This window comes from Carcharhinus amblyrhynchos, chromosome 2, assembly GCF_965287045.1.
Source record: "Carcharhinus amblyrhynchos chromosome 2, sCarAmb.v2.hapA, whole genome shotgun sequence".
NCBI lineage: Eukaryota > Metazoa > Chordata > Chondrichthyes > Carcharhiniformes > Carcharhinidae > Carcharhinus > Carcharhinus amblyrhynchos.
The window spans coordinates 149764107-149997364 of record NC_137325.1 but is presented as its reverse complement, the minus strand read 5'-3'; the positions used below and the strand labels follow the sequence as shown (position 1 = coordinate 149997364).

Genomic DNA, 233258 nt, shown 5'->3' with positions numbered 1-233258 from the left:
GGTGACGAGTCCCAGAACTACTTCATGCTGCATCCCTTACAGAAACCAGTTTGGTTGACACCTGTGTGGCATTTGCACATTCTGTCTGTGTGGTTTCTCCCACAGTCCAAAGATGTGCAGGTTAGGTGGATTGCCATGTTAAATTGCCCTTTAATGTCCCAAGGAGTGTAGGTTAGGTGGATTAGCCATGGTAAATGTATGGGGGTTTTGGGGATAGGGTGTAGGAGAGGACAGTCAAGAGTTTGTGCAGACTTGATGGGCTGAAAGGCCTCCTTCTGCACGGTAGTGATTCTATGATTAAGAATCCTACTTCCAGAGATTTGCATTGCAGAATAAGGCGCTAAGATCTTAGAGAGGGGAAGTAGTGAAATTTTTCAATAGCTGGCCACTGATGTAAAACGCTTCCCAGGAATTGGAATTGCTTTTTGCCATACACCTGTCCACAGGAGTGAGTTTGAGCTGATGTTTTTCAGTTTGTTACAGACAGGAGGGAGTAATTTAAGCAACCTTGATTTCTCCCCTCACTTCCGACCTATAAAGAAAGATATTTCTGATTTCTCATTTTTCCTAACCATTCCTCTGGAATAGAACATAGAACATAGAACATTACAGCGCAGAACAGGCCCTTCGGCCCACGATGTTGCGCCGACCAGTTACAAAAACAATGACCCACTAGCCTATACCAATCCCTTTTCGTCCATAAACCTATCCAGAGATCTCTTAAACGCCCCCAAACTAGACGCATTTACAACTGCAGCAGGCAGGGCATTCCAATCCCTCACCACCCGCTGGGTAAAGAACCTACCCCTGACATTCGTCCTGTAGCTACCCCCCCTTAATTTAAAGCCATGCCCCCTCGTGCTAGCTTTCTCCATCCGAGGAAAAAGGCTATCACTATCCACCCTATCTAAACCTCTAATTATCTTATATGTTTCAATAAGATCCCCTCTTAGCCGCCTTCTTTCCAACGAAAACAACCCTAGATCCCTCAGTCTCTCCTCGTAGGACCTCCAATCAATGTTCCAATCATCATTGAATAACACTCACAGCAAACTTGAAACAAAGTAAGAACATAAGAAATAGGAGCAGGAGTAGGCCATCTAGCCCCTCAAGCCTGCTCCGCCATTCAATAAGATCATGGCTGATCTGAAGTGGATCAGTTCCACTTACCCACCTGCTTCCCATAACCCCATTAGGTAAAGTAAAAAAGATTGGTTATTTCATACACTCACAACATTGGAAAAAGGTTTTGCAATATCTACCCCTTTTGAACTTGTACCCATTTCTTTCCCTTATCGCTCTTTTATTGTACCAGGTCAGACCACAAAAATACAAGTCATGGTTTTACATGCATCCAGAGGCCAGAATCAAGTTGAATGGAGGGTTTCTTCTGAGAGAGGTTGGTTATCTGTGGCAGAAGAGGCCTGACCAGGGGCCCGAGCGAGGGAGAGACTCGGGCTGCAGCCGAGCGAGGGAGAGACTCAGGCTGGGGCCCGAGCGAGGGAGAGACTCAGGCTGGGGCCCAGCTTGGGGCCCGAGCGAGGGAGAGGCCCCAGGTTGCAGTCCAGCCTGGGGCCCGAGCGAGGGAGAGACTCGGGCTGCAGCCCAGCCTGGGGCCCGAGCGAGGGAGAGGCCCCAGGTTGCAGTCCAGCCTGGGGCCCGAGCGAGGGAGAGACTCGGGCTGCAGCCCAGCCTGGGGCCCGAGCGAGGGAGAGGCCCCAGGTTGCAGTGCAGTCTGGGGCCCGAGCGAGGGAGAGACTTGGGCTGCAGTCCAGCCTGGGGCCCGAGCGAGGGAGAGGCCCAGGCTGCAGTCCAGCCCAGGGACCAAAGGGATTAAATGTGAGTACAGCTGCATTTAGAAAAGGACAGTGAAACAACAGTAGAAATAAGGGGTCATCCATTTCAGATGGAGATCATAGATCCCTACAGTGCAGAAGGAGGCCATTTGGCCCATTGAGGCTGCACTGACCATCCAGGCCCTATCCTCATAACACAATGCATTTATCCTAACTAGTACCCCTGACTGTAGGGGCAATTTAACATGGCCAATCAGCCTAACCAGCACATCTTTTCAGACTGTGGGAGGAAACTCATGCAGACATGAGAACATGCAGACTCCACAGAGACAGTGACCCAAGCTGGGAATTGAATCTGGGTCCCTGACACTGAGAGGCAGCAGTGTTAATTATTGTGCCACCATGCAGACCTTAAGGCAGAGGATGAGAAATTTTCTCTAGTGGTGAGTCTCTGGAATTCTCTTCCTCAAGGATATTTTAAGGCTGGCTCTAAGCAGGGGGTGAACAGTTGTTGGTGAGCAGCAGTAACGTGGGATATTGAATGGTGGAGCAAGCCCCGAGGGGCAGAATGTTCTTCTATTGCTCGTAACTGTGCTGTCAACTTGAACACACATCTCCATCAAGGACAGTCACCAGTATTTCACTGTACTGCAGGCCCACGGATAACCTCACGGTGTTCCACTTCTCCAGCTACCCTATGGACAAGCTCTCGTATATACAGGAGCTACTCAGATGAGGAGGATGCAACAGACACCTACAGATGCTGAAAAATGCCGTCATAAGAATAGGATATGGTGCTTGACTCATCGATCGACAGTTCCGATGTGCCACAGCGAAAAACTGCACTGACCTCCTCAGAAGACAAACGTGGCAGAGTACCCTTTGTCGTCCAGTACTTCCCCAGAGCGGAGCAGCTACAACATTCTCCGGAGCCTTCAACATATCATTGATGAAGACGAACATCTTGCCAAGGCCATCCCCATGCCCCCACTTCTTGCCTTCAAACAACTGCACAACCTCAAACAAATCATTGTGCGCAGCAAACTACCCAGCCGGTGACCACAACACCACGCAACCCTGCCACAGCAACCTCTGCAAGTCGTGCCGGATCATCGACACAGATGCCATCATCTCACGTGAGAACACCATCCACCAGGTACACGGTAAATACTCTTGCAACTCAGCGAACGTTGTCTACCTGATACGCTGCAGGAAAGGATGTCCCGAGGCCTGGTACATTGGGGAGACCACGCAGACGCTACGACAACAGATGAATGAACATCGCTCGACAATCACCAGGCAAGACTGTTCCCTTCCTGTTGGCGAACACTTCAGTGGTCACGGGCATTCAGCCTCTGATCTTCGGGTAAGCATTCTCCAAGGCGGCCTTCACGACACACGACAGCTCAGAGTCGCTGAACAGAGACTGATAGCCAAGTTCCACACACATGAGGACGGCCTTAACTGGGATCTTGGGTTCATGTCACACTATCTGTAACCCCTGTGACTTGCCTGGGTTTGTAAAATCTCTCTCACTGTCCTGTCTGGAGACAATACACATCTCTTTAACCTGTGCTTAACCCTCTCTCCGCTCACATTGTCTGTACCTTTAAGACTTGATTACCTGTGAAGACTCACATTCCAACCATTATTTTATAAATTGAGTTTGTGTCTTTATATATCCTGTTTGTGAACACAACTCCCAGTCACCCGACAAAGGGGCAGCACTCCGAAAGCTAGTGGCTTTTGCTACCACAGCAGGATATGGTGTTGTGAGGCTCCAGCCCCGCCCCCTAACCTGGGCCACGCCCCGCTCCACGGCTGTTGCCCGGACAGCCGATCTTTGCCCCTCACAAAGATGGCGGTGGGGCGGGGCCTGGTGACGTGCAGTGCGTGATGCGGTCACAGCTACGACGGAGCGTCAGAGCGGCCCAGCCCAGAGCCGAAGCGGAGAGAGCGAGGCCCAGGCTGCAGCCAGGCCCGGGGACAGAACACTGAGGGAGAGGCCCAGGCTGCAGCCAGGCCCGGGGACAGAACACTGAGGGCGAGGCCCAGGCTGCAGCGGGAGGCCGGAGCGGGCCGGCCGGCTCCGGGAAGGGGGCTCGGGCCCAGGCCGCAGTGTGGGGACGCGGCCCGGCCTCGGCCTCTCGCAGCCCGGACATGCTGAAGTGTATCCCGCTGTGGCGGTGTAACCGGCACATCGAGTCGGTGGACCGGAGGCACTGCTCCCTCAGCGGCGTCCCCGAGGAAATCTACCGCTACAGCCGCAGCCTGGAGGAACTGCTGCTGGACTCGAATCAACTGAGAGAGCTACCCAAGGTAGGGAGAGGGGGTGCAAGGGGGGGGGGAGAGGGGGTGCAAGGTGGGGGGGGGAGAGGGGGTGCAAGGTGGGGGGGGGAGAGGGGGTGCAAGGTGGGGGGGGAAGAGGGGGTGCAAGGTGGGGGGGGAGTGGGGGTGCAAGGTGGGGGGGGAGTGGGGGTGCAAGGTGGGGGGGGAGAGGGGGTGCAAGGTGGGGGGGGTGCAAGGTGGGGGGGGTGCAAGGTGGGGGGGGATTGGGGGGGAGAGGGGGTGTAAGGTGGGGGGTGCGGGGGGGGAAGAGGGGGTGGGGGGGAGAGGGGGTGCAAGGTGGGGGGTGCGGGGGGGGAAGAAGGGGTTCCGGGGGGGCGAGTGGGGGGCGGGGGTGCAAGGGGGGGCGAGTGGGGTGCGGGGGGGAGAGGGGTTGCGGGGGGGGCGGGGGTGCAAGGGGGGTTGAGTGGGGGGGCGGGGGTGCAAGGGGGGGGGCGAGTGGGGGGGCGGGGGTGCAAGGGGGGGGTGAGTGTGGGGGGGCGGAGGTGCAAGGGGGGGGCGAGTGGGGGGGGGCGGAGGTGCAAGGGGGGGGCGAGTGGGGGGGGGGCGGAGGTGCAAGGGGGGGGCGAGTGGGGGGGTGCGGGGGTGCAAGGAGGGGCGAGTGGGGGGCGGGGGTGCAAGGGGGGGGCGGGGGTGCAAGGAGGGGCGAGTGGGGGGGGTGGGGGTGCAAGGGGGGGGCGGGGGTGCAAGGAGGGGCGAGTGGGGGGGGCAGGGGTGCAAGTGGGGCGGGGGTGCAAGTGGGGGGCAGGGGTGCAAGGGGGAGAGGGGGTGGGGGCAGGGATAGGGAAGGAGAGGGGGTTGGGGAGGAGAGGGGGCAGGGATAGGGAAGGGGAGGGGGGGAATGGGGCAGGGGGAAGGGGGGGAGTGGGGTGGGGGAGGAGGAGGGGGTGGCGTGGGGCGGGCAGAGTGTGAAGGGGGTGTTTGGGGAGAAGGTAGGACGGGGGAGGGGGATCGGGGTGGTTGGAGTAGGGGATGAGCAGGGAGAGGGAGTGTTTGCAGAGTATGTGGGGGAGGGGGGCTGTGAAGTAGCTAGGCAGGGTGTAGGGGAATGAGAGAGTCCTGTCATCACACCCTTTATACTAGACTTTAGCATTTTGCCTACCACTCAGATTAGGCTAACTGGTCTGCAGTTCCCCATTTTCTCTCTGTCTCCTTTATCTTTATTCATTTTTGGGACATGGGCGTCGCTGGCTGGCCAGCATTTATTGCCCCTCCCTAATTGCCCCTTGGAGGGCAGTGGAGAGTCAACCACATTGCTGTGGCTCTGGAGTCACATGTAGGCCAGACCGGGGTAAGGATGGCAGATTTCCTTCTCTAATAGGCTTTACTGAACCAGATGAGTTTTTCTGACAATCATAGAACATTACAGCGCAGAACAGGCCCTTCGGCCCACGATGTTGCGCCGACCAGTTAAAAAACAATGACCCTCTAACCTAAACCTATCCCTTTTCGTCCATAAACCTATCCACAGATCTCTTAAACGCCCCCAAACTAGGCGCATTTACAACTGCAGCAGGCAGGGCATTCCAATCCCTCACCACCCTCTGGGTAAAGAACCTACCCCTGACATCCGTCCTATAACTACCCCCCCTTAATTTAAAGCCATGCCCCCTCGTGCTAGCTTTCCCCATCCGAGGAAAAAGGCTATCACTATCCACCCCATCTAAACCTCTAATCATCTTATATGTTTCAATAAGATCCCCTCTTAGCCGCCTTCTTTCCAGCGAAAACAACCCCAAATCCCTCAGTCTCTCCTCATAGGACCTCCCCTCCATACCAGGCAACATCCTGGTAAACCTCCTCTGCACCCTCTCCAAAGCCTCCACATCCTTCCTGTAATGTGGGGACCAGAACTGCACACAGTACTCCAAGTGCGGCCGCACCAGAGTTGTGTACAGTTGCAACATGACGCTGCGACTCCTAAATTCAATTCCCCTACCAATAAACGCCAAGACACCGTATGCCTTCTTAACAACCTTATCTACTTGATTCCCAACTTTCAGGGATCTATGTACACATACACCTAGATCCCTCTGTTCATCCACACTATTCAAAGTCCTCCCATTAGCCCTATACTCGACACATCTGTTATTCCTACCAAAGTAAATTACCTCACACTTCTCCGCATTAATGAATTACCTCACACTTCTCCGCATTAAATCGACAATGGTTTCACGGTCATCAGTAGATTCTTATTTGTTTTTAATTGAATTCAAATTCCAGCATTTGCTTTGGGTCCCCAGAACATTAGCTGAGTTTCTGGATTAATAGTCAAGTGACAATATCACGAGGGTTCCAGGGTTACATTGACCACCTTCCTATCTGCTGGAACTGTTCCAGAATGTGCAGAATTTTAGAAAATGGCACCCAATGCATCCGTTAATTCCATGGCCACCACCTTTAGTTCCCTGAGAGTCTATTATAGGGGATGTGATGACAGGACACTTGGAAAACACCAATGACTTGATTTATTATTGTCACATATTAGGATACAGTGAAAAGTATTATTTCTTGCACATTATACAGACAAAGAGTACCATTCATAGAGAAGGAAAGCAGGGTGTGGAATCTAGTGTTGCAATCACAGCTAGGGACAAAGTAAGTGTGAATTTATGAAGGGAAAATAGTGTTTGATAAACGTATTGGCGTTTTTTTGCAGACGTAACTGGCAGAATAGATGAGAGTGCGGTGATGAATGTCATGTATATAGTTTTCCAGAAAGCTTTTGATAGTATCCCACATACGGGCAACACATGGGCTGGCACTGCTACTTCACAGGGACCCGGGTTCCATCCCCGACTTAGATCACTGTCTGCAGTTTGCATGTTCTCCCCATATCTGCGTGGGTTTCCTCCGAGTGCTCCTCCCATGTGCCTTCCACATTCTGTAAGACATGCTGGTTGGGTGGATTGACCCGAACAACTGCCGGACTGTGGCAACTAGGGGGATTTCACACTCACTTCATAACTTCATTGTAGCATTAATGTAAGCCTTAATTGTGATAAATAAACTTTAACAGGTTAGTGTGAAAAAATAAAGCAGATGGGATTTTAGGGAGTGATATTGTGGTGTGGATTGAAAATGGATAAGCAGACAGGAAACCAAGTATTGCCAGTCTGGCGGAGGGGGGTGCGCGCCACGCTGTGGAACTCCATTCTGCGATGGAGTTTTGAGAGAAGTTTCTTGTTACTCTCAAGAATAAGCTGCATTTCACCTTGAAAGGATGATTGAGTGTTGGGACTGATGGACTGGCCGTTGTGTAATGGACAGTAACTGTGCCCGGCCGTTGTGTAATGGACGGAGTTCCAGCGACTAGCTGCACTCCTTTCATTCAGCTGGATTGAGTTGATACACATCCCTCTGCACTGGTCTGTACTGGGACAACGGCTGCCTTTCATGTTCCTTGGTCCAATTTGCATTGAAAATTCATGCTTCAGATCAAGAATTTGGGAATAAAATGCATCGGAACAGCCTGTTCCCCAGCTGGGACTAGTACGTACGGGGTGACGAGGGCAGATGTGGTAATTGTGTTCAAAAAACAAAGTGCACCAGACTCCTTTCTGGTTGCGATCTTTGTTTCTCACTATATGGAATAGTTTCCTTCCCACAGCTAGTGAATAGACATGAGTCAATCCCATCTCACACAAACCAGACCCCACTGAACCCCCCCACACCACACACAAACCAGACCCCACTGAATCCCCCACTGCATACAAACCAGACCCCACTGAACCCCCCACCACACACAAACCAGACCCCACTGAACCCCCCACCACACACTAACCGGACCCCACTGAACCCCCCACCACACACTAACCAGACCCCACTGAACCCCCCACTGCATACAAACCGGACCCCACTGAACCCCCCACCACACACTAACCAGACCCCACTGAACCCCCCACTGCATACAAACCGGACCCCACTGAACCCCCCCACCACACACTAACCGGACCCCACTGAACCCCCCACTGCATACAAACCGGACCCCACTGAACCCCCCACTGCATACAAACCGGACCCCACTGAACCCCCCACCACACACAAACCGGACCCCACTGAACCCCCCACCACACACTAACCAGACCCCACTGAACCCCCCACCACACACTAACCAGACCCCACTGAACCCCCCACTGCATACAAACCGGACCCCACTGAACCCCCCACCACACACAAACCGGACCCCACTGAACCCCCCACCACACACAAACCGGACCCCACTGAACCCCCCACCACACACTAACCGGACCCCACTGAACCCCCCACCACACACAAACCGGACCCCACTGAACCCCCCACCACACACTAACCGGACCCCACTGAACCCCCCACCACACACTAACCGGACCCCACTGAACCCCCCACCACACACAAACCAGACCCCACTGAACCCCCCACCACACACAAACCAGACCCCACTGAACCTTCCCCCCTCCCCCACACACACACAAACCAGACCCCACTGAACCCCCCATACACACAAACTGGACCCCACTGAACCCCCCCGCCCCGTGCGCACAAACCAGACCCCACTGAACCCCCCATACACACAAACCAGACCCCACTGAACCCCCCATACACACAAACCAGACCCCACTGAACCCCCCATACACACAAACCAGACCCCACTGAACCCCCCCCCGTGCGCACAAACCAGACCCCACTGAACCCCCCATTACACACAGACCAGACCCCACTGAACCCCCCATTACACACAGACCAGACCCCACTGTAACCCCCATACGCACAAACCAGACCCCACTGAACCTTCCCCCCCTCCCCCACACACACAAACCAGACCCCACTGAACCTCCCCCGCACACACAAACCAGACCTCACTGAACCCCCCCATCCCCCCCACACAGTAACCAGACTGTGCGAGCCTGCTCCACCATTCAGTATCCCACATTGCTGCCGACTACCAAACTAGTTCATTTTCCATTTGAACTGAATAAGAAATTGGTCCTATTTTTGCTCCAACTCTGGCTGGTACCCATTTCTTACTCATGGCATAATTACGCACTAACACTCCATATACTCATTAAAATGGGCCTTGTTTTGTACTCATTTCTCAGCTAACAATTTGAGATTGTTGTTGATGCCAACTGAAATTTCTGGAGGTCACAACAAATCAGATATAGTTCTCAACCTTCTCTTTAGGAGTATTAATGTAGGTGAGTTTTAGCTTGTGGCATGAGTAGCGTTTCTGTAACAATCTGAAAATCTGCTCACATGATGTGATAATGAACCTTGCCCCTTTGAAGCTTTTAAAGACATTGGTTGATGGATGATATCCTAAATACCATTTACTTTGAGAAGATCCTTCATCTCATATGAAGTAAATTGAACCATCATACTAACAATCTGTCCCGGTTTACCAAATCTTTTTCAAGTCTTTCAATGGTTTGTTTAGTTATTGTCAATCATAACAAGAACATGTAACCATCAAATGGACCAGCACAATTTACATGCAATCATGTCCATGGGATTTTAGGTCAGTCCCAGGGGTGTAAAGGAGATAACGGTGGTGTATTTCTTATTCGTGCACAGGATTGACACTGTCCAACGTTTTCTTCAGTCTGAGCATCCGGACCCGGCCACCAAAAATAACTAAATGCTAATTCTTTCATTCAGACTATACCAAGGCATCCTTGTCATTGATCAAGAACTCTTCCACACAGACTAGGACGAACGATCACTTGCATTCTCCACAATAGACACCCACCTTGCACTGTTAACTCAGGCTTTCTTGACACACAAGTTTTTAAATCGGGATGTGGTTGATGCGTTCCGGTTATCGTTTCTATTATTACCATATCCATCACCTTCCCCATCACAGGATCATTTCCGCTTTGTCTTTGAACTCCAGGGAAGGTGATAGCATGGTGGTATTATCGGTGGACTATTAATCCAGAAACTCAGCTAACGTTCTGGGGATGCGGGTTGGAATCCTACCACGACAGATGAATTCAGTAAAAAAAATCTGGAATGAAGAATCTACTGATGGCCATGAAACCATTGTTGATTGTGGTTAAAAATCCATCTGGATCACTAATGTCCTTTAGGAAAGGAAATCTACTGTCCTTACCCAGTCTGGCCTATATGTGACTCCAGAGCCACAGCAATGTGGGGGACTCTCAACTGCCCTCGTGCAGCTAGAGCTGGACAATGAATGCTGATGTGGGTATGCCGGCGTTGGACTGGCGTAAACACAGTAAAAAGTCTGACAACACCAGGTTTTAGTCCAACCTATTTATTTGATAATATACTCACAATATACTAACCCCGAAAGCTTGTGAGTATATTATCAAATAAATAGGTTGGACTAAAACCTGGTGTTGTCAGACTTTTTACAATGAATGAACAAATAAAAAAAACCCATGATCTCCTGAATGAGCTGGAAAATTGCCAGAGAGAGACGTCTTTGATGTTGTCCACTCAACTCCATGTTGGTCATGATGTCGCATTTTAAAAGAATGATCTTTTCCGTGTCTGTCCTTAAAATCTTATCAGTGGCTTTGGCAGGAAGTTGCTGCAGCTTTTGTTGGTATTTAATCTCAGGAATTAAGGATACAGCAGCACTAATAGCAACCTCCATCCTAATAGGTTGTCCACTTCAGAATCACCGTGAACCTGTGTGGTTCACCCTGTATGAATAAGACTCGCAGTCAGAGCTCTTCAGCATATTTCTGCACATTCTCTTCTTTGCAGTCAATTTTCAATTTGTAAATTCCTTTTGTGGAAATTAACTTGATCATCATAAGGGTGGCCAGATTCTTCTTTGAATATTCTCCTCAGGGAAAGCTGGTCTAGCCCAACACACTTTTGCAATGTGACTCATTTTGCCACAATTCATGCATTACCTTTCCTCGCTCCAGCACTCATTTTGACACATCTGTGACATGCCTGTTGCTCTTTTGATTTCTTACACGCAGTTTCCAATTTGTGGATCTCCATTCCTGAACCAAATTGGGAAGTCTCTTTCGCAGCCAGTTCCATCGACACTGATTTCTACTGCTGTCTTTAAAGTCAAAGCACGTTCAGTAAGCAATCCTCTTTGGATAGCCTCATTTTGAAGACCACAAACTAGAATATCTCGAAGAATATTTTGGAATGACTCACTAAACTCAATGTTGTGCCAGGTTTTTTAGGGTTGCCACAAAGTGAGCAACGCTTTTCACTTTCCACTTGATTCCATCGATTGAACTGTTCCACGATGATCAGTGGCTTTCCAAGGACCTTTGTCAAGTCTTTGTAAATTTTAGTTCCTGGCTTTAGAACATAAGAACATAAAAAATAGGAGCAGGAGTAGGCCATCTAGCCCTTCGAGCCTGCCCCGCCATTCAATAAGATCATGGCTGATCTGTCGTGGCTCAGTTCCACTTTCCCGCCCTCTCCCCATAACCCTTAATCCCCTCTCTTATCAAGAACCCATCAACCCGCTTCTTAAAAATATTTAGCGAGGCAGCCTCCACCACTTCAACGGGCAGAGAATTCCAGAGATTCACCACCCTTTGAGTGAAGAAGTTCCTCCTCAACTCCGTTCTAAACCGCCTCCCCCTTATCTTGAGGCTGTGCCCCCTAGTCCTACTGTCTTTTTTGAGCGGGAAGAGTCTCTCCACCTCTATCCTATCCATCCCATTCATCATCTTATACGTCTCAATGAGATCTCCCCTCATTCTTCTAAACTCTAACGAGTACAAGCCCAGTTTATTCAGCCTCTCCTCATAGCTCAACCCCCTCAACTCCGGTATCAGCCTAGTAAACCTCCTCTGCACTCCCTCCAAGGCCAAAATATCCTTGCGTAAGTACGGCGCCCAAAACTGCACACAGTACTCCAGCTGCGGCCTCACCAATGCCCTATACAGCTGCAGCAAGACCTCCCTACTTTTATATTCAATCCCCCTCGCTATGAAGGCCAGCATCCCATTCGCCTTCCTGACCACCTGCTGCACCTGCAAGCTGGGTTTTTGCGACTCATGCACAAGGACCCCGAGGTCCCTCTGCACCGTCACCTGCTGCAGTTTTTCGCCACGTAAGTAATAGTCCTTCCTACCATTCTTCCTACCAAAGTGGACCACCTCACACTTGCCAACATTAAATTCCATTTGCCATTTCCTGGCCCATTCGCCCAGCCTATCTAGATCCTTCTGCAGACTCTCCACACCCTCCGCACAATTTGCTTCCCCCCCAATCTTGGTGTCATCAGCAAATTTCGACACCATACACTCGGTTTAGTGGACGAAGCAAACTCCGGAGCAAAGGTTTTACTGATTGTACTGGGAAAAGTTGGTATGAACAAATGGTTTTCAATTTTATTTGCTTGTACTGAAAACACCCTGAGGAACTGCATAATTCATTTCCTTAATTGAAAGGGCCTTTAGGTCCGATCTGAGCCGCCATTTGCCTTGCAGTCTGCATATAGATTGGGGGAGTCAAATTAGTCACAGTACAATAGAGGAGGAATTTCTGGAGTGTATACGGGATGGTTTCTAGAGCAATACACTAAGGAACCAACAAGGGAACAGACCACCTTGGTCTGGGTGTTGTGCAATGAGAAAGGATTAGTTAGCAATCTAGCTGTGAGAGAACCCTTGGGGACGAGTGACCGTAATATGGTAGAATTGTTTGTCAAGGTGGATAGTCCTGAATCTCAGTAATGGGAACTATGATGGTATGAGGCATGAATTGGCCATGATGGACTGGGAAAGACAGCGGACAGGCAATGGCAGGCATTTAAAGGATGAATAGATGAACTCCAGAAGTTGTTTATTCCTGTTTGGAGCAAGAGCAGTAAGGGAATTGTGGCCAAACCGTGGCTTACAAGTGAAATTAGAGTGTCAGATTCAAGGAAGAAGCATACAAATTGGTAAGAAAAAGCAATCGGTCTGAGGATTGGGAGCAGTTTAAAATTCAGCAAAGGAGGAGCAAGGATAGATTAAGAAGGGAAAAATAGAGTGTGAAAGTAAGCTAGCAGCAACATGAAAACTGACTAAAAGTTTCTATAGGTGTGTAAAGAGAAAAAGATTGACAAAAATGAATGTGGGCCCATTACAGTCAGAAACGGGAGAATTCATAACGGGGAATAAAGAAATGGCTGGGAATTACATTTATACTTTGCTTCAGTCTTCACAAAGGAAGACATGAATAATGTACCAGAAATGCTGAGAGAAACATGTTTTAGTGAGGAGCTGAAGGAAATCGGCATTAGTAGAGAAATGGTTTTGGGGAAATTTGATGGTGGATAAATCTTCATAGAATAGAATCATAGAATCCCTACAGTGCAGAAAGAGGCCAGTTGGCCCATCGAGTCTGCACTGACCACAATCCCACACAGGCCCTATTCCCATATCCCTACATATTTACCTGCTAATTCCTCTAACCTACACATCGCAGGATACTAAGGGGCAATTTTAGCATGGCCAATCAACCTGACTTGCCCAGGCCTTCTCCTCTGCCCTATCTCCACAATCCCATGCATTTACCCCACTAATTCATCCCAGAATACTTAAGGAAGTGGCCCTGGAAATAGTAGATCCATTGGTAGTTATTTTCTGAAGTTCTTTGGATCGGTTCCTACAGATTGGAGGGTCGCTGATGTAAGGGAGGTAGAGAGAAAACAGGGAACTACAGACCAGTGAGTCGAACATTGGTACTGGGGAAGTTGGTCGAATCCATTATCAAGGATTTCATAACTCAACATTTGGAAGGTAGTGGGATAATCAGACACAGTCAGCATGGATTTACAAAAGAGAAATCATGCTTGATGAATCTATTGGAATTCTTTGGGGATGTAACTAGTAGAGTTGATCAATGTGAACCAGTGGATGTGGTTTATTTAGACTTCCAGAAGATTTCCAACAAGGTCTCACGTAACAGACAACTATATAAAGTTAAAATGTATGGGATTGCAGGTAATGTCTTGAGATGGATAGAAAGCTGGTTAGCAGATAGGAAGCAATGAGTGGGCATAAATGGGTCTTTTTCTGATTGGCAAGCAGTGACTAGTGGGGCTCCACAGGGATCTGTGCTGGGACCCCAACTGTTCACATTATATATTAATGATTTGGAAGAGGGAACTGAATGTATTATCTCCAAATTTGCAGATGATACAAAGTTGGGTGGGAGGGTGAGCTGTGAGGAGGATACAGATGCTTCAGTGTGATTTGGACAGGCTGAGTGTGTGGGTATCTGCATGGCAGATACAGTATAATGTGGATAAATGTGAGGTTATCCACTTTGATAGCAATAATAGGAAGACAGATTATTATTTGAATGGATGTAAATTGAGAGAGGTGTACACTCAGTGAGACCTTGTGTCCTTGTGCATTAGTTGCTGAAAGTAAGCGTGCAGGTACAGCAGGCAGTAAAGAAGGCAAACGGTATGTTGATTTGATTTATTATTGCCACATGTATTAGTATATAGAAAAAGTATTCTTTCTTGTGCGCGATACAGACAAAGCACACCATTCATAGAGAAGGAAACGAGAGGATGCAGAATGTAGTGTTACAGTCATACTAAGGTGTAGAGAAAAATTAACTTAATGCGAGGTAGGTCCATTCAAAGGTCTGACAGCAGCAGGGAAGAAGCTGTTCTTGAGTCCGTTGGTACGTGACTTCAATTTTTTGTATCTTTTTTCCAATGGAAGAAGGTGGAAGAGAGAATGTCTGGGGTGTGTGGGGTCCTTAATTAAGCAGGCTGCTTTGCCGAGGCAGTGGGAAGTGTAGACAGAGTCAATGGATGGGAGGCTGGTTTGCCTGATGGACTGGGCTTTGTTCATGAAGCCCAGTCTTGGGCAGAGCAGGAGCCCCTACCAAGCTGTCAGATAGAATGCTTTCTGTGGTACATCTGAAAAAGTTAAGTTTAAGTTTTTAATTCTAAATCTTATTTATTAGTCTCACAAACAGGCTTTTGTTAACACCGCAATGAAGTTACTGTGAAAATCGCTTAGTTGCCACTCTGGTCCCTGTTCGGGTACGCTGAGGGAAAATTTAGCATGGCTGAAACACCTAACCAGCACTTCTTTCAGACTGTGGGAGGAAACTGGAGCATCCAGAGGAAACCCACACAGACACAAGGAGAGCGTGCAGATTCTGCACAGGCTGTGACTCAAGCTGGGAATCAAACCTGGGTTCCTGGCGCTGTGAGGCAGCAGCGCCAACCACTGTGCCACCATGCTGCACATGGTATTGGTGAGAGTCACAGCGGACATGCCAAATTTCCTAAGTCTGAGAAACTAGAGGTGTTGGTGGTCTTTCTTAACTATAGTGTTAGCATGAGGGGACCAGAACAGGTTGTTAGTGATCTGGACACGTAAAAACTTGTGACTCTGGACCCTTTCTTCTTCGCCCTCGTGGACAGTGGCATATTCTCGATGACGCTTCCCGAAGTCAATGATGATCTCCTTTGTTTTGTTGATATTGAAAGAGAGAGTATTGTCGCCGCACCAGTTCACCAGATTCTCTATCTCATTCCTGCACGCTGTCTCATCATTGTTTGAAATCCGACCCACTGTCGTCAGCAAACTTGAAAATCGAATTGGAGGGGAATTTGGCCACGTGACCATAGGTGTATAAGGAGTATAGTAGGGGGCTGAGAACACAGCCTTGTGGGGCACTGGTGTTGAGGATGATCGTGGAGGAGGTGTTGTTGCCTCTCCTTACTGATTGTGGTCTGTGAGTTAGGAAGTTCAGGATCCGGTTGCAGAGGGAGGTACCGAGGCCCAGGCCATGAAATTTGATATTTCGTAGGAATAATAGAGTTATGTTGGCCTTCATAGCAAGAGGATTTGAATATAGGGACAGGGATATTTTGCAGCAATTGAGTAGGGTGTTGGCGAGGCCACACTTAAAGTATTGTGTACAGTTTTAGTGTCCTTATCTGAGGAAGGGTGTCCTTGCTATAGAGGGAGTACAGTGAAGGTTTACCAGGCTGATTCCTGGGGTGGCAGGTCTGTCATATGAGGTGAGACTGAGCCGGTTAAGATGATATTCACTGGAGTTTAGAAGAGTGAGAGGGAATCTCATAGAAACGTATAAAATTCTAACAAGATTGGACAGGGTAGATTCAGAAAGAATGTTCCCAATGGTGGGGAGTCCAGAACTTGAGGTCACAGTAACCAAATCCCACTGAAGCCCCCCCCCTACACACAGTAACCAAATCCTACTGAATCCCCCCCCTACACACAGTAACCAAATCCCACAATTGTAAAATGCTTTCAGACTTATTATTGTGACAGTGTTCTGTATATCTGAAAGTTGATGTGTGACATTTTGGGCTGTTTTTATCTCACTCCTGTGCTCTGCTTTCCCCGCTCCTGTGAGTGTGTCATTTTCCTGTTTGTAATTGTCTCTGTTCTGTGAATATGATTATCCTTGTTGGTAGTTGTACCTGCCCTGAGTGTGTGTGTGATTTTCCTGTTGATAGTTGTACCTGTCCTGAGTGTGTGTGTGATTTTCCTGTCTGTGAGCAGTAACTTTCCTCGGCTTCACTTGCCCTGTCCTGTGAATGTGCAATTTCCCTGGGCTCTACTCGCCTGTTCATCAGAGCTGCAGTCTCCCCAAGGAACTCGTTGACACGCTACCCATCCGATAAAGGTTTTTGCAAGCACATTGGGATTGAGGGTTATAGCTAGGCCTATTAGGTAGGGATATGATCGGTGCAACTAGTGGGCCGAAGGGCCTGTTTGTGCTGTAGTTTTCTATGTTCACATGTGCAACCTGTCCAGTTGAGGCAGTGCTTCCGTGTTGAAAAGATGCATTTGAACAGTTCTTGCCCAGTTTGTTGTGCCATGTCGCAATGTTTCCTGAAGTGTTTCTCTGGAACTGAAGGCTGATGAGTGTGTTTAATATTAGTTTCAGTACTCTCCCTGTTCGAGAGCTTCGAAATTCCCTTAACCAGGCAGGCAACCCGCTAGCTTTGGCACTAATAATTCATTACTTTGAGAGTTAATGAGGTGTGGATAATGATTCCATTCTGCACTTGTCAATCATTGTATCAGGAAAGAGACGTTTCTCGCTTCCGTACTTAGCATGTACTGAATGAAGAGAAAAGCTAGCGAGCCAACCCGAGCCTGGCTTGTTTTAAACATGCCATGATGCAATTGTACCATGAGAACAGTGGAAGGCCTTTCAGCTGTTCTCCCTCGGTATTTGATAACAGCCAACCTGTATCTCAACTCCATTTAGCTGCCATTGATCAGTATTCTTCAATGTACTTTCTGAACAAAGACAGTCGCTCTTAGTCTAGCGGACTTCAATTATTCTAGCATCCAGGGAGAGTGTTCCAGGTTTCCACACTCCTTTGTCTGACAAAGTACTTCCTCATATCATAGTTGAATGGCCTTGCTCAAATTTCAAGATTATATTGTTAGTTCTGGAATCTTTCATCAAAGGAAATAGATTTGGTCTATCCAGCTTATCAGCGATGTGAGACAAAGACTGACTGATCAGTAATTAGAACTGAGGTATAAATATTCTTGATCAGTCAGAATGATGAAGCAGACTCAAGAGGTTCGTGGTGGACTCAATGGTGGATCAGGCTGGCATGATAGAAGGAATTGGACTGAGGCGGGGGGGAGACATTGAGTAGGACGGAGGACTGAGATTGAGCAGGTTCTGGAGTGACAATGGTGGAGTTGGCATTAGGAGCTTGCGACAGCATTGTTTAGGACAAATAATTTTGGAGGCATGAGCCACTGGCTTAACACTTCCAACCTCATGCACACCTCAGTGTGTGTGTGTGACTGGGAAGTAGTGAGAGTTGAGGGAGATAATTAATGCCTGAGAAGGATTCTGAGAATGTGAGAGCCCAGAACAGCAATGGGTGTCTCGGGAAGGGTGTGAACTGTGCAGGATTGGAGGAAACGAGACAAAAAGTTGGAGGGAGAAGATACTGAACAGTTTGTAAACTGCACAAGGAAGGTAAATTTTCTATTTGTACACCACTCCAACCTCTTCAGTAGACTCAGACCCCTTCTCACTTCTATTTCTATGCCTAACAGCCTTTCTTCAGATTGTTAAACCTGCGGAAACTGGGACTTAGTGACAATGAGATCCAGAGGCTGCCTCCGGAGGTCGCAAACTTCATGCAGCTTGTCGAACTTGACATCTCTCGCAATGGTGAGCGTGTGTGTATTATGGGGATTGTGTGTACATCAATAAAAGTTTTGTACTGGCAAAAGGGAAAATTTGCTGGAATGAGAGTGGTCTTGGCTGGACTGCATCGCTCGAGGATAAATCAGTGGGAAACAATAAAAACTGACATCCTAAATGTACAAAGCTGGCATGTTCCCTCCAAAAATAAGAGTAGTACTGCCAAATCTGCACCCCCCCCCCCCCCCCCACAAGTTGTCAAGAGAGCATGGAAAAAGATTAGCAAATAAAGTTAAAGAAAACCCAAAGATATTTTACCAATATATTATAGTAAAAGGTGAAACCTATCAGAGATGAAGAAGGGAACTTGGGTGTCAACGCAGAGGCTGTGGGAAGGGTTTTAAGTAAACATTGTGTGTGTGTTTACAAAGGAAAGGCATGATGCAGATTTAATAGTCCAGAAGGAATACTGAAATATTGGACTGGATAATCATAGAGAGGAAGTACAAAGCACAGCATTGGAACAAGCCTTTCGGCCTTCCGAGCCTGTGCAATCATGATACCCTAATTGAACCAAAAAATATGTACTTCTGCCCTTATCCCTCTATTCCCTCCCTATTTATGTACCCATCCAGGTGCCTCTTAAATGTTGCCAATGTGTCTGCTTCCACCAGCTCCTCTGGCAGAGCATTCCAGGCACCCACCACTCTCTGTGAAAACTTCCCCCGCACATCTCCCTTAAACTCCCCCCCCCCCCCCCCCCCCCCCCCCCCTGAACCTGTGTCCCCCTGTGTAATTGACACTTCCATTCTGGGAAGGAACCTCTGACTATCCACCCTGTCTGTGCCTCTCACCATTTTGTAGACCTCTAACAGGTCTCCCCTCAGCCTCTGTCTTTCCAATAAAAACAATCCCCGTGTATTCAACCTCTCCTCAGAGCCAACACCCTCGAGACCAGGCACCAACCTGGTGAACATTCTTTGCACTCTCTCCAAAGCTTCCACATCCTGGTAGTGTGGTGACCAGAACTGCACACAATGCTCCAAATGCAGCCTAACCAATGTTTTATATAGCTGCAACATGATTTCCCAACTCCTGTACTCAGTGCCCCGGCTGATGAAGAAAAGCATGCCATATACCTTCTTAATCACCTTGGCCGCCTGTGTTGCCACTTTTAGGGAACTGTGGACCTGCACGCCCAGATCCCTCTGTATGTTAATGTTCCGAAGGGTTCTGCCATTTATAGTATAATTTACACCTTAATTTGATCCTCCAAAATGCATCACCTCACATTTGTCTGGATTAAACTCCATCTGTCATTTCTGTGCCCAAGTCTCCAATCTAACGATATCCTGTTGTATCCTCTGGCAATCCCCAGCACTATCAGCAACTCCACCAATCTTCGTGTCATTCACAAACTTACTAATCAGACCCCCCTCATTCCCCTCCAGATCATTTATGTATACAACAAACAACAGAGGTCCCAGCACTGATCCCTGTGGAACACCACCAGCTACTGGTCTCCATTCTGAAAAACACCTTTCCACTGCTACTCTCTGTCTCCTATAACCAAGCCAGTTCTGTATCCATCTGGCCAGCCCACCCCAAATCCCATGTGATTTCAGTTTTTGTACCAGTCTGCCATGGGGAACTTTGTCAAATGCTTTACTAAAGTTCATATAAACTACATCCACAGCCTTCCCTTCATCAATTTTCTCTGTCACCTCTTCTAAAAAGTACTCAAGAGTTGGAATCCTTGAAAGTTGAGAAGGTGCCAGCGCCAGATGGATTGTTTCCAAGGCTTATGAAGGGAGGATCCAACAGCTGTTCTGAGGATGATTTTCCAATCCTCTCAAGATACAGGAAGCTGCTGGAGAAATGCAAATATAGTTTCATTGTTTAAAAGGGAGCAAAGGAAATACGAAATAATTCTAAGCCAGTTACTCCTACATCAGTGGTGGGTAAACTAGTAGAATCAATCCTAAGAGATTGGATTAACTGTCAGGTAGAATAACCTCCGCCAGTACGGGAATGGAATTTGTGCTGTTGGCCTAGCTCTGCATCGTGAACCAGCCGACTAAACTGAACCCACTGCTGAGTGTGTATGTATTATGTTTGTTAATAAACCATTTCTTGTTGGAGCCACAGTGCGTTGTCTCCCAATCTGCTCCCTGAGGGTTTACTTCCCTGAAGACCAGTAATGAATGGTGCAGTTCTACAGCAATCAAGTTATTTCCCCTGAGTGATTTTTCATCCACAGATGTGTTTTTAATGGAATTCCAATTCTCTGATTGTATTTCCACTCTAACTGTCTGATTATTCGTCTAATTTAACCATTATGCTATATGGTATTTGCTTCCTTTATTTCATTGCCTGGTGTGTGTTATACACCAACCCTGATCCCTGACATCCTGCAGATCTCTCCTCCTCCTCCCAGGACTGATGGATCTGCTGAGATTTCTGACTCCACTGTGGTGTTCTGCATCGGTTCTGTATTGCTGAATTTTCTGTTCAGAGGAACCTACTGTGAGGACAGATATTAATGTAGGGAGATTTGTTTTTGTCTCCGCAGATATCCCAGAGATTCCTGAAAGTATTAAATTCTGCAAGTCTCTGGAGATAGCTGATTTCAGTGGGAACCCCCTCTCCAGGTACAGTAACAATGCTTAGAGATACAAGCCAGCAGTGTGATGGAATACTCCCCACTTGTCTGGATGGGTGCAGCTCCAACATTCCAGAAGCTCAACACCATCCAGGATAAAGCAGCTCCACTCTTGATTGGCACCCCATCCACAAACATCCACTCCCTCCACCACCAACACACAGTGACAGCCGTGTGTACCATCTACAAGATGCACTGCAGCAACTCACCAAGACTCCTTAGGCAACACCTTCCAAACCCACCACCACTTCCATCTAGAAGGACAGGAGCAGCAGATACCTGGGAACACCGCCCACCTGGAGATTCCCCTCCGAGTCACTCACTATCCTGATTTGGAAATATATCGGCCGTTCCTTCACTGTCGCTGGGTCAGAATCCTGGAACTCCCTCCCTAACAGCACTGTGGGTGTACCTACACTTGGACTGCAATGGCTTAAGAAGGATGAAATGCTAGCCTAGCCATTGATTCCCACACCCTGTGAATGAATTTTAAAAAATGGAGTTGTTCTTGAGGCACCTGGTGTGAAGAGCACAAATTGAAGAGGGATGGTGGTGAAGTGAGCAATCACTAAGATGTAGGAGCAGAAATAGGCCATTGGGGCCATCATCTCTGCAGTACCATTCAGTGAGACCATGACTGATCTGATGTGAATGTTAGGGACATAGAGCAATATAGTATGGAAACAGCCCAACCAGTCCATGCCAACCATGGTGCCCTCCCAGCGAGCCCCAATTGACCACATTTGGCCCAATCCCTTCATTTTCAATGTTGCTATTGAACCTGCCTCAACCACTTTGTTTGCAGCCCATTCCATACACTCTCTGCCCTCTGTGAAGAAGTTGCCCCTCAGGTCCCTTTTAAATCTTTCCCCCCTCAGCATGGATGAGATCCTAAATGGATGTTTCTGATCAGATTGTGACTATTCGAATGTTGGTAGATTCTGTCCCTCAGAATCCCCTCCAGTAACTTACCCAACTGATGTCAGGCTCACCGGTCTATAATTCCCTGGCTTATCTTTGCTTCCCCTCTGAAACAACGGCACAACAGTAGCCATCCTCCAGTCTTCTGGACCTTCACCGGTGGGGAGAAATGAAGCACTTATCTCTGAAAGGGTCTCTACAATTTCTTCCCTAGCCTCCCATAAGATCCAAGGATGCGCTTGATCAGGCCCAGGGAGTCTATACACCTTCTGTGCTGTAAGGCTGCAGATACCACCTCCCTACCAATATGCATGTGACCCAAGATGTCACCTCTTGATTCGCTTATTTCTTTAGCACCCGTAATCAATAAACACTGTGGAGAAGTATTCATTGAAAACCTCACCCATGTCCTGTGGCTCCACACACACACATCCATGCTGATCCTTAAGGCGACTTATCCTCCCCCTGTCCACCCACCTCAAATCCACTTTCTCATCTCAACACTTCTGATTCCCTTACTGATTAAAAATCTATCTGCCTCAGCCTTGAACAATACTGAACAATCCAGCCTCTGCTGCCTTCTGCGATAAATTCCACTGATTCACTTCCCTCTACTAATATTTCACTACTAATGGGGTGGTACTACTGCCTTGCAGTGTCAGGGACCTGAGTTCAATTCTAGTCTCGGGTGATTTTCTGTGTGGAGCCTGCAAACTCAGGATACAGTTGGATAATTCCCTAGAAAGACCTTTATACGTGAGTATCCAAAACCATGAATGCATTTTTGATACTGCAACCATTCAGATGTCTCCAGGAGTGCAGCCTTGTTCTGAAGCAGCATCTCCTTCGATTTACACCAAACAAAATAGCTGGTTTGCCTTGGGTGCGTGATGTATGTTTGCCTTGCCGTTTGCGGCCCCTCCCCTGCTAAGTCCACCTTGCCATGCTGCGTGCACATCCTGCCTGGTCTGCCTTCTGCCTTCCCCCCTCATGTGTTCACATTGTCTGTCTTGCAGGCTGCCTGATGGATTCACGCAGTTACGGATCCTCGCACACCTGTCCCTCAATGATGTCTCCCTGCAATCTCTGCCAAATGATATTGGAAAGTAAGTCAGTTCCTTCCATATGCAAACAGTGATGACAATTACACTTAGCATTGATTTGATTTATTATTGTCACATGTGTTAACATACAGAGAAAAGGATTGTTTCTTGTATGCTATATAGACAAAACATACTGTTCATAGAGAAGGAAAGGAGAGAGTGCAGAATGTAGTGTTACAGTCATAGCGAGGGTGTAGAGAAAGATCAACTTAATGCATCCATTCAAAAGTCTGACAGCAGCAGGGAAGAAGCTGTTTTTGAGTCGATTGGTACATGAGCTCTGACTTTTGTATCTTTTTCCTGAAGGAAGAAGGTGGAAGAGAGAATGTCTGAGGTGCGTGGGGTCCTCCTTAATTATGCTGGCTGCTTTAACGAGACAGCAGGAAGTGTAGACAGAGTCAATGGCTAGGAAGCTGGTTTGCGTGATGGATTGGGCTACACTCACAATCTTTTGTAGATACTTGAGGTCTTGGGCAGAGCAGGAGCCCATAACAAGCTGTGAAACAACCAGGAAGAATGCTTTCTATGGTGCATCTGTAAAAGTTGGTGAGAGTCGTAGCTGACATGCCAAATTTCCTTAGTCTTCTGAGAAAGTAGAGGCATTGGTGGGGCTTTCTTAACTATAGTGTCAGTATGGGAGGACCAGGACAGGTGGTTGGGGATCTGGGCACCTAAAAGCTTGAAGGCTCAACCCTTTCTACTTCATCCCCGTTGATGTAAACAGAGGCATGTTCTCCTTTACGCTTCCTGAAGTCGATGACAATCTCCTTCATTTTGTTGACATTGATAGAGAGATTATTGTTGCCACATCAGTACACTAGATTATCTACCTCATTCCTGTTCTCTGTCTTGTTGTTTGAGATCCAACCCATTATGGTGGTGTCATTAGCAAACTTGAAAATCGAATTGGAGGGGAATTTGTCCGCACCGTCATAGGTGTATAAGGAGTATAGTAGGGGGCTGAGAACACAGCCTTGTGGGGCACCGGTGTTGAGGATGATCGTAACTATTTTGACATTGTTACTATCTAATTGAAAACAGATTGGGAGAATTTGGTTAAACACAGCCTGGGCAGAGTTACTGTGGTTACAATCCAGATGTCTGCCTGTTTCATTGAGTTTGGTCTGACTCTGTCCATTTCTAGCTTAGCAAACCTGGTGACACTGGAACTCCGAGAAAACCTGTTGAAGACACTGCCAACGTGAGTAACTGTGGAATGACTTCACTGTGTCCTGCTGTTTTGTCTTCAGTGTGTCCTATTTCGCCCTGCTCCTCACCTTGCCCCCTTCCACCCTCGCCCCGCTCCTGCTCCCCCTCGCCTCGTTCCACCCTCGCCCCGCGCCCCCTCCCCCCACATAGCACGTGGCTGAATTTCCCATATACCGCATCAGGTGAGCAGGACGTTGGACAGCACTGGGAATGTGAAAAGAGAGTGATCCCCTTTATTAAATGAAGATGAAAAGTTTTTGAAATGTCTGATTTACTCAGTGACTGGTGAAATGTGTCTCTATTGGCCTCGGCTCCGAGTTCCTCTCCCTCCTGCTCATGGTCTGGGGGGAGTCTCCCCTCCCTGACCGATTCTGCCTGGGGGATTTCTGGAGATTTCAGTCCCCTTTCTGAAGGTCTCTGGGGGAATCGATTCCCTGTCTGAGGGTCTCTGGGGGTGGGGGGTGTTCTGTGCCTTGTGTAAGGGCCCCTGGGGGAATCGATTCCCTGTCTGAGGGTCTCTGGGAGTGGGGGGGGGTTCTGTGCCCTGTCTGAGGGTCTCTGGTGGAGTGGGGTGGGGGGGGGGGTGGTGGTGGTCCTGCGCCCTGTCTGAGGGTCTCTGGGGGGGGTTCTGTGCCCTGTCTGAGGGTCTCTAGGGGGTTCTGTGCCCTGTCTAAGGGTCTCTGGCGGAGTTGGGGGGGGGGGGATTCTGCGCCCTGTCTGAGGGTCTCTGGGGGGGGGTCTGCTCCCTGTCTGGGGGTGTTCTGTGCCCTGTCTGAGGGTCTCTGGGGGGGGGTGTTCTGTGCCCTGTCTGAGAGTCTCTGGGGGTGGGGGAGTTCTGTGCCCTGTCTAAGGTTCTCTGGTGGAGTTGGGGGGGGCGGTTCTGCGCCCTGTCTGAGGGTCTCTGGGGGTGGGGGGGGTTCTGTGCCCTGTCTAAGGGTCTCTGGTGGAGTTGGGGGGGGGGGGATTCTGCGCCCTGTCTGGGGGGGTTCTGCGCCCTGTCTGAGGGTCTCTGGCGGAGTTGGGGGGGGGAGGTTCTGCGCCCTGTCTGAGGGTCTCTGGGGGTGGGGGGGGTTCTGTGCACTGTCTAAGGGTCTCTGGCAGAGTTGGGGGGGGGGAGGTTCTGCGCCCTGTCTGAGGGTCTCTGGGGGTGGGGGGGGGTTCTGTGCACTGTCTAAGGGTCTCTGGCGGAGTTGGGGGGGGCGGAGGTTCTGCGCCCTGTCTGAGGGTCTCTGGGGGTGGGGGGGTTCTGTGCACTGTCTAAGGGTCTCTGGCGGAGTTGGGGGGGGGAGGTTCTGCGCCCTGTCTGAGGGTCTGTATTAGTTACAAATGTATTGTTTCTTTTGTAGGTCTCTATCTTTCCTGGTAAAACTGGAGGAGTTGGATCTGGGCAGCAATGAACTGGAAGTGCTGGTAATGAATCAGTTTGCTGCAACCTGTCAGCATCCATTCTATCCTCGGGAGTAGGGGCAGATTCGGTCAGTCAGCCCAACAAGTCTGCTCTGCCATTCACTGATCTGATTTGAAAATCTGCAACTCCCACTTTCCTGTCTTATCCCCATAACCCTCGATTCCCTTACTGACTAAAACTCTGTTTAATTCAGCCTCGAATGTACTGAACGACTCAGCTTCTGTGGTAAGGAATTCCACAGATTCACTCCCCTCCCAGAGAAGAAATTTCTCCTCATTTTGGTCTGAAACGGGTGACCCCCTTTCTCCGAGATTGTATTCTGGTCCTAGACTCTCCCACAAAGGGAAACAACCTCTTAGCATCTACCCTGTGTCAAGCCCCCTGACACTACTATATGCATTAATAAGGTCACCCCTCATTCCTCTAAACGCCAATGAGTACTGGCCCAATCTCTCCTCATTAGAAAATCCCGGGATCAGCTTAGTGAACCTTCTCTGGCCTGCCTCCAATGCCAGTATATATTTCCTTAGGTAAGTGGTCAACAGTTGAGAGTATTCCAGGTGTGGTCTAACTAGTGTCTTGTATAGTTTTAACAATTCTTCTCTAGTTTTATACCCCGTTCCATCTGCCTTTCCCATTACCTGCTTTTTGTGATTTAGGCACGAGGACCCCCAGCTCCCTCTGTGCTGCAGCTTTCTGCTGTCTTTCTCCATTGAAATAATATTCAGCTCCTTTGTTCTCCCTACCAAGGTTCATAACTTCACATTTACCTACATTATATTCCATCTACCAAGTTTTTGTCCACTCACTTAACCTTTCTATATCCCTCTATAGACTCTGTGTCAGCCTCAGTTTAATACTGTCCTTACCTTCCATGGTTGATTCCTGGAATCCTTTTTCTCTTTGTTGTGAGGCATGAATGAATCAATTCCTAAGATAAGATATAGGAGCAGAATTAGGCCATTCAGCCCATCGAGTCCGCTCTGCCATTCGATCATAGGTGATATGCTCCTCCTCCCCCATTTTCCTGCCTTCTCCCCATAACCCTTTAACCCATTACCAATTAAAACTCTGTCAAACTCCTCCTCAAATTTTCTCACTGTCCTAGGATCCATTGCACTTTGGGGCAGCGAATTGCACAGATTCACAACCCTTTGGGAGAAATAAGAACATAAGAACATAAGAAATAGGAGCAGGAGTAGGCCATCTAGCCCTTCGAGCCTGCCCCGCCATTCAATAAGATCATGGCTGATCTGTTGTGGCTCAGTTCCACTTTCCCGCCCTCTCCCCATAACCCTTAATCCCCTCTCTTATCAAGAACCCATCAACCCGCTTCTTAAAAATATTTAGCGAGGCAGCCTCCACCACTTCAACGGGCAGAGAATTCCAGAGATTCACCACCCTTTGAGTGAAGAAGTTCCTCCTCAACTCCGTTCTAAACCGCCCCCCCTTTATCTTGAGGCTGTGCCCCCTAGTCCTACTGTCTTTTTTGAGCGGGAAGAGTCTCTCCACCTCTATCCTATCCATCCCATTCATCATCTTATACGTCTCAATGAGATCTCCCCTCATTCTTCTAAACTCTAACGAGTACAAGCCTAGTTTATTCAGCCTCTCCTCATAGCTCAATCCCCTCAACTCCGGTATCAGCCTAGTAAACCTCCTCTGCACTCCCTCCAGGGCCAAAATATCCTTGCGCAGGTGCGGCGCCCAAAACTGCACACAGTACTCCAGCTGCGGCCTCACCAATGCCCTATACAGCTGCAGCAAGACCTCCCTACTTTTATATTCAATCCCCCTCGCTATGAAGGCCAGCATCCCATTCGCCTTCCTGACCACCTGCTGCACCTGCAAGCTGGGTTTTTGCGACTCATGCACAAGGACCCCGAGGTCCCTCTAGTTCCTCCTCAACTGTTTTAAATTTGTTGCCCTTATCCTAAGACTGACCTCTCGCCCTAGAAGCCCCACAAGAGAAAGCATCTGCTCAACGTCCGCTTTATCCATATCTTTTATCATTTTTTTATACCTCAATTTGATCTCCCCTCATTCTTCTAAATTCCAGAGAGTTTCGGCCTAAACTGTTCAATCTGTCTTCATACAACAAACCCCTCATCTCTGGAATCAATCTAGTCAACCTCCTCTGAACTGCCCCCAATGCCAATAGATCCTCCCTCAAACAAGGGGACCAAAACTGCACAACACTCCAGGTGGGGCCTCATCAATGTCTTGTATAGTTGCAGCATCACTTCCTTACCTTTATATTCTATTCCTTCAACTATAAATGCTTAACTTCCATCAACATCTGCTATTGCTGGTAACTGTCTTTCCTGCTGAACTTCTTTCTCAGTCCACTTCATCCAACCCTGCCCTCATCCTTTGTAACTACCCTCATTTAACTTTAGTACAGTTGTTTCGAACCCACGTTTCTCATTCTGGCACTCAGTACTAAGTTGTACCATATTATGGAGACAATCACAATTCATGCTTAAAATGCAGTCTGCTGTCCAGTCCCGGCTGGTTCTTTAGTTGAGGTTAACACAAGCATATGCGGGGTAGAGCTAAACAATCTCACAACCAGCAGATCACATTAAGCTCTGTGGTCATGTCCTATCCAAATTGTCAATGGCGGTTAACGTTAGTGAAGATTCTGCAAACATTCCCTCCACAATTATGTGGACACCTGCTCAGCAACACAATACACAAGTTTGAAGCTTTTACTACAAACTTTGGAGTGAATGATCTATCTCTGCTGCCTGGTGAGAGTTCCAGCATTGCAGGCATCAGTTTTCAGCCAACTCAATTCACTGGGTTCAAAAACAGGGTCAGTTCAGCAACTAACTTCTCAAAACACTAGCTTGGGACAGAGTTAAAATTCACATGGACAAATGCAGGGTAATTATGGAAAGTCACATGGATTTCCTCAGGGAAAATCATGTTTAACCAACTTGCAAGAATCCTTTGAAAAGGTAACAGAAGGTGAATGAAGATAGTCCTGCCCCAGTCAGCCTACACTCCCCTCTGCACCCGGCGTGCAGCCTATACACCCCCCTCCAATGTTGTAATTGAATGTTCTTTGGGTGCTTCTGTGTGCGATAGTAATTCCTTTATTTCTTGTTTTTTAGCCAGACACTTTAGGAGCTTTGCCAAATCTGCGGGAACTCTGGTTGGACAGGAATCAACTCACGGCACTGCCACCGGTAAGAGAAACTGCTAGAAGTTCTCAGTCTCAAACCTCCTGAGGCAGCCCTCGGGACCCTGATGGTTCGGGCTCAGATGTGGAGACAGAGCAAACCCAGACAGAGGGATTTTTCTCAAAATTCATGTTGTGGAATGTGGGTATCACTAACTAAGCCAGCATTTATTGCCCATCCCTGATTGCCTCTTGACCTCACTGTGGTGAGACTTGAATCTCTCCAGCCCCTGAGGTGTGGGTACAGTGCAGTTAGGGAGGAAGTCCCAGGGAGTGTGTAGTTATTAATTACTATTTGCACAATCAATTTATCGGTTTTGTTTTGAATGTTCTGTGCATTTAGATACAGGGTCTTCAGTTTTGTCCTCGTCTAATCTTATCTACTGGTTTATTCTTAGATTTATACTCTGTCCCTCCCTGACACGGTCTGTTTATCATTTCCCATATTAGTAACTTTCTCTCTTGCCTTGCTTCTACACTTTGATTTACCAAGTCTACCTAAGTTTGATCCCTTGCCCCCACGATTTAGTTTAAAATTCTCTCCACTTCCCTAAATATGGAACTTGCCTAAAACCTCAGGCCCAGCACTGTTCCTGTGTAGACCATCCCAGTGGTTCAAATCCCATTTTCCCCAGTACAGGTGCCAGGAACCCACTTCTCTTACACCTTTGAACCAGGGATTTATTTCTCTAATCTGGTTTAATTCAATGATTATGTTTGCGGTTCTGCTTCTTAATTTGGTGCATAGCTTCTCATTATGCAGAACCTCCTCCTTCATCCTGGCTATCTTGTACCAACACCGACCACTGGATCCTCCTCCCATTTCAGCGTCTTCTCCAACCTGAAGCAGATGTCCCGCTTCTAGTAACAGGCAGGCAACTCAGCCACCTGGACTCCCACTCCTTATTGCAGAGAACCATTGTCAGTTCCACTTAGTGCTTTCTCCAGTTCAGTGATCTTGGATGGATCTGGAATACTGTGTTTTATGTGTTACTGCCATTGTTTTTTCAGTTTGTTAGGGAATAGCATTTTCTTTTCTTATGATGTCCTCGTTACTTGGAGGAGGCGATGGGTAATTTGGTTCAGGGTGGCTGATGGGTAATTTAATGTAGCTGATTTTTGGGTTTCTCCAATTTGGTTAATCGGGCTCTTAATATCTCCGAACGGAACGAGTGAGATTGAGTCCTGCTGTCCTCTCCCCCTCACTGCCACAGCGTGCAGCATGGAGAGACTAGGTGAAGTGGGCTGTCTATCAATGTCACCAGATGATTTGTACTGTTTTTGGAGTGTTGTTCCCTGTGCTGGAGTGTAACTGGAGCAATGAGACATGGCTGTGCAGTTTTCTGATTGGTCCACAGGTAGGTTATGAATGGGTGAGAATGAAGTGGGACAGTGGGATTTGTCCTGACTGAGTGTCCTGCTCTCTTCCTTATTTTAGGAATTGGGAAACCTGAGACGTCTTGTCTGCCTGGATGTTTCGGAAAATAAACTGGAGATGCTCCCAAATGAGCTCAGTGGACTGGTGGCGCTGACTGATCTGTTGCTCTCTCAGAACCCACTGGAGTCAATACCTGATGGCATTGGTGAGTACTGTTTGCAGGTTAATGTGCAGGGACGCCTGGTCCAGGGGGCTTGGCAGGCCATGGTGTTAGTACTGGGCAGTCCACTTCCAGATCGGAACCCTGGCTCAATAGATATAAAAATGGATCACAGGAAAGCTGACTAACTTTCAAGAAAAAAATAATTGTTTAAACAAGAATATATTAGCTAATTCTTCACCCCAGCTTTAGCTTCATATACAGCTTTATAAGGTTTGCAAAACATATCTTATACTCTAATGTTATCAAGTAAATAAGGTGTCCATGTAAACCAACAGGCAGAAATGGGGAGGAATTTCTTCCCGGAGGGCAGTGAATCTTTTGGCTGTAGAGACTGGGTCGTTAAATCTGTTCACGGCTGAGATAGAGAGGTTTTTAATCAGTAAGGGAATCGAGGGTTATGGGGATAAGGCAGGAAAATGGAGTTGAGGATTATCACATCAGATCAATCATGATCTTGCTGAATAACAGAGCAGATTCGATGGGCCAAATGGCCTACTTCTGCTCCCTACGTCCTATGGTCTTTTAGGTGAAATGTGGTCAAGCATACCACACTCTGAAACCAAGTGGCAGCTCCACCCAATAGGATGGTCTGAAGATCCTCTTTCTGTGCTGTTAAACTCCTGATTTCTCATCAGTTCTCCCAGACTGGAATTCTGACTTTCACAAGAGTGTTTGCAAATTTCACTCTAGAAGAACACATTTGGGAATCTTCACCCATGCCATGCTTTTCTTTGGATGCCTTCACCAAGGATTTCTTCCTTTCAGTATTCCTATGCCCTGGATTGCCATGTGCATTCATGCTTCTGTGCAATCTATCAGATACCAAACACTACTGCTTCACAGGCTGTATTAAGCTGCCTCCAATCATCAGGTTATTTCAGATATGTGCCTTCTCACTAGGCAACATCACCTGGTCTGTACCTTGCAGTTCTGTCTTTAACTGGGCATCTTTGTCTCTGCTCCTGACTCCACTGGACAGAACCCTTTCCTAGACTTCTGTCGTTTACTCCTTTAATTTCCTGGATCAGTCATTCCCTGATTTCTGGCTGTTCTTTAGCGGGTGGGACTTGTTTCCCACATCCTGTATCGTCCTGCCAACATTGACAGCCTCTGTGAATAGCATCAGCTGCTTCAAACTGAACACAAATGTTTCTACAATGTAGGGACAGCTTCTGGTTGCTAAGCAACAGCTTAGTTTTTTAATTTCTAATTGTTCTTACACCATAAAACCTCAAGAACAACACAGGGAAAGTCTAAAGTGGAGCTAAAAGCCAAAGACATGCAGACATCTGTTAGGCAACTTAATAGAGGTTTATAAGATGATGAGGGGGATAGATAGAGTGGATGTTCAGAGACTATTTCCTTGGGTGGATGTAGCTGTTACTAGGGGGCATAACTATAAGGTTCATGGTGGGAGATATAGGAGGGATGTCCGAGGTAGATTCTTTACTCAGAGAGTGGTTGGGGTGTGGAATGCACTGCCTGCTGTGATAGTGGAGTCGGACACTTTAGGAACTTTCAAGCGGTTATTGGATAGGCACATGGAGCACTCTGGAATGATAGGGAGGGGATAGCTTGATCTTGGGATTAGATATAGCTGGGCGCAACATTGAGGGCCGAAGGGCCTGTACTGTGCTGTAATGTTCTATCTTTGTTTAACATAAAGCTAACTAAAAGTTTAATCCTTTGCAGATAAACACAGTAACACATATTAATCCTAAATTTATTCCTTATCTTTTAAATAGATATCAATATATGTTTAAACCAGTTCTATTCCCTAACAATGAGGATGGAGGGTGGGCAAGAGTTAATTAGCCATCTGGCTGTTTTGTCCTGTTTGATGGAAGTTGTCTCCAGCTATTGGATATTGAGTTGAGATTTGATTTATTATTGTCACATGTATCTGTATACAATGAAAAGTATTGTTTTTTGCATGCTGTACAGACAAAGCACATTATTCATAGAGAAGGGAAAGAGAGAGTGCAGAATGTAGTGTTACAGTCACAGCTTGGGTGCAGAGAAAGATCAATGTAATGCGAGGTAGGTCCATTCAAAAGTCTGACAGCAGCAGGGAAGAAGCTGTTCTTGAGTACGTTGGTACGTGACCTCAAACTTTTGTATCTTTCTCCTGAGGGAAGAAGGTGGAAGTGAGAATGTCCGGTCTTTGTTATGCCGGCTGCTTTTCTGAGGCAGTGGGAAGTGTAGACAGAGTCAATGTATGGTTTGTGTGATGGACTGAGCTACATTCACGACCTTTTGTAGTTCCTTGCAATCTTGGGCAGAGCAGGAGCCCATACCAAGCTGTGATACAACCAGAAAGAATGCTTTCTATGGTGCGTCTGTAAAAGTTGGTGAGACTCGTAGCTGACATGCCAAATTTCCTTAGTCTCCTCAGAAAGTAGAGGCGTTGGTGGGGCTTTCTTAACTATAGTGTCGACATGGGGCGACCAGGACAGGTTGGTGATCTGGACACCTAAAAACTTGAAGCTCTCGACTATGTCTACTTTGTTCCCATTAATGTAGACAGGTGCATGTTCTCCTTTACACTTCCTGAAGTTGTTGACAATCTCCTATTGTTTTGTTGACATTGAGGGAGAGATTATTGTTGCGCACCAGTTCTTCAGATTCTCTGTCTCATTCCTGCACTCTGTCTCGTCATTGTTTGAGATCCGACTCACTATGGTGGTGTCATCAGCAAACTTGAATATCAAATTGGAAAGGAATTTGGCCACACAGTTCGTCATCGGTGTATAAGGAGTATAGTAGGGAGCTGAGAACACAGCCTTGAGGGGCACTGGTGTTGAGGATGATTGTGGAGGAGGTGTTGTTGCCTATCCTTACTGATTGTGGTCTGTGAGTTAGAAGATTTGGAATCGGGTCACATAAGTATGAGGTCATGCATATTGGCCGAAAAAAATGGGAAGATGAAATGGGGAGAGACTCCAGGGTGCTCCAGTGCAGAGGGATCTGAGTGTCCTTGTTCATGAGTCACAGAAAACTAGCATGCAGCTACAGCATAATAAAGAAATCAAATGGAATGTTGGGAATAATAGCTGAAGGAATAGAATATAAAGGGAAGGAAGTGATGCTGCAACTATACAAGGCATTGATGAGGCCCCACCTGGAGTATTGTGCACAGTTTTGGTCGTCTTATTTGAGGAAAGATGTAGTGGTATTGGGGGCAGTCCAGAGGAGGTTGACTAGATTGATTCCAGAGATGAAGGGTTTGTTGTATGAAGAGAGATTGAACAGTTTAGGCCGATACTCTCTGGAATTTGGAAGAATGAGGGGAGATCAAATTGAGGTATATTAAATGATAGCATGAGAGGTCATAATCCTAGGATAAGAGGCAGCAAATTTAAAACAGAGTTGAGGAGAAATCACTTCTCTGAGTTGTGAATCTGTGGAATCGGTGGATGTTGGGACAGTGAGTAAATTTAAGGAGGAGTTAGATAGAATTTTAATTGGTAATGGGGTTGAAGGGTTATGGGGAGAAGGCAGGAAAATGGAGATGAGCATATCAGCCACGATCGAATGGCGGAGTGGACTCGATGGGCCAAATGGCCTACTTCTGCTCCTATATCTTATGAATATGTGGTCAACCTGGGCTTTCTTTTTTGACAATCTTGTTGCGTTTCTAGGTCAGTTGAAGCAGTTGTCCATTCTGAAGGTGGATCAGAATCGGTTAACACAATTAACGGAGGCAGTGGGTGAATGCACACATCTGACAGAGCTGATCCTCACTGAGAACCTGCTAACGGTGAGTGGGCACTGCGCCGAGCTGCTCGTATAACCTTCAGGCCCAGAACAGCAGTCTTTTCAATATCATCCAGGCTAAGTAGCAGCTGCAATGGGGAGTGTGGACACTTCAATACAGGGTGCCTGGTGCCACACTGTCAGAGGGTCAGTGCTGAGGGAGTGTTGGAATTATCTTTGTTTGACTGTCTGGTCCATTGGTTGGATAAAAATGGCTTAGTTCAATGAACAGCAAGGGAATTCTACTTGGAATCTTATGCAGTAATTATTTAGTGTTCAGACCTCCTGTTATCGTGAAAGGTGCTGGGGATGGAAATGAATAAATCCACTTGCTTCTTTTCTGGGTTAATTTCAGACCCTCCCCAAATCTATTGGAAAGCTGAAGAAACTAACAAACTTGAATGTGGATCGGAACCGGCTGGTATCTTTCCCAGCTGAAATAGGAGGCTGTGTGAGTTTAAATGTGCTGAGTCTCCGTGACAACCGCTTAACACATCTCCCTCCTGAACTTGCAAAGGCATCTGAGATACATGTACTGGATGTGGCTGGAAACAGGTATGATCAAATTAAACACTGCCCCGTGAACTGGTGTGAATGTGGGGTTAAACACTGCCCCGTGAACTGGAGTGAATGTGGAGTTAAACACTGCCCCGTGAACTGGAGTGAATGTGGAGTTAAACACTGCCCCGTGAACTGGAGTGAATGTGGAGTTAAACACTGCCCCGTGAACTGGAGTGAATGTGGAGTTAAACACTGCCCCGTGAACTGGAGTGAATGTGGAGTTAAACACTGCCCTGTGAACTGGAGTGAATGTGGAGTTAAACACTGCCCCGTGAACTGGAGTGAATGTGGAGTTAAACACTGCCCCGTGAACTGGAGTGAATGTGGGGTTAAACACTGCCCCGTGAACTGGAGTGAATGTGGGGTTAAACACTGCCCCGTGAACTGGAGTGAATGTGGAGTTAAACACTGCCCCGTGAACTGGAGTGAATGTGGAGTTAAACACTGCCCCGTGAACTGGAGTGAATGTGGGGTTAAACACTGCCCTGTGAACTGGAGTGAATGTGGGGTTAAACACTGCCCCGTGAACTGGAGTGAATGTGGAGTTAAACACTGCCCCGTGAACTGGAGTGAATGTGGAGTTAAACACTGCCCCGTGAACTGGAGTGAATGTGGAGTTAAACACTGCCCTGTGAACTGGAGTGAATGTGGAGTTAAACACTGCCCCGTGAACTGGTGTGAATGTGGGGTTAAACACTGCCCCGTGAACTGGAGTGAATGTGGGGTTAAACACTGCCCCGTGAACTGGAGTGAATGTGGAGTTAAACACTGCCCCGTGAACTGGAGTGAATGTGGAGTTAAACACTGCCCCGTGAACTGGTGTGAATGTGGGGTTAAACACTGCCCTGTGAACTGGAGTGAATGTGGAGTTAAACACTGCCCCGTGAACTGGAGTGAATGTGGGGTTAAACACTGCCCTGTGAACTGGAGTGAATGTGGGGTTAAACACTGCCCCGTGAACTGGAGTGAATGTGGAGTTAAACACTGCCCCGTGAACTGGAGTGAATGTGGAGTTAAACACTGCCCCGTGAACTGGAGTGAATGTGGAGTTAAACACTGCCCTGTGAACTGGAGTGAATGTGGGGTTAAACACTGCCCCGTGAACTGGAGTGAATGTGGAGTTAAACACTGCCCCGTGAACTGGAGTGAATGTGGGGTTAAACACTGCCCCGTGAACTGGAGTGAATGTGGGGTTAAACACTGCCCCGTGAACTGGAGTGAATGTGGAGTTAAACACTGCCCCGTGAACTGGAGTGAATGTGGAGTTAAACACTGCCCCGTGAACTGGAGTGAATGTGGGGTTAAACACTGCCCCGTGAACTGGAGTGAATGTGGGGTTAAACACTGCCCCGTGAACTGGAGTGAATGTGGGGTTAAACACTGCCCTGTGAACTGGAGTGAATGTGGGGTTAAACACTGCCCCGTGAACTGGAGTGAATGTGGGGTTAAACACTGCCCTGTGAACTGGAGTGAATGTGGAGTTAAACACTGCCCTGTAAACTGGAGTGAATGTGGGGTTAAACACTGCCCCGTGAACTGGAGTGAATGTGGAGTTAAACACTGACAGCAGCTAGAACCAGGAGGAGGCCATTCGGCCTCATGGCTGATCATCAAATTCAATATCCTGATCCCTTTTCCCTCCATATCCCTCGATCCCTTTAGCCCCAAGAGCGAAATCTAATTTCTTCTTGAAATCAGACAACATTTTAGAACATAGAACATTACAGCGCAGTACAGGCCCTTCTGCCTTCGATGTTGCACCGACCAGTGGAACCAATCTAATGACCCTCTAACCTAAACTATTCCAATGTTATCCATATGCCTATCCACTGACCATTTGAACGCCCTTAAAGTTGGCAAGTCCACAACTGCTGCAGGCAGGGCATTCCACACCCTTACTACCCTCTGAGTAAAGATACCTCAGCTACATTCTGTGGGAGTGAATTCCACACATTCCCCACCCTCTGGGTGAAGAAATTTCTCCCCACCTCAGTTCTAAAAGGTTTATCCCTTATCCTCAAACTATGACCCCTAGTTCTAGACTCCCCCACCATTGGGAACATTCTTTCTGAATCTACCCTGTCTAACCCTGTTAGAATTTTATAAGTTGCTATGAGATCCCCTTTCACTCTTCTAAACTCCAGTAAACATAATCCTAACCAACTTAATCTCTCCTCATCTGACAGACCTGCCACCCCAGGAATCAGCCTGGTAAACCTTCGCTGTGCTCCCTCTATAGCAAGGACATCCTTCATAGCGAGGGGGATTGAATATAAAAGTAGGGAGGTCTTGCTGCAGCTGTATAGGGCATTGGTGAGGCCGCAGCTGGAGTACTGTGTGCAGTTTTGGGCGCCGCACCTGCGCAAGGATATTTTGGCCCTGGAGGGAGTGCAGAGGAGGTTTACTAGGCTGATACCGGAGTTGAGGGGATTGAGCTATGAGGAGAGGCTGAATAAACTAGGCTTGTACTCGTTAGAGTTTAGAAGAATGAGGGGAGATCTCATTGAGACGTATAAGATGATGAATGGGATGGATAGGATAGAGGTGGAGAGACTCTTCCCGCTCAAAAAAGACAGTAGGACTAGGGGGCACAGCCTCAAGATAAAGGGGAGGCGGTTTAGAACGGAGTTGAGGAGGAACTTCTTCACTCAAAGGGCGGTGAATCTCTGGAATTCTCTGCCCGTTGAAGTGGTGGAGGCTGCCTCGCTAAATATTTTTAAGAAGCGGGTTGATGGGCTCTTGATAAGAGAGGGGATTAAGGGTTATGGGGAGAGGGTGGGAAAGTGGAACTGAGCCACAACAGATCAGCCATGATCTTATTGAATGGCGGGGCAGGCTCGAAGGGCTAGATGGCCTACTCCTGCTCCTATTTCTTATGTTCTTATGTTCAGATAAGGAGACCAAAACTGTATACAATACTCCAGGTGTGGCCTCACATTTGTAGCAAAACATCCCTATCCCTATATTCAAATCCTCTTGCTATGAAGGCCAACATACCATTTGCCTTCTTTACTGCCTGCTGTACCTGCACGCTTACCTTCAGTGACTGATATGAGGACACCAAGATCTCGTTGAGTATCCACCTCCCTCAATTTACAATCGGAATAGATTCATCAAGCATGATTTTCCTTTTGCAAGTCCATGCTGACTTTGTCCTTCCAAATGCTGAGTTATGAAATCCTTGATGCTAGCAGTTTTCCCAGTACCGACATTAGGCTCACCGGCCTGTAGTCCCCTGTTTTCTCTCTACCTCCCATTTTGAATAATGAGCTTATATCAGTCACTGTCCAATCTGTAGGAACCAGTCCCGAGTCCAGAGAATTTTGGAAAATAACTACCAATGGATCTACTATTTCCAGGGCCACTTCCTTAAGTATTCTGGGATGAAGATTATCAGGAGCTGGAGATTTATCCACCTTCAATCCCATCAATTTCCCCAAAACCATTTCTCTACTAATGCTGATTTCCTTCAGCTCCTCACTAAAACATGTTTCTCTCAGCATTTCTGGTACATTATTCATGACTTCCTTTGTGAAGACTGAAGCAAAGTATAAATGTAATTTCTCAGCAATTTGTTTGTACCCCGTTATGAATTTGCCATTTCTTCCTCCCCCCCCCTCACTCTGTGATCTCTTCCCAGGTTGATGAATCTGCCATTTGCTCTGACCAATCTGAATCTGAAGGCTCTGTGGTTGGCGGAGAACCAATCTCAGCCAATGCTGAAATTCCAAACGGAGGATGATGAGCAAACTGGTGAGAAGGTGCTGACCTGCTACCTCCTGCCACAGCAACCGTCACCAAGCCTGGGTAAGCTTCCTGGAAAACCTGTGCTTAGTGCCCTGGCTGATTGCCGAGTGGGCATTATTGTAGCTGAACCACTCCCGAGAGCTTGCTCTAGTAAACATGTAAAAATGTACGGTGATGGCTCTTATTCTTCCCAACCAACCCAACTGTGACAGTGAACACTGGGGAACAACAAACTTCACTCAGGAGATTGAGAATTGTCAACTCTTTAATCTCAGTCACTTTGGAAGAATTTGAAAGTGTCAAACAAAGTAACCTTGATGGGTGGATAAGGGGCTTGGAACACGTGCCTGGACTGCGGGCTGCATCCCGGCCTCTCCGGGCTGTATTGGAACAGACTGTGATTAGTGTGTGTGGACCCTGATTCTAATGATTTTGGTTGTAGAGAATCTCTTGGATGTCAGTCTGGATGATGCTTGGACAGAGCCCAATTTAAACCGTGTCAGTGTGATCCAGTTCCAGGAAGATGCTAACGATGATGAGGAGGATGAGGAGGAGGCAGAGAGACGGGTGAGTTTCCTGGCATTTCAATGGAAGGGTGCAGGGGGAGTGGGTGCCGGGTCACTTGTTCAAAATGTTTGTGTTCCTGGCGTGCGGGTGCCGTTTCCCGCGCTCCTGGCGCCCTTCCCCGCGCTCTATATAAACACATGAATGCTAAACTGAGTGCCTCATGTACAGTGTGCTGCTCTGACCTGCTGTAATGTTTCTGCTGCTTGTCTGTAGGGCCGGTTACAACGGCGAGCAACACCACACCCCAGTGAGCTGAAGGTGATGAAGCAAGCGATTGAGGAACGACGGGGAGAGGCACTCACCATGAAAGCCCAGGATGAGCCTTCATCACCTGACTCACCAGAACCACAGGTCAGTGCTCTTGGCCCGGGGGCAGCGGGTGCTGGGTGTCGTCCCCCCCACCCGGGCCCTGGGGGCGGTGGGCGCTGTGTTACCCCCGGCCCCGGGGGCGGCGGGTGATGCGTGTGTGCAGCCCGCCCACTGCTTAAGGGGAGCGTGTGAGGGTCTCAGCCCGGGGGAGTGCATGCAGCGTATCTGGGTTGAGTGGGAGGTGCTCCAACTCCGGGATGTTTAGGAGATTGCTTCTGCAGAAATTGTGTGTTCCTTTCCAGCAAGAAGAGAGGCCGAGTGTGTTACCTAACCAAGGCCCAGAGACACCCATGTTGAATGGTGGAATCTCCCTGGGACCAGAAGAAGTGGAATTGGAAATGGAAACGCAGGCGGATGAAGTGATCGTAGTGGATCAGAGCATTGATACGATGGAGCAAGAGGAGGAGGAGGAACATGAAGAAGACAGCTACTTTGAGGTGAAGTCTCAAACAAAGCCCCGTGGCTAATTGTTCTTTGTTAGAGGCATAAACATTGATGGTGGCAGTGATCTGATAATGCTGTAACTGAGAGTGCCGCACTGTCAGAGGGTCAGTACTGAGGGAGTGCCGCACTGTCAGAGGGTCAGTGCTGAGGGAGTGCCGCACTGTCAGAGGGTCAGTGCTGAGGGAGTGCCGCACTGTCAGAGGGTCAGTACTGAGGGAGTGCCGCACTGTCAGAGGGTCAGTGCTGAGGGAGTGCTGCACTGTCAGAGGGTCAGTACTGAGGGAGTGCCGCACTGTCAGAGGGTCAGTGCTGAGGGAGTGCTGCACTGTCAGAGGGTCAGTACTGAGGGAGTGCCGCACTGTCAGAGGGTCGGTGCTGAGGGAGTGCTGCACTGTCAGAGGGTCAGTACTGAGGGAGTGCCTCACTGTCAGAGGGTCAGTGCTGAGGGAGTGCTGCACTGTCAGAGGGTCAGTACTGAGGGAGTGCCGCACTGTCAGAGGGTCGGTGCTGAGGGAGTGCCGCACTGTCAGAGGGTCGGCGCTGAGGCAGTGCCGCACTGTCAGAGGGTCGGCGCTGAGGGAGTGCCGCACTGTCAGAGGGTCGGCGCTGAGGGAGTGCCGCACTGTCAGAGGGTCAGTGCTGAGGGAGTGCCGCACTGTCAGAGGGTCAGTGCCGAGGGAGTGCCGCACTGTCAGAGGGTCGGTGCCGAGGGAGTGCCGCACTGTCAGAGGGTCGGTGCCGAGGGAATGCCGCACTGTCAGAGGGTCGGTGCCGAGGGAGTGCCGCACTGTCAGAGGGTCAGTGCCGAGGGAGTGTCGCACTGTCAGAGGGTCAGTACTGAGGGAGTGCCGTGCTGTTCAGTGCTGTAACGGGTTTGTGTGTACATTGCAGCCCATGGTGCGGTTCAGTGCGGACACTGTAATCCGGGAGGAGGAGGATGGAGCTGGTGAAGGTGAATTCGTTCCTGAGAAACAGCGTCTGATCCGGAAGGACACCCCTCACTACAAGAAGCAGTTTAAGATCAACAAGCTTCCCAAACCGGAGGCAGTGCTGGCCATGCTTCAGGGTTTACCCAGCACAGAGCTGCAGGAGGCTGGCGACCAGAGTGTCAGATCCAACCACTGCCTGGACACAGACATGGAGCAGCTGGAAGATGGTCAGGAGGTTAGAGACGAAAGGCTCTCCCAGCCTCCAGTCAAGGTAGGATGTATGCAGCGGCCTGGAGTCCTGATACAGGGAGGGAGTAGGGGACTGCTGGCACTGTACAGGCCTGTGCGTGTGTACTGGCAGCATGAGAGTGAGCTGCATTAACCCAGTTCTTGGGGAGAATCCATTATAGCCTGTCTGTCCAGAATGACTAGGACAAGCACCAGGATATTGGAGCCAGTGACAGGGCTAACGGTTACTGTCTGTGTCCAAAACTCACGTGTTGGTTGGTGTTTTGATGTCCCAGGAGGTTTGGCAGAGTTAGACAGCCTATCAATTTGATTGTGTGTTTTACGTGACAGCAGTCATTTCATTGAGCAGTAGCACATAGACCTCAGCCAATCAGCACCTGACAGGGAATCAGTTGGATGCCCCCTCCCTGGTGTCTGTGTATCCATGTGAAGCCCCCCCCACCACTGGTATCGGTGTATGAGTGTGAAGCCCCCTCTCCCTGGTGTCTGTGTATTTGTGTGGAGCACCACCCCCACGGTGTCTGTGTACCCGTATGGAGCACCCCCCCCCCACCACCAGGTGTCTGTGTATCTGTGGGAAGTTCCTCCTGGTGTCTGTGTATTTGTGTGGAGGTCCCCATCTTCCCCCTCGGTGTCTGTGTATCCGTGTGGAGCTCTGTATCCGTGCATTGTATATCCCAACTGTACCGAGCTGCTCTGTGCTGCCGCTGTGGAATCCCTGTTGAGGCAGTTTGGTTCAGGTGCCCTGTCTGATCTGCTGAATGATTTGTTGTGATGTTAGTTTTCCCGAATACTGATCAGCGACAGGTACCAGTTGCATACTCCTGTATGCTGTGTATTGTTACTGCTGAGACTGCCATTGATTGCATGAAGTGGAATGAGCAGGTTAGCATTAAATAACTGACTCCCTTCAAACAAGGGATTTTCCCAGATTCCCTGCTGCTTCAATCGCCTGCTTCTCACTCCCATGTTGCTGCTTTTGTTTCATGCACACTCTCCCACTCACCTATAAATCCCTCAGTACTCATCTCCCTGAAACCATTGCTTCCCTCATTCTCACAACTGGAAATGTCTCTGGTGTAGAATTACTCTTCCACCTGTGTGTTCCTCTCTTTATAAATTTTATATTTTGCTCTGTCTGCGTCCCCCTGCTGTCTGCGTCCCCCTGCTGTCTGCGTCCCCCTGCTGTCTGCGTCCCCCTGCTGTCTGCGTCCCCCTGCTGTCTGCGTCCCCCTGCTGTCTGCGTCCCCCTGCTGTCTGCGTCCCCCTGCTGTCTGCGTCCCCCTGCTGTCTGCGTCCCCCTGCTGTCTGCGTCCCCCTGCTGTCTGCGTCCCCCTGCTGTCTGCGCCCCCCTGCTGTCTGCGCCCCCCTGCTGTCTGCGCCCCCCTGCTGTCTGCGCCCCCCTGCTGTCTGCGCCCCCCTGCTGTCTGCGCCCCCCTGCTGTCTGCGCCCCCCTGCTGTCTGCGCCCCCCTGCTGTCTGCGCCCCCCTGCTGTCTGCGCCCCCCTGCTGTCTGCGCCCCCCTGCTGTCTGCGCCCCCCTGCTGTCTGCCCATGTACTCTATCCATTTCCTCCAATCCTGCTCTCCCCCTCTCCTTGCCACGCATGCTGTGTACCTTTCTCTCATGTCTGTTCTACGTCCTTTTTGCTGTCTGTCTCTCACTGTTGCTTTATCCATCTTTCTAGCTGTCTCTGGATCTCTCCTCTGTCTCGACGTCACTGCATCTTTTTCTTGCAGTCTCTCCTTTGACGTTAAGTTGATAACTGCAGTGTAGATTGTCCGTATCTCTGCTGCCATTAACTAACTGACTAACCTCCCATTTCCAATCTAGCAAATTATTTCTCCTAATAAGATTGTTCGATCTTCCTTCATGTCGGAATAGTAACCGGCTGGTCCACTCTGATATTTTAGAGCTGCATGCTGAGACCTGAGACCAGCATGAAGCGGTCCCAGGGTTCCTGTCCGTGCGCAGCCCGGTGCTCTGTCTGCACACACAGCTCAGCTACCTGCCTGTGCTTGGTTGATGGAGTCTGCTCCATCTGTATCAGTGTCTCTCTGCAGTCCACCCATTATCACACTTCACTGGAGGATTTGTAACTGTACACAAAGCAAAGGAACCCGACTCAGTGCTGTGGGTGTGCAAGGATGATTGGTCATTCTGAGGGGGTGCTGGGATGTCTGAGGCCACTGTGAAGGTCAAACACAAGCTCTGTTCATGTTTCAGTGTATTACAAAAAGGGAAGTGGAAGCCAATTCAAAAGAACAAACAAAAGGAAACTGGATAAATGAAGAGGGAAAAGGTTGTCAGGCCAAGTGGGGAGAGCAGAGCAGCAGGACTCATTGGATAGTTATTTCAAAGAGCTAGCACTAACACAAGGGGCTGAATGGTTTACTGTGCTATATGGTTCTTTGATTGTGAGTACAGATTTTAGCTTAATACAGAAACCCACTTTGTGCAATCCTGCACTCAGTTGTGAACCTGTCCTCGTGAATGTGTATGAATGCTGTTTCGCAGATTCACATGCACTTTAACTTCAAACCAGACTGTCCCTGTAGAGGAGCTTGGCTTATTTCTAGCAATACCATCTGCATTTAGGAAAGGTAGTTAGACTCCCAAAGAATTTCTTTGTGTTTAACCTGAAGAAATTCAAAGTTTCTTTTTGTTTTAGCTTCATCTGTGACACGTGGAGAGTACAGTCCTGGGAGATTCCCCAGACATTACTGACAGTGATTTCCACCCAGACACTGAGAAAGGAGGTCACCTCTCTCATGTGCAGCTGCTCCACACACTCAGCTATTCTTTCACAGTTTCTGCATCTCTTTCCAAAACTATGAAAATGTTTGAACTAAAGAATTGGTGTTTGCTGTGTGACCAGTTCTCTGGGCTCCCAAATTCTTCATTTAGCAGTTAGTAAATTCCTGAGGTCTCTGTTCCCTTCTGCACAGGAGAATTATTCCTCTCTCCACCAGTCACCAGTTACCTTCTGACTCTCCTGCGCCTCTTGCTGGGCTGTGTGGTTGTATTTCCATGCTGGTTGCTTCTGGGGTGTGTCCAAAAGCTGATGAATGGCATGTACGTTTGTCCTGTATGTGTCTGGAATTTGTGCCCGTGTGCCATGCTTGTGGCAGCGTCCTGGCATGAGGTGGAGTGGGGCCAGGAGTGTAGCGGAGTGGGTGCTGGCTTCGGGTACAAGGTGCACGGTGTTGGCTGTGTGGGTCGAATCATTGTGAGATATGTGAGGCTGTGTGAGGGAGCGAGTGTGAGGCTGTGTGAGGGAGCGAGTGTGAGGCTGTGTGAGGGAGCGAGTGTGAGGCTGTGTGAGGGAGCGAGTGTGAGGCTGTGTGAGGGAGCGAGTGTGAGGCTGTGTGAGGGAGCGAGTGTGAGGCTGTGTGAGGGGGCGAGTGTGAGGCTGTGTGAGGGGGCGAGTGTGAGGCTGTGTGAGGGGGCGAGTGTGAGGCTGTGTGAGGGGGCGAGTGTGAGGCTGTGTGAGGGGGCGAGTGTGAGGCTGTGTGAGGGGGCGAGTGTGAGGCTGTGTGAGGGGGCGAGTGTGAGGCTGTGTGAGGGGGCGAGTGTGAGGCTGTGTGAGGGGGCGAGTGTGAGGGGGCGAGTGTGAGGCTGTGTGAGGGAGCGAGTGTGAGGCTGTGTGAGGGAGCGAGTGTGAGGCTGTGTGAGGGAGCGAGTGGTTGTGGGATGGAATGAATAAAGAAAGCAAAGAAAATTATAGCACAGGAACAGGCCCTTCGGCCCCTCCAAGCCTGCACTGACCATGCTGCCCGACTGAACTAAAACCCCCTACCCTTCCGGGGACCATATCCCTCTATTCCCATCCTATTCATGTATTTGTCAAGATGCCCCTTAAAACTCACTATCGTATCCACTTCCACTCACTCCCCCAGCAACGAGTTCCAGGCACTCACCACCCTCTGTGTAAAAAATCTGCCTCGTACATCTCCTTTAAACCTTGCCCCTCGCACCTTAAACCTGTGCCCCCTAGTAATTGACTCTTCCACCCTGGGAAAAAGCTTCTGACTATCCACTCTGTCCATGTCTCTCATAATCTTATAGACTTCTATCAGGTCTCCCCTCAACCTCTGTCACTCCAGTGGGAACAAACCAAGTTTCTCCAACCTCTCCTCATAGCTAATGCCCTCCATACCAGGCAACATCCTGGTAAATCTTTCAAGTACTCTGTCCAAAGCCTCCATATCCTTCTGGTAGTGTGGCGACCAGAATTGAACACTATATTCCAAGTGCAGTCTCACTAAGGATCTATAAAGCTGCAACATGACTTGCCAATTTTTAAACTCAGTGCCCCAGCCGATGAAGGCAAGCATGCCGTATGCCTTCTTGACTACCTTCTCAACCTGCATTGCCACTTTCAGTGACCTGTGTACCTGTACACCCAGATCCCTCTGCCTATCAATACTCTTAAGGGTTCTGCCATTTACTGTATATTTCCTATCTGTATTAGACCTTCCAAAATGCATTACCTCACATTTGTCCGGATTAAACTCCATCTGCCACCTCTCTGCCCAAGTCTCCAACTGATCTATATCCTGTTGTATCCTCTGATGGTCCTCATTGCTATCCACAAATCCACCAACCTTTGTTTCATCTGCAAACTTTCTAATCAATCCAGTTACATTTTCCTCCAAATCATTTATATATATTACAAACAGCAAAGATCCCAGCACTGATCCCTGAGGAACACCACTTGTCACAGCCCTCCATTCAGAAACACACCCTTCCACTGCTACCCTCTGTCTCCTTTGACCGAGCCAGTTTTGTATCCACCTTGCCAGCTCACCTCTGATCCTGTGTGACTTCACCTTCTGCACCAGTCTGCCATGAAGGACCCTTGTCAAAGGCCTTACTGAAGTCCATGTAGACAACATCCACTGCCCAACCCTCATCAATCATATTTGTCACTTCCTCAAAAAACTCAATCAAGTTCGTGAGACACAACCTCCCCTTCATAAAACCATGTTGTCTCTCACTAATACATCCACTTATTTCCAAGTGGGAATAAATCCTGTCTTGAAGAATCCTCTCCAATAATTTCCCTCCCACTGATGTAAGGCTCACCAGCCTGTAATTACCTGGATTATTCTTGCTACCCTTAAACAAAGGAACAACATTGGCTATTCTCCAATCCTCTCAGAGCTCCCTTGTACAGTAAGAAGTCTCACAACACTTGTGTCACCTGAGAAAGGAACTTGAGACTCCAGAAGCTAGTGCTGCCAAAGAAACTTGTTTGACTTTAACCTGGTGTTGTGAGACTTAATACTGTGCTTACTGCAGTCCAACACTGGCATCTCCTCATCATAGCTCCCCTGTAGCCAGTGAGGATACAAAGATTTGTGTCAAGGCCTCAGCAGTTTCCCCCCTTGCCTCTCTCAGTATTCTGGGATATATCCCATCAGGCCCTGGGGATTTGTCTCAACATGACTCAAACTATCTACACATCCTTTCCCAGATTCATCATCCACCAACTCCTTCTCTTTGGTGAATACTGACGCAAAATACTCATTTAATACCTCACCCATTTCCTCTGGCTCCACACATAGATTCCCTCCCTGTCCTTGAGTGGGCCAAGCCTCTCCCTGGATACTGTCATGTTCTTTGTATATGTGTAAAAGCCATGGGACTTTCCTTATTCCTGCTGGCAACGGTTTTTTGTGACCCCTTTTAGCCCTCTTTATTCCTTGCTTTTTACTTTCCTTAGTGCGTTGTGTGGGAGTGTGCGGGTGCGTTGCGTGGGAGTGTGCGGGTGCGTTGCGTGGGAGTGTGCGGGTGCGTTGCGTGGGAGTGTGCGGGTGCGTTGCGTGGGAGTGTGCGGGTGCGTTGTGTGGGAGTGTGCCAGTCTCAGCTTTTAATGAGCATTGTCTGTGCTGAGGTCAGATAATTTGCTAAGCAGCTGGTGATTGGGTAGGTGCACAGATTGATTTGTGCTGTGAGATGATGTATACTAGTCCTTGTTGTTGAGAGCTGTTCCAGTCAGAGGTGAGCAGTTGTCCAATGTGGCTGTACTGAGGGGCACTGTCCAGGGTGATACAGCTGAAGCTACACAGATTCGCTAAGTGTGTGTCTCACTGAGTCTGGCCCACACTGGGACTAATGGAAAACCAGTTAATGCAGTGATTGTCACGGGGCCGTCGTGTTCACCGCAATCGCAAGCTTCTGATCCTACAGCGTTCGGTGAAACTCTATGTGACCCCTCACTCATTCCCAGTGCCGGTGAAAGGCTTGAGCTCGGAGCAAATTCCAAGTGACAGGACTTCAGAGGAGGTGCCTGTAAATGTTACCATGTAAATGCTGACCTAAATCCCCTCACTAGATTGGCACATAGGCCAGCAGTTGGCGAGTTGTAGCTGCGTGATTGGACATCAGCCAGTTTCTTGCCTGTTTGGAGTTGATTAGTGGCACTGGACAAAACAAAAAGACAAACCTCAGTTCATCAGCTTCATCACTCTCTGCTTTGGTTTATCCTCAGGTTTGGGCTGAGAATCTGTGAGCCCAGGGTTGTGTCGTGTCCTGTCTGTGTCAGTGTCTGTGTGTGCTTCTTGTGTCTGTGTGCCTGGTGCAATCCTCGATGCTGTATCGAGGGGCTATGTTTTGACTGGGTTGAAGCTATGCTCCACTAATCCGCATGCCTCTGCTGATTCCTGTCCTAACAGGGGGTCTCCTTTGATCAAGTCAATAATCTGCTGATCGAGCCTGCTCGAATTGAGGAGGAAGAGGTCTGTACTGTTCCCTTTCTATATCAGCTCTACACCTGCATGCCCAATCTGTGATGTGATGGCGTTTACCCTTAAATACTTGGAGGTGGCAGTGCCCTGGGGCGCAAAGCGCTGCACATGGCCTGACAGTGACTGGGAGAAGGTTCTAGATGGTCCAGGCCATATTGTTAGTGAGATGCTGAGTCACTGAGAGATTGTGCAGGGACAACATTTGCCCTGCAGTTAAAAGGGTGCTGATGCACTCCCCATTCTGACTGGTCTGATCTTGTTGGGTTCTGGTCTTTCTCCTTGTTCCTCCCCCAAGTTCCCACACCAAGTTCATCTTGGTTGGGCATCTTTAACTCTGCTCCTTCGACATTGAATCCTGTGATCTGGCCTGTGACAACAGGCTTTACACTCTAATCTAAATGAACAGTTCAGAGCTCTCAATCTGAAACATTTAAATTAGGAAGCATTCCTGTTAAACTGGCATTTCCTTCAGTAAATCTGGCTGATGGGTGCTGGGAGTAAAGATTGTTGCCAGGTGATGCATATGAAAGCTATTTTGCTAAATCTTGATACCAGCTGAAATTCGCAAGGAGAATCTTCCACCCCTACAAAGTCCACCATTACTCCACCCACTCGATCTCCTTACAGCCCAGATAATCTGCCCATCATAGACTAGCCCATTCATACAATCACTTGTACAACATGTCCCATCATTCGCTGCTTCATCAATGACCTTCCCTCCATCATAAGGTCAGAAGTGGGGATGTTTGCTGATGATTACACAATGTTCAGCACCGTTCACCGCTCCTCAGATACTGAAACAGTCTGTGTGGAAATGCAGCAAGATCCGGACAATATCCAGGTTTGGGCTGACAAGTATCAGTAACATTCCTGCCACACAAATACCAGGCAATGACCCTCACCAATAAGAGGGTCTAACCACTAAGAGACACTCTAACCACCACCTCTTGACATCCAATGGTGTAACCATCACTGAATCCCCCACTGTCAACATCCCTGGGTTACCACTGACCAGAAACTCAGCTGGACTCACCACATAAACACAGTGGCTACAAGAGCAGATCAGAGGCTGGGAATCCTGCAATGAGGAACTCACCTCCTGACTCCCCAAAACCTGTCCACCATCTACAAGGTACAAGCCAGCAGTGTGATGGAATACTCCCCACTTGCCTGGATGGGTGCAGCTCCAACATTCCAGAAGCTCAACACCATCCAGGATAAAGCAGCCCCACTTGATTGGCACCCCATCCACAAACATCCACTCCCTCCATCACCAACACACAGTGACAGCCGTGTGTACCATCTACAAGATGCACTGCAGCAACTCACCAAGGCTCCTTAGGCAGCACCTTCCAAACCCACCACCACTTCCATCTAGAATGACAGGGGCAGCAGATACCTGGGAACACCCCCCACCTGGAGATTCCCCTCCGAGTCACTCACTATCCTGATTTGGAAATATATCGGCCGTTCCTTCACTGTCGCTGGGTCAGAATCCTGGAACTGCCTCCCTAACAGCACTGTGGGTGTACCTACACCTCGGACTGCAGCGGCTCAAGAAGGCAGCTCACCACATTCTCAAGGGCAAGTAGGGAGGGCAATAAATGCTGGCCTGACAGAACCCAAACCAGATGTCACTGAGCAGGTGCTGCTTGATAGTGCTGTTGATGACTCCTTCCATCACTTTACTGATGATCAACAGCAGTCTAATGGGGCGGTAATTGGCCAGGTTTTATTTGTCCTGACCTTTTTGTTTTTTTCACATTGATGGGTAGATTTCAGTGTTGTAACTGTACTGGAGGGGCTTAGCTGGGGACATGGCAAGCTGTAGAGCACATCTCTTTGGTACTATTGCTGCAATATTCTCAGGACCCATGGTCTTTGTGGTTTCCTGTGGAGTGAATTAAGTTGGTTTAAGATGGATCATCCACACAGCACTTCTGGCTGAAGATTGCTGCGAATGCTTCAGCCTTTTGCACTGATGTGCTGGGCTCCTCCATCATTGAGGATGGGGATAGTTGCTGCGTATCCACCTCTCTCAATTTACACCCACTCAAATAATGCCCTCAATGTTGTACCGAGCTATGTCCAAACCCAAAATCAAGCTATCCCACTCCCTATCATTCTGGTGTGCTCCATGTGCCTATCCAATAACCGCTTGAAAGTTCCTAAAGTGTCCGACTCCACTATCACAGCAGGCAGTGTATTCCACACCCCAACCACTGTCTGAGTAAAGAATCTACCTCGGACATCCCTCCTATATCTCCCACCATGAACCTTATAGTTATGCCTCCTAGTAACAGCTACATCCACCCAAGGAAATAGTCTCTGCATGTCCACTCTATCTATCCCCCTCATCATCTTATAAACCTCTATTAAGTCACCTCTCATCCTCCTCCACTCTAAAGAGAAAAGCCCCAGCTTCCTCAACCTTTCCTCATAATACCTATCCTCCAAACCAGGCAGCATCCTGGTAAATCTCCTCTGCACTCTCTCCAATGCTTCCACATCCTTCTTATAGTGAGGTGACCAGAACTGAACACAATATTCAAATGTGGTCTCACCAAGGTCCTGTATAGTTGCAGCATAACCCCACGGCTCTTAAACTCAAACCCCCTGTTAATAAACACTAACACACTATAAGCCTTCTTCACAGCTCTATCCACTTGAGTGGCAACTTTCAGAGATCTGTGGATATGAACCCCAAGATCTCTCTGTTCCTCCACATTCCTCAGAACCCTGCCATTGACCCTGTAATCCGCATTCAAGTTTGTCCTACCAAAATGAATCACCTCACACTTATCAGGGTTAAACTCCATCTGTCACTTTTCGGCCCAGCTCTGCATCCTATCAATGTTTCTTTGCAGCCTGTAAGAGCCCTCCAGCTCATCCACTACTCCACCAATCTTGGTGTCATCAGCAAATTTACTAACCCACCCTTCAGCCCCCTGTTCCAAGTCATTGATAAAAATCACAAACAGCAGAGGACCCAGCACTGATCCCTGTGATACACTGCTGGTAACTGGCCTCCAGTCTGAAAATTTCCCTTCCACCACCACCCTCTGTCTTCTATGATACAGCCAGTTACTTATCCAATCGGAGAAATTTCCTTCTATCCCACACCTCCTTACTTTATTCATGAGCCTACCATGGGGAATCTTATCAAACGCCTTACTAAAATCCATGTATATGACATCAACTGCTCTACCTTCATCTACACACTTAGTTACCTCCTCAATGAATTCAATCAAATTTGTGAGGCAGGACTTAACCCTCACGAAACTGTGCTGACCATCCAGGATTAAACTGAATCTTTCCAAATGGTCATAAATCCTATCTCTCAGGTCCCTTTCCATTAACTTACCGACTACCGAAGTAAGACTAACTGGCCTATAATTACCAGGGTCATTCCTATTTCCCTTCTTGAAGAGAAGAACAACATTTGTCACTCTCCAGCCCTCTGGCACAATCCCCATGGACAGTGAGGACCCAAAGATCAAACCTAAAGGCTCCACAATCTCATCCCTTGCCTCCCAAAATATCCTAGGATGTATCCCATCTGGCCCAGGGGACTTATCCACCCTCAGGTTTTTCAAAATTCGAATACATCTTCCCTCAGAACATCAACCTCTTCCATCCTATCAGCCTGTATCACGCACTCATCCTCAAAAACATGGCCCCTCTCCTTAGTGAACACTGAAGAAAAGTATTCAGTCAACGCCTCACCTATCTCTTCTGACTCCATGCACAAGTTCCCACTACTATCCTTGACTGGCCCTAACCTCACTCTGGTCATTCTTTTATTTCTCACATAAGAGTAAAAAGCCTTGGGGTCTTCCCTTTATCCGATTGTCTCCACTGATTATCTACGGTTTCTTCACTGTCTCCATCATAAATTGGTTTCCACCTCAGGCAGAGGGGCTGTCAGAGCTGGAGGGGCTTCCTTCAGAATCTTGGGTTGCCTTGTCAGGAACCTGGCTGTGGGGATGAGAGCTTGAACTTTAATTTTCATTCTCGGATGTGGTTTTGCTTCCTTCCCCATTTGGCTCTGTGCTCAATTGTCACATTGGCTTGCTTCTCAGTTCCTCCTACTGCCTGGTTACCAAATCGAGTCTGGCCTGCTTTCTGGGGCAGCTGCCCAGCCTCTGGTGTTCCTCTGGCCTCCACTGGCTGCCCAGCCTCTGGACAGTGGTGTTCCTCTGGCCTCCACTGGCTATAAGAAGTCTCACAACGCCAGGTTAAAGTCCAACCAGTTTTTTTGATAGGAATCCCACAAGCTTTCAGAAACAGTGTTCCTTCTTCAGGTGTGTGGAAGGTTCTGATCAGAGAACATAAGAACATAAGAAATAGGAGCAGGAGTAGGCCATCTAGCCCTAGAGCCTGCCCCGCCATTCAATAAGATCATGGCTGATCTGTTGTGGCTCAGTTCCACTTTCCCGCCCTCTCCCCATAACCCTTAATCCCCTCTCTTATCAAAAACCCATCAACTCGCTTCTTAAAAATATTTAGCGAGGCAGCCTCCACCACTTCAACGGGCAGAGAATTCCAGAGATTCACCACCCTTTGAGTGAAGAAGTTCCTCCTCAACTCCGTTCTAAACCGCCTCCCCTTTATCTTGAGGCTGTGCCCCCTAGTCCTACTGTCCTTTCTGAGTGGGAAGAGTCTCTCCACCTCTATCCTATCCATCCCATTCATCACCTTATACGTCTCAATGAGATCTCCCCTCATTCTTCTAAACTCTAACGAGTACAAGCCTAGTTTATTCAGCCTCTCCTCATAGCTCAACCCCCTCAACTCCGGTATCAGCCTAGTAAACCTCCTCTGCACTCCCTCCAAGGCTAAAATATCCTTGCGTAAGTACGGTGACCAAAACTGCACACAGTACTCCAGCTGCGGCCTCACCAATGCCCTATACAGCCACAGCAAGACCTCCCTACTTTTATATTCAATCCCCCTCGCTATGAAGGGCATATAAATACACACACAGTTTACAGAATACTGACTAGTGAATTCTACTGAGGGTTAATGTGCGGGTTGATCTGGTAAACACAGTAAAATGTCTGACAACACCAGGTTTTAGTCCAACCGATTTATTTGATAGTAAACTCACAAGCTTTCGAGGTTTCCCACTCCGTCAGGTGAATGGAGAGTTCTGGCCTCAGACAGAGCATATAAAGCACAGACAGTTTACAGATTACTGATTAGAATGCAAATCTTTACACCTTCATAGCGAGGGGGATTGAATATAAAAGTAGGGAGGTCTTGCTGCAGCTGTATAGGGCATTGGTGAGGCCGCAGCTGGAGTACTGTGTGCAGTTTTGGGCGCCGCACCTGCGCAAGGATATTTTGGCCCTGGAGGGAGTGCAGAGGAGGTTTACTAGGCTGATACCGGAGTTGAGGGGATTGAGCTATGAGGAGAGGCTGAATAAACTAGGCTTGTACTCGTTAGAGTTTAGAAGAATGAGGGGAGATCTCATTGAGACGTATAAGATGATGAATGGGATGGATAGGATAGAGGTGGAGAGACTCTTCCCGCTCAAAAAAGACAGTAGGACTAGGGGGCACAGCCTCAAGATAAAGGGGAGGCGGTTTAGAACGGAGTTGAGGAGGAACTTCTTCACTCAAAGGGTGGTGAATCTCTGGAATTCTCTGCCCGTTGAAGTGGTGGAGGCTGCCTCGCTAAATACTTTTAAGAAGCGGGTTGATGGGTTCTTGATAAGAGAGGGGATTAAGGGTTATGGGGAGAGGGCGGGAAAGTGGAACTGAGCCACAACAGATCAGCCATGATCTTATTGAATGGCGGGGCAGGCTCGAAGGGCTAGATGGCCTACTCCTGCTCCTATTTCTTATGTTCTTATGTTCACCTAACCTGCTGTTCAAGTCCTAAAGTGGTTGATCTGTGGTCAGGACAGAGTCAGTGATGGACAGAGCTGCCTTGATGCTGGTTAAAGGGTTGCAGCACTCTGCTTCCAGCTGGCCTTCCCACGATGGCTGCACCTACTGCCTCCAACCTCACTACGGGTGGTGTCCAGCAGCCCCCTCCCTCCCCGGCCCCGCCTCCAGCAGCCCCCAGCCCCGCCTCCAGCAGCCCCCGGCCCGTCACCTGGGGATATATTACCATGGCTGCCGCTGCATGAGAAGTACCCGCACCTTCCATCGCCTGCTCCTCCCAGACCCTCACCCTGCTGCCGGGCCCCCCACCCTGACCACTCCTCCCTCTCCCTTGTAGCCCAGGACCCTGAGGGGAGGGGACTGGCAGCTTCTTCACTGATACATTGCTCAGAAGCTCCCCCAGCTGTTGTGTATAGGTACTGTGCTGTCAAGCTGCCCTTTTCTAACTGAGTGCTGTTCAAAAGCACATTCCCTCAGTGAGACTTTGCTGGAATGGAACACTGTGAATGGCAGGACTTATTCTGAGGGAGACAGAATCAGAGAATCCTTACAGTGCAGGGGGGACCATTTGGCTCATTGAGTCTGCACTGACCACAACCCCACCCAGGCCCCATCCCCATACCCCATGCGTTTACCTGCTAGCCTACCCCCCTGCCCCCGTACTTTGGGCCAACTTACCCTGGCCAATCAACCTAACCGGCACATCTTTGGACAGAGTTTTTTTGCCGGATGTGGGCGTCACTAGCTGGCCAGCATTTATTGTCCCTCTCTAACTGTCCAGCTCAGAGTCAATCACATTGCTGTGGCTCTAGAGTGACATGTAGGCCAGATCAGGCAGATTTCCTTCCCTAAAGGATATTAGTGAACCAGATGGGATTTTCTTGGTCATCAGTAGATTCTTAATTTCAGATTTTTATTCATTCAAATTTCAATATCTGCCGGGGTGGGATTCGATCCCAGTTCCCCATTTCTTGCTGTGGGATTAAAAATCTAGTGATGATGCTGCTGCCTCACCTTGAACTAGTGAAAAGTGAGAGACTGTTCCCATTCAAGGGGACATCAGGAACTAGAGGGCACAGCTTCCCAACCATCGGCAAAGGCAGTAGGAATGATGAGAGGAATTTCTTTTTCACCTCGATGCTGTTTGGAGTCCGGAACTAACCGGAAAGTGATGGAGACGGGTTCGACTGTGGTATTCCAAAAACAATCTTCTTTTAAAGTTTATTTATTAGTGTAGCAAGTAGGCTTACATTAACACTGCAGTGAAGTTACTATGAAGATCTTCTAGTTGACACACTCGGCTACTTTGAGGGAGAATTTAGCACCGCCAATGCACCTGACTGACACGTCGTTGGAGTGTGGGAGGAAACCCACGCAGACACGGGGAGAATGTGCAGACTCCGCGCAGACAGTGACCCAAATCAGGAATTGAACCTGCGTCCCTGGCGCTGTAGGCAGCAGTGCTAACCACTGTGCCACCATTGGATTGCTATAATGCAGGATAAAGCAGGAGGATTGGACTAGATGGAATGCTTTTAGCGAGTACAGACTCGATGAGCTGAATAGCCTCCTTCTGCATTGGAAATTTTCAGTCATTCTGTATGTGGCTTGGTGGTGGAGGAGAACTTGCAGGTAGTGGTGTACTCATGCTTCTGCTATCCTTGTTGTTCCAAGTGTTAGTCTGTGTTTGAAAGGTGCTGTCAACACAAGGTGCTGAGTTGCTGCAGCATATCTTGTAGATGATACACATCGATACCACTGTGTGTTATTGACCCTCCAGAAGGAATTCTCCAAATGTAGGCAATGAAAAAAACCCAAAACTTACTCCATCTTATAGATCAAAGAAATAGATTTAATAAAGAAACTTTATTACTCCAACACTGAGGCCTCACCCTGGGCCATTCCAAGCTCCCACAAACCCCAGCAGCTGCTTATTTATAAAGAATCAGCTGATCACCACATCATTTTGTCATTGGTTACATAGTTTACTGGGTCAACTGACCCTTACAGCATATTACCATTGGTCACACTATAACAGATCCAGTGTTATCATTGGTTACATTCTAACATTTGTTGGTGGTGGAGGGAGTGGATGTTTGTGGATGGGATGCCAATCAAGTGGGGCTGCTTTATCCTGGATGGTGTTGACCTCCTGGAATGTTGGAGCTGCACCCATCCAGGCAAGTGGGGAGTATTCCATCACACTGCTGGCTTGTACCTTGTAGACGGTGGACAGGTTTTGAGGGGTCAGGAGGTGAGTTCCTCACTGCAGGATTCCCAGCCTCTGAGCTGCTCTGGTAGCCCCAGTGTTTATATTGGCTAGTCCAGTTTCTGGTCAGTGGTAACCCGAGGATGTTGACAGTGGTGGATTCAGTGGTGTGAGTGCCATTGAGTATCGTGGGGCCAATGTTAGACTCTTTCTTTTTGGAGATGGCCATTTCCTAGAATGTGTGTGGCATGAATGTTATATACCACTGGTCAGTCCAAGCCTAGATATTGTCCCAGTCTTGCTGCATTTGGATATGGAATGCTTCAGTATCTGAGGAGTGGAGAATGAAAGTTAACATTGCAGTCATCAGCGAACATCCCTGCTTCTGGTCATAGTATGGAGGAAAAGTTATTTAACCAACTGAAGATTGTTGGGTTGAGGATATTAACCCTAAGAGACTCCTGCAGAGATGTCCTGGAATGGAGATGACTGACCCTCCACAGCCACCTTCCTAGGTACCAGATATGACACAAACCAGCGGAGAGTTTGCCCCCTGATACCTGTTGATTCCAGTTTTGCTTAGGTTCCTTGATGCCGCATTCGGTCAAATGCTGCCTTGAATCAGAGAATCCCTACAATGCAGATGGATGCCATTCGGCCCATTGAGTCTGCACTGACAACAATCCCAGCCAGGCCCTATCCCTGTAACCCCATGTATTTTGATAGTGCTGTCGACGACCCCTTCCTTTCCTTTACTGATGATCAAGAATAGACTGATGGAGCAGTAATTAGCCGGGTTGGATTTGTCCTGCTTTTTGTGTACAGGACAGACCTGGGCAATTTTCCTCATTGCTGGGCAGGTGCCAGTGTTATTAACCAAGCTCTGGAAGAACTTGGTTAAGTATGTGGCGAGTTGTAGAGTCATTGAGGTTTACAGCATGGAACAGGTCCTTCAGCCCAACTTGTTCATGCCACCCAGTTTTTACCACCAAGCTAATTCCAGTTGCCTGCATTTGGCCCAAATCCCTCTATATGCATTTCACCCATGTAACTGTCTGAATTCTTTTTAAAAGACAAAATTGTACCCGCCTCTGCTACTGCCGCTGGCAGCTTATTCCAGACACACACCCACTATCTACCTTATCTATGTCCTTTATTATTTTATAGACTTCTATAAGGTCCCGTCAGCCTCCTACACTCCAGAGAAGAAAGTCCCAATCTATTCAGCCTCTCTTTATAACTCAAGTCCTGGTAGCATCCTAGTAAATTCTTTGCAGACAGAAAGAACATGTTGTACACACATTATGTCTGTTTCAGATAAACAGAATAAATTACAGCCATTCACTGGTTCATTCTTCAGGTGAATCCTCAGCCAATCAAATCAGGCTGTCTGGTTAAATGTCAAATAATGCTTGGCTGTTAACTGTCATTCACTATCAACTGGTGCATTCTCCATGGCAACACCTCTACCAATCAGAGTCTATTTGGCAACCAATCAGCACTCTCTGTCCATATAGCATAAATTTGTTGATTTGTGTTAGATTGTATTCCTGTAAATATCCTGATGAGTGCAGAACAAAACGTTTCACTGACACTCATTTTTGTTTTCAGCAATAACCAAGTTCTGTGATGATTTGAATCCATTCTAGTAAATTCCTTCCGCACCCCCTCAAAACCCACACCTCCAGAGTGGTGCCCTGCGCACGGTTTCAAGTTTTTAGGTGTCCAGATCACCAACAACCTGTCCTGATCCCACCACGCCGACACTATCGCTAAGAAAACTCACCAACACCTCCACTTTTTCAGAAGACTGAGGAACCTTGACGTGTAGGTCTATAGATTGGTAGGTGTTCATGTGATCGGCGCAACTCGTGGGCCGAAGGGCCTGTTTGTGCTGTAGTGTTCTATGTTCTATGTCCGCTACGACTCTCACCAATATTTATAGATGCACCATAGAAAACATTCTGGTTTTATCACAGCTACGACTCCTGCTCTGTCCAAGACTGCAAGGAACTACGGAGGGTCATAAACGAAGCCCAGTCCGTCAAGTAAACTAGTCTCTCATTCCATTGACACTCTCTACACTTCCTGCTGTCTCAACAAAACAGCCAACATAATTAACAACCCCAAGCATCCTGAGTGTCCTCTCTTCCACCGGGGATGGCAAGTGGCACAGTGGTTAGCACTGCTGCCTCACAGAATCCGAGATCCAGGTTCAATTCCTGGCTTGGGTCACTGTCTGGGTGGAGTTTACACATTCTCCCTGTGTCTGCTTGGGGTTTCCTCCGGGTGCTCTGGTTTTCACTGCATAGTCCAAAGGTGTGCAGATTAGTTGAATTGGTCATGACAGATTCTCTCTGTGTACCTGAATAGGTACCAGACTGTGGCGACTAGGGGATTTTCACAGTAACTTCATTGCAGTGATAATGTAAGCCTACTTGTGACTAATAAATAAACTTTAAAAAAAAAGTCTGTGGTCATGTACCAATCAACTCAAAAACAGCTTCTTCCCTGCTGCTGTCAGACTTTTGAATGGACCTACCTCACATTAAATTGATCTTTCTCTACGCCCTAGCTATGACTGTAACACTACATTCTGCACCCTCTCCTTTCTTTCTCTATGAATTTTCTGTCTGTACAGCACATGAGAAGCAATACTTTTCATTGTATACTAGAACATGTGACAATAATAAATCAAAAATAAATACTCGAGCTGGGGCTATGAGAATGAAACCAGATGAACCGTCCAGCATTGATCTAGGCACTGGAAATGACAACGGCAAACCCAGCCCTGCCAATCCTGCAGTGACGTACCCAGGAATGGTGATGGGGGTATGTCCAGCCTCACCAAATGGACAGACCCAGCAGAGGTGGCGAGGGGCACAGAGGTATACAGTCAGGAGGGAGTCCTCAACAATGATTCTGGATCATAAGAACTGGGAGCAGGAGTGGGCCATCTGGCCCCTCGAGCCTACCCCGCCATTCAATAAGATCATGGCTGATCTTTTTGTGGACTCAGCTCCACTTACCCCGCCCACTCACCATAACCCTTAATTCCTTTACTGTTCAAAAATGTATCTATCCTTGCCTTAAAAACATTCAATGAGGGAGCCTCAACTGCTTCACTGGGCAGGGAATTCCACAGATTCACAACCCTTTGTGTGAAGAAGTTCCTCCTCAACTCAGTCCTAAATCTGCTTCCCCTTATTTTGAGACTATGCCCCCTAGTTCTAGTTTCACCCGCTAGTGGAAACAACTTCCCTGCTTCTATCTTATCTATTCCCTTCATAATCTTACATGTTTCTATAAGATCTCCCCTCATTCTTTTGAATTCCAATGAGTCTAGCCCCAGTCTACTCAGTCTCTCCTCATCAGCCAACTCTCTCAACTCCGGAATCAACCTAGTGAATCTCCTCTGCACCCCCTCCAGTGCCAGTATATCCTTTCTCAAGTAAGGAGACCAAAACTGTACACAGTACTCCAGGTGTGGCCTCACCAGCTTGAGGGGGTTGAGCTATGAGGAGAGGCTGAATAAACTAGGCTTGTACTCGTTAGAGTTTAGAAGAATGAGGGGAGATCTCATTGAGACGTATAAGATGATGAATGGGATGGATAGGATAGAGGTGGAAAGACTCTTCCCGCTCAAAAAAGACAGTAGGACTAGGGGGCACAGCCTCAAGATAAAGGGGGGGCGGTTCAGAACGGAGTTGAGGAGGAACTTCTTCACTCAAAGGGTGGTGAATCTCTGGAATTCTCTGCCCGTTGAAGTGGTGGAGGCTGCCTCGCTAAATATTTTTAAGAAGCGGGTTGATGGGTTTTTGATAAGAGAGGGGATTAAGGGTTATGGGGAGAGGGCGGGAAAGTGGAACTGAGCCACGACAGATCAGCCATGATCTTATTGAATGGCGGGGCAGGCTCGAAGGGCCAGATGGCCTACTCCTGATCCTATTTCTTATGTTCTTATGTTCTTATGTTCTTATACAGCTGCAACATAACCTCGCTGTTTTTAAACTCCATCCCTCTCGCAATGAAGGACAAAATTCCATTTGCCTTCTTAATTACCTGCTGCATCTGGCAACCAGCTCCTTGAGATTCCTGCACAAGGACACCCAGGTCCCTCTGCACATCAGCATGCTGCAATTTTTTACCATTTGAGTAATAGTCCCTTTTGCTGTTATTCTGACCAAAATGGATGGCCTCACATTTACCAACGTTGTACTCCATCTGCCAGACCTTCGCCCACTCTCTTAGACTATCTGTATCCCTTTGTAGACTTTTAGCGTCCTCTGCACACTTTGCTCTGCTGCTCATCTTAGTGTCATCTGTGAATTTTGACACACTACACTTGGTCCCCAACTCCAAATCATCTATGGAAATCATGAACAATTGTGGTCCCAGTACTGATCCCTGAGGCACACCACTAGTCACTGATCACCAACCAGAAAAACACCCATTTGCCCCCACTCTTTGCTTTCTGTTAGTTAACCAATCCTCTATCCATGCTAATACATTACCCATAACACTGTTCACCTTTATGTTATGTATCAATCTTTGGTGCGGCACCTTGTCAGATGCCTTCTGGAAATCCAGATACACCACATCCACAGGTTCCCCACTGTCCACTGCACAATGTAATATTCTCACAGAATTCCACCAAATTAGTCAAACATGACCTGTCCTTCATGAACCCATGCTGCGTCTATCAATGGACTATTTATATCCCTAGAAGTCTCATGGTACCAGGGCAAGGAAACCTCCTGCAGGTTAACACATACCATCCCTTTCAGCTGATGAATCAATGCTCCTTCATGTTGAACACCATTTGGAGGAAGCACTGAGGCTGGCAAGGGCATAGATGCACTCTGTGTGGGTGCTTCAATGACATAGAAACTACAAGCAAAAGTAGGCAAATCAGAATCCCTACAGTGCAGAAAGAGACCCTTCAGCCCATCGAATCTGCACCGAACACAATCCCACCCAGGCCCTATCCCCATATCCCTACATATTATACTCACTAATCCCTCTAACCTACACATCTCAGGACACTAAGGGGCAATTTCTTTACACAGCCAGTCAACCTAACCTGCACATCTTTGGACTGTGGAGGAAACTGGAGGAAACCCATGCAGACACGGGGAGAATGTGCAAACTCCACACAGTGACCCGAGCTGGGAATCGAACCCAGGATCCTGGAGCTGTGAAGCAGCAGTGCTAACCACTGTGCTACTGTGCCACCTGGCTGATCCTCTTTCTGAGTGCCATGTTCCGGCTTTCTCCCCATGTCCTTTGTTGCTATTAAAATCCAAAAGAAATCTATCTCTCTCTTTAATACATTCAGTGACCCGATCGCCAGGACCCGATCGCCAGAACCTTCTCTAACAGTGAATTACACAGATTCACCACCCTCTGAGTGAAGAAATGTTTCCACGTTTGTGGGCCATCAGGAGCAGCAGAACTGTACTCCAGCACAATCTGTAACCTCATGCCCGGTATATCCCCCACTCAACCATTACCACCAAGCCAGGGGATCAACTCTGGTTCAGTGGAGAGTGCAGGAGAACATGTCAGGAGCAGCACCAGGCAAACCTAAAAATGAGGTGGAAACCTGGTGAAGCCACAGGATTACTTGCATACCAAACAGCACAGACAGCAAATGATAGACAGAGCTAACCAATCCCACAACTAACATCAGATCTAAGCTCTGCAGTCATCCAGTCCTGAATGGTGGTGGACAATTAAACAACTCACTGGAGGAGGAGGTTCCACAAATATCCCCACCCTCAATGATGGAGGAGCCCAGCATGTCAGTGTAAAAGATAAGGCTGAAGCATTCACAGCAATCTCCAGTCAGAGTACCAAGAGGATGATCCATCTCAGCCTCCTCCAGTGGTCCCAGCATCTCAGATGCCAGTCTCCAGCCAATTCAATTCACTCCACCTGATATTGAGACAGTTGGAGGCACTGGATTGTGTAAAGGCAGTGGGCCTTGATAACATTCTGGCAGTAGTACTGAAGACTTGTGCTCTAGAACTTGCTGTTCCCCGAGTCAAGCTGTTCCAGTACAGTTACAACACTGGCATTTACCCAACAATGTGGAAAATTGCCCAGGTATGTCTTGTACACAAAAAGCAGGACGAATCCAACCCACCCAATTACTGTCTCATCATGAATTTTGGAAGATGCCCACCAATGTGTCCACTATTTCCAGAGCCACTTCCTTAAATACTCTGGGATGTAGATTATCTGGCCCTGGGGATTTATCCACCTTCAATCCCATCAACTTTCCCAGCACCATTTCTCTACTAATGCTGATTTCCTTCAGCTCCTCCCTGTCACTAAACACTGTTCCCCGGTACAATTCTGGTACGTTATTTGTGTCCTCCTTTGTGAAGACAGAACAGAGGGTATGTATATAGTTGGTTAGCCATTTCTGTGTTCCCCATTATAAATCCCCCTGTTTTTGAATGAAAACGAAAGATATTTGTCTTCACCAATCTTCTCCTCATGTACCGATAGAAACTTTTACAATGAATCTGTGTTCCCTGCCAGCTTACTCTCGTACACTATTTTCCCCTTCTTTATCAATCCCATGGTCCTCCTTTCCCGAATTCTAAACTGCTCCTGATTCTCAGATCTGTTATTTATTTCTGACCAATTTGGATGCCTGTCCCTTGGATCTAATAGTATCTCTAATTTTCCTCGTCAGCCATGTTTTGGCTACCTTTTCGATACTATTTTTGTGCCAGTCAGGAATAACTGTTGTTGGAGTTCACCCTTGTGTTCTTTGAATGTTTGCCATTGCCTATCCACCGTCATCCCTTATAAGTAACATTCCCAATGTATCATAGCCGTCTCGCACCTCTTTACCACTGTGAAGCGTTGACAAAATGACAAGTGAGGCTTGTCTTTTTAACATTACTGTCCCGTTCCCACTATTTTCCACTGTGGCTCTGTTCAATTCTGGCCTTTGATTTTTCTATCACTTTTCTGAACTCTTTTACTAGCTTTTGTTCTTGTCCTTCATTCCCCTCCCCTGCCTCCTTGAATAGGTTCCCATTCCTGGGGCATGGGTATCACTGGCTGGCCAGCAATTATTGCCCATCCCTAGTTGTCCTTGAACTGAGTGCTTGCTAGGCCATTTCAGAGAGTCGACCACATTGGAGCCTCACGTAGGCCAGACTGGGTAAGAATAGCAGATTTCCATCCCAAAAGAATATTAGTGAACCAGACGGGTTTTTTCAACAATCGACAGTGGTTTCATTGTCATCCGTAGATACTTCATTCCAGATATTTTTATTGAATTCAAATTTCACCATCTACTACGGCGGGATTCGAACCCTGGGTCCTGAGTTTTTGGATTAATAGTTTACTATTAATTTTGGATTAATAGTCACTTGGTCACTGTGTTCCCCAAGTAGTGTAGTAAATACCCTCCCTTTGGACATCTGTCCTGATCCTGCCCAAGTGTAACCTGTCCAGCTTGTACAGGTCCCACCTCCCCCAGAACCGGTCCCAATGCCCCAGAAATATGGAACCCTCCTGCTCACACCGTCTTTTCAGCTATGCATTCATCCTGTGTATCCTGCTGTTTCTGTTCTGACCAGCACGTGTCACAGGCAGTAATCCTGACATCGCTATCTTTGAGATCCTACTTTTCAGTTTGCTTCCGAGCTCCCTATATTCTGCCTTTAGGACCTCATCCTTTTATTCGGTATGTTGTTTGTACCAATGTGAACCACAACACCTGGCTGTTGACCCTCCCCTCCAGAGTGTTCTGCATCCGTGGTGAAGCAAATTTGACTTTCCTGCTTTTTCCTGGGAGGTCATTTCCCTCAACAGCATCCAAAATGCTATATCTGTTTTGCAGGGGGATAGCCACAGGAGATTGCTGCAGTGCCTGCCGAGTTCTCTTGCTCTGCCTGATGATCACCCACTCCCTTCCTGCCTGTGGAGTCTGAGCCTGCAGTGTGAACACCTCCCTATACACAATCTGGTCTGCCTGGCAGAGACTCCACAGCGTCCCCAACTGCATCTCCAGGTCCGAAACGCAGGCTTCCAGGAGCTGCAGCTGGAGACATTTCCTGCATACATGCTGGCTCCAGGAACTGGAAACTTTCCCCACCTCCCACATGGAGCACGAGGAAAACAGCACGGCTTTGAGCTCTCTTGTTATGACTTACTGAAGGGGCAGCATGGTGGCACAGGCACTGCTGCCCCTCAGCGCCAGGGACCCCTGTTCAATTCCCGGCTTGGGTCACTGTCTGTGCAGAGTCTGCACATTCTCCCCATGTCTGCATGGGTTTCCTGTGGGTGCCCCAGTTTCCTCCTGTAGTCCAAAAGATGTGCTGGTTTGGGTGCATTGACTGGAACAGGTACCAGAATGTGACGACTAGTGGATTTTCAAAGTAACTTCATTGCAGTGTTAATATAAGCCTACTTGTGACACGAATAAACTTTAAACTTTTACCCCTTTAGATTAAACTGTTAAACCTTTGAAAAATGCTTATCATATACTATCAATTACTCCAGGGCCCTTCTTCCCTGCTCCTTGTTGCTATAGAATAGCACCGTGTCACACTCACACCAGCCGCATTGTGCTGGCGCTGTGCGCTGTCTCACTGCTCGTGTGTAAAGCTCGCTGATCAAACCTTCATCAACCTTCTCGGACTCTTCCTCAAAAAACTCAAGCAGCTTAACCAAACACAAAAATGTGCTGTGTATCTGTAATTAACTCCAGACTCTCCGATAGCCGGTTACTGTTCCCTGAATTTGTTTCTGAAACTTTCAAAAGGATGTGAGTGACGTTGAGAGAGTGCGGAGGAGATTGACTAGAATGGTTTGATTTGATTTGATTTATTATTGTCACATGTATTAACATACTGTGAAAAGTATTGTTTCTTGCACACTATAGAGACAAAGCATACTGTTCATAGAGAAGGAATGGGGAGAGTGCAGAATGTAGTGTTACAGTCATAGCGAGGGTGTAGAGAAAGATCAACTTAATGCGAGGTAGGTCCATTCAAAATTCTGATAGCAGCAGAGAAGAAGCTGTTCTTGAGTCGGTCGGTACGTGACCTCAGACTTTTGTATCTTTTCCCTGATGGAAGAAGATGGAAGAGAGAATGTCCGGGGCGTGTGTGGGGTCCTTAATTATGCTGGCTGCTTTTCCCAAGGCAGTGGGAAGTGTAGACAGAGTCAATGGATGGGAGGCTGGTTTGCCTGATGGATTGGGCTACATTCATGATCTTGGTTCCAGGGATGAGGGATTTTAGTTATAAGGTTCAGGTGGAGAAGCTGGGATTGCTCTGCTTGGAGCAAAGGAGAGTGAGGGGGGGGTGGGTGTTGGGTAAAGGTCGAAAGATTGTGACAGGTTTAGACAAAGTGGACAAGGAAAACTCTCCCTATTGGGCTGTCCGAAGGGAAGTGAATTGGTATTTGAAAGGAATAAATTTCAGGTTTGCAGAGATTGACAGCGCTGCTGAGATTCACCCGGAGCCATGATCTTAGTCAATGGTGAGCAGGTTTGATGGGCTGAATGGCCTGCTGCTGCTCCGAGGTCTAAGCCCAGAGACCTGTGAGCGGGAAATAAACAAAGAACAACCCAGCACGGGAAACAGGCCCTTCGGCCCAACGAGCCCGCGCCGCCGCATCCTCCTACACCTACCCTGCCCTGTGCGTATGTGAGTGGAACCCCTAAATTAGCCAGATTCAGGGGAGAACAGTGTCAAATTGTTACACCAGTCAGCCTAAGAGCACATCTTTGGGGTGTGGGAGGAAACCGGAGCGCCCGGAGGAAACCCACACAACCACAGGGAGAATGCGCAAACTCCCACAGACACAGGCCCAAATCCATGTATCTGCACAGCTAGCAGTGATAGTCACTGAGCTGTTGCGGTGCCCGTCTACCGGTCCAGGATCAAGCACACACACCGACACGAAGTACTAGGCCACTCCCGGGATCTCCAAGAGCAGCCCACGCACGACCCACCGTGTGCATGCCCCTCGTTTGACAACAAGGTGGACCTCCACCTGTGGAATAAAAAGACAAAAACGTTAACATGTAAACAGGAAATGAGAGTGACTGGAATACTGTACAGAGAACTGGCAGTGAATAGACCGAATGTCCTTCTGTGCTGTAATGATTCTGAGTACTGCCCACTGTAGTGTCAGCTGTTGTTTCTGACTGAGCCTCCTGTCAATCCCCCCACTCACCTTCATAATCAGTAATGTCTGCTCTGCCTACTCATTCAATCCCCTGGAACGGCTCCTCTCGTTCTGCAACTTCCATACAGTCTCTTGCTGCAAGAGTACAGAATGATCTCGTCTGCCTGGTGTGTGTGATATTTACCACCTTCAGAGACACAGCAGTGCTAGCTCGATGCCACTGATCTGATCAAAGTTAAATGTAGATCAGATATGACATCTGCTGCCTCTGCCCAATACCAAGCTACCTTTCACACACACACCCCTTCAAGCCCAGAGATCAGTCAGTGTACCACGCTAGCCTAGTAGAACCATAGAAAGGTTACAGTGCAGAGAGGCCATTCAGCCCATCCTCTCTGCACTGGCCATAAAAGAAGCTGGCTACTTACTTTATCCCCACTTTCCAGTACAGTGTGTAGGCTTCCGGGTTCCAGCACTTCAGACATAGATCCAGGAACCTGTTAAATGATCCAAGCGTTTCAACATTAACCCACCAACTCAGGCCATGAATTGTAGACACCCACCACACTCTCGACACCTCAGTTAGGTCACTGCCAAAAAAGTGCATTAGCCCTCTTTGTTCAAAGGACAGTAGTCTCATTACACCAGGTTAAGAACATAGAACATTACAGCGCAGTACAGGCCCTTCAGCCTTCGATGTTGCGCCGACCAGTGGAACCAATCTAATGACCCTCTAACCTAAACTATTCCAATGTTATCCATATGCCTATCCACTGACCATTTCAACACCCTTAAAGTTGGCATATGTAGAACATAGGTTAAAGTCCAACAGGAGATTAAGGGTTATGGGGAGAAAGTGGGAAAGTGGAACTGATCCACTTGAGATGAGCCATGATCTTATTGAATGGCGGGGCAGGCTCAAAGGGCTAGATGGCCTATTCCTGCTCCTATTTCTTATGTTCTTATGTTCTTTTAGGTTTATTTGATAGCACAAGCTTTCAGAGTGTTGCTCCTTCATCAGGTGAGTCTGAAAGTTTGTGCTACCAGATTAACCTGTTGGACTTTAACCTGGTGTTGTGAGACTTCTTACTGTGTTTACCCCAGTCCAACACCAGCATCTCCACATCTTGTTCAAAGGGAAACAATGTTAGCCTGTCCAATCTGCCCTCATAACTGCGCTTTCCAGCACTGGCAACATTCTTATAAATCTCCTCTGCACTCTCTCTGGGGCAATTAGATTCTTCCTGTAATCTGGTGACCAGAATTACACACAATTCTCCAATTGTGGCCTACCAGCGTTTTATGAAGTTCTATCATTACATCCCTGATTTGGTATTCAATACCTCATCCAAAAAAGAACACCTTGTTCACCTGTCCAGCCACTTTCAGGGACATGTGGACAAGCATTCTGAGTAAGATCGCACACCCTCGACCCTCCCTCTCAATATCCTCCCTTCTGTTAATCATTCCTTCGCTTTGTTTGCCTCCCCGATTGGTTCCTCCCTGCCCCTTCTTCATGCCTATTGGTTGCTGCTAATCCTCTTCTCTTTGCGGATTGGTTCTTCCAAGTTGGCTCTTTTAAGCCAGTTGGTTGTTGGATGTTATTGGCAGACATCAAAAGGAAGGTTCCCTCAGACCACCCACAACACTGACCCTCCAGTAACTGGACACTGTCCCTCAGACCACCCACAACACTGACCCTCCAGTAACTGGACACTGTCCCTCAGACCACCCACAACACTGACCCTCCAGTAACTGGACACTGTCCCTCAGACCACCCACAACACTGACCCTCCAGTAACTGGACACTGTCCCTCAGACCGCCCACAACACTGACCCTCCAGTAACTGGACACTGTCCCTCAGACCACCCACAACACTGACCCTCCAGTAACTCAACACTGTCCCTCAGACTGACCACAACACTGACCCTCCAGTAACTGGACACTGTCCCTCAGACCACCCACAACACTGACCCTCCACTAACTGGGCACTGCCCCTCAGACTGCCCACAACACTGACCCTCCAGTAACTGGACACTGTCCCTCAGACCGCCCACAACACTGACCCTCCAGTAACTGGACACTGTCCCTCAGGCCACCCACAACACTGACCCTCCACTAACTGGACACTGTCCCTCAGACCACCCACAACACTGACCCTCCACTAACTGGACACTGTCCCTCAGACCACCCACAACACTGACCCTCCAGTAACTGGACACTGTCCCTCAGACCACCCACAACACTGACCCTCCAGTAACTCAACACTGTCCCTCAGACCACCCACAACACTGACCCTCCAGTAACTGGACACTGTCCCTCAGACCACCCACAACACTGACCCTCCAGTAACTCAACACTGTCCCTCAGGCCACCCACAACACTGACCCTCCAGTAACTGGACACTGTCCCTCAGACCACCCACAACACTGACCCTCCACTAACTCAACACTGTCCCTCAGACTGACCACAACACTGACCCTCCACTAACTGGACACTGTCCCTCAGACCACCCACAACACTGACCCTCCACTAACTGGGCACTGCCCCTCAGACTGCCCACAACACTGACCCTCCAGTAACTGGACACTGTCCCTCAGACCGTCCACAACACTGACCCTCCACTAACTGGGCACTGCCCCTCAGACCACCCACAACACTGACCCTCCAGTAACTGGACACTGTCCCTCAGACTGCCCATAACACTGACCCTCCACTAACTGGACACTGTCCCTCAGACCGCCCACAACACTGACCCTCCACTAACTGGACACTGTCCCTCAGACTGACCACAACATTGACCCTCCAGTAACTGGGCACTGCCCCTCAGACTGACCACAACACTGACCCTCCACTAACTGGGCACTGCCCCTCAGACCACCCACAACACTGACCCTCCAGTAACTGGACACTGTCCCTCAGACTGCCCACAACACTGACCCTCCACTAACTGGGCACTGCCCCTCAGACTGCCCACAACACTGACCCTCCAGTAACTGGGCACTGCCCCTCAGACTGCCCACAACACTGACCCTCCACTAACTGGGCACTGCCCCTCAGACTGCCCACAACACTGACCCTCCAGTAACTGGACACTGTCCCTCAGCCCGCCCACAACACTGACCCTCCACTAACTGGACACTGTCCCTCAGACCACCCACAAAACTGACCCTCCACTAACTGGACACTGTCCCTCAGACTGACCACAACACTGACCCTCCACTAACTGGACACTGTCCCTCAGACCACCCACAACACTGACCCTCCACTAACTGGACACTGTCCCTCAGACTGACCACAACACTGACCCTCCACTAACTGGACACTGTCCCTCAGACCACCCACAACACTGACCCTCCAGTAACTGGACACTGTCCCTCAGACCGACCACAACACTGACCCTCCACTAACTGGACACTGTCCCTCAGCTCGCTCACAACACTGACCCTCCAGTAACTGGACACTGTCCCTCAGACTGCCCACAACACTGACCCTCCACTAACTGGACACTGTCCCTCAGACCACCCACAACACTGACCCTCCAGTAACTGGACACTGTCCCTCAGACCACCCACAACACTGACCCTCCACTAACTGGACACTGTCCCTCAGACTGACCACAACACTGACCCTCCAGTAACTGGACACTGTCCCTCAGACCACCCACAACACTGACCCTCCGGTAACTGGACACTGTCCCTCAGACTGACCACAACACTGACCCTCCAGTAACTGGACACTGTCCCTCAGACCACCCACAACACTGACCCTCCGGTAACTGGACACTGTCCCTCAGACCACCCACAACACTGACCCTCCGGTAACTGGACACTGTCCCTCAGGCCACCCACAACACTGACCCTCCGGTAACTGGACACTGTCCCTCAGACCACCCACAACACTGACCCTCCGGTAACTGGACACTGTCCCTCAGACTGACCACAACACTGACCCTCCAGTAACTGGACACTGTCCCTCAGACCGCCCACAACACTGACCCTCCAGTAACTGGACACTGTCCCTCAGACCGCCCACAACACTGACCCTCCAGTAACTGGACACTGTCCCTCAGACCGACCACAACACTGACCCTCCGGTAACTGGACACTGTCCTTCAGACTGACCACAACACTGACCCTCCGGTAACTGGACACTGTCCCTCAGCTCGCTCACAACACTGACCCTCCACTAACTGGACACTGTCCTTCAGACTGACCACAACACTGACCCTCCAATAACTGGACACTGTCCCTCAGACCACCCACAACACTGACCCTCCACTAACTGGACACTGTCCCCCAGACCACCCACAACACTGACCCTCCAGTAACTGGACACTGTCCCTCAGCCTGCCCACAACACTGACCCTCCACTAACTGGACACTGTCCCTCAGACCGCCCACAACACTGACCCTCCAGTAACTGGACACTGTCCCTCAGACTGCCCATAACACTGACCCTCCACTAACTGGACACTGTCCCTCAGACTGCCCACAACACTGACCCTCCACTAACTGGACACTGTCCCTCAGCCCGCCCACAACACTGACCCTCCGATAACTGGACACTGTCCCTCAGACCGCCCACAACACTGACCCTCCACTAACTGGACACTGTCCCCCAGACCACCCACAACACTGACCCTCCAGTAACTGGACACTGTCCCTCAGCCCGCCCACAACACTGACCCTCCGGTAACTGGACACTGTCCCTCAGACCGCCCACAACACTGACCCTCCAGTAACTGGACACTGTCCCTCAGACTGCCCATAACACTGACCCTCCACTAACTGGACACTGTCCCTCAGACTGCCCACAACACTGACCCTCCAGTTACTGTGCACTGTCCCTCAGACCACCCACAACACTGACCCTCCAGTAACTGGACACTGTCCCCCAGACCACCCACAACACTGACCCTCCAGTAACTGGACACTGTCCCTCAGACCGCCCACAACACTGACCCTCCACTAACTGGACACTGTCCCTCAGACCACCCACAACACTGACCCTCCAGTAACTGGACACTGTCCCTCAGACCGACCACAACACTGACCCTCCACTAACTGGACACTGTCCCTCAGCTCGCTCACAACACTGACCCTCCAGTAACTGGACACTGTCCCTCAGACTGCCCACAACACTGACCCTCCACTAACTGGACACTGTCCCTCAGACCACCCACAACACTGACCCTCCAGTAACTGGACACTGTCCCTCAGACCACCCACAACACTGACCCTCCACTAACTGGACACTGTCCCTCAGACTGACCACAACACTGACCCTCCAGTAACTGGACACTGTCCCTCAGACCACCCACAACACTGACCCTCCGGTAACTGGACACTGTCCCTCAGACTGACCACAACACTGACCCTCCAGTAACTGGACACTGTCCCTCAGACCACCCACAACACTGACCCTCCGGTAACTGGACACTGTCCCTCAGACCACCCACAACACTGACCCTCCGGTAACTGGACACTGTCCCTCAGGCCACCCACAACACTGACCCTCCGGTAACTGGACACTGTCCCTCAGACCACCCACAACACTGACCCTCCGGTAACTGGACACTGTCCCTCAGACTGACCACAACACTGACCCTCCAGTAACTGGACACTGTCCCTCAGACCGCCCACAACACTGACCCTCCAGTAACTGGACACTGTCCCTCAGACCGCCCACAACACTGACCCTCCAGTAACTGGACACTGTCCCTCAGACCGACCACAACACTGACCCTCCGGTAACTGGACACTGTCCTTCAGACTGACCACAACACTGACCCTCCGGTAACTGGACACTGTCCCTCAGCTCGCTCACAACACTGACCCTCCACTAACTGGACACTGTCCTTCAGACTGACCACAACACTGACCCTCCAATAACTGGACACTGTCCCTCAGACCACCCACAACACTGACCCTCCACTAACTGGACACTGTCCCCCAGACCACCCACAACACTGACCCTCCAGTAACTGGACACTGTCCCTCAGCCTGCCCACAACACTGACCCTCCACTAACTGGACACTGTCCCTCAGACCGCCCACAACACTGACCCTCCAGTAACTGGACACTGTCCCTCAGACTGCCCATAACACTGACCCTCCACTAACTGGACACTGTCCCTCAGACTGCCCACAACACTGACCCTCCACTAACTGGACACTGTCCCTCAGCCCGCCCACAACACTGACCCTCCGATAACTGGACACTGTCCCTCAGACCGCCCACAACACTGACCCTCCACTAACTGGACACTGTCCCCCAGACCACCCACAACACTGACCCTCCAGTAACTGGACACTGTCCCTCAGCCCGCCCACAACACTGACCCTCCGGTAACTGGACACTGTCCCTCAGACCGCCCACAACACTGACCCTCCAGTAACTGGACACTGTCCCTCAGACTGCCCATAACACTGACCCTCCACTAACTGGACACTGTCCCTCAGACTGCCCACAACACTGACCCTCCAGTTACTGTGCACTGTCCCTCAGACCACCCACAACACTGACCCTCCAGTAACTGGACACTGTCCCCCAGACCACCCACAACACTGACCCTCCAGTAACTGGACACTGTCCCTCAGACCGCCCACAACACTGACCCTCCAGTAACTGGACACTGTCCCTCAGACCGCCCACAACACTTGACCCTCCACTAACTGGACACTGTCCCTCAGACCGCCCACAACACTGACCCTCCAGTAACTGGACACTGTCCCTCAGACTGCCCACAACACTGACCCTCCAGTTACTGGACACTGTCCCTCAGACTACCCATAACACTGACCCTCCACTAACTGGACACTGTCCCTCAGACCGCCCACAACACTGACCCTCCAGTAACTGGACACTGTCCCTCAGACCACCCACAACACTGACCCTCCAGTAACTGGGCACTGCCCCTCAGACTGCCCACAACACTGACCCTCCAGTAACTGGGCACTGCCCCTCAGACTGCCCACAACACTGACCCTCCAGTAACTGGGCACTGCCCCTCAGACTGCCCACAACACTGACCCTCCACTAACTGGGCACTGCCCCTCAGACTGCCCACAACACTGACCATCCACTAACTGGACACTGTCCCTCAGACCTCCCATAACACTGACCCTCCAGTTACTGGGGTCTATCTACAGGCTGTGTTAGTGGAGTTTAAAAGTTTGAGGTTGTTCTGTTTGAGGGTTTAAGTTGTTTGAATGAGTTGACAGGGTAATTTGGAAGAGTACAGTATATCTGTTGGCTGTTTTTGTAACGAGCAGACATGGCAATCAATTTAGAGCCAGCCAGTACAGGCTGGTAGTCCCAGTTTTGCTCTGGGATTGAGCACATGTGGGACTTTCTCCTACGTAACGCTGGGATGGCTCAGAGCTTTCAAACTGGAATCCCTGGATTCTCATTTGGTCATCAACACAGAATGGGAATGAAGGGACAGGTGGTCACTGAAACTGGAGAGAATGGATTGAGTTTGAACCAAAACAGAAAGTGTTAGAAAGGTTCAGCATGTCTGGTTGCACCAATGGGGAGAAGAGATATGGTTATCGTTCCAAACCCAGATAACTCAGAGCTCCAAGCTCGTTCTGCTGCTGTTTTTCTGTGACCCGATTGTGTTGGGTTAGGGTCCAGGTGGGGAACTGTATGCACGTGATTATGAGTGGGTGTTATTCTGTCTGCGTGTGTGCGTCGGTAGTTGGAAGAGAATGAATCAGTGAGTTTGTGCATGTGGGGTATGAGCTACCTATGCTGCAGCTTTCAGCTCTGTATGTCACCAGCTAAGGGATGTATACAGGGTTAGGGCAGAATGATATTTGACAGTCAGTGCCTTGCCAGTGATGTGCTGTGCTAACATCATCTTGTTGTGTCTGTAGCTAACACTAACAATTCATCGTCAAACTGGTGGCCTGGGCATCAGTATTGCTGGAGGAAAAGGTTCTACACCATACAAGGGAGAGGATGAGGTAAGCAGCCAGGTTCACACTCTCCATCCATCAGATTGTAGCACATTGTCTATAAAACTGTTCTCTCCCCTCTCCTTCCCCTTCCCTCCCCCTCACTCCCTCCCCCTCACTCCCTCCCCCTCACTCCCTCCCCCTCACTCCCTCCCCCCTACTCCCTCCCCCCACTCCCTCTCCCCCCACTCCCTCCCCCCCCACTCCCTCCCTCCCCCTCACTCCCTCCTCCCCCCCACTCCCTCCCCCTCACTCCCTCCCCCTCACTCCCTCCCCCTCACTCCCTCCCCCTCACTCCCTCCCCCTCACTCCCTCCCCCCTACTCCCTCCCCCCACTCCCACCTCCCCCCACTCCCACCTCCCCCCCACTCCCACCTCCCCCCCACTCCCACCTCCCCCCCACTCCCTCCCCCCCACTCCCTCCCCCTCACTCCCTCCCCCCCACTCCCTCCCCCTCACTCCCTCCCCCCTACTCCCCCCACTCCCTCCTCCCCCCCACTCCCTCCCCCCCACTCCCTCCTCCCCCCCACTCCCTCCCCCCCACTCCCTCCCCCCCACTCCCTCCCCCCCACTCCCTCCTCCTCCCCACTCCCTCCTCCTCCCCACTCCCTCCTCCTCCCCACTCCCTCCCCCCCTCACTCCCTCCCCCCTACTCCCTCCCCCTACTCCCTCCCCCCACTCCCTCCCCCCCCACTCCCTCCCCCTCACTTCCTCCCCCTACTCCCTCCCCCCAGTCCCTCCTCCCCCCCACTCCCTCCCCCCCACTCCCTCCCCCCCACTCCCTCCCCCCCACTCCCTCCCCCCCACTCCCTCCCCCCACTCCCTCCCCCTACCACTCCCCTTCCCTCATCTCCTCCCTCTCCCTCTCCCCCCTCACCTTCCCCCTCCCCAATTCCTCACCCTCCTCACTCCTTCCCCTTCCCCCTCTCCTTCCCTCTCCCTACTCCCTCCCCCCACTCCCTCTCCCCTACCACTCCCCTTCCCTCATCCCCTCCCTCTCCCCCTCCCCTTCCCTCTCTCCTTCCCTCACCTTCCCCCTCCTCATTCAGAGAACAAAGAAAATTCCAGCACAGGAACAGGCCCTTCGGCCCCTCCAAGCCTGCACCGACCATGCTGCCCCCGACTGAACTAAAACCCCCTACCCTTCCGGGGACCATATCCCTCTATTCCCATCCTGTTCATGGATTTGTCAAGATGCCCCTTAAAACTCACTATCGTATCCGCTTCCACTCCCTCCCTCGGCAGCGAGTTCCAGACACCCACCACTCTCTGTGTAAAAAATCTGCCTCGTACATCTCCTTTAAACCTTGCCCCTCGCACCTTAAACCTGTGCCCCCTAGTAATTGACTCTTCCACCCCTGGGAAAAAGCTTCTGACTATCCACTCTGTCCATGCCTCTCATAATCTTGTAGACTTCTATCAGGTTTCCCTTCAACCTCCATCGTTCCAGTGGATTTTCCCAAGTATGCTGCTTTAATGATGGTTCTGAACCTTTTCCTGATGACAGATGTATTTGCCCTGGAACACGGCTTGTTGGACACAGTGGACAAAAACTCAAACGCTGAATTATTACACAGCAGATCTCCTTTACTGAACTCTACCAGAAAATTACATCAGGCATCAAACTTCATTATACCCAAAGTAACTAACTTTTGAGCCTGCACTGACACCCCACCCTACCCAGGCCCTACCCACACAACTGCATGTATTTACCCTGCTAAACCCCCTGACACTAAGGGGCAATTTAGCATGGCCAATCAGTCTGATCCCCTCAGATTTGGACTGTGAGAGGAAACCTGAGTACCTGGAGGAAATGCACGCAGACATGGGGAGAATGTGCAGACTCCACACAGACAGTGACCCGAAGCAGGTTCCTGGTGCTGGGAGACAGCAGTGTGCCTTGCCGTCCACGGTCTGAAGTTTCCTGCTTTCTGCCTCCCTCTCTTTATCAATAAAGGAGTTACATTTGCTCTCTTCCAATCTAATGGAACCTTCACCAAATGTAGGGAATTTTGGAAAAATAATACCAACACATCAAATATCTCACAAGCTGCCTCTTTAAAGACTCGAGGCTTAGAACATAAGAACTAGGAGCAGGAGTGGGCCATCTGACCCCTCGAGCCTGCCCCACCATTCAATAAGATCATGGTTGATCTTTTTGTGGACTCAGCTCCACCATAACCCTTAATTCCTTAAATCTTATCTATTCCGTTCCTAATCTTATAAGGTCTCCCCTCATTCTTCTGAATTCCAATGAGTATAGCCCCAGTCTACTCAGTCTCTCCTCATAAACCAATCCTCTCAACTCCGGAATCAACCTGGTGAATCTCCTCTGCACCCCCTCCAGTGCCAGTATATCCTTTCTCAAGTAAGGAGACCAAAACTGTACACAGTACTCCAGGTGTGGCCTCACCAGCACCTTATACAGCTGCAACATAACCTCGCTGTTTGTAAACTCCATCCCTCTCGCAATGAAGGACAAAATTCCATTTGCCTTCTTAATTACCTGCTGCATCTGGCAACCAGCTCCTTCCTTGAGATTCCTGCACAAGGACACAAGAGGACACAGGTTTAAGGTGCTGGGGAGTAGGTACAGAGGAGATGTCAGGGGTAAGTTTTTCACTCAGAGGGTGGTGGGTGAGTGGAATCGGCTGCCATCGGTGATGGTGGAGGTGGATTCCACAGGGTCTTTCAAGAGACTTCTGGATAAGTACATGGAACTCACTAAGATGGAGGGTTATAGATATGCCTATATGTTTGGGACATGTTTGGTGCAACTTCTGGGCCGAAGGGCCTCTTTGTGCTGTAGTTTTTCTGTGATTATATGACACCCAGGTCCCTTTGCACAACTAACCGGCCTATAGTTACTCGCCTTTTGTCTACCTCCTTTTTTAAACAGTGGCGTCACATTTGCTGTTTTCCAATCTGCGGGAATCAGTAAATTTTGGTAAATTACCACTAGTGCATTTCCTATTTCTCCTGCCATCTCTTTTAATGCCCTGAGATGCATTCCATCAGGGCCAGGAGACTTGTCTACCTTTAGCCCCCATTAACTTGCCCAACACTACCTCTTTCATGATAATAGTTTCTTGGTTCTCACCTGCCATAGCCTTCCTGTCATCAAGTTTTGCCATGTTATTTGTGTCTTCCACTGTGAAGACTGACACAAAATACCTGTTCAATGCCTCAGCATTTCTCATTTCCAGTGATTACATTCCCCTTCTCACCCTCCAAAGGTCCAATATTTACTTTAGCCACACTTTTTTTCATTTTATATATTTATAGCAACTTTTGTTATTTGTTTATTTATTCTGAGTTGATTTACTCTCACAATCTATCCTGCTTTTCTTTATAACTTTATTCATGGCTTTCTGTTGACCTTTTAAAGATTTCCCAATCCTCTCATTTCCCACTAATCTTTGCACTTTGTGTGCATTTTCTTTCAATTTGATATCCTTCTTTATTTCCTCAGATATCCTATGGCTGATTATCCCTTTTCTACTTCGTTCCTTCTCACTGGTAGATACTTTTGCTGAGCACTGTGAAAATTGCTTTGCAAAGTCCTCCCCCGTTCCTCAATTGTCCCACCATAAAGTTTTTGCTTTGTCTACCTTAGCCACCTCCTCCTCATCCCACTGTAGTTCCTTTGTTTAAGCACAAGACACTGGGATCGGATTTTACCTTCTCACGCTTCATCTGTATTTTAAATTCTACCATACTGCGATTGCTTCTTCCAAGAGGATCTCTAACTGTAAGATCATTAATTATCCCTGTCTCATTACACAGGACCAGATCTATGATAGCTTGATCCCTTGTTCCATTACATTCTGTTCAAGGAAGCTATCGCAGACACGTTCTACGAACGTCTCCTCAAGGCTGCCTTGACCAACCTGGTTTGACCAATTGATATGTAGATTAAAATCCCCCATGATAATTGCTGTACCGGTTTTACATGCAGCATTTATTTCTTTGTTTAGTTATTGCCCCAGCATGATGTTATTTGGTGGCCTTTAGACTACGCCTATCAGTGACTTTTTCTCATATTTGTAATTTCCACCCAAATGGATTCAACCCTTTTCTCCATAGAACCTACATCATCTCTCACTACCACCCTGATATCATCCTTAAATATCAGAGCTACACCACCTCCCTTACCTTCCTGTCGTTCCCTCCGGTCTGATTCTCCTGGATGTTTAACTCCCAGTCATGACCATCCTGAAACCGTGTCTGTGTGATGGCCACCAAATCATACTCATTCACAATGATTTGTGCCACCAACTTATTTACCTTGTTTTAAATGCTTTGAGCATTCAAATTAAATGCCCTCGTGCAAGTTTTTATACATTCGTTTTAAATCCTAACATCACCTGAGTTCTCTTCCCTTTTAATTTTGTTGTAATTTTCCATGTAGTTGAACCCTCCTCCCCACATGCTAACCTGCTGCTTTGCCTCCTATGAACCATTCCCCTAGTTTTACCCTTCCCTTCTCCCCAGCTTCCTAGTTTAAAGTCCTTGTGACCATCCTATTTATCCTTGAAGTCCATCAGGATCCCGGCCCTTGTCTGCCCACACACTCTACATTCCTCCCCACATTCCCATTTCTAACGTGCTGCTGTTTCTGGGATGTTGTTGTACCTTCTATTGTGACGACTGATGTTAAATAAAGGTTCATTTCATCTGCCATTTCCTAATTTTCCATTATCAATTCCCCAGACTCAGTGGACCACTGCATACTTTGTAAACTCTTCAATTTTTCAGAACTGGAAAGCAATTCCTCCTCTCCAGCATTTCTAGCTTTCTCACACCCTTCACACACCCCCCCACCCTCCCACATGCCCCCTGCCCTCCCCGCCCCCCCGCCCCTCCCTGCACCTTTGTCCCCCCCGTGCCCACAGTCATCCCCACGCCCCCCGCATTCCCTGCCTGCCCACGCCCCCCACCTCCCCTTGCACCCCGCCCTCCTGCGCACCCTGCCCTCTGCGTGCCCACCTGCCCTCCCAATGCCTCCACCCCCCAATGCCCCCGTGCCTGCCCGCCTTCCCCGAGCCTGCACCCGCCTGTCTGCCTTCCTCGGGCCCACCCTTCTCCCCGCGCCCTTCGCCCTCCCGTGCCTACCTGCCTGCCCCGACCACCCTCCCCGCAACCCCCCGCCAGTGCAGGGAGTGCCACTTGTTATGGTTTGCTATTGAATCTTTAGATGAGAAACAGGTTGCTGAAGAGTTCTTTTATTCTTTGTTTTCATTCACTCCTGGGACACAGGCATTGCTGGCTGGGCCAGCAGTTATTGTCCATCCCTATTACCCTTGGAGGGCAGTTAAGAGCCAACCACATTGCTGTGGCCCTGGGGTCACATGTAGGCCAGACTGGGTAAGGACGGCAGATTTCCTTCACTATAGGATATTAGTGACCCAGATGGGTATTTCTGACAATCGACAACGGTTTCATGATCATCAGTAGATCTTAATTCCGGATATTTTTTATTGAATTCTAATTGCACCAGCTGCCGTGGCGGGATTCGAACCCAGGTCCCAGAATGTTGACTGAGTATCTGGATTAATACTTTGGGCCGGTGATTACTGGGAACCTCAGTGGGTGTCAGCAGTGTGTGGAGAGAATGTTTCAGTGACCCTGGCTCAGAGTCAGTGACTGTTCTTTGTTTGTTTCAGGGAATCTTCATCTCACGGGTTTTCTGAAGAGGGGCCTGCAGCTCAGGCTGGAGTGCGAGTTGGAGATAAGCTGCTGGAGGTTAGCAAGATGCTAGTATTGAGAATGATACTTACACCCTGTCAGCAAATGTCGCAAACTCGTCATCAACACTTCCCACATGAGGCTGCCAAAGTATCTCATACCCAGAGGTGGTTTGAGACCACCCCCTTGAAAGGAGGGGCCACCCGAGACCCCCTTCGGGGCCACCCAAGACCCTTGGCTGCCCAATACTCCCCCCAATGGTCACCCGAGATCACCCCCCACTCTGGGGCGGCTACCAGGCTCTGTCTCTCGGTCTGACGTCCGTGAAATGCACCATTCTACCCTATCTCTCGCTATCTGTCCTTGTCCCCCCTCTGCCTGTCCCCCCCCCCTGCCTGTCCCCCCCCCCTGCCTGTCCCCCCACTCTGCCTGTCCCCCCCACTCTGCCTGTCTCCCCCCCCCCACCGCCTGTCCCCCCCCCCCACCGCCTGTCCCCCCCCTCTGCCTGTCCCCCCCCTCTGCCTGTCCCCCCCCCCCCCCCCCCCCCCGCCTGTCCCCCCTCTTGTCCCGATTCCGCTGTGTCTGGTCACTGGGTAAAGGGTGTTAATAACAGTGTTAATCACGTGTCTGCTGTTGCTTTATGCAGGTAAATGGTGTGTGTCTACAAGATGCTGAGCATCACAGAGCAGTGGAGGCACTGCGGAGCTCAGGGGGTTCAGTAACTATGTCAGTCCTTCGCGAGAGGATGGTGGAACCCGAAAATGCCATCACCATGACCCCATTGCGGCCCGAAGACGATTACGCTCCGAGAGATCGGCGCACAGGCCTCCGCTTCCTCGAGCAGCCTGATGAACGGGATCGTACGGCTGCAGTTTTCCACCTCACTGGCACGCAATAAGGGCTAGGCTTCAGCATTGCTGGGGGGTAAAGGATCAACACCGTACAAAGCCGGAGACACAGTGCGTCCAGTCCTGCGTAAACCAACGTGTTTGATTGTGTGCGCGAGCTGGGTGCGCTTCGCGGGATGTGCGTGAGCTGGGTGTTGGATGTGGACTGTGCGCGAGCTGGTTGCAGGACATGGATTGTGTGCAAGCTCAGTGCGTTATGCAGACTGGTTGCATGATCTGAGCGCGGGATGCGGACTGCTTGTGTGATCTGGATGTGGGACGCAGACTGGGCATGATGTGGGTGCAGGACGCGAACTGTGTGTGAACTAGATGCAGGATATGGACTGTGCGTGAGCTCTGTGCTTTACGTGGATTGTTTGCATGAGATGGGTGCGCGATGCGGACTGTGTTCGAGCTGAAAGCAGGACAGGTACTGTGGGCTTCAGGTGGGTGCAGGACACAGACTGTATGTGACCTCTGTGCATTATGCGGACCGCTTGCGTGACATGGGTGTGTGACGCAAACTGTGCATGAGTTCTGTGCATGATGTGAACCGCTTGCATGAGGTGAGTGTGAGATACAGACTGTGCGCGAGCTGGGTGCAGGATGTGGAATGTGCACAAGATGGGTGATGAACCTGGACTGTGTGCAAGCTAAGTATGGGACATTGATTGTGCGTAAGTTGGGTGAGGAACGCGGGCCGTGTGCGAGCTGGGTGAGGAACGCGGGCTGTGTGCGAGCTGGGTGAGGAACGCGGCTGTGTGCGAGCTGGGTGAGGAACGCGGGCTGTGCGCGAGCTGGGTGAGGAATGCGGGCTGTGCATGAGCTGGGTGAGGAACGCGGGCTGTGCGCGAGCTGGGTGAGGAATGCGGCTGTGCATGAGCTGGGTGAGGAACGCGGGGCTGTGTGCGAGCTGGGTGAGGAACACGGGGCTGTGCGCGAGCTGGGTGAGGAACGCGGGCTGTGCATGAGCTGGGTGAGGAACGCGGGCTGTGCGCGAGCTGGGTGAGGAACGCGGGCTGTGGTGGTTAATGGAAAATGTTCATCCTGGAGTTCAGTTACAAGTGGTGTACCACAAGGATCTGTGTTTGGGGCCACTGTTTGTCATTTTTATAAATGACCTAGATGAGGGTGTAGAAGGATGGATTAGTAAATTTGTGGATGGCACTAAAGTACTGAGTACTGGGCTAATGGAAGGGCTCTTAGTAGTGTTGACGAGCAGAGAGATCTCGGTGTACATGTGCATAGATCCCTGAAAGTTGGCACCCAGGTTGATAAGGTTGTTAAGATGGTGTACGGTGTGTTAGCTTTTATTGGTAGAGGGATTGAGTTTCAGAGCTGTGAGGTCATGTTACAACTGTACAAAACTCTGGTGTGGCCGCACTTGGAGTATTGTGTACAGTTCTGGTCGCTGCATTGTCAGAAAGATGTGGAGGCATTGGAAAGGGTGCAGAGGAGGTTTACCAGGATGTTGCCTGGTATGGTGGGAAGGTCTGATGAGGAAAGGCTGAGGGACTTGAGGTTATTTTCATTGGAGAGAAGAAGGTTACGAGGTGACCTGATTGAGGCATACAAGATGATCAGAGGGTTGGATAGGGTGGACAGTGAGAGCCTTTTTCCTCGGATGGTGATGGCTAACACGAGGGGACATAGCTTTAAATTAAGGGGTGGTAATTATAGGACGGATGTCAGAGGTAGGTTCTTTACTCAGAGGGTAGTAAGGGCGTGGAATGCCCTGCCTGCAACAGTTGTGGATTTGCCAACATTAAGGGCATTTAAATGGTCATTGGATAAACATATGGGTGATATTGGAATAGTGTAGGTTAAATGGGCTTTGGATTGGTTTCACAGGCCGGCACAACATCGAGAACTGAAGGGCCTGTACTGCAATCTATGATCTATGTTTTATGTGGTTTGGGTGAGGAACGTGTGCTGTGCGCGAGCTGGGCAAGGAACGCGGGCTGTGCGCGAGATGGGCGAGGAACGCGGGCTGTGCGCGAGCTGGGCGAGGAACGCGGGCTGTGCGCGAGCTGGGCGAGGAACGCGGGCTGTGCGCGAGCTGGGCGAGGAACGCGGGCTGTGCGCGAGCTGGGCGAGGAACGCGGGCTGTGTGCGAGCTGGGTGAGGAACACGGGCTGTGCACGAGCTGGGTGAGGAACGCGGGCTGTGCGCGAGCTGGATGATGAACGCGTGCTGTGCACGAGCTGGGTGAGGAACGCAAACTGGGTGAGGAACGTGGGCTGTATGCAAACTGGGTGAGGGATGTGAGCTGTGCGCGAGCTGGGTGAGGAACGTGTGCTGTGCGCGAGCTGGGTGAGGAACGCAGGCTGTGCGCGAGCTGGGTGAGGAACGCGTGCTGTGCACGAGCTGGGTGAGGAACGCAGGCTGTGCGCGAGCTGGGTAAGGAACGCGTGCTGTGCGCGAGCTGGGTGAGGAACGCAGGCTGTGCGCGAGCTGGGTGAGGAACGCGTGCTGTGCACGAGCTGGGTGAGGAATATGTGCTGTGTGCGAGCTGGGTGTGGAGCGCGAGCTGGGTGAGGAATGCGGGCTGTGCGCGAGCTGGGTGAGGAACGCATGCTGTGCACGAGCTGGGTGAAGAACGCATGCTGTGCGCGAGCTGGGTGAGGAATGCGTGTTGCGCGCGAGCTGGGTGTGGAGCGTGAGCTGGGTGAGGAACGCGGGCTGTGCGCGAGCTGGATGAGGAACGCGTGCTGTGCGCGTGCTGGGTGAGGAACGTGGGCTGTGCGTGAGCTGCGTGTGGAGCGCGAGCTGGGTGAGGAACGCGGGCCGTGCGCGAGCTGGGTGAGGAATGTGGGTCGTGCGGGAGCTGAGTGTTTAACAACAGTGTGTGTCCTTCCGCAGGCAATATTCATCTCTCGTTTAGCAGAAGGAGGGTGTGCAGACAGGGACGGGATCCTGCGAGTGGGAGATCGTGTGATCTCGGTAAGTTAAGCTGACGACATGGTGCCCCCCAGCGGTAGGTTGTGCCCTGTGGACCGATATAGTGGGTGGCTGCTGGGAAATTGGCTCTGCCAGTTGTTTTCCTGTTGTTCCTCAGCATGCCCCACTGTACCCACCCCGGTGAGTGTACCATTCAGAGCTGGTGGATGTGGAACCATCTATCTATCCATCCCTCCACGTACTGGAGCATTGGGGAAGCAGCTCTGAATGTGGGAGACTTCCCCAATCCCAGTCTGTAAGTCACAAAGAATCAGTATTCTCATCTGAACTGTCTCAGTCCCAGGCACCACGGCTCGCAATGGCACGAGGTATAGCCCCATAGCTCACAATGGCAGGAGTTACAGCACCATAGCTCGCAATGACAGGAGGTACAGCCCCATAGCTCACAATGGCAGGAGGTACAACACCATAGCTCGCAATGACAGGAGGTACAACCCCATAGCTCGCAATGGCAGGAGGTACAGCACCACAGTTCGCAATGGCAGGAGGTACAACCCCATAGCTCGCAATGACAGGAGGTACAACCCCATAGCTCGCAATGGCAGGAGGTACAGCACCATAGCTCGCAATGACAGGAGGTACAACCCCATAGCTCGCAATGGCAGGAGGTACAGCACCATAGCTCGCAATGACAGGAGGTACAGCCCCATAGCTCACAATGGCAGGAGTTACAGCACCATAGCTCGCAATGACAGGAGGTACAGCCCCATAGCTCACAATGGCAGGAGGTACAACACCATAGCTCGCAATGACAGGAGGTACAGCCCCATAGCTCGCAATGGCAGGAGGTACAGCCCCACAGCTCGCAATGGCAGGAGGTACAGCACCACAGTTCGCAATGGCAGGAGGTACAACCCCATAGCTCGCAATGGCACGAGGTACAGCCCCATAGCTCACAATGGCAGGAGTTACAGCACCATAGCTCGCAATGGCAGGAGTTACAGCACCATAGCTCGCAATGGCAGGAGGTACAGCCCCATAGCTCGCAATGGCAGGAGTTACAGCACCATAGCTCGCAATGACAGGAGGTACAGCCCCATAGCTCACAATGGCAGGAGTTACAGCACCATAGCTCACAATGGCAGGAGTTACAGCCCTATAGCTTGCAATGACAGGAGGTACAACCCCATAGCTCGCAATGGCAGGGGGTACAGCCCCATAGCTCACAATGGCAGGAGTTACAGCACCATAGCTCACAATGGCAGGAGTTACAGCCCTATAGCTTGCAATGGCAGGAGGTACAACACCATAGCTCGCAGTGACAGGAGGTACAGCCCCATTGCTCGCAATGGCAGGAGTTACAGCCCGACAGCTCGCAATGGCAGGAGGTACAGCCCGACAGCTCGCAATGGCAGGAGTTACAGCCCCACAGCTCGCAATGGCAGGAGGTACAGCCCGACAGCTCGCAATGGCAGGGTGAATAGCACCGATTCACCCAAACAATCCGGGGTAAGAAGGTTATATTAGGAGCGATCCTATAGATGAGGTTTGTATTCCGGAATGAGAAAATGATCAGAGACCGAGTTGAGGTGACGACAGGAGTTGACGGGAGAGAGAAAATGTTGAGCCCTGTGATGAAGGAGGCTGGAACAGTGGACAGAATGTTCCGGTTCCAGCTTGGCATCAAGGGATGAACGCAGCAAGCACAAACTAGTGTGGAAATTGGAACACCAACCCCTCCCGCTGGCCCCCACTTCTCCCACACACCCACCCTATCCCCCATCCTGACCCTTCCCCTGCCCTGCAGGGAGGGTGGGGGGGGGGGCGCTGGTGTGTAGGAGGCGCGGGGAGGGCGGGACGCAAGTTTTGGGGGGGGGGGGGGGGGGGTTGGGGGGGGGGGGGCATGTGGGGGGGCATTGGGAGGGTGGGGGGGCGTGTGAAGGGCGTGAGAAAGCTAGAAATGCTGGAGAGGAGGAATTGCTTTCCAGTTCTGAAAAATTGAAGTGTTTACAAAGTATGCAGTGGTCCACTGAGTCTGGGGAATTGATAATGGAAAATTAGGAAATGGCAGATGAAATGAACCTTTATTTAACATCAGTCGTCACAATAGAAGGTACAACAACATCCCAGAAACAGCAGCACGTTAGAAATGGGAATGTGGGGAGGAATGTAGAGTGTGTGGGCAGACAAGGGCCGGGATCCTGATGGACTTCAAGGGATAAATAGGATGGTCACAAGGACTTTAAACTAGGAAGCTGGGGAGAAGGGAAGGGTAAAACTAGGGGAATGGTTCATAGGAGGCAAAGCAGCAGGTTAGCATGTGGGGAGGAGGGTTCAACTACATGGAAAATTACAACAAAATTAAAAGGGAAGAGAACTCAGGTGATGTTAGGATTTAAAACGAATGTATAAAAACTTGCACGAGGGCATTTAATTTGAATGCTCAAAGCATTTAAAACAAGGTAAATAAGTTGGTGGCACAAATCATTGTGAATGAGTATGATTTGGTGGCCATCACACAGACACGGTTTCAGGATGGTCATGACTGGGAGTTAAACATCCAGGAGAATCAGACTGTTCGGAGGGGGCGACAGGAAGGTAAGGGAGGTGGTGTAGCTCTGATATTTAAGGATGATATCAGGGTGGTAGTGAGAGATAGAACATAGAACATAGAACACTACAGCACAAACAGGCCCTTCGGCCCACAAGTTGCGCCGACCACATCACCTACCAACCTACAGACCTATCTATAACCCTCAATCTCATTAAACCCCATATACTCATCCAGAAGTCTTTTAAAAGACCCCAGCGAGTTCGCCTCCACCACCACTGACGGCAGCCGATTCCATTCACTCACCACCCTCTGAGTGAAAAACTTACCCCTAACATCACTTCTGAACCTCCCTCCCCGCACCTTAAATCTGTGTCCTCTCGTAGCGACCATTTCAAACCGGGGAAATAGCCTCTGAGAGTCCACCCTATCTATTCCTCTCAACATTTTGTAAACTTCTATCAGGTCGCCTCTCAACCTTCGTCTCTCCAGGGAAAAGAGTCCCAGCTCCCTCAACCTAACTTCATAAGGCATGCCTCCCAGTCCAGGCAACATCCTTGTAAATCTCCTCTGCACCCTTTCAATAGCTTCTACATCTTTCCTATAGTGAGGCGACCAGAACTGCGCACAATACTCCAAATGAGGCCTGACAAGGGTCTTATAAAGTTCCAGCATTACCTCCCGACTCCTAAACTCAATCCCTCGATTAATGAAGGCCAGTACACCATACGCCTTCTTGACCACCTCCTCCACCTGCGAGGCCGATTTAAGAGTCCTGTGGACCCGGACCCCAAGATCCTTCTGCTCCTCAACACTACTCAGACTTCTCCCCTTAATAGTGTACTCGTTCATCCCGTTGGTTCTGCCAAAATGGACGACAACACATTTATCCGCGTTGAAGTCCATCTGCCACTTCTCCGCCCAGTCCTGCATCCTATCTATGTCCTGCTGCAACTTTTGCCATCCTTCCAGATCATCCACAACACCACCGACCTTCGTGTCATCAGCGAACTTACTTACCCATCCCTCCACTTCCTCATCCAGGTCATTTATGAAAATGACAAACAACAAGGGTCCCAGAACAGATCCTTGAGGCACTCCGCTGGTGACTGACCTCCATTCAGAAAAAGCCCCATCCACAACCACTCTCTGCCTTCTGCAGGCAAGCCAGTTCTGGATCCACAAGGCCAAAGGCCCTTGGATCCCATGCCCTCTCACCTTCTCAAGAAGTCTTGCATGGGGGACCTTATCAAACGCCTTGCTGAAGTCCATGTACACTACGTCCACGGCACTTCCTTCGTCAATGTGTTCAGTCACATTATCGAAGAACTCAACTAGGCTTGTAAGGCACGACCTGCCCTTGACAAATCCATGCTGACTATTCCTGATCATGTCAAACCTCTCCAAATGTTCGTAAATCTTGTCCCTCAGAAGCCTCTCCATCAGCTTACCAACCACTGAGGTCAGACTCACCGGTCGGTAATTTCCCGGGCTATCTCTGTTCCCTTTCTTAAAAATAGGAACTACATCCGCAATCCTCCAATCCTCTGGAACCTCTCTAGGTTCTATGGAGAAAAGGGTTGAATCCATTTGGGTGGAAATTACAAATATGAGAAAAAGTCACTGATAGGCGTAGTCTAAAGGCCACCAAATAACATCATGCTGGGGCAATAACTAAACAAAGAAATAAATGCTGCATGTAAAACCGGTACAGCAATTATCATGGGGGATTTTAATCTACATATCAATTGGTCAAACCAGGTTGGTCAAGGCAGCCTTGAGGAGACGTTCATAGAACGTGTCTGCGATAGCTTCCTTGAACAGAATGTAATGGAACAAGGGATCAAGCTATCATAGATCTGGTCCTGTGTAATGAGACAGGGATAATTAATGATCTTACAGTTAGAGATCCTCTTGGAAGAAGCAATCGCAGTATGGTAGAATTTAAAATACAGATGAAGCGTGAGAAGGTAAAATCCGATCCCAGTGTCTTGTGCTTAAACAAAGGAAACTACAGTGGGATGAGGGAGGAGGTGGCTAAGGTAGACAAAGCAAAAACTTTATGGTGGGACAATTGAGGAACGGGGGAGGACTTTGCAAAGCAATTTTCACAGTGCTCAGCAAAAGTATCTACCAGTGAGAAGGAACGAAGTAGAAAAGGGATAATCAGCCATGGATATCTGAGGAAATAAAGAAGGATATCAAATTGAAAGAAAATGCACACAAAGTGGCAAAGATTAGTGGGAGATGAGAGGATTGGGAAATCTTTGAAGGTCAGCAGAAAGCCACAAAGAAAGCTATAAGGAAAGATAAGATGGATTATGAGAGTAAATTAGCTCAGAATACAAAAACAGAGAGCAAAAGTTTCTACAAATATATAAAATGAAAAAGTGTGGCTAAAGTAAACATTGGTTCTTTAGAGGGTGAGAAGGGGAATGTAATCACTGGACATGAGAAAATGGCTGAGGCATTGAACAGGTATTTTGTGTCAGTCTTCACAGTGGAAGACACAAATAACATGGCAAAAATTGATGACAGGAAGGCTATGGCAGGTGAGAACCAAGAAACTATTATCATGAAAGAGGTAGTGTTGGGCAAGTTAATGGGGGGCTAAAGGTAGACAAGTCTCCTGGCCCTGATGGAATGCATCCCAGGGAACTAAAAGAGATGGCAGGAGAAATAGGAAATGCACTAGTGGTAATTTACCAAAATTCGCTGGACTCTGGGGTGTTTCTTGCAGACTGGAAAACAGCCACTGTTTAAAAAAAAGAGATCGACAAAAGGTAACTATAGGCCAGTTAGCTTAACTTCTGTAGTAGGGAAAATGCTTGAATCTATCATCAAGGAAGAATAGCAAGACATCTGGATATAAACTGCCCCACTGGTAAGACGCAGCATGGGTTCATGAAGGGCAGGTCATATTTGACTAATTTGATGGAATTCTTTGACAACATTACACGTGCAGTGGAGAATGGGGAACCTGTGGATGTGGTGTATTTGGATTCCCAGAAGGCATTTGACGAGGTGCCACACCAAAGACTGCTGCATAAGATAAAGGTGCACAGTGTTACGGGTAATGTATTAGCATGGACAGAGGATTGGTTAACTAACAGAAAGCAAAGAGTGGGGGTAAATGGGTGTTTTTCTGGTTGGTGATCAGTGACTAGTGGTGTGCCTTAGGGATCAGTGTTAGGACCGCAATTGTTTACGATTTCCATAGATGATTTGGAGTTGGGGACTTAGTGCAGTGTGTCAAAATTCACAGATGAGCAAAGTGTGCAGAGGATGCTGAAAGTCTACAAAGGGATATAGATAGTCTAAGAGAATGGGCGAGGGTCTGGCAGATGGAGTACAATGTTGGTAAATGTGAGGTCATCCATTTTGGTCAGAATAACAGCAAAATGGACGATTATTTAAATGGTAAAAAATTGCAGCATGCTGCTATGCAGAGGGACCTGGGTGTCCTTGTGCAGGAATCTCAAGGAGTTGGTTTGCAGATGCAGCAGGTAATTAAGAAGGCAAATGGAATTTTGTCCTTCATTGCTAGAGGGATGGAGTTTAAAAACAGGGAGGTTATGTTGCAGCTGTATAAGGTGCTGGTGAGGCCACACCTGGAGTACTGTGTACAGTTTTGGTCTCCTTACTTGAGAAAGGATATACTGGCACTGGAGGGGGTGCAGAGGAGATTCACTAGGTTGATTCCGGAGTTGAGAGGGTTGGCTTATGAGGAGAGACTGAGTAGACTGGGGCTAGACTCATTGGAATTCAGAAGAATGAGGGGAGATCTTATAGAAACATATAAGATTATGAAGGGAATAGATAAGATAGAAGCAGGGAAGTTGTTTCCACTGGTGGGTGAAACTCGAACTAGGGGGCATAGCCTCAAAATAAGGGGGAGCAGATTTGGGACTGAGTTGAGGAGGAACTTCTTCACACAAAGGGTTGTGAATCTGTGGAATTCCCTGCCCAGTGAAGCAGTTGAGGCTCCCTCATTGAATGTTTTTAAGGCAAGGATAGATCAATTTTTGAACAGTAAAGGAATTAAGGGTTATGGTGAGCGGGCGGGTAAGTGGAGCTGAGTCCACAAAAAGATCAGCCATGGTCTTATTGAATGGTGGGGCAGGCTCAAGGGGCCAGATGGCCCACTCCTGCTCCTAGATCTTATGTTCCTAATCCTGAGCTCCACATATAATGTGTCATTACAAGATCCCTCCAATATCTCCTCCCTCAACACAGCAATGCTGTGTTCCTTAATCAGCAATGCGAATCCCCAACCCCTTTTGCTTCCTCTTCCTTCCTGTCCAAAACAACAGTATCCTGGAATGTTAAGCTGCCAGTCCTGTCCCTCCTTTAACAATGTCTCTGTAATTGCAATAACATCTTAATTCCATGCAGTAATCCAGGCTCTCTGTTCATCTGTTTTACCTGTTATACTTCTTGCATTGAAGCAAATGCACCCCAGCCCTACAATCCCGCTGAGTCCCGCAGCCTCCCTCTGCCGGCTCTTACTCTGCACTGTGTCTATCTCAGTCTGAGTCCCGCAGCCTCCCTCTGCCGGCTCTTACTCTGCACTGTGTCTATCTCAGTCTGAGTCCCGCAGCCTCCCTCTGCCGGCTCTTACTCTGCACTGTGTCTATCTCAGTCTGAGCCCCGCAGCCTCCCTCTGCCGGCTCTCACTCTGCACTGTGTCTATCTCAGTCTGAGTCCCGCAGCCTCCCTCTGCCGGCTCTTACTCTGCACTGTGTCTATCTCAGTCTGAGCCCCGCAGCCTCCCTCTGCCGGCTCTTACTCTGCACTGTGTCTATCTCAGTCTGAGTCCCGCAGCCTCCCTCTGCCGGCTCTCACTCTGCACTGTGTCTATCTCAGTCTGAGCCCCGCAGCCTCCCTCTGCCGGCTCTTACTCTGCACTGTGTCTATCTCAGTCTGAGCCCCGCAGCCTCCCTCTGCCGGCTCTTACTCTGCACTATGTATCTAACCCTGTACTGTACCTGTCCTGGGAGTGCTTGATGGGGACAGTGTAGAAAGAGCTTCACTCTGTATCTCATAGCGTCATAGAGATTTACAGCATGGAAACAGGCTCTTCTGCCCAACTTGTCCATGCTGCCCTTTTGTTTAAAACCCCTAAGCTCATCCCAATTGCCTGCATTTGGCCCATATCCCTCTATACCCATCGTACCCATGTAACTGTCTAAATGCTTTTTAAAAGATCAAATTGTACCCGCCTCTACTACTGCCTCTGGCAGCTTGTTCCAGACACTCACCACCCTCTGTATGAAAAAATTGCCCCTCTGGACACTTTTGTATCTCTCCCCTCTCACCCTAAACCTATACCCTCTAGTTTTAGACTCCCCTACCTTTGGGAAAAGATATTGACTATCTAGCTGATCTGTGCCCCTCATTATTTTATAGACCTCTATAAGATCACCCCTCAGCCTCCTACGCTCCAGAGAAAAAAGTCCCAGTCTATCCAGCCTCTCCTTATAACTCAATCCATCAAGTCCCGGTAGCATCCTAGTAAATCTTTTCTGCACTCTTTCTAGTTTAATAATATCCTTTCTATAATAGGGTGACCAGAATTGTACACAGTATTCCAAGTGTGGCCTTACCAATGTCTTGTACAACTTCAACAAGACGTCCCAACTCCTGTATTCAATGTTCTGACCTATGAAACCAAGCATGCTGAATACCTTCTTCACCACTCTATCCACCTGTGACTCCACTTAAGCTATGAACATGTACCCCTAGATTTCTTTGTTCTGTAACTCTCCCCAATGCCCTACCCTACCATAGCATTAGCTATGAGGAGAGGTTGGAGAAACTTGGTTTGTTCTTACTGGAGCGATGGAGGTTGAGGAGAGACCTGATACAAGTCTATGAGGGGCATGGACAGAGTGGATAGTCAGAAGCATTTTCCCAGGGTGGAAGAGTCAATTACTAGGAGACACAGGTTTAAGGTGCGAGGGGGCAAGGTTTAAAGGAGATGTACGAGGCAGATTTTTTACACAGAGAGTGGTGGGTGCCTGGACCTCAATGCCGGGGGAGGGAGTGGAAGCGGATACGATAGTGAGTTTTAAGGGGCATCTTGACAAGTACATGAATAGGATGGGAATACAGGGATATGGTCCCCGGAAGGGTAGGGGGTTTTAGTTCAGTCAGGCAGCATGGTCAGTGCAGGCTTGGAGGGCCGAAGGGCCTGTTCCTGTGCTGGAATTTTCTTTGCTCTTTGTTCTATTAACTGAGTAAGTCCTGCCCTGGTTCAATCTACCAAAATGCATCACCTCGCATTTATCTGAATTAAACTCCATCTGCCATTCATCAGCCCACTGGCCCAATTGATCAAGATCCCATTGCAATCGGAGATAATGTTGTTCACTGTCCACTATGCCACCAATCTTTGTGCCATCTGCAAACTTACTAACCATGCCCCCTATATTCTCATCCAAATCATTAATATAAATGACAAATAACAGTGGACCCAGCACTGATCCCTGAGGCACACCGCTGGTCACAGGCCTCCAGTTTGAAAAACAACCCTCTACAACCACCTTCTGTCTTCAAGCCAATTTTGTATTCATTTAGATACCTCACCCTGGATCCTGTGAGATTTAACTTTATGCAACAACCTAACCCCGTGCTGTACCTGTCCTGGGAGTGTTTGATGGGGACAGTGTAGAGGGAGCTTTACTCTGTATCTAACCCCGTGCTGTACCTGTCCTGGGAGTGTTTGATGGGGGACAGTGTAGAGGGAGCTTTACTCTGTATCTAACCCCGTGCTGTACCTGTCCTGGGACTGTTTGATGGGGGGACAGTGTAGAGGGAGCTTTACTCTGTATCTAACCCCGTGCTGTACCTGTCCTGGGAGTGTTTGATGGGGACAGTGTAGAGGGAGCTTTACGCTATATCTAACCCTGTGCTGTACCTGTCCTGGGAGTGTTTGATGGGAGGACAGTGTAGAGAGAGCTTTACTCTGTATCTAACCCCGTGCTGTACCTGTCCTGGGAGTGTTTGATGGGGGGACAGTGTAGAGGGAGCTTTACTCTGTATCTAAGCCATGCTGTACCTGTCCTGGGAGTGTTTGATGGGGACAGTGTAGAGGGAGCTTTACTCTGTATCTAACCCCGTGCTGTACCTGTCCTGGGAGTGTTTGATGGGGGACAGTGTAGAGGGAGCTTTACTCTGTATCTAACAATGTGCTGTACCTGTCCTGGGAGTGTTTGATTGGGGACAGTGTAGAGGGAGCTTTACTCTGTATCTAACCCCGTGCTGTACCTGTCCTGGGAGTGTTTGATGGGGACAGTGTAGCGGGAGCTTTACTCTGTATCTAACCCCGTGCTGTACCTGTCCTGGGAGTGTTTGATGGGGACAGTGCAGAGGGAGCTTTACTCTGTATCTAACCCTGTGCTGTACCTGTCCTGGGAGTGTTTGATGGGGGACAGTGTAGAGGGAGCTTTACTCTCTATCTAACCCTGTGCTGTACCTGTCCTGGGAGTGTTTGATGGGGGACAGTGTAGAGGGAGCTTTACTCTGTATCTAACCCCGTGCTGTACCTGTCCTGGGAGTGTTTGATGGGGGGACAGTGTAGAGGGAGCTTTACTCTGTATCTAACCCTGTGCTGTACCTGTCCTGGGAGTGTTTGATGGTGGGGACAGTGTAGAGGGAGCTTTACTCTGTATCTAACCCCATGCTGTACCTGTCCTGGGAGTGTTTGATGGGGGACAGTGTAGAGGGAGCTTTACTCTGTATCTAACCTCGTGCTGTACCTGTCCTGGGAGTGTTTGATGGTGGGGACAGTGTAGAGGGAGCTTTACTCTGTATCTAACCCCGTGCTGTACCTGTCCTGGGAGTGTTTGATGGGATGGGTAGGGATTGGAGGTGATTCAGGCCCAATTGGTGTAGCTGAGAACAGCAGTACTGTTGAGGATACTGATTCTTTGGGTCCTCCTGTTTCCCTGGTGACTGGTTGCACACACTTACCCTTCCAATTCTTCCTCTCACGTTTGCTATTTATTTTGAGCTGTATGGTGACGGATCCTTCCCCTTGCTGGCCTCTGAGCTGCATGTGACTAAACAGCTGAGCACTGTGTGGTGGTGGGATTCTGACCTTCATCTTTGCACCTGGTTAACAGCATGGGTTACCAGGGCAATGGCCAATAGTAAGAGCTGTTACTGTATGGTCAGTGGTGGCTTCTGTCTGCTCTACACCAGATCTTTCTGCACTCCTTTAGCCCGCAGTAAAACCTCCTTTCATACTAACCCCTCTCACCCCTCACCCACCCCTTGGTTATTGATTCTTTTTTCATTTTGCTGTGATTGTGGGGGTTTGCAGGACAGATTGGATCTCATTCCATTTATAAAGGCTGTTTCTTTACTGGGGTTTCCGTTAGTTTGATATTTAAACAGAGTGCTGTGTGTGTTTGTGTGTATGGGCTGGAAGAGGAGCACGCTGGCTGACTCTGCTCCCTCAGTTTCTGTGTGGAGGTGGCCAACGTGCTGCTGTGTAAAGCCTGTTCAGGGAGGTATCTTGTAATATCCAGAGAGAGATGGGTGAGTTTAATATCAGGTTGCAATGTTGTCCTCTGGAGAAACTGCTTCTAGTGCAGGAAGGTGAGTAACCCAAGAATGGGGAACGTGGTGGTGGGGATATCACGACTCGCAGTCCACAACTTCAGGCAAACGGTCTCAAATCTCACTTCAACAGCTGGTGGAGTTTAAATCCCACTAGTAATCTGCAATTGTAATTGAAGCCCAGTCGATTGTTGTAAAAACCCATCTGGGTCACTAATATCCTTTAGGGAAGGAAATCCACCGTCCTTACCCAGTCTGGCCTACCCGTGACTCCGGAGACACAGCAATGTGCTGACTAGATGGCTGAACAAGCCACTCAGTTCAGAGGCGATGAGGAATGGTCCAGTCAGCGATGCTCACATCCTGGGAAAGAATAAAGAACAAAATCTACAGGTTGGAACAGAGGTTAGGTCAGAAAAATTTTCACATTTAATTTCTGATTTGGAAATTGTTATGGATGGAGGAAGCTGTTCAGTAGTAACTTTCAAAAAGGGTTTATTCTTGGAGAGGGAAGAATTTGCAGGTTTATTGAGGAAAAGCAGAGAGCTTGATCTCTCAGAGATCAAACGCAGGATCGTTTGCTGCATTCACAGAATCATAGAATCCCTACAGTGCAGAAGGAGGCCATTCAGCCCATCGAGTCTGCACTGATCACAGTCCCACCCAGGTCCTATCCCCTTAACCCCATGCACTTACCCTAGCTAATCCCCTAACACCAAGAGGCAGTTTAGCGTGGCCAATCAGCCTAACCTGCACATCTTTCAGACTGTGGGAGGAAACTGGAGCACCCAGAGGAAACCCACGCAGACATGGGGAGAACGTGCAAACTCCACACAGTGACCCGAGCTGGGAATTGAACCCAGGACCCTGGCATTGTGAGACAGCAGTGCTAACCACTGAGCTACTGTACCACCCCCTATTATGTTCTTCAAACAGTAACAGAATTGCAAGGTGGCCCAGTGGGTTAGCACTGCTGTCTCACAGCACCAGGGACCTGGGTTTGGTTCCCGGCTCAGGTCACTGTCTGTGTGGAGTCTGCACATTCTCCCTGTATCTGTGTGGGTTTCCTCCGGGTGCTCCGGTTTCATCCCATAGTCCGAATGAATAGAATCCTCCCCACCAGCTGCGTGTGGGATGTGTGTAACATGCCTGTTCTCACCAAGAGCCTTGCCAGACCACCAGCCAGACCACACAACCTGTTCAAAACTGATGGAATCCGAGTGAAAGAAGCATTGGGAACCAACTGTCCAGCAGCACCCTGCACATCTGCCAGCCCAGTGGGGTGAGAGGGAGAGGGGCTGTGTGAGAGAGGGAGGGGCTGGGTGTGTGAGAGGGGGCGGGGCTGTGTGTATGTGGGGTGGAGCTGTGTAAGAAAGGGGGGGCTGTGTGTGTGTGGGGGGAGGGGCTGTGTGAGAGGGGGGAGGGGCTGGGTGTGTGAGAGGGAGGGGCTGGGTGTGTGAGAGGGGGCGGGGCTGTGTGTGTGTGGGGCGGAGCTGTGTAAGAAAGGGGGGGCTGTGTGTGTGGGGGGAGGGGCTGTGTGAGAGGGGGGAGGGGCTGGGTGTGTGAGAGGGAGGGGCTGGGTGTGTGAGAGGGGGCGGGGCTGTGTGTGTGTGGGGCGGAGCTGTGTAAGAAAGGGGGGGCTGTGTGTGTGGGGGGAGGGGCTGTGTGAGAGGGGGGAGGGGCTGGGTGTGTGAGAGGGAGGGGCTGGGTGTGTGAGAGGGGGCGGGGCTGTGTGTGTGTGGGGCGGAGCTGTGTAAGAAAGGGGGGGCTGTGTGTGTGAGGGGGAGGGGCTGTGTGAGAGAGGGGAGGGGCTGTGTGTGTGAGGGGGAGGGGCTGGGTGGGGGGGCTGTGTGTGTGAGGGGGAGGGGCTGTGTAAGAAAGGGGGGCTGTGTGTGTGGGGGGAGGGGCTGTGTGAGAGAGGGGAGGGGCTGTGTGTGTGAGGGGGAGGGGCTGTGTGGGAGGGAGGGGCTGGGTGGGGGGGGCTGTGTGTGTGGGGGGGAGGGGCTGTGTGAGAGAGGGGAGGGGCTGGGTGTGTGAGAGGGGGCGGAGCTGTGTGTGAGGGGGAGGGGCTGTGTGTGTGAGGGGGGGGCTGTGTGTGTGTGTGAGGGGGAGGGGCTGTGTGTGTGAGGGGGAGGGGCTGGGTGAGAGGGGGAGGGGCTGTGTGTGTGAGGGTGGGGGGCTGTGTGTGTGAGGGGGAGGGGCTGGGTGTGGGGGGAGGGGGACTGTGTGGATCAGGCCGGGTGTGTGTGTGACCTTGTTCCAACTGCAATTGTGTGTGTTCCTGTGGGTCTGTGTGATTGCGTGTGTATGATTACTGATGAGCAGTGTGTATCTGAGCATGTGAAAGTGTAGGTGTGCGGGTGGGTGTGCACACATGACGGTGCATTTCTGAGAGAGTGGCAAGAATCTGTGTGTTGGGGACGATGCCAGTGTGAGTGCCTGTGTGTGTGTGTGTGAGTGAGTGCACTGTTTAGTGAAGGGACACGGTCTGTACAGTGACCTGCACTCTCTCCAAGGGTTTGTTCACAATTTTCAGCTTCCAGTATTTCCTCTGCCCTCCCTCACCAAACCCTTTAAAGAGGGTTCTGAATGAACACAGTGTGTGTTTGTAAGCTCTCTGTTTTACAGACAGTGAGAATGTCGGTGCGGCAGAGTGAACCTGCGTGTGGAGCACACAGGAACCCGGCACATTGATCAAATCTCCTTTTCCCCCAGTGTTGTTTGAGTAAATGCCATTGGAAATAAAATGCATTCTCATCCTTTCCCTCAGTACCGGCCCGATTGTGCGGCCCCCGCCCCCCCCCGACTGTGCGGCCCCCCGCCCCCCCCCCCCTCCACGACTGTGCAGCCCCCCGCCCCCCCCCCCCCTCCTCCACGACTGTGCGGCCCCCCGCCCCCCCCCTCCTCCACGACTGTGCGGCCCCCCGCCCCCCCCCTCCACGACTGTGCGGCCCCCCGCCCCCCCCCTCCTCCACGACTGTGCGGCCCCCTGCCCCCCCCCTCCACGACCGTGCGGCCCCCCGCCCCCCCCCCCCACGACCGTGCGGCCCCCCGCCCCCCCCCCCCCACGACAGTGCGGCCCCCCGCCCCCACCCCCCACCCCCCCCCTCCACCCCCCTCCACGACTGTGCGGCCCCCCGCCCCCCCCCCACGACTCTGCGGCCCCCCCCCCCCGACTGTCTGGCACTCCTCGGCACTGCTGTCGGACTGTCAGCTTGGAGTATAAGTTGGGACATTGTGTCCTCAGGGTGGTGACAGTAATAGTTTTGACCTGTGGTCGAGCTGCCTGATCAGTCAGCCATTGCCCACCTTGTTGGTGTGGCTGAAACTTGTGAATGAGCCGCTGGGGCAGTGTTGTGGGCAGGTTGTGGGGCTACTGCCCACAGTTCAATGTGAACTGACTGCAGGTTTGCGCATGTTTGCAGATCAATGGGGTAGAGATGGCAGAGGCCAGGCATGATCAGGCAGTAGCGCTTCTTACTGGCACAGCACCCACCATCACCATGGTAGTAGAACGCGAGATGTCAGAATTAGACAAGTCTGCAGATGGTGTGAGGACAGGAGACGGCTCCCCGACTCTGCACCGAGCCAGGCCGTATTCCCCACCCCCACCAGGCCAGCCTCTCGGGGACGATTACCAGGACACGCTGATCGAGGAGACCCTGGCTCATCCTAACCAACCAACTGTCAACATTACCAATGAGGACCAATACCCCGTGGAGGTAAGAGAGTCAGCGCGGGATAGCATCGAATCATAGAATCGCTACAGTGCAGAAAGAGGCCATTCAGCCCATCGTGCCTGCACTGACCCTAACCCCATATATTTATCTCACTAATCCCCCTGACACTGAGAGACAATTTAGATGACCGTGAAGCCATTTGTCGAATGTCGGAAATACCCATCTGGGTCACTAATGTCCGTTAGGGAAGGAAATCTGCCGTCCTTACCCGGTCTGGCCTACACGCGACTCCAGATCCACAGCAATGTGGTTGGCTCTTCACTGCCCTCCAAGGGTAACTAGGGCAATGAATGCTGGCCCAGCCACTGACACAGATAAGTAAACAAAAATTAGCATGGTCAGTTGACCTAATCCACACATCTTTCAGATTGTGGGAGGAAACAGGAGTGCCTGAAGGAAACCCATGCAGACATGGGGAGAACATGCAAACTCCACACAGACGGTGACCCAAGCCGGGAATCGAACCCTGACGCTGTGAGGCAGCTATGCCACACTACAGGGATTGGGTGAGGGAATGGGGGCTAGGAGTGAGGGGTTTAGTGTATGTTGAAGGAGGTTATTACAACTCGTGTGTGAACACAAGGTGAGGGATTCACAGGATCACAGATTATTACGGTGCAGGAGGTGCCCATTTTGCCCATCGTGTCTGCACTGGCTCACCAAAGGAGCATCATCACACACTGCCATGCCCCCCCCCCCCCGCGTTCTTGTAAACCTGTCCTGTGCTCTCTCGCCAATGGGTTCACATCCTTCCTATAGTGAGGCACCCAGAAACCTGCACAATATTCCAGCTATGATCTAACTAGTGTTTTGTAAAAGTTCAGTATAACCTCCTTGCTCTTGTACTCTGTGCCTCTATTAATAAACCCAGAATCCTGTATACTTCATTATCCGCTCTCTCCACTTGTCATAAAAACATAGCAAATAGGAACAGGCACAGGCCATTCAGCTCTTCTAGCCTGTTGCACCATTCATTATGATCATGGCTGATTATCCAATGCAATAGCTTGATCCCCCTCCCCCCCAGCGTCCGCCCCCCGCGCCCCCCTCCTCCCACCCACGCCCCCCCCCCCTCCTCCCCCCGTGCCCCCTCCCCCCCAGCGTCCACCGCCCGTGCCCCCTCCCCCGTGCGACCCCTCCCTCCCCCCGTGCGACCCCTCCCTCCCCCCGTGCGACCCCTCCCTCCCCCCGTGCGAGCCCTCCCCACCGTGCGACCCCTCCCCCCGTGCGCCCCCTCCACGCCCACGCCCCCCTCCCTCTGCGACCCCCTCTCACCCTCTGCGTCCCCCTCTCCCCCTCCATGCCCGCGCCCCCTTCCCCTCCAGACCCACGCCCTCCTTCCCCTCCACGCCCACGCCCCCCTTCCCCTTCCCCCTCCACGCCTGCGTCTTCCCCCCACCTACCTATGGTGACCTGATCTGAGGAAGGATAGAACATAGAACATTACAGCGCAGAACAGGCCCTTCGGCCCACGATGTTGCGCCGACCAGTTACAAAAACAATGACCCACTAACCTATACCAATCCCTTCTCGTCCATAAACCTATCCACAGATCTCTTAAACGCCCCCAAACTAAGCGCATTTACAACTGCAGCAGGCAGGGCATTCCAATCCCTCACCACCCTCTGGGTAAAGAACCTACCCCTGACATCCGTCCTATAACTACCCCCCCTTAATTTAAAGCCATGCCCCCTCGTGCTAGCTTTCTCCATCCGAGGAAAAAGGGTATCACTATCCACCCTATCTAAACCTCTAATCATCTTATATGTTTCTATAAAATCCCCTCTTAGCCGCCTTCTTTCCAACGAAAACAACCCTAAATCCCTCAGTCTCTCCTCATAGGACCTCCCCACCATACCAGGCAACATCCTAGTAAACCTCCTCTGCACCCTCTCCAAAGCCTCCACATCCTTCTTGTAATGCGGGGACCAGAACTGCACACAGTACTCCAAGTGCGGCCGCACCAGAGTAGTGTACAGTTGCAACATGACGCTGCAACTCCTAAATTCAATCCCCCTACCAATAAACGCCAAGACACCGTACGCCTTCTTAACAACCTTATCTATTTGATTCCCAACTTTCAGGGATCTATGTACACATACACCTAGATCCCTCTGTTCATCCACACTATTCAAAGTCCTCCCGTTAGCCCTATACTCAACACATCTGTTATTCCTACCGAAATGAATTACCTCACACTTCTCCGCATTAAATTTCATCTGCCACCTCTCGGCCCAGCTCTGCAACCTGTCTAAGTCTTCCTGCAAACTATGACACCCTTCCTCACAATCTACCACACCTCCGACTTTGGTGTCATCAGCAAATTTACTAATCCACCCAACTATACCCTCATCCAGATCATTAATAAAGATTGCAAACAACAGTGGCCCCAAAACAGATCCCTGAGGCACACCACTCGTAACCGAACTCCATGATGAATATTTACCATCAACCACCACCCTCTGTCTCCTATCTGCTAGCCAATTCCTGATCCAATTCCCTAGATCACCCACAATCCCATACACCTGCATTTTCTGCAGAAGCCTACCATGGTGAACCTTATCGAACGCCTTACTAAAATCCATGTATACCACGTCAACTGCCTTGCCCCCATCCACCTCTTTGGTCACCTTCTCAAAAAACTCAATAAGGTTAGTAAGGCACGACCTACCCGCTACAAAACCATGCTGACTATTTCTAATCAATTCATTACACTCCAAGTAACTATAAATCCTATCCCTAATAATTTTTTCTAAAACCTTGCCCACAACAGAAGTAAGACTCACCGGTCTATAATTCCCGGCAAAGTCTCTGTTCCCCTTCTTAAACAATGGGACAACATTCGCTATCCTCCAATCCTCCGGGACTACACCAGAGACAAATGACGACCTGAAGATCAGAGCCAGAGGCTCTGCAATCACCTCTCTAGCCTCCCAGAGAATCCTAGGGTAGATCCCATCCGGACCAGGGGACTTATCTATTTTCAGCCCCTCAAGAATACCCCGCACATCCCCCTTATCAACCGTAATACTGTCTATTTTACAGCAAGGATGTCCTTGCTATCGAATGAGTTCAGCCAAGGTTCACCAAACTGGCCCTGGGATGGCAGGTCTAAGTTGATTAGGGTTATAGAACATAAAACACTACAGCACAAACAGGCCCTTCAGCCCACAAGTTGCACCGATCACATCAATACCTACCAAGCCATAGACCTATCTATAACCCCCAATCCCATTAGATCCCATATACTCATCCAGAAGTCTTTTAAAAGACCCCAGCGAGTTCGCCTCCACCACCACTGACGGCAGCCGATTCCATTCACTCACCACCCTCTGAGTGAAAAACTTACCCCTAACATCACTTCTGTACTTTCCTCCCCAGCACCTTAAACCTGTGTCCTCTCGTAGTGACCATTTCAGCCCTGGGAAAAAGCCTCTGAGAATCCACCCTATCTATTCCTCTCAACATCTTATAAACCTCTATCAGGTCGCCTCTCAACCTTCGTCTCTCCAGGGAGAAGAGACCTAGCCCCCTCAACCTATCTTCATATGGCATGCCTCCCAGTCCAGGCAACGTCCTTGTAAATCTCCTCTGTACCTTCTCAATAGCTTCCACATCCTTCCTGTAGGGAGGCGACCAGAACTGCGCACGGTACTCCAAGTGGGGTCTGACAAGGTTCTTATAAAGTTGCAGCATTACCTCCCGACTCCTAAACTCAATCCCTCGATTAATGAAGGCCAGTACACCATACGCCTTCTTGACCACATCCTCCACCTGCGAGGCCGATTTAAGAGTCCTGTGGACCCGGACCCCAAGATCCTTCTGATCTTCAACCCAGCTAAGACTCCTACCCTTGATATTGTACTCCTTCATCCCATTGGTCCTGCCAAAATGGACCAGTACACATTTATTCGTGTTGAAGTCCATCTGCCACTTCTCTGCCCAGTCTTGCATCCTGTCTATATCCCGCTGCAACTTCTGACATCCCTCCAGACTATCCACAACACCACCAACCTTCGTATCGTCGGCGAACTTACTAACCCATCCCTCCACTTCCTCATCTAGGTCATTTATGAAAATGACAAACAGCACGGGTCCTAGAACAGATCCCTGGGGCACTCCACTGGTGACCGACCTCCATGCAGAAAAAGACCCATCTCTCAGCCTTCTGCAGGCAAGCCAGTTCTAGATCCACAAGGCCAAAGCCCGTTGAATTCCATGTCTTCTCACCTTCTCAAGAAGTCTTGCATGGGGGACCTTATCAAACGCTTTGCTGAAGTCCATATAAACCACATCCACCGCTCCTACTTCGTCAATGTGTTCAGTCACATTTTCAAAGAACTCAACTAGGCTCGTAAGGCACGACCTGCCCTTGACAAAACCATGTTGACTATTCCTGATCATTCTAAATTTCTCTAAAAGCTCATAAATCTTGTCCCTCAGAATCCTCTCCATCAACTTACCAACCACTGAGGTCAGACTCACCGATCGGTAATTTCCCAGGCTATCCCTGTTCCCTTTCTTGAAAATAGGAACTACATCCACAATCCTCCAATCCTCCAGAACCTCTCCCGTCTCCATCAACGACGCAAAGACACTGGAGTTCAGAGTGAGAGGGGATTTCAGAGAAACTTATAAAATTCTAACAGGGTTAGACAGGGTAGATTCAGAAAGAATGTTCCCAATGGTGGGGGAGTCTAGAACTAGGGGTCAGAGTTTGAGAATAAGGGGTAAACCTTTTAGAACTGAGGTGAGGAGAAATTTCTTCACCCAGAGGGTGGGGAATGTGTGGAATTCACTCCCACAGAATGTAGCTGAGGCTAAAAATATTGTTTGATTTCAGGAAGAAATTCGATTTTGCTCTTGGGGCTAAAGGGATGGAGGGATATGGAAGGAATCAGGATATTGAATTCAATGATCAGCCATGATCAGAATGAATGGTAGAGCAGGCTCAAAGGGCCGAATGGCCTGTTTTTGCTCCACACTTCAATGTTTCCCTGCACTCCCTCGAGAGCAAGAACATCCTTCCTCAAATAAGGAGACCAAAATGCGCACAGTACTGCAGGTGTGACCTCACCAATGTCCCATCCAACAGCAGCAATACATCCCTATCCCCATACACGAATCCTCTCACTATGAAGGTCAACATACCATTAGCCTTTTTTATTGCCTGCCGCACATGTATACTTACCCTCAGTGACGCCCAGGTCCCTCTGCATGTTCCTCTTTCCTAATTTATAGTCATTCAACTGTCAACCTTCACTGATCTCTGTATGGATAGACCCACCTCCCTCTACTCCTGCATCCCTTTAAGAATTATACCCTTTGTTTTACATTGTCTTTCCATGTTGTTCCTACCAAAATGAATCACCTCACACTTTTCCATATTAAACTTCATCTGTCCCTTCCATTAACTTGTCCATGTGCTTTGGAAGTTCCACATGATCCTCTTCACAGTTTGCAATGTTTCCCAGGGTTAATTACCCCCTGTGGGTGAACAGTGGGTGAGGTGTTTACCCCCTATGGGATGAGGTGTTTATTACCCCATGGGTAAATAGGTTTTGGATGAGGGGTCATTACCTGATGAGAATGTGTGTGAATGGAAACTCCTGTAATAGGTTCTGATCTCTTTCTGACTCCAGGAAGTCACGCTGCTGAAGACAGGAGGACCCCTGGGACTTAGCATTGTCGGAGGAAGTGACCATGCCAGCCATCCCTTTGGCATCCACGAGCCAGGGGTCTTCATCTCCAAGGTACATAATACACCCCCTGTTCCTGTGTGTTCCCTGCTCTGGGGCTGAGAGGGCAGGTCAAATGGCAGTGGGATTAGTTTGGGATTGATACAGGGCTATGGGGAGAGAGCGAGGCAGTGGGATTAGTTTGGGGATTGATACAGGGCTGTGGGGAGAGAGTGGGGCAGTGGGATTAGTTTGGGGATTGATACAGGGCTATGGGGAGAGAGCGAGGCAGTGGGATTAGTTTGGGGATTGATACAGGGCTATGGGGAGAGAGTGGGGCAGTGGGATTAGTTTGGGATTGATACAGGGCTATGGGGAGAGAGTGGGGCAGTGGGATTAGTTTGGGGATTGATACAGGGCTATGGGGAGAGAGCGGGGCAGTGGGATTAGTTTGGGGATTGATACAGGGCTATGGGGAGATAGCAGGGCAGTGGGATTAGTTTGGGGATTGATACAGGGCTATGAGGAGAGAGCAGGGCAGTGGGATTAGTTTGGGGATTGATACAGGGCTATGGGGAGAGAGTGGGGCAGTGGGATTAGTTTGGGGATTGATACAGGGCTATGAGGAGAGAGCGGGGCGGTGGGATTAATTTGGGGATTGATACAGGGCTATGAGGAGAGAGTGGGGCAGTGGGATTAGTTTGGGGATTGATACAGGGCTGTGGGGAGAGAGCGGGGCAGTGGGATTAGTTTGCGGTTGATCCAGGGCAATGGGGAGAGATCGGGGCAGTGGGATTAGTTTGGGGATTGATACAGGGCTGTGGGGAGAGAGCGGGGCAGTGGGATTAGTTTGGGATTGATACAGGGCTATGGGGAGAGAGCGGGGCAGTGGGATTAGTTTGGGGATTGATACAGGGCTATGGGGAGAGAGCGGGGGCAGTGGGATTAGTTTGGGGATTGATACAGGGCTATGGGGAGAGAGCGGGGCAGTGGGATTAGTTTGGGGATTGATACAGGGCTATGAGGAGAGATCGGGGCAGTGGGATTAGTTTATGTTGATATAGGACTATTGTGTGTTGGATTATATTGAAGTGCTGTAATAGAACATATGAACTAGGAGCAGGAGTAGGCTGCCTGCCCCGCCATTCAATAAGATCATGGCTGATCTTTTTGTGGACTCAGCTTCAGTTACCCGCCCGCTCACCATAACCCTTAATTCCTTTACTGTTCAAAAATCTATCTATCCTTGCCTTAAAAACATTCAGTGAGGGAGCCTCGACTGCAGAATGTTGAATTTGGGAAATGCGCAGTGAGAGAACTACCTGACTGTCTTGCTGAGTGATGCTGATGGTTGTGCTTTGTAGGTTATTCGGGATGGGCTGGCTGCTCGCACTGGGCTACGGGTTGGAGACCGTATCCTGGAAGTGAATGGCATTGATCTTCGACATGCGACACACCAGGAGGCAGTGATGGCCCTGCTATCCAACCAGCAAGAGATCCGGCTGCTAGTCCGCAGAGATCCCCCTCCCCCAGGAATGCAGGTGGGTTATCAGAGGATATGTAACATTCAGTCCAGGGGCTGAGCCCAGAGGCAGCTCTGAGTATCACACCTCATCATCTGCCTTGTGCTCTCTGAAATCCGCCTTCTCCCCAGCCTGCTGTTTTTATTCATTCTTTAGTTGCAGGTGTCCCTGGCTGGAGCAACTTTTATTGCCCATCTTTAGTTACCCCTTGACAAGGTGCTGGTGAGCAGCCTTCTTCAACCGCAGCAGACCATGTGTAGGTACACTCACACGGCTGTTAGGGAGGGAGTCCCAGGATTTTGACCGTGAGAAAACGGCCGATGCATTTCCAAGTCAGGTTGGTGTGTGATTTGGAGGGGAATCTCCAGGTGGGGTGTTCTGCTGCTCTTGTTGATTTAGGTGGCAGGGTCAGGGGTTTGAAAGGTGTTGTTGCCCATCCTTACTGATTGTGATCTGTGAGTTAGGAAGTTCAGGATCCGGTCACAGGGGGAGGTGCCGAGGCCCACACCATGAAGTTTGGAGATGAGTTTTGTGGGAATAATGGTGTTGAAGGCTGAGCTGTAGTCAATAAATAGGAGCCTGACATAGGTGTCCTTGTTATTTAGGTGTTCCAGGGTTGAGTGCAGGGTCGGAGAAGGCGTCTGCTGTGGACCTGTTGCGGTGGTCGGCAAACTGTAGTGGATCCAGGTAGTCCGGGAGGCTGGAATTGATTTGTGCCATGACTAACCTTTTGAAACACTTCATAATGATGGATGTCAGAGCCACCGGCCAATAGTTATTAAGGCACACTGCCTGGTTTTTCTTAGGTATCGGGATAATGGTCGTCTTCTTGAAGCAGATAGGGACCTCAGATTGGTGTAAAGAGAGGTTGAAGATATCTGTGAATCCCCCCACCAGCTGATCCACACAGGATCTGAGTGTTTGTCCGGGTACCCCAGTCACTTTCTGTGGGTTGACCTTTGAGAAAGCTGCTCTGATATCTGTAATGGTGACCCCAGATACAGGTTCATCCAGGGCTTCCAGGGTTGGGGGCATCCTCTCGCTGATCTCCTCAAATCAGGCATAGAATGTATTGAGCTCATCAGGGAGGGGTTTGTTGGAGCCGATGATTTTACATGCCTTCATCTTGTAGCCTGTTATATCTTGCAGACCTTGCCATAGTCAGCAGGGGTCGGGGTGGCTATCCTGGGACTCTAGCTTGGTCCGGTATTGTCTTTTAGCAGCTTTGATGGATCTCCTTAGATCGTATCTGGCTTTCAGGGTCGCCTCAGACCTGGACTTCAACAAGTAGTGGATATCCCTGTTCATCCATGGTTTCTGGTTGGGAAACACCCGGATTTGTTTCTTTGGCACACAGTCTTCTATACAATTATTGATGAAGTCAGTTACTGTAGTGGCATACTCGTTCAGGCTGGTTGCTGGCGTTGGATTTGAATCCAGAATTTCTGGGCAAGAGCTAGAGATGCTGCCACGGTCTGACAAGACCCCCTTGGCCTCAACTACTTTGTGTGGTAGCGAATTCCACAGGCTGACCACTCTCTGGGTGAAAAAATTTCTCCTCATCTCTGTCCTAAATGCACCCCTCTACCCTGTATCGTCAGACTGTGACCCCTGGTTGTGGACTCCCCCACCATTGGGAATCTCCTCCCTGCATCTACCCTGTCTAGTCCTGTTAGAATTTTATGAGTCTCTATGAGATCCCCCCTCACTCTTCTGAACTCCAGTGAATACAGTCCCAACTGACTCAATCTGTCCTCATACATCAGTCCTACCCATCCCCAGAATCAACCTGATAAACCTTCTCCATACTCACCCTAGGGTCTTGGACAAGGAGACCAAAACTGTACGCAGTATTCCAGGTGTGGCCTTACCAAGGCCCTGTATAATTGCAGCAAGACATCACAGTTCTCTAACCCTCTGGCTGTGAAAGCCATGTGATGTAGGTACATCCAAACTGCTGTTAGGTAGCGAGTTCCAGGATTTTGACCCAGTGACAGTGAAGGATGGTGAGTGATCTGGAGAGGAATCTCCAGGTGGTGGTTTGCCATGTCTGCTGTTGGTAAAGTCTTGATGAGTTGGTGCAGTGTATCTTGTAGGTGTCCACCAGTAACTAGATGCAAATCATCATCTTCTGTCAGGAAAACAATACAAGAGTCTGGGGTCACGTACCAACTGACTCAACAACAGCTTCTTCCCTGTTGCTGTCAGACTTTTGAAAGGACCTACCTCGCATTATCTTTCACTATACCTTAACTATGACTAACACTACATTCTGCACTCTTGCCTTTCCTTCTCAATGAACGGTATGTTTTGGCTGTATAGCATGCGAGGAACAATACTTTTCACTATATGTTAATACATGTGACAGTAATAAATCGAATCTTGTTGAGAATGCTGTGGGTCAGGTTGACTTTGGTTTGATTTGATATTTCACACTGTGACTAGTGCAGAAAAGTAGAAACTGAAGTGCTGGATTGCTGCATTGTTAGGTTGTCATCTTTCAGAAGAATCTTCAAACACATCCCCAGCTGCCTCCCTACATTGATAGAAAGATCCTACAGTCACTATTCCAAAGAAAAGCAAGGGATGTTGGTGTTCTGGTCAATTCTTAAACAAGATAACAAATCAGGATATTCTGATAGATTTCATTTCCAACATCACTGAAAACTCAACACCATCCAGAACAAAAGCAGCCCACTTACTGGCTCAAAATAGAATCCCTACAGTGCAGAAGGAGGCCATTCAGCCCATTGAGACTGCACCGACAACAATCCCACCCAGGCCCTATCCCCATAACCTCACACAGTTACCCTGTTAATACTCTGACAGTAAGGGGCAATTTAGCACGTCCCATCAATCTAACCCACACATCCTTGGACAAAATCCTGGAACTCCCTCCCTAACAGCACTGTGGGTGTACCTACACCTCAGGGACTGCAGCGGCTCAAGAAGGCAGCTCCCCAGCACCTTCTGAAGGGGCAATTAGGGATGGGCAGTGAAGGCAGCTCCCCAGCACCTTCTGAAGGGGCAATTAGGGATGGGCAGTGAAGGCAGCTCAGCAGCACCTTCTGAAGGGGCAATTAGGGATGGGCAGTGAAGGCAGCTCCCCAGCACCTTCTGAAGGGGCAATTAGGGATGGGCAGTGAAGGCAGCTCCCCAGCACCTTCTGAAGGGGCAATTAGGGATGGGCAGTGAAGGCAGCTCCCCAGCACCTTCTGAAGGGGCAATTAGGGATGGGCAGTGAAGGCAGCTCCCCAGCACCTTCTGAAGGGGCAATTAGGGATGGGCAGTGAAGGCAGCTCCCCAGCACCTTCTGAAGGGGCAATTAGGGATGGGCAGTGAAGGCAGCTCCCCAGCACCTTCTGAAGGGGCAATTAGGGATGGGCAGTGAAGGCAGCTCCCCAGCACCTTCTGAAGGGGCAATTAGGAATGGGCAGTGAAGGCAGCTCCCCAGCACCTTCTGAAGGGGCAATTAGGGATGGGCAGTGAAGGCAGCTCCCCAGCACCTTCTGAAGGGGCAATTAGGGATGGGCAGTGAAGGCAGCTCAGCAGCACCTTCTCGAGGGCAATCTGTGAAACAATGAATGAGACATCCTATAGTCATTAAACTCACTGCAATAATAATAGTTTTTTGTCTATGGAACAGACTGCTTCCACTCACACGAGTGGTGGAGGGAGTCCATGTTTGTGCTGAAGGATGAGATACCAATCGAGTGGCCTGCTTCCTCTTGTGGTGAGCGTTGTTGCAGTTCACAGGGTCGCCAGGTGTCAGGCTGAATAGTAATGTTGACATGATGGGCTGATTGAGTGAGTTCCCTCTTGCTGCACATTGGCTGTTGCTATTGGGAAGTATTCTGTTCATTGTGCAGCTTCCTAATCTTAAAGTTTATTTATTAGTCACCACTAGGTTTACATTCACGCTGCGGTGAAGTTACTGTGACAACCAGCTCTTCAGCAGCAAGTGGATCATTTTGTAAGATCTGTGGGTTTTGGTATCTATAGGGAACAGAAATGGGGAGGGGAGTACAGAGGGGCAGGACAAGGTAGGGGTACAGAGAGGGGGAGGACAGGGCTGGGCTCAGGAAACACTCAGAGAGGGAAGGTTTGTGTATCTCTTTCTATTCAAGCAGTGAAAGACTCATCATTAAACGCCCCATAATTTTGTTGTTCTGGTTGTGCCGCTGTGTAACAGGAAGTCCGGATCGAGAAGCTACCTGGAGAGAAGCTGGGGATCAGCATTCGAGGGGGAGCGAAAGGCCATCCTGGAAATCCGTTTGATTCCACAGATGAAGGGATCTTTATTTCAAAGGTACGAGTCATCAAGCAGCGCCTGGCTCTGGGAGACAGATTTAAATGTGGCACTGTGATCAGACAACTGTCTCCCCCCCCCGGCTATCACTCACTGTGCCCCCCCCACCCTGCCATCACTCAGTGTGACCTTCCCCCACAGTCGCTCACTGTGACCTTCCCCCACAGTCGCTCACTGTGACCTTCCCCCGCAGTCACTCACTGTGACCTTCCCCCGCAGTCACTCACTCACTGTGGACAGGGACACAGGAACAGAGCTGCTGAGAACGCTCTCAGTTTCTCAGAGAATCTGGGACTGTTAGTCTATTTGGTGAGAGCTCAGAATGACAGTGCAAATGCAGCCCTTCAGCCCATCGAGCCTGCACTAACAAACGGAAAACATAAGAACATAAGAACATAAGAAATAGGAGCAGGAGTAGGCCATCCAGCCCTTCGAGCCTGCCCCGCCATTCAGTAAGATCATGGCTGATCTGTTGTGGCTCAGTTCCACATTCCCGCCCTCTCCCCATAACCCTTAATCCCCTCTCCTATCAAAAACCCATCAACCCGCGTCTTAAAAATATTTAGCGAGGCAGCCTCCACCACTTCAACGGGCAGACAATTCCAGAGATTCACCACCCTTTGAGTGAAGAAGTTCCTCCTCAACTCCGTTCTAAACCGCCCCCCTTTTATCTTGAGGCTGTGCCCCCTAGTCCTACTGTCTTTTTTGAGCGGGAAGAGTCTTTCCACCTCTATCCTATCCATCCCATTCATCATCTTATACGTCTCAATGAGATCTCCCCTCATTCTTCTAAACTCTAATGAGTACAAGCCCAGTTTATTCAGCCTCTCCTCATAGCTCAACCCCCTCAACTCCGGCATCAGCCTAGTAAACCTCCTCTGCACTCCCTCCAAGGCCAAAATATCTTTGCGCAGGTGCGGCGCCCAAAACTGCACACAGTACTCCAGCTGCGGCCTCACCAATGCCCTATACAGTTGCAGCAAGACCTCCCTACTTTTATATTCAATCCCCCTCGCTATGAAGGTCAGCATCCCATTCGCCTTCCTGACCACCTGCTGCACCTGCAAGCTGGGTTTTTGCGACTCATGCACAAGGACCCCAAGGTTCCTCTGCACCGTCGCCTGCTGCAGTTTTTCGCCCCGTAAGTAATAGTCCTTCCTACCATTCTTCCTACCAAAGTGGACCACCTCACACTTGCCAACATTAAATTCCATTTGCCATTTCCTGGCCCATTCGCCCAGCCTATCTAGATCCTTCTGTAGACTCTCCACACCCTCTGCACAATTTGCCGTTCCCCCAATCTTGGTGTCATCAGCAAATTTCGACACTCTACACTCGGTTCCCTCCTCCAGATCATCTATATAAATGGTAAAAAGCTGAGGCCCCAGCACCGACCCCTGGGGCACTCCACTAGTCACCATCCGCCAATCCGAATAGCACCCGTTGACCCCCACTCTCTGCCTCCTATTTGACAACCAATCCTCTATCCACGCTAACACCCTACCCCCAACTCCATGTCCCTCGACCTTCTGCAATAACCTCTTGTGAGGTACTTTGTCAAACGCCTTCTGAAAATCTAGAAAGACCACATCCACTGGCTCTCCTCTATCCACCGCCCTAGACACATCCTCATAGAACTCCAGTAAATTTGTCAGACACAACTTCCCTTTAATGAAACCGTGCTGCGTCTGCTCTATCAAGCAATTCCCTTCAAGATGCCTCGCAATTTCCTCCTTAATGACCGATTCTAACATTTTACCTACCACAGACGTTAAACTAACCGGCCTGTAGCGGGTAGGTCATGCCTTACTAACCTTATTGAGTTCTTTGAGAAGGTGACCAAAGAGGTGGATAGGGGTAAGGCAGTAGATGTGGTATATATGGATTTTAGTAAGGCGTTTGATAAGGTTCACCATGGTAGGCTTCTGCAGAAAATGCAGATGTATGGGATTGGTGGTAATTTAGGTACTTGGATCAGGAATTGGCTAGCAGATAGGAGACAGAGGGTGGTGGTTGATGGTAATTATTCGTCATGGAGTTCGGTTACGAGTGGTGTGCCTCAGGGATCTGTTTTGGGGCCACTGCTGTTTGTAATCTTTATTAATGATCTGGATGAGGGTATAGTTGGGTGGATTAGTAAGTTTGCTGATGACACCAAAGTCGGAGGTGTGGTAGATTGTGAGGAAGGGTGTCGAAGTTTGCAGGGTGACTTGGACAGGTTGCAGAGCTGGGCTGCGAGGTGGCGGATGGAGTTTAATGCGGAGAAGTGTGAGGTAATCCATTTCGGTAGGAATAACAGATGTGTTGAGTATAGGGCTAACGGGAGGACTTTGAATAGAGTGGAGGAGCAGAGGGATCTAGGTGTATGTGTACATAGATCCCTGAAAGTTGGGAATCAAGTAGATAAGGTTGTTAAGAAGGCGTACGGTGTCTTGGCGTTTATTGGTAGGGGGATTGAATTTAGGAGTCGCAGCATCATGTTGCAACTGTACACAACTCTGGTGCGGCCGCACTTGGAGTACTGTGTGCAGTTCTGGTCCCCACATTACAGGAAGGATGTGGAGGCTTTGGAGAGGGTGCAGAGGAGGTTTACCAGGATGTTGCCTGGTATGGAGGGGAGGTCCTATGAGGAGAGACTGAGGGATTTGGGGTTGTTTTCACTGGAAAGAAGGCGGCTAAGAGGGGATCTTATAGAAACATATAAGATGATTAGAGGTTTAGATAGGGTGGATGGTGATAGCCTGTTTCCTCGGATGGAGAAATCTAGCACGAGGGGGCATGGCTTTAAATTAAGGGGGGGTAGTTATAGGACGGATGTCAGGGGCAGGTTCTTTACCCAGAGGGTGGTGAGGGACTGGAATGCCCTGCCTGCTGCAGTTGTAAATGCGCCTAGTTTGGGGGCGTTTAAGAGATTGGTGGATAGGTTTATGGACGAAAAGGGATTGGTTTAGATTAGTGGGTCAATGTTTTTTTTTAAAAATAAGACTGGTCGGCGCAACATTGTGGGCCGAAGGGCCTGTTCCGCGCTGTAATGTTCTATGTTCTATAATTCCCCGCCTTTTGCCTGGCACCCTTCTTAAACAACGGCGTAACATTAGCCGTTTTCCAATCATCCGGCACTTCCCCGGAATCCAGCGACGTCTGGAAAATAACCACCAAGGCATCCACTGAACCCTCACTAAATCCCACTTGCCAGCACTTGGTCCATAGCCCTGAATGTTGTGATGTGCCAAGAACTCATCCAGCTGCTTTTAAAGGATGTGAGGCATCCCGCCTCCCCCACCCTCCCAGGCAGCGCATTCCAGACCCTCACCACCCTCTGGGTAAAAAAGTTTCTCCTCGTTCCTCCCCAGACCCCCTGCCCCTCACCATGAACCTACGCCCCCTTGTGACTAATCCTTCAACTAAGGGGAACAGCTGCTCCTTATCCACCGTCCATGCCCCTCAAGATCTTGAGCACTTTGATCACGTTGCCCCTCAGTCCTCTCTGCTCCATGAAAACAACCCAAGCCTATCCAACCCCTCTTTATAATTTAAATATTCCATCCCAAGTCAATCCTGGTGAATCCCCTCTGCACCCCCTCCAGTGCAATCACATCCTTCTGATAATACGGCAACAGGAACTGCACACAGCGCTCCAGCTGTGGCCTCACCAAAGGTCTATACAACTCCAACATGACTTCCTTGATTTTGTAATCTATGCCTCCATTGATAAAGGCGAGTGTCCCATGTGCTTTTTTCACCACCCTACAAAGTTAATAAAACTTATATTTTTCTGGGATTTATTAATAGGGACACAGACTACAAGAACAAAGAGGTTATGCTGTCCTCAGCTGGACAGTTCTGGGTGCCACTATAGGAGGGATGTGAATGCCTTGGAGAGAGAGCAGGAGAGGTTTACAAGAATGGTTCCAGGGATGAAAAACTCCAGCTGTGAGGGACTGTTCTTACTTGAGAAAGGATATACTGGCACTGGAGGGGGTGCAGAGGAGATTCACTAGGTTGATTCCGGAGTTGAGAGAGTTGGCTTATGAGGAGAGACTGAATAGACTGGGGCTATATTCATTGGAATTCAAAAGAATGAGGGGAAATCTTATAGAAATATATAAGATTACGAAGGGAATGGATAAGATAGAAGCAGGGAAGTTGTTTCCATTGGCAGGTGAAACTAGGACTAGGGGGCATAGTCTCAAAATAAGGGGAAGCAGATTTGGGACTGAGTTGAGGAGGAACTTCTTCACACAAAGGGTTGTGAATCTGTGGAATTCCCTGCCCAGTGAAGCAGTTGAGGCTCCCTCATTGAATGTTTTTAAGGCAAGGATAGATAAATTTTTGAACAGTAAAGGAATTAAGGATTATGGTGAGCGGGTGGGTAAGTGGAGCTGAGTCCACAAAAAGATCAGCCATGATCTTATTGAATGGCGGGGCAGGCTCGAGGGGCCAGATGGCCCACTCCTGCTCCTAGTTCTTATGTTCTCCTTGGAGAGAAGGCAGCTGAGAGGGGATTTGATAGAGGTGGTCAAAACGATGAGGGGTTTGGACAGAGTCGATTGGGAGAAAGTGTTCCTGCTTCGGAAAAAGATGGAGAATGAGGGGCACAGATTAAAAGTGAATTGATAAAAAACATTTTCACCCAGTGAGTGGTTGGGATCTGGAACGCTCTGTCTGGAAGTTGCTGGAGGAGCTTCAATCGAGGCGTTCGAGAGGGAACTCGATGATTATCTGAATGGGAACAATGTGCAGGGGGGTACGGGGGGAGAGGGCGGGGTTATGGGGGGAGAGGGCGGGGGGTACGGGGGGATAGGGCGGGGTTACGGGGGGAGAGGATCGGGAGGAGAGGATCGGGAGGATGGGGGGAGAGGGCAGGGGGGCACTGTGTGATGATGCTCCTTTGGTGAGCCAGTGCAGACACGATGGGCGAAATGGCCTCCTCCTGCACTGTAATGATTCTAATGGTTCAACAAGGACCCCACATACAACTGGCACATTCCAGAGTTTGAGACAGTTATAACTATTCTAATTTTGTTTCCATACCAAAGAATCCTGATCAGAAATCCAAGAACCCTGTTTGTTTTGGACTTGATCTGCTGGTGTCCCCATTGAAGAGTGATTTTGTGATGAATCCAGTGATTTACCTGTGGGGGAACGTGAATGCAGCTCCTGTTGTGGTGTACAGCTCAGGCTGTGTGTACTGCTGATAAGAATTTCTGTTTGTCTGTAGGTGAGTTCCAGTGGAGCAGCAGCGAGGGATGGCAGATTGTACGTGGGCCTGAGAATCCTGGAAGTCAACAACCATAGCCTGCTGGGAATGACACACACAGAAGCAGTACGCATCCTGCGAGGGATTGGAGACACGTTAACAATCCTGGTCTGTGATGGCTTCGACCCGAGGGCAGCTTCAGCTATAGCCATGGAGGTAAAGAATCTGAATCCGAGGCTGGCTCCAGTTCACTCAGTGTGGGCGTTGTGTTTCACTGTGTGAGAGAGCATGGGACAGAAACTCCGAGAGTAGGTGTTTATGAGAGTGTTGGAGAATGTGTTGGTTTTCCCATTGGTAGTAATTGGGAGGATGAATGTTGCCCGTGCAGTGGGAAGCTCTGACCCATTGGGAGATTTTCATCCTTCACTGTGGACAGTCTGTCTCATCCCATTGACATTCACCTTAGCCAAGTCTAGAAACGTCACAGCTGCTTCAAACACGACATCGATCTCACACACAATACCAGCGTTCTGAATTCATACTGCAAGGCTGTTAACTAAATCTGGTTCATCACTAAATTTAAAATGATATTCCCTTTGTTGGTTCTAGGATATATTACTGCAGACACAGCAAAGAAATTGACTGCGCTTCTGATGTGATATTTTGCTACTTCTAATCATAAAAAGTAGAAGCAGGAGGAGGCCACTCAGCCCTTGGAGTCTGCTCCACCATTCATTTTGATCATGGCTGATCATCAAATTCATTTGATAAGGTGCCCCATGCAAGGTTTATTGAGAAAGTGAGAGGGCATGGGATCCAAAGGGACATTACTTTGTGGATCCAGAACTGGCTTGTCCACAGAAGGCAGAGAGTGGTTGTGGATGGGTCTTTTTCTGCATGGAGGTCAGTCACCAGTGGAGTGCCCCAGGGATCCGTTCTGGGACCCTTACTCTTTGTGATTTTTATAAATGACCTGGATGGGGAAGTGGAGGGATGGGTTGGTAAGTTTGCTGATGACACAAAGGTTGGTGGTGTTGTGGATAGTCTGGAGGGATGTCAGAAGTTGCAGAGAGACGTTGATAGGTTGCAAGACTGGGCAGAGAAGTGGCAGATGGAGTTCAACCCAGATAAGTGTGAAGTGGTTCATTTTGGCAGGTCAAATGGGATGGCAGAATATAATATTAATGGTAGGACTGTTGGCAGTGTGGAAGATCAGAAGGATCTTGGGGTCCGGGTTCATAGGATGCTCAAAACAGCTTCGCAGGTGGAGGATGTGGTCAAGAAGGCGTATGGTGTACTGGCCTTCATTAATCGAGGGATTGAGTTTAGGAGTCAGGAGATAATGGTGCAGCTGTATAGGACCCTTGTCAGACCCCACTTGGAGTACTGTGCGCAGTTCTGGTCGCCTCACTACAGGAAGGATGTGGAAGCTATTGAGAGGGTACAGAGGAGATTCACAAGGATGTTGCCTGGATTGGGGAGCACGTCTTATGAGGATAGGTCGCGGGAGCTTGGCCTTTTCTCCTTGAAGTGGCGAAGGATGAGGGCAGGTACATGGAGTATGGCCACAGATCAGCCATGATCTGATTTACTGGTGGATCTCGCTTGAGGGGCTGAATGGTCTTCTCCTGTTCCTGTGTTCTCCACCTCAGTCTCCTCTGCTTCAAGGAAAACAAGCCTCTGCCCTGATTTCAATCATCTACATTTTAGTTTTCCTGTTTGTATTGCCTCAAATTCAATTTCTTCCCCATATGGTTGTTTTTGAACAATTTATACTGTCTGAATTGAGCCCAGGATTTGACATCAAAGGGTGATAGCCTGAACACAACACAACACAGCACTGCACTGTCAGAGGGTCAGTGCTGAGGGAGTGCCGCACTGTCAGAGGGTCAGTACTGAGGGAGCGCTGCACTGTCAGAGGGTCAGTGCTGAGGGAGTGCCGCACTGTCAGAGGGTCAGTGCTGAGGGAGTGCTGCACTGTCAGAAGGTCAGTGCTGAGGGAGTGCCGCACTGTCAGAGGGTCAGTACTGAGGGAGTGCCGCACTGTCAGAGGGTCAGTACTGAGGGAGTGCCGCACTGTCAGAGGGTCAGTGCTGAGGGAGTGCCGCACTGTCAGAGGGTCAGTGCTGAGGGAGTGCCGCACTGTCAGAGGGTCAGTGCTGAGGGAGTGCTGCAGTGTCAGTAGATTAGTACATGAGGAGTGCTGGACAGTTGACCATGCTGTCTATCTGATGAAGCTGAGGCCCTGTTTGCTCTTTTACGTTGTAACTCCTCCTTGTTTTTTCTCAGTCTTCACCAGGTATCATTGTTAATCCTTTTGCTGCTGGATTGGGTCGAAAGAACAGTATGGAGAGTATCTCATCCATCGATCGGGACATGAGCCCCGAGGAACTGGAAATCTTGCAGAAGGTAGGATATTGACAAATGGATTCCAGTGGGTTGTGAAGCCCAGAGCAGATCAGTTTTGAGACCTTTCCATGCCAGCAAAGTGAAAATGCATAATTCTCCGTTCAGTTACTCAGTGCAGGAGTTGAATGTTGTTGAAAAGTGAAATGTTGCTGAAGTTTTTCATCCTGCACTCATCAGGAAAAATGTCAAATTTCAAACAATCGCCACAATAAACACCATGTGAGAAAAGTACTGATTGGTTAACAAGTCTACTCTGATTAGCAAGATGTTGTCATGGAGAAAACAATGACTCTAAGATATAGATGGAGAAGCCTGCTATTCGGCCCATCGAGTCTGCTCTGCTATTCAGTAATGTCGTGACTGATCTGATGTGATAATCCTGAACTCCACTTTCCCACCTTGATCCTCTTACTGATTAAAAACCTCTCTATCTCAGCTGTGAGCACACTTAATGACCCAGCCTCTACAGCTCAACTTTGGAAGAAGGAACAAGACAATGGAGTATTTAATGAATGGCAGGAGACTGGGAAACTCAGAGGAACAGATGAATCATGGGGTAATTATTCACAGATCCCTGAAGGTGGGAGAGGATAGAAACTGGAAGCAGGAAGAGGCCATTCGGCTGATCACCACATTCAATATCCTGACACCCCCTTCCCCCCATATCCCTCGATCCCGTTAGCCCCAAGAGCTATATCTAATTTCTTCCTGAAATCAGACAACATCTTGGTCCTAAGTACATTCTGTGGGAGTGAATTCCACACATTCCCCACCCTCTGGGTGAAGAAATTTCTCCCCACCTCAGTTCTAAAAGGTTTATCCCTTATCCTCAAACTCTGACCCCTAGTTCTAGACTCCCCCACCATCGGGAACATTCTTTCTGAATCTACCCTGTCTAACCCTGTTAGAATTTTGACAGAAATGGGACAATTAAGAAGGCATATGGGTCTCTTGCTTTTATTAGTCATGATGTAGAGTATAAGAGCAAGAGAGGAATGTTGGAGTTGTACTGAGTGTTGGTGAGGCCACAGCTGGAGTGCAACTCTGGTCACCTCACTACAGGAAGGATATGATAGCACTAGAGGGGGTACAGAGCAGGTTCAGCAGCACGCTGCCTGGGGTAGGTTCCTGATTAATAAGGGGATCAGGGGTTATGGGGAACAGGCAGCAGAATGAGGATAAGAAAAATATCAGCCACGATTGGTGGAGCAGAGTCGATGGGCCGAGTGGCCTCATTCTGCTCCTGTGTCTTATGGAGCATTTGAACTAAGAGGAGAGACTAGATAGGCTTGGTTTGTTTTCTCTAGATCAGAGAAGACAAAGTGCATCACCTCACAGTTATCAGTGTTAAATCCCATCTGCTGCTGCTCTGCCTGCCTGACCAATCTATATTTCCCTGTAATCTACAACCATCCTCTTCACTATTAACAACCTTACCAATCTTTGTGTCATCTGCACACTTGCTCATCATTCCTTCCACGTTTTCATCTATCTTGTTTATGTCTATAATAAACAATAAGGGTCCTAGTACTGATCCCAGTACACCACTGGACACCGGCTTCCCGTCATTCAAACAGTCTTCTACAAACATACAAGGTGTGGCTATGGGCACCTGCACAGCTCCCAGTTATTCCTGTTTCTTTCAGGGTTATGTGGAGTATTCTATGTGGCCCTTGTGGCTATAGGGATCAGGGGATATGGAGAGAAAGCAGGACTGGGATACTGAAAGTGCATGATAATATTGAATGGTAGTGCAAGCTCGAAGGGCTGAATGGCCTACTCCTGCACCCATTTTCTATGTTTCTGTGTTTTTCTTGTTCCAGTCCTGCACTGGCTCCCTCCCACAACTTCTTTATCAGTACATTGATCACTATTTCATAGCCACTTCATGCTCTCGTCTGGACCTGAAAAAATTTGTTAATTTTGCTTCCTATTTCCATCCCTCTATCACCTTCACCTGGTCCATCTCTGACACTTCTCCTCCATTCCCTGACCTCTCTGTCTCCATTTCTGATAATAAACTGTCTACAAGCGTCCATTACAAGCTCACTGACTGCCACAACTATCTGGACTAAGCTGTTCACCCCGTACATCCTGTAAGGACTCCAACCCATTCTCTCAGTTCTTTCACCTCCACCACATCTGTTCTGATGATACCTCTTTCTAAAATAGTGCTGCCGATATGTCTCTCTTGTTCTGAATCGTGGCTTTCCCCCCACCGTGGACTGTTAACTGTGTCGAATCCAACCCCCGGGCTACTGCTCTCACCGCCTCCCCTCCCTCCCAGAAGCAGGATAGAGACCCCAGCTTTGACATTTGGACTAGAAACATCAGCTCTTTTCTCTCCTTACTGATGCTGCCAGACCTGTTGAGATTTTCCAGCATTTTCCCCTCTGGTTTCCGATTTCAGCATCCGCAGTAATTTGCTTTTATCGAGGGTCCCCCTTGTCCTCACTTTTCACCTCACCAGTCTCCACATTTCAAAGGATCATCCTCCGCCATTACTGCCAACTCCAGCATGATGCCACCACTGAACACACCTTCCCCTTGAAACTCCTGTCAGCATTCCGCAGGGACCGTTCCCTCTGGGACACCCTAGTCCACTCCTCCAGCACGCCCAATATCTCACCCCCTGCCCACGGCACCTTCCCATACAATTGCAGAAAGTGCAATTCCTGCCCCTTTACCTCCTCCATGCTCACCATTCCAGGTCCTAAACACCCCTTTCAGGTGAAGCAGTGTTTCACATGCACCTCCTTCAATCTGGTCTATTGCATTTGCTGCTACATCGGAGAGACCAAACACAGACTGGGTGACCACTTTGCTGAACATCTCCGATCTGTCTGCAAGCAGGACCCAGACCTTGCTGTCACTTACCATTTCACCACACCACCCTGCTTTCCTGCCCACCTGTCTGTCCTCGGCCTTTTGCAATGTTCCAGCGAACCCCAATGCAAACTGGAGGAACATCTTCCAATTGGACACTTTACAGCCTTCCAGACTGAACACTGAGTTCAACAACTTCCAAGTGTGAACTCTCCCCTCCACCTTCACCCCATTCCCATTTATTTTATTTCTTTATGTTTCTTCTCGTTCTCCATTTTATTATCTTTCTGTCTCACTTCCATTTTTCTACTTCTCCATTCCCAATCCCAGTTCTCCCCACCCCAGTACCAGGGAGGCAACATACCATGCTGGAGTTTCCTTTGCAGCCACAGAGACACCTATCTTTTGCCCTTACAATTGACCGTGAATCCCCTATATTGCATTCTCACACTTTTTACTCCTCTGGAGCAGAACCAACTGTGATGTAATAAATTTGGCTGTTACTGCTTTCCTGAGAGGCCAGTTGTATGTGGGCTTTGCAGGGGACAGGGTTTTCTGCACTGCCAGCTTGTATTCTTACTCTACCTGGTGCTCACCTTTTTTTAATTCATTCATGGGATATGGGCATCACTGGCTGCACCAGCATCTATTGCCCATCCTTAGTTGTCCTTGAGAAGGTGGTGGTGAGCTGCATTCGTAAATCACTGCAGTCCGTGTTCCATCGGTTGACCCACAGTGCTGTTAGGGAGGGAATTCCAGTGACAGTGAAGGAACGGCCGAAGTATTTCCAAATCAGGATAGTGAGTGACTCGGAGGGGAATCTCCAGGTGGGGGGCTGTTCCCAGGTATCTGCTGCTCCTGTCCTTCTAGATGGAAGTGGTGGTGGGTTTGGAAGGTGCTGCCTAAGGAGCCTTGGTGAGTTGCTGCAGTGCATCTTGTAGATGGTACACACGGCTGTCACTGTGTGTTGGTGGTGGAGGGAGTGGATGTTTGTGGATGGGGTGCCAATCAAGTGGGGCTGCTTTATCCTGGATGGTGTTGAGCTTCTGGAATGTTGGAGCTGCACCCATCCAGGCAAGTGGGGAGTATTCCATCACACTGCTGGCTTGTACCTTGTAGATGGTGGACAGGATTTGGGAAATTAGGAGGTGAGTTCTTCATTGCAGGATTCCCAGCCTCTGATCTGCTCTTGTAGCCACTGTGTTTATGTGGTGAGTCCAGTTGAGTTTCTGGTCAGTGGTAACCCAGGGATGTTGACAGTGGGGGATTCAGTGACGGTTACACCATTGGATGTCACAAGGCGGTGGTTAGAGTGTCTCTTATTGGTGATGGTCACTGCCTGGTATTTGTGTGGCACGAATGTTATTTGCCACTTGTCAGCCCAAACCTGGATATTGTCCAGATCTTCCAGCATTTGAACACGGACTGCTTCAGTATCTGAGAAGTGGTGAATGGTGCTGAACATTGTGTAATCATCGGTGAACATCCCACTTCTACCCTATTCCCTATCTGCCTGTGGAGGCTTTGCCTGCAGTATAACCACCTCTCTGTACACTTTCTCCACGATACTCTGTGCCTTATGAATGCTCCCCAAGTGTCCCCAGCTGCCACTCAAGCTATGAAACCCAGGCTTCCAGGAACTGCAGCTGGAGACACTTCCTGCACATATGCTGCTCCTGGGCTCTAGAAATGTGGTCAGTTTCCCACATAGAGCAGGAGGAACACACCACGGCTTTGCGTTCTCTTGCCATGACTTAGCCCTTTGGATTAAACCATAAAGAGACTTTTAAAATTAAATATCAATTACTTTAGGGCCCTCCTTCCCTTGACCTTATTTATACAGAATATAACCCATTAATTGCAAAAGGAAACTGTAAGTGATAAAGATGTAAATACTCGGCCAACCAGCAGCTTTTACTTGTCACTTTTAAATCCTGACATCACCTCAGGCGTTCCGCCTCGAGATTGAATGAAAGTTCCCTTGGCTGCTCCCACTGCTGTGCTCCTGCTGTCCCTCACTAGATTCTGCCCCTCCACACTCACTCGCTCTTTCTCTCTCTGACCTCCAGTGCTCTGTACTGTAAGAGTTACTTCAAGTCCTTCATTCCCTTCTACGCTCTGATCTCCCTCAGAGCTTAGCCTTATTTTAAAGAGCAGGAATACTCACCAGTTGGAGAAAAGAAGGGGCAGAATACCTCCTTCCTGTTTCACCAAATTCCAGCTGTACTCTAACACAAGGCAGCACAGAATGAGCCTTCCTTTTAGTCCAGGCCTCGGAGACCAGATTAGACCAGCTGCCTAACTAACTACCGTCAGCTGAGAGTCTGTAAACTCATGTTTTAAAGCTCCAACTACACTTCTCCAATCAAAGGAGCAACTTTTAATTAATTGCTACATTAAACAAACTAGACTTTAGCTTGAAATTTAGACTAAAATTATTCCTCAAAATTTACTCCTTGAGATTTTGTTTCACCAAACTCCAAATGCACTTGAATGCCACAAGGCAGCACCCCAGTGCAGACCGAAGAGCGGTAAATGCTGGCCCAGCCATCCCCACCCTCCCATTTAAAAAATTATAATTCCACTGTTCACAAGAACCTCTATTTGCAACAAATTTTAGATAATCCGTTAAACTCATAACATGTAACATGCTGGAAGTTTCATACTCAGGTACTCATTCTTCATAAATTGTGGGAGTATATTCAAACCTTGCACCTTTACTGAGTTGCTTTCTCCATGGCGCTGTCTTGGCCAAGCAGAGTCAATTTGCACCCTTGTGTCACACATGTAGTGATTGTTTGAACTTTGGTATTCTTGCATTTGTCCTGATGAGTGTAAGATGGAATGTTTCAAAGATATGTCTCTCTCTTCACATTATGTATCACCAAGTGACTTAAATTTAAACAGCTGGTTAGCTAAAGGGGAATCAGAAGATGTGCACAAAGGGTTGTTTCCAAATTGGCAAACTGTAACGAGTGGAGTGCTGCTTGGATCAGTGCTACATCCTCAACTACTTTGAATCTAAATTAACAACTCAAAAGTGGAAAAGGCTAGAAAAATGCAGCAGGTCTGACAGCATCTGCAGAGAGAGACAATAGAGTTAACAAGAGAGAGAAATGTGATGTGAAAGAGGAGCTGGAACAGAGAATGAGGTCAGTGATTGCTGGGAGCTCCAAGAGATTGCAACAAAGAACTGTAGGTTACAAGGCAAAGGGAATCTATAGATAGGTCTATAGATTGGTAGGTGTTGATGTGATCGGCTCAACTCGTGGGCCGAAGGGCCTGTTTGTGCTGTAGTGTTCTATGTTCTATGAATGTTCATGGTGGTGTAAAGACTGGAAAACTTGCTGGGGGTGGAATAAAGCTAAAATAGCAGAATGTGTTAATAGCGAATAAAGATCAGTGCTCAGTGAAAGCAGAACTGAAGAACAAGTGGACAGATGGCCCAGTGGAGGAGGGGGATTTGCACTGGGATAAAAAATGTTTTGGGTATTAAAAAAAAGGGTTGAGATGGAGGGGAAAGTTCACAATCTAAAGCTGTTGAACTCAGTCACCCTGAGGGGTGTAACGTGACTAATCAGAAGATTAAAGTAAAATGGGTAAGAGGGCCAATCCACGGCTTACAAAGGAAATTAGAGAGAGTGTCCGATCTAAGGAAGAAGCATATAGATTGGCCAAGAAAAATAATCGGTCTGAGGATTGGGAGCAGTTTAGAATTCAGCAAAGAAGGACCAAGGGATTGATTAAGAAGGGGAAAATACAGTACGAAAGTAAGCTTGCAGGGAACATAAAGACTAACACTAAGAGTTTCTATAGATACGTGAAGAGAAAGAGGTTGGTGAAGACAAATGTAGGTCCCCTACAGACAGAAATGGGGGAATGTATAATAGGGAACAAAGAAATGGCTGAGAAACTGAATACATATTTTGGTTCTGTCTTCACAAAAGAGACACAAATCAAATACCAGAAATGTTGGAGAATGTAAGATTTAGTGAGAGGGAATATCTCGAGAGATCAATATTAGTAGAGAAATGGTACAGGGAAAATTGATGGGATTGAAGGTGGATAAATCTCCAGTTTGATAATCTACATCCCAGAGTACTTAAGGAAGTGGCTCTGGAAATAGTGGATGCATTGGTGGGCATCTTCCAGGATTCTATAGACTCTGGAACAGTCCCCGCAGATTGGAGAGTAGTGAATCTCACTCCAATATTCAAAAAGGGAGGTGGAGAGAAAACAGGGAATTATAGACCAGTAAGCTTAACATCGGCAGTGGGGAAAATTCTCAAATCCATTATCAAGGACTTTATAGCAGAGCATTTAGAAAGCAGTGACAGGATCAGACAGAGTCAGCATGGATTGATGAAGGGGAAATCATGCTTGATAAATCTGTTGGAATTCTTTGAAGATGTAACTAGTTGAGTTGACAAGGGGGAGCCAGTCGATGTGGTCTATTTGGACTTTCAGAAAGCGTTTGACAAAGTCCCGCACAAGAGATTATCGTGCAAGATTAAAGTGCATGGGATTGGAGGAAATGTATTGAGATGGATAGAAAACTGGTTGGCAGAGAGGAAACAAAGAGTAGGAATTAATGGGTGCTTTTCAAATTGGCCGGCAGTAACTAGCGGGGTGCCACAGGGATCGGTGCTGGGACCCCAGCTATTCACAATATATATTACAGAGAAGGAGATGCTGGAAGGCTTAAAGTGCATCAAGTTAGATTAATTTTTGGGACCTGATGAAGTGTATCCCAGGACATTGTGGGAGGCAAGGGAGGAAATTGCCAGACCCCAGCTGAGATACTTGAATCATCGATAGTCATGGATAAGAACATAAGAAATAGGAGCAGGAGTAGGCCATCCAGCCCTTCGAGCCTGCCCCACCATTCAATAAGATCATGGCTGATCTGAAGTGGATCAGTTCCACATTCCCACCTGCTCCCCATAACCCTTAATTCCCTTATCGATCAGAAATCTATCTGCCCGTGACTTAAACATATTCAACGAGGCAGCCTCCACCATTTCAACAGGCAGAGAATTCCAGAGATTCACTACCCTCTGAGAGAAGAAGTTCCTCCTCAACTGTCTTCTAAATTGCCCCCCCCCCCCCCCCCCCCCCCCTTATTTTGAGGCTGTGCCCTCTAGTTACATAGAACACTAAGGCACAAACAGGCCCTTCGGCCTACAAGTTGCGCCAATGACATCTATACCTACCAAGCCATAGAACTATCTATAACTCCCAATGCCATTAGATCCTGTATACTCATCCAGAAGTCACTTAAAAGACCCCAGCGAGGTCACCTCTACCACCATCGACGGCAGCCGATTCCACTCACTCACCACCCTCTGAGTGGAAAACTTACCCCTGACATCACCTCTGTACCTACTCCCCAGCACCTTAAACCTGTGTCCTCTCGTAGTGACCATTTCAACCCGGGGAAATAGCCTCTGAGAATCCACCCTATCTATTCCTCTCAACATTTTATAAACCTCTATCAGGTCGTCTCTCAACCTTCGTCTCTCCAGGGAGAAGAGTCCCTGCTCCCTCAACCTATCTTCATAAGGCATGCCTCCCAATCCAGGCAACATCCTTGTAAATCTCCTCTGCACCCTCTCAATAGCTTCCACGTCTTGGAAGTTCTGGTTTCCTTTCTAAGCGGGAAGAATCTCTACCTCTACCCTATCTAGCCCCTTCATTATCTTATATGTCTCGAGAAGCCTTCTAAATTCCAACGAGTTTAGGCCCAATCTATTCAATCTCTCTTCATAAGCTAACTCCCTCATCTCCAGTATCAGCCTGGTGAACCTTCTCTGCACTCCCTCCAAGGCCAAAATATCCTTTTGCAAATAAGGGGACCAAAACTGCACACAGTACTCCAGCTGCGGCCTCACCAGTGCCCTATACAGCTGCAGCAAGACCTCCCTGCTTTTATATTCAATCCCCCTCGCTATAAAGGCCAGCATCCCATTCACCTTCTTGACCACCTGCTGCATCTGCAGACTGGGTTTTTGCGATTCGTGCACAAGGACCCCCAGGTCCCTCTGAACCGTAGCATGCTGCAGCTTTTCACCATTTAAATAATATTCTACCTGAAGAATGGAGAGTGGTGAATGTTGTGCCTTTGTTTAAAAAGGGCTGCAGGGAAAAGCCTGGGAACTACAGGCCAGAGAGCCTCACATCTGTACTGGGTAAATTGTTGGAAGGTACTTTGAGAGACAGGATCTACAGGCATTTAGAGACACAAGGCCTGATCAGGGACAGTCAGCATAGCTTTGTGAGTGGAAAATCATGTCTCACAAATTTGATTGAGTTTTTTGAAGGGGTAACCAAGAAGGTAGATGAGGGCAGTGCAGTTGATGTTGTCTACATGGACTTTAGCAAGGCCTTTGACAAGGTACCACATGGTAGTTTGTTGCATAAAATTAAATCTCATGGGATCCAGGGGGAGGTATCTAAATGGATACAAAATTGGCTTCTTGACAGAAGCCAGAGGGTGGTTGTAGAGAGTTGCTTTTTAAGCTGGAGGCCTGTGACCAGCGGTGTGCCTCAGGGATCAGTGCTGGGCCCACTGTTATTTGTCATTTATATTAATGATTTGGATGAGAATATAGGGGGCGTGGTTTGTAAGTTTGCAGAGTACACCAAGATTGGTGGCATAGTGGACAGTGAAGAAAGTTTTCTCCAATTGCAATGGGATCTTGATCAATTGGGCCAGTGGGCTGACGAAAGGCAGATGGAGTTTAATTTAGATAAATGTGAGGTGATGCATTTTGGTAGATTGAACCAGGGCAGGACTTACTCAGTTAATGGTAGGGCGTTGGGGAGAATTACAGAACAAAGAGATCTAGGGGTACATGTTCATAGCTCCTTGAAAGTGGAGTCACAGGTGGACAGAGTGGTGAAGAAGGCATTCAGCATGCTTGGTTTCATTGGTCAGAACATTGAATACAGGAGTTGGGACGTCTTGTTGAAGTTGTACAAAACATTGGTGAGGCCACACTTGGAATACTGTGTACAATTCTGGTCACCCTATTATAGAAAGGATATTATTAAACTAGAAAGAGTGCAGAAAAGATTTACTAGGATGTTACCAGGACTTGATAGATTGAGTTATAAGGAGAAGCTGGATAGACTGGGACTTTTTTCTCTGGAGCGTAGGAGGCTGAGGGGTGATCTTATAGAGATCTATAAAATAATGAGGGTGCATAGATCAGCTAGATAGTCAATATCTTTTCCCAAAGGTAGGGGAGTCTAAAACTAGAGGGGATAGGTTTAAGGTGAGAGGGGAGAGATACAAAAGTGTCCAGAGGGGTAATTTTTTCACACAGAGGGTGGTGAGTGTCTGGAACAAGCTGCCAGAGGTCGTAGTAGAGGCAGGTACAATTTTATCTTTTAAAAAGCATTTAAATGGTAACATGGGTACGATGGGTATAGAGGGATACGGGCCAAATGTGGGCAATTGGGATTAGCTTAGGGGTTTAAAAAAAAGGTGGGATATGGACAGGTTGGGCTGAAGGGCCTGTTTCCATGCTGTAAACCTCTGTGACTCTACGATTATAACTCTATGACTATGAATGAGGGGAGCATCTCATAGAGATTCATCAGATTCTAACAGGACTAGACAGGGTAGGTGCAGGGAGGAGATTCCCGATGGTGGGGGAGTCCAGAACCAGGGGTCACAGTCTGAGGATTCAGGGTAAACCATTTAGGACGGAGGTGAGGAGACATTTCTTCACCCAGAGAGTGGTGAGCCTGTGGAATTCATTCCCACAGGAAGTAGTTGATGCCAAAACATTGAATGTATTCAAGGGGCAGCTGGATATAGCACTTGGGGTGAATGGGATCAAAGGTTATGGGGAGAAAGCAGGATGAGGTTATTGAGTTGGATGATCAGCCATGATGGTGATGAATGGCAGAGCAGGCTCGAAGGGCCGAATGGCCTCCTCCCTGCTCCTATCTTCTATGTCTCTATGAGGTGTTGTTCCTTCAGTTTGAATTGGGCTACATTGGAGATTTACAACAGGCTAAGGACGGACATGTGGATACCAGAGCAAGATACTGAGTTGAAATGAGAAGCGACTTCATCTGCAAGGACTGTTTGGCTCCTTGGACAGTGAGCAGGAAGGGGTAAAAGGGGCAGGTGTTGCATCTTCTGCAATTGCTTGGGATGTTGCTGTGGGAAGGAGATGTGGAATTGGAATGATGGAGGAGCGGACCAAGATGTCATGGAGGGAGTGGTCCCTGTGGAATGTTGATGGGAAGATATGTTGAGTGATAGCATCGTGCTGGATATGGGGGATAATGATCCTCTGAATACAGAGGATGGGGGGGTGAAAAGTGAGGACAAGGGGGCACTGCCATGGTCCTGGGAGGGAGGGGGAGAGCAGAGGGATGGGAAATGGGCTGAACACTGTTGAGCATCCTGTCAATCACAGTGTGGGGAGAACTGGGGGGGAGAGAAGCCTGGGTGGAGGAAAAAGGCAGACATGTTTGAAGTGTTGTTTTCAAAGGTGGCATCATGGGAACAGATGTGACGGAGGCAGAGAGACTGGGAGAATGGAGTAGTGTCCTTACTGGAAATGGGGTGTGAGGAGCTAGAGTTGACATCTCTTTGGGAGTTAGTGAGTTTGTGATGAATATCAGTGGTGAATAGCAACGGGAATGGAGACAGAGAGGTGAAGGAAGGGAAGTATTAGAGGTGAGACGGGTGGAAACATAGACAAAACGGCTATGTTTTTAAATAACACGAAGCAGCCATTGGTGTAATGGAGAGAGAGAGCTGTGGGAGGTGACCTAAACAGGACTGGAACAAGGAATGTTACACATCCCACAGAAAGACAGGAATAACTGGGGGCCCATGCAGGTATCCAATGGCCATCACCTTTTAGTTACAAGAATGACACAAGTTAAAGGAGAAATTGTTGAGTGACAGAAGTGTCTCCAAATGAATATAGACAGATATTTGGCAGGTGGAGTACAATGTGGGAAAGTGTGAGGTTGTCTGTTTTGATGCAAATAGTAGAAAAACAGCATACTATTTAAATGGAGAGAGATCGCAAAACTCTGCGCTACAGAGGAATCTGGCTGTCCTGAATCACAGAAGGTCAGCACCCAGGTACAGCAAATGATTGAGAAAACAAGTGGAGTATTGGCCTTTAACGCAAGGGGAATGGAATGTTAAAGTGGGTGCTGGGGATTAGGAAGAACACACCTGGTACGCAATGTAAATTTGGGCCTAAATTGTGTGGAATTTTGAAAAATGAGAGTGAATCTTATTGAAGAATATCATATTTTAAGGAGGCTCCATAGGATAGATGGTGAAAAGATATTTCATCCCTCGAAGGAGATTAGAATGGAGGGGGCCACAGTTTAGAAAGATGAGGTCTCCCATTTAAGATTGTGATGAGGAGGAATTTCATTGGAGTTGTTTGTTTTTGGAACTCTCTATCCCCGTTCACAGTAAGGGCTGAGTTAGACTGATTGTTAATTCACACGGGACTGGAGGGTTATGGGGAGCAGGCAGAAAAATGGAGTTAAGGCCACAATTAGATCAGCCATGATCATATTGCATGGTGCAGCAGGCTCGAGGGCCCGATTGGCCTCCTGTTCCTGCTTCTTATGACCTAAAACTCTTTTTCTCTGTCTCCATCTTTCTGTCTGTCTCTCCTCTTTTGCGATCTCTGTCCGTGTTTTTCTCTCTCCATCTGTCTGTATCTCTGCTCCTTACTTTTTATTCTCTCTTTTAAGGAAATTGAGATGGTTCGTGAATCGTCACTATGGGAGCAAGAGCAACTGGAGAAAGTGGTGAGACATTTTCCTGCACAGTACCTGATTTACGTTTAGTTTCATAGCAAAGATTCATCACCTGGGCCATTCAGTCAGTGTCAGCTTGTCACTGTTCTTGCATATTGTATACAGACTACTGTATTCACTCTGGGCAAGTGTGAGCTGTGGCTGCTCTTCACTGACTATGTGGTGGCTTGTGAAAGGGCTTCTGTGGTCTGCCCCAGTAGCAACTTTGGGGGGAGGGTGTGTGTGTGTGTGTGTGTGTGTGTGTGTGTGTGTGTGTTTCTGTCTGTCCTGTATAATGCATGGATGGGAGCTGGGTTGGGGGGGGTAGCTGTGGGGCGAGATTGGGTTCTTTACAGTAATGAGGGATGGCAGTTCAGAGGTTTGGTGGATTATCAGCTGTGACTTTGGTGAACTGGTTGTGTGCATGCCTGCTGTGTATGTGGCATGTGCCTGCATGTGTGCATGTGCACACGTGGGCCTACATGTGTGTGTGAGCGCACGCGTGTGCCTGCAGATGTGTGTGTGCACATGTGTGCCTGCATGTGTGTGTATATGCATGCCCACGTGTGTGTATGTGCGTGTATGTGTGTATGTGCGCATGCGTGTGTGTCTGCATGTGTGCGTGCGCATGTCTGAATGTGTGTATGCGTGCATGTGTGTATGTGCGTGCACGTGTGCCTGCATATGTGTGTGCCTGTATGTGTGCGTGCATGCCTCAGTAAACACCGAGGAGAAATGTTCATTAAAAACCTCACCCATCTCCGGTGTCTCTGCACACACACACCCATGCTGATCTTTAAGGGGACCTACCGCATGGTAGGTTGTTGCATCAAGTTAAATCTCTCAGGATCCATGGTGAGGTATCTGTTGTTTTTCAAACTGGAGGCCTGTGACCAGTCGTGTGCCTCAGGGACCAGTGCTGGGTCCACTGTTATTTATCATTCACAGAACATAGCACAGGACCTTCTCTCCTAGACTGCTCAGGGAGACAGGAGATGAAATTGCAGGGCCTCTGACAAAGGTCTTTGTCTCTTCACTGGACACAGGTGAGGTATAAAAGTAGGGAGGTCTTGCTGCAGCTGTATAGGGCACTGGTGAGGCCGCAGCTGGAGTACTGTGTGCAGTTTTGGGCGCCGCACCTGCGCAAGGATATTTTGGCCTTGGAGGGAGTGCAGAGGAGGTTTACTAGGCTGATACCGGAGTTGAGGGGGTTGAGCTATGAGGAGAGGCTGAATAAACTAGGCTTGTACTCGTTAGAGTTTAGAAGAATGAGGGGAGATCTCATTGAGACGTATAAGATGATGAATGGGATGGATAGGATAGAGGTGGAAAGACTCTTCCCGCTCAAAAAAGACAGTAGGACTAGGGGGCACAGCCTCAAGATAAAGGGGGGGCGGTTCAGAACGGAGTTGAGGAGGAACTTCTTCACTCAAAGGGTGGTGAATCTCTGGAATTCTCTGCCCGTTGAAGTGGTGGAGGCTGCCTCGCTAAATATTTTTAAGAAGCGGGTTGATGGGTTTTTGATAAGAGAGGGGATTAAGGGTTATGGGGAGAGGGCGGGAAAGTGGAACTGAGCCACGACAGATCAGCCATGATCTTATTGAATGGCGGGGCAGGCTCGAAGGGCCAGATGGCCTACTCCTGCTCCTATTTCTTATGTTCTTATGTTCTTAGGTCCCTGAGGATTGGAGGATAGCAAATGTGGTCTCGTTATTTAAGAAGGGTAGCAAGGATAACCCGGGTAATTATAGGCTGGTGAGTTTGACGTCTGTGATGGGGAAATTGTTGGAGAAGATTCTTAGAGATAGGATGTATGCACGTTTAGAACGGAATAATCTCATTAGTGATAGGCAGCATGGTTTTGTAAGAGGGATGTCATGCCTCACAAATTTGGTGCAGTTTTTTGAGGAGGTGACAAAAACAATTGACGAGGGTAGAGCCGTGGATGTCGTCTATATGGATTTTAGTAAAGCGTTTGACAAGGTCCCTCATGGCAGACTGGTACAAACGGTTAAATCTCATGGAATAAAAGGAGAGGTGGCTAGATGTGTGGAGAACTGGCTGAGCCACAGGAGACAGAGAGTAGTAGTGGAAGGGTCTTTTTCCGGTTGGAGGTCTGTGACCAGTGGTGTTCCGCAGGGCTCTGTACTGGAACCTCTACTATTTGTGATATATATAAATGATTTGGAAGAAGGTGTAACTGGTGTGATCAGTAAGTTTGCGGATGACACAAAGATGGCTGGACTTGTGGATAGCGATGAATATTGTCAGAGAATACAGCAGGATATAGATAGGCTGGAAAGTTGGGTGGAGAAATGACAGATGGAATTTAATCCAGATAAATGTGAAGTGATGCATTTCAGTAGAACTAATGTAGGGGGATTAAGCTGCATCTTTCCAAATGGTCATAAATCCTGTCCCTCAGGACCCTTTCCCTTAACTTACCGACTACCGAAGTAAGACTAACTGGCTATAATTACCAGTCATTCCTATTTCCTTTCTTGAAGAGAGGAACAACATTTGTCACTCTCCAGTCCTCTGGCACAATCCCCGTGGACAGTGAGGACGCAAAGATCAAAGTTAAAGTCTCCGCAATCTCATCCCTGGTCACCCAAAGTATCCTAGGATGTATCCCATCTGACCCAGGGGACTTATCCACCCTGAGGTTTTTCAAAATTGCGAATAACAATTCCCTCAGAACATCAACCTCTTCCATCCTATCAGCCTGTATCACGCACTCATCCTCAAAAACATGGCCCCTCTCCTTAGTGAACACTGAAGAAAAGTATTCACTCAACGCCTCACCTATCTCTTCTGACTCTATGCACAAGTTCCCACTACTATCCTTGACTGGCCCTAATCTCACCCTGGTCATTCTTTTATTTCTCACGTAAGAGTAAAAACCTTGGGGTTTTCCTTGATCCGACCCGCCAAGGACTTCTCATGCCCCCTCCTAGCTCTCCTAAGCCCTTTTGTAACTCATTCCTAGCTACCTTGTAACCTTCAAGTGACCCAACTGAATGTTGTTTTCTCACCCTTATGTACGCTTCCTTTTTCCTTTTGACAATATTAATGATTTGGATGAGAATATAGGGGGCATGATTAGTAAGTTTGCAGATGACACCAAGATTGGTGGCATAGTGGACAGTGAAGAAAGTTATCTCCAATTGCAATGGGATCTTGATCAATTGGGCCAATGGGCTGACGAATGGCAGATGGAGTTTAATTTAGATAAATGCGAGGTGATGCATTTTGGTAGATTGAACCAGGGCAGGACTTACTCAGTTAATGGTAGGGCGTTAGGGAGAGTTACAGAACAAAGAGATCTAGGGGTACATGTTCATAGCTCCTTGAAAGTGGAGTCACAGGTGGACAGAGTGGTGAAGAAGGTATTCGGCATGCTTGGTTTCATCGGTCAGAACATTGAATACAGGAGTTGGGACGTCTTGTTGAAGTTGTACAAGACATTGGTAAGGCCACACTTGGAATACTGTGTACAGTTCTGGTCACCCTATTATAGAAAGGATATTATTAAACTAGAAAGAGTGCAGAAAAGATTTACTAGGATGTTACTGGGACTTGATGGATTGAGTTATAAGGAGAGGCTGGATAGACTGGGACTTTTTTCTTTGGAGTGTAGGAGGCTGAGGGGTGATCTTATAGAGGTCTATAAAATAATGAGGGGCACAGATCAGCTAGATAGTCAATATCTTTTCCCCAAAGGTAGGGGAGTCTAAAATTAGAGGGGATAGGTTTAAGGTGAGAGGGGAGAGATACAAAAGTGTCCAGAGGGGTAATTTTTTCATACAGAGGGTGGTGAGTGTCTGGAACAAGCTGCTAGAGGCAGGTACAATTTTATCTTTTAAAAAGCATTTAGACAGTTACTTGGGTACGATGGGTATAGAGGGATATGGGCCAAATGCAGGCAATTGGGATTAGCTTAGGGGTTTAAAAAAAAGGGCAGCATGGACAAGTTGGGCCGAATGGGCTGTTTCCATACTGTAAACCTCTGTGACTCTATAACTCTATTATCTCTCTAATCATCATTTTATTCTTAATATAGCTATAAAACCTCTTTGGATTTTCTTTGACCTTACTTGCTAGATCCATCTCATACTCTCTTTTTGCCTTCCTGATTTCCCACTGAAGTACATACATTCTTAGGCTGTTTATAGTCAGTTACCTAAACTCAATGTATGCCTCCCGAGCAGAACCTCAGCGTCTTTGTCAGTGAAAGAACTAAAGGCAAAATGAAGAAAGCCTTTTACAGGCAGCCAGTGAGTGGAATCTGGAATGCGTGGTTTCAGAGTGTGATGGTGGCAGTTTCAAAGCATTCAAAAGTGAATTAAAATAGGTAGGAAAGCAGGATATAGATCAGCTAGGAGAATGGGTACAGTTTGGTAGCAGGAGTTTAATGTGGATAAGACTGAGGCTGTCCTTTTTTGCAGAAAAATAGGCAATTTATTATCTAAACGAAAAGCAGATTCAAAATGCATCGAGGCAGAGGGATCTGGGTGTGTGTGTTCTGGGCAGAGGGATCTGGGTGTGTGTGTTCGGGGCAGAGGGATCTCGGTGTGTGTGTTCTGGGCAGAGGGATCTGGGTGTGTGTGTTCTGGGCAGAGGGATCTGGGTGTGTGTGTTCTGGGCAGAGGGATCTGGGTGTGTGTGTTCTGGGCAGAGGGATCTGGGTGTGTGTGTTCTGGGCAGAGGGATCTGGGTGTGTGTGTTCTGGGCAGAGGGATCTGGGTGTGTGTGTTCTGGGCAGAGGGATCTGGGTGTGTGTGTTCTGGGCAGAGGGATCTGGGTGTGTGTGTTCTGGGCAGAGGGATCTGGGTGTGTGTGTTCGGGGCAGAGGGATCTGGGTGTGTGTGTTCGGGGCAGAGGGATCTGGGTGTGTGTGTTCGGGGCAGAGGGATCTGGGTGTGTGTGTTCGGGGCAGAGGGATCTGGGTGTGTGTGTTCTGGGCAGAGGGATCTGGGTGTGTGTGTTCCGGGCAGAGGGATCTGGGTGTGTGTGTTCCGGGCAGAGGGATCTGGGTGTGTTTGTTCTGGGCAGAGGGATCTGGGTGTGTGTGTTCGGGGCGAAGGGATCTGGGTGTCTGTGTTCTGGGCAGAGGGATCTGGGTGTGTGTGTTCTGGGCAGAGGGATCTGGGTGTGTGTGTTCTGGGCAGAGGGATCTGGGTGTGTGTGTTCTGGGCAGAGGGATCTGGGTGTGTGTGTTCTGGGCAGAGGGATCTGGGTGTGTGTGTTCGGTGCAGACGGATCTGGGTGTGTGTGTTCGGGGCGAAGGGATCTGGGTGTCTGTGTTCTGGGCAGAGGGATCTGGGTCTGTGTGTTCCGGGCAGAGGGATCTGGGTGTGTGTGTTCGGGGCAGAGGGATCTGGGTGTGTGTGTTCATAAGAACATAAGAAATAGGAGCAGGCGTAGGCCATCTAGCCCTTCGAGCCTGCCCCGCCATTCAATAAGATCATGGCTGATCTGTTGTGGCTCAGTTCCACTTTCCCGCCCTCTCCCCATAACCCTTAATCCCCTCTCTTATCAAGAACCCATCAACCCGCTTCTTAAAAATATTTAGCGAGGCAGCCTCCACCACTTCAACGGGCAGAGAATTCCAGAGATTCACCACCCTTTGAGTGAAGAAGTTCCTCCTCAACTCCGTTCTAAACCGCCTCCCCTTTATCTTGAGGCTGTGCCCCCTAGTCCTACTGTCTTTTTTGAGTGGGAAGAGTCTCTCCACCTCTATCCTATCCATCCCATTCATCATCTTATACGTCTCAATGAGATCTCCCCTCATTCTTCTAAACTCTAGCGAGTACAAGCCTAGTTTATTCAGCCTCTCCTCATAGCTCAACCCCCTCAACTCCGGTATCAGCCTAGTAAACCTCCTCTGCACTCCCTCCAGGGCCAAAATATCCTTGCGCAGGTGCGGCGCCCAAAACTGCACACAGTACTCCAGCTGCGGCCTCACCAATGCTCTATACAGCTGCAGCAAGACCTCCCTAGGGATCTGGGTGTGTGTGTTCTGGGCAGAGGGATCTGGGTGTGTGTGTTCTGGGCAGAGGGATCTGGGTGTGTGTGTTCTGGGCAGAGGGATCTGGGTGTGTGTGTTCTGGGCAGAGGGATCTGGGTGTGTGTGTTCTGGGCAGAGGGATCTGGGTGTGTGTGTTCTGGGCAGAGGGATCTGGGTGTGTGTGTTCTGGGCAGAGGGATCTGGGTGTGTGTGTTCTGGGCAGAGGGATCTGGGTGTGTGTGTTCTGGGCAGAGGGATCTGGGTGTGTGTGTTCTGGGCAGAGGGATCTGGGTGTGTGTGTTCTGGGCAGAGGGATCTGGGTGTGTGTGTTCGGGGCAGAGGGATCTGGGTGTGTGTGTTCGGGGCAGAGGGATCTGGGTGTGTGTGTTCGGGGCAGAGGGATCTGGGTGTGTGTGTTCGGGGCAGAGGGATCTGGGTGTGTGTGTTCCGGGCAGAGGGATCTGGGTGTGTGTGTTCCGGGCAGAGGGATCTGGGTGTGTGTGTTCCGGGCAGAGGGATCTGGGTGTGTGTGTTCCGGGCAGAGGGATCTGGGTGTGTGTGTTCCGGGCAGAGGGATCTGGGTGTGTGTGTTCCGGGCAGAGGGATCTGGGTGTGTGTGTTCTGGGCAGAGGGATCTGGGTGTGTGTGTTCTGGGCAGAGGGATCTGGGTGTGTGTGTTCTGGGCAGAGGGATCTGGGTGTGTGTGTTCTGGGCAGAGGGATCTGGGTGTGTGTGTTCTGGGCAGAGGGATCTGGGTGTGTGTGTTCTGGGCAGAGGGATCTGGGTGTGTGTGTTCGGGGCAGAGGGATCTGGGTGTGTGTGTTCGGGGCAGAGGGATCTGGGTGTGTGTGTTCGGGGCAGAGGGATCTGGGTGTGTGTGTTCTGGGCAGAGGGATCTGGGTGTGTGTGTTCGGGGCAGAGGGATCTGGGTGTGTGTGTTCAGGGCAGAGGGATCTGGGTGTGTGTGTTCTGGGCAGAGGGATCTGGGTGTGTGTTTTCTGGGCAGAGGGATCTGGGTGTGTGTGTTCCGGGCAGAGGGATCTGGGTGTGTGTGTTCCGGGCAGAGGGATCTGGGTGTGTGTGTTCCGGGCAGAGGGATCTGGGTGTGTGTGTTCCGGGCAGAGGGATCTGGGTGTGTGTGTTCCGGGCAGAGGGATCTGGGTGTGTGTGTTCCGGGCAGAGGGATCTGGGTGTGTGTGTTTTGGGCAGAGGGATCTGGGTGTGTGTGTTCTGGGCAGAGGGATCTGGGTGTGTGTGTTCTGGGCAGAGGGATCTGGGTGTGTGTGTTCGGGGCAGAGGGATCTGGGTGTGTGTTCGGGGCAGAGGGATCTGGGTGTGTGTGTTCTGGGCAGAGGGATCTGGGTGTGTGTGTTCTGGGCAGAGGGATCTGGGTGTGTGTGTTCTGGGCAGAGGGATCTGGGTGTGTGTGTTCTGGGCAGAGGGATCTGGGTGTGTGTGTTCTGGGCAGAGGGATCTGGGTGTGTGTGTTCTGGGCAGAGGGATCTGGGTGTGTGTGTTCTGGGCAGAGGGATCTGGGTGTGTGTGTTCTGGGCAGAGGGATCTGGGTGTGTGTGTTCTGGGCAGAGGGATCTGGGTGTGTGGATTCGGGGCAGAGGGATCTGGGTGTGTGTGTTCTAGGCAGAGGGACCTGGGTGTGTGTGTTCGGGGCAGAGGGATCTGGGTGTGTGTGTTTGGGGCAGAGGGATCTGGGTGTGTGTGTTCGGGGCAGCGGGATCTGGGTGTGTGTGTTCTGGGCAGAGGGATCTGGGTGTGTGTGTTCCGGGCAGAGGGATCTGGGTGTGTGTGTTCGGGGCAGAGGGATCTGGGTGTGTGTGTTTTGGGCAGAGGGATCTGGGTGTGTGTGTTCTGGGCAGAGGGATCTGGGTGTGTGTGTTCCGGGCAGAGGGATCTGGGTGTGTGTGTTCGGGGCAGAGGGATCTGGGTGTGTGTGTTCTGGGCAGAAGGATCTGGGTGTATGTGTTCGGGGCAGAGGGATCTGGGTGTGTGTGTTCGGGGCAGAGGGATCTGGGTGTGTGTGTTCTGGGCAGAAGGATCTGGGTGTATGTGTTCGGGGCAGAGGGATCTGGGTGTGTGTGTTCGGGGCAGAGGGATCTGGGTGTGTGTGTTCTGGGCAGAAGGATCTGGGTGTATGTGTTCGGGGCAGAGAGATCTGGGTGTGTGTGTTCTGGGCAGAGGGATCTGGGTGTGTGTGTTCTGGGCAGAGGGATCTGGGTGTGTGTGTTAGGGGCAGAGGGATCTGGGTGTGTGTGTTCGGGGCAGAGGGATCTGGGTGTGTGTGTTCCGGGCAGAGGGATCTGGGTGTGTGTGTTCTGATGTAGAGATGCTCGCGTCGGACTGGGGTAAACACTGTAAGAAGTCTCACAACACCAGGTTAAAGTCCAACCAGTTTTTTTGATGAATCCCACAAGCCTTCGGAAACAGTTTTTCTTCGTCAGGTGTGTGCAAGGTTCTGATCAGAGAAGGGCATATAAATACACACACAGTTTACAGAATACTGATTAGAATGCCAGTCTTTACAGCTAACCTGCTATTCAAGTCTTAAAGATACAGACAATGTGAGTGGAGAGAGGGTTAAGCACAGGTTAAAGAGATGTGTATTGTCTCCAGACAGGACAGTTAGTGAGATTTTACAAACCCAGGCAAGTCACGGGGGTTACAGATAGTGCGACATGAACCCAAGATCCCTGTTGAGACCGTCCTCATGTGTGCGGAACTTGGCTATCAGTCTCTGTTCAGCGACTCTGCGCTGTCGTGTGTCGTGAAGGCTGCCTTGGAGAATGCTTACCCGAAGGTCAGAGGCTGAATGCCCGTGACCACTGAAGTGTTCGCCAACAGGAAGGGAACAGTCTTGCCTGGTGATTGTCGAGCGATGTTCAGTCATCCGTTGTCGTAGCGTCTGCATGGTCTCCCCAATGTACCAGGCCTCGGGACATCCTTTCCTGCAACGTATCAGGTAGACAACGTTCGCTGAGTTGCAAGAGTATTTACCGTGTACCTGGTGGATGGTGTTCTCACGTGAGATGATGGCATCTGTGTCGATGATCTGCATGTCTTGCAGAGGTTGCTGTGGCAGGGTTGTGTGGTGCCGTGGTCACTGTTCTCCTGAAGACTGGGTAGTTTGCTGCGAACAATGGTCTGTTTGAGGTTGTGCGGTTGTCTGAAGGTAAGAAATGGGGGTGTGGGGCTGGCCTTGGAGAGATGTTCGTCTTCATCAATGAGATGTTGAAGGCTCCGGAGAAGATATCATAGCTTCTCCGCTCCGGGGAAGTACTGGACGATGAAGGGTACTCTGTCCACTGTGTCCCGTGTTTGTCTTCTGAGGAGGTTGTTGCGGTTTTTCGCTGTGGTGCATCGGAACTGTCGATCTATGAGTCGAGCACCTTATCCTGTTCTTATGAGGGCATCTTTCAACGTCTGGAGTTGTCTGTCACGATCCTCCTCATCTGAGCAAATCCTGTGTATACGGAGGGCTTGTCCATAGGGAATGGCTTCTTTAACATGTTTAGGGTGGAAACTGGAGAAGTGGAGCATTGTGAGATTGTCTGTGGGTTTGCGGTACAGTGAGGTGCTGAGGTGACCGTCCTTAATGGAGATGTGTGTGTCCAAGAATGTAACTGATTCCGGAGAATAGTCCATGGTGAGTCTGATGGTGGGATGGAACTTGTTGATGTCATCATATCCTTGTTTCAGTGATTGTTCACCATGAGTCCAAAGGAAGAAAATGTCATCGATGTATCTAGTGTATAGAATTGGTTGAAGATCCTGTGCGGTGAAGAAGACTTATTCAAACCTGTGCATGAAGATGTTGGTAGATTGAGGTGCGAATTTGATACCCATGGCTGTTCCATGTGTCTGGATGAAGAACTGGTTGTTGAAGGTGAAGACATTGTGGTCCAGGATAAAGTGGGTGAGTTGTAAAATTGCATCTGGAAACTGGCAGTTGTTGGCATTGAGTACTGAGGCAGTTGCAGCAATGCCATCGTTGTGGGGGATGTTGGTGTAGAGCACCGAGACATCCGTTGTGACGAGGAGTGTCCCTGGTTCAACTGCTCCGTGTGTGCTGAGTTTCTGTAGGAAGTCCGTAGTGTCGCGACAAAAGCTGGGGGTTCTTTGTACAATGGGTTTCAGGATGTCATCGACATAGCTGGAGAGGTTCTCACACAGGGTCCCATTGCCCGGTACGATGGGACGGCCGGGTGCGTTGGCCTTGTGTATCTTTGGGAGGCAGTAGAGATCTCCAATGCGGGGAGTACGTGGAATGAGAGCACGGAGGGTGTTCTGAAGGTCTGGATCAAAGGTCTTGATCAGAGTGTTGAGTTGACGGGTGTGTTCTTTGGTCGGATTTGTGGGTAACTGTCTGTAGCGTTCCTCATTGTCATCACCCAAGCACAACGCAACGCCATCCACGCTCTCAAGACCAACTGCAACATTGTCATCGAACCAGCAAAGGAGGGGCCATCGTCATGCTGAACAGAACGGATTACTGTAAAGATGTGTACTGACAACTAAACAATGAATTGCTAAATTAAATTTAACTGAATTGTGGTCACTATCACCAAAGTGTTCACCTATCTCCAAATCTAACACCTGGCCTGGTTCATCATCCAAATCCAATGTGGCCTCACCTCTTGTTGGCCTACCTATGTTCTGTGTCAGGCAACCCTCCTGTACCTAGAAAGGAATGGTTTGATCGAGCAGACGCAGCACGGATTAGTTAAGGGGAAGTCGTGTTTGACGAATTTATTGGATTTCTATGACAATGTGACTAGTGTGGTAGACAGAGGGGAACCGGTGGATGTGGTGTTTTTAGATTTCCAAAAGGCGTTTGATAAGGTGCCTCATAAAAGGTTGCTGCAGAAGGTTAGGGTGCATGGAGTTGGGGGTAAGGTGTTAGCGTGGATACAGGATTGGTTGTCTAATAGGAGGCAGAGAGTTGGTATCAATGGGTGCTATTCTGGTTGGTGGATGGTGACGAGTGGAGTGCCGCCGGGATCGGTGCTGGGGCCTCAGCTATTTACCATTTATATAGATGATCTGGAGGAGGGGGCTGAGTGTAGGGTGACAAAATTTGCTGATGACACGAAGATGAGTGGAAAAGCAAATTGCGCGGAGGGTGTGGAAAGTCTGCAGAGGGATCTGGATAGGCTGAGTGAGTGGGCGAGGACCTGGCAGATGGAGTACAATGTTAGCAAGTGTGAGGTTATCCACTTTGGCAGAAATAATAGTAGGAGGGATTACTATTTAAAGGGTGAAAAGCTGCAGCATGCTACGGTGCAGAGGGATCTGGGGGTCCTTGTGCACGAGTCACAAAAACCCAGTCTGCAGGTGCAGCAGGTGATCAAGAAGGCGAATGGGATGTTGGCCTTTATAGCGAGGGGGATAGAATATAAAAGTAGGGAGGTCTTGCTGCAACTGTACAGGGCACTGGTGAGGCCGCAGCTGGAGTACTGTGTGCAGTTTTGGTCGCCGCACTTGCGGAAGGATATATTAGCCTTGGAGGGAGTGCAGAGGAGGTTCACTAGGCTGATACCAGAGATGAGGGGGTTGGACTATGAAGAGAGACGAAATAGACTGGGTCTGTACTCGTTGGAGTTTAGAAGGATGAGGGGGATCTTATAGAGACGTATAAGATAATGAAGGGGATGGATAGGGTAGAGGTAGAGAGATTCTTCCCGCTGAGAAAGGATAGCAGGACTAGAGGGCACAGCCTCAAGATAAGAAGGGGGGTGGGGAGCAGTTTAGATCGGAGTTGAGGAGGAACTTCTTCACTCAAAGGGTGGTGAATCTCTGGAATTCTCTGCCCATTGAAGTGGTGGAGGCTACCTCGCTAAATATATTTAAGTCACGGGTAGATAGGTTTTTGGTAGGCAAGGGGATTAAGGGTTATGGGGAGAAAGCGGGAAAGTGGAACTGATCCACTTCAGATCAGCCATGATCTTATTGAATGGCGGGGCAGGCTCGAAGGGCTAGATGGCCTACTCCTGCTCCTATTTCTTATGTTCTTACACACATTGGACAAAAACTGACCTATCTAAAGTACTCGAACTATAGCTTTTCCCATCGATACTTGTAAAGTTAAAATCCCCCATAACAACTACCCTGTTACTTTTGCTCCTATCCAGAATCATCTCTGCAATCCTTTCCTCTATATCTCTGGAACTTTTTGGAGGTCTATAGAAAACTCCCAGCAGGGTGACCTCTCCTTTCCTGTTTCTAACCTCAGCCCATACTACCTCAGTAGACAGGTCCACATCAAACTTCCTTTCTGCCACCGTAATACTGTCCCTGACTAACAATGCCACACCTCCCCATCTTTTACCACCTTCTCTGATCTTACTGAAACACCTAAACCCCGGAACCTGCAACAACCATTCCTGTCCCTGCTCTATCCATGTCTCTGAAATGGTCACAACATCGAAGTCCCAGGTACCAACCCATGCTGCAAGTTCACCCACCTTATTCTGGATCTCCTGGCGCTGAAGTAGACACACTTCAAACCACCCTCCTGCCTGCTGGTACACTCCTGCGACCTTGAAACCTTATTCATGACCTCACTGCTCTCAACGTCCTGTCCACTCGAGCTACAATTCAGGTTCCCATCCCCCTGCTGAATTAGTTTAAACCCTCCCGAAGAGCATTAGCAAATTCCCCCCCCAGGATATAGGTACCCCTCTGGTTCAGGTGAAGACCATCCCGTTTGTAGAGGTCCCACCTACTCCAGAACGAGCCCCAATTATCCAGGTATCTGAATCCCTCCCTCCTGCACCATCCCTGTAGCCATGTGTTCAACTGCTCTCTCTCCCTATTCCTCTCCTCGCTAGCACGTGGCACAGGTAACAAACCAGAGGTAACAACTCTGTTTGTTCTAGCTCTAAGCTTCCAGCCTAACTCCCTGAATTTCTGCCTTACATCCCCATCCCTTTTCCTGCCTATGTCGCTGGTGCCTACCTGGACCACAACTTGGGGCTGGCCCCCTTCCCCTTATGGATCCCGAAAACACAATCCGAGACATCACGGACCCCGGAACCTGGGAGGCAACACACCGACCGCGAGTGTCTCTCATTCCCATAGAAAGATAGAACCCTACAGTGCAGAAAAAAGGCCCTTTAGCCCATCGAGTCTGCACTGACCACAATCCCACCCCCTACTCCCATATCCCTACATATTTTACCTGTTAATCCTTCTAACATAAGCAGCTCAGGACACTAAGGGGCAATTTTTTAGCGTGGCCAATCAACCTAGCCCACACACCTTTGGACTGTGGGAGGAAACCCACAAGGGCGGCACGGTAGCACAGTGATTAGCACTGCTGCTTCACAGCTCCAGGGTCCTGGGTTTGATTCTCGGCTCGGGTCACTGTCTGTGTGGAGTTTGTACATTCTCCTCGTGTCTGCGTGGGTTTCCTCCCACAGTCCAAAGATGTGCAGGTTAGGTTGATTGGCCATGCTAAGAAATTGCCCCTTAGTGTCCAGGGATGTCTAGGTTAGAGGGATTAGTGGGTACAATATATAAAAAAGATGTGGGGATAGGGCCTGGGTGGGATTGTGTTCAGTGCAGACTCGATGGGCCGAAGGGCCTGTTTCTGCACTGTAGGGATCTATGATCAGACACGAGGAGGATGTGCAAACTCCACTCAGACAGTGACCCGAGCCGGTAATTGAACCCAGCACCCTGGAGCTGTGAAGCAGCAGTGCTAACCACTGTCTCCTTAACTATGGAGTCCCCAGTGACTAATGCTTCACTCGTCTCCCCTCTTCCCCTCTCAGCAACAGGGGCAGACTCTGTCTCTGTCTTATGGTCTGATTGTGGTTTTTATTGGAGGGTTGGAGTTGTGGAAAGCTGGGTTCCTGGTTGTGAGGATATCAGTGAGAGCTGAGCTTGGTGAATGGTGTTGAGTTATATCGATCAGCAAGAGGCTGATTTGCTTCTTTCTGTTCTGATGGTGTTCTCTACACGGTCCTCTGACCCTCACTGCCGTTGTAACCTTACTGAGTAGATGCTATCTGAAAGGTGATTGTCGGAGGCTGCTGTGTTGGATGAGTATGGGCTGACAGCATCTCCTTCTGCCTCAAACTCTAACACTGTCCTCACCCTGTTTCTGAAAGGAGCGAATGCGTAGGGAGCAAGAGGAAGCAAACCGCCGGCTGGAGGAGGAAGCGGAGGTGAGGAGAAGGCTGGGAATAGTGAGGGCTCCTGTGTGAGTGAGGAGGGAGTGGGGAATGAGTGACTGGGGGGGGGTGGGGAATGAGTGACTGGGGGGGGTGGGGAATGAGTGACTGGGGGGGGAGTGGGGAATGAGTGACTGGGGAGGGAGTGGGGAATGAGTGACTGGGGGGGGTGGGGAATGAGTGACTGGGGAGGGAGTGGGGAATGAGTGACTGGGGGGGGTGGGGAATGAGTGACTGGGGAGGGAGTGGGGAATGAGTGACTGGGGGGGGGTGGGGAATGAGTGACTGGGGAGGGAGTGGGGAATGAGTGACTGGGGGGGGGTGGGGAATGAGTGACTGGGGGGGGTGGGGAATGAGTGACTGGGGAGGGAGTGGGGAATGAGTGACTGGGGAGGGAGTGGGGAATGAGTGACTGGGGGGGGTGGGGAATGAGTGACTGGGGGGGGGGGTGGGGAATGAGTGACTGGGGGGAGTGGGGAATGAGTGACTGGGGGGAGTGGGGAATGAGTGACTGGGGGGAGTGGGGAATGAGTGACTGGGGGGGGGGTGGGGAATGAGGGACTGGGGGGGGGTGGGGAATGGGTGACTGGGGGGGGGTGGGGAATGAGTGACTTGGGGGGAGTGGGGAATGAGTGACTGGGGAGGGAGTGGGGAATGAGTGACTGGGGGGGGGTGGGGAATGAGTGACTTGGGGGGGAGTGGGGAATGAGTGACTGGGGGGGGTGGGGAATGAGTGACTGGGGGGAGTGGGGAATGAGTGACTGGGGGGGGGTGGGGAATGAGTGACTGGGGGGGGGTGGGGAATGAGTGACTGGGGGGGAGTGGGGAATGAGTGACTGGGGAGGGAGTGGGGAATGAGTGACTGGGGGGGAGTGGGGAATGAGTGACTGGGGGGGAGTGGGGAATGAGTGACTGGGGGGGGGGTGGGGAATGAGTGACTGGAGGGAGTGGGGAATGAGTGACTGGGGGGGGGGTGGGGAATGAGTGACTGGAGGGAGTGGGGAATGAGTGACTGGGGGGGAGTGGGGAATGAGTGACTGGGGGGGGTGGGGAATGAGTGACTGGGGGGGGGTGGGGAATGAGTGACTGGGGGGGGGTGGGGAATGAGTGACTGGGGGGGAGTGGGGAATGAGTGACTGGGGAGGGAGTGGGGAATGAGTGACTGGGGGGGAGTGGGGAATGAGTGACTGGGGGGGAGTGGGGAATGAGTGACTGGGGGGGGAGTGGGGAATGAGTGACTGGGGGGAGTGGGGAATGAGTGACTGGGGGGGGGTGGGGAATGAGTGACTTGGGGGGGGGAATCGGTGACTGGGGGGGGAGTGGGGAATGAGTGACTGGGGGGGGGTGGGGAATGGGTGACTGGGGGGGGTGGGGAATGGGTGACTGGGGGGGGGTGGGGAATGAGTGACTGGGGGGGAGTGGGGAATGAGTGACTGGGGGGGGAGATTGGGGGTCTGTGAGTGGGGGTGGATGTGGGGATCTCTGTGTGAGTTAGGGAGTAGTGGGGGTCTCTGCTCGAGTGACGGGAGAGTGGGGGGTCTCTGTGAGTTGGGGGAAGTAGGGGTCTCTGAGTGAGGGAGGAGTGGGAGTCTCTGTGTGAGTGAGGAGGGAGTGAGGGTCTCTGTGAGTGAGGAGGGAGCGAGGGTGTCTGTGTGGGTGAGGAGGGAGCGAGGGTGTCTGTGTGAGTGAGGAGGGAGTGAGGGTCTCTGTGTGGGTGAGGAGGGAGCGAGGGTGTCTGTGTGAGTGAGGAGGGAGCGAGGGTGTCTGTGTGGGTGAGGAGGGAGCGAGGGTGTCTGTGTGGGTGAGGAGGGAGCGAGGGTGTCTGTGTGAGTGAGGGTCTCTGTGAGTGGAGTGAGTTGAGCCTGCACTCCTCTCAAGTCATTCTATTCAGGGTGACTGAGGGATGGGTTATAAATGCTGACCTTTCCAGTAATGCCCATATCCTCAGAATAATTTGAAATGGGATTAGGGGACGCGGTGTTGGCAGGTCTGTCTCCAGCTGTGAGTCCCAGACCCCCTATATATGGGTCATCTCGAGAAGTTAGCGATTAAAGTGGAGTTAGCTTCCCAGAGATGTTTGCTCGGTGTGTGTGACCTGACCTGGGATTTGTCGCACATTATGTTTCCTTCTTTGTTATTGATAGAATTTCAGCACAGAACCACTGAAGATGGATTACAGGACCCTGGCTGCTTTACCCAGTACTGGCATCCAGAGAGTTAATCGGGTAAGTGGCCTGATACTTATAGACCTCTGTTGTCTGTCTGTCTCTGCCTCTCAATCACTTGGGGCAGTGCTGGCTGATTGGTAAATAGCTACTGTTACACCGCTGTTTAAAAAAGGAGGGAGACAAAAGGCAGGTAACTACAGGCTGGTTAGCTTAACATCTGTAGTTGGGAAAATGCTGGAATCTATCATTAAGGAAGAAATAGCAGGACACCTGGAAAAGAGTGGTTCAATCAAACAGACGCAGCATGGATTCATGAAAGGAAAGTCATGTTTGATGAATTTACTAGATTTCTATGAGGATGTGACTAGTGCGGTAGACAGGGGGGGACCGGTGGATGTGGTGTTTTTAGATTTCCAGAAGGCGTTCGATAAGGTGCCTCACAAAAGGTTGCTGCAGAAGGTTAGGGTGCACGGAGTTGGAGGCAAGGTGTTAGTGTGGATTGAGGATTGGCTGTCTAATAGGAAGCAGAGAGTTGGAATAAATGGATGCTTTTCTGGTTGGCAGTTGGTGACTAGTGGAGTGCCGCAGGGATCAGTGCTGGGGCCTCAACTGTTTACCATTTACATAAATGACCTGGAGGAGGGGGCTGAGTGTAGGGTAACAAAATTTGCTGATGACACAAAGATGAGTGGGAAAGCGAATTGCGTGGAGGGTGTGGAAAGTCTGCAGAGAGATCTGGATAGGCTGAGTGAGTGGGCGAGGACCTGGCAGATGGAGTATAATGTTAGCAAGTGTGAGGTTATCCACTTTGGAAGGAATAATAGTAAAATGGACTATTATTTAAAAGGTGAAAAACTGCAGCATGCTACGGTGCAGAGGGACCTCGGGGTCCTTGTGCATGAGTCGCAAAAACCCAGCTTGCAGGTGCAGCAGGTGGTCAGGAAGGCGAATGGGATGCTGGCCTTCATAGCGAGGGGGATTGAATATAAAAGTAGGGAGGTCTTGCTGCAACTGTACAGGGCACTGGTGAGGCCGCAGCTGGAGTACTGTGTGCAGTTTTGGTCGCCGCACTTGCGCAAGGATATTTTGGCCTTGGAGGGAGTGCAGAGAAGGTTCACTAGGCTGATACCGGAGATGAGGGGGTTGGACTATGAAGAGAGACTAAATAGACTGAGTCTGTACTCGTTGGGGTTTAGAAGGATGAGGGGGGATCTTATAGAGACGTATAAGATAATGAAAGGGATGGATAGGTTAGAGGTAGAGAGATTCTTCCCGCTCAGAAAGGACAGTAGGACTAGAGGGCACAGCCTCAAGATAAAGGGCGGTTTAGAACGGAGTTGAGGAGGAACTTCTTCACTCAAAGGGTGGTGAATCTCTGGAATTCTCTGCCCGTTGAAGTGGTGGAGGCTGCCTCGCTAAATATATTTAAGACACGGGTTGATGGGTTTTTAGTAGGCAAGGAGATTAAGGGTTATGGGAAGAAAGTGGAACTGATCCACTTCAGATCAGCCATGATCTTATTGAATGGCTGGGCAGGTTCGAAGGGCTAGATGGCCTACTCCTGCTCCTATTTCTTATGTTCTTATGTTTTTTCCTTCCTTGTCGGAGCCACGTGTAAAGCAGTCAGCCAGCCTCTCTCCACCTCCATACACACAGTTCCACACTCAGTGCTGCTCTGTCAGTGCTGTCATTGTCTTGTTCTATTTGTTGATAGCTTTAGGCTGCATCTCTGCTTTAGACAGTTTCTGCAGCAAACACTGAATTAGAGTGGCTTTTTACAATGCTGAAGACTAAGTGAGAGACCAAGCAGCAGAGACTTCAGTCCATACCTCTATATTCCCATTCACAGCCCACACCCACCCTGCCTCCACTTGCGGGCTGCAGTCATCACCCCTCTCCCCTCCCCAGCCCCCCTGCAGACCCTCACACTCGCTGCCTGTCAGGCGGTGCAGTCTGTCACACTCGCTGCCTGTCAGGCGGTGCAGTCTGTCACACTCGCTGCCTGTCAGGTGGTGCAGTCTGTCACACTCGCTGCCTGTCAGGCGGTGCAGTCTGTCACACTCGCTGCCTGTCAGGCGGTGCAGTCTGTCACACTCGCTGCCTGTCAGGCGGTGCAGTCTGTCACACTCGCTGCCTGTCAGGCGGTGCAGTCTGTCACACTTGCTGCCTGTCAGACAGATAACGAATTTGGTAAAATGGAGTAAAGCAGGAGATGGGTAAAAGATGGTTGCTGCAATGGGCCTGTAACAGAACGGGATTGCTGCCAGGCTGAGTGCTGACACTATTGTTCAGAACTTGCAGTATTACATTTCCAAGTGGGAGCTGCGAGTTTGGGCGGAGGGTACAGAGAATACTGACAGAACAAAGCAGAATAAAGACAATTTTACCAACGTGCAGACTTTGGCAGTCATATGACAAGTGAATGTTGAGATAGATATCAGAGATGAAGTTTGGCAGGAAGAATAAAAGCATCAGATTTGAAAGTAATGAAGTGACAGAGGTCAAAAAAGAAAGAGATACAGGTAAACACATTGTTAAAGCAGCTGTAACCATTAGCAAAGCAATGAAAGTGGAGAATTCAATAGCAGTGACGTTGTATTGAAAGTTGGGGGGCCATCTGGTCGCATTTCAAAAACTCCGCACTCTTCTGGTATCTATATTGAGAAGCACCAGAGCAAGTACCTCAAAGATTTAAAACTGATTATTGATGTCAAACAAGATTGTATAGGTTGGAACTTTATTCTTACAACAGAGAGGTCTTTGTGAGTGTCAGACAGAAGCTAGGTGTGGAGAGAGTGTTTCCATTTGAGGGTGAATCCCAAACTAGATCCATAACTATAAAATAAAACACCAAATTCTGGAAAAACTCAGCAGGTCTGGCAAAATCTGAGGAGAGAGAAACCGAGATATAATTTCGCGGGCACCTGACTCTTCAGAGTTTGAGAGAGGGAGACATTGATTTTTTTTGAAGGGGTAACCAAGAAGGTAGATGAGGGCAGTGCAGTTGATATTGTCTACATGGACTTCAGCAACGCCTCTGACAAGGTCCCGCATGGTAGGTTGTTGCATAAAGTTAAATCTCACAGGATCCAGGGTGAGGTATCTAAATGGATACAAAATTGGCTTCTTGACAGAAGCCAGAGGGTGGTTGTAGAGAGTTGTTTTTCAAACTGGAGGCCTGTGACCAGCGGTGTGCCTCAGGGAGCAGTGTTGGATCCACTGTTATTTGTCATTTATATTAATGATTTGGATGAGAATATAGGAGGCATGGTTAGTAAGTTTGCAGATGGCACAAAGATTGGTGGCATAGTGGACAGTGAAGAAGGTTATCTCCAATTGCAACGGGATCTTGATCAATTGGGCCAGTGGGCTGACGAATGGCAGATGGAGTTTAATTTAGATAAATGTGAGATGATGCATTTTGGTAGATTGAACCAGGGCAGGACTTACTCAGTTAATGGTAGGGCGTTAGGGAGAGTTACAGAACAAAGAGATGTCGGGGTACATGTTCATAGCTCCTTGAAAGTGGAGTCACAGGTAGACAGAGTGGTGAAGAAGGCATTCAGCATGCTTGGTTTCATTGGTCAGAACATTGAATACAGGAGTTGGGATGTCTTGTTGAAGTTGTACAAGACATTGGTAAGGCCACACTTGGAATACTGTGTACAATTCTGGTCACCCTATTATAGAAAGGATATTATTAAACTAGAAAGAGTGCAGAAAAGATTTACTAGGATGCTACCGGGCCTTGATGGATTGAGTTATAAGGAGAGACTGGATAGACTGGGACTTTTTTCTCTGGAGCGTAGGAGGCTGAGGGGTGATTTTATAGAGGTCTATAAAATAATGAGCGGCACAGATCAGCTAGATGGTCAATATCTTTTCCCAAAGGTAGGGGAGTCTAAAACTAGAGGGTATAGGTTTAAGGTGAGAGGGGAGAGATACAAAAGTGTCCAGAGGGGCAATTTTTTCACACAGAGGGTGGTGAGTGTCTGGAACAAGCTGGCAGTGGTAGTAGTAGAGGCGGGTACAATTTTATCTTTTAAAAAGCATTTGGACAGTTACATGGGTACGATGGGTATAGAGGGATACGGGCCAAATGTGGGAAATTGGGATTAGCTTAGGGGTTTAAAAAAGAATGGGCAGCATGGACAAGTTGGGCTGAAGGGCCTGTTTCCATAAGAACATAAGAAATAGGAGCAGGAGTAGGCCACCTAGCCCTTCGAGCCTGCCCCACCATTCAATAAGATCATGGCTGATCTGTCGTGTCTCAGTTCCACATTCCCACCCTCTCCCCATAACCCTTAATCCCCTCGCTTATCAAAAACCTATCAACCCGCGTCTTAAAAATATTTAGCAAGGCAGCCTCCACCACCTCAACGGGCAGAGAATTCCAGAGATTCACCACCCTTTGAGTGAAGAAGTTCCTCCTCAACTCCGTTCTAAACCGCCCCCCCTTTATCTTGAGGCTGTGCCCTCTAGTCCTACTATCCTTTCTGAGCGGGAAGAGTCTCTCCACCTCTATCCTATCCATCCCGTTCATCATCTTATACGTCTCAATGAGATCTCCCCTCATTCTTCTAAACTCTAACGAGTACAAGCCTAGTTTATTCAGCCTCTCCTCATAGCTCAACTCCCTCAACTCCGGTATCAGCCTAGTAAACCTCCTCTGCACTCCCTCCAAGGCCAAAATATCTTTGCGCAGGTGTGGCGCCCAAAACTGCACACAGTACTCCAGCTGCGGCCTCACCAATGCCCTATACAGCTGCAGCAAGACCTCCCTACTTTTATATTCAATCCCCCTCGCTATGAAGGCCAGCATCCCATTCGCCTTCCTGACCACCTGCTGCACCTGCAAGCTGGGTTTTTGCGACTCATGCACAAGGACCCCGAGGTCCCTCTGCACCGTCGCCTGCTGCAGTTTTTCGCCCCGTAAGTAATAGTCCTTCCTACCATTCTTCCTACCAAAGTGGACCACCTCACACTTGCCAACATTAAATTCCATTTGCCATTTCCTGGCCCATTCGCCCAGCCTATCTAGATCCTTCTGCAGACTCTCCACACCCTCCGCACAATTTGCCGTTCCCCCAATCTTGGTGTCATCAGCAAATTTCGACAATCTACACTCGGTTCCCTCCTCCAGATCATCTATATAAATGGTAAAAAGCTGAGGCCCCAGCACCGACCCCTGGGGCACCCCACTAGTCACCAACCGCCAATCCGAATAGCACCCGTTGACCCCCACTTTTCCATGCTGTTTCCATGCTGTAAACCTCTATGACCCTATGTCAGACTCCTACTTATTGATTACAGCTCAGCCAATAGTCAACACCATTATTCCCAGGAAACTCATCTCCAAACTCCGTGGCCTGGGCCTCGGAACCTTCCTCTGTGACTGTATCCTGAACTTCCTAACTCAATCAGTAAGGATAATCAACAACACCTCCTCCACGATCATCCTCAACACCGGTGCCCCACAAGGCTGTGTTCTCAGCCCCCTACTATACTCCTTATACACCTATGACAGTGCGGACAAATTCCCCTCCAATTCGATTTTCAAGCTTGCTGATGACACCACCAAAATGGGTTGGATCTCAAACAATGATGAGACAGAGAACTGGAATGCGAGAATCTGGTGAACTGGTACGGCAACAATAATCTCTCCCTCAATGTCAACAAAACAAAGGGAGATTGTCATCAACCTCAGGAAGTGTAAAGGTGGACATGCCCCTGTCTACATCAATGGGGATGAAGTAGAAAAGGGTCGAGAGCTTCAGGTTTTTAGGTGTCCAGATCACCAACAACCTGTCCTGGTTCCCCCGCCATGCCAAGACTACAGTTAAGAAAGCCCACCAACACCCCTACTTTCTCAGAAGACAAGGGAGATTTGGCATGTCAGCCATGACTCTCACCAACGTTTACAGATGCCCCATAGAAAGCATTCTTTCTGGTTGTATCACAACTTGGTATGGGATCCTGCTCTGCCCAAGACTGCAAACATCTACAAAAGGTCAAGGAAATAGCCTCTGAGAATCCACCCTATCTATTCCTCTCAACATCTTATACACCTCTATCAGGTCACCTCTCATCCTTCGTCTCTCCAAGAAGAAAAGATCGAGCTCTCTCAACCTATCCTCATAAGGCATGCCTCCCAATCCAGGCAACATTCTTGTAAATCTCCTCTGCACCCTTTCAATAGCTTCCACATCCTTCCTGTAGTGAGGCGACCAGAACTGCGCACAGTACTCCAAGTGGGGTCTGACAAGGGTCTTATAAAGTTGCAGCATTACCTCCCGACTCCTAAACTCAGTCCCTCGATTAATGAAGGCCAGTACACCATATGCCTTCTTGACCACCTCCTCCACCTGCGAGGCCGATTTAAGAGTCCTACGGACCCAGACCCGAAGGTCTTTCTGCTCCTCAACCCTGCTAAGACTCCTACCCTTGATATTGTACTCCTTCATCCCATTGGTCCTGCCAAAATGGACCACTACACATTTATCCGCATTGAAGTCCATCTGCCACTTCTCCGCCCAGTCTTGCATCCTATCTATGTCTCACTGCAACTTCTGACATCCCTCCAGACCATCCACAACATCACCAACCTTCGTATTATCGGTGAATTACTAACCCATCCCTCCACTTCCTCATCCAGGTCATTTATAAAAATTGTGGTCACTGTTCCCGAACTGCTCCCCTACTGAAACATCGACTACCTGGCTGGGCTCATTCCCCAATACCAGGTCCAGTATGGCCCTTTCCCTCGTTGGACTATCTACATACTGTTTCAGGAAGCCCTCCTGAATGCTCCTTACAATCTCTGCCCCATCCACACCCCCAGCACTGAGTCCCAGTCAATATCGGGGAAGTTAAAATCTCCCACCACAACAACCCTGTTACTTTTACACTTTGCCAAAATCTGCCTACATATCTGTTCCTCTATCTCCCGCTGGCTCTCGGGTGGTCTATAGTAAACCCCCAACATTGTGACTACACCCTTCCTATTCCTGAGCTCAATCCATATTGCCTCACTGTATGAACCCTCCGAGGTGTCCTCCCGGAGTAAAGCTGTGATATTCTCCTTAACCAGTAGTGTAACTCCCTCACCCCTTTTACATCCCCCTCTATCCCACCTGAAACATCTGTATCCTGGAATGTTAAGCTGCCAATCCTGTCCTTCCCTTAACCAAGTCTCTGTAATGGCAACAACATCATAGTTCCTAGTACTAATCCAAGCTCTAAGTTCATCTGCCTTACCCGTTACACTTCTCACATTGAAACAAATACACTTCAATCCACCAGACTCTCTCTGATTAGCAATCCCACCCTGCCTGCTGTTTCTCTGAATCTTACTGGCCCTACTCTCTGGTTCCCCTTCAGCTAATTCACCTTTACTCTGGTTCCCATCCTCCGGCCAAACTAGTTTAAATCCCCCCGTGTGACACTAGCAAACCTCCCGGCCAGAATATTAATACCCTTCCAGTTTAGATGCAACCTGTCCTTCTTGTACATGTCCCACCTGCCCCGGAAGAGACCCCAGTGGTCCGGATATCTGAAACCCTCCTAAGAACAAAAGCAGCCCGGGAAACAGGCCCTTCGGCCCAACGAGCCCGCGCCGCCATCTCAACACCACCAGTCCCCCCCCCCACTCACCCATGACCCCTGTCCATTGTTTTTATGGCAATCCACATTGAGGGAAACTAATTTAGGGACAATTTATTACCTCTAATCAGCCTAACAGCACATCTTTGGGGTGTGGGAGGAAACCGGAGCACCCGGAGAAAACCCACGCAAGCATGGGGAGAATGCGCAAACTCCCACAGACACCGGCCCAAATCCATGTGTCTGCACAGCAAACAGTGATAGTCACTGAGCTGTCGTCTTGCCCAGTATCTGGTCCAGTTTAGGCACACACTAACAACATGAAGCACTGGGCCAATCTTGAACAACCAAGAGCAGCCCCTGTACGACCCATCGTGTGTATGCCCGTCGTTGTACAACAGGGCGGACTGACTTAAAACCTGTGAATGAAAAAGAGAAAAAAAATTATCATCCCACATCCTTTTACATTACCAGGGATGTCCTAATGCTAATGACCCTTATTTCAAACAATCTCCTATATCCACCCATCTCCAACCCACTCACGTGCCTGTCTAAGTTACTCTTAAACAACTCCAGCGTGCCTGCCTCCACCACCTTACTTGGCAGAGCATTCCATACCCCCACTACCCTCTGTGTGAAAAACCTCCCTCTAATATCTGTGTTATACCTCTCCCCCCTCACCTTAAGCCCATGACCCCTCGTACTACGTGTCTCTAACATAGGAAATAGCTTACCTCTGTTTATCTATACCCTTCATAATCTTATATACCTCTATTAGATCCCCCCTCAGTCGGCGTCTTTCAAGGGAAAAAAGCCCCAATTTCTTCAATCTTCTTTTTGACAGACAAGGGGATTAAGGGTTATGGGGAGAGGGCAGGAATGTGGAACTGAGACACTTCAGATCAGCCATGATCTTATTGAATGGCGGGGCAGGCTCGAAGGGCTAGATGGCCTACTCCTGTTCCTATTTCTTATGTTCTTATGTACAAAGCAGACAGTCTGCACCCGGCTAGCACTGGAACCAATGCCTGAGGGGGAATGTTCACTCGTGCTGTTGGGGAGGGTTTAAACGAATGTGGCAGGGGGTTGGGAACTGATGCAGGAAGACAGAGGGGTGTAAAGTGGGGACAGAAACAAAAGGCTGTAAGGGGAAAAGTGAAAGACAGGGAAACCAAAGATAAAAATCAAAAAGGGCCACAGTACAGAGGATCAGTGATCAGTGAAAGCAAAACTGAAGAACAAGGGCCAATAAGATAAATAAACCCCGGAGGGAAATAAGGAGAGGTTTTTTATTCAAGTTGGAAAATGGATCACTCACCAGCACATGAAGTGTTTGAGATAAATAACTTTGATCTTTTGGAAAGGAATCTAGTCAAATAGGTGCCCAGGAAAGCTCGGATGAGGGAGATGGAGACACATGTGGCTCACAAACACTAACACAGACTAGTTGTGCTGAGTGGCCTGTTCCTTGCTGTGCACTGACGGAGATGGGCGATGAGGAGTGGTTTGTGTGGAAGAATGGATTTGGAAGGATTGGAATTGCATGAGGAATGCTGAGTTTTGGAATAGCTTGGCAGTCAGAGGAGTGGAATGCTGGCTGTGAAATCCGGCCTATTATAGTCATGGGGCTGAGGTTGGTGTGAAGGCCTCACCCTGCACCTGCTCATTCCCAATCAGGGAGCCAGAAGATCGCAGCCCAGCCTCACAGCTTTGTGTCAGGCTGCAGGGTTCACACTCTGTCTGCTTCTCCTCAGCAATGTGGGAGTGAGTCCTTAATCTATCAAAAACCGCAAAAAGATCATCAAAGCAGCCGCAGCCAGCCTTCCTTGTGGTAAGTTTGTGTGTCACACCATGGGGCAGTGTGAGTGTAGTGTCAGTGCATGTTGGGGTGAGAACAGTAAGGGAAGCTTGTGGGACTGGATCAGTCCATGTAACTGCTGATGAGAGGAAATCTGTGTGTGCCTGGGACAGATGACGGATGGTGTTGAAGAGGCTTCATTGCCAGACCTGTATACTTAGTGAGATGTTTAGCAGACACGTAGAGATATGTTTTCAGTGAGTTCCTCAGTCGGCAAATAGTTTCTCTGCTGTTTTCTCTGTGTGTCACACCTCAATACAGTGCCATACCCTGGTACAGTCACACCTCAGTACAGTGCCATACCCTGGTACAGTCACACCTCAGTACAGTGCCATACCCTGGTACAGTCACACCTCAATACAGTGCCATACCCTGGTACAGTCACACCTCAGTACAGTGCCATACCCTGGCACAGTCACACCTCCGTACGGTGCCATACCCTGGTACAGTCACACCTCAGTACAGTGCCGTACCCTGGTACAGTCACACCGCAGTACAGTGCCATACCCTGGTACAGTCACACCGCAGTACTGTCCCATACCCTGGTACAGTCACACCTCAGTACAGTGCCATACCCTGGTACAGTCACACCGCAGTACAGTGCCATACCCTGGTACAGTCACACCGCAATACTGTCCCATACCCTGGTACAGTCACACCTCAGTACAGTGCCATACCCTGGTACAGTCACACCTCAGTACAGTGCCATACCCTGGTACAGTCACACCTCAATACAGTGCCGTACCCTGGTACAGTCACACCTCGGTACAGTGCCATACCCTGGTACAGTCACACCTCGGTACAGTGCCATACCCTGGTACAGTCACACCTCGGTACAGTGCCATACCCTGGTACAGTCACACCTCAGTACAGTGCCATACCCTGGTACAGTCACACCTCAATACAGTGCCATAGCCTAGTACAGTCACACCTCAGTACAGTGCCATACCCTGGTACGGTCACACCTCAGTACAACCACAGCCCCTGGTACAGACACACCTCAGTACAGTCCCATTCTCTTGTCACAGTGCTCAGTACAGTGCTATGCCCTGATACAGTCACACTTGTGTAAAGTGCCGTACCCTGGTACAGTCACACCTCAGTACAGTGCCATATCCTGGTACAGTCACACCTCAATACAGTGCCATACCCTGGTACAGTCACATCTCGGTACAGTGCCGTACCCTGGTACAGTCACACCTCAATACAGTGCCATACCCTGGTACAGTCACACCTCAATACAGTGCCGTACCCTGGTACAGTCACTCCTCAGTACAGTGCCATACCCTGGTACAATCACACCTCAGTACAGTGCCATACCCTGGTACAATCACACCTCAGTACAGTGCCATACCCTGGTACAATCACACCTCAGTACAGTGCCATACCCTGGTACAATCACACCTCAGTACAGTGCCATACCCTGGTACAATCACACCTCAGTACAGTGCCATTCTCTGGTAGAGTCGCACTTCTGTACAGTGCCATACTCTGGTACTGTTGCACCTCAGTGCCACACCCTGGTACAGTCACACCTCAGTACAACCACAGCCCCTGATACAGTCACACCTCAGTACAGTGCCATACCCTGGTACAGTCACACCTCAGTAAAATGCCATACTCTGGTACAGTGGCAGCTCAGTACAGTGCCATATCCTGATACAACCTTTGAGGAAAGGCCAATTTTGATGGTATCAGGCAGAAACTTTCAAAAGTGAATTGGGGGAGTCTGTGGGAAGGAAAAGGGACGTCAGGTAAGTGGGAGGCTTTCAAAAGTGTATTAACTAGGGTTCAGGGCACATTCCTCTTAGAGTGAAGGGCAAGGCTGGTAGAGGTTGGGAGCCCTGGATGTCTCAGGATATTGAGGCCCTGAACAAGAAGTAGAGGCACATGACATGCATAGGCAGCTGGGATCAAGTGAATCCCTTGAAGAGTATAGGGGGTGTAGGAGCAGAGTTAAGAGAGAAATCAGGAGGGCAAAAAGGGGACATGAGATTGTTTTCGGAGATGGATTGTTATGGCAGACAGTGGAGTTGGCTGCCGTCGGTGGTGATGGAGGCAAATTCGATAGGGTCTTTTAAGAGACTTCTGGATGAGTACTTGGGACTTAATAGGATTGAGGGTTATAGGTAAGCCGAGTAGGTAGGGATAAGATTGGTGCAACTTGTGGGCTGAAGGGCCTGTTTGTGCTGTAGTTTTTCTATGTTCTATATTCTAGATAAGGCAAAGGAGAATCCAAAGAGATTCTACAAATACATAAAGGGTAAAAGAGTAACAAGGGAGAGAGTAGGGCCCCTTAATGACCAACAAGATCATCTATGTGTGGATCCACAAGAGATGGTGAGATCCTAAATGAATATCAGTTTTTACTGTTGAGAAACACATGGATGTTCGGGAACTTGGGAAATAAATAGTGATGTCTTGAGGAGTGTACATATTACAGAGGAGGAGGTGCTGAAAGTCTTAAAGTGCATCAAGGTAGATAAATCCCCGGGACCTGATGAAGTGTATCCCAGGACATTGTGGGAGGCTAGGGAGGAAATTGCGGGTCCCCTAGCTGAGATATTTGAATCATCGATAGTCACAGGTGAGGTGCCTGAAGATTGGAGGGTGGCAAATGCTGTGCCTTTGTTTAAAAAGGGCTGCAGGGAAAAGCCTGGGAACTACAGGCCAGTGAGTCTCACATCTGTGGTGGGGAAATTGTTGGAAGATATTTTGAGAGACAGGATCTACAGGCATTTAGAGATGCAAGGCCTGATTAGGGACAGTCAGCATGGCTTTGTGAGTGGAAAATCATGTCTCACAAATTTGATTGAGTTTTTTGAAGGGGTAACCAAGAAGGTAGATGAAGGCAGTACAGTTGATGTTGTCTACATGGACTTTAGCAAGGCCTTTGACAAGGTACCACATGGTAGGTTGTTGCATAAAGTTAAATCTCACAGGATCCAGGGGGAGGTATCTAAATGGATATAAAATTGGCTTCTTGACAGAAGCCAGAGGGTGGTTGTAGGGAGTTGTTTTTCAAACTGGAGGCCTGTGACCAGCGGTGTGCCTCAGGGATCAGTGCTGGGCCCACTGTTATTTATCATTTATATTAATGATTTGGATGAGAATATAGGAGGCATGGTTAGTAAGTTTGCAGATGACACTAAGATTGGTGGCATAGTGGACAGTGAAGAAAGTTATCTCCAATTGCAATGGGATCTTGATCAATTGGGCCAGTGGGCTGACGAATGGCAGATGGAGTTTAATTTAGATAAATGTGAGGTGATGCATTTTGGTAGATTGAACCAGGGCAGGACTTACTCAGTTAATGGTAGGGCGTTGGGGAGAGTTACAGAACAAAGAGATCTAGGGGTACATGTTCATAACTCCTTGAAAGTGGAGTCACAGGTGGACAGAGTGGTGAAGAAGGTATTCGGCATGCTTGGTTTCATTGGTCAGAACATTGAATACAGGAGTTGGGATGTCTTGTTGAAGTTGTACAAGACATTGGTAAGGCCACACTTGGAATACTGTGTACAATTCTGGTCACCCTATTATAAAAAGGATATTATTAAACTAGAAAGAGTGCAGAAAAGATTTACTAGGATGCTACTGGGACTTGATGGATTGAGTTATAAGGAGAGGCTGGATAGACTGGGACTTTTTTCTCTGGACTGTAGGAGGCTGAGGGGTGATCTTATAGAGGTCTATAAAATAATGAGGGGCACAGATCAGCGAGATAGTCAATATCTTTTCCCAAAGGTAGGGGAGTCTAAAACTAGAGGGTATAGGTTTAAGGTGAGAGGGGAGAGATACAAAAGTGTCCAGAGGGGCAATTTTTTCACACAGAGGGTGGTGAGTGTCTGGAACAAGCTGCCAGAGGTAGTAGTAGAGGCGGGTACAATTTTATCTTTTAAAAAGCATTTAGACAGTTACATGGGTACGATGGGTATAGAGGGATACGGGCTAAATGTGGGCAATTGGGATTAGCTTAGGGGTTTAAAAAATAAAAATAAGGCGACATGGAGAAGTTGGGCTGAAGGGCCTGTTTCCATGCTGTAAACCTCTGTGACTCTATGATGTGCTGCCTTCAAGCTGTCTTCCATCAGAAAGCTGAGCCTGCCTCCACTGCTGCTTAAATGTAACACTGGCTATTCCCTGTGCTGCCACATGGGCAGACTGATGATCCTGTCCGTCTGTGCACTGTAAATTCCACTTACTGGTACAGTCCCCACACAATCCCAGCAGACCTTCACTGAGCGTGCTCACTGTCCCAGCGGGGACCGCACTGAGCGCGCTCACTGTCCCAGCACAGACCGCACTGAGCGTGCTCACTGTCCCAGCACAGACCGCACTGAGCGCGCTCACTGTCCCAGCGCAGACCGCACTGAGCGTGCTCACTGTCCCAGCGCAGACTGCACTGAGCGCGCTCACTGTCCCAGCGCAGACCGCACTGAGCGTGCTCACTGTCCCAGCGCAGACTGCACTGAGCGCGCTCACTGTCCCAGCGCAGACTGCACTGAGCGCGCTCACTGTCCCAGCGCAGACCGCACTGAGCGCGCTCACTGTCCCAGCGCAGACCGCACTGAGCGCGCTCACTGTCCCAGTGGGGACCGCACTGAGCGCGCTCACTGTCCCAGTGGGGACCGCACTGAGCGCGCTCACTGTCCCAGTGGGGACCGCACTGAGCGCGCTCACTGTCCCAGCGCAGACTGCACTGAGCGCGCTCACTGTCCCAGCGCAGACTGCACTGAGCGCGCTCACTGTCCCAGCGCAGACTGCACTGAGCGTGCTCACTGTCCCAGCGCAGACCGCACTGAGCGCGCTCACTGTCCCAGTGGGGACTGTCCCGGAGTCTGAAGTTTGGAACCAGTTGAAGATGCTGATTTTTGTCAGGGATGGGGGGAAACCTGGAATAATTTGCAGCCTCCTCCAGCCAGCACTATTTGAGGCTGTATATTTGACTGTCTGGGTGCTGAGGATGTTGTTTGAACTCATGGTGATTGTTTTCTGATTCAGACCGATTTCTCTCTCTCATTTCCAGTCCTCTGAATCCCCTCTTTTTCTCTTTCTGTCTCGTCTGTCTTTCTGCCATTTGCCCTCATTAAGGGGTTTGCTGGATCAGCTGCGATGGAGGCTCAGAGCAGATACCTTGCACAAACTGAGCAGGATTCGGAACAGGAGGCAGTCCCCTGTGGGAGATCAGGGGCTATGCCTTCGAGGGTGGCCACCCACAACCCTGGGTCTTGTGTTAATAAGCAGCAAGTTGCAAAATCCAACCATGAGCACCATGCGATGGAAGAGAATGCTGGGCATGTGCTGCTCCCAGAACCCAGCCAGCGGGCGCAGGAGCAGGAGACTCTGATTGAGCTGCAGCCCATTCCCTTCTACCAGAACCCCTTTGTGGTGGCAAACAGGAAGTGCCGGGGGAAGTCCAGGGATTCCCCGGCAGAAAGAGTGCCTGTGAATGGCGCACGAGGCTACACAAGCCGCAGTGTCCAGGCAAGCACCCACTGGCACGTAGCATGGTGTGAACATGTGCCTACTCGCCTGTGTCCTTGGCAAGGCGGTGCTGTGCATGCTTTGGGCTTCCAGCTGACATGTTTCACTAACTTGATGCAGTGGGATGGAGGAGGGAGAAGGGGGCTTTGGTCTGTCCATCTGCCTGTGCACTCCTTATTCATGTATGCGCGGGTGTGTGTGTGTGTGTACACGTGCCCTCATGTATTTGTGTATGGGTGCGTGTATCCATGTGGGTACTTGCATGTGTGTGGACTGCGTGTCTGTGTGGGTGTGTGCAGGCATGCATGTATGTGTGGGTGTGTGTGTGTGTAGGCATGCGTGTCCATGTGGGTGTGTGGTTCTACCTATGGGTTTGTCTGTTTGGGTGTGGGTGGGTCCTGTTTCGAAGGGCAGGGGTAGGCTGTACCCTGCATGTTCCATTGTGATTAGTGCACTATGCTTCAAATTTGCAGCTTGACAGAGCTAACATTTCAAATCCCTCTTCCCCCATACCCCCAACCCCAGCACCCAGTCTGAGAGCAAACACCACCTCCCACCATCACCACCAGACCGCCTCCCCTCCCCCACCACACCTCCCCCCCCCGTCACCACCAGACCCCTCTCTACCCCCCCAACGTCATGAGACCCTTCTCCCCTCCCCCCATCATCACCAGACCCTCCCCCATCACCACTGCACCCCATTCTCCTCCTCCATCGCCAACTTTCCCCACTCCCTCCCCCATCACCACCAAACCCCCACCCCTCCCCAGTCATCACCAGAGCCCCTCCCCCCCCCCCTCACTGGTTAGAGCTAAACATTCTTCCCTAAAAGACAGCTTACCCTTCCAGGCTAGTCTGAGGTGGCCTGGGTACTTCACAGGGCCAAAGCTGCTGGCCTTATTTTCATTGGTGAGTTTGTACAACACACAGCCTCAAATGCAGTGAGCAGGGCAGCTGTTACCCTGTCTCTGTGCCTATTTCAGCATCAGGTTTTGAGGAACAGCTGAAGCCAGTTGTTTCACACTGCTACTGTACAGCAGCAACACTAACTCAATGCTGCCATCACAGCAAAACCATGTACAGTCAATCACACACTGAATAATGTGATAAATGTATGACAGTCTCAGTGTGATGCTGGGCTGTATGTCCCAAAGACTGGCATCAACAACATGTCCCAGCCACTGTTTAAAATGACAAGGGTCTTTGCTTGAAAAACTCAAAACGCAATGTCTGACATTAGCTGTGATTAGACTGAACAATATTTGCTAAATAATCCTCAGAGTGTTCGGAATTACACTGACAAAACCAATATACAATTGTTATTTGGGTTTGCAGTGCGCACGTTTGCTGCACTGGAAGCCACACAATACACAGGACGCTGTTCCTTGCAGACAGAAAGAACCTGTACACATATTACTTACGTGGATTATTACTTAGGTGGAGAAAAACTGCAGCAGGCGACGGTGCAGAGGGACCTCGGGGTCCTTGTGCATGAGTCGCAAAAACCCAGCTTGCAGGTGCGGCAGGTGGTCAGGAAGGCGAATGGGATGCTGGCCTTCATAGCGAGGGGGATTGAATATAAAAGTAGGGAGGTCTTGCTGTGGCTGTATAGGGCACTGGTGAGGCCGCAGCTGGAGTACTGTGTGCAATTTTGGGCGCCGTACTTACGCAAGGATATTTTGGCCTTGGAGGGAGTGCAGAGGAGGTTTACTAGGCTGATACCGGAGTTGAGGGAGTTGAGCTATGAGGAGAGGCTGAATAAACTAGGCTTGTACTCATTAGAGTTTAGAAGAATGAGGGGAGATCTCATTGAGACGTATAAGATGATGAATGGGATGGATAGGATAGAGGTGGAGAGACTCTTCCCGCTCAGAAAGGATAGTAGGACTAGGGGGCACAGCCTCAAGATAAAGGGGAGTGGTTTAGAACGGAGTTGAGGAGGAACTTCTTCACTCAAAGGGTGGTGAATCTCTGGAATTCTCTGCCCGTTGAAGTGGTGGAGGCTGCCTCGCTAAATATTTTTAAGACGCGGGTTGATGGGTTTTTGATGAGAGAGGGGATTAAGGGTTATGGGGAGAGGGCGGGAATGTGGAACTAAGCCACGACAGATCAGCCATGATCTTATTGAATGGCGGGGCAGGCTCGAGGGGCTGGTTGGCCTACTCCTGCTCCTATTTCTTATGTTCTTATGTTCTTATATTGCATCTGTTTCAGCTAAACAAGATAACTGACAGCCAGTCACTGATGCATTCCTCAGGACAATCCCTTGCCAATCAGAGTTAAGCAGCCTGGTATAAATTTTCATACAGTGCTTGGCAGTTAAATGTCTGTCACCATTAACTGGTGCATTCTCCATGACAACACCTCTACCAATCAGAGTCCATTTGACAACTAATCAAAACTGTCTACGGCATAAAGTTTCACCTGACATTGATATTTTTGTGATTATCCTGATGAGTGCAAACTGAAAAGCTTTGACCAAATGTATTTTTTCAGCAATACTCAGGATGTGAGGTTTGATAGGATGCGAGGAGAGATGATTTTCACATGGGTGAATCCACAACGAGAGGTGTCAGTATTTGATAGTCTCTGACAAGTCAAGGCAAGTATTTAGGAAGCATTTCTTCACATAGAGTGTGAAACTCCCTATCACAGGCTGGATGAAGCAGAATATTGATGCGTTTCTGGGAGGCTTGTTGCATACACAGCGGAGAAGGAACAGAGCGATGTGGAGAGCAGGATAGGAAGGAATCATTGTTTGTGTGGGAATTAACACCGGCACAGAGTAATTGGATGGAATGGTCTGGTTGCTGCACTCTGGATCCAATTCTAGATAATATTGTGTTTGTGTGGATGACAGAGGGTGCTTGGTATATAGGACATTTCAAATATGGAGCATCAATATGACACTGAGCAACATTAAGGGTGTTTAAGGCAGATCACCGACAGCTGACACAGTGGGGAGGTTCCAAGCTGCCGAGGAACAGGAGCGATGTAGAGGGACAGTTCCAGAGCTTAAAGTGTGAAGAACACAGCTGATGGTAAACGGCAGAATATTCCAGATCATGGAACAGAAACGACTTGCCCTCAACTGTATTTTTGTAATTTGATCTAACGTGACGAGAGATGTGAAGCATGTCCCAGATGTCGGTGTGATAGTTTTAGATAAAATAATTGTTCATTAAACAAAGAAAAAAACAGCCAGAAATCTCTTCACCGACTCAATACAGTACACAGTATAATGGCCAGGAGATACTCTTCACCGACTCAATACAGTACACAGTATAACGGCCAGGAGATACTCTTCACCAACTCAACACAGTACACGGTATAACGGCCAGGAGATACTCTTCACTAACACAATACAGTACACAGTATAACGGCCAGGAGATACTCTTCACCAACTCAATACAGTACACAGTATAACGGCCAGGAGATACTCTTCACTAACTCAATACAGTACACAGGATAACGGCCAGGAGATACTCTTCACCAACTCAATACAGTACACAGGATAACGGCCAGGAGATACTCTTCACTAACTCAATACAGTACACAGTATAACGGCCAGGAGATACTCTTCACCAACTCAATACAGTACACAGTATAACGGCCAGGAGATACTCTTCACCAACTCAACACAGCGCACAGCATTACTGCCAGGAGTGTAACAAGACGGTTGAGACCGTCTTCATGTGTGCGGAACTTGGTTATCGGTCTCTGCTCAGCGACTCGTGTGTCGTGAAGGCCGCCTTGGAGAATGTTTACCCGAAGGTCAAAGGCTGAATGCCCGTGATCGCGAGGTGTTCGCGAACAGGAAGGGAACAGTCTTGTCTGGTGATTGTCGAGCGGTGTTCATTCATCTGTTGTCGTAGCGTCTGCATGGTCTCCCCAATGTACCAGGCCTCGGGACATCCTTTCCTGCAGTGTATCAGGTAGACAACGTTCACTGAGTTGCAAGAGTATGTACCGTGTACCTGGTGGATGGTGTTCTCACATGTGATGATGGCATCCATGTCGAAGATCCGGCATGTCTTACAGAGGTTGCTGTGGCAGGGTTGCGTGGTGTTGTGGTCACTGTTCTCCTGAAGGCTGGGTAGTTTGCTGCGAACAATGGTCTGTTTGAGGTTGTGTGGTTGTTTGAAGGCAAGAAGTGGGGGTGTGGGGATGGCCTTGGAGAGATGTTCGTCTTCATCAATGACATGTTGAAGGCTCCGGAAAAGATATCGTAGCATGTTGTCTTCTTGGTGTCCAAACCCATTTCGGCAATGGTTCCAAAGGTTGGAGGTCAATTATCTTAGCTCCAGGTCATCTCTGCAGGAGTCTCTCAAGGTAATGTCATGCGCCCAACAATCTTCAGCTGCTTCATCAGTGACCTTCCCTCTGTCATAAGGTCAAAAGTAAGAACGTAAGAGCTTGGAGCAGGAGTGGGCCATCTGGCCCCTTGAGCCTGCCCTGCCATTCAATAAGATCATGGCTGATCTTTTTGTGGACTCAGCTCCACTTACCCGCCCGATCACCATAACCCTTAATTCCTTTACTGTTCAAAAATGTATCTATCCTTGCCTTAAAAACATTCAATGGGCAGGGAATTCCACAGATTCACAACCCTTTGGGTGAAGAAGTTCCTCCTGAAGTGGGGATGTTTGCCAATGATTGCACAATGTTCAGCACCATTCACGGCAACTCAGGTACTGAAGCAATCCATGTTCAAATGCAGCAAGACCTGCACAACAGCTTGGGCTGACAAGTGGCAAATAACATCAGTACCACACAAATACCAGGCAGTGACCATCACCAACAACGGAGAATCTAACCATCTTCCCTTAACATTCAATGGCATTACCATCACTGAGTCCCCCACTATCAACATCCTGGGGGTTCTCACTGACCAGAAACTCAACTGGACTAATCATATCAACACAATTGCTGCAAGAATGGGTCAGAGGCTGGGAATCCTGCAGTGAGGAACTCACCTCCTGACTCTCCAAAACCTGTCTACCATCTACAAGGTACAAGCCAGCAGTGTGATGGAATACTCCCCACTTGCCTGGATGGGTGCAGCTCCAACATTCCAGAAGCTCAACACCATCCAGGATGAAGCAGCCCCACTTGATTGGCACCCCATCCACAAACATCCACTCCCTCCATCACCAACGCACAGTGACAGCCGTGTGTACCATCTACAAGATGCACTGCAGCAACTCACCAAGGCTCCTTAGGCAGCACCTTCCAAACCCACCACCACTTCCATCTAGAAGGACAGGAGCAGCAGATACCTGGGAACACCCCCCACCTAAAGATTCCCCTCCGAGTCACTCACTATCCTGATTTGGAAATACTTCGGCCGTTCCTTCACTGTCGCTGGGTCAGAATCCTGGAACTCCCTCTCTAACAGCACTGTGGGTGTACCTACACCTCAGGGATGGCAACATTTCAAGAAAACAGTTCAGCAACATCTTGAGGGGCAATTAGAGATGGGCAATAAATTCTGGTCTAGCCAGTGACACCCTCGTCATACAAATGAATTAATTAGAAATTCCTGCTCCTTCTTTTCTTAGTATGAGTTCTGTCTTCTTTTGAGCCAGGCCTGTGTTACCACCATAACCTCATACTTTGCTATCTGCGATTCCAGCTCAGCAACATTGTTAACATAAAATTATGCCCACATGTTCCGGAAACCCGAATTTGAAGCATACTACACTCCCTCTTACTCAACATTGTCAGTGTGTTGTGTTGCAGAATGTATGTGTGTGTGTTGCATTGTGTGTGCAGTATGTAACACTCGGTATGTGTGTGTGCAGTATGTAACAGTCTGAATGGGATGCTGGCCTTCATAGCGAGGGGGATTGAATATAAAAGTAGGGAGGTCTTGCTGCAGCTGTATAGGGCATTGGTGAGGCCGCAGCTGGAGTACTGTGTGCAGTTTTGGGCGCCGCACCTGCGCAAGGATATTTTGGCCCTGGAGGGAGTGCAGAGGAGGTTTACTAGGCTGATACCGGAGTTGAGGGGGTTGAGCTATGAGGAGAGGCTGAATAAACTAGGCTTGTACTCGTTAGAGTTTAGAAGAATGAGGGGAGATCTCATTGAGACGTATAAGATGATGAATGGGATGGATAGGATAGAGGTGGAGAGACTCTTCCCGCTCAAAAAAGACAGTAGGACTAGGGGGCACAGCCTCAAGATAAGGGGGAGGCGGTTTAGAACGGAGTTGAGGAGGAACTTCTTCACTCAAAGGGTGGTGAATCTCTGGAATTCTCTGCCCGTTGAAGTGGTGGAGGCTGCCTCGCTAAATATTTTTAAGAAGCGGGTTGATGGGTTCTTGATAAGAGAGGGGATTAAGGGTTATGGGGAGAGGGCGGGAAAGTGGAACTGAGCCACAACAGATCAGCCATGATCTTATTGAATGGCGGGGCAGGCTCGAAGGGCTGGATGGCCTACTCCTGCTCCTATTTCTTATGTTCTTATGTTCTTATGTATGTGTGTGTGTGCTGCATTGTGTAAGTCTATATATGTGTGCTGCACTATGTGCAATGTATAACAGTCTGCATGTGTGTGCTGCATTGTGTGTGTGTGTTGTGTGCTGTGTGTGTATGTTGTATTGTGTGTGTGTGTGTCTGTGCTGTATTGTATGCTGCATTGTGTGTGTGTTGTGTGCTGTGTGTGTATGTTGTATTGTGTGTCTGTGTATGCTGTATTGTATGCTGCATTGTGTGTGTGTTGTGTGCTGTGTGTGTATGTTGTATTGTGTGTCTATGTATGCTGTATTGTATGCTGCATTGTGTGTGTGTTGTGTGCTGTGTGTGTATGTTGTATTGTGTGTCTGTGTATGCTGTATTGTATGCTCCATTGTGTGTGTGTTGTGTGCTGTGTGTGTATGTTGTATTGTGTGTCTGTGTATGCTGTATTGTATGCTGCATTGTGTGTGTGTTGTGTGCTGTGTGTGTATGTTGTATTGTGTGTCTGTGTATGCTGTATTGTATGCTGCATTGTGTGTGTGTTGTGTGCTGTGTGTGTATGTTGTATTGTGTGTCTGTGTATGCTGTATTGTATGCTGCATTGTGTGTGTGTTGTGGGCTGTGTGTGTATGTTGTATTGTGTGTGTCTGTATGGGCTGTGTGTGTAAGCTGCATTGTGAGTGTGTTGCGTACTGTATGTGTTTTGGTATATCTGCTTGGTGCCTGCCTTGTTGAAGTTGTTTTATTTTCTGTTGTGTTTTCCAGGGCAGTTCCAGTGAACCTCCTGTTCCCAGTAACAGCGACTCACGAGAGTTTTGTAGCTCTCCCACCTCCCACCCGGTAAGTCCCATGTCTTATTTTACAGTGGATTGTTTAAAAGGGTGAATACAGAGAGCATGATAGAAGGACTCACACTGTCCTCTGATATAATATGTCTCCAAATTTACAGTTGACATAAAGTTGGGTGGGAGGGTGAGCTGTGAGGAGGATACAGAGATGCTTCAGTGAAATTTGAGTGAGTAGGCAGATGATTGGCATGTGCAGTATAAGTAGGTTAAATGTAAGGTTATCCACTTTGGCAGCAATAATAAGAACAATGACTATAAATTAGGAGAGGGGAGTGTGTAGAGGGATCTGGGTGTCCTTGTGTACCAGTCACTGAAGGTAAGCGTGCAGGTACAGCAGGCGGTAAAGAAGGCAAATGGTATGTTGGCCTTCACACCAAGAGGATTTGAGTACAGGGCAGGTTTGAAGGGCTGATTTTCTATGTTCCTACACAACATTCACACTGTCTAAGAAATCATAAAATCTGCCAGTGGATGTGAAGGGATCCTTTAAAAAGAGCTACATCATGTCTGCAGGGCAGCTACAGGCAGCTCATCGTCACCCCTACGGCTGTTAGGGATGGGCACAAAATACTGGCATTGCTCATATTTAAAACATCCCTGTCATGGGATATCGCTGGCAAGCCCAACATCTGCTGCTCATCCTTAATTGCCCTTGAACTGAGTGGTTTGCTGGGCCATTTCAGTGGGTGGTTGAAAGTCAATCACATTGTGTGAATTATACTGTAAATGGCAGAACCCTTCGGGACATTAACATACAGAGGGATCTGGGCGTACAGAACCACAGTTCCCTAAAAGTGGCAAAAAGTGGCCAAGGTGATTAAGAAGGTATATGGCATGCTTGTCTTCATCAGCCAGGGCACTGAGTACAGGAGTTGGGAAATCATGTTGCAGCTATATAAAACCTTGGTTAGGCTGCATTTGGAGCATTGTGTGCAGTTCTGGTCACCACACTACCAGAAGGATGTGGAAGCTGGTAGAATTGACTAAGGAGAATCAGTGGATGTGGTTTATTTAGACTTTCAGAAGGCTTTCAACAAGTTCTCACATAACAGACAACTATATAAAGTTAAAGCGCATGGGATTGCAGGTAATGTCTTGAGATGGATAGAAAGCTGGTTAGCAGATAGGAAGCAAAGAGTTGGCATAAATGGGTCATTTTGTGATTGGCAGTCAGTGATTGGTGAGGTTCTGCAGGGATCTGTGCTCGGACCCCAACTGTTCACATTATATATTAATGATTTGGAAGAGGGAACTGTGAATGTATTATCTCCAAATTTGATACAAAGTTGGGTGGGAGGGTGAGCTGTGAGGAGGATACACACAGTGTGATTTGGACAGGCTGAGTGTGTGGGTGTCTGCATGGCAGATACAGTATAATGTGGATAAATGTGAGGTTATCCACTTTGGGAGCAATAATAGGAAGGCAGATTATTATTTGAATGGATGTAAATTGAGAGAGGTGGATATTCATGAAAACCTTGGAGTCCTCTTGCATCAGTCACTAAAAATAAGCGCACAGGTACAGCAGGCAGTAAAGAAGGCAAATGGTATGTTAAGTTTTTATTAGTCACAAGTAAGGCTTACATTAACACTGCAATGAAGTTACAGTGAAATTCCCTTAGTCGACTCACTCTTGGCACCTGTTCAGGTCAATGCACCTAACCTTGGCCTTCACAGTGAGAGGATTTGAGTATAGGGATAGGGATGTTTTGCTGCAATTGTATAGGGTGTTGGTGAGGCCACACCTGGAGTATTGTGTACAGTTTTGGTGTCCTTATCTGAGGGAGGATGTTCTTGATATAGAGGGAGCACAGCGAGGGTTTACCAGGCTGATTCCTGGGATGGCAGGTCTGTCATAAGAACATAAGATCTAGCAGCAGGAGTGGGCCATCTGGCCCCTCAAGCCTGCTCCACCATTCAATCAGATCATGGCTGATCTTTTTGTGGACTCAGCTCCACTTACCCGCCCGCTCACCATAACCCTTAATTCCTTTACTGTTCAAAAATTTATCTATCGCTGCCTTAAAAACATTCAATGAGGGAGCCTCAACTGCTTCACTGGGCAGGGAATTCCACAGATTCACAATCCTTTGTGTGAAGAAGTTCCTCCTCAACTCAGTCCCAAATCTGCTTCCCCTTATTTTGAGGCTATGCCCCCTAGTTCTAGTTTCACCTGCCAATGGAAACAACTTCCCTGCTTCTATTTTATCCATTCCCTTCATAATCTTATATGTTTCTATAAGATCTCCCCTCATTCTTCTGAATTCCAATGAGTATAGCCCCAGTCTACTCAGTCTCTCCTCATAAGCCAACCCTCTCAACTCCGGAATCAACCTAGTGAATCTCCTCTGCACCCCCTCCAGTGCCAGTATATCCTTTCTCAAGTAAGGAGACCAAAACTGTACACAGTACTCCAGGTGTGGCCTCACCAGCACCTTATACAGCTGCAACATAACCTCGCTGTTTTTAAACTCCATCCCTCTAGCAATGAAGGACAAAATTCCATTTGCCTTCTTAATTACCTGCTGCATCTGCAAACCAACTCCTTGAGATTCCTGCACAAGGACACCCAGGTCCCTCTGCACAGCAGCATGCTGCAATTTTTTACCATTTAAATAATAGTCCATTTTGCTGTTATTCCTACAAAAATGGATGACCTCACGTTTACCAACGTTGTACTCCATCTGCCAGACCCTCGCCCACTCTCTTAGACTATCTATATCCCTTTGTAGACTTACTGCGTCCTCTGCACACTTTGCTCTGCCACTCATCTTAGTGTCATCTGTGAATTTTGACACACTACACTAGGTCCCCAACTCCAAATCATCTGTGTAAATCGTAAACAATTGCGGTCCCAACACTGATCCCTAAGGCACACCACTAGTCACTGATCACCAACCAGAAAAACACTCATTTACCCCCATGCGTTGCTTTCTGTTAGTTAACCAATCCTCTATCCATGCTAATACATTACCCGTAACACTGTGCACCTTTTTCTTATGCAGCAGTCTTTGGTGCGGCACCTTGTCAGATGCCTTCTGGAAATCCAGATGCACCACATTCACAGGTTCCCTGTTGTCTACTGTGCATGTAATGTTCTCAAAGAATTCCACTAAATTAGTTAAATATGACCTGCCCTTCATGAACCCATGCTGTGTCTTACCAGTGGGGCAGTTTATATCCAGATGTCTCGCTATTTCTTCCTTGATGATAGATTCAAGCATTTTCCCTACTACAGAAGTTAAGCTAACTGGCCTATAGTTACCTTTTGTCTATCTCTTTTTAAACAGTGGCTGTTTGCCAATCTGCGAGAAACACGCCAGAGTCCAGCAAATTTTGGTAAATTACCACTAGTGCATTTCCTATTTCTCCTGCCATCTCTTTTAATGCCCTGAGATGCATTCCATCAGGGCCAGGAGACTTGTCTACCTTTAGCCCCCCATTAACTTGCCCAACACTACCTCTTTCATGATAATAGTTTCTTGGTTCTCACCTGCCATAGCCTTCCTGTCATCAAGTTTTGCCATGTTATTTGTGTCTTCCACTGTGAAGACTGACACAAAATACCTGTTCAATGCCTCAGCCATTTTCTCATGTCCAGTTATTACATAAGAACATAAGAAATAGGAGCAGGAGTAGGCCATCCAGCCCTTCGAGCCTGCCCCGCCATTCAATAAGATCATGGCTGATCTCTCGTGGCTCAGTTCCACATTCCCGCCCTCTCCCCATAACCCTTAATCCCCTCTCTCATCAAAAACCCATCAACCCGCGTCTTAAAAATATTTAGCGAGGCAGCCTCCACCACTTCAACGGGCAGAGAATTCCAGAGATTCACCACCCTTTGAGTGAAGAAATTCTTCCTCAACTCCGTTCTAAACCGCCCCCCCTTTATCTTGAGGCTGTGCCCCCTAGTCCTACTGTCCTTTCTGAGCAGGAAGAGTCTCTCCACCTCTATCCTATCCATCCCATTCATCATCTTATACATCTCAATGAGATCTTCCCTCATTCTTCTAAACTCTAACGAGTACAAGCCTAGTTTATTCAGCCTCTCCTCATAGCTCAACCCCCTCAACTCCAGAATCAGCCTAGGAAACCTCCTCTTCACTCCCTCCAAGGCCAGAATATCCTTGCGTAAGTACGGCGCCCAAAACTGCACACAGTACTCCAGCTGCGGCCTCACCAATGCCCTATACAGCTGCAGCAAGACCTCCCTACTTTTATATTCAATCCCCCTCCCTATGAAGGCCAGCATCCCATTCGCCTTCCTGACCACCTGCTGCACCTGCAGGCTGGGTTTTTGCGACTCATGCACAAGGACCCCGAGGTCCCTCTGCACCGTCGCCTGCTGCAGTTTTTCGCCCCGTAAGTAATAGTCCTTCCTACCAAAGTGGACCACCTCGCACTTGCCAACATTTAAATTCCATTTGCCATTTCCTGGCCCATTCGCCCAGTGTATCTCACCCTCCAGAGGACCAATATTTACTTTAGCCACACTTTTTTTCATTTTATATATTTATAGCAACTTCTGTTATTTGTTTATTTATTCTGAGTTGATTTACTCTCACAATCTATCCTGCTTTTCTTTATAACTTTATTCATGGCTTTCTGTTGACCTTTTAACGATTTCCCAATCCTCTCGTTTCCCACTAATCTTTGCCACTTTGTGTGCATTTTCTTTCAATTTGATATCCTTCTTTATTTCCTCAGATATCCATGGCTGATTATCCCTTTTCTACTTCGTTCCTTCTCACTGGTAGATACTTTTGCTGAGCACTGTGAAAATTGCTTTGCAAAGTCCTCCCCCGTTCCTCAATTGTCCCACCATAAAGTTTTTGCTTTGTCTACCTTAGCCACCTCCTCCCTCATCCCACTGTAGTTTCCTTTGCTTAAGCACAAGACACTGGGATTGGATTTTACCTTCTCACGCTTCGTCTGTATTTTAAATTCTACCATACTGCGATTGCTTCTTCCAAGAGGATCCCTAACTGTACGATCATTAATTATCCCTGTCTTATTACACAGGACCAGATCTATGATAGCTTGATTCCTTGTTCCATTACATTCTGTTCAAGGAAGCTATCGCAGACACGTTCTATAAACGTCTCCTCAAGGCTGCCTTGACCAACCTGGTTTGACCAATTGATATGTAGATTAAAATCCCCCATGATAATTGCTGTACCAGTTTTACATGCAGCATTTATTTCTTTGTTTAGTTATTGCCCCAGCATGATGTTATTTGGTGGCCTTTAGACTACGCCTAACAGTGACTTTTTCTCATATTTGTAATTTCCACCCAAATGGATTCAACCCTTTTCTCCATAGAACCTATATCATCTCTCACTACCACCCTGATATCATCCTTAAATATCAGAGCTACACCACCTCCCTTACCTTCCTGTCGTTCCCTCCGAACAGTCTGATTCTCCTGGATGTTTAACTCCCAGTCATGACCATCCTGAAACCGTGTCTGTGTGATGGCCACCAAATCATACTCATTCACAATGATTTGTGCCACCAACTTATTTACCTTGTTTTAAATGCTTTGAGCATTCAAATTAAATGCCCTCGTGCAAGTTTTTATACATTCGTTTTAAATCCTAACATCACCTGAGTTCTCTTCCCTTTTAATTTTGTTGTAATTTTCCATGTAGTTGAACCCTCCTCCCCACATGCTAACCTGCTGCTTTGCCTCCTATGAACCATTCCCCTAGTTTTACCCTTCCCTTCTCCCCAGCTTCCTAGTTTAAAGTCCTTGTGACCATCCTATTTATCCCTTGAAGTCCATCAGGATCGCGGCCCTTGTCTGCCCACACACTCTACATTCCTCCCCACATTCCCATTTCTAACATGCTGCTGTTTCTGGGATGTTGTTGTACCTTCTATTGTGACGACTGATGTTAAATAAAGGTTCATTTCATCTGCCATTTCCTAATTTTCCATTATCAATTCCCCAGACTCAGTGGACCAGTGCATACTTTGTAAACTCTTCAATTTTTCAGAACTGGAAAGCAATTCCTCCTCTCCAGCATTTCTAGCTTTCTCACACCCTTCACACGCCCCCCCACCCTCCCACATGCCCCCTGCCCTCCCCGCCCTCCCACCCTCCCTGCACCTTTGTCCCCCCCCCGTGCCCACAGTCATCCCCACGCCCCCCGCATTCCCTGCCCTGCCCACGCCCCCCGCCTCCCCTTGCACCCCGCCCTCCCTGCGCACCCTGCCCTCTGCGTGCCCACCTGCCCTCCCAATGCCTCCACCCCCCCCAATGCCCCCACGCCTGCCCGCCTTCCCCGAGCCTGCACCCGCCTGTCCGCCTTCCTCGGGCCCACCCTTCTCCCCGCGCCCTTCGCCCTCCCCGTGCCTACCTGCCTGCCCCCACCACCCTCCCCGCAACCCCCCGCCAGCGCAGGGAGTGCCGCTTGTTATGGTTTGCTATTGAATCTTTAGATGAGAAACAGGTTGCTGAAGAGTTCTTTTTATTCTTTGTTTTCATTCACTCCTGGGACACAGGCATTGCTGGCTGGCTATCGCAGACATGTTCTATGAATGTCTCCTCAAGGCTGCCTTGAGGAGAGATTAAGTCGGTTAGGATTATATTGATTGGAGTTTAGAAGAGTGAGAGGGGATCTGATAGAAACGTATAAAATTCTAACAGGGTTAGACAGGATAGATTCAGAAAGAATGTTCCCAATGGTGGGGGAATTTGAGGATAAGGAATAAACCTTTTTAGAACTGAGGTGAGGGGAAATTTCTTCACCCAGAGGGTGGGGAATGTGTGGAATTCACTCCCACAGAAAGTAGCTGAGGCTAAAACATTGTCTGATTTCAAGAAGAAATTTGATTTTACTCCTAAGGCTAAAGGGATCAAGGGATAGGGAGGGAAAAGGGACCAGGATATAGAATTCGATGATCAAAATGAATGGGTGGAAGGGCCGAATGGCCTCCTCCTCCTAGTTTCTATGTAACAGTGTCAGTAGCGTGTGCTCAGGAAAATTCTCATTTGCTTTAATTCTCTTCTGTCTCTCTCCTCGTGCATTATTTCCTCAATCTCTCCCCCATGCCTTATTCTGACTTCCTCATCCTTCCCCTCCCACCTGAACCACCCCCCCGCCCCGACTCCCCCTCCCGCCCCGACTCCCCCTCCCCCTCCCGCCCCGACTCCCCCTCCCCCCCGCCCCGACTCCCCCTCCCCCCCGCCCCGACTCCCCCTCCCCCTCCCGCCCCGACTCCCCCTCCCCCTCCCTCCCCGACTCTCCCTCCCCCTCCCCGCCTCTCCCTTTCTCTCTGATCTGCAGACCAGGCCAGGTGTCATTCAGCCCTTGTCCAGGGTCAGACCAGTTGTTGCTTCAGTTCCAGCAGAGAGCAGGAACAGTCCAAATCCATTCCAAAAACTGGAAGAGCAAGTGGTGTCACCAAATACGGTAAGTGTGTCTGTGCCGAGGCACACCAGTATTCACATATCAGAATGTGGGAAATGCATTGCATGGAGCTCCTGTAATACAGCATGACTCACTGGTATCTGGAAGAGGGGAGGGAGGAAATTGCTGGGTCCTTGAGAGAAATCTTTGTATCCTTACTGGCTACAGAGGAGGTCCCAGAGGATTGGAGAATAGCCAATGTTGTTCCTTTGTTTAAGAAGGGTAGCAAGAATAATCCAGATAATTACAGGCTGGAGAGCCTTACATCAGTGGGAGGGAAATTATTGGAGAGGATTCTTCAAGACAGGATTTATTCTCACTTGGAAATAAGTGGATGTATTAGTGAGAGGCAACATGGTTTTGTGAAGGGGAGGTCGTGTCTCACGAACTTGATTGAGTTTTTCGAGGAAGTGATGAAGATGTTTGATGCAGCAACTCACCAAGGCTCCTTAGGCAGCACCTTCCAAACCCACCACCACTTCCATCTAGAAGGACAGGAGCAGCAGATACCTGGGAACAGCCCCCACCTGGAGATTCCCCTCCGAGTCACTCATTATCCTGATTTGGAAATATATCGGCCGTTCCTTCACTGTCACTGGGTCAGAATCCTGGAACTCCCTCCCTAACAGCACTGTGGGTGTACCTACACCTCACGGTGACAATAGTGGCTTGTTTCACTCTAAGTTTGGCACGGACTTGCAAACTTAAAGAGATTACAGGGTGACATGCCTGTGGACTGCAGCGGCTCAAGAAGGCAGCTCAGCAGCACCTAAAGAACAATTATGGAAATGAGTGCCTGTCACTCTCCGATCACAAGGGTAAAGAGATAAAACAACCGTACTGATATTTTCTGTCCAAATCACAACTCTTAGGGTGACACGGTAGCACAGTGGTTAGCACTGCTCCTTCACAGCTCCAGGGACCTGGGTTCGATTCCCGGCTCGGGTCACTGTCTGTGTGGAGTTTGCATATTCTCTTCCCACAGTCCATCAGTGTGCGGGTTAGGTTGTTTGGCCATGCTAAAAATTGCCCCTTAGTGTCCTGAGATGTGTAGGTTAGAGGGATTAGTGAATAAATAGCTTTAAATTAAGGGGTGGTAATTATAGGACGGATGTCAGAGGTAGGTTCTTTACTCAGAGGGTAGTAAGGGTGTGGAATGCCCTGCCTGCAGCAGTTGTGGACTCACCAACTTTAAGGGCGTTCAAATGGTCAGTGGATAGGAACATGGATAACATTGGAATAGTTTAGGTTAGAGGGTCATTAGATTGGTTCCACTGGTCGGCACAACATCGAGGGCCAAAGGGGCTGTACTGCGCTGTAATGTTCTATGTTCTAAATATGTATGGATATGGGGGGAGGGCGTGTGTGGGATTGTGGTCGGTACAGTCTCTATGGACTGAATAGCCTCTTTCTGTACTGTAGGGTTCTATGTTATTTTCCATCCAAATCACAACTGTCTTGAAACCCCACCCTGTAAATCTTAACGCAATGTCAGGAATAGTGTTCAATTATCCCCATTTGCGCTAGCTGCCTGACAATATTGAGACTGCCTAGATTGGTCTGTGAACTATCCATCAACATTGGAGGGCTCCTGCTCGCTCTGTGTCAGTGAAAGTCGGAGAGTTTTGATTGCACGACTGGGGAGGAGGCTGACTTTTCAGGATGTCACAAAGCCTGGCTGTACAGGGTATAATCTGCAACCAGCAATGTTGAGGGACAGAAACAGACAATGCTGGAAAATCTCAGCAGGTCTGACAGCATTTGTGGAGTGAGAATAGAGCCAATGTTTCAGCCTGGATGATGCTTTGTCAGAGCTGTTGAGAGATGTAGACAGCTGTGTTGTTCTAGCTGCCATCATTGACTGAAATGTGAATCATTCTGTCCTGTTTTCTAAGGTGCCGTCTCCCAGTGGATTGGACAGCCCAGAGCAGCGGTCGTTCCGTGACAGACAGAAATACTTTGAGATTGATGTGAAACAGCAAGTCGCAGAGAAACCCAAGAGAGTCTCACTGGTCGCAGAGGACGATCTCAGGAAGATGAAGGAAGAGGAAGGTATGTAAGGGAGGTGGGGTGAAGGGGAGAGGGGTGACAGGTGGGATGGGGTGAGGGGGGATGGTGGTGGTAATGATGATCCCACACAGTAAATAAGGATGTCCTGATACCTCAACGCTGTCATAAGCAAACACTTGATGCCAATTTGATTAATTTACGTAGGCTTCTTCAACCCTTTTACATGTGGGCCACAGTCTGTTTTCTCACTCGAGAGGCCCAAGGGCAATTTTGAAAGAAGGTTTGGCACTGCATTAAACTTGCTTTTGTTCTGAAATTCAGTGCCAAAGCAAACCATTTATAATTAATAAAAGAACAGTGGTTAATAGAAATGCCCATTAGAAAGTGCTAAATTGCAGAGCCTATCTGTGAGCCCAGAGGTGGAGAGGCAGACTAGGCCCGAGACCTTAATAACTAGGGAAGTGCTGAGCACTGGGCTGAGCCGAGGAGATGTATCGCACTAATACTCACATTGCTGGAACTTTCTAACCTGGCCTCAGTGGAATTCATACCGAAGTGTCGGTCAAAGGCAGGTTGCTTTTCCATCTCCGATTCCCTCCTCTCCCAGTCTGCTTTGTGGTTAGGCCTGTAATGTAACACTGCTGTTTAAGAAGGGAGGGAGGCAGCAGGCAGGAAACTGTAGGCCGGTTAGCCTGACTTCGGTCATTGGCAAGATCTTAAAGTCCCTTATTAAAGATAAGATCACAGAGTACTTGCAAGTGCATGATAAAGTAGGACTGAGACAGCACAGCTTTGTCAAGGGGAGGTCATGTCTGACAAATCTGTTAGAGTTCTTTGAGGAGGTGACAAGGAAGTTGGATAAAGGAGAACCAGTGGATGTGGTTTATTTAGATTTCCAGAAGGCCTTTGATGAGGTGCTGCATAGGAGGCTGTTAAATAAGTTACAAGCCCATGGTGTTAAGGGTAAGATCCTGGCATGGACAGAGGATTGGCTGACTGGCAGAAGGCAGAGAGTGGGGATAAAGGGGTCTTTTTCAGGATGGCAGCCGGTGACTAGTGGTGTGCCTCAGGGGTCAGCGCTGGGACCACAACTTTTCACAATATACATTAACGATTTGGAGGAAGGTGCTGAAGACACTGTTGCTGTGTTTGCAGCTGATACAAAGATATGTAGAGGGACAGGTAGTATTGAGGAAGTGGGGGGCTACAGAAGGACTTGTTCAGGTTGGGAGAGTGGGCAAAGAAGTGGCAGATGGAATACAATGTGGAAAAGTGTGAGGCTGTGCACTTTCGAAGGAGGAATGGAGGCATAGACTATTTTCTAAATGGGGAGATGCTCAGGAAATTAGAAACACAAAGAGCCTCAGGAGTCCTTGTTCAAGATTCTCTTAAGGTTAACGTGCAGGTTCAGTCGGCAGTTAGGAAGACAAATGCAATGTTAGCATTCATGTCCAGAGGGCGAGAATACAAGAGCAGGGATGTACTTCTGTGGCTGTATAAGACTCTGATCACAGAGTCAGAGGTTTACAGCTTGGAAACAGGCCCTTTGGCCCCACTTGCCCATGCTGCTCTTTTTTTCAAAACCCCTAAGCTAATCCCAATTGCCCGCATTTGGCCCATAGAACACTACAGCACAATCAGGCCCTTCGGCCCACAAGTTGTGCCGATCATATCCATACCCACCAGGCCTTTCTATAACCCTCAATCCCATTAAATCCCATGCACTCATCCAGAAGTCTCTTAAAAGACCCCAGCGGGTTCGCCTCTACCACCGCCGACGGCTGTAGATCCTGTCTCTCAAAATACCTTCCAACAATTTACCCACCACAGATGTGAGGCTCACTGGCCTGTAGTTCCCAGGCTTTTCCCTGGTCAGACCCCATTTGGAATATTGTGAGCAGTTTTGGGCCCCGTATCTGAGGAAGGATAGAAACATGGAAAAACTACAGCACAAACAGGCCCTTTGGCCCACAAGTTATGCCGAACATGTCCCTACCTACTAGGCTTACCTAGAACCCTGTATCCTTACTAAGTTCCATGTACTTATCCAAAACTCTATAATGATTGCATCTCTCTGGAATTTCCCTGCAGGTTTGTTCCTTTATATCTTTCTCACTAGTTAGTGGTTTCTAGACAACACCCAGCAATATCCTTGAACCCTTTTAGTTCCTTAGCTCCAGACAAACTGATTGTGTCCCGGGTCCTCTGGGACATCCTCTTTTTCCAACACTGCAATGCTCTCCTTAGCAAACAATACCCCCTCCACATTTCCTACCTTTCCTGAACACCTTGTTGCCAGGAATATTTAACACCCAGTCCTGCCCCTCCTTTAACCAGGTCTTTGCCACAACATCATATTTCCACTTGACAATCTGTGCTGGTAACTCTGCAGTCTTATTAACTAAAGTCACATACATACACAATAACCCTATTTACACATCATTACTTTCTCCCTTTCTCCACCTATTAACTTACTATTCTCTATCCGAGTGCTATCTCTCTCTCCCAGTATGTTACGTACCTTGGTATTCCTCTCTCATATTTCCTCTTCCTTCCCACCCCCTGTTGAGTTAGTTTAAAGCCCCTCAAAACAGCACTAGCAAAACGCTCCACAAGGAAGTCAGTCCCAGCTCTGTTTAGGAGCAACCTGTCTGGTTTGTACAGGTATGCCAAAGCCAGTGTCCCAGGAATCTAAAGCTCTCTCTCCTGCACCATCTTTGCAACCACACATTCATCTGCCTTATTCTCCTATTTCTGCACTCACTCGCACGTTCCTCTGGGGGTAATCTGGGGATTGCTATAATTCTTTTGTTAATACTCTCTCTCACACACGCTGGCTCTCTCTCACGCACACTGTCTCTCTCTCACACACACTGTCTCTCTCTCACGCACACTGTCTCTCTCTCTCACACACACTGTCTCTCTCTCTCACGCACACTGTCTCTCTCTCACGCACACTGTCTCTCTCTCACGCACACTGTCTCTCTCTCACGCACACTGTCTCTCTCTCTCACGCACACTGTCTCTCTCTCACGCACACTGTCTCTCTCTCACACATGCTGTCTCTCTCTCACGCACGCTGTCTCTCACGCACACTGTCTCTCACGCATGCTGGCTCTCTCTCACGCACACTGTCTCTCTCTCACGCACGCTGTCTCTCTCTCACGCACACTGTCTCTCTCTCTCACGCACGCTGTCTCTCTCTCACGCACGCTGTCTCTCTCTCACGCACGCTGTCTCTCTCTCACGCACGCTGTCTCTCTCTCACGCACGCTGTCTCTCTCTCACGCACGCTGTCTCTCTCTCACGCACGCTGTCTCTCTCTCACGCACACTGTCTCTCTCTCTCACGCACGCTGTCTCTCTCTCACGCACGCTGTCTCTCTCTCACGCACGCTGTCTCTCTCTCACGCACGCTGTCTCTCTCTCACGCACGCTGTCTCTCTCTCACGCACGCTGTCTCTCTCTCACGCACGCTGTCTCTCTCTCACGCACGCTGTCTCTCTCTCACGCACGCTGTCTCTCTCTCACGCACGCTGGCTGTCTCTCTCTCACGCACGCTGGCTGTCTCTCTCTCTCGCACGCTGTCTCTCTCTCACGCACGCTGTCTCTCTCTCACGCACGCTGTCTCTCTCTCACGCACGCTGTCTCTCTCTCACGCACGCTGTCTCTCACGCACGCTGTCTCTCTCTCACGCACGCTGTCTCTCTCTCACGCACGCTGTCTCTCTCTCACGCACGCTGTCTCTCTCTCACGCACGCTGTCTCTCTCTCACGCACGCTGGCTCTCTCTCACGCACGCTGGCTCTCTCTCACGCACGCTGGCTCTCTCTCTCACGCACGCTGGTTGTCTCTCTCTCTCTCACGCTGGCTCTCTCTCTCACGCACACTCTCTCTCTCTCGCACGCTGTCTCTCTCTCACGCACACTGTCTCTCTCTCTCACACACACTGTCTCTCTCTCTCACACGCTGTCTCTCTCTCACACACACTGGCTCTCTCTCTCACACGTCTCTCTCTCTCACACACACACACTGTCTCTCACACACACTGTCTCTCTCTCGCACGCTGTCTCTCTCTCTCACACACACTGTCTCTCTCACGCACGCTGGCTCTCTCTCTCGCACGCTGGCTCTCTCTCACGCACACTGTCTCTCTCTCTCGCACACTGGCTCTCTCTCACACACACTGTCTCTCTCTCGCACGCTGTCTCTCTCTCTCTCACACGCTGTCTCTCTCTCTCACACACACTGGCTCTCTCTCTCACACGTCTCTCTCTCTCACACACACACACTGTCTCTCACACACACTGTCTCTCTCTCGCACGCTGTCTCTCTCTCACGCACACTGTCTCTCTCTCTCACACACACTGGCTCTCTCTCTCACACGTTGTCTCTCTCACACACACGCACTGTCTCTCACACGCACTGTCTCTCACACGCACTGTCTCTCACACGCACTGTCTCTCACACGCACTGTCTCTCACATGCACTGTCTCTCACACGCACTGTCTCTCACGCACACTGTCTCTCTCTCTCGCACGCTGTCTCTCTCTCTCGCACGCTGTCTCTCTCTCTCGCACGCTGTCTCTCTCTCACGCACGCTGTCTCTCTCTCACGCACGCTGTCTCTCTCTCACGCACGCTGTCTCTCTCTCACGCACGCTGTCTCTCTCTCACGCACGCTGTCTCTCTCTCACGCACGCTGTCTCTCTCTCACGCACGCTGTCTCTCTCTCACGCACGCTGTCTCTCTCTCACGCACGCTGTCTCTCTCTCACGCACGCTGTCTCTCTCTCACGCACGCTGTCTCTCTCTCACGCACGCTGTCTCTCTCTCACGCACGCTGGCTCTCTCTCACGCACGCTGTCTCTCTCTCACGCACGCTGTCTCTCTCTCTTGCACGCTGGCTCTCTCTCTCTTGCACGCTGTCTCTCTCTCACGCACGCTGTCTCTCTCTCTTGCACGCTGTCTCTCTCTCTTGCACGCTGTCTCTCTCTCTTGCACGCTGTCTCTCTCTCTTGCACACTGTCTCTCTCACACACACTGTCTCTCTCTCTTGCACACTGTCTCTCTCACACACACTGTCTCTCTCTCTTGCACACTGTCTCTCTCACACACACTGTCTCTCTCTCTTGCACACTGTCTCTCTCTCTCGCACGCTGTCTCTCTCTCTTGCACGCTGGCTCTCTCTCTCTTGCACGCTGTCTCTCTCTCACGCACGCTGTCTCTCTCTCTTGCACGCTGTCTCTCTCTCACGCACGCTGTCTCTCTCTCTTGCACGCTGGCTCTCTCTCTTGCACGCTGTCTCTCTCTCTTGCACACTGTCTCTCTCTCTTGCACGCTGGCTCTCTCTCTCTTGCACACTGTCTCTCTCTCTTGCACACTGTCTCTCTCTCTTGCACGCTGGCTCTCTCTCTCTTGCACACTGTCTCTCTCTCTTGCACACTGTCTCTCTCTCTCGCACACTGTCTCTCTCTCACGCACGCTGTCTCTCTCTGGAAACTGGAGCGATGTCCAGTTTCTGGCATCACGGGTGGCACAGGAGGGAGGCCTCAGAGGGAAAGAGCAGCAGTGACAGGCAATCTGTTAGTTAGAGAAACAGACTAGTGCTTCTGTGGTCACATAGTTGACTCCAGGATGGTACTTTACCTCCCTAGTGTCAGGATTATGGATATCACCAAATGGGAATAGAGTACTCTGGAGGGTTAGGGTGCACAGCCAGAGGTGACCCTGAATGAATGTGTGGCTGGAGAGATGTGCAGGAGGGAGGCTTTCAGACTGGAACTGGTTCCAGGGAAGGTGAGATATGCACAATCCAGACCATCTATACCTGAACAGGACCAGGTCAAATATCCTTGCTGGTGTTGTTAGGGTGGGTTTAAACTGGAGTGGCAGGTTAAGGGAACCTGAGGACCTATGTATCAGAACAGACAGTGGGATACAGAAAATTAGAGAGCGACTCTCAAAGCAGAAGTTTTTACAGGTTAGGGAGTGAATGAGCACACAGGAATGTTACAAATGTTAAAGGTATGTAATTAAATTCAATGATAAACAAAACCAGATAGACATATGGCAGCGTGATATCATTGCTCTGTTGGAGAGCTGGCTTGAAGAGGAACAACGTTGGCAGCTCCGAATGCCTGGATATGGGGTGTTCATACAGAATAGAGAGAGGGTAAAATGATGAGGGGATAACATTAGGAACAGAAGCCTTTCGGCCCATTGAGTCAGCTCCACCATACAATCTACTCGTGGCTCGTCTACCCTGCTGAATCCATCTAACCTGCATCTACCCTGTCCATCCCGGCGACCCTGTCTTCCACCTACCCCCTTTGCTCCATTCAGTATTTTGTATGCTTCAATGTAATCACCTCTTGTACTTGGAAACTCTAACAAGTACGGCTCCTCAAGCCGCAGACTCTGTAAACATGCTTGTCCTGGATCACACTGCTGTCTACAACCTTGCATTTTGGTCGATCCAGTTCAGGTGGGAGCCATAAAATAAACGACAGAACCATCATAAGAACATAAGAAATAGGAGCAGGAGTAGGCCATCTAGCCCTTCGAGCCTGCCCCGCCATTCAATAAGATCATGGCTGATCTGTCGTGGCTCAGTTCCACATTCCCGCCCTCTCCCCATAACCCTTAATCCCCTCTCTTATCAAAAACCCATCAACCCGCGTCTTAAATATATTTAGCGAGGCAACCTCCACCACTTCAATGGGCAGAGAATTCCAGAGATTCACCACCCTTTGAGTGAAGAAGTTCCTCCTCAACTCCGTTCTAAACCGGCCCCCCCTTTATCTTGAGGCTGTGCCCCCTAGTCCTACTGTCCTTTCTGAGCGGGAAGAGTCTCCCCACCTCTATCCTATCCATCCCATTCATCATCTTATACGTCTCAATGAGATCTCCCCTCATTCTTCTAAACTCTAACGAGTACAAGCCTAGTTTATTCAGCCTCTCCTCATAGTTCAACCCCCTCAACTCCGGCATCAGCCTAGTAAACCTCCTCTGCACTCCCTCCAAGGCCAAAATATCCTTGAGTAAGTACGGCGCCCAAAACTGCACACAGTACTCCAGCTGCGGCCTCACCAATGCCCTATACAGCTGCAGCAAGACCTCCCTACTTTTATATTCAATCCCCCTCGCTATGAAGGCCAGCATCCCATTTGCCTTCCTGACCACCTGCTGCACCTGCAAGCTGGGTTTTTGCGACTCATGCACAAGGACCCCGAGGTCCCTCTGCACCGTCGCCTGCTGCAGTTTTTCGCCACGTAAGTAATAATCCTTCCTACCATTCTTCCTACCAAAGTGGACCACCTCACACTTGCCAACATTAAATTCCATTTGCCATTTCCTGGCCCATTCACCCAGCCTATCTAGATCCTTCTGCAGACTCTCCACACCCTCCGCGCATAGACACACAGAGAGACCTGGGAGTAAAGGTCCACAGATCCTTAAAAGTGGCAGCACAGGTGGAAAAGGTGGTGAAGAAAGCATATGGCATGCTTGCCTTCATCGGACGGGGCATTGAGTATACAAGTTAGCAAATTATGTTCCAGTTGTATAAAATGTAGGTTAGGCCACATTTGGAAACTGTGTCCAGTTCTGGCCACCACACTACCAGAAGGACGTGGAGGCTTTGGAGAGAGTGCAGAAAATGTTACCAAGATGTTGCCTGGTATGGAGAGTCTTAGCTACGAGGAGAGATTGGGTAAACTGGGTTTATTTATTAATGTCACAAGTAGGCTTACATTAATACTGCAATGAAGTTATTGTGAAAATCCCCCAGTTGCCACACTCCGGCGCCTGTTCACTTACACTTAGGGAGAATTTAACATAGCCACACGTTAAATCCTAACCCACACATCTTTCAGGCAGTGGGAGGAAACCAGAGCACCCCGAGGAAATCCAAGCAGGCACAGGGAGAACGTGCAAACTCCACACTGATAGTGACCCAAGCCAGAAACTGAACCTGGGGTCCCTGGCTCTGTGAGGCAGCAGTGCTAACCACTGTGCCACAGTGCCATCCCCCAGTTTCAATAAACTGGGATTGTTCTCCCTGGAAAGACGGAAGCTGAGGGGGCAACCTGATAGAAGTTTATAAAATGATGAAGGGTGTGGACAGGGTGAACAGTTGGAAGCTTTTTCTCAGGGCAGAAATGACGATTACAATGGGGCACACCGGCTCAAGATAAGGGGGGATAGGTTCAGGAGATGAACGGGGTGGTGGGGGGCAGTTTTTTACACAGAGGGTGGTGGGGGCCTGGAATGCACTGCCAGATGAGGTGGTTGAGGCAGACACGTTAGCTACATTTATCTGGATAGATGTATGAACAGACAGGGAATAGAAGGATACAATCGGTTGGTCTAGATAGGATTGGTGCGTGCTGGGAGGGCTGTTCCTGTGCTGTCTGTGGTCTTTGTCCGTGTTTTTAGTGGCCTCATCTTGGTCTTTTTGGCAGGCTTTTAGAGGTGGTGATGGTAGATTTGGGAGTGGCCAGGGGTCACTCTAAGATAGGTGGGAGTCGGGTCAAGCTGCATTTAGGGTGTTGTGTACCTTGTGACTGTCAAATGTTAGATGATGGCTTTGGCTGGGTTTGGCTGCAGTCTGGGATACATGGGGTCCTTGTTTATGCTGGCTGCTTTGCTGAGGCAGCAGGATGAGGAGATGGGAGGCTGGTTTGCATAATGCATTATTCCCAATGGTGGGGGGGTCCAGAACTCGGGGTCAGAGATAGAGGATCAGGGGTAAACCTTTTAGAACTGAGGTGGGTAGAAATTTCTTCACCCAGAGGGTGGGGAATGTGTGGAATTCACTCCCACAGAAAGTAGTTGAGGCCAAAATACTGTGTGATTTGAAGAAGAAATTTGATTTTGCTCTTGGGGCTAAAGGGATCGAGGGATAGGGAGAGTATGGGGGGGAATCAGGATATTGAATTTGATGGTCGGCCATGATCAGAATGAATGGTGGAGCAGGCTCGAAGGGCTGAATGGCCTCCTCCTGCTTCTGGTTTCTATGGTTGGCCTGTTCCCTCTTTGGGTTGTTTTATGGTGCTAAAGGTTGTATATAAATGTAAGTTCCTGCTGTTGTGATATTGAAGTCAACCCTGACGATAAATATCTAGGTCATTAAAAGAGCAACCAGGAGTTCCATTTGAGTGTACAGAGGATCACAGTGCCATCTACAGTTAGATCCAGCACCCATCAACCTCTTCAATCTCTATACTCAAAACTTGGACTCCAAAAGAAAAGGTTGCATTTATATAGCATCTTCCTTGGCCTCCATGCATTGTAATGAAGTGTTTTTGAAATCTAGTCACTGTTGTGGTGCAAGAAACAAGCACAGAAGGCGAATAACAGTATAAACTGATGAACTAAGAGCCTGGGCTCAGAGTGGTCTTGTATATCTTAAAATAGAACACCAGTCAAACTGGTGAAATAAGAGTACTGGTCTGAGCTGTTTGTTTCCAGTAATCATTTGACACACACACAGGCAGCTCCGACAAACAGCAATGTGATAATGATTTGTTATTGTGATGTTAATTAAGAGGCAAATACCAGGACTCTGGGCCGGAGGTTACATCGGTTCATGGGCTGCCAAGACACATGCCCCTTTTGCAATCTTGTGGAGTCCGTGGACCATATCTACATTACTTGTTAGAGACTGTACCCTCTTTATAGTTTCCTCAAAAAGCTTCTATTGATGTTTTGTTTGCCCTTCAGTCTCATGCTCCTTATCTACAGACACCCTGGGGCACAGGGGAGGAGGACCTCCTCGTGAACCTGCTCCTGGTCCTGGCAAAATCTGCCATCAACAGGTCCAGGCAGCGGGTGACCGAGGGGCGGTTGTCCAACTCGATTGTCTGCCCCTTCACCATGGCTATACTAGTGGCCGGGTGTCCCTGGAGAGGGAGCAGGCAGTTACTGAGGGCACTGTTAATGCTTTCTGTACCCACTGGGCACCGCAGGGGGTGTATCATCAACCTCTTTAATCAGGTTTTAATTTGATGTTATATGTTTCCTTTCCTCTTTGTTCCCCCCCTGCCCTTTAGGAGCTGCCCCTTTTAATTTGTCCAGGAGATAATTTAGTTTAGTTTAATTGGTTAAGCCAAAATGATTGACTCTGGGGATAACCTCATTTCAAAGGAGTGACATTTGTTCTTTTATATCTAACCGAGAGAACTCTCAGGGCCTCAGTATTTCAGCAATCCCTCAGTACTGCAATGGAGTATCAGACTTAATTCTTAAGAATCTATAAAATTCCTACATGCAGAAGGTAGCCATTTGGCCCATTGAGTCTGCACCGACCTTTAATCCTAGGTCGAGCACTCAACTGACGCCACTCCTGCACCCTATCCCCATAATCTTGGTCATGAACAATCCATCTCACCATCTTTGGACTGTGGGAGGAAACCCACACAGACATAGAACATTACAGCGCAGAACAGGCCCTTCGGCCCATGATGTTGCGCCGACCAGTTAAAAAAGAATGACCCTCTAACCTAAACCAAACCCTTTTCGTCCATAAACCATGGGGAGAATGTGCAAACTTCGCACAGACAGTGACCCAAAGAACAAAGAAAATTACAGCACAGGAACAGACCCTTCAGCCCCTTCAAGCCTGCACTGACTTAACTAAAACCCTGTCCCCTTCCGGGGACCACATCCTATTCGTGTATTTGTCAAGATGTCCCTCAAAAGTCACGACCGTATCCGCTTCCAATACCCCCCTGGCAACGAGTTCCAGGCACCCACCACCCACTGTGTAAAAAATCTGCCTCGTACATCTCCTTTAAACCTTGCCCCTCACACCTTAAACCTGTGCCCCCTAGTAATTGACTCTTCCACCCTGGGAAAAAGCTTCTGACTATCCACTCTGTCCATGCCTCGCATAATCTTGTAGACTTCTATCAGGTCTCCCCTCAACCTCTGTCACTCCAGTGAGAACAAACCAAGTTTCTCCAACCTCTCCTCATAGCTAATGCCCTCCATACCAGGCAACTCCCTGGTAAATCTTTTCTGTACCTTCTCCAAAGCCTCCACATCCTTCTGGTAATGTGGTGATCAAAACTGAACAATATATTCCAAGTGCGGCTTCACTAAGGTTCTATAAAGCTGCAATATGACTTGCCAATTTTTAAACTCAATGCGCAGGTCGATGAAGGCAAGCATGCCGTATGCCTTCTTGACTACCTTCTCCACCTGCATTGCCACTTTCAGTGACCTGTGTACCTGTACACCCAGATCCCTCTGCCTATCAATACTCTTAAGGGTTCTGCCATTTATTGTATATTTCCTATCTGTATTAGACCTTCCAAAATGCATTACCTCACATTTGTCTGGATTAAACTCCATCTGCCATCTCTCCGCCCAAGTCTCCAACTGATCTATATCCTGCTCTATCCTCAGATGGTTCTCATCACTATCCACAAATCCACCAACCATTGTGTCATCCGCAAACTCACTAGAACCATAGAACACTATAGCACAGAAACAGACCTTTTGGCCCTTCTTATCTGTGCTGAACCATTTTTCTGCCTAGTCCCACTGACCTGCACCTGAACCATATCCCTCCACATCCCTCTCATCCATGAACCTGTCCAAGTTTTTCTTAAATGTTAAAAGTGAGCCCGCATTTACCACTTTATCCGGCAGCTCATTCCACACTCCCACCACTCTCTGTGTGAAGAAGCCCCCTCTAATATTCCCTTTAAACTTTTCCCCTTTCACCCTTAACCCATGCTCTCTGGTTTTTTTCTCCTCTAGCCTCAGTGGAAAAAGCCTGCTTGCATTCACTCTATCTATACCCATCATAATTTTATACACCTCTGTCAAATCTCCCCTTATTCTTCTACACTCCAGGGAATAAAGACCAAACCTATTCAATCTCTCTCTGTAACTCAGCTTCTCAAGTCCCGGCAACATCCTTGTGAACCTTCTCTGCACTCTTCCAACCTTATTTACATCTTTCCTGTAATTAGAACATAGAACATTACAGCGCAGTACAGGCCCTTTGGCCCTCGATGTTGTGCTGACCAGTGGAACCAATCTAATGACCCTCTAACCAAAACTATTCCAATGTTATCCATATGCCTATCCACTGACCATTTGAACGCCCTTAAAGTTGGCGAGTCCACAACTGCTGTAGGCAGGGCATTCCACGGCCTTACTACCCTCTGAGTAAAAAACCTACCTCTGACATCCGTCCTGTAACTACCACATAATGAATATAAAAGTAGGGAGGTCTTGCTGCAACTGTACAGGGCACTGGTGAGGCCGCAGCTGGAGTACTGTGTGCAGTTTTGGTCACCGCACTTACGCAAGGATATTTTGGCCTTGGAGGGAGTGCAGAGGAGGTTTACTAGGCTGATACCGGAGTTGAGGGGGTTGAACTATGAGGAGAGGCTGAATAAACTAGGCTTGTACTCGTTAGAACATAGAACATTACAGCGCAGAACAGGCCCTTTGGCCCACGATGTTGCGCCGACCAGTTAAAAAACAATGACCCACTAACCTAAACCAATCCCTTTTCGTCCATAAACCTATCCACGGATCTCTTAAACGCCCCCAAACTAGGCGCATTTACAACTGCAGCAGGCAGGGCATTCCAATCCCTCACCACCCTCTGGGTAAAGAACCTACCCCTGACATCCGTCCTATAACTACCCCCCCTTAATTTAAAGCTATGTCCCCTCGTGCTAGCTTTCTCCATCCGAGGAAAAAGGCTATCACTATCCACCCTATCTAAACCTCTAATCATCTTATATGTTTCAATAAGATCCCCTCTTAGCCGCCTTCTTTCTAGCGAAAACAACCCCAAATCCCTCAGTCTCTCCTCATAGGACCTCCCCTCCATACCAGGCAACATCCTGGTAAACGGATAAATGCGTAGTCGTCCATTTTGGCAGAACCAACGGGATGAACAAGTACACTATCAAGGGCAGGAGCCTTAGTAGTGTTGAAGAGCAGAAGGATCTTGGGGTCCGGATCCACAGGACTCTTAAATCGGCCTCGCAGGTGGAGGAGGTGGTCAAGAAGGTGTATGGTGTACTGGCCTTCATTAATCGAGGGATTGAGTTTAGGAGTCGGGAGGTAATGCTGGAACTTTATAAGACCCTTGTCAGGCCTCATTTGGAGTACTGTGCGCAGTTCTGGTCGCCTCACTATAGGAAAGATGTAGAAGCTATTGAAAGGGTACAGAGGAGATTTACAAGGATGTTGCCTGGACTGGGAGGCATGCCTTATGAAGTTAGAACATAGAACACTACAGCACAAACAGGCCCTTCAGCCCACGAGTTGCGCCAATCACATCAACACCTACCAATCTATAGACCTATCTATAACCCCCAATCCCATAAAACCCCATATACTCATCCAGAAGTCTTTTAAAAGACCCCAGCGAGTTCGCCTCCACCACCACTGACGGCAGCCGATTCCATTCACTCACCACCCTCTGAGTGAAAAACTTACCCCTAACATCACTTCTGTACTTCCCTCCCCGCACCTTAAACCTGTGTCCTCTCGTAGCGACCATTTCAACCCGGGGAAATAGCCTCTGAGAATCCACCCTATCTATTCCTCTCAACATTTTATAAACCTCTATCAGGTCGCCTCTCAACCTTCGTCTCTCCAGGGAAAAGAGTCCCAGTTCCCTCAACCTAACTTCATAAGGCATGCCTCCCAGTCCAGGCAACATCCTTGTAAATCTCCTCTGTACCCTTTCAGTAGCTTCTAGGTTGAGGGAGCTGGGACTCTTTTCCCTGGAGAGACGAAGGTTGAGAGACGACCTGATAGAGGTTTATAAAATGTTGAGAGGAATAGATAGGGTGGATTCTCAGAGGCTATTTCCCCGGGTTGAAATGGTCGCTACGAGAGGACACAGGTTTAAGGTGCGGGGAGGGAAGTACAGAAGTGATGTTAGGGGTAAGTTTTTCACTCAGAGGGTGGTGAGTGAATGGAATCGGCTGCCGTCAGTGGTGGTGGAGGCGAACTCGCTGGGGTCTTTTAAAAGACTTCTGGATGAGTATATGGGGTTTAATGGGATTGGGGGTTATAGATAGGTGTTGATGTGATTGGCGCAACTCGTGGGCCGAAGGGCCTGTTTGTGCTGTAGTGTTCTATGTTCTATGTTAAACCTCCTGCACCCTCTCCAAAGCCTCCACATCCTTCCTGTAATGTGGGGACCAGAACTGCACACAGTACTCCAAGTGCGGCCGCACCAGAGTTGTGTACAGTTGCAACATGACGCTGCAACTCCTAAATTCAATCCCCCTACCAATAAACGCCAAGGCACTGTGTACCTTCTTAACAACCTTATCTACTTGATTCCCAAGAGTTTAGAAGAATGAGGGGAGATCTCATTGAGACGTATAAGATGATGAATGGGATGGATAGGATAGAGGTGGAGAGACTCTTCCCGCTCAGAAAGGACAGTAGGACTAGGGGGCACAGCCTCAAGATAAAGGGGGGGGTGGTTTAGAACGGAGTTGAGGAGGAACTTCTTCACTCAAAGGGTGGTGAATCTCTGGAATTCTCTGCCCATTGAAGTGGTGGAGGCTGCCTCGCTAAATATATTTAAGACACGGGTTGATAGGTTTTTGATAAGAGAGGGGATTAAGGGTTATGGGGAGAGGGCGGGAATGTGGAACTGAGCCACGACAGATCAGCCATGATCTTATTGAATGGCGGGGCAGGCTCGAAGGGCTAAATGGCCTACTCCTGCTCCTATTTCTTATGTTCACACCTTAATTTAGAGCTATGTCCCCTTGTGTTAGCCATCACCATCCGAGGAAAAAGGATCTCACTGTCCACCCTATCTAACCCTCTGATCATCTTGTATGCCTCAATCAGGTCACCTCGTAACTTTCTTCTCTCTAATGAAAATAACCTCAAATCCCTCAGTCTCTCCTCATAAGACCTTCCCTCCATACCAGGCAACATCCTGGTAAACCTCCTCTGCACCCTTTCCAATGCCTCCACATCTTTCTTATAATGCAGCGACCAGAACTGTAGGCAATACTCCAAGTGCGGCCACACCAGAGTTTTGTACAGTTGTAACATGACCTCACGGCTCCGAAATTCAATCCCTCTACCAATAAAAGCTAGCACACCGTACGCCTTCTTAATAACCTTATCAACCTGAGTATATGTCTCACAACACCAGGTTAAAGCCCAACAGGTTTATTTGGTAACAAACGCTACTAGCTTTTGGACTGCTTGCTGCTCCTTCTCCCACTCACCTGGCGAAGGAGCAGCAAGTGATCTGAAAGCTAGTGGCTCGTGCTACCAAATAAAGCTGCTGGACTTTAAGCTGCTAACGCTGATGTCTGATACAGCACTGGGTCTGATGACACAGATTGGTGATGTTGAAAGGGAGTCTCCACTCAGGCAGAGCGGACGGGAATAAAACCGTAACCACAGCCTTTTTCAACTAGATTCTGTATTCCAGAGCGGAAGATGAAGCACAGGCCTCAGGATGTGATGTTGGATGAAGAAGAGGAGGATGAAGATGAAGACAAACGTATCTCTGATATCAGCAGTCAGGGCACTGTGGTGATCGAAGGGGTGGAGTACAAAATCGAGAGAGTGGACAGGAAGAGTGAGGAATCCCCAGGCTCTGGGTACGTACAACGTGTCTGTATAACTGTGAGTATGTACAGCGTGTCTGTATAACTGTGGGTATGTACAGCGTGTCTGTATAACTGTGAGTATGTACAGTGTGTTTGTATAACTGTGAGTATGTACAGCGTGTCTGTATAACTGTGGGTATGTACAGCGTGTCTGTATAACTGTGAGTATGTACAGCGTGTCTGTATAACTGTGGGTATGTACAGCGTGTCTGTATAACTGTGAGTATGTACAGCGTGTTTGTATAACTGTGAGTATGTACAGCGTGTCTGTATAACTGTGGGTATGTACAGCGTGTCTGTATAACTGAGTATGTACAGAGTGTTTGTATAACTGTGAGTATGTACAGCGTGTCTGTATAACTGTGAGTATGTACAGCGTGTCTGTATAACTGTGAGTATGTACAGCGTGTCTGTATAACTGTGGGTATGTACAGCGTGTCTGTATAACTGTGAGTATGTACAGTGTGTTTGTATAACTGTGGGTATGTACAGCGTGTCTGTATAACTGTGGGTATGTACAGCGTGTCTGTATAACTGTGGGTATGTACAGCATGTCTGTGTAACTGTGGGTATGTACAGCGTGTCTGTATAACTGTGAGTATGTACAGCGTGTCTGTATAACTGTGGGTATGTACAGCGTGTTTGTATAACTGTGGGTATGTACAGAGTGTCTGTATAACTGTGGGTATGTACAGCGTGTTTGTATAACTGTGGGTATGTACAGAGTGTTTGTATAACTGTGGGTACGTACAACGTGTTTGTATAACTGTGAGTATGTACATCGTGTTTGTATCACTGGGTATGTATAGCGTGTTTGTATAACTGTGGGTATGTACAGAGTGTTAGTATAACTGTGGGTACGTACAACGTGTCTGTATAACTGTGAGTATGTACAGCGTGTTTGTATCAGTGGGTATGTACAGCGTGTCTGTATAACTGTGGGTATGTACAGAGTGTTAGTATAACTGTGGGTACGTACAACGTGTCTGTATAACTGTGAGTATGTACAGCGTGTTTGTATCAGTGGGTATGTACAGCGTGTTTGTATAACTGTGGGTATGTACAGAGTGTTTGTATAACTGTGGGTACGTACAACGTGTTTGTATAACTGTGAGTATGTACAGCGTGTTTGTATCACTGGGTATGTACAGCGTGTCTGTATAACTGTGGGTATGTACAGCGTGTTTGTATAACTGTGGGTATGTACAGAGTGTCTGTATAACTGTGGGTATGTACAGCGTGTCTGTATAACTGTGGGTATGTACAGAGTGTCTGTATAACTGTGGGTATGTACAGCGTGTTTGTATAACTGTGGGTATGTACAGAGTGTTTGTATAACTGTGGGTATGTACAGAGTGTTTGTATAACTGTGGGTATGTACAGCGTGTTTGTATAACTGTGAGTATGTACAGCGTGTTTGTATAACTGTGAGTATGTACAGCGTGTTTGTATAACTGTGGGTATGTACAGAGTGTTTGTATAACTGTGGGTATGTACAGCGTGTTTGTATAACTGTGGGTATGTACAGCGTGTTTGTATAACTGTGGGTATGTACAGAGTGTTTGTATAACTGTGGGTATGTACAGCGTGTCTGTATAACTGTGGGTATGTACAGCGTGTTTGTATAACTGTGGGTATGTACAGTGTGTCTGTATAACTGTGGGTATGTACAGCGTGTCTGTATAACTGTGAGTATGTACAGCGTGTCTGTATAACTGTGGGTATGTACAGCGTGTCTGTATAACTGTGGGTATGTACAGCGTGTCTGTATAACTGTGGGTATGTACAGCGTGTTTGTATAACTGTGGGTATGTACAGCATGTCTGTATAACTGTGGGTATGTACAGCGTGTTTGTATAACTGTGAGTATGTACAGCGTGTCTGTATAACTGTGGGTATGTACAGCGTGTTTGTATAACTGTGGGTATGTACAGCGTGTCTGTATAACTGTGGGTATGTACAGAGTGTCTGTATAACTGTGGGTATGTACAGCGTGTCTGTATAACTGTGGGTATGTACAGCGTGTCTGTATAACTGTGGGTATGTACAGAGTGTCTGTATAACTGGCAGATTGCAACAGGGTTACAGTCTCTGCTGGCGGATTGTAACAGGGTTACAGCCTCTGCTGGCGGATTGTAATAGGGTTACAGCCTGGGTTAGTGGATTGTAATAAGGTTAATGTATATATTAGCAGATTGTAATAGGATTACTGTAACCCTAATACAATGCCCTTGGAGAGGTAGTTACAGAGCCCAGTAAAATTAAAGCTTCTTTCTGTCTCACAGGGGCTCCCAAGTTGATTTCAAGGGAGAACAGAAAACCGTGGCAAGGGACAGGACAGCAAATGATGAACAACGTCCAAATTCAATGACTGGGTTAGAGAATTTCCATTAATGCTGCATGTAGACATATCATCGTCAATCTGCATCTCTCACTGTCACACTGTGTGCCTGTGTGTCTCCATCGTGCTGTGTGCCTGTGTGTCTCCATCGTGCTGCGTGCCTGTGTGTCTCCATCGTGCTGTGTGCCTGTGTGTCTCCATCGTGCTGTGTGCCTGTGTGTCTCCATCGTGCTGTGTGCCTGTGTGTCTCCATCGTGCTGTGTGCCTGTGTGTCTCCATCGTGCTGTGTGCCTGTGTGTCTCCATCGTGCTGTGTGCCTGTGTGTCTCCATCGTGCTGTGTGCCTGTGTGTCTCCATCGCGCTGCGTGCCTGTGTGTCTCCATCGTGCTGCGTGCCTGTGTGTCTCCATCGTGCTGCGTGCCTGTGTGTCTCCATCGTGCTGTGTGCCTGTGTGTCTCCATCGTGCTGTGTGCCTGTGTGTCTCCATCGCGCTGCGTGCCTGTGTGTCTCCATCGTGCTGCGTGCCTGTGTGTCTCCATCGTGCTGTGTGCCTGTGTGTCTCCATCGTGCTGTGTGCCTGTGTGTCTCCATCGTGCTGTGTGCCTGTGTGTCTCCATCGCGCTGCGTGCCTGTGTGTCTCCATCGTGCTGCGTGCCTGTGTGTCTCCATCGTGCTGCGTGCCTGTGTGTCTCCATCGTGCTGTGTGCCTGTGTGTCTCCATCGTGCTGTGTGCCTGTGTGTCTCCATCGTGCTGTGTGCCTGTGTGTCTCCATCGTGCTGCGTGCCTGTGTGTCTCCATCGTGCTGCGTGCCTGTGTGTCTCCATCGTGCTGTGTGCCTGTGTGTCTCCATCGTGCTGTGTGCCTGTGTGTCTCCATCGTGCTGTGTGCCTGTGTGTCGCGATTATACTGCGTGTCCTCTGCTCCGAGGAATGACAGAAATGTGATTGCGTTTTACTCCCACAGATTATCTCCAGCATACCCAGAGCGTGCGGCTCCCATTCGGACTGCAAAGGCAGAGCGACGGTATCAGGAGAGGTTGCGAGTGCAGAGTCCGGACCTACCCGTGGGACGGGATAAAGAGCTGTCTCCTGCAGAGCGGCGGGCAATGGAGGCAGAGAAACGCGCCATGTGGAGGGCAGCGAGGTAAGACCCAGTTATCGCAGCCCACTGGCACACAGCCAGTCACAGCCCCTCTTCAACCACTGTCTCATTCTGCACACCAACTACTTTGTACAGAGTGTGGAGCGGGGATTGCGCGAGCAGGGGGATTCAGGCTCTACACTGTTCAACATCCACTCAGCTCTGTCAACAGTGTCTTTGTGTATCATACCCCAAACTCAGTATCTGTGCAATCCGTACTCGTACCCCAGTGAGAGTCAGTGTGTGTGGGACCCGTACCCCAGTGAGAGTCAGTGTGTGTGGGACCCGTACCCCAGTGAGAGTCAGTGTGTGTGGGACCCGTACCCCAGTGAGGGTCAGTGTGTGTGGGACTCGTGCCCCAGTGAGAGTCAGTGTGTGTGGGAGCCGTACCCCAGTGAGAGTCAGTGTGTGTGGGACCCGTACCCCAGTGAGAGTCAGTGTGTGTGGGAGCCGTACCCCAGTGAGAGTCAGTGTGTGTGGGACCCGTACCCCAGTGAGAGTCAGTGTGTGTGGGACCCGTACCCCAGTGAGAGTCAGTGTGTGTGGGACCCGTACCCCAGTGAGAGTCAGTGTGTGTGGGAGCCGTACCCCAGTGAGAGTCAGTGTGTGTGGGACCCGTGCCCCAGTGAGAGTCAGTGTGTGTGGGAGCCGTACCCCAGTGAGAGTCAGTGTGTGTGGGAGCCGTACCCCAGTGAGAGTCAGTGTGTGTGGGACCCGTACCCCAGTGAGAGTCAGTTTGTGTGGGACCCGTACCCCAGTGAGGGTCAGTGTGTGTGGGACCCGTACCCCAGTGAGAGTCAGTGTGTGTGGGACCCGTACCCCAGTGAGAGTCAGTGTGTGTGGGACCCGTACCCCAGTGAGAGTCAGTGTGTGTGGGAGCTGTACCCCAGTGAGAGTCAGTGTGTGTGGGACCCGTGCCCCAGTGAGAGTCAGTGTGTTTGTGACCCGTGACCCAGTGAGAGTCAGTGTGTGTGGGACCCGTACCCCAGTGAGAGTCAGTGTGTGTGGGACCCGTACCCCAGTGAGGGTCAGTGTGTGTGGGAGCCGTACCCCAGTGAGAGTCAGTGTGTGTGGGACCCGTACCCCAGTGAGAGTCAGTGTGTGTGGGAGCCGTACCCCAGTGAGAGTCAGTGTGTGTGTGGGACCCGTACCCCAGTGAGAGTCAGTGTGTGTGTGGGACCCGTACCCCAGTGAGAGTCAGTGTGTGTGGGACCCGTACCCCAGTGAGAGTCAGTGTGTGTGGGACCCGTACCCCAGTGAGAGTCAGTGTGTGTGGGACCCGTACCCCAGTGAGAGTCAGTGTGTGTGGGACCCGTACCCCAGTGAGAGTCAGTGTGTGTGGGAGCCGTACCCCAGTGAGAGTCAGTGTGTGTGGGACCCGTGCCCCAGTGAGAGTCAGTGTGTGTGGGACCCGTGCCCCAGTGAGAGTCAGTGTGTGTGGGACCCGTACCCCAGTGAGAGTCAGTGTGTGTGGGAGCCGTACCCCAGTGAGAGTCAGTGTGTGTGGGACCCGTACCCCAGTGAGAGTCAGTTTGTGTGGGACCCGTACCCCAGTGAGGGTCAGTGTGTGTGGGACCCGTACCCCAGTGAGAGTCAGTGTGTGTGTGACCCGTACCCCAGTGAGAGTCAGTGTGTGTGGGACCCGTACCCCAGTGAGAGTCAGTGTGTGTGGGACCCGTGCCCCAGTGAGAGTCAGTGTGTTTGTGACCCGTGACCCAGTGAGAGTCAGTGTGTGTGGGACCCGTACCCCAGTGAGAGTCAGTGTGTGTGGGTCACGTACCCCAGTGAGAATCAGTGTGTGTGGGACCCGTACCCTAGTGAGAGTCAGTGTGTGTGGGACCCGTACCCCAGTGAGAGTCAGTGTGTGTGGGACTCGTACCCCAGTGAGAGTCAGTGTGTGTGGGAGCCGTACCCCAGTGAGAGTCAGTGTGTGTGGGAGCTGTACCCCAGTGAGAGTCAGTGTGTGTGGGACCCGTGACCCAGTGAGAGTCAGTGTGTTTGTGACCCGTGACCCAGTGAGAGTCAGTGTGTGTGGGACCCGTACCCCAGTGAGAGTCAGTGTGTGTGGGACCCGTACCCCAGTGAGAGTCAGTGTGTGTGGGAGCCGTACCCCAGTGAGAGTCAGTGTGTGTGGGACCCGTACCCCAGTGAGAGTCAGTGTGTGTGGGACCCGTACCCCAGTGAGAGTCAGTGTGTGGGACCCGTACCCCAGTGAGAGTCAGTGTGTGTGGGACTCGTACCCCAGTGAGAGTCAGTGTGTGTGGGACCCGTACCCCAGTGAGAGTCAGTGTGTGTGGGACCCGTACCCCAGTGAGAGTCAGTGTGTGTGGGAGCCGTACCCCAGTGAGAGTCAGTGTGTGTGGGACCCGTACCCCAGTGAGAGTCAGTGTGTGTGGGACCCGTACCCCAGTGAGAGTCAGTGTGTTTGTGACCCGTGCCCCAGTGAGAGTCAGTGTGTGTGGGTCACGTACCCCAGTGAGAATCAGTGTGTGTGGGACCCGTACCCCAGTGAGAGTCAGTGTGTGTGGGACCCGTGCCCCAGTGAGAGTCAGTGTGTGTGGGTCACGTACCCCAGTGAGAGTCAGTGTGTGTGGGTCACGTACCCCAGTGAGAATCAGTGTGTGTGGGACCCGTACCCCAGTGAGAGTCAGTGTGTGTGGGACCCGTACCCCAGTGAGAGTCAGTGTGTGTGGGACCCGTACCCCAGTGAGAGTCAGTGTGTGTGGGACTCGTACCCCAGTGAGAGTCAGTGTGTGTGGGACCCGTACCCCAGTGAGAGTCAGTGTGTGTGGGACTCGTACCCCAGTGAGAGTCAGTGTGTGTGGGAGCCGTACCCCAGTGAGAGTCAGTGTGTGTGGGACCCGTACCCCAGTGAGAGTCAGTGTGTGTGGGAGCCGTACCCCAGTGAGAGTCAGTGTGTGTGGGAGCCGTACCCCAGTGAGAGTCAGTGTGTGTGGGACCCGTACCCCAGTGAGAGTCAGTGTGTGTGGGAGCCGTACCCCAGTGAGAGTCAGTGTGTGTGGGAGCCGTACCCCAGTGAGAGTCAGTGTGTGTGGGAGCCGTACCCCAGTGAGGGTCAGTGTGTGTGGGACCCGTACCCCAGTGAGAGTCAGTGTGTTTGAGATTCCAGGCAGAGTTTAACGTGAATGAAATGTGGTTGGTGGATTATCGAATTACTGTTCTGATATTGTTGTCTGACCAGCGAATGGTGGATCCATTTGTTTTTGAGAGTCCAGTTCAAAACAATGATCTCTCTCGCTGCCAAGTCTGTTTCCCCCTTTCTGTGCCTAATATCCATCCTTTTCTCTTTCCTTCCATGTGCTTCTCTTATTTCTGATTTCTCCTTTGTCTTGTGCTTTTTTTCCCCTCTCCTTTCTGCCTGTCCTCCTCTTACTGATCAGAAACCAAGCGCTGGAAGATGATCTCAAACAGTACGAGCAGGACCGTGCTCGCCGCCTGTACCAGTCACGCCAGCGGGCAGCTGAAGGGGCTGGCCCCGGCCAGAGGAGCAGTGTTAAACACCTTCCGCTGGCCAGGCTCCAGCCCCCATACACTGACTTCAGGTGTGGATCTGACATGTGCATGCTACACCCTGCATGCTGAACCCCAACCTTCCCATCTCTCCAGCGATTCACTGTTAGACTGAGCCCCTCGTTAATGAATCAAACCACTCGACAGAATTCAAAACTGTACCAAATAATTCAACAAGTGAGCAAACCCCCAGTCAAAGGGGAAACTTTTCCAAAGTATCTAAAAAAGAGGAAAGAGAAGTGTAAGGAAATGATTGCCAATCCGAGGGCCTGGGAACTGAACACACAGCTGTCATGTTTTGGAGAGACCAAAAGTGGAGGAATGCAGAAAGGTTTTGGGGCTGGAGGGTTTTACAGAGATACGGAGTGATGAGCTCCTGGAACATCCTGCAGTGAGAGAGAGAGAGAGATGGTTGTCAGGACCCTGATCCCATTGCTTCCTCCTCCATCCTTCAAACACCAGGATAAAGTTCACATTGTGCGAATGTTCCTGCACTCGCCATTCACACAGCTTGATGGATTACTTAGAGCCTCGAGTTGAAATTCCAGCATGGAATTTGGGCAATTAAAATTGTTAATCAGATAAATATAGAATAAAAAGTTAGCATCAGCTTAATTTAGCTTCAGAGAAGGTTTGCTAGTCCGATACCGAGAATGGGTAGGTTGTCTTAAATAAGAACATAAGAAATAGGAGCAGGAGTAGGCCATCTAGCCCCTCGAGCCTGCCCCGCCATTCAGTAAGATCATGGCTGATCTGAAGTGGATCAGTTCCACTTTCCCGCTTTCTCCCCATAACCCTTAATCCCCTTGTCTGTCAGAAACCTATCTACCCGTGACTTAAATATATTTAGCGAGGTAGCCTCCACCACTTCAACGGGCAGAGAATTCCAGAGATTCACCACCCTTTGAGTGAAGAAGTTCCCCCTCAACTCTGATCTAAACTGCACCCCCCCTTATCTTGAGGCTGTGCCCTCTAGTTCTGGTCTCCTTTCTGAGCGGGAAGAATCTCTCTACCCTATCCATCCCCTTCATTATCTTATACGTCTCTATAAGATCCCCCCTCATCCTTCTAAACTCCAGCGAGTACAGACCCAGTCTATTCAATCTCTCCTTATAAGCTAACCCCCTCATCTCCGGTATCAGCCTGGTGAACCTCCTCTGCACTCCCTCCAACGCCAATATATCCTTCCGCAAGTGCGGTGACCAAAACTGCACACAGTACTCCAGCTGCAGCCTCACCAGTGCCCTATACAGCTGCAGCAAGACCTCCCTACTTTTATATTCAATCCCCCTCGCTATGAAGGCCAGCATCCCATTCGCCTTCTTGATCACCTGTTGCACCTGCAAGCTGGGTTTTTGTGACTCATGCACAAGGACCCCCAGGTCCCTCTGCACCGTCGCCTGCTGCAGTTTTTCGCCCTTTAAATAGTAATCCCTCCTACTATTATTTCTACCAAAGTGGATAACCAAAGTGGAAATTGTCATGTTGGGCAGGTTTAGAGAATCATTGAGGTTTACAGCATGGAAACAGACCCTTCGGCCCAACTTGCCCACAAAGCCAAGTTTTTAACAGTGAGCTAATCCCAATTGCTCGTGTGTGGCCCATATCCCTCTATAGCCATCTTATCTGTGTAACTGCCTAAACGCTTTTTAAAAGACAAAATTGACCCGCCTCTACTATTACCTCTGATAGATCGTTCCAGACACTCACCACCCTCTGTGTGATCATCAGGTGAGGAAGGAGCAGTGCTCTGAAAGCTTGCAATTCCAAATAAACCTGTTGGACTTTAACCTGGTGTTGTCAGACTTCATACTGCACTCATCTTAGTGTCATCTGTGAATTCTGACACACTACACTTGGTCCCCAACTCCAAATCATCTGTGTAAATCGTAAACAATTGCGGTCCCAACACTGATCCCTAAGGCACACCATTAGTCACTGATCGCCAACCAGAAAAACACCCATTTACCCCCATGCGTTGCTTTCTGTTAGTTAACCAATCCTCTATCCATGCTAATACATTACCCGTAACACTGTGCACCTTTTTCTTATGCAGCAGTCTTTGGTGCGGCACCTTGTCAGATGCCTTCTGGAAATCCAGATACACCACATCCACAGGTTCCCTGTTGTCTACTGTGCATGTAATGTTCTCAAAGAATTCCACTAAATTAGTTAAATATGAGCTGCCGCTCATGAACCCATGCTGCGTCTTACCAATGGGACAATTTAGAACCATAGAACCCTACAGTGCAGAGAGGCCCTTCGGCCCATCGAGTCTGCACCGAACACAATCCCACCCAGGCCCTATCCCCATATCCCTACATATTATACCCACTAATCCCTCTAACCTACACATCCCTGGACACTAAGGGTCGATTTCTTAGCATGGCCAATCAACCAAACCCACTGGAAACCCACGCAGACACGAGGAGAATGTGCAAACTCCACACAGACAGTGACCCGAGCCGGGAATCGAACCCAGGACCCTGGAGCTGTGAAGCAGCAATGCTAACCACTATGCTACCATGCCGCTACCATTACAGCACAGAAACAGACCTTTTGGCCCTTCTTGTCTGTGCCAAACCATTTTTCTGCCTAGTCCCACTGACCTGCACTTGAACCATATCCCTCCACATCCCTCTCATCCATGTACCTGTCTAAGTTTTTCTTAAATGTTAAAAGTGAGCCCGCATTTATCACTTTATCCGGCAGCTCATTCCATACTCCCCCGACTCTCTGTGTGAAGAAGCCCCCCCTAATATTCCCTTTAAACTTTTCCCCTTTCACCCTTAACCCATGCTCTCTGGTTTTTTTTCTCCCCTAGCCTCAGTGGAAAAAGCCTGCTTGCATTCACTCTATCCATACCCATCATAATTTTATACACCTCGATCAAATCTCCCTTCATTCTTCTACACTCCAGGGAATAAAGTCCTAACCTATTCAACCTTTGTCTGTAACTCAGTTTCTCAAGTCCTGGCAACATCCTTGTGAACCTTCTCTGCACTCTTTCAACCTTATTAATATCCTTCCTGTAATTAGGTGACCAAAACTTCACACAATACTCTAAATTCAGCCTCACCATAACATTCCAACTCTTATACTCAATACTTTGATTTATAAAGGCCAATGTTCCAAAAGCACTCTTTACGACCCTATCCACCTGAGACGCCACTTTTAGGGAATTCTGTACCTGTATTCCCAGATCCCTCTGTTCCACTACACTCTTTAGTGTCCTACCATTTACCTTGTATGCTCTACCTTGGCTTGTCCTTCCAAAGTGCAATACCTCACACTATCCAGATGTCTCGCTATTTCTTCCTTGATGATAGATTCAAGCATTTTCCCTACTACAGAAGTTAAACTAACCGGCCTATAGTTACTCCCTTTTGTCTACCTCCTTTTTTAAACAGTGGCGTCACATTTGCTGTTTTCCAATCTGTGGGAATCAGTGAATTTTGGTAAATTACCACTAGTGCATTTCCTATTTCTCCTGCCATCTCTTTTAGTTCCCTGGGATGCATTCCATCAGGGCCAGGAGACTTGTCTACCTTTAGCCCCCATTAACTTGCCCAACACTACCTCTTTCATGATAATGATAGTTTCTAGGTTCTCACCTGCCATCGCCTTCCTGTCATCAAGTTTTGCCATGTTATTTGTGTCTTCCACTGTGAAGACTGACACAAAATACCTGTTCAATGCCTCAGCCATTTTCTCATTTCCAGTTATTACATTCCCCTTCTCACCCTCTAAAGGACCAGTGTTTACTTTAGCCACACTTTTTCATTTTATATATTAGTAGAAACTTTTGCTCTCTGTTTTTATATTCTGAGCTAATTTACTCTCATAATCTATCCTGCTTTTCTTTATAATTTTTTTTCGGCTTTCTGTTGATCTTTAAAGATTTCCCAATCCTCTAGTTTCCCACTAATCTTTGCCACTTTGTGTGCATTTTCTTTCAATTTGATATCCTTTATTTCCTCAGATATCCATGGCTAATTATCTCTTTTTGTACAATCCTTCCTTCTCACTGGTGTAATGAATGGTGGAGGAGGCTTGGCAGGCTGAATGGCCAGCACAGAAACAGCCTCTTGGTCCATGCCAACCAGGTTTCCGAAACAGCAACTCCCATTTGCCTGCAATTGGCCTAAATCTCCTTCACCTTTTTCATCCGTGTATCTATCCAAATGTCTTCAATACCACCTCCTCTGGCAGCTCATTCCATGTTCAATTTCAGTTTGAAAGTTCCCATGCAGCAGGATTTCAGCTGGAACATTCCCGATATTAACAGCTATATCTGCAAAAAACACCTTTATTTCTCTTCCAGATCTTTTGCTAAGTATTTGAAATCTCGAAGCCCCAGTTACCAACCCGTTTACCAGAAGAAATCATTTCTCCATACTTATGCTATCACAAGCCCTCAGAATTGTACTTGAACATAGAACAGTACAGCTCAGTACAGGCCCTTTGGCCCTCAATGTTGTGCCGAGCTATGTCCAAACCCAAGATCAGTCTATCCCACTCCCTATCATTCTGGAGTGCTCCATGTGCCTATCCAATAACCGCTTGAAAGTTCCTAAAGTGTCCAACTCCACTATCACAGCAGGCAGTGTATTCCACACTCCAACCACTCTCTGAGTAAAGAATCTACCTCGGACATCCCTCCTATATCTCCCACCATGGTATGTCCCCTAGTAACAGCTACATCCACCTGAGGAAATAGTCTCTGAACGCCCACTCTATCTATCCCCCTCATCATCTTATAAACATCCTGTGTTAAATCCCCCTTTAACGTTCTCTGAAGAACACAGTCCCATTCTCTCCACAAAACTCAACTCCCTCATCCGCACCCTCCAACAGCCCTGATTTGCTGAGGTGTGGTGCCCAGGATTGAACACAATCCGGCAGATTTTGCCGATTCCTGCTTTCTTCCTCACTCTGCCGATGTTCAGAGAGGTAACCGTCATGGTGAGTGTCTAGAGTGAGGCCATTGATTAGCCACAAGCTGAATAGAGAAAAGCAGTGAGGGGCTGAATGGCCTCTTCTTGTTCCTATCTTCTGTTCCATTAGTCTGTGTTCTCCTGAACTCGGTCACTATCCTCTTCCCTACTTATTGTAACAGAGCAGCTATGGTCTTGTTGCATGGTGGGGTGGGCTCGAGGGGCTGAATGGCCTGTTATGTTTCTGAGTTAGTGATGGTGGTTATTAGAAGCAGAGTCCGTGTGATAGGAGTACAGGTGTGATATTACTCTCACATCGTTCAGCAGAGTCAGCACACACACAGTGGCCAATGTTTCTTCAACACCTGCACTCAGCGCCTCCAGTTGACTGCAGCCAACAGCAGAGAGCTGGCACCAGTGTTAGTGGGTGGAGGAAGTTCCTGGGCGCTGGCCGGTTGGGGCCCAGGCTGAGTGTGGTCAGTCCTGCTGTGGGTCAGTGGGATGGATATGGTCACCATGTTTCAGTGCGGCTGAGCAGGAATGTCAGCACAGTCTTACAGGCTGCCTTACACTGATATCCCCCTGCACACGTTGGTGATTTTTCAGTCCATCAGCATGTTGTGATTGAGATGTGGGGGGGAGGGGGATGCTGCCGTCTGAAGGAGTGTGATCAGGCATGTGTTAACACGGAATGCTGTCCCTGTTGCCTCTTCCCCTACAATCACTGACTGTGAGCCCTGTGTGTTATATGACAGTGTGTGTACCGTTGCAATCTGTATGAGCAGCTGGAGCCTGGTGCAGGATACCTGGTGACCCAGTCTGGAGCTAAACCCCTTGGTTAGTGTTTGACTCTGTCCTGGGCATGACCCCTCCCTCAAACACTAACATTCTCACCGCTCTTGTGTAGGATGAAGTCGCTGGAACAGGATGCACTGAAAGCACAAATGGTGATCGCAAAATCAAAGGAACCGAAGAAACGCAGCCCCCTGGACCAGCTCTCTGAGTCGCCATCCCCTGCGGCGACCCCTTCCCCCACACCGCTGGACGGTACGTACACCCCCCTCCCCCCGCACCGCTGGACAGTGTGGAGTTTGCACATTCTCCCCATGTCTGCATGGGTTTCCTCCGGGTACTCCAGTTTCCTCCCACAGTCCAACGATGTGCGGGTTAGGTTGATTGGCCAATTTAAAATTACCCCTTAGTGTCCTGGGATGTGTAGGTTAGAGGGATTAGTGGGTAAATGTGTAGGGATATGGGGGTAGAGCCTGGGTGGGATTGTGTTCGGTGCAGACTCGATGGGCTGAAGGGCCTCTCTGCACTGTAGGGTTCTATGGTTCATTGCCGCAGCCTCTGCGCTGTAACCCTGTGGCGCGGCCCCTGTGCTTTACGCTGCTTCCTGCGCCCCTGTGGCTGCAGACGGTGTAAGAGATTTTGGTCAATTACCTGTTCAGTAACAGCACTGACTCTTCAACTCTGTGTGTTACAGATCACAGTCCGCGCAGTGTCACATCCCCTGGCAGACTGGTGAGTCAACCGTTCCATCCACAGCATTGTTCCAAAATATACTCCTGAGAAACAGACTGTTCTCTACTTTAACGCTATCATTCCACAGCCTTGTTGTGCCAGCTTAGTCTTCCTGAATCCCACTTCCCTTCCTCTCCCCCTCCTGCTTACCCCTCCTCACATCCCATACCTCCCCCCTCTCCAAATCATTCTCCCTAGCTGCCCCTTCCCCTCTCTCCCCTTGCTGTCTCACTCTCTCCCAAGTTCACCATCTTCACACCCATCTCCCAGCTATTCTCACCCCCTTCGTAGAACCATACAGCGCAGGAGAGGCCCTTCAGCCCATCGAGTCCACACTGACACATTTGCAATATCTGAATTCCCACCTAATCCCATTTCCCAGCTCTTGGCCCATAGTCCTGAAAGTTGTGACGTACCAAGTGCTCATCCAGGTACGTTTTAAAGGATGTGAGGCATCCCGCCTCCCCCACCCTCCCAGGCAGTGCATTCCAGACCCTCACCACCCTCTGGGTTAAAAAAACTTGCCTCGCACATCTCTAAACTTTTCCCCACGCACCTTAAACATCTGTCCCCTTGTACTTGACTTTTCTACCCAAGGAAAGAGCAAAGAACAATACAGCACAGGAAACAGGCCCTTCAAGCCTGCGCCGCTCATTGGTCCAACTAGACCATTCTTCTGTATCCCTCTATTCCCAGTCTGTTCATGTGGCTATCCAGATAAGTCTTAAACAATCCCAGCATGTCCGCCCCAACCACTACCTGACTATCCACTCTGTCCATGTCACTCATAATCTTGTAAACCTCTATCAGGTCACCCCTTAACCTCCATCATTCCAATGAGAACAAACCGAGTTTATCCAACCTCTCTTCATAGTGAATACCCTCCATACCAGGCAACATCATCGTAAACCTTTTCTGTCCCCTCTCCAAAGCCTCCATATCCTTCTGGTAGTGTGGTGATCAGAATTGTACACAATATTCTAAATGAGACCTAACTAAGATTCTGTACAGCTGCAGCATAACCTGCCAATTTTTATATTCAGTGTCCTGATCGATGAAGGTAAGCATGCCGTATGCCTTCTTGACTACCTTCTCCACCGGCATTGCCACTTTCAGTGATCGGTGGACATTTATGCCCAGATCCCTCTGTCTGTCAATACTCCTAAGGGTTACTGTATAATTCCTCCATACATTGGAGCTTCCAAAATGCATTACATCACACTTGTCCGGATTAAACTCCATCTGCCATTTCTCTGCCCAAGTCTCCAACCGATCTATATCTTGCTGTATCCTCTGACAATCCTCTTCACTGTCCGCAACTCCACCAATTTTTGTGTTGTCTGCAAACTTACCAATCAGACCTGCTACATTTTCCTCCAAATCATTTATATTTACTACAAACAACAAAGGTTCCAGCACTGATCCCTGTGGAACACCACTAGTCACAGCCTTCCATTCAGGAAAGCACCCCCTCTGCTGCTACCCTCTATCTTCTATGGCCAAGCCAGTTCTGTATCCACCTTGCCAGCTTCCCTCTGATCTGGTGTGACTTCACCTTTCATACCAGTCTACCATGAGGGACCTTGTCAAAGGCCTTGCTGAAGTCCATGTCAACAACATCCACTGCCTTTCCCTCATCTATCATTTTCGTCACTTCCTGGAAAACCCAATCAAGTTAGAGGCATGATTCCTCTTTACAAAACCATGCTGTCTATCACTAATAATTCCATTTGTTTTCAAATGTGAGTAAATCCTGTCCCTAAGAATCTCTTCCAATAATTTCCCTATCACTGACATAAGGCTCACCGGCCTATAATTACCTGGATTATCCCTGCTGCCCTTATTAAACAAAGGAACAACATTGGCTATCCTCCGGTCCTCTGGGACCTCCTCTGTAGCCAGTGGGGATACAAAGATTTCTCTCAAGGCTCCAGCAATTTCCTCCCTTGCCTCTCTCAGTATTCTGGGGTATATCCCATCAGGCTCTCGGGACCTATCTACTTTAATATTTTTTAAGACATCCAACACCACCTCCTTTTTGATATCGACATGACCCAGAATATCTACACACCCTACCCTCAGCTCCTCATCCGTCAAGTCCCTCTCTTTGGTGAATACTCTCTGTGTGTGTGTGTGTGTGTGTGTGTGTGTGTGTGTGTGTTTGCTTGCACAGGCATGTCTATGTGTGTGTGTATATGTTTGCACAGTTGTATCTGTGCACGTGTATGTTTGCATGAGTATATCTGCACATTTGTATTTGCACAGATATATGTGTGTGTATGCGTATGTTTGCACGTGTGTGTGTGTTTGCTCAGATGTGGCTGTGTGTGTGTATGTTTGTATGGGTGTGTCTGTGGACATGTGCTTGTTTTCTACATGTGTGTTTGTACAGATGTATGTTTTTGTTGGTATTTTGTGTGTGGTCATGTAGCTGCCATTTCCCTACATGACTATACATGACTGCCTGTGTTATTGCCTCTTTCTAATTTCTTGCACCCTTACAGAGCAGTGTTGGATATTTCTCCGTCCTGTTCTCACTCCTCTTTACTGTACCTTACAGTCCTGGTCAGAAAAGAAGTTTGATTACCGACAGTTTGCAGCTATCCCATCTTCTAAACCAGTTTACGATATCCAGGTACCGGCTGCATGCTGCGTGCCTCACCCCAGTGCCGTTGTTATTCCAACCAGCTGCCTCTTAGTTATTGCATTGTCCAGTGTGCTGTGTTACATGGAGGGGGCATTACTTCTGTTAGCATGCTGCTACACGGGGAGCATGGGGTCAGGGCCTTGCTATTCACTGCTGCTTTGTGGAGGGATTTCTTGTCCTGTGAGTGGAATTGGCATGTGCTTGTTGGTGTTGTGTTCCTTGAGGCTTTTGTAGACCAAGTACTAAGGGCATGGAATAAAGTTCCGCGTCGTGGAATACTCAGACGGGGCTCTCTGTAAAGCTGGCTCAGAGGTGGGACTGTTCTTGCCTGGTTCCATTCTTATTTATCCAGAGAATCAACGACACTGGACTCTTCTCCCCTCCAAACATGGTTCTTTCTGGTGTCCTCAACAACATATCCCTAGTTCCATCATGCTTCTCATCTGCAGACATCATCACTGTGGCACAGAGAGCACAGGTCAGTCCATTGACTCTCTGCCAGCTCTGTGTAGTGCAGTTCAGTTGATTCACTCACTCTATCCCCATAGTCCTGCAATTACTTGTCCAATTTCCTTTTGGAATCATTTTTCCTTGTCCGCCTTATCCAAACCTGTCACAATCTTCCACACTTCATTCCGATCTCCCCTCAGTCTCCTTCGCTCCAAGGAGAACAATCCCAACTTCTCCACCTGAACCTTGTAACTATTACAGTCAAAGATCATTCAAAGAGAAACAGTGCCTGGGTGAGTGCGGCTCCAACAACACTTGACACCATCTAGGAGAAAGCAGCCCCACTTCATTGGTGTCCTATATACCAACTTAAACATCCACTCCCTCCACCACCAACACACAGTGACAGCCGTGTGTACCATCTACAAGATGCACTGCAGCAACTCACCAAGGCTCCTTAGGCAGCACCTTCCAAACCCACCACCACTTCCATCTAGAAGGACAGGAGCAGCAGATACCTGGGAACACCCCCCACCTGGAGATTCCCCTCCGAGTCACTCACTATCCTGATTTAGAAATATATCGGCCGTTCCTTCACTGTCACTGGGTCAGAATCCTGGAACTCCCTCCCTAACAGCACTGTGGGTGTACCTACACCTCAGGGACTGCAGCGGCTCAACACCTTTTCAAATTTGGTAGAGCTTAATCTATGTTACAGTGCAGAAGAGGGCCTTCGGCCCATCAAGTCTACACCGACATATTAGAAACACCTGTCCTCCCACCTAATCCCTTTTCCCAGCACTTGGTCCATAGCCTTGAATGTTATGAAGTGCCAAGTGCTCATCCAGGTACCTTTTGAAGGATGTGAGGCATCCCGCCTCCCCCACCCTCCCAGCAGCGCATTCCAGACCGTCACCACTCTCTGGGTAAAAAAGCTTTTCCTCAAATCCCCCCTAAACCTCCCACCCGTCCATTTTAACTTGTGTCCCCTCGTAACTGACCCTTCAGCTTAGGGGGACAGCTGCTCCCTCTCCACCCTGTCCATGCCCCTCATAATCTTGTACACCTCAAACATGTCGACTGTCAGCCTTCTCTGCTCCAGAGAAAACAACCTTTCCAGTCACTAAAGCAGTTGTCTGTCACTGCCCTCTGTCTCCTTCTATGAAGTCAATTATAAATCCACCTTGTCAGATCACCCTGTATCCCATGTACATTTGTCTTCTTGATAAGTTTCTCATGGGACCTTGTCAAGACTTTGCTGAAATCCATATAAACCACATCCATTGCATTCCCCCCATCTATACAACTGGTCACCTCCTCAAAACATTCAATCAAATTTGTTAGGCATGACCTCTCTCTGACAAACCATGCTGACTGTCCCTGATCAAACCTTGCCTTTCCAAATGGAGATAGATTCTCTCCTTCAGAATCTTCTCCAGTAGTTTCCCAACCACAGATGTGAGACTCACTGGTCTGTAGTTCCCTGGCTTGTCTCTACAACCATTCTTAAACAGCAGAGCCACATTAGCTGTTCTCCAATCCTCTGGCACCTCCCAGTGGCCAAAGAGGAATTGAAAATTTGGGCCCTGCAATTTCCTCCCTTGCCTCCCACAACAGTCTGGGACACAATTCATCCGGACCTGGAGATTGTCCACCTTTAAGGCAGTATTCTTCATGAATACTGGGAAAATCAAATGACAAGATTGGTCCAGAAGATGAGTTTGCAATGTGTTTCTGTCACTGTTTCTTTCTTTTATTCAAGGGATGTGGGCGTTGCTGGCTGGGCCAGCCTTTATTACCCACCCCTAATTGATGATGAGCTGCTGCTTTGAAGCACTGCAGTCCATGTGGTGTAGGTACACCCAGAGTGCAGTTATCATCACTGTCGATGGCCCCTTCCATCACTTTATAATGATGGAAGAGTAGCCTGATTGGGAGGGTTGGATTTCTCCTGCTTTTTGTGTATTACACATTGCTGGGTAGATGCCAGTGTTGTAAACTGCACTGGAAGAGCTTGGCTAGACATACTTCAGAACTGTTGCTGGAATATTGGGCAGCACGCTGGTTAACACACACTTCCAGGGACCCAGGTTCAATTACGGCTTTAGGCCACTCTCTGTGTGAAGTTTGCAACCCGTGTGAGGTTGATTCGCTATGCTAAATTGCCCCTTTGTATCCAAAGGTGTGTAGAAGAGGAAGATTAGCAGGGTAAGTAAGTGGGGGCTACGGGGATAGGGCCTGGGTGGGATTGGGGCAGTCTCGATAGGCTGAATGGCCTCCTTCTGCACTGTAGGGATTCTATGGTTATATTGTCAGGGTCCATAACCTTTGCAACATCCAGTACCTCCAGCCATTTCTGATATCACATGGAGTGAACTGAATTGGCTGGAGACTGGCATCTGAGATGCTGGGACCACTGGAGGAGGCTGAGATGGATCCTCCTCGGTACTTGCTGTGAATGCTTCAGCCTTATCTTTTACACTGACATGCTGGGCTCCTCCATCATTGAGGGTGGGGATATTTGTGGAACCTCCTCCAGTGAGTTGTTTAATTATCCACTGGAGCTTGGATCTGATCTATTGGTTGTGGGATCGCTTAGCTCTGATCATCACGTGCTGTTTATGTTGTTTGGTACACAAGTGGTATACCACTTCAGATCAGCCATGATCTTAGTGAATGGCGGGGCAGGCTCAAAGGGCTAGGTGGCCTACTCCTGCTCCTATTTCTTATGTTCTTAGTCCTGTTTGGTAGCTTCGCCAGGTTGACACCTCATTTGCCTGGTGCTGCTCCTGACATGCCCTCTGCACTCTCCATTGAACCAGTGGTGATCCTCTGGTTTGATGGTAATGGTTGAGTGGGTTGATGCCGGGCCATGAGGTTACAGATTGTGCTGGAGTACAGTCCCACTGCTGCTGATGGCCCACAGTACCTCATAGATGCCCGGTCTTCAGTTGCTAGATTGGCTCAAAGTCTATCCCATTTGATACGGTGGAGTAATTTATTGCAAAACCAACTATGGATGAAGTTATTCTCGATCTGCTATTGTGTAATAAAACAGAGTTAGTACTGTTGTGAAAAAATATCGCCTGGGAAATAGTAATCATAATGCCATTGGAAATAGTAATCATAATGTCATTGGAAATTCCCGCTCAAAAAAGACAATAGGACTAGGGGGCACAGCCTCAAGATAAAAGGGGGGCGGTTTAGAACGGAGTTGAGGAGGAACTTCTTCACTCAAAGGGTGGTGAATCTCTGGAATTCTCTGCCCGTTGAAGTGGTGGAGGCTGCCTCGCTAAATATTTTTAAGACGCGGGTTGATGAGTTTTTGATAGGAGAGGGGATTAAGGGTTATGGGGAGAGGGCGGGAAAGTGGAACTGAGCAGCGACAGATCAACCATGATCTTATTGAATGGCGGGGCAGGCTCGAAGGGCTGGATGGCCTACTCCTGCTCCTATTTCTTATGTTCTTATGTTCTTATGAAATAGTAATCATAACATCATTGGAAATGGTAATCATAATGTCATTGGAAATAATAATCATAATGCCATTGGAAATAGTAATCATAGTGCCAATGGAAATAGTAATCATAGTGCCAATGGAAATAGTAATCATAATGTCATTGCGAATAGTAATCATAATGTCATTGGAAATAATAATCATAATGCCATTGGAAATAGTAATCATAGTGCCATTGGAAATAGTAATCATAATGTCATTGGAAATAGTAATCATAATGCCAATGGAAATAGTAATCGTAATGCCGTTGGAAATAGTAATCGTAATGCCGTTGGAAATAGTAATTGTAATGTCATTGGAAATAGAACATAGAACACTACAGCGCAGAACAGGCCCTTCGGCCCACGATGTTGCGCCGACCAGTTAAAAAACAATGACCCTCAAGGATCTGTTCTGGGACCCTTGTTGTTTGTCATTTTCATAAATGACCTGGATGAGGAAGTGGAGGGATGGGTAAGTAAGTTCGCTGATGACACGAAGGTCGGTGGTGTTGTGGATGATCTGGAAGGATAGCAAAAGTTGCAGCAGGACATAGATAGGTTGCAGGACTGGGCGGAGAAGTGGCAGATGGACTTCAACGCGGATAAATGTGTAGTCGTCCATTTTGGCAGAACCAACGGGATGAACGAGTACACTATCAAGGGCAGAAGTCTGAGTAGTGTTGAGGAGCAGAAGGATCTTGGGGTCCGGGTCCACAGGACTCTTAAATCGGCCTCGCAGGTGGAGGAGGTGGTCAAGAAGGCGTATGGTGTACTGGCCTTCATTAATCGAGGGATTGAGTTTAGGAGTCGGGAGGTAATGCTGGAACTTTATAAGACCCTTGTCAGGCCTCATTTGGAGTATTGTGCGCAGTTCTGGTCGCCTCACTATAGGAAGGATGTAGAAGCTATTGAAAGGGTGCAGAGGAGATTTACAAGGATGTTGCCTGGACTGGGAGGCATGCCTTATGAAGTTAGGTTGAGGGAGCTGGGACTCTTTTCCCTGGAGAGACGAAGGTTGAGAGGTGACCTGATAGAAGTTTACAAAATGTTGAGAGGAATAGATAGGGTGGACTCTCAGAGGCTATTTCCCCGGTTTGAAATGGTCGCTACGAGAGGACACAGATTTAAGGTGCGGGGAGGGAGGTTCAGAAGTGATGTTAGGGGTAAGTTTTTCACTCAGAGGGTGGTGAGTGAATGGAATCGGCTGCCGTCAGTGGTGGTGGAGGCGAACTCGCTGGGGTCTTTTAAAAGACTTCTGGATGAGTATATGGGGTTTAATGAGATTGAGGGTTATAGATAGGTCTGTAGGTTGGTAGGTGATGTGATCGGCGCAACTTGTGGGCCGAAGGGCCTGTTTGTGCTGTAGTGTTCTATGTTCTATGTTCTATGACCCACTAACCTAAACCAATCCCTTTTCGTCCATAAACCTATCCACGGATCTCTTAAACGTCCCCAAACTAGGCGCATTTACAACTGCAGCAGGCAGGGCATTCCAATCCCTCACCACCCTCTGGGTAAAGAACCTACCCCTGACATCCATCCTATAACTACCCCCCCCTTAATTTAAAGCCATGCCCCCTCGTGCTAGCTTTCTCCATCCGAGGAAAAAGGCTATCACTATCCACCCTATCTAAACCTCTAATCATCTTATATGTTTCAATAAGATCCCCTCTTAGCCGCCTTCTTTCTAGCGAAAACAACCCCAAATCCCTCAGTCTCTCCTCATAGGACCTCCCCTCCATACCAGGCAACATCCTGGTAAACCTCCTCTGCACCCTCTCCAAAGCCTCCACATCCTTCCTGTAATGTGGGGACCAGAACTGCACACAGTACTCCAAGTGCGGCCGCACCAGAGTAGTGTACAGTTGCAACATGACGCCGCGACTCCTAAATTCAATCCCCCTGCCAATAAACGCCAAGACACCGTATGCCTTCTTAACAACCTTATCGACTTGATTCCCAACTTTCAGGGATCTATGTACACATACACCTAGATCCCTCTGCTCCTCCACACTATTCAAAGTCCTCCCGTTAGCCCTATACTCAACACATCGGTTATTCCTACCAAAGTGAATTACCTCACACTTCTCCGCATTAAACTCCATCTGCCACCTCTCGGCCCAGCTCTGCAACCTGTCCAAGTCTTCCTGCAAACTATGACACCCTTCCTCACAATCTACCACACCTCCGACTTTGGTGTCATCAGCAAATTTACTAATCCACCCAACTATACCCTCATCCAGATCATTAATAAAAATTACAAACAGCAGTGGCCCCAAAACAGATCCCTGAGGCACACCACTCGTAACCGAACTCCATGATGAATATTTACCATCAACCACCACCCTCTGTCTCCTATCTGCTAGCCAATTCCTGATCCAATTTCCTAGATTACCCTCAATCCCATACATCTGCATTTTCTGCAGAAGCCTACCATGGTGAACCTTATCAAACGCCTTACTAAAATCCATATATACCACGTCAACTGCCTTACCCCCATCCACCTCTTTGGTCACTTTCTCAAAAAACTCAATAAGGTTAGTAAGGCACGACCTACCCTCCACAAAACCATGCTGACTATCTCCAATCAATTCATTACTCTCCAAATAACTATAAATCCTATCCCTAATAATTTTTTCTAAAACCTTGCCCACAACAGAAGTAAGACTCACCGATCTATAATTCCCGGGGAAGTCTCTGTTCCCCTTCTTAAACAATGGGACAACATTCGCTATCCTCCAATCTTCCGGTACTATACCAGAGACCAACGACGACCTGAAGATCAGAGCCAGAGGCTCTGCAATCACCTCTCTTGCCTCCCAGAGAATCCTGGGGTAAATCCCATCCGGACCAGGGGACTTATCTATTTTCAGACCCTCAAGAATATCCAGCACATCCTCCTTATCAACTGTAACACTGTCAATTCTACTCCCCTGCAATCCAGTGTCCTCCTCAGCTATATCCATGTCCCCCTGCGTGAACACCGAAGAGAAATATTGGTTCAATGCCTCTCCAATCTCCTCCGGTTCCACACATAACTTCCCTCTGCTGTCTATAACTGGCCCTAATCTTGCCCTAACCAACCTTCTGTTCTTAACATAACTATAGAACGCCTTAGGATTCTCCTTAATCCTATCAGCCAAAGTCTTCTCATGTCCTCTTTTAGCCCTTCTTAACTCACTCTTCAACTCCCTCCTAGCCAATCTAACGCTTTCTAGTGCACTACCTGAGCCCTCAAGTCTCATCCGAACATAAGCCTCCTTTTTCTTTTTAACCAACGAATCAACTTTTTTAGTGCACCACGGTTCCCTAGCCCTACCAATTCCTCCTTGCCTGACAGGGACATACCTATCGCGGACTCGCAGTAGCTGCTCCTTGAAAAAAACTCCACATTTCGGACGTTCCCAGTCCCTGTAATCTCCTAGTCCAACCTATGCTTCCTAATTCTCTCCTAATAGCCTCATAATTACCCTTCCCCCAGCTAAAACTACTGACCCGAGGTTCATGCCTATCCCTTTCCATCACTAAGGTGAACGTAACCAAATTGTAGTCACTATCACCAAAATGCACACCAACTTCCAAGTCCAGCACCTGGTCTGGCTCATTTCCCAGCACCAAATCCAATATAGCCTCACCTCTAGTTGGCCTATCTACATACTGAGTCAAAAAACCTTCCTGCACACTTTGTACAAAAACTGACCCCTCTAATGAGCTAGAGCTATAGCAATTCCAATCAATATTAGTAAAGTTAAAGTCCCCCATAACAATTACCCTATTACTTTCACTCCTAACCAGGATCGTCTCCGCAATCCTTTCCTCAACCTCTCTAGAACTTTTAGGAGGTCTATAAAAGACTCCCAACAGGGTGACCTCTCCTCTCCTATTTCTAATCTCAGCCCATACTACCTCAACAGACAAGTCCTCATCAAACTTCCTCTCTGACACTGTGATACAGTCCTTGACTAATAATGCTACCCCTCCCCCCCTTCTACCTCCTTCTCTACTCCGACTAAAGCATTTGAACCCCGGGACCTGCAGCAACCATTCCTGACCCTGCTCTATCCATGTCTCTGAAATGGCCACAACATCGAAGTCCCAGGTACTGATCCACACTGCAAGCTCATCCACTTTATTGCGAATACTCCTCGCATTAAAGTATACGCATTTCAAACCCTGCTCTGCCCCACCCCCACGATGCCGTGCATTGCAGTCCCCATCTATGCCCCCCTCACTTTCACCCCCTCTACTCAGGATCCCACCCCCCCTCTGAATCAGTTTAAACCTCCCTGCATCGCCTTTGCAAATTTACCCCCCAGGATATTGGTTCCCCTCTGATTCAGGTGTAGACCATCACTCTCATAGAGGTCCCACCTTCCCCAGAATGAGCCCCAATTGCTCAAGTACCTGAACCCCTCCCTCCTGCACCATCCCCTCAGCCACGAGTTCAAACTTTCCCTCTCTCTATTCCTCTCTAAACTATCCCATGGCACAGGCAAGAGTCCGGAGATAACCACTCTTTCTGACTTGGCCTTTAGCTTCCACCCCAACTCCATAAATCTCTGCTTAATATCCCCTTCCCTTAACCTCCCTATGTCATGCGTCCCCACATGAACTATAACTTGGGGTTGATCTCCCTCTCCCCTCAGAGTCCTGAATACCCTTTCCGATACATCCCGGACCCCAGCCCCTGGGAGGCAACACACCAGCCCTGAGTCCCTACCATTACTTCCGACTCTCCTATCCGTCCCCTTAACTGTGGAATCCCCAATCACGAGGCCCAATCTTTTACATCCCCTAACCACCTGAGCTTTTACAATAGGCTCACCCCCAGAGACCTGCTCCCTTTGGCTATCCCCAGTTGATTCCTCCTCAACTGTAGCCTCCAGGACCGAAAACCTATTTTGGAGGGGAACAGCCCCAGGGGATTGTGCCCCCAATTGCTTCTTTCCCCTCTTCCTGGCAGTGACCCAAGACTCATTTCTAGGAGTGACTGTCTTCTTATAACTCCTATCGATGTCCGCCTCCGCCTCCCGAATTATGCGGAGTTCCTCTAATTCCACCTCCAGCTCCTTTACACGCTCCTCCAGAAGCTGCAATCTAACACACTTCCTACAGGTAAAATCACCAGAAACACTACTGGAGTCCCTCACCACATACATCCCACAGGAGATGCAGCACACTGCCTGAACTGCCATCCCTGAAACAATTACCAGCAGAAAAATAAAAATAATTCGCGACTTTAAACTAGAAATAAAAAGTTAAACAATATAAACAGAAAAATGTACCTTTTTTGCTGCCTCCTCACACGCCCAAAAATCGCTGCCTCTCGATACTGCTCCTCAGGAACAATGAGGCCGATACACGGAGGTAGGTGCTTATAAACCCGAGAAAAAAAACTACAACTATCGGTAATCATAATGCCATTGGAAATAGTAATCATAATGTCGTTGGAAATAGTAATCGTAATCCCATTGGAAATAGTAATCGTAATGTCATCGGAAATAGTAATCGTAATGCCATTGGAAATAGTAATCGTAATCCGATTGGAAATAGTAATCGTAATCCCATTGCAAATATTAATCGTAATGTCATCGGAAATAGTAATCGTAATGCCATTGGAAGTAGTAATCGTAATGCCATTGGAAGTTGTAATCATAATGTCATTGGAAATAGTAATCATAGTATCATTGGAAATAGTAATCATAATATCATTGGAAATAAGGCAAATTGTGCGGAGGGTGTGGAGAGTCTGCAGAAGGATCTAGATAGGCTGGGCGAATGGGCCAGGAAGTGGCAAATGGAATTTAATGTTGGCAAGTGTGAGGTGGTCCACTTTGGTAGGAAGAATGGTAGGAAGGACTATTACTTACGTGGCGAAAAACTGCAGCAGGCGACGGTGCAGAGGGACCTCGGGGTCCTTGTGCATGAGTCGCAAAAACCCAGCTTGCAGGTGCAGCAGGTGGTCAGGAAGGCGAATGGGATGCTGGCCTTCATAGCGAGGGGGATTGAATATAAAAGTAGGGAGGTCTTGCTGCAGCTGTATAGGGCATTGGTGAGGCCGCAGCTGGAGTACTGTGTGCAGTTTTGGGCGCCGCACCTGCGCAAGGATACTTTGGCCCTGGAGGGAGTGCAGAGGAGGTTTACTAGGCTGATACCGGAGTTGAGGGGATTGAGCTATGAGGAGAGGCTGAATAAACTAGGCTTGTACTCGTTAGAGTTTAGAAGATTCATTGAGACGTATAAGATGATGAATGGGATGGATAGGATCGAGGTGGAGAGACTCTTCCCGCTCAAAAAAGACAGTAGGACTAGGGGGCACAGCCTCAAGATAAAGGGGAGGCGGTTTAGAACGGAGTTGAGGAGGAACTTCTTCACTCAAAGGGTGGTGAATCTCTGGAATTCTCTGCCCGTTGAAGTGGTGGAGGCTGCCTCGCTAAATATTTTTAAGAAGCGGGTTGATGGGTTCTTGATAAGAGAGGGGATTAAGGGTTATGGGGAGAGGGCGGGAAAGTGGAACTGAGCCACAACAGATCAGCCATGATCTTAGTGAATGGTGGGGCAGGCTCGAAGGGCTAGATGGCCTACTCCTGCTCCTATTTCTTATGTTCTTATGTTCTTATAATAATCATAATGCCATTGGAAATAGTAATCATAATGTCATTGTAAAGAGTAATCGTAATACCACTGGAAATAGCAATCGTAATGCCATTGGAAATAGTAATCGTAATATCATTGCAAATAGTAATCGTAATGTCATTGGAAATAGTAATCATAATGCCATTGGAAATAGTAATCATAATGTCATTGGAAATAGTAATCATAATGTCATTGGAAATAGTAATCATAGTGCCATTGGAAATAGTAATCATAGTGCCATTGGAAATAGTAATCATAATGCCACTGGAAATAGTAATCATAATGCCATTGGAAGTAGTAATCGTAATGCCATTGGAAGTAGTAATCGTAATGCCATTGGAAATAGCAATCGTAATGCCATTGGAAATAGTAATCGTAATGCCATTGGAAATAGTAATTGTAATGCCATTGAAAATAGTAATCGTAATGTCATTGGAAATAGTAATCATAATGCCATTGGAAATAGTAATCATAATGTCATTGGAAATAGTAATCATAATATCATTGGAAATAGTAATCATAGTGCCATTGGAAATAGTAATTGTAATGCCATTGAAAATAGTAACCGTAATATCATTGGGAATAGTAACCGTAATGTCATTGGAAATAGTAATTGTAATGCCATTGGAAATAGTAATCGTAATGCCATTAAATTCTGTGTTAAGTTTGAAAGTGGCATTTTCCAATTACAAAGAAGAATATTAAAATTCAATAAACCCAATGACACTGGAAGATCTGGTGATGTTTCACAGGTAAATAAATTTAAAAATATGGAGGCAAATGAAGAGTGAGAAACAATTAAAAATCTTCAACAAAAATACATTCCACTGAAGAACAAAAACATAGCAACAGAGACCCACCCGTGGCTCATCAGGAAGTTAAGCACAGGATTGGATTAAAAGGAGAGTCTTTGACTGTTTCAAGAATGAGAATTGGGAATGTTTTCAAAACGAGCAGAGGGCCACCAAGAAGTTCGTAAAAAAGGAAAAAAATAGAAAGTGAGATTAAACTAGTCAGTGATATAAAAAGTGATGGTTTGAGTTATGAGGAGAGGCTGGATAGACTGGGACTTCTTTCTGTGGAGCGTAGAGGGGTGATCTTGTAGAGGTCTATAAAATAATGAGGGACAGAGATCAGCTAGATAGTCAATATCTTTTCCCAAAGGTAGGGGTGTCTAAAACTAGGTTTAAGGTGAGAGGGGAGAGATACAAAAGTGTTCAGAGGGGCAATTTTTTCACACAGAGGGTGGTGAGTGTCTGGAACAAGCTGCCAGAGGCAGTAGTAGAGGTGGATACAATTTTATCTTTTAAAAAGCATTTAGACAGTTACATGGGTACGATGGGTATAGAGGGATACGGGCCAAATGTGGGAAATTGTGACTAGTTAGTGGTTAAAAAAAAAGGCGGCGTGGAGATGCTGGGCCAAAGGGCCTGTTTCCATGCTGTGAACCTCTGTGACTCTATAACTCTATAAGAGCTTTTGTGAGTATGTAAAGAGGAAGAGAATAACGAAAGTAAGTGTTGACCCCTTAGAAGCAAAGACAGGAGGAATCATCATGGGGAATGAGGAAATGGCAGAGACATTGAACAAATATTTTGTATCTGTCTTCACAATGAGAGACAAGTTTCATATTTGAAATAGATGATACCCTGGAAGCAAAAATGAGAGAGGTAGTTCTGGAAACTAATATTAGCAGAGAAAACATACTGATGAAATGTGAGGGACTAAAATCCAATAGACCCCCAGGGCCTGATAATCTACAATCTAAGCTTCTAGAAATGATAGCTGCACTCATAGTGCACATGCTGCTTACCACTTTCCAAAATGCCTTAGGACCTGGCAGATGGAGTATAATGTTAGCAAGTGTGAGGTTATCCACTTTGGTAGAAACAATAGTAGGAGGGATTACTATTTACAGGGTGAAAAGCTGCAGCATAGGGTAGACGCAGGGAGGGTATTCCCGATGGTGCAAGAATCCAGAACCGGGGTCACAGTCTGAGGATACAGGGTTAGGACGGAGATGGGGAGGCATTTCTTCACTCAGAGAGTGGTCAGTCTGTGGAATTTATTACCACAGAAAGTAGTTGAGGCTGAAACATTGAATGATTTGAAGAAGCAGTTAGGTATGGCATTGGGGCAAAGGCAGGATCAGACAACTGGACAATCAGCCATGATAGTAATGAATGGCAGAGCAGACTCAAAGGGCTGAATGGCCACCTCCTATTCCTATCTTCAATGTTAGATTTTACTCTGTGTAAAATTTGTTTGAAATGAAGGCAGGATTTATTCAGCGTCCTGAAGTTACCGTTCCTTCCTGACGTCACACCGCCAGAGACTATCCATTATCTTGAAGGTTTTTGTGTGACAGTTCTTTGTGCTCAGCCAATAACTTCATTAGATGTGGAACTGTGTAGGATGTGTCCAACAGGTCTGACTCCTGATGACAAAGCTACGTTTGTTTCAATATAATGGAAGTTGCAGTGAGGAAACTTGGTGAAGGATGGGTCAGAGTATCTGTGTGTCTGAGCCTGGATTAACAACAATGGCAGTGCCTCACTCTGCGTGTACCTGGTGGTGTGGTGCTGGGATCAGGCTGTGTGTGTGTGAGGGGTAGATGGTCTTTCTCTCTGTTTCTTTGTACTGTGGCTGGAGACCCTGGGACCAGACTGGTGAGACAGTGCTGCTGTGGAAAGGATCTGCTGTTAAACTAATGCTGTGCCTTTCCTCCTCTTAGTCTCCTGACCTCATAGATGATCTCATGTACATGGATGACAGCAACACTTCAGGTGAGAGTTTCCCCCTTTCCCCAGCATATAGCCAGGCCGGCACGGTGGTACAGTGGTTAGCACTGCTGCCTCACAGCGCCAGAGACTTGGGTTCGATTCTCAGCTCGAGTCACTGTCTGTGTGGAGTTTGCACATTCTCCCCATGTTTGTGTGGGTTTCCTCCCACATTCTGAAACACGTGCTTGTTCAGTGGATTTTCCATGATAAATTCTCCCTCGCTGTCTCCAAACAGGCACCAGAGTGTGGCCACTAGGGGATTTTCACAGTAACTTCATTGCAGTGTTAATGTAAGCCTTACTTGTGACTAATAAATAAAGTTTACTTTTACGTTTGACTTGGTGTTGGGCGATAAACAATGTGTTTTTCACAGCCCATTCAGTAGGGTGAAAGGGGGGGGCCCAGTCCTGATGAAGGAGCGACACTCTGAAAGTTTGTACTACCAAATTAACCTGTTGGACTTTAAGCTGGTGTTGTCAGACTTACTGAACAGCTCTGATCTTATTGAATGATGGAGCAGATTCAAAGGGCCAGATGGCCTTCTGATCTATGCCCTGTCTGTGCTCTGTATTAAATTCCCATTCTGCAAACCTGTCCATGTCCTTTCCAGCTAATCTGTATCATCCTTACTGGTCTCCATTCCACAGTGTTTGCTATCATCATGTTAATAAGTTCCACTCCATATTCAAGATCAAAGTTATTTTTATATATACAGCAAAGTAACATTGGCGTTTGTTGGTGGGGAACAGACGTGCCAGCCATTCTCCTGGTTGACCGCCTATCCTTGTTTCTGTTAAGCTGCATTTTATTAGAAAATGAAGTTAGTCAAAAACATCTGATGTGGAATTGCCAGCGTTAGACTGGAGTAGGCACAGTAAATAATATCACAACACCAGGCACAGTAAATAATACACAACACCAGGCACAGTAAATAATATCACACCAGACACAGTAAATAATATCACAACACCAGGCACAGTAAATAATATCACAACACCAGGCACAGTAAATAATACACAACACCAGGCACAGTAAATAATATCACAACACCAGGCACAGTAAATAATACACAACACCAGGCACAGTAAATAATATCACAACACCAGGCACAGTAAATAATATCGCAACACCAGGCACAGTAAATAATATCACAACACCAGACACAGTAAATAATATCACAACACCAGGCACAGTAAATAATATCACAACACCAGGCACAGTAAATAATATCACAACACCAGGCACAGTAAATAATATCACAACACCAGGCACAGTAAATAATATCACAACACCAGGCACAGTAAATAATACCACAACACCAGGCACAGTAAATAATATCACAACACCAGGCACAGTAAATAATATCACAACACCAGGCACAGTAAATAATATCACAACACCAGGCACAGTAAATAATATCACAACACCAGGCACAGTAAATAATATCACAACACCAGGCACAGTAAATAATATCACAACACCAGGCACAGTAAATAATATCACAACACCAGGCACAGTAAATAATATCACAACACCAGGCACAGTAAATAATACACAACACAAGGCACAGTAAATAATATCACAACACCAGGCACAGTAAATAATATCACAACACCAGGCACAGTAAATAATACACAACACCAGGCACAGTAAATAATATCACAACACCAGGCACAGTAAATAATATCACAACACCAGGCACAGTAAAAAATACACAACACCAGGCACAGTAAATAATATCACAACACCAGACACAGTAAATAATATCACAACACCAGGCACAGTAAATAATATCACAACACCAGGCACAGTAAATAATATCACAACACCAGACACAGTAAATAATATCACAACACCAGGCACAGTAAATAATATCACAACACCAGACACAGTAAATAATATCACAACACCAGGCACAGTAAATAATATCACAACACCAGGCACAGTAAATAATACACAACACCAGGCACAGTAAATAATATCACAACACCAGGCACAGTAAATAATACACAACACCAGGCACAGTAAATAATATCACAACACCAGGCACAGTAAATAATATCACAACACCAGGCACAGTAAATAATATCACAACACCAGGCACAGTAAATAATATCACAACACCAAAATAATATCACAACACCAGGCACAGTAAATAATATCACAACACCAGGCACAGTAAATAATATCACAACACCAGGCACAGTAAATAATATACACAACACCAGGCACAGTAAATAATATCACAACACCAGGCACAGTAAATAATATCACAACACCAGGCACAGTAAATAATATCACAACACCAGGCACAGTAAATAATATCACAACACCAGGCACAGTAAATAATATCACAACACCAGGCACAGTAAATAATATCACAACACCAGGCACAGTAAATAATATCACAACACCAGGCACAGTAAATAATATCACAACACCAGGCACAGTAAATAATATCACAACACCAGGCACAGTAAATAATATCACAACACCAGGCACAGTAAATAATATCACAACACCAGGCACAGTAAATAATATCACAACACCAGGCACAGTAAATAATATCACAACACCAGGCACAGTAAATAATACACAACACCAGGCACAGTAAATAATATCACAACACCAGGCACAGTAAATAATATCACAACACCAGGCACAGTAAATAATATCACAACACCAGGCACAGTAAATAATATCACAACACCAGGCACAGTAAATAATATCACAACACCAGGCACAGTAAATAATATCACAACACCAGGCACAGTAAATAATATCACAACACCAGGCACAGTAAATAATATCACAACACCAGGCACAGTAAATAATATCACAACACCAGGCACAGTAAATAATACACAACACCAGGCACAGTAAATAATATCACAACACCAGGCACAGTAAATAATACACAACACCAGGCACAGTAAATAATATCACAACACCAGGCACAGTAAATAATATCACAACACCAGGCACAGTAAATAATACACAACACCAGGCACAGTAAATAATATCACAACACCAGGCACAGTAAATAATATCACAACACCAGGCACAGTAAATAATATCACAACACCAGGCACAGTAAATAATACACAACACCAGGCACAGTAAATAATACACAACACCAGGCACAGTAAATAATATCACAACACCAGGCACAGTAAATAATATCACAACACCAGGCACAGTAAATAATATCACAACACCAGGCACAGTAAATAATATCACAACACCAGGCACAGTAAATAATATCACAACACCAGGCACAGTAAATAATATCACAACACCAGGCACAGTAAATAATATCACAACACCAGGCACAGTAAATAATACACAACACCAGGCACAGTAAATAATATCACAACACCAGGCACAGTAAATAATATCACAACACCAGGCACAGTAAATAATACACAACACCAGGCACAGTAAATAATACACAACACCAGGCACAGTAAATAATATCACAACACCAGGCACAGTAAATAATATCACAACACCAGGCACAGTAAATAATATCACAACACCAGGCACAGTAAATAATACACAACACCTGGCACAGTAAATAATATCACAACACCAGGCACAGTAAATAATATCACAACACCAGGCACAGTAAATAATACACAACACCAGGCACAGTAAATAATATCACAACACCAGGCACAGTAAATAATACACAACACCAGACACAGTAAATAATATCACAACACCAGGCACAGTAAATAATACACAACACCAGGCACAGTAAATAATATCACAACACCAGGCACAGTAAATAATACACAACACCAGGGACAGTAAATAATACACAACACCAGGCACAGTAAATAATATCACAACACCAGGCACAGTAAATAATATCACAACACCAGGCACAGTAAATAATACACAACACCAGGCACAGTAAATAATATCACAACACCAGGCACAGTAAATAATACACAACACCAGGCACAGTAAATAATATCACAACACCAGGCACAGTAAATAATACACAACACCAGGCACAGTAAATAATATCACAACACCAGGCACAGTAAATAATATCACAACACCAGGCACAGTAAATAATATCACAACACCAGGCACAGTAAATAATATCACAACACCAGGCACAGTAAATAATATCACAACACCAGGCACAGTAAATAATATCACAACACCAGGCACAGTAAATAATATCACAACACCAGGCACAGTAAATAATATCACAACACCAGGCACAGTAAATAATATCACAACACCAGGCACAGTAAATAATACACAACACCAGGCACAGTAAATAATATCACAACACCAGGCACAGTAAATAATACACAACACCAGGCACAGTAAATAATATCACAACACCAGGCACAGTAAATAATATCGCAACACCAGACGCTCAACTAATGAAGGGGCAGTGCTCCAAAAGCTCATGCTACCAAATAAACTTGTTGGACTTCAACCTGGTGTTGTGAGACTTCTTACTTGGGAACGTCTTGCCTCTAACCAACCTGGTCCAGCTATACTTAATTATTCAAAACTGTTTAAATGCCTGGTGACTTATTTCCTGATTTTTGCTTGTAAATCATTCCCCGCAGTTTGATATTAAACTGTTGGAGTTGCAGTGTGAGATCTGGTGTATGAAAAGGCTGCTGTGTTTGTGCCCACAGTACAGTAATCACACTGCCACTTACTGATCTGTTTGTTTGACGTTCTGATGAATGATGTCGTTGAGCCTGGAATGGCAGGAATCATGGATTTATTCCCGCTGTACTCTGGGACAGCAGGGTCTGCAACTGGAACCTTGTCCCCATTGTAGACCCCTTGCTGCTTAGCCACTGGCTGGTTTGACTTGCCCTTTGCCCTCCTCTAACAGATTCTCTCTCTCTCTCTCTCAGGCACCCACCTTGGTGACGACAGTGAGGAGGTGGGAGACACCAGGCGGTTCCCAACACTGACAGCACTGGGCAATTCTGCCACATACAGCCACAAGCGTTCATTGCAGCCTCATGTGCGGAGCGTAGAGACCACAGTGCCCACGTGAGAAGCGTGCTGGTAAAGGATCCATCGCCCTCCTCGCACCTAGTGCCCTCACTCGCACTTCACATCTTATAGACTCTGTGTTCTTTTCTGTTTTTAGGTGAATTGGATTTTAATTTCTGGCAGAGACTAATCCTGTAGGATTTTATACAGTTTTTAATGAGGAAGTGGGGTGGGGTTGTGGGGAGGGGTAGAGCCCCAAAGCCACCCCTCGTAGTTTGATACAGGGCTGCAGAGCTCCCCCTCACCTCGGCAGCCAGTGATGTGTGGAACTGCAGTCTGAACCTAGTGCTTTATAGTGGTGGCAGATTGTGCATCTTGGGGTGTAGTTAATAAACTGATGGGAACAAAAGCATGCATGGAGAAAGGGGTGGGCCCAGGATCCCAGCTGGAACCTTGTGGGTATGTGGGAGGGAGGGTGGGGGGGGTTGCAGCACAGTAGCAGACAGTAGGGATGAAGGTAGCATGTAGCATGTGTCCCACAGCCAAGCTTCCTACTCAACTTGGTGTTGAAGTCATCAAAATCAGAAAGGGGGAAATGAATCAACAGGCAACAAGACTGAGGCTGATAGAACTGAGAATCGGGGAATACATCAGCTGGAAACACTTTCCCCTCCTCCCCCCAGTCTCTCTGCACCAGTGGGGGTGGGAGAAAAGACAGATGGGCTAATTCTGACCTAGGACAGTCTGTCTGTCACCAAGGGGTGGGGAGTGGGTATGGGGAAGACACTATATTAACACTAATGACATATCAGGGTCTGAGGAAGCTCTGAGATACTACGTGGGTCTGCTGAGACTGGGGACAAGGGTCTGCATTCAATAACAAATAGGGTGAGTCTCACCAAGAGGCATCTGTCTCCCTTGCTGAGGCCACTGAATCATGGCCTTTGCACACAGGCAAGTAACAGCAGCAGACTCCTCCAAACTAACCATGGACTTTGGTCTGAGAATTGGACGTTGGGCGACTGGGACTGAGGGAGGTCATGGGCTGCTCCCAGAGTGGGAGTGTGCAATAGGTGGTTGCAGGATCTCTCTCTATTCCTCTTCCCTCAGCGATGGGACATTAGGTGGGGAGGGGGTCCCTGGGGTGCTGTGTCACCCTTCCTTTTTCTTGTCGAGGTACGATGTCAGTGGATTGTTGTGGGGTATTCTGTCCAATTCCCTCCCCTATCTCCCTGTCGTCCATTTCCCAGTGATGGGGGTGTAAGTTATATTTACTGATTGTTCTTTATAGAAACCTTGTCCCAGATCCACACAGGTTCTGAATGTGCTGCTAATGAAGTGAATTTAGTAATGATGATTTGGGGTTTTTGCAGTAGGATTTTTGCAATCGGTAATGGGGTTTGGAATTTCACAGTGACTGGGACAGTCTGAAAATCTTCCTCCGCTGCAATTGATTTTGAATTCTGAAACTGGATGGAGTTATCGGTGGGAGTCTGGTGATCCCTGGGGACAGGAAGAACTCTCAGTCACTACATTCAGCAGAAGCAACTTGCTGCATCCTCTGGGCTGATTGCTCACCTCAGACTGGAACTAGTGAATTTGTACAACCAAAGAAGTATATTTTGTGCTCCAGGGTTCATTAAAGTTTACTTTTCATTTTATAAATGGCCGTGCCATTTTTCAGTGCTTCTCCGCATTTATCTGAGTTTAGCAATGTTAGCGTCTGGAACAGATTCGAAGTTGATGGACCTTCCTACTCAGCTGAATGAGAAAAAGAAAGACTTGCATTTACATAACAACATTCACAAGCACATCGCAAAGTGCTTTCGAGCCAATAAACTACCTTTGATGTGGATTATAACTGCTGACATTTAGATCAGAGTTAGTTCAGAGAATCAGTCTGGCTGGTTCAAGCAATGCTCACAGCCTGACATTCTCTCTGTGCTGTGGGGAAGACAGGTTGCCAATTGGATTTAGCAGTGATTATTTTATATTTATGACCCCTCATGTTGCTCTTATTAATGTGTACAATACATTCTCTGTATCCTAAAGATCTTACAGATGTCTGTCACATCACCCCTAAACTCTCCCTTCTGGAGAAAGTGCCCCAATCTCTTCTCAAGAACACAGAAAATTCCAGCACAGGAACAGGCCCTTCGGCCCCTCCAAGCCTGCACCGACCATGCTGCCCCCGACTGAACTAAAACCCCCTACCCTTCCGGGGACCAGATCCCTCTATTCCCATCTCATTCATGTACTTGTCAAGACGCTCCTTAGAAGTATTTGCTTCCACTACCTTCCCCTGAGGTTCTGATAAATATATCCTTATATTCTGGCATCAGTCTTTGTAAATCTATGTTTTCTCCAGTACCTGTATATATCCATTCAGATTTGGGATGTGCTGGCAAGGACATTCGCACTCAAGTTGCCCCAGTGAGAAGGTGGTATTGAACTGTCTTTGTCAGCTGCTGCAGTCCCTGAGGTGAAACAATGCTAGTTGCATGTTAGGATGGTGTGTGGTTTGGAGTGGAACTTGCAGGTGGTCATGTTAGAATCATAAAAAATAATACAGAAAGAGGCCATTCAGCCCTTCATGTCTGTAGCAGCCCGAGAAAGAGGGAAAGTAAAGCAGCCGCTGATTTTAATTCCTTTTCCAGCACCTGCGGAGTGGCCTTGCAGCTTCCGGTGCTTCAGAAACCGATCCAGGTATCTTTGAAATGAGTCGAGTGTTTCACCTTCAATCACCAACTTAATCCATCAACTTGTTGGTGCAAATGCTTTCCCTCGTCCCCTCTGACCCTTCTACCAATCACTGTTAATTGAACTCAGCTAGGAGAAGCAGAGTTCTCCTATTTACCCTGATTTGATTTGATTTATTATTGTCCCATGTATTAACATACAGTGAAAAGTATTATTTCTTGTGTGCTATACAGACAAAGCATACCGTTCATAGAGAAGTATTGGAGAGGGTGCAGAATGTAGTGTTACAGTCACAGCGAGGGTGTAGAGAAAGATCAACTTAATGCAAAGTAGGTCCGTTCAAACGTCTGACAGCAGCAAAGAAGAAGCTGTATAATTGCAGCAAAACAACTAACCAGTTTTCTATCAAACATTACCTGCATTCCTATACTCAAATCCTCTCACTACAAAGGCCAACATACCATAAAACACTACAGCACAGACACAGGCCTTTTGGCCCTTCTTGTCTGTGCCAAACCATTTTTCTGCCTAGTCCCACTGACCTGCACCTGGACCATATCCCCCCACACCCCACTCATCCATGTACCTGTCCAAGTTTTTCTTAAATGTTAGAAGTGACCCCGCATTTATCACTTTATCCGGCAGCACATTCCACACTCCCACCACTCTCTGTGTGAAGACCCTCCCCTAATATTCCCTTTAAACTTTTCCCCCTTCACCCTTAACCCACGCTCTCTGTTTTTTTTCTCCCCTAGCCTCAGTGGAAAAAGCCTGCTTGCATTCACTCTATCCATACCCAACAAAATCTTACACACCTCTATCAAATCTCCCCTCATTCTTCTAAACTCCAGAGAATAAAGTCCTAACCTATTCAACCTTTCTCTGTAACTCAGTTTCTCAAGTCCCAGAAACATCCTTGTGAACCTTCTCTGCACTCTTTCAACGTTATTAATATCCTTCCTGTAATTAGGTGACCATTTACCTTCTTTACTGCCTGCTGTACCTGCACATTTACTTTCAGTGACTGGTGCACAAGGACTCCAAGGTCTCATTGAGTATCTCCCTTTCTCAATTTATGCCCATTCAAATAATAATCTGTCTTCCTATTATTGCTCCCAAAGTGGATAACCTCACATTTATCCACATTATACTGTATCTGCCATGCAGATACCCACGCACTCAGCCTGTCCAAATCACACTGTGTGTATCCTCCTCACAGCTCACCCTCCCACCCAACTTTGTATCATCTGCAAATTTGGAGATAATACATTCAGTTCCCTCTTCCAAATCATCAATATATAATGTGAACAGTTGGGGTCTGAGCACAGATCCCTGTGGAACCCAACTAATCACTGACTGCCAATCAGAAAAAGACCCATTTATGCCAACTTATTGCTTCCTATCTGCTAACCAGCTTTCTATCCATCTCAAGACATTACCTGCAATCCCATGCGCTTTAACTTTACATAATAGTCTGTTTTGTGAGACTTTGTTGAAATCTTCTGAAAGTCTAAATAAACCACATCCACTGGTTCTCCTCCATCAATTCTACTCATTACATCCCCAAAGAATTCCAATAAATTCATCAAGCATGCTTTCCCTTTTGTAAATCCATGCTGACTGTGTCTGATTATCCCACTGCCTTCCAAATGTTGAGTTATGAAATCCTTGATAATGGATTCTAGCAACTTCCCCAGTACCGATGTTAGACTCACTGGTCTGTAGTTCCCTGTTTTCTCTCTACCTCCCTTACATCAGCGACCCTCCAATCTGTAGGAACCAGTCCAAAGTCCAAAAAATTTTGGAAAATAACTGCCAATAGATCTATTATTTCCAGGCCCACTTCCTGAAGTACTCTGTTGAGGATGATTGTGGAGGAGGTGTTGTGCCTATCGTTACTGATTGTGGTCTGTGAGTTAGGAAGTTCAGGACCCAGTCACAGAAGTGTGGCCTCACTAAGGTTCTATAAAGCTGCAACATGACTTGCCAATTTTAAAACTCAATACCCCGGCCGATGAAGGCAAGCATGCCGTATGCCTTCTTGACTACCTTCTCCACCTGCATTGCCACTTTCAGTGACCTGTGTATCTGTACACCCAGATCCCTCTGTCTATCAATACTCTTAAGGGTTCTGCCATTTATTGTATATTTCTTATCTGTATTAGACCTTCCAAAATGCATTACCTCACATTTGTCCGGATTAAACTCCATCTGCCATCTCTCTGCCCAAGTCTCCAACTGATCTATATCCTGTTGTATCCTCTGATGGTTCTCATCGCTATCCACAAATCCACCAACCTTTATGTCAAATGCAAATTTACTAATCAAACCAGTTACATTTTCCTCCAAATCATTTATATATATTACAAACAGCAAAGGTCCCAGCACTGATCCCTGAGGAACACCACTTGTC

At 48.6% G+C, this 233258-nt stretch overlaps 1 protein-coding gene across 1 annotated transcript; it reads left to right on the top strand.

The window, feature by feature from the left end:
• Window positions 1-3733: 3733 nt before the first annotated feature.
• Window positions 3734-229810, top strand: LOC145359617 (protein scribble homolog). The gene is given in 44 exon segments (XM_080214324.1): window positions 3734-4115; window positions 18149-18266; window positions 20812-20890; window positions 22839-22928; window positions 24070-24126; window positions 25481-25544; window positions 28662-28736; window positions 30168-30312; window positions 33972-34090; window positions 34442-34641; window positions 38288-38454; window positions 38837-38961; window positions 39175-39312; window positions 39573-39767; window positions 40666-40974; window positions 47631-47693; window positions 73852-73941; window positions 79599-79619; window positions 79621-79677; window positions 80267-80472; window positions 80474-80579; window positions 83370-83450; window positions 97950-98246; window positions 103907-104017; window positions 105307-105483; window positions 109658-109774; window positions 114996-115190; window positions 117264-117383; window positions 129957-130013; window positions 144138-144194; window positions 146345-146425; window positions 160923-161315; window positions 168539-168613; window positions 175914-176039; window positions 177932-178088; window positions 193494-193665; window positions 195960-196049; window positions 196980-197159; window positions 200558-200719; window positions 206532-206671; window positions 207111-207148; window positions 209709-209783; window positions 223114-223165; window positions 228061-229810. Coding segments are annotated over 44 exon segments (5682 nt in total). The 5' UTR covers window positions 3734-3956; the 3' UTR covers window positions 228207-229810.
• The last annotated feature ends 3448 nt before the right edge of the window (window positions 229811-233258 follow it).